This window comes from Xyrauchen texanus, chromosome 6 (genome assembly GCF_025860055.1).
Source record: "Xyrauchen texanus isolate HMW12.3.18 chromosome 6, RBS_HiC_50CHRs, whole genome shotgun sequence".
Lineage (NCBI taxonomy): Eukaryota > Metazoa > Chordata > Actinopteri > Cypriniformes > Catostomidae > Xyrauchen > Xyrauchen texanus.
The window spans coordinates 14732793-14976585 of record NC_068281.1 but is presented as its reverse complement, the minus strand read 5'-3'; the positions used below and the strand labels follow the sequence as shown (position 1 = coordinate 14976585).

The 243793-nt window shown below is 38.6% G+C and overlaps 6 protein-coding genes across 13 annotated transcripts; 2 read left to right on the top strand and 4 right to left on the bottom strand.

Moving 5' to 3' along the window:
• Positions 1-1719: 1719 nt before the first annotated feature.
• LOC127645312 (polyhomeotic-like protein 3) lies at positions 1720-17657 on the top strand. Of its 4 annotated transcripts, none has more exons than XM_052128888.1 (15): positions 1720-1786; positions 4140-4294; positions 4578-4739; positions 4860-4949; positions 8095-8250; positions 8406-8492; positions 9173-9398; positions 10494-11116; positions 11761-11923; positions 12849-12952; positions 13406-13565; positions 13697-13811; positions 14754-14892; positions 15211-15463; positions 17153-17657. In XM_052128888.1, the coding sequence occupies exons 2-15, from the start codon at positions 4160-4162 to the stop codon at positions 17299-17301; spliced, it is 2562 nt and encodes an 853-aa protein (XP_051984848.1). In that variant the 5' UTR covers positions 1720-1786; positions 4140-4159; the 3' UTR covers positions 17302-17657. The 4 variants fall into 4 exon arrangements, with proteins under 4 accessions (XP_051984848.1, XP_051984846.1, XP_051984849.1 ...); XM_052128886.1 differs by having other exon boundaries at positions 12849-13093; XM_052128887.1 differs by having other exon boundaries at positions 1738-1790; positions 12849-13093.
• Positions 17658-17847: 190 nt separating this feature from the next.
• On the bottom strand, positions 17848-27833 carry LOC127645313 (PWWP domain-containing DNA repair factor 3B-like). Of its 2 annotated transcripts, XM_052128890.1 has the most exons (13): positions 27732-27833; positions 24469-25333; positions 23428-23665; positions 21979-22122; positions 21818-21888; positions 21647-21732; positions 21493-21553; positions 20564-20639; positions 19901-19951; positions 19351-19592; positions 18949-19164; positions 18755-18843; positions 17848-18654 (listed from the first exon to the last, which is right to left on the bottom strand). In XM_052128890.1, the coding sequence occupies exons 2-13, from the start codon at positions 25270-25272 to the stop codon at positions 18582-18584; spliced, it is 2151 nt and encodes a 716-aa protein (XP_051984850.1). In that variant the 5' UTR covers positions 25273-25333; positions 27732-27833; the 3' UTR covers positions 17848-18581. The 2 variants fall into 2 exon arrangements, with proteins under 2 accessions (XP_051984850.1, XP_051984851.1); XM_052128891.1 differs by lacking the exon at positions 27732-27833 and having other exon boundaries at positions 17851-18654; positions 23428-23655; positions 24469-24604.
• An 11394-nt stretch (positions 27834-39227) lies between these two features.
• LOC127645167 (death-associated protein kinase 3-like) lies at positions 39228-56128 on the bottom strand. Its single transcript, XM_052128681.1, has 9 exons — positions 56059-56128; positions 55194-55282; positions 50798-51158; positions 50449-50578; positions 50287-50335; positions 50099-50125; positions 47610-47762; positions 41076-41121; positions 39228-40984 (listed from the first exon to the last, which is right to left on the bottom strand). Exons 2-9 carry the CDS (start codon positions 55253-55255, stop codon positions 40451-40453), a joined length of 1362 nt encoding a protein of 453 aa, XP_051984641.1. The 5' UTR covers positions 55256-55282; positions 56059-56128; the 3' UTR covers positions 39228-40450.
• A 1037-nt stretch (positions 56129-57165) lies between these two features.
• On the top strand, positions 57166-77005 carry LOC127644994 (signal peptide peptidase-like 2B). Of its 2 annotated transcripts, XM_052128482.1 has the most exons (15): positions 57166-57264; positions 61284-61397; positions 62043-62225; positions 62740-62829; positions 62914-63053; positions 64246-64388; positions 64473-64569; positions 64657-64773; positions 64861-64942; positions 65072-65146; positions 66429-66491; positions 66610-66709; positions 67402-67479; positions 67640-67875; positions 75119-75258. In XM_052128482.1, the coding sequence occupies exons 1-14, from the start codon at positions 57217-57219 to the stop codon at positions 67819-67821; spliced, it is 1512 nt and encodes a 503-aa protein (XP_051984442.1). In that variant the 5' UTR covers positions 57166-57216; the 3' UTR covers positions 67822-67875; positions 75119-75258. The 2 variants fall into 2 exon arrangements, with proteins under 2 accessions (XP_051984442.1, XP_051984441.1); XM_052128481.1 differs by lacking the exon at positions 65072-65146 and having other exon boundaries at positions 67640-67800; positions 75119-77005.
• Positions 77006-77537: 532 nt separating this feature from the next.
• arhgef18a (rho/rac guanine nucleotide exchange factor (GEF) 18a) lies at positions 77538-133166 on the bottom strand. Of its 3 annotated transcripts, none has more exons than XM_052128476.1 (21): positions 132796-133166; positions 103411-103541; positions 102271-102335; positions 99573-99671; positions 99323-99463; positions 98935-99185; positions 98349-98474; positions 98106-98223; positions 93757-94011; positions 92068-92144; positions 91770-91948; positions 91017-91078; positions 90751-90936; positions 89868-90008; positions 89178-89272; positions 87404-87469; positions 87273-87320; positions 84910-85371; positions 79536-79794; positions 79311-79370; positions 77538-78653 (listed from the first exon to the last, which is right to left on the bottom strand). In XM_052128476.1, the coding sequence occupies exons 4-21, from the start codon at positions 99661-99663 to the stop codon at positions 78487-78489; spliced, it is 2784 nt and encodes a 927-aa protein (XP_051984436.1). In that variant the 5' UTR covers positions 99664-99671; positions 102271-102335; positions 103411-103541; positions 132796-133166; the 3' UTR covers positions 77538-78486. The 3 variants fall into 3 exon arrangements, with proteins under 3 accessions (XP_051984436.1, XP_051984435.1, XP_051984434.1); XM_052128474.1 differs by having other exon boundaries at positions 77541-78653; positions 79311-79412; positions 132796-133163; XM_052128475.1 differs by lacking the exon at positions 102271-102335 and having other exon boundaries at positions 77540-78653; positions 79311-79412; positions 132796-133163.
• A 4595-nt stretch (positions 133167-137761) lies between these two features.
• On the bottom strand, positions 137762-237657 carry insra (insulin receptor a). The gene is made up of 21 exons (XM_052128473.1): positions 236610-237657; positions 208855-209403; positions 161225-161546; positions 154335-154474; positions 153449-153593; positions 153052-153266; positions 152796-152922; positions 151811-152061; positions 150481-150648; positions 149368-149566; positions 146654-146937; positions 146056-146195; positions 145362-145521; positions 144797-144896; positions 144619-144686; positions 143834-144063; positions 142581-142691; positions 142200-142359; positions 141840-141969; positions 141576-141710; positions 137762-139114 (listed from the first exon to the last, which is right to left on the bottom strand). Exons 1-21 carry the CDS (start codon positions 236719-236721, stop codon positions 138760-138762), a joined length of 4101 nt encoding a protein of 1366 aa, XP_051984433.1. The 5' UTR covers positions 236722-237657; the 3' UTR covers positions 137762-138759.
• Positions 237658-243793: the final 6136 nt, after the last annotated feature.

The following is a 243793-nucleotide window of genomic DNA, read 5'->3' as shown; positions in this document are numbered from 1 at the left end:
TGTTCTTCCAACCTGGTGAAACGTTCTGTATTCTATGGAACCAAAAAGATGTTAAACAGATTGTTTGAGAATGACAGTCTCAGTCACCATTCCCTTTCATAATATGCAAGGGGGGAAAAACATGCAGTGAAATTGTTAGCATTCTGTCTAAAATCTCCTTAAAGGGTTAAAAATTCTCACATAATTTACTCACCCTTATGCAATCCCAGATGGGTATGTTTTTTTATTATTACTTTCACTTCTACTTGAGTAATTATAATTTTTTAATGAATTGTACTTTTACTTGAGGAAAGTTTTTGGCTACTCTGCCCACCTCTGCAGAGATAATAGTCCAGATGATAAGTCCACAGAGCAGTATATGGGGCGATGAGTCCAGAGGAAAATCCTCGCTGGTATAGAACTGGGAGAGAACACAAGACAAGACTGCAATGAGAAACAAACGAGAACAATCTGGCGAATAGACAAAATAATAGACAAAAAAGAACCGTAACAAAATAAAATACAACACAGAGGCATGTTTTGCTCTCTTGAAGTTGATCTCACACCCAGCTTGCTTTAAAAACTCAAAATAGATCTTTACTAATATAGATCATTTTGCATCGATGTGGAATGCGTCCTTTAAACTTCCAATGCAGAGACAGGAGTCTAATAATGTGACAGTTCAAACTTGCATGAGATGAGAAATATTCACATATTTACAACTGTAGGCTACTCCATTACAGGATACCTAGTTTACCTCCATTACATGATTTTTTAACAACACTGTGCTGGTGTAAAGTGATAAACTTTTAACTGAAAAATAATATCCTTTTTTAATATGAGTGTAGTGGTGCATTCATTTTTAAAAAGGAAAACAGATGATATGTGTGCATGTCTCAAAAAGATGTATCCCTCTTGACACGTAAGGAGCAAGCCTATGAATTTTAAACATAATTGTATAGGGTACTAATAGGCCTATTATAGGCCTACTAAATTGTGTATTTTACTTGTGCATTTTAATTATTCGAATACAGATACATTTACAGATGCTTGCATTGTAGCATTGACTTTCACAAGATTTCTTTCTTTCGTCTTTTGTCTTCTTTTGTCTTTAGCAATTTATTCAAATATCCAGTGACTATCCTATAGGACATTCTGTACAATGTAGGCCTACAGAATCTCTATTTACGAATGCAGACTTTAAATTATACTAACTTATAGATTTATTCATGAAATGTCTTAAATCCGAAGAACTTATGTACAAACTTTACATTGTCAGTGTCTTATCACTCTCAGACATCACCGCTAGGCGTGTATTTGGCTGGACTTTCAAAAGAAAGATTTAAAATCCATAATTGAGGCAACCTTACCCTATTTTCACTTAATGGCAACCATTATTTTATTTTTAAGATGTGGGCATTTAAACTTGCTTTTGAAGTTGGCCTATTTGCTAGTCTGCATGTTCGTGGTTCAAGATGTGTCTTCTAAGCACATTGGCTGTTTTCTGCATTTCTCAGAGTTTTACAACATATTATTATTATTATTGTCTTATTTTTTTTTTAGCAATATCAACATCATACCATAATTTCACATAACAGGCCCTGATAACAAGTAAATTATGAGAAAGTTGTGGCGAGAGCAGTGCACGAAGTCCTCCTACACAGCAAGTGGTGCTGCTGGCTCAAAAATGTCTCAGCCCGTGCCGTTTTGTTTTTATCTCCATTTTAGAGAACACTGTCGCACCAGAACATGACTGGGCCGTGACAGAGCACTGCAGCGGTGCGCCCACGTCTCATATTCTTATCAGGCAGGTAACACTCATCACCGATGCGCCTTCACTAATGCATGGGGGAGAAAAGAATGATGAGTGCATGTTTTCTCAAAGATGGAGACGTAAAATATATATACATATATTGTGGAAAATTATTCCCGTTAAATCGTTTGTGGAAGAAAAAGCACCTCAGTGTCCCATAAGAAGAATGTCAGGGTGGGCTCGACTGGGCAGGTGGGCGTTTCTCCATGTCACTGGGATTGTTACTAATTAAGACATATGAAACATGTGAGACATGAGACATGGCTGGTGGAAATAATAAATGGTATTTTATGCGACACCAGTGCGTTTCACATTAGGACTATTCATCAAGACGTGCCGTAATGATTGATAATTCCCTTTAAACTTAAAAAGTCGCACATACATTAATCTACTGGGATTAAATCATAACACGCGAAATTCAAGTTGAGTAAAATTCTGTGCATGGTGCATTAGGTTAAGTGGAGACACAAGAGGAACAAAGACAAAATATATATGTTATTGTCATTTATGACAAAAACCGCCGACATTGTGCGTTAATCTCACTTTGATTAGGGTGGGCACCGTTGCACCTTTAATTGACATTTTCAATGCGAAAAGCATACTATTACATATTACATTATATCCTACAAACTAACAAGCCCCATGCTTGTTATGACATATATTTAATCAACAACTGGGTAAAATATGAAGTTCTCGACATTGAGTGAGGTCCTGACTCCTGACTGGATTAAGCCTGGTCTGGTGAAAGCAAGTTTAGGCTATATATAGGCTATATATATATATATATATATAGCCTAAATTGTAACTTGCTTTCACCAGATATTTACTGTTAGAACATTATGATATTATGATATTATTTATTATTATACTATATAAATATAATATCTTAATCTGCCATATACATTGATTTTAGCTTCTCAACAGGTCTATTTCAAATAAATTATTATTTGGTTATACTTATATGTTCGGATGGAGAATACTTCAGTGTCTCACCTTTGGAGAGAACGGAGCGAATTCTAAATCAATTTAAAATTCGTAAATAGTCATGTGAATTGTAATGTAATGGTAGTATTCATGTATAATACTTTTATGTATCTATGTAAATTCAAGAGACAATTTTTTGCCTGCTTTGGTATCCCAAAATTAAAATAGCATATAGGTATGCTATAGCCTATGGATTGCGTTTTTAAGCACTAAACCAAAACCACAAATTGGCGCGTGTTTTATTAAGGAGTTGGAATAGCATAAATAGACTACAAGAGAAGGAGAGAGAAGGAGAGAGAGAGAGAGAGAGAGAGAGAGAGAGAGAGAGAGAGAGAGAGAGAGAGAGAGAGAGAGAGAGAGATGCGTGTTGCGCATTTTATGATTCAGCAGAATGCGCTATTTAAATAGCGCTATTTACCACAAAATATATTTGTGTAGATTGTAGGCTAATCGGACAAATAAAATAAATTTAATAATTATAACCCCGTTGGCATGTCAATTGCGACAGTGCAAAAGTGCAGATAGCAGGGCAGTGAACTTTACGCACAGAAATCGGTCCTAAATTTATTTAATTAAAATTCTTTATTGCCTTTAGTGATTAAAAAAAACAAAAACATTCGTGGTGCAAAAAACAAGACTAAAAGTTTTATCAAATGAAAGGTAAAGGGATAAAGTAAGATCAAATAATAACATAATTCATATATTTAATATAAGACATTTTAATATTTTGTTTGTAACATATTTTGATATATTTTTAGACATTTTTCATATTTAGAATTTTGTAAATGTAAGAATTAAAAATGTTTTATATTATGTATGAAATATAGTTATGAAAGGCAATTTTATTGTGCAAGCACTCATGATACTGTATGTGTTAGCCTATGCATTTAGTCAAAATTTATTTAGTTATTTTTTTTTTGTAGGAAGTTTTTATTTAAATACTTTTTGTTATGTGTGTTCTGTGAGCTCACAAATGTCTTAATTTATGGGAGAGTATACCCATGTGAATATTACATTTAAAAAAAAAAAAATTATTCAATTATTATTTAATTCCCCATATTTGCTGCCTGAAAGGTATTGTAATAAAAGAGCTGAACAGATTGTCAACATGAAATTAAAACCTGTAAAAAATAAACAAACAAAATAACTGGATCAAATAGGTTTCATCTTGGGACATTCTCTCAATTTTTTATCTTCTATAAATAGTGAGATATTTCTGGGGACACGAAGATGGTGTGAACTTATGCCCTTTTAAACAGCACAGATCATTTAAATTCAGTTCATTTAAAATTAATGACATGTTTAATATCAATTGTGATTTCATTCAAATTGTGGCTGACTTTATGTGTTTGTCATTTCAAAGTTGGCCAGCGAACCGTGCTAATGGGCGACGCAGAGAAAGAGATTGTGGAAGAGATGAAGGGGGATGGCTGTGGGACAGCAGCCTTCAGCACCACATCATCCACCACAAATGCTACATCACTCAGCTCTAAACCCAACACTCCCACAGGCACCCAGGTAAACACTACACTTTTGGGAAATGTCTCTTCAGAAAGACAGGTGGTCTAGGTAATACCCCACCAGTACCAACCTGTAACATAAATTAAATATGTTACACATTATCTTATGTGGACTTTGAATTAATAAGTTATTTTAAGGTTGACCTATAACATTCAGGCTGCAAACTCAGTGCCACAAATTATTCCACCTAATCCTTTTTTGTGTGTGTGAGAGTCAAAAACTTTGGCGATAGCTGTATCTTTCTGGTGCAGTGTGAAGCTTATGTTGTGGCTTGTGCTAGGTAATTCAGCAGACATTACACAGGCCACAGAGCATGACAGCTCAGTACCTGCAACAGATGTACGCAGCCCAACAGCAGCATATCCTGCTACAGACAGCTGCCCTACAACAGCATCATCAGCAAAACCTAACTGCTACACAAATCCTAGCCAATGCACAGCAGGTATGACAAAGAAAGTATGTGTGAAAGAGAGAGAGAGAGAGATAGTGTTTAGTTTTAATGAACTGCATAGTCGTTAACTTATCTTTGAGATTAAGCATGTTATTCTTCTTATCTCACCAGGCCTCACATACTAATGGCAGGCAGCCCTCCTCCTCCCCTCCATCTTCCAATGGGAATGTAACTCAGTTGGCTAGTGTGTCTCAGACATCAGTAAGTACTCTATTTTTCTAGTAGGGTTCATAATCACACATCTTCTACTTACATGACATTATTTGAATGAATGTTCTGTTCAGTAGTATATAAACTTGTAATGTTAGTTAATGTCCTTTGTTCTAAATTCTAAAATGTTATGAAAATGTAGCTTTTTTATATTTCATGTCCCTGGGTTGGCTGAAAATATATAGATTAGTAATTCCTGGGGCTGTAAAGGTTGAATATTGCTGCTCTAGTATGTACTAATATATATATATACACACACACACACACATCAACAACAACCGGCATTCGCCACTAAGTGGCAGTGACGTCACCACGATGCTTGTGCTAGGCTATGTGCACATTAAGGCCATGTGAAATGTTGAACGGCCGCTGACAGGAGGTCACAGGACAGATCCAACAGGTGACACGGGTCGACTGAATGAGATGCCTGTCTGATGCACCCCCTGTGCCCCCTACTGTGCCAACTTGCTGTGCTTTAGCCACACGGTGCTCTGCTCGTTGTTGTGAGCGTCTCTCCTCTGCCCTCCGTTGTTGTTGGAGGGCGACTGCCTCTAACTGGCCAGTAGCGTCCTTCACAAGCCTCCTCCAAGGAGGCAGATCTTGACACCGCTGGTACCAATCATCAGCAAGTCCACTCAGCTCCACATCCTCCTGTACCACATCACTCCATCTCTTCTCCAGCCCATGTCGTGCCCACTTAGCCCCCTCTATCCAGCTGAACAAAAGCTGTTTAGGCATGTGGTGGCCAGGCATGCGGGCTACATGACCCATCCAACGCAACCTTGCCTGCCGGATGAGCTCACCGATGGGACTTTGTCCACATCTTTGAAAGATTTGTGAGCTCCTCACACAATCCAGCCTGGTTAAACCCAGGATGGATCTTAGGCAGGCCAGCCTAAATATTTATAACCAGCGAAGATGTTCCATTAGGGGGGTCCATATTTCACAATTATAGAGAAGGTAGGGAATGACCGTGGCCGAGAATACCTGAAGCTTCATGTGGAGCAACATACCGGGTAGCTCCCACACAGCATTACGCAACCAATGAAAAGATAATGCCGCTTGACTGATTCGGAATGAGACCTCTGCTGTCAAACCGGAGCTGGTCATAAGCACACTGCCCAGGTATGGAAAACACTCCACTCTCTCCACAACTGCCCCATCACCAATTGGAATCTGTGGGGGTGGAGTGTCCGATGGTACATAATACCCAAGCAGGTGCTTAGTTTTGGTTGGGCTGATGGTAAGGCCCCATCTCTTAGTGGCAAGCTCCAGGTTCATCAGCAGCACCTCCAACTCCTCTTCTGAGTGAGCAGCAATCACCAGATCATCAGCATACATAATGTGGTTGACCAATAGGGAGCCATCCCTTGACCGCACCCGGGTATCGATCACCCTCCCATTATATCTGTACCAGATGGAAATTCCTCCGGTACAGCCATCGAAGGCTTCACAAACCACGTGGTCGAAATAGGAAGAAGTCACTCCCTGTGAGTGGCTGGCTGAGGTGCCATCTTTGGAGGAAGTACTGAAGGCGATCCGGAGCATGAGACCAGGAAAGGCACCGGGCAGAGATGATCTCCCAAGCGAAATGCTGAGGGAGCCTGGCGTTTGTGCACAGACTGCCGTACATGACATCATAACAATAGTCTGGACCACTGGGCGGGTTCCACAGGATTGGAAGTATGCCATGGTGGTCCCTCTCTTTAAAAAGGGGGACCGCACGGATGTAACAACTATAGGGGCATCTCGCTCCTCAGTGTGCCGGGAAAGGTCCTGGCAAGGATTATTCAACATCGCCTTGCCAGGCACGCTGAGGAGAGGCTTGCGGAGCCCCAGTGTGGTTTCAGGAAAGGGTGGTCTTGAACAGATGCCACATTCTCTGTCCGTCTGCTACAGCAGAGGTGTAGGGAATTCCAGAAAGACCTACATCTCTGCTTTATTGACCTGGTCAAGGCCTATGATACCATAAGTAGGCCTGGGCTCTGGGTTGTTCTTCGTCCTTTCAGAGTCCCAGACCCGCTGCTCGCGATCATTAAGGACATTCATGATGATGAGCGGAGCCCGGGTAAAACTAAGTGGCCGGGAGTTGGAGCCATTCCCTGTTCACCTTGGATTGCGGCAGGGATGTCCTCTGGCTCCCACATTATTTAATACACACACACACACACACACACACACACACACACACACACACACACACACACACACACACACACATGTTGTGTTTCCATGTTTTATGGGGACTTTCCATAGACATAATGGTTTTTATACTGTACAAACTTTATATTCTATCCCCTAAACCTAACCCTACCCCTAAACCTAACCCTCACAGAAAACTTTCTGCATTTTTACATTTTCAAAAAATATAATTTAGTATGATTTATAAGCTGTTTTCCTCATGGGGACCGACAAAATGTCCCCACAAGGTCAAACATTTCGGGTTTTACTATCCTTATGGGGACATTTGGTCCCCACAAAGTGATAAATACACCCTCACACACACACACACACACACACACACACTTTCGGTCAAAAGTTTTGAAACACTTATTCATTCTTAATTATAATTTATTTTCCACATTTTATAATAAAAGTAAAGTCATTGAAACTATGGAATAACATAAATGGAAATATGGGAATTATGTTGTGACTAAACAAAATCCAAAATAAATCAAAACTGTGTTATATTTTAGCATATTCAAAGTAGTCACCCTTTGTACTCTTGAAATTTTCTCAACCATCTTCTTGAGGTATCACCATGGGATGCTCTTTTAACAGTATTGAAGGAGTTCCCATCTATGTTGGGCTTTTCTTTATTATTTGGTCCAAGTAATCAAGTTCAAAACTTTTTATTATTATTAAATTCTACTTTTATAATGAAATAAATTATACAATAAAATATATGATTGGCACAATTATATTTTTGTCTACAAAACAAATTTCAAACATTAAAGCATACGCTTTCAGGTCAAAAGATTTTTAAGATTATGAGAAATATATACATATATACTGTATATATATACTGTAAAGCCATGGGGACTGTTTCTACAATAAGGATACCATTATTTGCTTTGGGGAAAGGCTTCTTATCAAAGGAGAATTACAATACAAAAACACACCTCTCCCCCTCTAGATCACCATGACGACCTCTCCTATAACTCAGCCAATTGGCCACATCCAGGCCACCAGCTCCAATAGCACAGGGAGTGCAGTGTCCCAGCAGACCATGCTTCTTGGTAACACCTCTCCCACAGGTAGCCAGGCCCAAATGTACCTGCGTACACAGATGGTGAGCCATTATTTTTGGAGCAGAGTCCATTGGCGTTCTGAAGTCCTCTCCACTGGTTTTACTTTATTGTAGCTTTCTCTCCTTTTTTCCTCTTTAATTTCATCCTTCTTGATTGTGTTTTGTTCTTTTCTCATCTCATTGTCTCTAAATTCCAGCTGATTCTCACCCCTGCTGCCACTGTAGCTGCTGTTCAGCCTGATTTAACTATCATGAGTTCCAGTTCCCAATCAGCATCAACACAGGTGAAACCTTTTCTTTTTTAATTAATTGAGAATCTACTATAATGCTATTCAATGTTTGGGACATTTTCAATGTTTTTGTTTGTTTGTTTTTAGTAAACATTTTTATAATATTATTTGATAAGGTTAGTTATGAACTTCCAAAAATCAGAGAGGTCAACAGAGAGCTTGATGTGGTCAATATATTGTTAACATAATAATGAATTACTAATAAACTCAGTTAAAGACCTCTGTTGAACAAATTAATTTGTATTCTCCCATGATGAGGATTTAAGGAGCATTATTTTTAATCCTTTTATTTTTTAACTTAAAGTATTAAAAACTAATGAAAGCAAGATATTTGAATTTCACTAAAAGGAAATTTTTTGTGAACTGAAATGTATTTATATATAATCCATTAAAATGTAATGGTGGTGTATGGGTTCATGCAAAATGTTTACAATTCCAATCAAAAACAAACATTAAAAATTTAAATTATTTTTCTACTGCATCACACTAAACAGAGTTATATCTATTAAATAATGTGACTGTTCAGTAATAGTTACTAGCACAGTTAATCATATCAGTAGTAAGTCATGAGAACACACAGCATTAGTTCCTGAGAATGACCCCATAATGTCCCAATACAATTGTAAAGGATGTTGCATATTCATTAACTCAATTGTGTCTATTGCTATGTTCAGAGTTTGGCTCTTCACACACATCTCCATGGAGCTCTTGCAACTACTCACAGCATCCAGAGAAAGCCCTCCTCTCATTGCCCGACATTGGTGACCCCCCTTCCCAAAATGTCCATTTGTCCACTGAAGTCATCACAACTGTCTCAGAAACTGGTAGAAACTTCTAGAAGTGGGTCACTGTTGAGTGATGTCACTCAGCCACCATCAACCCACCCACTCATTGCTCCTTGTAAGTCACCATATAAATATTACATTTCCATCTCCAAGCGTAATTATTTTGTTTTCTTTGAATTTCACACAGTAAAATATACGGTAAATGTAGTAAATATGCTCTTAGAAAAAGCAGATTCATTGTAATGGTTAAATACATTTCATGTTCTTAAATATATGTTTTTTTTATCATGGTTTCAAGTAAAGTTAAAGGTGAAGTGTAAATGTTTCAGTGGACAAATTCTAAACCGATCTCATGAAAAGTCTTACAAATTCGTACAAATTGGCTAAATCGAATGAAATTGTTGGAGTTGGATCATCCGAATTCGTACAAGTTGTAGATGGGCGAATCCCCATGTCTGTAATGCAAAAGCAAGTGAAAGTTCTGGGTTTGAGACATTGTATATGTATTGGTAGCCAGCTGGTACGTGATAGCTGTGCAGTGTGAACCTCACACTCCTGGCCTTAAGAGACACACAAGCAACTGATGCTAGAGGCCATGGCTTTTATAGACTCCTTGCTAGAGCGTCCGCCTCCCATGCCGGTTATCACCGGTTCGAATCCCACTCTGGGTGGGTCAAGTAGGATTGGTGACATTTACATGTTAATTAATTTTATCCACAAACCAAAACCTCATATCTAAACCATAAAGTACAGTCTCTTAGTATGATTTGAAGCATAAAGAGGATATTAAGGGTACATAAGGAAGATAGTAATGAATGCGTTTTTGGAGGAGACGAGGGAAAGTGACATGATTGGCTGCTGTAAAAGTCTTTTAGCCAACTTGTACGAATTTGTATGACTTCTCAAATAGAAGTAGTTTGATTTTCTTAGAGAAGTGTAAACGCTGTGGCTCAGTGACACTAACAAAACATTACTTTTTTTTTGCACATCCTGATGAACCCAAAACAGTAAAATTGGGTTAACCAATGGCAGACCAGGGAGTTTTCAGGAAACCTGTTGAAAACATTAATTATTTTTGCAATTCCATTTAATGATGCTAGTGGTGCAGGAATTACACACTTTGAAGCTGTTCTATAGGAAAACATCTCAAAACTAGTACTGTTAAAACCAATTACTTCCTGTTTGCTCCTAATTACTGTCTCTACTGCAGCAACATTCTCACCAGTCCAGTCTCATACTCTGGTCAGACACCAGCTGCATTGCCCTTCTGGCCAGAGGGTGGCGCCACACCAGCTCATCATTCAACAGAGTGCCACTGCTCACAGACAGGTCCAGCCCATTGCACTGCGTGTCACACCACAGGACAGCTCTCCTCCACCCCTCACCCTGCAGACCTGTACCACTCACACTACAGCCACTGTCCAATCAGAGCACACCAAGCTCCTCTCAGTGCCCTCCTCTCCAAATCAACCAGCCAATCAGGCATCTGTTCAACAGCAAGCAGTGGTGTCTACCTCTATACTCCCCCCTGCATCACTGCCTAACCCTCCACCCCTTCATCTGGGCCCAGCGATAGATCCTGTCTCCCAATATTCACCTCTGGCTGGTCCCCCTCCTCTCACCATGGTCTTGCCCAGACTGGCCCAACCGCAGAGGCTCTCTCTGCGCTCAGTTCAGACCACAGCTGTCCAGTCTGACCACATGATGGTGTCTGAAGAGGAGCTCCCAGTTGCAGAAACAATGGTCCAACTGCCTTTTCAAAACCTTCCACCACCACAAATGGTGGCAGTGGACTTAAAGGTGCAACCTGCCACACAAACAGAAGCTCCCTCGGTTAGTCTACTCCAAAGCCATTTATGATAATTCATAATGTAGCAAAACTGGAAAATTGTGAATGCGGAACACAAATGGAATAGTTCTTCAAAAAAATTAATTACCATTTTATTCAACCTTGTCATTTGAAACCCATCTGATTTTCTTTGTTCCGTGGAACAGAAAAGGAAATTTTTATCAGAATTGCCTGGCTGCTTTTTTCCAATGATAGTGGGTGTGACCGGTGGGGAATGTAGGCAACTGTGAGAATAAGATATGAGAGCTAGACCATAGGGGAATGTTTGCAGCTAATTGTCCTCTTTTTATAATAATCAGATTTTCAGTAGTATCTTAAATTGCTGTCTGTTCCTCAATTAAAGACACTATTTGGCAACAGAAGACTCTAAAGAATAGTACATGAATGTATGGACTACTTTATGGTGCTTTAATGCCATTTTTGAACTTGACAAACAGCCACTTGTCACTGTCCACTTTCATTGTACAGAAAAGTGCTGCTTAGACATTATTCAAGATGCCTCTTTTGTGTTCCATGAAAGAAAGAAAGTCATACAGGTTTAGAAAGATATAAGGATTGTTAAATGATAAAATAATGGCTTTTAATGTATTTATGTGTTAATCATTGAGCCTATTATGGCATTTGACAGGCAACCCAAATGTTGAAGGAGAATGAAAGCATGAATTTGGAAAAGAATGTGGAACATGTTTGTCCTCAGAGGAACAGAACGCCAACCCTGCCACCACTGTCCCCTCCAGCCGAGCCACAGACGAGCTCTGATGATGTAACATCCCAACCAGAAAACTGTTCAGGTACCTGGAACATACACCCACTCATACAGGGTCCAAGTAATTACAAGTAAAGTACAAGGCTTTGGTTGGTCAATAAAACTAGACAAAAGTTACTCACAGTATGCCAGTGACTTTAATAGGAACTGCAACATAATATAACATACAAATGCATGAGGATTCTAACACATTTTTCTCAGTGAACATTTTATCATCAGAAGATAGTCTAGTTTATTTCTAATTTACTTTTTTACCTAGAACACCATGTGACAATACACAGGTGAAATTTTCCTCACATTGAGCCACCAAAACAATAATAAGAGTAATAAAAAGTTTTTGTGATTGACTGCCTTATATGATGCTGTGAGTGAAACACCTGCAATGTTTATCACATATAATCTATATAATAAGATAAATAACAATTATTTGTTATTTTTTAAATCATAAAAATTGTTCTGAATTCACCCACCATTGGCATGTGTGGTAAAAGGTACAATTGTTTACCCCGGACTCTGGATGTATTGAAGTCTAACAAGGTGGTCTAGGGATGTCTTCAGGGTTCCCAAAGTCATAGAACACCATTTCCATGTTTACAGGATATTTTTTAATTGTGCCTTCTTGGCCTTGAAAAATCATGGAAACTAATCAAATCTTAAAAGTAATGGTCATATTTTCTTCAAGTTATGCTCTGCTCTAATATATTTCATTGGCTAGATATTACTCTTATGAATAGAAAAACTTGCTTGCAAGCCACAATGATCCACTTTTGTTCTTTTGATTTGGTTCTTATTGAATGAGTCGGTCAAATTGCTCTGGATGAATAATTTGTGAATTGGTCTGATTTTGAATGATTTTTAAATGACTGAAAAGGTCATGGAAACATGGATCAAAAAAGTTTGGGAACCCTGTATCTTGCACAACACTAACCTCACCTCTTCTTTATGCACAGCTGAAATGGACCAACCATGCTCACCATCAAGCAGATCTGTGATCCGGTCACCAGAGGACTCTACACATGCCAACAGTTCACCCCCTCTCCTCCACTCTTCTGCGGTAAGAAGCACCAGTAGGCTTCCCACAGCCAGCCTTCCAGGGAACCCTGAGGGGCAGCCCTCACAAGCCATCGTTAGACCTCACTTCCTCACACACCTTATTGAGGGCTTCGTCATCCGAGAGGGCCTGGAGCCATTCCCGGTATGTCCACTGGTTGCTATACTTAGCAATTCCAAATCACAGCTGCCATGAGGCCCTAATGATGCCCATGGTTCTCTAATGGTTCATTCTTTTGAAGCCATGAAGCTCAAGGATCGATTCCTCCATGAGATACAAGTATTTGAAGACCAGTGATGGTCTGCAGCTAAACGTACAGATCAACCAGTTATTAAATTCCCTTTTGGGATCCATGAAATGCTCCACACTTTCTGAAGTCGAAACCAACATCCTTGTTGAATTCAAGTTTCCAAAATACCACAATGTTACTGTTCCAGTATTGTCTTTTTTCATCAGGTGAGATGTGCCTCCCTAGAGATGAACCTGCAAGCCACACTGCCAAAAGATATAGAGAGAGCTGCTAATGGAGAATCAGCCCAGGACGACTGCCTGATGGATGCGGACCAACCAGACAACTCTACTGATTCCGACATTGATAACCCTCCTGCTGAGGATGGTGGGCTCTTTAGCACATTTCTCATTTGCATGTTGGTTTGTGGATGTAGATTAAAGCTGGTCAAGATGATTTAGATGTTTCTCATTAATATGAGTCCATGAGTGTGCCTAACATGGTCTCTTTGATTTCAGAACAGACAGTTGAAAACCAGACTTATGTACTTAAGTGTGAGTTTTGTGGGAAGAGAGGCTTTGCACATACCTTCCTCAGATCCAAACGCTTCTGCTCTATGACATGTGTCAGAAGGTAAAGACTTGTACGAGAACCCTATTGTTTAAAGCACACACTGAAACTTTGTAGGTTACAAATTTTCTGTTTGTTACTCCCAATTTCTTTCTTTTTTCTTCCTTTCAAAGTTTGTAGTGTAAGTGTGGGATAGAATTTATTGGTAGAACTTGCTATGGCAACATCACTAATGACTTTTGCCCATACCTAGGGTTAGGGATTTGCTAGAAGAAGAAAAACACTCAGAACTCTTTAGTAACCATTTAGCAACAACCCAGAACACCCTTTCATTGTCCACAGGCAAGCACCATTTTCTTCAGAAAATGTAAATATGTAGTTGGACATAATCACCCATAAAGAAGTCTGGGTAAGCAGACAGGCCTTGTCAGAAGGAACCTGTTCATGTAAAATATATAGTTCTCAAGTGCCAGTTCAAAGTCCAGAAATAAAGCAGATGAACAGCAGATGGATGTAGCAGTTGTCCTCAGTCGTTTTGGTTATACATTTTTTGCTTGTGTTATCTTGGACATACAGTGACATCTAGTGCTGTGGATGCACTATCATTCAAACTATTGACAATAGGCCATGATTATTTTAACCCAAGACTGAAAGTGTCCAATAACAAGACGGTTACTGAGATTAGTAGGCAAGTAGTATTCAGTCATATGATTCTAAAATGGCCGCCCCCATCAGGGCGCCCCTGCCCCTTATGAAATAAAACAGCTTTTATAAGGTTACTGATGTGACTAGAGTCCTCATCTCATGTGAGCGGTCATTATTTTATAAATATGTTTCAAAATTACAGTTTATTTCTTTAGGAGTAAAACTTTTTTTATGGGTAAAATTACTGAGAGCACCTTTAAACTACTCCTGTGCTAAGATGAAAATTCAAAGAGATAATTTTCCACAAATGTTTATACTTTTGCCTCAACAAACCCAAGCAGCTTACTTTATCTATCGCAGATTCAATGTGAACTCTAAAAAGCGGCTTACCCTGTTGAGGGCAGAAAAGGTTGGCCGCTGGCCCCACAGACTCATGGACAGACGAGGAAGAACACCTAGTCGGATAAACAGCGGGTCTGGGAAACACTTCTTCAGACAGGTCAGTGAAAACTAAAGAATGACTATAAACCATGTGGCAACCCTGTTGAGAAGACCAACATTGCTGGTCATGTGCATATGCTTTGGAGACTGGTCCCAAGAATGGTATGCTATCTAAGTCAGTAAGCCCATGCTGACCAGGTTGACCAGCACTTTTGCTAGTGTACAACATGGCTATGGAAACACAGCGTGGAAATTCTTGTCTAAGCTGGTCTTTTTAACAGGGTAGCTGTAACTGCCCATCAAACCTACTAGAATACCAAAATAATTATTTGAATGGGAGTGAGATACCTACTTAAACAAATTGCATTGTGATCAGCTGCAAGTCTCCAGTCACACTAATGACAACCAGAGAGTATCCAATTCTTCAACATGTATCGAGAGAAAGGAAGAAGATCCACCAGGCCCAATGACAACAAGGCTACGTTTGCAGGCCGTGAGAGAGAAGGAACAAGACAGAGAAAGACAAGAGAGCAGGGTGGAGAGTTGCAGCAGCTCTGACTGTCTTCTTGACTCTATTCCCTCACGGTGGAGTGTGGAGCAAGTGTGTTCCTTCATCAGCTCTTTACCAGGTATTTGCACAGGTTTTCAAGCTCAAAGTGCTAAGAACCCCAAATGCAACATGCATTAATCTCCACTAGAGGGTGCTGTGTAACTTAAAGGAAACCTCTTAGTGCTCATTTTGGGGTAGTTCACCCAAAAATGAAACCCTTTACTCACCCTCATGCTGTTTCAAACTAATATGATTTTATTTATTTTTTGAAACACAAAATTAGTTATTCTAACTGTTAAAACTGTTATGGTGGAGGGGAAGCTAATATCTTTCAGTCTATTGCTTCCACAAAATGATATGGTTTTAGAAGACTTGGTATATAGAGAGTTGTATGAGCTTGACAGCTCCAGTCCTCTTTATTTTATTGTATGAGCATCATAAGAGCTGTTTAGTCATTCTGTGAAACATCTCCTTTTGTGTTCCATGAAAGAAAGAAAAAATCATACAGGTATGTAGCAAAATACAGATGATTAAACAATGAACAAATTTCCATTTTTGGGTGAACTATTCAATAACATTTTGTGGTTTAATTTCAGTGAGTTTAACAGTTTAACAATATAATGGTTAATGGTAATATTTCTTATTTTGGTGAAATAATAATATATGTAATAAAAAAAATAAATAGGATCAGGTGCTTAATAAACTGCATAACTATTATTATGTTATGCACCTTTTCTCCTTAAAGGAATAGCTCCCCCAAAAATGAAAATTCTCTAATCATTTACTCACCTTCATGCCATCCCAGATGTGTATCACTTTCTTTTTTCAACAGAACACATATCAAGATTTTTAGAAGAATATCTCAGCTCTGTAGGTCCAGATAATCCAAATGAATGGTGATCAGACCTTTGTAGCTCCAAAAATCACATAAAGGAAACATAAAAAGTAACCCATAGGACTGCAGTTTTTAAATCCATATCTTCAGAAGTGATATAATAGGTGTGGGTGAGAAACAGATCAAAATGTAAAACCTTTTTGACTCTAAATCTCTACTTGCCCATTCACTTTTACATCTTAAAGTAACATGGTGCCTGTTTAGTTTCACTTTCACATCTGAAAGTGAAAGTGGAAATTTAGAGTAAAAGGAGCTTACATATTGTTATGTATCTCACCAACATATATTAATTACTTTTATGTTTCCTTTATGTGATTTGATTTTGAGCTACAAAGGTTTGATCACCATTCAATGTCCTTGTATGGACACATCTACACATCTGGGATGGCATGAGGGTGAGTAAATGATGAGTGAATTTTCATTTTTGGGTGAACCATCCCTTGAAACCTTACAGTTAGATCCATACCTTACAGTTTTAAACATTGCATTTTTAACACTTTGAAAAGTTGCATCACTTCATTTATTCAATGGATACATTACTTGTATTACACATACTATATAAATAAATAATATTGGTCTATATATGTACATTTATTGTACGTTAGAAGTGAATGGGCTTCCCCAGCTGAGTCTGATTCCTCTCAGTTTTTTCTGAGAGGAATCAGTTTTTTCTCTCCAATAACTATCATCTTATGGAATTTTGTCCTTGCCACAGTTGCCTTTGGCTTGGCCATAGGAGTTAAGATTTTGTAAAGCTGTTTAATAGGATCTTTAAAAAATGTAAGACATTACAGTATAATTTTTCATAAAGCTGCTTTGAAATGTGTACTGTGAGTAGTGCTATACAAATAAAAATGACCTATTTGTTATCAGGTTGCCATGACATTGCTCCAGAGTTCCGGTCTCAGGATATTGATGGACAGGCCCTGTTGTTACTGACAGAAGACCACCTAATGAGCGCTATGAACATTAAACTGGGCCCTGCTCTCAAAATCTGTGCACAAATCAACTCTCTTAAATAACCTTAAACATACTTTAGGATGTTTTCATAGGATTACGATGCTCTGTCTGCTCCATAGAAACAGACTTGAGACATACAGTATTGCTCCGAATCTCAAATGTGGATCTCAGTCTGGAGGAACATACGATCACAGCACAACTCCTTCAGAAGTGCATAACATTTTCCCCCCATATAGTGTAGACATTCATAAGGACCCTATCCTCTTCAGATACCTCAAACAAGGTCATACCTGAAAGTTTACTGGTGGACCCTGAATCTCTCATTACTTTTACAGTAAGGTTGACTTACATGTTCAAGGCATGAATTTCATATATAATATCCATGCTATTGTGATCTTGTATATTGCATTTATATAGTAAAGACACCAACTGAAAAGTACCTTTACATAGGATAATGAAGAATGAGGGAAGATATAGCTGTGTAGCCACAATTTGTGCAAGTAAGCACATAATGTAAAACGTATTTAAAACAAAAATTTACAAAAAAGACTAAATATAAAGAGAATTTTCAAAGGATGTAAATGTTTACAGTAATACGAAGTATATAATGGTGGGTGTTTCAAAATAAAGATTTATTGAAAAACAACAATTAAGTTTTGTATAAGATATGTGTTGTTACACTAAAATGCTCGATTCCTTTGGCATCAAACACTTTTTTTTATACTATCGAGTAGAAAACCCCTCTATGTATTCCAAATATATTGTGAACTGTCAAGTGGTCAAAAAAATTTAAAATCTTCCATCTATGGAAAATTAATATTCTCACAATAACGAGAATAAATCATTTTGGAGGTTTAAAGAGACACAAGTTTCTCGCTAATGCACCTTGACACTTTTACGTTACAAATAGTTACAAACAGCACATGCCACCTTAAACACGCTTGCTTAAGCAATTTTAAAACAAGGTCTCACATTCCCACATTCATCGCATTTAAATGATCAGAGGAATAAAATGAAAAAAATTATTAAAATGTTTTTATGTATTATTATAACGCATGTTGTACCGGTAAATACATACAGTACACAATGTACACAAGTTGACTGCAACACATTTTCATGACTTAAGCATATTGATTATGTTATGTTGGGATATCATACTCAGCCCAGAAAATCAGATTTCTTCTCTTCGAGGCATGAAAATAAAAAAAATATATATTAAAAATCAGTTTAGTTTTGTATACATTGACAATCATGATTTCCCAAGAACAAAACCTCCAATACACAACTGCCACAGAAGTCTGCGTTTCTTTTAAATAGCTGTTCATTTTGCTTTTGACTGTCACTATTGATAACGCTGTGTGATTCTCTTCAATTTCATCTGCTGTTCAATCATCATGTCAAACTCCTGTCTCTCTCTAAGACAGAATAAAGAAAAACAAAAATGAATGAAGATGCAAGATTCAGTTTGCAGGGTTAAAGAGGCATGCATGTTCACAAATCTTCATGTTACTCTACCTGTTACTGAAGCACGGCCCTCTGCGATACTTCTCCTCTGCTTTCTCCAGAGAAAGCTTGTGGACTCCAGCAATGGCATAAATAATTGCCTAATAAAATATAGAATTTCATTGAAATATGGTTATCCTACATGACTCAAAATGGGAAATGCTGAACTGCCATTGATGTTAAAACATCATGAATGAACCGATTACCTCTGGCAGGAGCACATCAAGAATAAGGCAGATCCTGTCAGCCTGGATGTTTACCAGGCAGGTGTTTATTTGAGGGGCATTGTCACAGACTTTGTTCAGGTAACGGTACACCTTATCAACCTGTTCCTCATCTTCCAGATAGACATCAACCACTCGGCGAGTGGGCTTCATGAGGGCTTGAAGCCATTTAGATGACTCCTGACCATTGATGATTGCCTATGAGCACCAGACAAAAGAGTTAGGACCAGAAATACTGGCATTTTAATGTGAATAAATCTTTTTGTCACAATGGAAATGAACAGTACTCAAACTATAAAGGCATTTCTAAATATGCTGTATTCATCATCCTTTAAACAGTATATTGTTTTAAAATGACAAAAATAGCAGTGTTGCTTATCGTACCAGTAAGCGATTTTCCACTCTTCGCTTGTTGACGATGAAGTCAACCAATAGCTTGTTGGCACGGTTGCGTGCAGCTTTTGATCGATCTGGCAGCACCTTCTTCGAAAGGAGCTCATCTTGCTCTTCCACAACAATGTCCTCTATGTTTTCTTCTGAGTAGTTGCACTGCTCACTCAGAATCTCCTGACTGGGGAAGGTCAGCACAGATTTCCCTTCAGAATACTTTTTTCTTAGTGGGCAACCTGGGATCACAGAATCAAAAGAATAATTTCTGAGTAATTGAAGTCAATATTGGTGAATAGGGATTGTATGTTGGCTTATATTGAGTGGGTAGGCTGATTGAGAAATACAGTTGGGATGAACAGTAAATTTGTCCGATGCATACTTGTATTAAAAGCCTAAGAGCCTATGAGTAAAAGGAGAATATCTACGATTTGTATGGTTAATTTGATTGCAATAGGTTCATGTAAAAAGAATCACATAATTTCTACGACTATAAACTATTTAGATACAGTATGAGTATGGAAATCTTTTATGAAAGGAAACATACTAATGTCCGCAGCACAATATTCAATGAAGGAACCAGTGAAGGAGCCACAACCTGCCAGAAAAAAAAAGAAAAAATTCTATATATATATATATATATATATATATATATATATATATATATATATATATATATATATATATATATACACACACACACATTTTGAATTTATACTTCTTTGCATCACTGATATTTGGTTACTTGATTCACAAGCAAAACATCAGCACACACAAGAGCAAATACAGTATAGAAGTGTGTGGGAAGTTTGTTCAAATTATAGATGCTTAAATGAAAAACTGTATTCTCAAGAAAGGTGATGTTCAATATGATACTGATTTACATACATTGTGCATCACAATTGGCTGGTATGATAAGCCATCAAATGTTAAGCTTTCCATATGCTTTTGGCACACAAAGAATACAATGTGTCATACACCTGGAACTGAAAGCTATAAAGACAACAGCAGTAAAATACTACTAATATTAATAATAATAATGCAGAGGACTTAACTGCTTTCCGCAAATGGCCATAATATTTCTAGAGAATGCAACAAATGAACTCTAAACCAGAAATGAAACTTGTAAGTAAATGGCTGTTTGTTGTAGTTACTTTTTTCTTTCTAAAAACGTTCAATATTATACACACAGACAAACAGACGTACATACCAATGCGGATTCTATAGTCTGATATCAGTTCCAGAGACCAGGTAATTGCACTGCCGTACATCTCTTTCGCTATGTCCTAACAGAAGTGTAAATAACATGTCCTATTTTAAAATATGTCTAAAGTATGCTCAGCATAGCAAGGACTAAAAAGCACACTAATTGCAGAAATATGGAAATAGTGAGCATGCATTCTGAAAGAGTGATTACACTGAAGGAATAGTTCACAGAAAAATTATAATTCTCTCATCATTTACTCACCCTCATGCCATCACAGATGTTTCACTTTCTTACTTCTGCAGAACACAAACAAAGATTTTTAGAAGAATTTCTCTGCTCTTTAGGTCCATAGTAAGACCAAGCAAATGGTGAACAGAACTTTGATCTCCAAAAAGGACATAAAGGCAGCAAAAAAGAAATCCATATGACTCCAGTGGTTAAATCAATGTCTTCAGAAGCGATATGACAGGTGTTGGTGAGAAACAGACCAATATTTAATTCCTTTTTCACTATAAATCTCCACATTTGACCAGCCCCGACCAGAAGGCATCGATTTGCACGAATAATGCAATCTCCAAAAAACTTTAAAATGGAGATTTATAGTAAAAAAGGAATTAAATATTGATCTGTTTCTCACCAACACCTATCAAATACTTTTAGAAGACATGGTTTAAAATACAAGAGTGTGGATTACTTTAATGCTGGCTTTGATTTTTGGAAAATCAACAGTTCTGGCCACCATTCACTTGCATTGTGAGGACCTACAGAGCTGAAATATTCTTCTAAAAATCTTCATATGTGTTCTGCAGAAGAAAGAAAGTCATAATCATCTGAGCTGGTATGAGTAAATTAGAGAATTTTCAGTTTTAGGAGAACTATCCCTTTAAGCAAAACATTGTCACAATAGCCAAATCAGAGAAATTCCACTTTACCACAAGTTTATCCGACTCTTCACAATCAAAAGGCTTTAGGGTTCGCATAGATACAGAAAAACTTAAGGGAAAAAGAGTGAGGATATTAAGAACAATTCACTTTATAGATTGTGGTATTTATTATAAATTCTACAAATGGTAGTTGAATTCTTACCCTTTTCTGATTCCCTTTTGATCGAAAAGGTAACCATCAATAAACACAATGCTAGCTTTTTTGCTCTTGTGATTCACACTTTTAACCTATGGAACAGATGGGCAAGCTTCAAAATCAACTACAGTTTTAAACAACAAGCTATAATCTATACTATAAGTGTACTGTACATACCACTGCTGGCCAGTACGGGTATTTCCTCAGTTTGCACCACACGCAAAGTCCCTCTGAGATTGACAAAGGCTCTGGAATTAAACAGTTCATTTCATAACATTGACCAAAATAACAGGTTGCATCTTTAAATTGTCCTGTTTTTCCATGTAGCATTCACTCACTTTTATTGTCCTGCCGCAAGAAACTGGGCAGCTCCTCTTCATCATCATCCTGGTCCTCTTCCTGCAAGAGGGAGTGGTTGATGGGTTGGGGCTCCTCTTGAAGGCTCAGCTCCATTGAGAAGTCAGATGACATGTTTTGAATGGCTGGGTACATAACATGTATCACAGCATTAAAATTACTGATTTTATGCTCTTATAAAAGAACAGCATTCAAAAGTGCTTTAGCATTGCATATGAGACTCTTGTGATCAACTGATGGCAAGTAGTGATGTTTAGTTTGTGAACGTTTGAACTAATCTTTTAAGTGATGAATCGTTCTCGTTCACCTACATGCAATGATTCATATTTTGTTTTGTTCATTGACGTCTCTCCCTTTCTAAGCTAATAAACTGTAGTTTGAAGCGTGAGACTGATTAAGTGGCTTTGCGTGCCTGTAAAGACTGACTATAGCATGAGCCAATAGCATTCGAGTATGAATTGTGAAAAAGCATATAACTGATTTCACCCACTGAACAAATACGCCCCTTCACTGAACTAGTACTAGTTGGTATTTTTAGTCTAAACGAGATGAGAGGTGTCATTCATGAATGAACAGAATGTACTGGTAAACTTATTCGAGAACAAAATGAATGACTCAACAAGTCATCTCATTCATAAATGAGGATCTGCTGAATGACTCAACGAAGCGGTATGGAAATGTTGCGCAAATTCCATTTGTTGGGCTTTGTCCTGCTTTTTTTTTTCTACAGCGCGAGCCAATAGCATTCGACTGTGGGCTGTGAAGGAGCATATAATTGGTTTGGGTTGACATGCTAAGCAAATATGCCCCTTCACTGAACCAGACGGTTTTGTTGTACGTGAACGAAGTGAACGTAGTGGTAAACTCTTTCACGAACGTCATCTAATCATCTAATTTCTGACCAGCTAAATGAGAGGAAGAGATGCATGACATTCGTTAATTTCATCAATTTGTGATGATCAACAAGAATCAACAAGAAAAGGGGCAAGATTATTTTTGAATAAAAGTGAGTGATGACCACACATTACAATGACATCCGGATGATATTTAAACTCATAATTCATTTTTAGTCTAGTATAGTATATAAATTTAAGAAATGGTAAATGAACAAATCTATAATAATAATAAGAAGAACTTTTATTTATAAGCGCCTTTCAAGACTCTCACTTTACATACATAATCAAGTTTACAATAAAAACATAAGAAATACAAATCTCAGTACAGCCCATTGAAGAGACTGTGTCTATCCCTCACAGCCTCGTTAATTTCTGTAAAAAAATCAAAGATGGCACTGTGAAGGAATCTGAACAAATCTTTTGGTGAAAAAATAAATAAAAAATCGAGTCACTGAAATTAATCAAAATCACCACCACTGCTAACCTGTAATTGGGATGCTACGTGTAAATGCTAAAAAAAGTTCTTCCTTATACCCGAGTTCTGAAGCTCTGGCTCCTGGGGTTCCAAGCAAGGCCTGACAGGAGTCACCTCAATGGAGAGCTCTTCCCGAGGGCATTCCACTGGAGATGCTGCACTCTTCTTGGAACGTTTCACTTTGGGAGAGGTGATTGACTGTTCCTGCACATTCCCATTCCTGCGACCTCTTGGTCTTCCTACTTTAGCGAGCCTCTGAGGTTTGTCCATTCTTGATGGTGTAGCGTCTGGAGGTTTCTGACAAGAATACCAAATTAAAAATTGTGACTGTTTCAGTAATAGCCTCCCAAAAACTCACCCGTTTGCCATTCCACATGTGTATATCTTTCTTTCTTCTGCAGAACACAATGAAGATTTTTAGAAGTATATATCAGCTCTGTTGGTCCTTACAATGGAAGTGAATGTTACCAAATTTTTGAAGGTCCAAAAAGCACATAAAGGCAGCAAAAAAGTAATCAATACAACTTCAGTGGTTAAATCCATGTCTTCCATGTCTAATTGATTTTGGATGAGAACAAACCAAAATATAACTCCTTTTTCACTATAGATCTTGACATCAGCATTCTCCTTGGCGATCATGATTTCAAGGTAAATTACGCTTCCTAGTGCCATCTAGCACATGCGTCAAACACCAAGAGGTATAATCGAGCTGGAAATCGTGTGATCGTGCCTAGAGACTGCAATGGCAAGATGTACAGTGAAAAAGGAGTTTCTAGTCTGTTCAAACCGACTGGATTGTTTCAGATGCCATTAATTTAACCACTGGAGTTATATGGATTACTTTAATTCTGCCTTTGTACTTTTTGGACCTTCAAAGTTTTGGTCACCATTCACTTCCATTGTATGGACAAACAGAGCTGAGATATTCTTCTATAAATCTTTGTTTGTGTTCTGCAGAAGAAATAAAGTCATACACATCTGGGATGACATGAGGGTGAGTAAATGATGAGAGAATTTTAATTGCTGGATGAACAATTACTTTAAGCCTGACATTTCAAATAGTCAACAATCAAGAATGATATAATGACTGTTACACATACCCTTAATGGACTTGTCAGCGGTACGATCTGAGGCCTAGGAAGTGTGTCTGGTGAACAACTACTCTCGGCTCTGTTTGGAGACAGGGGTTGGAGGTCCGACTTAGGTGTAGAGCTGAGAAAATGGCTTGGCTGACGCTTGCCCCGTTTTGGAGTGTGTGGTCTAGAGCTACAATCATAGTTAGTGTGACAGGAGGATATCTCCTTTTTAGGACGGTGAGATTTTGTAGTACATGTGGGAAGCCCTGTAGAAACTTCAGAGGGAGTATACATTTTTTTAGAGTTCTGAAAGTGTGTCCTTTTGGTGCCCCTTTTTGTTTTCTGTGATTCTGGGCTTGCACTGTGTGCAGATTTGTCCACTCTTTCAGAACAAACTTTGGTGGTATCCACTCCTTTCACACAGGGTTGAGTGTCTACCTTCTTTCTGCCCTTATAATGTCTTTTTGAAGTATTTGCTTCAGGGATAGTATTTTGTTGAGGCACCATTGGCTCAGGTTCATGAGGCTTTAAAGAAACATGTCTGTTTATATCAGTTTCTTGATTTGTAGACTCTTTTAAACAAACAGGTGAGTCAGAAGGGGCAGTTTGATTGACTGCTTGAGGTTTCTCCCTTTTCTTCTTAGTTCTTCTCCATCCACATGACTTGGTAGGATTTTGAGACTCAGAGGTTCTCTCACTATGCAAGATGGAGACGTTATCACCTGAATCAGGTCGGTCAAGTTCTGCAAAAACTTTAGTGATGGTGCGGCAGGTCCTGCGTGGGTTCCTTCGCTGGTGTGAAGTGGAAATGTCACCTGATGAACTCATCCTGGCTACCTTTGATGCATCAGCACTTCAGCACAATCATGGTTTATTTCACTTTGCAGGGCTGCAGAGAAACCACCAGTGGAAACCAACATTAATCATGTAACTCATTTTAGTGTTCAGAATGGTAAAATTAATGAATGGAAAAGTGATAAAAGCCACATACCATACGAAACTAAATGTTTCACAATAAATCTGTTAGCTTGTAATTACCAGGGACCTTTCAAAAAGGTTACCAGTTAGAACAAAATAAAAGGATGGTTAATAACTTTCTTTTTAAAATAACAGTAATCTGCGCTAATGGGTGTGTGAAATATCAATTGAAATGTGGTGGATTACAAGCATTTAATTAACAGTTAAGTATTAATTTTATTTACAGATCTGCTTCTGGAAACCCTGCAGCATCAAATCTGTATTAATGCATCATATCTAACAATAATTCAGTGAAGACTTGAAAACAACTTAGAAATGTACTTTTTACCTCTAATAATGTTTTCCTTGTATCTTTAGCTGTGCATATACAGTATATGTTGTAATTATACTGTACATAGTTATTAAAAAGGTCTTCATTCAGAGAATGCAACATCCACAATGGCCGATAAGGCAAAAGAAATGTGTGATGCAGCAGTTTCCTTCAGGATCAAAGCATATGTTTAATTTTTTCAGGCAACATGATGTGGTGTACTTCCAAATATTTCCTGTGATAAACTCATTGGCCTTTAGTTTTATGAAAAAATTATCAGAACAAAATTAACTGATTATAACCGGTTATCAGCATTTAAAAATAAGGTTTTCACTCTGGAGCAATTGAAAATCACTTTGTTCCGGTTTTCGGATATGTTTTATTAAAAACTTTGTTTGTTTTCATTCATTGAACCATTTTTAGTCCCTAGTAATTACACAGAACATTTGTAAGGTAAAAGGTATAATATACACATAATATGCATTATGTATAATTTGCACTATAAGGCAAAGGACTAGCTCACCCAAAAATGAAAATTCTCATAATCTACATGCCAGATGTGTATGACTTTCTGTCTTCTGCAGAAAACAAATTAAGATTTTTAGAAGAATATCTCAGATCTGTAGGTCCATACAATGCAAGTGAATTGGTGCCAGAATTATGAAGTTACAAAGCCAGCATAAAAGTAATCCAATAAGACCAGTAGATATGCATGTCAAGAACATGTGTATGAGGAAGTCAGGAGAAACCTGCATTTGTGTAACTTGAGCCTGAAGGACTTTAAAAAGCATCTTTATGGGTCTAAACTTCAGAAGATAAATATTTCCTGTGTCTTGTAAAGTCATGCACCAACCGCCTGTGTATGAGCACAGATCAGTCAGATGGAGTATACGTATACTTTGTACGCAGACACGGAGCGTTCATGTCAAAATCAAAGTATACTTTGTGCTTAAGACTCCAGTGGTTAAAGTCACATCTTTTAAAGCATCATGATAGGCGTGGGTAAGAAACAGATCAATATTTAAGTCCTTTTTCACTAGAAATGTCCACCTTTGACCAGCCCGACCAGTAGGTGGTGATATGCACGAATAATGCAAATCACCAAAAAAACAAAAGAACAAGAATGTGAAAGTGATAGTGGAAATTAAGTTAAAAAATTTTTAAAAAGTACTTAGATATTGATTAGTTTCCCACCCACACAGTCTATATCGCTTGAAACATGGATTTAACCAAAGGAGTTTTAAGGATTACTTTTATGCTGCCTAGTGCTTTATGGAGTTTCTAAGTTCTGGCCACCATTCACTTGCATTGAACGGACCAACAGAGCTGACATATTCTTTTTAAAATCTTCATTTGTGTTCTGCAGAAGAAACAAAGTCACACCCATCTAGGATGCCATACGGGTGAGTAAATAATATGGCATTTTTAATTTTTGGTTGAACTACCCATCTTGAACAGGTCCACCTAAAACAGCAGTGAAAATGAGCAACAGAGATCAAAATAAACCCGAATCAACACATTATACTTGCTTGACACAGATTATATGTAGTACTTCAACACTAAATCCGAATGCTAGTTCCTGTATATATTTTAACATCGGGGTTTCCTATCAGATCCTGGAACTTGCACAACCCTCCAACTGTAGCTTGAAACATCCTGGACAAAACCGCAAAATAAACCCCATAAGAGCTGTAAGATGGAGCTAAGAACTGTTGATACGATTCTATATTTAAATTTCTATAATAAATAAGCCCTACAAACATGTTTTTTAACTGCAGATATGTTGACTATTAGCATTAGATATGTTGACTATTAGCATTAGATATGTTGACTAGTATTAGCATTAGCAGCTCCATGGAAAACCAATGAAAACAGCGAGTGCCACCATGTCCACAAACTCTTTTGGTGCGGGCTTACTTTACAATTTTTTAAATGATTTCACACGGTTAAGATGAAATACAGCAAATTAAAACCAAACGAGTGATCATACTGCACCTACTCATTGGATTTTCAGTTGTTTACGAAGTGAAAGGACGTCACGAGTGTTTCGGTTTTAGAATCAGGAAGTTGGCAAAGAAGGAGAGCTCAGCTATTCCCTCCCTCAACACTTTTCTTTTCTGTGTAATGCTCTGCTTTAATGTGCACTGTCCTATTACAATTAAAATCCAATCAGTAGTTTAGGCTCCATCAGTGTGATTGCTTCAAGTCCAGTTTAAAATATATATATCAGTGTTTACTAATTATTTTATTATTGAATCATTCATATTTACAATAATGTAATAGTGCTTTGCATACTGTACATATAAACTAGAAATAATTAGAATATAAAGTCGGCAATGGAATTAAATAGAGATGTATCAAATAAAGACATAAGTTGTGTATCATTGGAAACAATAACCTATAACCTATAATACTTGTAAGCATACTTCAGTTTGAAATCTGACTTATAAAAAGGTTTTTCAAAAATAACTGTATTCAGAAAAATGTATAATCAGTAAACCTTTATTAATGATACAGTTTATATACGAAGACCAATTAGATGGGAAGATGATTGCACAGAAGTGTAAAAAAAAATACAAATAAAAAAACTAACATACAGATTATTAGATACTGTATATAGGCCTACTTAAAGTGTTATAAAGTGTACTTGCCTGTTCAGATTTCGGCCATACTCTTGACAACATGTATATAGTAAAAAGGGTCTAAATTTTAGTAGGGAAGAAATGGTATGGTATATATTGTGACTGTGTGTCATATCAAAGGATACGTTTAATCATTAGGGAAAACCTGCTGAATAATGTATATTTTAAATAAAAATATGAACATAAATTACTTTTTTATTCAAAAACAATTTAATAATATACTATCCCATTTCAGTGAGGAGGTTTTACTACATATTATTTCACTTTTTTTTTTAAAGATGACCACAAAACAGCTGGGACACATTTTGATATCCAGAATTTTTCTTATCAGTTATATAATTTTTATAAATGAAAGAAAAAAAAAAAGAACAAAAAAAGTTGATTGCTAGGCCTAATGGAAAAGCAAAAAAATGTTTACAAAGAGATTTTGCTGTTTGATTCCACGAGTCAATGATTAAAAATAGACTACCTTTATTTAGCTACCCTTTTGTACTTATTACCTAAAGTTGTTTTTGTACATAGGAAAATAATATAGTGACCAAGGCTGTCAAGCTCCAAACCACCATAAAAGTAGTATGAATTACTTCTACAATATATTCCAAGTCTTCTGAAGCTATATGAGAACTTTGTGTGAAGAACAGACAGACATTTAAGTCCTTATTCATATATTATTCTTCTGCTCTGCTGGACCTTTCACACAAAGCAATTGTATGCCTTCAGAAGACATACAATATAGCACACGTGTCCTGCAGACAACTTGGGACAATTTGTCTTTTGTAAAGCTTGATAGCTTCAGGCACAATGAACAGTTTTTGTACAAAAGGGTCAAGAACTGCTTGAAGATTCTTTAAAAATTCTCATTTTGTGTTCCACAGAAAATGTTATAGAATTTGGGTTTGGAACAACAGCTCAAATAATACATGAGGTTAACAGTAACAGAAGAATTAATGTGTGCTTTACATTTCTGCCATTAAACCCTCCGAAAATTGGCCACATTCACTTCCATTGTACTTGCCTCACTGTAACACAGCTTTTTGCTTTTTTAAATAAAGGAGGAACAAGTCTAAATAAATTTTTGTTGTAATCAGTGTTATGCCACAAATGCTTTCAATTAAGCTTAACTTGGATTGAACCCAAAATATTCCTTTAAGATGCAGATAATTTCAATTTTCTCTGCAAGAATTCTGCTGAGAATTGTTGTTTTGAGTGATGCTTTAGTAAGCATGTCTGATTCCCAGAGAACTAAGCCTGGAAACACAGGCACATTGTCCAAAAATGGCAGCATCCATCTTAAGTCTATTAAATTAACAGGTTGATATCCTGAGTCGCTCTGAAATAAGGAGGTTTAGTGAGTGGTATGCAAATGAACCTTTACAATTTTTAAATGTGAAACATACTATCGGTCTAATTCAACTGGGTGATTTTAAATGTTAGATTTCTTTAAGTATTAAGTTTAAACACAAAAATACAAAGCACACCTTAGGCTGAAATGATCTAAAAAATAAAGTTTTGAATAGTCTTTATGCTTGGTGATTGTGCTTAACTACATACACTTGTAGAGAAGCTTTTTAGAAGGATTTTAAACCTTTCAGGTCCCAATTCAGTTTCCAGGGATTAAAAAAAATTATTTCTATTATGACGGCAGCCATACACGATAATCAATCATTAAAAAAATCTGTTTATTATCATTGTTTTATAGTTATTTTAAATGTCCTTTACAATGGATGTTTGTTTTGAAAGGTTGCAACCTCCAGATAATGGATAGAGATTTGTATTTTATTTCAAGAAAACTTTAACTTTTATTGTTTTACCTACAGTAAATGTGATTTATTATTAGGTGCTTATACATGAATCAAGAGACAATAAGACTAAGTATTACAGAATATGAATATAATTAAAAAACAATTAAAAATATTATTCGGTGAAGTCCAGACAATCAAAAGATGAGGCCACATAAATGGTGTCAGGAGAGAGCAAGAGTATTTGATTAATGATTAGAAAGCATTAATCGTCAAGAAATCAATGTAGAAAATAAGAAATTAGATAGAGAGGTTAAAACTAATATGCAACATATACTGCATTCAAATGTCCACTATCAACTGAAATAAGAAGAAACTTTGGTGTTTCCTTTTGTGGTTATGCCAGTCCTCTGTCCCTCATCCTTCAGCCTTGCAAATTTGTCTGCAAGATGGAAAAGAAACAAATAAAATAGCAAACAAAACACAGTACTAACATAAACGTCATGCAACAAGCTTGGTTAGGTTATAACAGATTATTTAGCAGTGACAGGCCACTTATATTAAAATGAATGGGAGAAATTGGAACGCTCAACCAAGAAGCTCTAGCACCCAACGGTCAACGGCTGTAGAAAGGAAGTCCCGCCTTACAGGCAAAAGAGCCAATCACCTTTAAGATACAGACATCGCCTGTATCGCCTCTATCATCTCGAGAAATAAAAGCCGAGATGTATTTATTTTTTGCGTAATCTGAGGTAAAGAAGCACAATTTATAATACCAACGTTGTCAGATTTAACTGCTATATAGAAATATTTTCTTTAATCGTAATCTTGACCAATCGTTTTTGTGATTTCGGTGTTCCCCATTCAAGTAGATAGGAGCTGCACTGGCATGACTGGAAATAGCGTCCCGGGGGCGTTCCAAAGATGGCCGCAAGTGGACTGAATTGCTAGAATGACTTTGGTTATAATCACTCACAGTTGCTTGCCTAGGTGAGTTGTTTTGTATTCACAGGCTTTTCTCTGACTCTCTGCTGCAACCTGCTGGCTATTCGCCGCATCACATAGAGAGACGCATGAATCCAAGAGATGAGCCTCACTGGTCAAACGAACCCGCAGTGTTCCAATAAGAGCTGCACAAAAGAACGAAAAAAATAAAAAAAAGATATATTTTTTTCACGTAATAAAAATTTTGATATTATATTTTATTCTGAAGATGTTTTAATGCCCAGCCGACAACAGAAATTACAAAAACTTAATTTTGTCAAAGAAATATGACATCATAAGGAAAATTATAGGCACATGTCTAGAAGGTAACCATTGGTCTGGGAAAGTCTCGCGAGAGTCGCATGCAAAATTCATACAACAGTTTTATCAGAATCCACTCCAATAATCTTTTGCAATTGGGTGGCAAAAACAACCATAAAAAACACAATAGAAATGGGATTGTCCATTGGAAGAAACGTCACAATTGTATGTAGTGTTTAAAATATTATTTAAAGTCATATATTATTTTATTTATTAATGCAGATATCTAAAATCAAGAAATACTCAAACCAGCCCATCTGGCACCAACAATCATCCATGTGATTATCTAATCAGCCAATAATGTGGCAGCAGTGCAGTGCATACAATCATACAGACACGGGTCAGGAGCTTCAGTTAATGTTCACATCAACCATCAGAATGGGGAAAAATGTGGTCTCAGTGATTTGGACTGTTGTATGATGGTTGGTGCCAGCTGGGCTGGTTTGAGTATTTCTGTAACTGCTGATCTCCTGGAATTTTCACACATTACACTCCAGAATTTACTCCAAATGGTGTCAAAAAAATAAAACATTCAGTGAGGGGCAGTTCTGTGGACAAAATCACCTTGTTGATGAGAGAGGTCAGCAGAGAATGGCCAGACTTGTTCAAACTAACAAAGTCTACGGTAACTCAGATAAATGCTCTGTACATTTGTGTTGAGAAGAATAGCATCTCAGAATACTACTCATGAGTTGCAGGTTGGCATTGTTTTGGGGGCACGAGGGGGACATACACAATATTAGGCAGGTGGTTTTAATGTTGTGGCTGATCAGTGTATGTGTGTGTGTGTGTATATATATATATATATATATATATATATACAGTATTTACACTGGCGGCCAAAAGTTTGGAATAATGTACGTATTTTGCTGTTTCAGAAGAAAATTGTTACTATAATTCACCAAAGTGGCATTCAACTGATCACAAAGTATAGTCAGAACCTTACTGATGTAAAAAAACAGCACCATCACTATTTGAAAAAAGTCATTTTTGATCAAATCTAGACAGGCGCCATTTCCAGCAGCCATCACTCCAACAACTTATCCTTGAGTAATCATGCTAAATTGCTAATTTGGTGATAGAAAATCACTTGCCATTCTAATATCAAACACAGTTAAAAGCTGTTTGGTTCATTAAATGAAGCTTAACATTGTCTTTGTGTATGTTTTTGAGTTGCCATGGTATGCAATAGACTGGCATGTCTTAAGGACAATATTATGGCAAAAATAGCTTTCTCTAGAAACTCATCAGTCAATCATTGTTTTGAGGAATGAAGGCTATAAAATGCTTGAAATTGCCAAAAAACTAAAGATTTCATACAAATGTGTACACTACAGTCTTCAAAGACAAAGAACAACTCTAACAAGGACAGAAAGAGATGTGGAAGGGCAGATGTACAACTATACAAGAGGATAAGTACATCAGAGTCTCTCTAGTTTGAGAAATAGACACCTCACATGTCTTCAGCTGAGAGCTTCATTGAATTCTACCTGCAATCACGTACAACCGTAAAGAGAAGACTCAAGGGTGCAGGCCTCATGGGAAGAATTGCAAAGAAAAAGCCACTTTTGACACAGAAAAAGAAAAGGTTAGAGTGGGCAAAGAAACACAAATATTAGACAAGATTATTGGAAAAGAGTGTTATGGATTGTAAACCCCATTGAGCTTTTGTGGGATCAGCTAGACTGTAAGGTGCGTGAGAAGTGCCCGACAAGACAGCCACATCTATGGCAAGTGTTACAGGATGTGTGGGGTGAAATGTCACCTGAGTATCTGGACAAACTGACAGCTAGAATGCCACTTTGGTGAATAAAAGTACCAATTTCTTTCCATAAGAGGAAAATCTGTACATTATTCCAAACTTTTGGCTGCCAGTGTGTGTGTGTCTATATATAAACTTTTCAGGATACTGTATTTTAAATATAATTTTGTAAAAATCTAAATAACTTTACAGATCTTTATTGTAAAGGGTTTAAACAATGTTTTCCATGCTTGTTCAATGAACCATAAACAATTAATGAACATGCACCTGTGGAATGGTCATTAAGACACTAACAGCTTACAGGCGGTAGGCAATTAAGGTCACAGTTATAAAAACTTAGGACATTAAAGAGACCTTTCTACTGACTCTGAAAAACACCAAAAATAAATTGCAATGTCCGTACTGTGAGACGCCTAAGACAGTGCTGCAGGGAGACAGGAAGGACAGCTGATCATCCTCACAGTGGCAGACCACGTGTAACGACACCTGCAAGGATCTGTACATCCGAATATCACACCTGCGCAACAGGTAAAGGATGGCAACAACAACTGCCCGAGTTACACAAGGAACGCACAATCCTCCATTAGTGTTCAGACTGTCCGCAATAGGCTGAGAGAGGCTGGACTGAGGGCTTGTGGGCCTGTTGTAAGGCAGGTCCTTACCAGACATCACCGGCAACAAAGATGTCTATGGGCACAAACCCACCTTCGCTGGACCAGACAGGACTGGCAAAAAGTGCTCTTCACTGACAAGTTGCGGTTTTGTCTCACCAGGGGTGATGGTCTGACTTGTGTTTATCGTCAAAGGAATGAGCGTTGCACCAAGGCCTGTACTCTGGAGCAGGATCAATTTGGAGGTGGAGGTTCCGCAATGGTCTGGGGCGGTGTGTCACAGCATAATCGAACTGAGCTTGTTGTCATTGCAGGCAATCTCAACTCTGTGCGTTACAGGGAAGACATCCTCCTCCCTCATGTGGTACTCTTCCTGCAGGCTCATCCTGACATGACCCTCCAGCATGACAATGACACCAGCCATACTGCTCATTCTGTGTGTGATTTCCTGCAAGACAGGAATGTCAGTGTCCTGCCATGGCCAGCGAAGAGCCCGGATCTCAATCCCATTGAGCACGTCTGGGACCTGTTGGATCAGAGGGTCAGGGCTAGGGCCATTCTCCCCAGAAATGTCCGGGAAATTGCAAGTGCCTTGGTGGAAGAATGGGATAACATCTCACAGCAAGAACGGGCAAATCTGGTGCAGTCCATGAGGAGGAGATGCACTGCAGTACTTAATGCAGCTGGTGGCCACACCAGATACTGACTGTTACTTTTGATTTTGACCCTCCCTTAGTTCAGGGACAATGTGAAACTTGTTCAGTTTATGTCTTACTGGTGAATCTTTTTATGTTCATACAAATATTTACACGTTAACTTTGCTGAAAATAAAAGCAGTTGAAAGTGAGTGGATGTTTCTTTTTTTGCTGAGTTTATATATATATATTTATGTTGTGTGTGTGTGTGTGTATAGACTTGGGTATATTTATGTGAATGTTTGTTTTACAAATGAGTCAAATTAGTTTTCCCTGTAATGTTGAATATTTAATACATAGCGAATGTAACATTTTAATTAGGATAGGGACATTTTAAAAAGAGTTTAGTTTGTGTAATCTTAAAATTATTACACACATCATAATGTGTGAACATCAGGAGGACTCTCCGCATGAAAGACCTGCATCGGGAAGATCTATGATGGCGCGCTGCTTCTCCCATCAAAGTGGAGGTATTTTGATCTTTTTTTTGCAACAACAATACATCTTTGTATTACACAGTTTTTCTTGGTTGTTTGCAGATAGAAGATCTGTGGCAAATAATCAAAGATGCTTGGAAAATCCTATCTAATTAAGCTGTCTCAATTACTTCTGTCTCTATATGTAATCTCAGACTGACACCATGTTCTGTGGGGGCAATGCCATCTATTGCATGGCTCCCTGTTCTTCTATTCTAATCTTTTCTATTTGTAAAAGTAATGTTTGGGAGTCTAACATTTATATTTCCTGTTGACACACTAAAGCTGAAGATACAAATAACCATCTTAAGACAAATGCTTTTGTGAAACATCTTATGCAATTTTCCCAAAATAAAGATGTTATTAACCAGAACGTCATCTTTGTCATTGTTCATATCAAGTCCATAAACAATGCCCTTTTGAGAAAAGATTACAAGGTGAGGAACCTTTGGGTAAATCCAGTCCTGTATATCAAGCCATAAAGCATCTGCATACATACATACAATGGAGGAAAAAAAGATCAGTAGTTTCAGTATTGTCACAGAATACACATTTACTGGTTTCAATTCCAAATCTTTGTCATAAGAATTCTCTGGATGTATATACTCGGTTTAATTTTTTTAAATGGATTTCTTTGAATTCGGAAGTTATGGGGAATTTGTATCTGGTGAATGTTTTTTTCAAGAAAATTTGTGAATCGTGTTTCTGTAAGCTACAATAGGGTACGAGATGTAATCAAACCAATTTTGAATGGTTTTGTTTGAGAATTTACATTTATGTTTTTGGCAGACGCTTTTATCCAAAACAACTTACAGGGACAATCCCCCTGGAGCAACCTGGAGTTAAGTACCTTACTCAAGGACACAATGGTGGTGAGAGGGGCAGTGGTGGCTCAGTGGTTACTGACCAGAAGGTCGGGGGTTCAAGCCCCAGCACCACCAAGATGCCACTGTTGGGCCCTTGAGCAAGGCACTTTACTCCAGGTTGCTCTGGGGGGATTGTCCCTGTAATAAGTGCACTGTAAGTCGCCTTGGATAAAAGCGTCTGCCAAATGCATAAATGTAAATGTAAATGGTGACTGTGGGATTGAACCAGTGACCTTCTAATTACCAGTTATGTGCTTTAGCCCACCACCACTCCATATTTAATTTGATTAAAGTCACACGGGGTAAAAGAGACATGGGGTGATGGGAATAGAATTTGTAAAAAATTCCTTTAATTAAAACATAAAATAGAGTTGGGGATGGCTTTAGTTATAGATTTGAATGTGTTCCGATTGCCAATGGGAATCGTAGATTAATTGAGGAAGAATAAATTAAAGGGGAGGGTAAATGGAGTTTTATATATATAATTTCTATATTATAAATGACATAAGAAATAATTAATGACGGGATGTATAAATAAAATGAGAGGAATCTGCTGTGTACACTAACAATTTAACGATGACCGGAAGTGAGTCATTAAGCGCTATTGTTGGCTTCTGTAATATGGCGTGATTTTATTATGTCCCAAACCTTGCACACTTTTTTTGCTACATACTAAAAAGTGTGTACTGTTCCATTAAAAAAAACAGTACACACTTTTAGTTGGCGAATTGGGACGCAGCATTTGGAGTTCCACAGAAACCCTATTCCAATTCCAAAACTCCTATCCCTTATTTTAGTAAAAGTAACTGAGACTCTCACAAGACTTTCTCAATCCCAACCAGACAATTCCCGTCTAGACATCAGTCAAAAATGTTTTTGAGTAAAGAACATTTCTGTCTAATTAAATCACAACGTCTGGAGAGCATCACGATAAGTCAATTCCATATGGTCTCATTTTCAGATGAAAATGTTTTCATGAAGTATTTGGCTTCACTGGCTTTGTCATTGATTAAAAAGATAAAAACGAAAGATAAAACAAAGATAAATATTTTTAAATTAGCCTCTCCTACCCTCCTGTTGAGCCAGCTCAGAAGAAAGTCGTTCATGCTCATTCTGGTGCATGATTCTGTTATTTTCCAAAGCGGTCATGTTATCCTTTAAGATCATCTAAAATTGTAAAATAAATTCAACAAAAATGTTTGTTATTTCATTAAACATCAGTCAAATGACTTATTTAATCTTTATATCATTACCTTTTATTAAAGGTGTATTTTACCCAAAAATGAACATTTGCTCATCATTTACTCACCCTCATGCCATCTCAGATGTTATGACTTTCTTCTACTGAACACAAATATTTTAAGAATAATATGTCAGCTCTGTAGGTCCATACATTGCAAGTGAATGGTGAACAACATTTTGAAACTCCAAAAAGCATAATATGGCAGCATAAAATTAATCTTTGGATCTTTACCATTTTGGCCACAATTTGACCCCAAGAGCAGATTTATTCTCCTAAATATGTTCATTTGTGTTCTGCAGAAGAAAGTAAGTCATGGTGAAAGTAAGTAAAGGGTGAACTCTCCCTTTAAGTACCCATACCAACAAAACAAAAACGCTGTGGTGGCACCATGTAATAATATCAGATGTTAATACCATGGTACTTTGATGTGTACCATGGTACTGGAAGATTATCTTATTAATGGCCATGTTATTTATACAAAACTCTGGGGTACTTCAAATAATATTATGCGGTTACTATAATGTATGTCCAAAAACATATTACTGCCATGTTGCATGTTTAAAAAAACATGTTACCCATCCAAAATACACAGATTACTGCATGTGGTGCCGATGACAATAAAATGGCACTTTTGTTGGTATAATTAAGGAAACGTTAAAGGTATACTCATATACACATAACTTATTCAAAATATTTTCACCTTTAGTACGTTTACTAAAACTCACCTGAATTTGCAGACTGTCGGTTAGAGATGTATTGGTTTCCCTTTGGCTCTCCAAGATATTGTCCAGTTCCTCTTGCAGTTTGGTCTGGTTCTCATAGCTCAGCTTTAGTGTAGATTTCAAGACTTCCTTTTCCCTTTCTTTCACCACCTTGGCTCCCTCCATTTTTTCTATTATGGCCTGCTGCTCTGTTCTGCATTGTGAAATGCTAAACATGGGGGACCAGGTAGACCACACCACAATAACAATCAGAGAGACCATGGACCAAAGCGCGAGAAGAGCCATAATCCAGTTGCAGGTGTTTTGGGCTGAGCTGGACCTGGCCATCCTGAGAACGATGGAAACGGTGTAGGATACACACCAAATAAACTTCTGTTGTCTGCTCTGATGTTTATGTGGAGTAATAGTATGATCATACAAATGAGTAGGATCAGCCGGGGGTTTTTCTTTCCCACCCAGGCTGGGCAGTGTCCCTACTGAGTTCTGTGTAACATCTGAACATCAACAGTGGCAGCTACGACAAATTGTTCTTTCAGCTTCTTATCAGTGCCCCAGTTGTAATACTGGGGAATAATTGGACATTACATTTAGATAAGATCCAATGTTTTCCTGGATATATTTCTCCAATGTGCTCATAACATAGTGGTTCTCAGGATAAATCTCGATTAAGGTTTATGACCCTATTTTCTGGTGGGAAATGTTCCAAACTTGTATTACTTTTTTCTTCCACAGAACACCAAAGTATAATTTTAGCAGATCGTCAGAGCTGGTCTATTCCATACAATGAAAGTGAATGGGGGCCAGGGTCTGTCAAGGTAAAAAAAAGATTAAAAAAAATAAAAATAAAACACCATTAAAGCATCATAAAAGAAGTCCATTCAATTTATGCACTATATTAAAACAACAAATAAAGCAAGTCTTCATATCACTGAAGATCTTGCTAAACAGACATGGTCATCATTCACTTGGTATGAAAAATTCTGCTAGAAAAAGCTGCTTTTATTTTCCACAGAAGAAATCTTCTGAGTTTCGAAAAAGAGGAGGGTGAGTAAATCAAAGTCATTTTTGGTTGAACTATTCCTTAAAGATAACAGTGTATACCCATACATTTTGCTATTGCCAATCAGACACATGCACTGTTCATCTCAGAGGAGGCCAGTGCACCTCACTTCTCTCAGGATACTCATGGATGCTCTGGGATTTTAAATTTACACTAAACATTTGTCTCCACAGCACCACTGAAACCCAAATGTTTATCTGAGAAACAAAACATGACAAGTCATAATGGAGATGGAAAAAATTCTTTGTTTAATGAAAACTCTGGCTCATTCAACATCACTAGACATGTTGAAAAGATAAAGAGTTTATGATAAATGTTTGCATTTATAAGACGCTACACTTCACCTCCCAGTGTGCTCCTCTCCCCAGACACACCAAATAAAGACACTGCAATTGTATTTCTCTACAGTTCTTTTAATTTAATGGACCTTTTAATGTATATACAAGTTTGTTGTAAATAAAACAAATAATGGGAGAGTACAGTTCTGTAAACTGACAGATATGAGCAATGGTATGACTTAACAAACGAGCATGCAACTATTTCCTATGAGTTACTAACATTCATCTCCACATGGAATGTCATGTGGAATGTCATGCAAGAAAAATGGAATGTTTGAAGTTTCTTTTGAGTAAAAGAAAAGCATAAAATGTCATATTTCAAGACAGAAGCAGCTTACTGAATTTAAATCAAGCAGAGTACTAGATACAGTATATGTATAGATAATTCAAGAAAGCTGTTAGAACTAGTATGTGATAAGTAATTTCTTAAGACTTAGTCTCTACACATAAAATGAGCATTTCATTTGCATATGCAAAGCGGTGCTTCACATCAGACTTGCAGCACATCATAAGCAACTGTCAACAACAACACCTGTTAATAAGCCTATAAATCTAGGGATTCTTTCATTCCTCATAGAGGACTGTGTATTGCATTTTTCACAATGTAAATTTAAGTTGCTTTGCTTTTAGTGCTTTTTGTAACTGATTATTAAATGGAAATGATTTTATCATTTACTTACCCTTTGGAAGACAAAATAAGAACTTTGTTCAAGCACAATGTTCAAGCAGCTACTTTTCATACAGTGAAAGTGAATGGTGACCACAGCTGTCTCTGGTCCCCTTCCACATTCTAGACTCTTCACAAGAAAGAGTCTTGTGGGTTTGGAATGAAATGAGGATGAGTAAATGACCACACATCTCTCACTTTTGGGCAAATAATCCCTGTAAGTAGTAGATCTGGCACATCTTAATTTCAAATCACATAAACCTTTTTTAATCGACTCATCTAGCATTTATTTTAAATGTGGTGAGTTGAATGCTATACGTTGGCATCAGCTGCAATAACCTGGCATCACTTAATGCAATAAACAGGCGAATTGCTCATTCTTAACGCATGCGCACCCTAACTCAGCCTTTATATAAAAAATGCTTTAACGTTGCTTGCTCTTTCGATCTGGGAGCCTGAGTAAACATATATAACCGAAAGACATGCATGAAGCTTATTGCAATATTCTGCTTAATACTCTACCTCACCTGCCCTGCACACACAAAGCAAAGATGGAATATAGTCATTGCGTTTAGAAAGCGAACGGAGCAGCTCATGCCATGCCGGTGTTGCGAACGTCATTTTCAGCAGAAATCGATCGCATCAGCTCTTCCACCCAGCGCACCTCAGAGACCATCTGCTCAGCCAGCACTTCGTAGCGCTTCTCCAGCCGACAAAACTTGCGTTTGAGGGCATTGGCCGACAGCATGGTGGCCCGTGCCTCCTCTTGGCTCTGTCTGCGGAGGGCTTGCACTCTCTGCAGCTCCTGTTTGATCCGATTCAGATCTGAGGCGATGCTCTCGTTCTCCTCTTTGTACCAGCCTTCCTTCTCCTCATAGATGGAGAGCAAAGCAGCCACATCTTCTCTGCACGAGCGCTGGTTCTTCTCCAGCTCTCGCAGGCCATCCTCGGCCACGCCTATTTCCTCCATCACCTGGGAGAAGCGCTCAAAGTTGATGTAGGTGTTGTTGGGAGGCATGCTGGAGTGGGATTTAATGGTATACTCCTTCAGACGGGTGGTCTTCAGACGCCTACGCTCCGGCTTGCGCTCATTCTCCTCTGGCCGCACATTTCGCCTCTTAATCACCTGTAGGATACAATGAGATAAGAATGAGTAAAAGAGAGTACAAATGGCAGCAATAATTTACTCTGAGGTAGAGAAAGTTTGAGATACAAACCTTGATCCAGGGGTGTTGGAGACTGTCGTCAATTGTCATTCTCTTCCTGAAAGTTACAGGAAAATATTTATTTAAAATATTATGAACATTTTCAACTACAGTGCTGTGTAAAAGTATTTGCCCCTTCCTGATTGGTTCTATTTTTGTATTTTTTATACTAAATATTTTGATCTTCAAATGAGATATAAACATAAAACAAAAAGGCAACCCGAGTAAACACAAAATACAGTTTTCAAATACATATTTTTTTTTATTGTAGCAAAAAAAGTTCCAATTATCCAACTAACTGCCCCCTTAAACAAAATAGCTGATTGTGCCACCTTTAGCAGCAACAACTGCAAGCAAACGCAAGCTGTTAACTGGGAGATCGGTTTTTCACAACGCTGTGGTGGAATTTTGGCCCAATCTTCTTTGTAGAACTGCTTTAATTCAGCCACATTGGAGGGTTTTCGAGCATGAACTGCCCGTTTAAGTTCCTGCCACAGCATCTCAATCGGGTTCAAGTCAGGACTTTGACTAGGCCACTCCAAAACTTTAATTTAGCTTTTTAGCCATTCAGAGGTGGACTTACTCCTATGTTTTGGATCATTGTCTTGCTGCTTAATCCAGTTGTGCTTGAGCTTCAACTCACGGACTGATGACTGGATGTTCTCCTTTAGGATTTTCTGGTAGAGAGCAGAATTTATGTTTCCCTCAATTATTGCAAGTCACCCTGGCCCTGAGGCAGCAAAGTATCCCCACACCATCATACTACCACCATCATGCTTGACCGAAGTTATGATGTTCTTTTTTTTTTTGTTATTAACAATTTTTATTGATTCCATACTCCAATTAACACAAACAATACATGAAAACACAGAATCAACGTTTATCAATACAAGCCACACCTACCCTTCCTCCCATCTCCCAACATAAATCCCAGTGGTCAGACATTGTATAACAACAGACACACAAATAAACAGACAGTCCAAAGAAAATACTTGATGACATAAAATACCCTTTTCAGCCTGTTATGCAATTCAGTGTGCGGTTAGCAATTTTTGATAAAAAGACATAAACTAACCCAAAAAAAAGGGAGGTTCCACAAATTAATTAATTAACATATATTTAATCAAACTTAAAACTAGCTGCCCCACTTTTTAAATCAAACAACCCTCGGTTGCCTAGCCTTCTATATGACAGCTCCTCAAACGCTGCCACCCTGCCCATCTCTGTGCACTACTCCTGAAATGAAGGTGCTCCAGCTGACTTCCATCCTCTAAGGATGACCTGCCTGTTGATCATAAGACTGGCTTGGACCCAATTATTTTATGTACTTATCCCCTATATTAATGACTGACCCATTGCCTAAAATACAGAGTCTGGGGAAAAATGAAATTTGAGTGCCCAATACATCAAACATAAAACTCTGAACCATCAAACAAAATTCTTGGATCTTAACACACCACCAAATATTGTCTTTAAGACCAAGCCTATAAAATCTAGAGGGGGGCCTAATATAATCTATGTAAAATCTTAAATTGCATAAGGCGCACCCTTGCATCTCTAGATATAGACTTTATGTGCCCACACTCCCTCCTACAATAACAAGTTTAAATCTTTCTCTCATAATCTCTTGAGAAGTTGAAGCTCCATCCCCCCGACTCTGAATTAGCAGGGAGTAATACGCTGATGGCTCATGGCCTTTTCCAAAAGCAGTAATCACCACTTCCAGAGTATCTGCCGCTTTAGGGGGGGTGTATGGTACTTCCAAAAATAGTACAAAGCAGGTGGCACAGCTGTAAACATCTAAAGAACTGAGACCCCCAAAATATTGAACAATATTTTCAAAAGGATCTCAACACTCCACTCTCATATTCGTCACGGAGCATATTAACCTCCCTTGCAATCCACTATCCAGCAGAAAGGGGACTTATTAATACATAACAACTTTGGATTCAGCCATATGCTCAAAAGCAACATTTAAATAAATGTCCGAATTAAACACTCTGGACACTTTTGTCCATATCGCATGCAAATGCGAGATAACTGGGTGCAACTTAATTTGTCCAGTTAGTTTGAAAGAAAGGCTTTGTAATGGCGAAATAAGGGCAAGAACTTTGTACAATACAAAACCAGGGAGGGGCTCTCTCAGGTGGTAGCCAAATGTCTGAGACTGAATGCATTATAATAAAACAAACTCATGTTGGCCTAGCACATCTCATCTGCGTAAAGCAAAAGCTTATGCGCTACACCTCCCACCACAAACCATGGAAAATCATCTTCCTTTCTTATTGTGGCTGCTAATGGTTCCAGGGCAAGACAGAACAATAATAGGGAAAGAGGGAAACCCTGCCGGGTGCCCCTAACCACAGTAAAATAATCCGCCGATAATGGTGTCTATAAAGTAAATTAATCCATACAATAAAAGTATTCCCGAACAATATATTTCCTATATCTTAAAAAGATAATCCCATTCTAACATATCAAATGCCCTTTTGGCGTCAAGTGAGATGGCAGCGACCGTAGTCTGATCATTCGCCACTGACCACATGATATTGATGAAACGTCAAATGATATCAGAAGAGCTATGTCCCCAAATAAACCCCTCCTGATCTAGATGTATAAGAAATGTCATAACATACTTAATCAGTTAGCCAAAACATTTCACAATATATTAATGTCTAGCTGAATCAGGAAAATTGGACGGTAACCCTTACAATTTCTTGGATCTTTGACCCTTTTAAGAATCAGACTGATCCAGGCTTGTGTCATGAAGGGCAGAAGCTTTCAATTTTTTTATGATTCTGTATAAACTTCTAGCAAAAGTGGAGCCAGTTCTGTAGAATAAGATCTAAAAAGATCAGTGGCAAAGCCACCTGGCCCCTGAGACATGCCTGTAGAAAAGGCCTTAATTACCTTGCCAAACTCCTCCAAGTTTATCTCAGAATTGGGAAGTTCTAATTGTTCCACAAAGTTTCTAATACCTTCATCAGTAGACAAAGACATGGAAATATATTGATCAAGATATAATTCTTTAAAAGCATTATTAATATCAATGGCCGAGGTAAATAATTCACTACATGGAGATTTCACTGAGGGAATGGTAGAAAATATATCTATATATATTTTATATATCTAGCTAGAAGTTTCCCTGCAAGTTCCCCCAACTCATAGAATGACCGCCATGCACTGAATAGCCAAAACACCACCTACCATGACAAAACAGCATTACATCTGCAGTTCAATGGCCATTAGATGAGATTCTGCGCTACTGTATGATCCGGCCCCTAAGAACCACCAAAGAACCAAGTGCCTCCCAAGCCACGGCCACAGAGGATACAGAGGACCAGTTGGTCTCCATATAGACATTGATTTCCGCCTTTAGCATTTGTTGGAATTCAGGATTTTGTAAAAGGGATACATTAAAGCAACAACTATAGGATTTATTTTTCTCCTTATATGGCAACTCCTCTAAACACACCAGGGTGTGATCTGAGACTAAAATTTTTCCAATTGAACAATCAACAACAGATGAAATGAGGGACGTGTGTGTGTGTGTGTGTGTGTGTGTGTGTGGGGGGTATTATATATAAATAAATCTATTCTAGATTAAATCTTATGGACGGATGAAAAAAAAAAAAGTCAAGTCCCTACCAGATGGGTTCAAAAGTCTCCAAATATCTGTAAGACCAAGATATATACATTGCACCCTTTTGCTTCACTATGATCAAGGAGTCCATCAAAAGTTTACAGTCTCCTCCCAACATTATATCATGAGGGGTGCAGCGGCTTGCAACATCCCTTCAAGATCTATAAAAAAGCCCTGATCAAAGTTAGGTACATAAATATTAGCCAAAAAAAAAAAAACTTGAATGTCAGTTAAAACAATAATGACTCTAATTTATCTTTATTCTGTTTGAGACATTTGAATTGTAGATGTTTACTTATCAATGTAATGACTCCCCTGCTCTTACTTGAGCTAGCACAATTCCCACCCCATATCATTCCAAATTTTTCAGCTTCGTGCGGAGAAAGGTGCGTTTCTTGAAGAAACACCATTATATTTCTTATGCTTAAGAAGAGAAATAACCTTTTTATGGGGTGCCCCAACCCATTCACATTCCACATAGAGCGAGACAATCCACTCATATTAACATTTTGACATACAAGAAAAAATAGATTGTCTATATAGAATAGAATGTGTGTCAAAGACATTAAGACCACATTCCAATATTAGTGCAACCATCAAACCCCGAACATCCCCAGAAAAAAAAAAAAAACAGAAAAAAGAAAAACGTGTGCATTAACCCAGCGCACGCGTCCATCCCTCCAAACTCAAACAATTCATGCATGCCTACGAGAGCCCCCATGACTACCATGCCATCATATTGCTCAAGATTGTTCAGTGAGCCAGTCCACTTGTCTGCAACATGAGTGCAAGCAAATTACTTACTCCAGTGACTTCCCAAGGAATATTCCACAAAATAAACTCCAGCCGATAGGCGCATCAGCACAAAAAGAGCAGGCAGATTTTTCAAATAGTCAAGCGAATGTTCAGTGAGCCGGTTCATTTGGCTGCAACATGAGTGCAAGCAAATTAATTACTCACTCCAATGTCTTTGTCAGAAATACTTCACAAAATAAACTCCAGCTGATAGGCAGACCAAGCAGAAAAAGCATGTAGATTCATTCACAAAACCGTTCCGAAGGTGTGTTGCTCCACAATTAAACTCCAGCCGCTAGGCGGAACCAGCACAAAAAGAGCAGGCAGATTTTTCAAATAGTCAAGCGAATGTTCAGTGAGCCGGTTCATTTGGCTGTAACGAGAGTACAACAAGATTACTTACTCTATTGACTTTATGAAGTACATCGCTTGCTGTGGGCATATGAAGGTTTTACGGCCATCCTTCACATCCATTTGCAATTTGGCTGGGACTATCATTGCAAAAGCGACCTTCTGTTGATGTAATAGTTTCTTATATTCCTTAAATCGATCACGTTTATTCATCACGTTTGCAAAGCCTGGGAACAAAAAAATGCTATGGTTTTATTTAATGCTAAAAGAAAGACTTCCTTTATACTTCGCCTCGCATAACACAAGATATTGAGTGGTGGTGGTGTAGTGGTCTAAACCACAGTACTGGTAAACTAGTAATCAGAAGGTTGTTGGTTCGATCCCCACAGCCACCACCATTGTGTCTTTGAGCAAGGCACTTAACTCCAGGTTGCTCCGGGGGGAGTGTCCCTGTAAGTCGCTTTGGATAAAAGCATCTGCCAAATGCGTAAATGTAAATATTTATTGGATGATCTCAGAAATTTGGCCAGAATTGGCCAGAGTCTCCTTCCGTGGATCGCCGAGCCAGAACCCTGAGAGCTCGCTCGATTTCCAGCTTAAGGCCTGCTAAGTTGAGCAGATTCGGAAAGAGCCCTTCCAGGAATTCCACTCCCTCCGGGTCTCCCACGATACGTTATTCCGCCGCCTATGGTTTTCCATGTCCTCCAACTTCTAGACGCGCTCCAAATCCATCTTGGTTGCAAGCGGATTAGCAGATAATTCCCTCTCCGATGACTCCAGATAATCAATCAGTTTCTCAACATCCCCAACTCTTGTAACCACATCAGTAAACTTCACCTCCTTGGCGGTGATCGATTGACGTATCACAGCAAGATCCTTCAAGTCAGCAACGACCTTCGTCATCATTGCGACACGTTCAGCATCTCCAGCCGCATTTCCCGCACCTCTCTGACAAAATTGGCTCCCAGACCCGTGGCCTGCTCGGGGTGTCAGCTTGAGCATGTAAGTGTCTTTTAATGACTCCAGAGCCAGAGGATTTTAAATTCTTTGACATTCTGTTCCATAACTGTTCTAGGAGGACAGTGTGTATCGAATCTCACCGGTTTATGTCTTAAAATGTATTAAAACTGTCAAAGTGCGCAGAACTCACAGTTCACACGTCCGATCCTCGCATGGAGTCACGTGACTCCGGTATTTTTGTGGAATTCTGTGTTTGATTTATGCCAGATGTAATGGGACCCCTATCTTCCAAACAGTTCCACTTTCGACTCATCAGTCCATAGAACATTCTTCCAAACATTAGCTTTGTAACCCTTCCCAATACTTTCTGGAATTTCTTTCAGCTTGGCATAGTGTGCTACTGAGTGAGACCTTTTAGCCAACTTCATGCTGCTGAAAAAGTTGTATTTAGGTGTTGATTTGATTGAACAGGGCTGGCAGTAATCAGATCTGGGTGTGTCTAGTCCAGCTGAACCCCATTATGAATGCAGTTTCATAGATTTGGGGAATTAGTAACTAAGAGGAAAAATTCTTTTTTCACACAGGCCTAGTTGGTATTGGATGACTTTTTTGCTTCAATAAATAACATTATCATTTAAAAACTGTTTTTTTGTGTTTACGCAAATTGCCTTTATGTTAGATTTTTGAAACAATTTAGTATGAGATTTCCAAAAAAAAAAAAAAAAAACCCAGAAGAAATCAGGATGGGGGCAAATAATTTTCACAGCACTGTATGTAATAATGAGGCTGATACTTACTTGGGATCCTTGACCAACAATCGGCGAATGAAGTCCTTGGCAAGCTCACTTGTGTTGCTGAAGTACTCTTCATCAAAGTCATAGTTAACAGCTGAAATGTTGGTCAGTGTTTCTTGTTTGGTTTCACCAAGAAATGGAGAAGCACCACTCAAACTGAAGAACATTAATAATGTGTTAATATTCATTAAGCCAAGTACAATGACATGAGCTGGGGGTGGAAAAAACATGCAATCAACGCAGTCAAATAAGCCATAAAATTAAGTATTTACAACCTTGGGACAGTTTTGAAAAAGCTAATAAAAACAAAAAGGAGTGATTTGTAAATTCTATTTACACTGTGCTATATTTAAAGCACTACAACAACACATTATTTTATGTTTTACCTTGTGAATTTAATTGTGTTTTTATACTGTATATTTTTATACACACTCATTTTAAATCAGATGATTGCAACATGCTCCAAAAAAGTTAGGACAGGTCAGTGTTTACTACTGTGCAATATCACCATTTCTTCTAATAACACTTACAGTATTAAGCGTTTGGGCTCTGAAGACACAAGCTTAAGTTTAACAAGCAGAACATTCCCTCTTTCATCCATTTTTCAGGTTTTTAGCTGTGCAATTGTACGTGGCCTTCGTTGCCATGTTGTGTGCTTCATAATGGCCCACACATTCTCAACTGGAGACAGGTCAGGACCACAGGCAGGCCATTCTAGCACCCACATTCTTTACTTACACAGCCATGCACATGTAATCCGGGCAGTATGTGGTTTAGCGTTATCCTGCTGAAAATATGCAGGGACGTCCCTAGAAAAATGGCATCTGGCCTATATTGCTCCAAAATGTGTACATCTCTTCCTGTGTGGTGCCCTCGCAGATGTGCAGGTTACCCATGCCATGGGCACTGATACACCCCCATACCATGACAGACACTGGATTTTGAACCTAATGCTGATTACAGCTTGGATGGTACTTTTCCTCTTTGGCTCGAGAACAGGATGGCTGTTTTATCCAAAAACATTTTGAACACATATCAGTGTTAGTATACATATGTCAAAATACATATACAAAGTTAATTTGCTAAAGTTTACCATATTCCCACCTTTTATTTGTTCAACAGGTTTCTGAAAATAAATATATTATATATATATATATATATATATATATATATATATATATATATATATATATATATATAAATCTTTATTCGCTGTTCCTATTACTTTTCCCCTTAACTTTTGAAACTATATCTATTTATTTGCAGCACATATATTGCTGTTTTTTATTTGTACTTATTAATCTCTTGTGTTTACCTCTCTTTTTGTTCTCTCTTATTCACTTATTTATGTATTCTCTTACATTTTTTTCCCCCCACAATATTTGTATTAAGTAAAAAAAAAAAAAAGATTTGATATGTGGACTCTATTCCCACTACTTAGTAGGTCCTTGTGGTGGCTTGGTTACTCACCTCAATCTGGGTGGCAGAGGACAAGTCTCAATTGCCTCTGCTTCTGAGACCGTCGAGCTGTGCATCATCATGTGGTGGAAACTCCGTATGTGGAGGCTCATGCTATTCTCCGCAATCCATGCACAACTTACCACGCACCCCATTGAGAGAGAGAACCACTAATCGCGACCACGAGGAGGTTACCCCATGTGACTCTACCATCCCTAGCAACCAGGCCAATTTGGTTGCTTAGGAGACCTGGCTGGAGTCACTCAGCACACCCTGGATTTGAACTGGCGACTCCAGGGGTGGTAGTCAGCGTCAATACTCGCATGACAGTTTTTAAGACAGTGCTATCTGAGCGATCGGAGATCACACGCAATCAGAAGTGGTTTTTGGCCTTGTCTTTTACGCACCGAGATTTGATCAGATTGTTTGAATCTGTCAAGTATATTGTGCACTGTCTACACAGTGAAAAATGCAAAATTCTTCTAATTTGTCTTCACAAAGCTCTGGATTAACTGCCGACGCATCTTGGTGAGCCTTGACCCATCCTTGCTCTTGAAGGACTGGGCTTTTTTTGGAGGCTCTTTATATACTATAACTTGATTGCCTCACCTGTTTAACATTTGTTTCACAAAACCTTATTTCAACTCGTCAGATTGTTATTAGTCAAAAATTGCTCCTGCCTCAACATTTTTGGAGCATGTTGCAACCATCTGATTTGAATTAAGTGTATATTTTTAAAAAATAATAAATCACATCAAATAATGTATTGCTGCGATGGACTGGCGACCTGTCCAGGGTGTCCCCCGCCTTTCGCCCAATGTTAGCTGGGATAGGCTCCAGCCCCCCGCGACCCTGTACACAGGATAAGCGGTTGACGATGGATGGATGGATGAAATAATGTATTGTTCTAGTGCTTGCAATATAGCATAGGGTGAATAGAATTTACAAATCACTCCCTTTTGTTTTTATTAGCATTTTTCATACAGTACCAACTTTTTCGGAATTGGGGTTGTAGAATCTGTTGTGGTACTTACAGTATATATGTGATAACGCCAATGCTCCTGCAGAAAAGAAAAATGACATTGTTTAGAAATCAGAATTTAAAGACAACCAAGTATTTTCTCTATTTTGACCATTATAAATGATTTATATTTTAAAGGGCTGAACATTTTATATTCACAACCCAAACAATATTTTCAAATCATTATTGAAATTGACTTACCACATGTCTGCCTCCAGACCGAGGGGCTCATAATTTACAATTTCCGGGGCTGCAAATGACATACAGGAATGATATAGCAAAGTACCATGAATTCTAAAGTAATGATTAAGTTTATTTAAGTGATCTTAAACAAAAATACATAAAATAGAATGAGGTTCTTGCCAACAAATTCAGGAGTTCCAAAGATATTTTTAAATTCATGTCCATCCTTAATTTGATGTGCAATTCCAAAATCTATCAACTTGATTCTGGGATTAGGAACATTCTTATCCAGCAGCATTATGTTCTCAGGCTGAAAACAAAGTGATTACAGTGATTCAAAATGTTGTAGTACATATTGGAATTTTAATGACAAACAAATTTCACAATTGTGTGAAATTAAACTTTTTGTGTGATGAATAGGTAATGGATAATAAAATACATGAACTAATCAACAGCAAACTGTAAAATAAATGCTTTTGGTAAAAGTGCCACACACGCATAATGCACCCCTGAAATCATTGGCACTCACCTTCAAGTCAAAGTGTGCTATGCGTTTAGAGTGGAGGTAGTGCACTCCATCCAGGATCTGCTTGAGAAACTGTGTGGCCTCCTCTTCAGTCAACGACTCCTTCTCAGCCAGAAAGTCGAACAGCTCTCCTCCAGACACCAGCTCCAGGATGAGGATCACATCGGTTTTGTTCTCGAAGATGTCATGGAGGGTGATGATGTTGCTGTGCTGGATCTCTCGAAGGATGTTCACCTCTCGCTCAATTTCTTCTCGGCTCACACCCCTTCGGCTGGACGACAGCCGCCTTTTCTTGATAAACTTGGCAGCATATTCTGCTCCCGTACTCTTTTCTTTACATTTACGCACAATGGCAAACTGTCCACTGAGATACAGACACATGGTACAATAGCATAGATGAGAAAGAGGAAATTATATTTGTAAAGTTTAGATTGTATAGACAACAAAAGCACAATATTACTGTCTATAAGACTTAAAGGAATAGGTCACCCAAAAATGAAAATTCTCTCATCATTTACTCACCCTTATGCCATCCGAGATGTGAAGACATTTTTATATCTGCTGAACTCAAATGAAGATTTTTTGAAGAATTTCTCAGCTCTTTTGGTCCATACAATGCAAATGAATTGGGACCAAAATCTTGAAGCTCCAAAAATCACATATGTCAGTATAAAAGTAATGCATAATACCTTAGTGGTAAAATCAATATCTTCAGAGGCGATATAATACAGTAGGTGTGGGTGAGAAACAGATCACTTTTACATTCTTCTTCTTGTATTTTTGGTGTGGTGTAGTGGGATAAAGCACATAACTGGTAATCAGAAGGTCACTGGTTCGATCCCACAGCCTTTTTTGTATCCTTGAGCAAGGCACTTAACTTCAGGTTGCTCTGGGGGGATTGTCCCTGTAATAAGTGCAAGTCGCTTTGGATAAAAGCATCTGCCAAATGCATAAATGTAAATGATACACATTCTTCATGCATATTGCCCCCTACTGGGCAGGGAGCAGAATTACAAGCAAAAAACAACTTCAATATTAATCTGTTTCTCACCCACAACTATCATTTCACTTCTGAAAATATGGATTATACCACTGGAGTCATATGGATTACTTTTATGATGCCTTTATGTGCTTTTTTGAGCATAAACATTTTGGCACCCATTCACATGCTTTGTCTGGACCTACAGAGCTGAAATTTTCTTCTAAATATTATTATTGGTGTTCTGCATTAGAAAGTAAGTCATACCCATCTGGGGTGGCCTGAGAGTGAGTAAATGACAGAATTAAAAATTTTGGACGAACTATCCCTTTAAAAACAAACACAGATTAACACAGATTCTACTTGAGAACAGACAGAAAATACAACTAGAAAAATAGTCTTAGCAAGCACCACTATTAAATGGCATGGGTGCAAAACCATTACAAATGAAAATATACTTTATATGAACAGCATCCAATAGTTGGGAAGGTGTTAATTTCTTAAAATGTCCAAAAGAATTAGAGAAAATGTAGTAGAATTAAATGGTGCCTAATGTAACATTATTGTAAAATTTAGAGCAAATGTTGTGTAATTAAACATTTGTGCCCGGTTGCATAAAACAATTTAAGATTTTCCCATAAGTATAACACTTAAAGTGGGATTTTCCTTATCTAAGGAAATAACATGAGGGAATTACATATAATCCCATAGACAGTTCTCTTAGCTAAGGAAAATTGTTAAGGAATTTAATACAGTGTGCAAGATTTTAGCGTAATAAAATTCTACTGTTATCATTGATACATGTATATCCTACTTTCAGAAGATCAGAAATGTCCCGACCAACCAATTTTACCACATAGAAAATACTTCAACTTTATACAATGTTTTTATTTTAATTTAAATGACTATTAACATTCTCAGTATCATTATTAATGTTTAATTATTGTCTGACCTCTTCTGAAGCAGCGAATAAATGCATGAGGGGAGTGTTGAAACATGACAACTGTTCCTTTTCTCAGCACTTTTCAGGCTGCGCTAAATCACAGTTGTTTGTGATTACTGCATAAAGATTTGTTTCAAACTGTTTTCTGGAGTGGATTTCCACTTGCACGATGTACAATCTTAGAAAATAATAGATTCAAACACTTTTTGGTTCAAATCTTTCCTGTGTATAAAAACTGTCCTGAGTTTTGCATGCAAACTATTTAATGAAGGATTCTGCTTTTACGGCTAGTTAAGAGCACTCTTGAGAAAGACACTTTTGAGTTTGAATGACTGTGATTTGAATGATGTTTAGATGCTTGTATAACTGTGTAGAAAACTGATTGCCATATTAATTTAAGAATATTCGTGGTACTACTTCAAAGAGTTCTCATGAGAAAAATCCTCCACGTGCAGCAATTACACTTTTGCAGATCCTGGGCATTCTAGCTATCAGTTTGTCCAGATACTCAGGTGACATTTCACCCCACACATCCTGTAACACTTGCCATAGATGTGGCTGTCTTGTCGGGCACTTCTCACGCACCTTACAGTCTAGCTGATCCCACAAAAGCTCAATGGGTTAAGATCCATAACACTCTTTTCCAATTATCTGTTGTCCAATGTCTGTATTTTTGTCCACTATAACCTTTTCTTTTTCGGTTTCAAAAGTGGCTTTTTCTTTGCAATTCTTCCCATGAGGCCTGCACCCCTGAGTCTTCTCTTTACTGTTGTACATGAAACTAGTGTTGAGCGGGCAGACTTCAATGAAATTGTCAGCTGAAGACATGCGAGGCATCCATTTCTCAAACTAGAGAGACTCTGATGTACTTATCCTCTTGTATAGTTGTACATCTGACCTTTCACATCTCTTTCTGTCCTTGTTAGAGTTGTTCTTTGTCTTTGAAGACTGTAGTGTACACATTTGTATGAAATCTTCAGTTTTTTTTTGGCAATTTCGAGAATTGCATAGCATTCATTCCTCAAAACAATGACTGACTGACGAGTTTCTAAAGAAAGCGGTTTCTTTTTTTATTGCCATTTTTGACCTAATATTGACCTTAAGACATGCCAGTCTATTGCATACTGTGGCAACTCAAAAACAAACACAAAGACAATGTCAAGCTTCATTTAACAAACCAAATAGCAACAGTGTTTGATATAATGACAAGTGATTTTCTATCACCAAATTAGCAATTTAGCAAGATTACTCAAGGATAAGTTGTTGGAGTGATGGCTGCTGGAAATGAGGCCTGTCTAGATTTGATCAAAAATGACTTTTTCAAATAGTGATGGTGCTGTTTTTTTACATCAGTAATGTACTGACTATAATTTGTGATCAGTTGAATGCCAGTTTGGTGAATAAAAATCCCAATGTCCTACCGAAACAGCAAAATCTGTACATTATTCCAAACTTTTGACTGCCAGTGTACATATTCACGATATATCGCAAATTAACTTGGAACATGATTTAAATGTATCCATTTATATGGTCTATAAAGATGTAGAGAGCAGAAAATACTAGGTACACTTCTGTGTGCATGTTCCTATTAGATCGCCCTCCAGCTTGTTGGCAATTTCCCATATTATGTGATGATCAAATATGTACTCCTGCAATATTTTCCTATCTTGAAAAAAATCACCTTGACCTACTGTACTCTTCAATTGGTTCTATAAACTAAGCCATCTTGTTTTTTAGAAACCCTTGCACAATTAAGGTGAAGTTTTCCCAAACTTAAGGTTTACTTAGAAACATTTTGCAACACTTAACGTGTTTTAGGGCATTCCTAATTAAAAAAATACTTAAGGGAAACATTAATTATACAATTATATATATAATTATAAAATAAGACTTAACAGTTCTTTTCTGCAACTCCTTTAAATTTAAGGGAAAATTTAGGGTGTTCTTAAGGGAAATTTACACTTAAGGTGCTTTATGCAACCAGGCACTGTTTCTCTCTGAGCCTTCTGTAGTCTCATTTGCACTACAGCTGTGCTCAAGCACTGAACAGCAGTGATGTCATTCTGCAGCAGCACAGTACAGAAACCTCCACTTCCATATATAGGAAGGAATAGTGTGTGCATATGATCAAATCATTGTGCTGGGGCTATTTAAATTTCAAAACTCTGTGAAAAGGCCTTGGTACAGCAATGTTTGTTTTTATTCTGCAACGATTAGCACAAACATGATGTTGCCATGGCAACCTGGAGCAAAACAACTTGGTTATGCCACTTAATCATGTATGTATTTATATTTAATCTTATTAAACTCCATGAAAGAGCTTGCAATAGCTTTATCAAACATTAAGACCTTAATTTAACCCTGATCTTTGTCTATATTTAATTCCTTCAGTGTGAGATCACTCCAAGAATAAGTTAAAACAACAGGACTGTTATGCGCCTGCTTGCAAGGAGTGATGTCACATCATAACCTCTTACCTTCCTAGCTCCTCTCCCATCTCATAATAAAGCTCTACATCCTCCTGTCTGAAGCCAGCCATGATTTGCTGACTTCAAAAGCAATCAGTCTGTAGAAAGGAAATATCAGAAATGGTGCTTGTTAAGATTTGACAGGACATCATCATGGTGACAATACCACTAATGTGCTTGACACTTGCTTTATTCTTTGTGTTAAAAACCATAAATGATTCCTAATATTTCAGTGAATTGTGCCTTTCATGAGAGATCTGAGAAGTGCTTACATGCATTAGTATATACTCTTGATCTTACATGAAGTTGGACTGACATGGGTCTGAGAACCTCCATGTGTAGCATGTAGACATTCTTACTTACGTCATTTTCTACGGTCATAAACCAGGGTTGCCATATTTTCACCCCGTTTTATTTTATATTTTTCTTATCGCTGAATATACTCAGCGCTGTGGTCTACACACTGTACGCTGAACATCGCAGCTCAAAAGGCATTAGAACATATTCCAAGCCTTAACGGGTCCAGAAACGTAGAATAAAGGAGCAAAGGTACAGTCCACTCAGTTTACAAGTCATTATAAGCAACAGTTTAGACACGGTTGTTTCCTTGTACGTTCAAAAATGAAATTGGTCATATTATATTATACGTCACAAATGCTCTTCCAAACCGTGTACACTGACTGACCACTTTGATTTAGCTATTCCGCTAACTCAAAGAAACTACAACAAACACCGGTAAGCTTCTACATAATCGGACACACCACGCTTTAAACTAATTGTTAGATTTCGTGAAAATCTCTATACTCTTAATAATGCTGTCTAGAAAAGGTAAAAAAAAAAAATAACTAAGCTTTCTGTAAATATCTCTACGTACCCGCATTCCTTCAGCCAGTAGTGTATTTTCCAGTTGCAGCGCTGTGGAGAGGCGTGGCTTTTAAGTGACGTCAGCCCGACTCCACCGCAGGATGACGTCAGCTTGAGAGTACCTGATATTAGAAGTCTGCCCTGGTGGTTTACTTATTTCTTGGACTAATTTAGTTTTTATATTGTTTAATATTTATTAAAAGTATCCAGAAAAAACGAAGTTCCATGATGTCTCGTGAACGCATTTGAATGTGGTCTGTATGGAATTGTGCCATTAATTCGATAATAATAATTAATTAGATTAATTAATTAATCTAATAGTGTGTTGAAATATCACATTTGTGACCTTTTGACATAACTGTTAATCAGATAATAACTGTTAATAACTGTTAGGTTTCTGGTTCGATCCCCACAGCCACCACCATTGTGTCCTTGAGCAAGGCACTTAACTCCAGGTTGCTCCGGGGGGATTGTCCCTGTAATAATTGCACTGTAAGTCGCTTTGGATAAAAGCGTCTGCCAAATGCATAAATGTAAATGTTAATAATATGTTGACAATTTTGTCCTTAAAATCCTCTCCTATCATGACACCATTTGTTGATTTACAGATAAATTAAATGCTGTCCATAGATATGGATGCCCAAATTCTGCTTTTAAATAATCCAGCCACTTGCCCTTTTTGCATTTTGTAAAAGGGGGCTATTTATTGATGCGTTTATATATTTGTTTATTTATTTATTTATTTTCTTCAGGATAGTAGGCCTATCAGAATAAACTTTAACATTTGATATTATGAACATGTATACACATTATTATAGGCACACACATCATAATAGATCTTGAACAAAGAAAAACAACAAAAGTAAGGGGAAAAAACATCAACGGACTATCATAAATTAGTCTAATTAATTAGTTAAACTGGCAGTTTCGCGTCGGAGGATCTGACGTCACCAAGAACGTTTCAGACGTTTTTTTCGGGTGAAGGCGTGGCCAAACATTTATTGATTGGAGCAAGAGCCAACCGGTCAAGAGTAAAGGTTCAGAAGTGGATGAAGTGAACCAATCAAAAACGTACTGCAGAATGTGGGCGGGAAGTGCATAAACTCCTGATGGTTGAGGCGAAGTAAGGCTGTACCGATGGGGGAGACGGTAACAATTATTAGGCATCATGAGATTTTTGTCAAGTCTCGTTTTTGCAGCACTTTTGATGAAACAGGTAGTACATGTACACCGACACAGAATAGCCCATCTTCGTTTTAACGTTGTTGGTTTTCAGCAGATTCGTACACAATGTGTTGTGTTTCTTTTTCCAGTGATTAACTATCTACATGTTTTGTATGGTTAGCTTGCGGTGGATTCCAGTTTGTGCTCGTGCATGTTTGGGGCCGACGAATCCACGAGCACTTCTGTTGACATTACACTTATCTTTGTGCTGTCATAATGAGTCGAATATACAACACTGTTAAAACGAGCAAGAAGAGATGACATTACATTAGAAAGCTTTATACTGAATTTTATTGTAGATATTTATTTAGTAAGATATGAAACCGTTTTGTTGTTGTTTGTTTACTTATTTATTTGGATGCGTAAGAGTAAGGCAATCTGTATTTTTCCAACATTCACACCAGTGTCAGAAATAAACATTTTAAAAATTAACCCTTTAATGCAGACCTCGGGTCTTTAGGGTCCTGGGACCTCGTTCCATTTTTTTTTGGAGTCCTCTTTAGTATTCCTCAACATTCCTCTTATGAATACTGGAAAATTACAAATATATATATATATATATATATATATATATGCTTATTCCCAAAAGTGTATAGTGTCATTAAATAACTTGTATATGTAATAGTGTTACTTTATGCACTTCCATACATTTTCCATATTTTTATGATTATTTAATTTCTACCTAAGTTTACTTTCACAGGATATCATACATGACTACTATATCACTTTTAATTTCTGTTTGACAATGGTAAATTATCAGTATTCCATATGTGTGTACTGTACACATACATATTATACATGTTATTTGTTACTCAAGGTGGCACAGATGTTTCAGTGATTGACTTACATATGTCATTGCTGTTTGATGAAGTCGCAACGTGGAAGTAAACTATAGCAAGTATAACACATGAACAGTATGATTTGTCTGTTGTCTTTTGGGTATAATACTGACATTTAGTAAGTTGTGAGTATTTAGACTCAAAATGTTTCCTGAGAAAATACATACAGTGCATCTGGAAAGTATTCACAGTGCTTCAATTTTTCCACATTTTGTTATGTTACAGCCTTATTCCAAAATGGATTAAATTCATTATTTTCCTAAAAATTCTACAAACAATACCCCATAATGACAATGTGAAATCATTTTGTTTGAAATCTTTGCACATTTATTAAAAATAAAAAACGAAAAGAAATAACATGTAAATAAGTATTCACAGCCTTTGCCATGACACTCAAAATTGAGCTCAGGTGCATCCTGTTTCCACTGATCATCCTTGAGCTGTTTCTACAACTTGATTGGAGTCCACCTGTGGTAAATTCAGTTGATTGGACATGATTTGGAAAGGCACACACCTGTCTATATAATGTCCCACAGTTAACATTGCATGTCAGAGCACAAACCAAGCCATGAAGTCCAAGGAATTGTATGTAGACCTCAGAGACAGGATTGTATTGCTGCACAGATCTGGGGAAGGGTACAGAAAAAATTCTGAAGCATTGAAGGTCCCAATGAGCACAGTGGCCTCCATCTTCCGTAAATGGAAGAAGTTTGGAACCACCAGGACTCTTCCTAGAGCTGGCCACCTGGCTAAACTGAGCGATCGGGGGAGAAGGGCCTTCATCAGGGTGGTGACCAAGAACCTGATGGTCACCCTGACAGAGCTCCAGCGTTTCTCTGTGGAGAGAGGAGACATTTCTAGAAGAACAACCATCTCTGCAGCACTCCACCAATCAGGCCTCCTCAGTAAAAGGCACATGACAGCCCACCTGGAGTTTGTCAAAAGGCACCTGAAGGACTCCCAGACCATGAGAAACAAAATTCTCTGGACTGATGAAACTAAGATTGAACTTCTTGACCTGAATGTTAAGTGTCATATCTGGAGGAAACCAGGCACCTCTCATCACCTGGCCAATACCATCCCTACAGTGAAGCATGGTGGTGGCAGCAGCATCATGCTGTGGGGATGTTTTTCCAGCTGCAGGAACCGGGACACTAGTCCGGGACCTCTGGGTTGAGGGAAAGATGAATGCAGCAATGTACAGAGACATCCTTGATGAAAACCTGCTCCAGAGTGCTCTGGACCTCAGACTGGGGCGACGGTTCATCTTCCAACAGAACAACGCCCCTAAGCACACAGCCAAGATAACAAAGGAGTGGCTACTGGACAACTCTGTGTATGTCTTTGAGTGGCCCAGCCAGAGGCCAGACTTGAACCCGATTGAACATCTCTGGAGAGATCTGAAAATGGCTGTGCAAGATGCTCCTCATCCAACCTGATGGAGCTTGAGAGGTCCTGCAAAGAAGAATGGGAGTAACTGCCCAAAAATAGGTGTGCCAAGCTTGTAGCATCACATTCAAAAAGACTTGGCTGTAATTGGTGCCAAAGGTGCTTCAACAAAGTATTGATCAAAGGCTGTGAATACTTATGTACATGTGTTTTTTTTTTTTTTGTTGTTGTTTTTTTTTTAATCAATTTTGGAATAAGGCTGTAACAACAAAATGTGGAAAAAGTGAAGCGCTGTGAATACTTTCTGGGTGCACTTAAGTTTACATATCAAATTTTGTAGATCCTTTTGTGATAGATATACACAAAAGCACTAAAAGGCACTAAAGCCCCGATGTATATGTTAATGTTGGGTGAAACCCCAATGCATTTAAGTGTTAAAGGGCACTGTTTACCTACTAGAATTGATTTTCAGGGGCATTCTTACCTTTACGATGGTAATATTTTGTGTGTATGTAATTAATAAATAAAAAACAATGATTTTACTTGGGCTATAAAATGAAATCAACACCGAAAAGTAGCTGCAAATAATTCACAAGTTCATGCCTATACATGCAGTGAGTGAAAACATATTTGATCCCCTGCTGATATTGCCCACTGACAAACAAATGATCAGTCTATAATTTTAATGGTAGGTTAATGTGAACCGTGAGAGACAGAATAACAACAACAAAATCCAGACAAAAGCATGTCAAAAATGTTATAAATTTACTTGCATTTTAATTAGGGAAATAAGTATTCAACCCCCTCTCAATCAGATATTTCTGGCTCCCAGGTGTCTTTTATACAGGTAACGAGCTTGTTACCTGTATAAAAGACACCTGTTCACAGAAGCAGTCAATCAGATTCCAAACTCTACACCATGGCCAAGACCAAAGAGCTCTCCAAGCATGTCAGGGACAAGATTGTAGATCTACACAAGGCTGGAATGTGCTACAAGACCATCGCCAAGCAGCTTGGTGAGAAGGTGACAACAGTTGGTGTGATTATTCGCAAATGGATGAAACACAAAAGAACTGTCAATCTCCCTCGGTCTGGGGCTCCATGCAAGATCTCACCACGTGGAGTGTCCTTCACAGCGTAGTGTGTTACCAATTGTTTTCTTGGTGACTATGGTCCCAGCTGCTTTGATCATTGACAAGATCCTTTTTTTTTTGTTATTCTGTCTCTCACTGTTCAAATGAACCTATCATGAAAATTATAGACTGATCGTTTCTTTGTCAGTGGGCAAACGTACAAAATCAGCAGGGGATCAAATACATTTTCCCTCACTGTAGAATAGAATATCATGAAATGTCTCAAATATTAATAATGTTAAACAAACAAAGAAACTGAATTGAAACTTTAGGAGCATTTTTTTTACCCCCTTATACAAATATCTGTGACGTCTTTGTCACTTTTTGTGACATTTTTGCCCTGAGCCCTGGTTAATTTTTGGCACCATTAGACTTAATAATTAGAGTACACAGCATTAATATTTTAGTCTTTATTAAATTGATAATAATAATACAGAATAAATCTAAAGGGATAGGTCACCCCAAAATGTGATTTCTTTTGTTTACTTTCATCTTGTTTCAAACCCATATGATTTTCTTTCTTTCATGTAACACAAAAGATAGGACATAGGACACTGCATGTCTGTAACAAGACTTTTTATTGCAGACCAGGATGGAAATACACTTATCTTATTTTTGGAAAATGTATCTGTGTCATATCTGATTCCCAGGTTTTAGGTGAATATGGAATGGCACATTTCAGTGAATGGGGGAGCAAAGGCAAAGATTACTGCATTTTCTTCAACTCCCAGTGGGCTCGACTACCTCAGGATCTCAGTAAAGCAGTTAGTTGCAATTTTACATTTTATACTCGCAATTTTAATCTGTTATCTATATTTTTTCTTCCCATTGCCCTAATTCAAATCTTAACAATTACATGATAGTGAAGTCAGCCCTCATGTCCAACAAATGCCCCTGCTTTATGTGAAATGTAACTTGATGATCAATAATTTTGTATTAGGTTCTTTAAAAAATGTAATAGTTCTCTAAAAAATAAAAATTCTGTCATGTTTACTCTTTCCTTCATGGACACATAAGGAGATGTTAGACAGCGTGTTCAGTCTCGGTCCCCATCCACTTGTATTGTATGGGAAAGAGTTGCAATGAAAGTGAATATTGTGACTGAGGTTGTCAGTCCTTTACATTCTGCCTAATATTTCTGTTTGTGTTCCACAGAAGAAAATCCTGACAGAGTAAATTAATACAGAATTTTCAATTGAACTCTTTTTGATCTCTTTAAGTTTAGATGTGTGTCTCAGCTTGCATAGCTGACTTGGAAATAATCTGTGCAATTGTAATCATCAAAATAACTGAATATTATAATGCAATCTCATCCTTGTCTGGAAATGGCAATATAAGGTTTAGTACCTTGATGCTGCTACTCATCTTTCTACAGTAGTGGTTTCCATTGCTGTTTTTTTGTTGTTCAGGTGCGGCTGCAGATTTTTGATCTCACCACCTCTGCGCTGTGCTCCCCCTCGGATGTACCTGAGGGTGGCTTCCCAAACAGTATCCTAATGGTGATGAGAGGAAATTGTACTTTCTATGAGAAAGTCAGATTGGCTCAGATCAACGGTGCCAAGGGACTTCTGATCGTCAGCAAAGATAGACTTGTAAGACATTAAATCACCACTAATGGAGCAATGGTTGTTTGTTGAAACATATAATGTATAAATCAGTGGGTCAAGAATTGGCTGGTTAGCAGGTCCCTGTTAGCACCTGCTGGTAGATTTTGGAACTACATCACCCGATGGCAAAAAGCATGTTTCTCCATAGACGACCATGCAAAAATAGCCGCGTTTTATGAAAAAAAGAAAACATTTCCAAGAACTATATATTTCAATACTTGAATTACATAAATTTTTGATGGGCTCTTAAAAGCATGACATTGATTAAAATGTTCCACTATTTATTCCCATTGATGAGCGATCAGTCACGTGACACCCGATACTGGAACTGAGGGCCCATGAGGAAAGATGGCAGCCTCCATTTCGTTAGCTTTCTGGGAACACTGCGCTAGCTGATCACAGTCATAGATATGAATGGGGATGCTAATGGATAGCTCTCTCCAGGTATTTTGGAGCTCCATGGTATAAATGAGCTTTGTTTTGTGTAAATAATTTGCAGACACCGCCATCGGGGAACAAGTCTCAGTATGAGGAGATTAGCATCCCAGTGGCTCTGCTCAGCTATAAAGACATGCTGGACATCAGGAAGGTAATGTTTCACTGGAGCTGATTGTGTTAAGTCTCATCCCTGTCGAGCAAAGTTATAAAGGCATCTCTCTTTATTTATTTCCAGACATTTGGGGAAAACAGGCAGGTGGCCATGTATGCACCCTATGAACCAGTGATAGATTACAATATGGTGATCATCTTCCTGATGGCAGTTGGCACTGTAGCTGTTGGAGGATACTGGGCTGGCAGCAGGGACATTAAAAAGTGAGTACCATTGTAATATTGTGCCATTGAAGCGAAAGTTTACCCCAAAATGCAGATTATTTCAGTGTTTACTCACCCAACCTGTCTTTTATGAGGTTTATTGTTCCAAACCTGTATTACTTTTTTCCCTGTGGAACATAAAATCAGAAGTAAGGCAAAATGTTAAAGGAATAGTTCACCAAAAATGGAAAATTCTCTCATCATTTACTCACCCTCATGCCATCCCATAAGTTTTTCTTTTTTTCACCAGAAAACAAAGATTTTTAGAATATCTCAGCTCTGTTTGTCCTAAAATGCAAGTGAATGGTGACTACAAATCTGAAGCTCCAAAAAGCACAAAAGTATAAAAGCATAAAAAAGTAATCCATAGGACTCCAGTGGTTTAATCAATGTTGTCTAAAGCGATCAAATCGGCTTTGGGTGAGAACAAACCAAAATATCACTGTACATCTTGCTGTTGCAGTCTCTAGGTACAATCATGATTTCAAGCTTGATTACACTTCCTAGTGCTTGACTCTGCTGTAGAGTGCTGGATGGCACTAGGAATTATAATCATGCTTGAAATCATGATTGCCATGGAGACCGCATATGTCAAGATTTATAGTGAAAAAGGAGTTATATTTTGGTTTGTTCTCACCCAAAACCAATTTGATCGCTTTAGACGATATAGATTCACTGGAGTCGTATGGATTACTTTTATGCTGTCATTATGTGCTTTTTGGAGCTTAAAGTTTTGGTCACCATTCACTTGAGCTGAGATATTCAACCTAAAAATCTTTGTGTTCTGCAGAAGAAAGAATCATACACATCTGGGATGGCATAAAGGGGAGGAAATTATGAATTTAAATTTTTGGGGTGAACAATCCCTTTAAGCACTGACCGCTTCAGTCACTCATTACATTTTATTGTATCTTTATTCCATACAATGAAAGTGAATGGTGCCATCTCTTTTTGTGTTCCATGGAAGAAAATTAGTTATACAGGTTTTGAACAACATGAGGGTGAGTAATGACAATGTAATTTAAATTTCTGGGTGAACCAGCTGTATTGGGAACTACAGGTTGGGAGGTAAGCAGGTAAGTAATACAGATCAAAACCAAAAAACTTGAAGAGTAATACATAATTTGGTCAACTAAACCCACATCTGTGAGAAACTGCAGTAGTTTGACTGATTGTCAGTGTGTGTTTGCAGACGTTACATGAAGCACAAGAGAGATGACAGTGCCGAGAAACAAGATGAGGAGACAGTTGACGTCACTCCTGTCATGATTTGTGTATTTGTGGTCATGTGCTGCACTATGCTGGTGCTCTTGTATTTCTTCTATGATCACTTGGGTAAATAAAATCTTCAAGACTTGCTGTCGTTCAACAAACTGACTGTACTTATCCTGAACTTGACAGAGTTTCTCTCCCTGGCAGTGTATATGTCTATAGCTACATTCTGTTCGGCATCAGCTGTCGGTCTGTACAGCTGTCTTTGGCCTATTGTACGAAGAATACCCTTCGGGAAATGCAGGTTAGAGATGTGAAATACAAAGACTAGACAAGATTCTTAGTTTTTAGATTTGTATTGATGGAAGTGTAAATGTCTGAATTTTGATAGGATACCTGAGAATAACCTGCCGTACTGCCATAAGCGGCCACAGGTGCGCATGCTGCTGCTTTCGGCCTTCTGCGTAGGAGTTAGTGTCACCTGGGGAGTTTTCCGCAATGAAGACCAGTAAGCATATTTAAAACCATTTGCCTCTTTCGTTTGTAACCCTTAAAGCAGCATTACAGTATCTCATGTCAAAATGATGTTCTCTAGGTGGGCATGGGTGCTTCAGGATGCATTAGGTATCGCATTTTGCCTCTACATGCTAAAAACAATCAGACTGCCCACTTTCAAGGTGAGTTGGTCCTTTAAAGAAAGGTGCATTGATTCTGGTATTGGCCATGTGATTTCAGTTTTATTACCACCATGACATCCTTATCATACGGAAATGAGGTTTTTCAATCTGTTTCTCTTCTCTTTGTAGGCCTGCACTCTGTTGCTGGTCGTCCTGTTTGTGTATGATGTGTTTTTTGTTTTCATTACCCCACTCTTAACTGAGGTATGAGGCTTTCTAGTTATTAGAAAATAGTTAATAGTTAACCCAAAAATAACATTTACTCACCCTCACACCATCCCAGATGTGTATGACTTTCTTTCTATTGCAGAACATAAAAGAAGATTTGTAGAAGAATATCTCAGCTCTATAGGTACATACAATGCAAGTGAATGGTGCCCAAAACTTTGAAGCTCTTAAAAGCACATAAAGACAGCATGAATGTAACCCAAAAGACTCTACTAAAGCTATCGGAGTCGGTTTTAGATGAGAACAGACCAAAATATAACTCTATTCATTATAAATCTTGATATCAGCATTATGATTTCAAGCTCAATTACTTTTCATAGCAATCTGCTCAAACATTAAGCAATAGGAGGTGTAATCGAGCTTGAAATCATGATCGTGCCTAAAGAATACAATGGCAAGATGTTCAGTGAAAAAGTTACATTTTGGTCTGTTCTCACCCAAAACCAATTAAATCGATCAGAAGACAGATTAAACCACTGTAGTTGTAATAATTACTTGTATGCTACACTTCTATGCTTTTGGAGCTTGCATTGAATGGACCTACAGAGCTGAGATATTTTTCTAAAAACCTTTGTTTGTGTTCCGCAGAAGAAAAAGTCATACACATCTGGGATGGCATGAGAATTAAATTGAGAATTTTTATTTTTGGCTGAACTATTCTTTTGAACTGAAATGAGTAAAATTATCTTATTCTAATTCAAGTCAACATGAAATAATTTTTTTTATTTCTTAATATATATAAAAAAAAAAAAAAAAAGGTTTCTGGTCTTATTGTGAAAGATTCCTGGGTGCACATTATTCCAAAAAATTTAGTTTTGTCTTAATCTTTCATTAAAATGTAACCTTAATTTTAAAATTGAACTTACGACGAGGAGGAGGGCCAGGCCTGGATCGGGCTAATCAGCCGAGAGGGGGATAGAGATAAGCCAGAGAGGCCAGTTTGAGAGGGAGAGAGATGCACGTGGCCACACTGCATGTGTGTCTGTGTTTGTTTATGTTGAGTATTATCATTAAACTTTGAATGTTTAGCCAGTTCCCGCCTCCTCCTTGCACATCCCTTACCCCTTTACATTACCTCTAAAACTACTTTTGTTTTTGTCTTATTCAATCCTTCTGCCCACCTGTCACATCAAGACTTCTTTTCATGTTTCTATTCATTCCAGTTGGACATGCGTCCTGTTACAAAAATGAGATGGGTCGTGAATGCCTTTTCATGTTGACTTAAACATATGGTTTGTATTTTGTTATATTTGTGCAGAGTGGTGAAAGTATCATGGTAGAGGTGGCGACTGGACCCTCCAATTCCTCCTCACATGAAAAGGTACTTTTCTTTTAATATAAATAATTAAACAGTGACAATATTTTAAAATCCATTTTAGTGATAATTTTCAGTTGAATTCAGAGGTTCTGAGCTTTGTCTTTGCATTATTGTTTGCTAGCTTCCAATGGTGCTGAAAGTGCCCAGGTTAAACGCATCTCCTTTGGTCCTGTGTGACAGGCCCTTCTCTCTACTGGGCTTTGGGGATATCTTGGTACCAGGTAATGTCACTATTGGTGTTTCATCAGTTGCATGATGAAAAACTGATCATTTCCAGGGTGCATGGCAGGAATAAGACAATATAATTCAGACTCTGCTTGTCCAAACTGAAAATAGAACATTGAGGTTCCTAGGATCATTGTTGAAATCAGACTCCAGTATTGTTTTTTTTTTTTATCCCCTTTTCTCCCAATTTGGACTGCCCAATTCTCACTACTTGGTAGGTACTTGTGGTGGCACGGTTACTCACCTCAATCCGGGTGGCGGAGGACAAGTCTCAGTTGCCTCCACTTCTGAGACTGTCATTCCCTGCATCATGTAATGTGGCTCACTGTGAATGACAATGTGGAGACTCTGCATGTGGAGACTCATGCTACTCTCCCCGAACCACGCTTCAACTTGCCACGTGCCACATTGAGAGCGAGAACCACAAATTGCGACTACGAGGAGGTTACCCCATATGATTCTACCCTCCCTAGCAACCGGGCCAATTTGGTTGCTTAGGAGACCAGGCTGGAGTCACTCAGCACACCCTGAATTCGAACTCGCGACTCCAGGGGTGGTAGTCAGCGTCAATATTCGCTGAGCTCCCCAGACTCCACTATTGTTGTGTTTTCCTTCTTCCTGTTCATCTTGTGCTTGATTGTAATATGATAACAACAACAATGCATTCCTCTATATTTTGTTTCCCAAGGTCTGCTTGTAGCATATTGCCACAGATTTGACATTCTCATGCAGACTTCTCGAATATACTTCCTGGCTTGCACTATTGGTAAGACATTAACTACCTTTAAATTATAATGCATGGCTAACATAAAAAAAAAAAAAAATCACTGAAAGTTCACTGAAATTGAGGAGAATGTTTATATTATATTACATGGTGCTTATCACTTAAAAATTGTGAATCTAACCAGTGATCTCTCTTTGTTTAGGCTATGGCATCGGCCTGCTCATCACATTTGTGGCTCTGGCTCTGATGGAGATGGGTCAGCCTGCCCTCCTTTACCTGGTGCCTTGCACACTCCTCACCAGCCTTGCTGTGGCTCTGTGGCGCAAGGAGCTGCCTTTGTTCTGGACAGGAAGTGGATTTGTGGTGAATACCAGTTTGATATGAGTGCCTTCTTCGGTCGGAAACGTTCTAGGGTTATGTACAGTTTCTAGACTTACAGTTGAGTAAAACCACCCACATGTTTTTGTTCTGCTCTTATTTTTCTCTCATTTTACTGTGGGTGTTTTCTTTAAAAGGATAGGTTCAGTGTTCTCAAATTATACCTTAAATGGATAGTTGACCCAGAAATGAAAAGTCATCATTCCCTCACTCTCATGCTTCTCCAGTCCCATTTAGCTTACTTTCTTTCATGGAACATAAAAGCAGTGTTCGGCAGTGTGTTAGTCTCAGTCACCATTCACTTTAATTGCGTCTATTTTACATACAATGAAAGTGAAAGTCAACTGAGACTGTCATTTTAACTAACATTACTTTTTGTGATCCACTGAAGAAAGAAAATCATATGTGTTTGGAGCAACATGAGAGCGAGTTCTGGTAAATGATGACAATTTTAATTTTTAATAAACTTTAATAAAATAAAACTGTCTTTTCCAATCATGTGTAATTGTCACTAACACACATTTGGTGATCGTTTTGGTTTTAAGTGCTTATTTCATCCTTTCATTTCACAGACAATTAGAAACATACAGCAAAAATCCCAGAGAGCCTGTAACTGTAGGCTATATGAAAATCTTTGTCCTATGAAAATGCACATTATCCTGCTTCCAGCATGATATTGACTGTTTAAGTAGAGGGCTGTAAACTAAAGGAATAGCCCAACCAAAAATGGAATTTACTCACAATCATGCCATCCCAGATGTGTATGACTTATTTCTTCTGCAGAATACAAATTAAGATTTTTAGAAGAATATCTCAGCATTGTAGGTCCATACAACATGAAGGGTGACCAAAACTTTTGAACCTCAAAAAGGCAGTGTAAAAGTAAACCACATGATCCCAGTAATTAAATCTATCTATATCTTTAGAAATTATATGATAGTTGTGGGTGAGAAACAAATCAATATTTTGCATTGTAAGTACCAACAGAGCTGAAATAATCTTTTAAAAAAATCTTTGTGTTCTACAGAAGAAAGAAAATCATAGATCTGGGATGGCATGAGAGTGAGTAAATGATGAGAGCATTTTCATTTAAGAGAATGGATTTGCTATTACCTATTATTATTATTATTGATTCTCTTTTTTTAATATAATATACTTATATATATATATATCATATACATATCTCATCTGCTTAAAGTGTTTATGCACCATATCTCCTGCTACAATGCCAGGAAAATCATCCTCCTTTTCTTTTTGCAGTTGCAAATGGTTCAGGGCAAGACATAAATAAAGGAGAGAGAGGACAGCCTTGCCGTGTTCCTCTACCAAGAGAAAAATAATATGAAATCAATCCATTAGTTTGTACTGCCACTACCAGTTGTTTATAAAGTAACTTAATCCACCCAATAAAAGTGTTCAAAAACCTGTACATTTCCAAACTCTTTAAAAAGAGAGTCCCATTCCTCCCTATCAAATGCCTTCTCGGCATCAAGTGAGATGGCAGCGATTAGGGTCTGATCATTCACTGCTGACAACTTAATATTTATAAAATGTCTAATATCATCAGAAGAACTGCGACCATGAATAAACCCCACTTGATCTATATGCGTAATAGATGTAATTACTTTACTTAATCAATTAGCCAAAATGTTCACATCTAGCTGGATCAGGGAAATTGCATGATTACTTCTACACTCATTTGGGTCTTTATCTTTTTAAGAATGAGACTGATCAGGGCTTGCGTCATGGTTGGTGGTAGTTCACCTTTCTTTAATGACTCTGTATAAACTTCTAACATGTGGAGCGAGTTCTGACATAAGATCTAAATAATTCTATACTATCTGGCTCCGGTGCCATACCTGATGGCAAGCTTGTTTAATTACCTCAACAAGCTCCTCCAAAGTAATATCTGAGTCAAGAAAGTCTTTTGGATCACTCATCAATTTAGGGAGTTCTAATGGCTCTACAAAGTTGCTAATGTCCTTATCAGTAGCCGTGGACCTATAAAGATCGAAATAGAATTCTTAAAAGGCTTTATTAATATCTGTGGCAGAAGAAAATATGTTGCCTCCAGAAGAAAGAGATTGGATTTGTGTAAATTCAAAAAGCAGCATTTTCCCCTCTCCGAAAATGTATAGACACATGCAGGATTCACAAATTCAAAAGATTGTCTAGGGATTTTGAAGATTGCCAAAAAACAATTGCCAATTTGACTAATTTAAACTAAATTAAAACCACAGCAACATGGCAACAGACTGTAATACATTTGAGTTAAAACAACCAAAATTGGAATTAAGGTATGAGTTGATACACACCAAATTTATCCTTTAGATCAGTGGTTCCCAAACTTTTTCTGTCAAGCCCCCCTTTCACACGCCTGCATAGTCATACAAAATGCTATTTTTTTGTCTCCATAAACAAGAATGCAAAATATAAAACTAAAGTTAATGTCATTTTGTTCAAATGTAATTGTGACTAATTACTAATAACTAATTTTGAAATGGTTAAAAATGTGCTGCACATTAAAAATTCTTCTCCAGGGTTTTCCTGGGTCAAAAATGGTCTTCAGTGGTGGCTGCCATGCATGATCATCACATGCATGATGCAGTTTTTATTAAAACATTTTTTTTTAGTGTAATTGCAATTAATATTAAAGATATGTAGTTGCATTTCATGTTTGTAATGAATATGATTTATTTGATCATCTGAGGATCTTGATTAGTTATTGTACTTCAAGGTGTACTGGGAAGTCAAATTAACTTAACACATTATTGCTATAGGCCTAGTTATAATATTCATAAGTAAACCACTTTACACATTTGGGAACTGTGCTTCTATAGAGGAAATGTTTGTTTCCTACTCCAAAACAGATTTTCCTTTCCTTTTACCAGAAACTTAATGATTTGGGAATCATTTTGATTATAGGAATATCTGATGCCAAACCAGGCCAGATTGTTTCCTTATCTCAAACATCATCAGAGCAGGAAATATATTAAAATAGTACACATGCAGATGGATTAAGTACTGAGAGGCCCATGGGCCAGTACACCATGGAGGCCCCCCCATGACGAGACCATGTTCACCTTTTTGCGATACAGAACACTTTGCAGATTTGGTTGGATTTTTAAAATTGACGGAAGTAAGGTTTGGAGCAATTTCTTACATGGCCAATTATATGTATATTTTTAATTATGAACTGATCCAAAATCATGTGTTATTAATAGGGATGTGCACGGCGCCTGTATTTAAATACCAACATCACTATTTGGTTATTCTGTACGTGTTTACCCGAGAGACCTTCAGGTTTTGGGCCAGGTTCGGGACAGTTTTTCAAGTAGGCTATAGGGCGAGTTACGGGCTGTTCACACGTGTGTCTGTGCTGTTTTTAAATAGTTTTTCTAGGCTATGTGAACATGCACTGGATGGACATCTTTGGTTGTTGTGCCACAACTCACTTTTTTCAGCGTACCACGCAGGACCGTTGTATTTTTTTAGACATTGTGATAAGTTTAAAAGAACTTTAATATTTATAAACATATCTCAAGACACCTGCATTCGTTGTGCAGGACCATTGCATTTTTTTAACACCGTTAAGTTAAAAAGAACGTCAATATTTATTAACGCATCTTGAGACACCCGTATTCTGTTTCATTATTTGTTGCGCTGCATCAAGCTTTTTCAGCGCTGGTGTCACAAATCGACATTCTGATGAAGTTCGTGTCTCAAAGAGGACTTCATGTGAATGTTACACATGATTCCAGATTATTTTTCCACCTGCCAAAATTTCAGCACTTGATAAAACAGTGAGCCAATGTTTCCCCCTTTTTGCTCTGGTGACAATAATTACACAAGATCCCGAAGAAGTCCCATGAATTGTATCATTCGCGGCCTCATGGAAAGTGAACCTGCCCGGGCAGAATTATACATTTTTTTCATTTCCTATGTTGCAGGCAGTGACCAACATTATTTTTGTTCGACTTGAATGTGATTTTAGCATTTGAAGGCCTACAGTTGAAGTCAGAAGTTTACATACTTTTTAGCCAAAATACATTTGAACTTTTCACAATTCCTGACATTTAATTGTAGAAAACATTCTCTGTCTTTGGTCAGTTAAGATCACTACTTTATTTTAAGAATGTGAAATGTCAGAATAATAGTTGAGAGAATGATTTATTTCAGCTTTTATTTTTTTCATCACATTCCCAGTGGGACAGAAGTTTACATACACTTTGTTAGTATTTGGTAGCATTGCCTTTAAATTGTTTGTACTTAGTCAAACTTTTTGGGTAGCCTTCCATAAGCTACTCACAATAAGTTGCTGGAATTTTGGCCCATTTCTTAAGACAGAACTGGTGTAACTGAGTCAGGTTTGTAGGCCTTCTTGCTCGCACACACTTTTTCAGTTCTTAATATTCAATCGGATTGAAGTCAGGGCTTTGTGATGGCCACTACAGTACCTTGACTTTGTCATTCTTAAGCCATTTTGCCATAACTTTGGAGGTATGCTTGGTGTCATTGTCCATTTGGAAGACCCATTTGGGACTGAGCTTTAACTTCCTGACTGATGTCTTGAGATGTTGCTTCAATATAGCCACATCATTTTCCATCCTCGTGATGCCATCCATTTTGTGATGTGCACCAGTCCCTCCTTCAGCAAAGCACCCCCACAACATGATGCTGCCACCCCCTATGCTTCATGGTTGGGATGGTGTTTTTCAGCTTGCAAGTCTCACCCTTTTTCCTCCAAACATAACTATGGCCAAATAGTTACCAAATAATCAGGTCAGAGGATATTTCTTCAAGGACAAGATCTTTGTCCCTATGTGCACTTGCACACAGTCTGGCTTTTTTGTTTATGGCGGTTTTGGAGCAGTGATTTCTTCCTTACTGAGCAGCCTTTCAGGTTATTTCAATATAGGACTAGTTTTACTGTGGATATAGATACTTGTGTACCTGTTTCCCCCAGCAAATTCACAAGGTCCTTTGCTGTTGTTCTGGGATTGATTTGCTGTTTTCACACACAAATACATTCATCTGTAGGAGACAGAATGTGTCTCACAGTGGTCCCATGGTGTTTATACTTGTGTACTATTGTTTGTACAGATGAACATGGTGCATTTAGAAATTGCTCAAAAGGATGAACCTGACTTTTTCTGAGGTCTTGGCTGATTTCTTTTTATTTTCCCATGATGTCAAGCAAAGAGGCAGTGAGTTTGATGGTAGGCCTTAAAATATATACACGGTACACCTCCAGTGGACTCCAATTAACTGGAATTGTGATATATTCAATTAAATGTGAAGCAGTCTGTCTGTGAACAATTGTTGGAAAAATTACTCATGCCTTGCACAAAGCTGATGTCCTAAATGACTTTAATTTTTTAACCACTCTCCAAATCTATAGTTTGCTTATTTGAAATCTGTAGTTTTAATGTCGTGTATGTAAGTGTATGTAAACTTCTGACTTCAACTGTATGTATTGTGCTATATAGGCTTATAGCTCACTGTGCACTTTATTCCCTGCTAATCTGAGATTGTTTTTGACACATCAATGGATATAAGCAATAAACTTTCTTGATTCCCAACAGATGACAGAATAACCATTCGTGAACTCTCGCGGTTAACCAAATAGCCTATAACAAAGTATTACTGTGCACACAGTTAGGATATTAAGGCAGTTTTGCTATATCATTAAACTTTAAATGCTTGCTTTATCATTAAAGTTTAAATTTTTAACTTTAAATTAAAAATTTTAAAGTCCTCCATACTGTTGCACGAATTCTGTCGCTTATATGAATTTAAACCATCAGCTTTGTACTTCTAGGGTGAACTGCACCTTATTTTTGTATTTGAAAGCATTTGTAAATCAGACACCGTTCTCTGTAGTTCTTCAAATAAATGTGCTACATCTTTGAGATGCAGATTCCCTGAGCACGCACTCAAGTGCCTGTGCTGGATCTGCTGTAGTTCAGCACGCATTTAGCTGAACAAATGGCATCTCACATAAGGCTGAAATTTACGTGAATTTATAATAAATGTCTCAAAATAAATAAATATTGATTTAGAGCATGGGGCCCTTTGGGTTTAGTGGCCCCTAGGCAACGGTCCAATCGGCCCAGTGGTTAATCCGTCTCTGTACACATGAGTTTGTTAATAATTTATTCCGCTTTGTACATGCCCTTTTGTTCACGATATTTCTTTCATTGTTTACCAGTTGCATTTGTAATGCCATAATCACAAGAAAGACAAAGTATGTCTCCTCATTACAGTGGTGAGGTAACTTTTCTAATACAAATTCCACAGTTGTAATGAGAAATTCTGTTACAGTTTAATGTTAAAAATGTTAGTACGGGTGTTGTTGATGTGTAGACGTGAGAAGTGTTGTAATGGATGCTGGTGAAGAGCCGGTGTTTTCCATTGTCAGAGCTGTTCAGAATGTCAGTGCTGAAGCCATTTGAAATGGTTGAGTTTCTACATAGTGCTTAAAAATTGAAAAGTCTCATGAAGAATTCAAATGGATCGCATAAGTTTTGTTGTCTACACCACAATATCGAGGGAAGCTCAGTTTAATCGCGCATGATGTGATGTGTTCTGTGCTATCCTGTCACCAGAGCGCACATATCAAGGGATTACCTGCACCTGCACGCTCCAGAGATACAGTAGGATTAAGCAGAGCACGTCTCGCATGTGATTCTCCATGGATCGCACAACACTCACGTGAAACCAGTCTTTAAGCACCTCGTGCTCATCCACGTTCCAGATGAGAAGCATAGTTGGAGCTTATGATATTCAAATTCAACTTTTGCCATTTTATATCATTTTCTCTCTTCACTGAGAGTCTCTTTTTTTTTTTTTTTTTGTGCTTAATTTTAATTTATCGCAGTTCTTTTGCTAACAGTGTTCATACTTTTAATCAGATAATCATCCTGGAGATTTGTTAGTTCTTAGTTGATCTGTGGTGATTTCCTTTATGATCTAGAGAAAAATTACATATTTTCTTCTCTGCTCCCTCACTATGTCATAGATCAGATGAGTGTTAAACATTCTTCTGCTGCTTTAAATTGCAAAACCTCTTTGTGAGGAGTGCTTTCTCTGATTTGACCACATACTGTATCTGACCACAGAATGTTGCAAACTGCTACTTTAAGATCATTAATCATGTCTCGAGTAATTCTAGTGGTATTACTGTACAGGTTATATATTAATATGTTCTTGCATAATAATATGCAGTATAAGATATGACATATGCAAAGTAATGTTAGATTAACTCTCCTCTTTATTGATCATAATTCTGTTTATTCTTCAGCCTCCTCCAATTGTGATGGAACAAATTAATTGTACCCAAACCACGGGAGATTCCATAGCTGAACCCCAGTCCAATCCAGAGGCGCAGGACTCTGAAATGACCAATCAGTGTGAGGAACCTCCTCCACCAGCCCAAGATGACGTTTCGCATCTTAAAGATGCAGCTACTACATAAAGACAAAAGACTCAAAGGATGCTAATTTCTTGTTAATTTTAAGTCAGTTATAGCTTTTAAGTGCACTTGCTTTACAGAGAGGAAAAGTGACAATATTTGTTTAAAGCCTTTGGAAGCTGGCAGTCTGCTTGAACCAAAGCCATGGAGACACAAGAACGCAACAACATCAGCTGTGCTTCGTCCAACATGAATCTGCTTCAGTTCATGATGGATGCTAGTAAATGAATAGTTCACCCAAAAATAAATTCATCATTCACCTCATGTTGTTCTAAACTCATTTGACTTCCTTTCTTTTCTGGAACACAAAAGATGTAAGGCAGAATGTTAGTTAGCCTCAGTCACCATTCACTTTCATTGTATGGAAAAAAGATAAACAGAAATGGAACAATATGAAGGTGCCAATTGTTTTATTTTTGGGTGAACTATCCCTTTAGGAGAGCTTTAAATGGACAGCTTTCATCTTCTACACAGTGATCTCTATTGGGTCTGGCTGTGTGTGTTTTTTATTTTGTTTTCTCATTTTTTGTTTGTCAGTGTTAAAAATCTCTCAGTAAATGAAACGTAGCGCAGCTAGACATTTTCCAGAAATGTCACATTTTTAATTAGGGCTCACTGAAAAGCCCTAATTATTCATTCATGTTGATACTTGGTTTCCTGTAAATAACACAACTGGTTGGTTCAGTCCTTTTCATAAGAGCGCTGAAGTATCCCATCCTCTTAAATACTTTGCTAATAAGAACCAAGGCTGAGGTGTCTGGGATAATGTTTCATTATTTTCATCTTCAGGACAGGGCTCTGAGATTTGAGTGCTTTGGACTGGTTGAGGTACTCTGAATATTTAAGAGCGGTACTGTAAAACAAGGCCACATCATTTCTCAAAAACAAGAACTTTTATATTGGTTTGAAATTAGATTTCTGCTTTAGTTGCATTTTAAATATCTTATTCTATGGCTCAATAAAAGGACACAATGTATTTAGAATGTGCAATTTACTTGATGCAATGCAACGTAAGAACTTAAGTGCAGTTTACAAAGATACTTTCCTGTCCATCTATTTTCTAGTATTTCTGAATTTTGTGCTTTTATTTTTATTTTCAAGTTGTTTTTAGTCTAAAGTTTTGCTCTGATTCGCCCCCATCAAATGGTTTAAAGGGACAGCTCACCCCAAAATGAATATTCTATCATCAACAGAAAAGATGCTTAGCAGAATCTTAGCCACTGAAACCTTTTTTTTTTTTTTCTTTCATTGCATAATTTGTCCACACAATTATGGTGAATGGTTACTGAGGCTAACGTTCGGCATAATATCTCCTTTTGTCTTCCATTGGAAAAAGTGATACAGGGTTAGAACCTCATGAGGGTGAGTAAATGATGACAGAATTTGCATTGTTGGGTAAACTATCTCTTGAAGTAATTTATTATGCATAAATTCTATTGAAAAAGTGTCACACCTCCCTGTTGCATTAAAATTGTCTCAGTCTTTATATTGAGTCATGTGAAATAATCATGTGGACAAGTTAGATATCAGTGACATCTTTATTAATGACTATGTATTCATACTCCTGCAGGAGGTCATGAGTTATTTTCTTAATCTTCAGAGACATGAAGCTCTGTTTTATTAGAGATCGTATGCTAATAGTGTTAAAGTGTGGTTTTGAAAACTTGAAGAGTGCACATATTAAAGGAATAATGCATCAAGTGATTTGCAGTGTATTGTGATGGTTTAATGTGATTGATTTCACTTGTGGAATACTGCTGAAGAATAAGGCATTCACTAACAAGCCTGAATAGTAAAATACCATTCATATACACAGAGAAGTGGAGTTCTTGGCAGATCCCTCCCACATTAAAAGGGAAGCAATATATATATATATATATATATATATAAACAGTAAATCCGATTTCATAGTTGATTCACATGAACTGGCACACATCAGAGCGCTGTGGTTAGAACCTGGAACTGTTACTAGAATGTGACTGTACCACGTTCAGTGTTTCATTTTTTGTACTTGTTTCATCTGGTTCAAAGATTTACTATGAATACTATCTTCAGGCTATTGTTAGATCGCATGACTGTGTGTGTGTGTGTGTGTGTGTGTGTGTGTTTATGAATATATCTCCTGAGATAATCACTGGAGTTTTTTTTTTTAGTCAAACAGCAATTCTAAAGACTGAAAACAACAATAATAATAATATAATAAAAATAAAAAATTCCAGTCAGTCTTTTTAAATCTGTATTCTTTTGAATTAAAAAAATGAGCAAAACTGAGTATACAGGTTTGATGTTTGTTCATGTAATTACGCAAATGACAAGCACTGAAAAGTGCAACATTTTACTTTCTCAGTAAGGCTGTATTTGCTATTAACTATTTACAATGTACAGATTCCAGTTAAGACAGTGTTATTTGCATTTCTTAGGATAAAACAAAATATGTTCCAGTGAAGCTATGCCATGTTCCAGCTCAATGGAACCGGAATGAGGGGAAAAATAAAAATGAGTAACATGCAACCGTCAATGGACACAATTAGTAAATCATGAATAAATCAAGGCTACTTTTTTCTAAAACACTATAAAATATTTTCTCCTTATAACAGTATTTTCCAGTGGACAGGAATGCAACATTATTTAAAAGATAGTTCAATCTGTGCAGAGACTGGAGGGAAACTTCAAAAGTTAATTTACATTTCACCAAAAAGTTTTTAAATGTCACATCTGAGATACTCTTGATAACATGAAGGAATGCAAAGACATTCCAGTGTAGTATATAAATAACTAATAAAACAGCTATTTACAGGAATGTCAAGTTAAGAGAAAGAGAGTTCTGCAATGCACAGCTGAAAAGATTTTAAGTCATGCACTGTTGTAACTGCTGGTTTTTAAGACACACAAATTGTTTCAACAGTGACATGCGACCATAAACAGATGCAATAGACTGCTAAGGACCTCCATAAGAAGGATCATTCCTCCTAAATCAGCTTTTTTTTTTTTTTTTTTACTATCCCCATATATGTTTTTCCAATTTAACTGTTAAAAAAAAAAAAACACAGTAAAAACAGAAATCGGTTCCCAATCTGCATGATATTGTTACTTAAAATGTGCTTATGCAAGTATCCCATAACACAAGCGTACAAGTCATGTTAGCGAAATACCAATCTATGTGCATCCTTGATGTAGTCTGTAGATCCCATGGGACACTAAAAGAAAAAAATGTCTTCTGCAGTCGTGTTGTCTTTGGTTTTGAGGTGCCCCGGGAGGGTAGTGTGCATGCTGTGGCTGTGTGCGCTGAGGTTATGCTTCCTGGTTGTGTTTGTTGAATGAGTTGGTACAGAGCGGGATAACTTCTCTGGTTGGATAAAAATATCTGCAGAAACATCACAGCAATAGAGACTGTAATATATTAGATTATATTTGTAATATATTAGATTATATTTTACAACAATATGCAACAAAAAAACGTAACCTTAAAACTTTAAACTTAAATTAACAACAGTTTAAAAATCCCATGAAATCAAAATTAGAGTTTTGTGGTTTTTAGTCTGTATCTGTTAGCTTTGTGCACTCCTAATTATTGACAAAATTCACTTTAAGCAGATATACAAATTTAAAATACAGACATTCTCTTCTGGTAAAAACAGACCGCAAATATTGATGACACATCTTGCACCAACTCATTACTCACTACTACTGACTAGCAATAGCAAGAATCAAATCTTGAATGATTCAATGAAGCTATTGCTTATATTTTAAAAAAAAAGGGATGACCTCTTCAATACATCCATTCCAACTACCTGTTTCAAAAGGAAATATGTCAGCACAGGAAAACTTCACTCGCCAAGCAATTTCATGGGGTCTTTAAGTGAGTAAAATAGCATTGCATTAAACAAAGACACATATTGTGCAAAGAAACACAAAAAGAAGAATTTAAAGTTAAACAAATCCCAGAAACAAGAAACAATTACCAATTCAAAGAAAGACAGAAGATGAATGTAAAGTGAGATAAGAGTTAAAAAGATAATACCTGGATGGAGTTTGTGGGGGCTGCTGGATCTCATGGCTCTCAAACTACCTCCTTCCTTTCCTGCAACGTTGATTGGAAGTACTTGAGACACCTCTATACCAGCTAAAAGTGTGAAAAGACATTCAAGCTATGAAAATCAATTACATCTTGCTAATACCGCTTTACCTTTACTTGGGTATTCACACTCACACATTAATGTGATGGAGTTCTATGAACACTTCTTACCAGCACTGTTGGTGCTCTGGTGGGAGAGCTTGTGCTTGCTGTGTTTCTCCTTGCCTTTTGGCTTGGCGGCCAACTTGGTGGGGATCTTCTGTTGGACGGAGCTGGCTTTGTGTGACTGGTTGGTAGTGCTAATGAGATGGATGGGGACTTCTGTCTTAATGGTCTGCACAGTGATGCTCTCCCTGCGTGGTGGTACCAGGGGAGGCCTCTCATCGAAGCCAGGAGGAACCACATTAAATAAGGGGTAGGGGGGAAGTATCTAGGGAGGGAGCAAATATAACAGATTGTGTCAAATTGGCAAGATGATGCATTTACACTTCTTAGAAAACACCAGATTTTTTTCTGATTCAAAATATAACACGGAACAAACACATCAGCTTAAAAAAGGAGATGCCTATTTTCTTTCCAGCTGAACCCAATAACTAGATTATCTTAATACAAGTGCCTCCTGAGATTTCAAGTAATATTCTAAATATAGTGATTAAGAAATGAAGTGACTCATCATTATTGTATATCATTACACAGCTCTCTAAAATACTCTATTCTGTTTGGTCAATGGCGCCATCTAGCAATCTGATATTTCTCAGTAACAACCGCACATCCACGTATCAGATGGCTCATCCAAGTATTGCAAGCCATCTTTCCTACTTCTGGGATAACTGTGCGATCTCTACAAGCTCATAAAATCATTACAACTAAAATCAATGTTTCATGTACATTTATTTATTTAATTGGCAAGTAGTCTTGTAATAAGATGCATAATGAGCAGTCAGACGGTAAAATAAACCAACAGAACTATAAGCGGTAATGTATAGTCCGCTGGTTATCGCAAAATAAACGTTTTCAAGGTGATACAAGACCCCAGAGATATTCTTCTCTTAATTTGTGTTTAACAGAAGAAAGTCATACACAGTTTAGATGGCATGAGGGTGAAAAAAATTACACATTTTGACGATTATAATCTTTTTTTTTTATTATTTGGAATTTCGATCAAAATCTCACTCTGGCGAAACCCTGTCTTAAAAGTTGTAGAGTATTTTTTACACTGTAAAAAATATTTTGGAAACACTTTACAATTTTGTTTTTGTTAACATTATTTAACACAATAGTTACAAAGTAAAAATACTTTTACAGTATTTACCATTCTTGGTTAATGTTAATTACCACATATATTAAACATTTTGTACATTAAAAGTTGTTAACATTAGTTAATGCAATGTGAACTAACATATAATAGTATTTTGATAAATTCATATCAACGAAGATTAATAAAAGATGTAAAAGAAAAAAATGAATCACTGTTAATATATTAAATCTAATGAATAGATCATTATTGTAAAGTGTTACCAACAGTTTAAGTCTGGAAAAAATACATAAAAAGTTTAAAATAATGTACTCTCACTTGAAGATATTCAATTATGACTGTAAACTAAATAATGTGTGACAAAATAAAGGCTGCTTCTTCTAAACAGTTTTGTTCCACCCGTAGCTGGGTGGCAAATATGCCTGCAATAAGCTATTTCTACAATGGCATTAGCAACCATTGTCAGGCATGCTGGGGGCTGGGCACTGTCCCACTAGATTTTCCATGTGCCCCCAGAAAATACTGACACCCCCCACCCTGATCATATGGCTAAAGGACCAAGCCCCTACATGGTATCCCCTGGTAGGAGTGCGAAACATGAGAATTTATTGCATGCCCACCCTAAAGGTCATAATTCTCCCATAAATCTCATCCTAATACCCTCACCTTGTTAGTAATTGAAAACATTTGATTTTGTATTATGCTGCATCCACACCAATAGGTGTCATGAATAATGGTCATTGTAGAGGATTACACTGGCTTTTCAGCTTCACAACAGAATATACACTTTAGCTTCACAAATTTGATTGGTTACTTTGGCTCTCCGGCATTCTCGGCAGCCCTTTCAAGCCTGTCTCCGTCGTCACTGTAAAGAGACACAGGTGTTTAGTGTTAACAATCACCAGGTGATGGTCTTTACTGCCTCCTCTCTGCCCAGTGACAGACACATGAACATGTCCCGCTCCACATACCCCCACCGCCCGCCTCCGGCCCGCTAACTCTACCCCCCATTCCTGGAGAGGAAATCTGCCGCCCCGGCCTGTGGACCACCTTAAATTTGAAGGGCTGAAGTGCCAGGTACCAATGAGGGATCCACGCTTTGGCATCCTTCATGCGGTGGAGCCACTGATGCAGGGTGTGATCAGAGCAGAGGATGAAGGCCTGCCCCAGCAGGTAGTAGCAGAGGGTTAGGAGTGCCCATTTGATGGCAAGGCACTCTTTCTTGATGGTGCTGTACTTAGACTCTCTCAAAGAGATCTTACAACTAAATGTACAGCACAGGGCGCTCCACCCCTCCACTTCCTGGGAAAGCACGGCCCCAACTCCCTCTCTGATGCATCTGTCTGTAAAATGAAGGGGAGAGAAAAGTTAGGAGCATGTAGGAGCGGCCTGCCACAGAGTGCAGATTTCAACCTCGTAAAAGCCTGCTGGCACGCCTCCATCCACTGGACCGGATCTGGCGCCCCCTTTTTAGTGAGATCAGTCAAGGGGCTGTTGACATCAGAAAAATTAGGCACAAACCTTCTGTAATAGCCAGCCAGCCCCATGAACTGTCTCACCTCCTTTTTGGACTTGAGACATGGGCAGGCCCTATTGCTGCAGTCTTATAAATTTGGGGTCGTACCTGCTCATGACCCAAGTGGAAGCAAATCGAGTGGTGTAATCGAGTTTGCTGTAAGCCCCGCCTGCCTCAGCAACATTAGGACGGCTCTCAGATGCTGCATATGCCTCTGCCAATCATTACTGTATATAATGATGTTGTCTAAATAGGCAGCGGTGTATGCAGCATGTGGCCAGAGAATCTTATCCATGAGGCACTGGAACATGGCGGGAGCACTGACGAACCCGAACGGAAGTGTGACGAATTGGTGTAATCAGAACGGTGTGGAAAAGGCAGGTTTTTCTTTGGATAATGAAGTTAAGGGGATCTACCAATATCCCATAATAAAATCCAGTGTAGAGTAAAATTGAGCCTCACCCAACTGATCGAGCAGTTCGTCAATTCAGGGCATTGGGTACATGTCAAATTAAGACACTGCGTTGACTTTCTGGTAATCAATACCGAAATGGACTGACCCGACACTCTTAGGTATAAGAACAACCGGTCTGGCCCAATTGCTGTGCGATTAGTCCATTACTCCCATTTTGAGCATTGCCTCCAATTCATCCCGAATCACCTTATCCTTGTGTTCGGGAATGCGGTATGGCCGACTACACACAACCACTCCCAGTGGGGTCTTGATATGGTGTTGTATGAGGTTAGTACGACCAGGAATAGGCGAGAACACATCCGCAAATTCTTTTTCACCAGATCACCTCCGTGAGCTGGGATGGTGAGAGGTGGTCTCACCATCCCATAAGACCTGCTGTGACAAATCACCCAGTGTGTGTAGCTATGCTCGAAGATAAAGGATTTTTTGAATTTCATTCTTGCTTTGGGGAGGTCCTTCCACCCATGCCTCCCGTATGACGTCAATCACCCTATGGGGCTGACGTCAATACAGGAGCTCGAATGTACGAACTTGTGAATCATATTTTTCAGGGTTCTATTAAATCGTTCCACCAGCCCATCAGTTTGCGGGTGATAGACGCTGGCTAATCCCCAGCAATTCGTAATGTTCGCGTAGTGTACGTGACATAAACGTTGTGCCTTGGTCGATGAGCATTTCTTTCAGAATCCCCACCCGGGAGATCATTTTGTAGAATGCCTCAGCCAAGTAGCATGCTGAGAAGTTGCGAAGAGGTACTGCTTCCAGATATCGTGTTGCATAATCCACCAGGACTAATACAAACTGATATCCGCGTGCTGACCGTTCTAATGGCCTGACGAGGTCCATACCAATACTTTAGAAGGGGCCTTGATTAACGGTAATGGGGGTGCAATGGAGCTCTTGGGGTGGCCGGTGGAATCACCAGCTGACATTCAACAGGGCTTGGTATGTACAGCCCTTAATTTTGACCGGTATCCTGTACGTCCCTGCTTGACCGGGGGCAGACTGTGGTATGTCGGGGACCCGAATCCACGTCTCAACCTCCATTACTGGATGCCGGTCTTGGATGCGACTCGGCTCACCGCAACTCGGACAGACCGGCCCAGGCTTCTCCGCTGTACCCGTGGCAGCTGAGACATCAACCTGGGAAGGACGACAGAGAGGGGAAGGGGGCCGGCACACAGTGCAGCCCACGAAGGCAGGGTGCCGGTTTGGGTGGCATCACTCCCTGTTACCAGGAAGCAGGTATAGGCCGAGAGGGAGGGGCAAGAGGAGGAGGAGAGAGAGAGAGAGAGAGAGAGAGAACTGGACTGGGGCTCGACTGCAGGCTGCCATGTGGGCTTCGGCCAGCTGGACGGCATCATTCACCGAAGTGGGGCGATGGCACTGGACCCATTACGCTGTTCCTTGGGGCAGGGTTACTGTCAGCTGCTCCAGCACCATCAGCTCGATGACATCTTCCACGGCAGGGCCTTCCTTGGCAGGTATCACGGAGCTGCTGGGCAAACGCAAATGGGTGGTTGTAGTCGCACAAGGTGAGGGAGAGGAATCGCTGGCGATATTGTTCAGGGGTGTGGCCAACCCGTTGCAGCACAGCAGTCTTCAGCTTGGTGTAATCCAGGCGGTCCTCAGCTGGAATTTGCTGGGCCATGAGCTGGGCCTACCCGGAAAGCAGCGGTAGCAGGTAGAGGGGCCCATTGTGTTTGTCCTGGGGCCCCATCTTGGTTAGGAGGTGCGGCCTTATCGCTGCCTCCGGGGTCGCAGCAGAGGATCCGCTGGAGCTAGCCTGCTCCATAAGACCTGCCAATCCTCTGCCTGGCTTGGAGGAGCTCCTGGAAGCGATGTTCTTGCGTGTGGAGAGCTTGGTGGTGAGTCTCCTAGAGTTTTAATGGTTTTTCAGTCTAACAAACACAGTCTTTGGCTTTTCAGCTTCACAACACAATATACACTTTAGCTTCACGACAGAATATACAATTTAGCTTCACAACTTCATGTTACTTTGTCCCCGACTCTCTTGTGTTCTCGGCAGCCTTTTCAAGCCTGTCTCCATTGGCACTGTAATAAGACACAGGTGTTTAGTGTTAATAATCACCAGATGATGGTCCTTTACCGCTTCCTCTCTCCCCAGTGACAGACACATGACCACGTCCCGCTCCACAGTCATTGACCCTAAAAAGTTACTTAGCGCACTTTAATATAATGATAGACACCAACTGGTGATAAGAAATCTTTGCAGCATTAGAACAATACATTCATTGCTTTGTTCTATCACAACACACCCCCTCCTACAAACCAGTACCTGTTCATTCTCCAGAGCAAAGTTTGCAGGGACGGGAATGTTCTCGTTCTTCTTATACTTCTTCTGCAGCTGCTCCAGCTTCTCTCTCTCCTTCTCCATGGCACGCATGGAGTCTCTGAGCCTCTCAAGATCCTGCTGGTAGTCCTCTCTGCACATGGTCAGTTTCTGTCTCTCCTCAGCTAGCTGCTCCTCCTGCTTGCTGCATTCTAGTTCTCTCTCCCTCAACTGATTTTCCTTCATCTCCGCCTCCACTCTTTGTCTCTCTCGTTCCTGTTCCCACTGAGCCCGCTCCTGCCTGTGCTGGTTCTGGAGCCGCTGGAAGTTGGCCAGCTCCTCACGCTGTTTTTCCAAGTTCCGATATTTTTCCTGCTCCAGGAGGGAGTTGCCCCTCGGTCGGGACATCAGCTCTTCAACAGTGGCGCGCTGCACTTCAATGTGACTCTCCAATCGCAATACAACTGACTAAAGAAAGAAGAGAGACCAGATAAAGAAATAACAGTGACAGGTGAGTAAGGAAATGTTGAATATTTTCAAATATGAAAATACTGTCATAATTTACACACCCTAATTTTGTTATAAACATGCATGACTTTATGCAGAACACAAAAGGAGATGTGTTAACAAAGATAGCACTTAGTCTTCACTTTTGAGCAATCATAAGCGCTATGAGATAAGCTTGTTTCCAGGGACATGGGTTTGCATGAGAACTTTTGTTATTGCTTGTTTCTCACTAAACCTTTTGAATGCCTTCAGAAGCCTTTGCAATTGCATGGACTACTTGCATGATACTTTGAATCCTTTTTACAGCTTTAAAGTGAAGCACTATTCAATATCATTGCATTGAAAAGATGGGAGGGCTATCCTCAATAAAACATCACTTTTTGTGCTGCACATAAAAAAGTAAGTCTTAAGTAATTAAGCAAGGTTCAAAGGTACACTCAATAACTTTCTGATCATGTCATCTTGGACTTACAACACCTAGTGGTGTGGATGCAGCATTATTCAAAATCAATAGTTTTCAGTTACAGATGCCCTTGTAAAAATTCACTATTCACAACCAGCCATGATTAAGTGTCCAATAACAAGATGGTTGTTGAGATTATGCAAGTAGTATTCAGCTGGTTATGTGATTCTAAAATGGCAGCCCCCATGAGGGCACCCCTGCCCCACGTAGAATAAAACCGTTTTTTAAGATTAATGATATGACTAGAGTCCTCATCTCATGTGAGTGGTCATGATTTTATACATGTTTCAATATTACAATTAATGTCTTTTGAGGAAAACTTTTTTAATGAGGAAAAAAATATGACAGAATTCAAATTTTTGGGTGACTATATAATTAATCGTTGTTACTATAAATTGGCTTATGAAACTAAGACTTATACTAAGACTATCTATCTAGTATATACTGTTAACATATCTATTCTGAATATGCACTACCAGCCACTTTATTAGATACACCTGTACATCTACATATTCATGCGATTATATAATCAGCCAGTCATGTGGCTGCTCTGTAACGTATAAAATCATTCAGATATGGGTCAGGAGCTTCAGTTAATGTTCACATCAACCATCAGAATGGGGAAAATATGTGATCTCAGTAATTTAGACTGTGGCATGATTGTTGGTGCCAGACAGGCTTGTTTGAGTAGTTCTGTAACTGCTGATATCCTGGGATTTTTATGTGCAACAGTCTCTAGAGCGTACAAAGAACGGTGCGAAAAACAAATAGCAACTAGTTAAAGGCAGTTACGTGGATAAAAATGCCTTATTGATGACAGAGGTAATCAGAGAATAGCCAGACTGGTCTGAGCTGACAGAAAGGCTACGGTTACGGTAACCTACGGTAAAGGCCACTCTGTACAACTGTAGTGAACAGAATAGCATCTCAGAATGCACAACATGTCGAATCTTGAGGCTGATGGGCTACAACAGCAGAAGACCATGTTGGGTGCCAGAAAACTGAGGCTACAGTGGGCCTACCATTTGTGTACCTCAGCACAAATCCAGATTTGTCAGACCAGGTGATGTTTTCCAATCGTCTACTGTCCAGTTTTGGTGAGCTTGTGCCCACTACAGCCTCAATTTCCTGTTTTAAGCTGACAGTATTGGTGGCCGGAGAGGTCTAAACGCTTTCAGCGGGAGACGCGGTTTTTGACACGGAGACAGTGTGCAACCGTTAAAAGCATCCGTGTAGCGCATGTTCAATGCACAGCAGTTCCACCGCTTAACAGTTAAGGTTAGCAGTTAGCAGCTAAGCAGTTAGTGCAAGTGCTCCAACACGGACAATACAAATTCTCTCTGCATATAGAGTATCAGCCAAAAATAAAATACAAATGCATATTTAGAGTTAAGATTACCTGAAGGCTGTAAAGTTTCTGAGACAGGTTTGTTACAGTGTCATAAAGCTGTGGAAACAAAAAAAAGTATCATGTTAAAAATGACAAATATGTCTTAAGTATAAAATAAATGGAGATAATAAAACTCACACCTCGGCTTTAGGAAAGAAGACTGACAGATATGCACTCCAGCTCTGTAGAGAGATCTCCTCGTCTGCCTAATGGGTTAAAAGCAAGAACTTACATTCATGTTTACACCAGTAGAAATACATACAGTGAGGAAAATAAGTATTTGAACACCCTGCTATTTTGCAAGTTCTCCCACTTAGAAATCATGGAGGGGTCTGAAATTGTCATCGTAGGTGCATGTCCACTGTGAGAGACATAATCTAAAAAACAAAATCCAGAAATAACAATGTATGATTTTTTTAACTATTTATTTGTATGATACAGCTGCAAATAAGTATTTGAACACCTGAGAAAATCAATGTTAATATTTGGTACAGTAGCCTTTGTTTGCAATTACAGAGGTCAAATGTTTCCTGTAGTTTTTCACCAGGTTTGCACACACTGCAGGAGGGATTTTGGCCCACTCCTCCACACAGATCATCTCTAGATCAGTCAGGTTTCTGGGCTGTCGCTGAGAAACATGGAGTTTGAGCTCCCTCCAAAGATTCTCTATTGGGTTTAGGTCTGGAGACTGGCTAGGCCACGCCAGAACCTTGATATGCTTCTTACAGAGCCACTCCTTGGTTATCCTGGCTGTGTGCTTGGGTCATTGTCATGTTGGAAGACCCAGCCTCGACCCATCTTCAATGCTCTAACTGAGGGAAGGAGGTTGTTCCCCAAAATCTCGCAATACATGGCCCCGGTCATCCTCTCCTTAATACAGTGCAGTCGCCCTGTCCCATGTGCAGAAAAACACCCCCAAAGCATGATGCTACCACCCCCATGCTTCACAGTAGGGATGGTGTTCTTGGGATGGTACTCATGATTCTTCTTCCTCCAAACACGGTTAGTGGAATTATGACCAAAAAGGTCTATTTTGGTCTCATCTGACTACATGACTTTCTCCCATGACTCCTCTGGATCATCCAAATGGTCATTGGTAAACTTAAGACGGGCCTTGACATGTGCTGGTTTAAGCAGGGGAACCTTCCGTGCCATGCATGATTTCAAACCATGACGTCTTAGTGTATTACCAACAGTAACCTTGGAAACGGTGGTCCCAGCTCTTTTCAGGTCATTGACCAGCTCCTCCCGTGTAGTTCTGGGCTGATTTCTCACCTTTCTTAGGATCATTGAGACCCCACGAGGTGAGATCTTGCATGGAGCCCCAGTCCGAGGGAGATTGACAGTCATGTTTAGCTTCCATTTTCTAATGATTGCTCCAACAGTGGACCTTTTTTCACCAAGCTGCTTGGCAATTTCCCGTAGCCCTTTCCAGCCTTGTGGAGGTGTACAATTTTGTCTCTAGTGTCTTTGGACAGCTCTTTGGTCTTGGCCATGTTAGTAGTTGGATTCTTACTGATTGTATGGGGTGGACAGGTGTCTTTATGCAGCTAACGACCTCAAACAGGTGCATCTAATTTAGGACAATAAATGGAGTGGAGGTGGACATTTTAAAGGCAGACTAACAGGTCTTTGAGGGTCAGAATTCTAGCTGATAGACAGGTGTTCAAATACTTATTTGCAGCTGTATCATACAAATAAATAGTTAAAAAATCCTATATTGTGATTTCTGGATTTTTTTTTTAGATTATGTCTCTCACAGTGGACATGCACCCACGATGACAATTTCAGACCCCTCCATGATTTCCAAGTGGGAGAACTTGCAAAATAGCAGGGTGTTCAAATACTTATTTTCCTCACTGTATAATAAGAGGCAAATTGAACAAAATGAGTGATATACTAGTGCCAGCTCACCGAAAACTCCATGGTCTCACTAGGATAAAGCTCTCTGAGCTGAGGGTCTGAACTAGCCCACTGGTTTCTATCCCTCATTCTTTCCATGACACCATCTGAAACAGCCAGTCAGTCCACTGGTCAACAGCTATGAATATCTAACTATTACACCACTAGTGTATTAAATAAAGTAGTACAAGTAACTGGGAAAATCTAATAAAAACCTGTATAAGAACATGTCTGAGTAATATTTCACACCAAAATAAAAACAATAATAATTAGAAATATTTTTCTTAAAGAAAATGATGAACATGATGTTTTGCACAGACATTACTTTCATGACAATGAAAATATTGCATTCTGACTAATGTAAAGCGAATAAATAATGATATATATATATATATATATATATAAACGTATACAGTATATAAGTATTCATACATTATGGTAGTACTTCTTGTACTGCAATCAGCCCACTTTATGCTGATTTAAAAATAAAATCATTGCATTACAGTAAACCTGCAGTAATTAAAACAATTATTTGAAAATGTGTGAGGTAAATGTGTTTAATGGTCATGAAAATAGAGGTTAAAAAAAGACTTTTATGTTAAATATACCCCCCCACCCCTTTCATGTTGGTGTGAGACCTGGACATGTTTTATGAGATTTACCCAACTCTGTGCAAGATAATTCACAGACATTTTCTCTTACTTCCAGGTAGCATGTAGGGGTTGCTGTCAAAGCTTGTGAAAGTATCAGGTCTTTTGGGTAAAGGCACCAGATCCATTCCCTCACCAGTTTGAGGAGTTTGGCCCAGCTCACATGCTACCAGCAAGTTTTGTAAAAGCTCCACTGAGAAAAGAGAATGAAATGCATGAATTACAATCCAACATGTTTATTAGTATTATTTAGTATACATATATTCCATTAACCCAAAATAGTTCGGATACATTCACCTAAAAAATTGTTAAATGACACATGAATCTACAAAGCTAACAGGGAGGTTGATCACCTAAATAAATCTAACAATAGCCCAAGAACGCAGTTACATTTTTGTTATATGACTAGCTGATTCAGAAACTCTAAAAAGCACTACAAATAAGTGATGTACTGTCAAGCCAGTCATTATTGCACAATAAAGCCACACTACAAATAAGAGATGATGTACTGTCAGCTAGTCATTATTGCACAATAAACTCAAACAGGGTGATCAGGATCTTGCCATAATGACTGTGCATTATCCCACTTACTGTATTTACACAGCTACTTGCCAAATAAATACATCTACATAAATTATTGATTTAAGTTGAAATATTATTATGTAAAACAGGCATGCAACTAGAACAGTGTAGGAGGAGGTTGCCTGGGACAACAGTAAATTATACATTTATATACTGCCAATTCATCCTACAAAAATGTTTGCCAGCTGAATGCAGTCACAGACTTATCAGAATCATTAATTCCAGAGAGCCGTAAAAAAATAAGAGATTTCTCTCTGAAAGCATGTTAGGGAAGAAATAATGATTTTACAGTGGATGTCAATACTGAGTATAAATGTGAATTCCCCTTTTCTGTTGTGGAGTGAGAGTCTCACCATCTCTTAAGGCTCCAGTGAGGAGCTGCTCCCCCTGCATGGGCTCTGGTGCATTCCCACACAGCAGACGGCACTCAGTTGGTGAGAAGTCTTCAACACCTGTCACGTAGGCTGCAATGCTGGCAAATAACTTCAGCTTCTCTATGAGGTGCTGCTCTATCAAGGCATCGGTCATGCACAGCTTCCCTGCTCAGAAAATACAATTAAATGTGACACCAGCTCACTTTCCATCTAAGAAAGACAGACATAGATTGTGACTCTCATACTTTCAAAGTCCCTGATCCTCTCAGAGAGTTCTTCTGGATCCTCCACCTTTTCTTCTGGACAGCTGAAACACAACCAGCAGGCTGAAGTTAGGCTGGAATGGTCACAGAAAAATCTTAAGGGAAGAGTTCACCCAAAAATGATATAATGTATTTTCTTCTGCTGAACAAAACAAAGATTTCAAGAAGAATATCTCAGCTCTGTTGGTCCATGCAATGAAAGTCAACAGGGTCTAAAACTTTAAAGCTTAAACAAAAAAACAAAAAAAAACAAACAAAAAAAAGCACAAAAGTAATCGATACGACTTCAGCTGTAAAATTCATGTCATAACAAATGATATAAGTGTAGGTGAGAAACAGATTCATATTTATGTCCCATTTGACTATTTTACTCTCTGCCCAGTACACAGAAGAAAGCACGAAATGCGAATCACAAATGCGAATAGCCAAAAACTAAAGATGATATCTTAGGAGAGAAGAGTGCTTAGAAGTGGAAATTTATAGCAAAAAAAGCTTTTGTGCTTTTGGCTCTTCAAGGTTTTGGACCCTGTTGACTGGCATTGCATGGACCTACAGAGTTGAGATATTCATCTAAAAATCTCTGTTAGCGTTCAGCAGAAGAAAGAAAGTCATACACGTATGACATGAGTGTGAGTAAATGATGAGAATTTTCATTTTTGGGTGAACTATTTCTTTAAGGAACTCTGAGTTCCTGCATTTGTGCAGTTTTTTTTGTTTTTTTGTTAAAATACACACCACTCCACAGCCTTCCAGATTAGGTTTCTCCAAGTTTTACGCTCCTCTCCGGAGGAAGTGTGAAACTCGTACATCTCTGGAGTGTCATTAGAGGCAGAGATCAAAAACATGGCCTTCTCGTCATGAGCCGCTTCCCGCACTATGAGCTTCCGCAGTGAGATCACTGCAGACTTACCGTCCTACAGGAATGCAGGTCACAGAGCTGATTTTTATTGATATAGCCACACCGGCAACATAATGACAAATTAGATAATTAAATGTGTATGATTACATTAAACAGATATTTGTCAGAGCTCACCAGAGAGGCAAATGTAAGTCGCTGATCTTTTTCCAGTAGCAACAGCAGAACATCTGATAACAGCAGGACAAGGACATCTGAGAATAAGAGATTCAAATAACAATCAATCAAATTATCACATTTCTGCAAGACATTGGAAACTTAAAGTAATAGTTCACCCCAAAATTAAAATTCTCTTTTTTTCTAACCCTCATGCCATCCCAGATGTGTATAACTTTCTTTCTTCTGCTGAACACAAATTAAGATTTTTAGAAGAATATTTCATCTCTGTAGGTCCTTACAATGCAAGTGAATGTGACCAAATCTTAGAAACTCCAAAATGTTCTGTACAATATTACAAATTGTTTCCAAATACATAATGGGCTTTAAAATTTGGACCTCCAAGACTTGTGGACAAATGATATATAAAGTTTTCCTCCTTTGTAATATATTTTGTTAGAATGATGTTTGATATTAAGAAATAAACTGGATAAAAAATAAAATAAAAAATAAAGTGTCACTTGATAAATGCATTTATACTTAAAAACCATGAACAAAACTAAACAAGATAAAAGAAAATGCTATCCAGGATACATTAAATACAGGTTATGTTTTTACTATGGCGGGTCACCACTTGATGTCCAGTGTAAAATCTGAGTGCTGAAGCAATACCAGCTGAGAACCACTGGTTTAAACCATGTCTTCTGAAGCAATCCAATCGGGTATGGAAGAGAACTAACCAAAATATAACTTTGTTCACTATAGATCTTGACATCTGCAGTCTCCTTGGCGATCATGATTTCAAGCTCGATTACACTTCTTATAGCACCATCTAGTGCGCCGCACATTTTTCAAGTGCTAGAAAATGTAACCAAGCTTGAAATCATGATCGTATCTAGAGATGGTAATGGCAAGATGTACAGTGAAAAAGAGGTAATATTTTGGGGATATAACTCTTAGATTATATCCCTTCTGAAGACATGGACTAAACTCATGGTGGAGTCTCATGGTGTACTTTTATACTGCCTTTATATGGTTTTGGAGCTTTAAAGTTCTGGCCACCATTCTGTATGGACCTACAGAGCTGAGATATTCTTCTAAAAATCTCTGTTTGTGTTCAACAGAAGAAAGAAAGTCATACACATCTGGGAAGGCACGAGGGTGACTAAATGCTGAGAGAATTTTCATTTTTGGGTGAACTAATCCTTTAAGATATTTCTATAAACACTGCACATTAACGGGGGCCTGGGGAGCTCAGCGAGTATTGACGCTACTACCACCCATGGAGTTCCACTCCAAGGTATGCTGAATGAATCCATCCAGGTCTCCTAAGCAACCAAATTGGCCCGGCTGCTAAGGAGGGTAGTCACATGTAGTCACATAAAATTTTCATGGTCATTATAAATGGTTCTCACTCTCTGCGGGGTGAGTTGTGAGTGGATTCCGTGGAGATAGTGTGGGCCTCCACACTCGCTAAGTCTCAGTGGTAACTCGCTCAACAAGCCACGTGATAAGATGCGCGGATTGATGGTCTCAAATGCGGAGGCAACTGAGATTCATTCTCAGCCACCCGGATTGAGGCGAATCACTACGCCACCATGAGGACTTAGTGCGCATTGGGAATTTGAAATTGGGGAGATTACAAAAAATTACAAAGTGCAACTTTAATACATCTGTCAGATTTATTACTGTCAGTAGTACAGCAGTCACCTTTGTTTCTGTTAGACGCTAGTCTCCAATTGAGCATTCCCTCATGAAGCAGCTTCCTCTCTTCCTGTATCATGTCCTCTCTTCGGAACACCTGTCCATGAGACCTCTTGACCTGAGACTTGGGTTCCAATTTACTGCTTAAGTCCCTCAGCCGCATCGCCTTCTCAAACTCATCCACATGAGTATTCACTTGAGATATTGTTTCCTTCAGAAGATCCAGACCTTGTACCAGGTCCCTGTGCTCTTCTGAGTCAACTGTCAACAGAAAGAGAAATTAAGGTAATCAAACTTGCACGTACTCAACACAACCTGATTTGTGGATGTGCATGGATCTACTGATTGTGTCTATTAGAAAGTGTTGAGGGTTTATCATAAAACTTGTAGTAAATGTTCTGCAACAGTATTTCTGGAGACATGTTTGATAATAAACCCAACTTGAATTTACTGGCCACTTATTTTTCTTCCAGCTGATAAAACTGACGTTTTAAACTAAATATTAAATATTATATTAAAATAGAGACCAAAAAAAAGAATTTGTAGGATGAAAAAACTGAAACAACACAAATTCAAAACAGAACTTGTTAATTGAAAAGCCAATTACACCCCATTTACACTTGGTATTAAGATGTGTCTCGGGTGATCCGATCACATGTAGTCAGGCGAGACACATCACTGTTTACACCTGGTCCTGTAAATGCATCTCCTGTGACCACCTTTGATCGGATTTCAAGGGGAGAGTCTGATTTCATGACTACATTCAGACATCATTTTGTCACTGTGTTAATGCATGACAAAAGCACAAAAAAAAGTCTCTAAAAGACAAAGAAAAATGAAAAAATAAAAATGGCCCTATTCCTCCAGGATGCATCTGCATATGCTTGATAAAGTAATTAGGCCTCCATCAAAATAGATGCTTGAGACTGTATAGCAATTCTTTGTACTCAGTTATTACAGAAATATATTACTATTAGCCTATATAGTACTGTAGGGTATAGGGATATAATAATAATGATAATAATTTAAAGAATGAATATTAAAAGAGGATGCAAGAGTAAACACACCCTACAGAGTAACTGTTAATATTAGCAGTAATGAATGGGGAAAACATGCCTTAATTTTGGTCAAAAGGAATCATTTACTAGTTCTAATTTGTTTAACATGAGAGCTACTGTTTAATGTATTGTGTTGGGTTCGGTCCACCTTAGTTGAGTCTGAGTCAATTCAGTGTTTTTATTTATTTATTTTTGTCCCCAATTTGAAATGCCCAATTCCCAATGCGCTCTAAGTGCTGGCGTAGTGACTCGCCTCATTCCGGGTGGTGGAGGATGAATCTCAGTTGCCTGTGTCCGAGACCGTTAATCCGCGTATATAAATGGCTTGTTGAGAGTGTTACCGAGGAGACATAGCGCGTATGGAGGCTTCAAGCTATTCTCCGTGGCATCAACGCACAACTGACCACGTGCCCCACCGAAAGAGAGAACCACATTATTGCGACCATGGGGAGGTTACCCCATATGACTCTATCCTCCCTTGCAACTGGGCCAATTTGGTTGCTTAGGAGACCTGGCTGGAGTCACTCAGCATGCCCTGGATTTGAACTTGCGACTCCCGGGGTGGTAGTCAGCGTCTTTACTCACTGAGCTACCCAGGCTCAAGTCAGAGTCTTTAAACAATCAAGTCTGAGTTGAGTCAGAGTCCAAAAGGGGCCGTGTCGGACTCAAGACAGAGTCCATAACAGGCCTAGTCAGAGTCTGAATTAATCTGTTCATAAATCTGAATTAAAACTGTAACCGTAAACCATAAATTTAAACATTCTCAACTAAGAAAAACTATTTGTCAATATAAATGTAAAAAAACACCTGTTGCATTTCATATATACATTTTATAATTAGTATCCTGCTGAACAAACTTCAAAGTGGTTTCAGAATGAAAGCATATGCTTTTGGTGTATGAAGACATGAAGGTCTTCAGTATGAAGTTTATGTTTCGAATTTCAATTCAGTTTTTATTTCTACTTCATTTTCAATTTGTTAATTCAATTTAATTTAGTTTTACTTAAAATGATCCCTATCTAAAGAAATAATAATCTATACTGAGATTTCTTTCTGAATCTTTTTTCTCTATCTGCCGAATGATTTGTGAAAATACAGTACATACAAATGAGTCAACACAGTAGATTTGACTGCAAATGCTACATCCAAAAACATTGAAAAAGCCCACTGATAATATTAGGGCCATGTCATCACGGACATGATTTTCTAGTTAATTTGCGGGAAACCGCACAACGCAGGGCAGTTCTGCGTGCTGCTCGTGTACCTAAATACCTGAATGGTCCATGTACATCTCGCAGCAGCTGCCGCAAAAGATTAAAAAATAAATAAATATTTATATTTGCTTTAGCAGTAACCGCGTTGGTCTGTAATCAGTCTGAAATCTTTAAATACCAAAGAAAATTTCATTAAGCACTTCTTTAACTGCAAAAACATGGAGAATAATAATTATGAGTAATAAATTGAACAGAATTGTCCTTCAAAATTGTTAGAGATATAGGCTATAAAAAGAAGAGCATAAGTTACCAGGTGGTTTACAATAAAAATATAATAACAATAAATTAATCTCGTAACAAAGTTTAGCTTCATACACAAACTCTCATCGAATAATACATTTATTTTATAGTCTATAATTAAATTATAAACAAAACATTTCACTGCCCAAAATATCCTGATATCTTATTGTACATGTTGAATGTTGTGAATGGTGGACAAATGCTGTAAAAGAATGTATTTTATGCAGCTCGTCAATACTTTGAAAATAGTCAATCAATAATAAATAGGTGCTGTTTATCAGTTTAGAGTTTCTGTCCATTTTAGCAATAATGCTTTTCTACCTGACTATTAAAAAAGTTACACAATTAATTCATCAGGCCACCAGTTCAAGCTCACAAATCTGCGTGGACCACAATAGACTACAGAAGCCTACATGTGTAGATACATTACACCTAAAAGACTTAATATACAATATTAAAAATATTTTTATTTCGATATGCTGTTTTTAGTACTGTGAGAGACATGATGTGGGTGACTTGACTCAATGAAGTTCTGATTTAAAGTTTAACCAAGATAAAAACGCAATGCAAGCACCGTCTTGGCTGCACAAACGGCACATGCATTTTAACCAGTTTCCAGGTCCCATGTCATGTGAAACTGCCTTATTTAGTTTCTATTACCTTGGATACATACCTGTATGTTTTCGTCATGCCAGCCACCTCAGTAGTCGCTGTTATATAGCAGTCTCTGTAGTAACATTCAAGCGTATTGGTTGACTGATGAGTGTGCCTGTGCATGTGCATTCGTGTTTACTTAAACACAGTGAGACAACTCTGGCTACGTCTACTGCTAATACAGCTGCATGCAGACAGAGATGTGTTCATTAATTTCCATTTTATTATTTATTTAATTGCATCACAAATGTTATGGACTCGGAGTCCCCAAGTCTCGAGCCCGAGTCAAACCAGAGTAAAAATGTTTCTGAGTCTGTGACAAGTCCAATAAACTGGACTTGTGACTCGTATGAGTAACCCAACTCTATTAATGTAATTTTATGTTTTTTTGTTCTTTTATAATCAAGATCCAAGTAGTGGCAGCAGTATTTATTTATTTTTTTGTTCAAATTGTGCAGCCCTGCAATAATAGTTTTTTTCTTCGAATAACAGAATAATCGTGATTAATAATCTTGTAGCCCTAGGTTAAACTTTTGATGAGTCATGTGAAAAAAACAATAGGGCACAGTTCACCGCAGTTTTGTCTTTGGTAGAAACACCAACAAACTACATCTGGTATGAAACCTAATTAAGCTTTTACATTGAAACTTTTATGAATCAAAAGTTTAGAATCTCTAGTTTCTTCCGATATGCCATTTAATTTTTTTTGCAATTTATCGCTAAACAGTGCGCTGTTAAACAATGACCACTGCTGTGGACTACAGGGCTATTTTCCCTCAGAAATCCAATCTTTACTTTGCATTATTACATTGAGAATCAAAAGGTTCAACTAAAAGCTGAAAAATGTTGCTTTCAGAAGCTGTATATGGAGTTAGGATGAAAATGAGGTGCATTTCGAACTGTTATGAGACCACTGCAGACAGACAGCACACTTTAGGTGAAGTCATTCACTAAATAGGTCACATGTGTTTTTGACTACCTTCGTGTGTGGTTTTTGTGATCGATCACAAAACGATTTAGACCCATTTATAGCTTTATATAGTGCTGCCCACATATAATTTGGATCTTAATACCAGGTGTCAATGGGGTCTTAAACTTGCTTCAATAAAAACAGCTAAAAAAAACATACCTTCAGTGTTTTTGATGACACGCTCAATCAGAACTGGATACTTTGTAATGCGTTGTGTTATAAGGAGAATAATCTCTGGTATACCTAATCTTCGTACGATGGAAAGCTGAGATATTTTCTAAGAACAGAACAGAAAAGAGTAACCTGATCAGTAGTTGCAATGATTGATTCATTGCAATATAACAAATATAATCTCACCATGGTTTCTTAAATCCGATAAAAAAAAAAGGAGTTCCTCCTTACTCGTATAAAGTTCTGGAACTTCTTGTTGTTTTGCATTAAGTCTTTGTAGAAGTTGACTGCATCATTGTGGTGACTGCAGAACACTCCATAGCAGTATTGCAGTTTGTTTCTCATTTCACCTGAGAACTACACAGGCACACGCAGATCAGAGGATACTAAAGGTGAATGCAAGGACTTTTTATAATAGTAACAAATGTTATATAGAGGTTTGAAGTATAGGCTAAGTATAAACTGAGACAGAATGGGGCTACTGTATAGCATCATTTATTTTAACAGTGAAACAATAATTCCATTCATTAAAGCAAGCACCTGCTGCTTATCTCAGCTCAGGGGAATGCAGGTTCCAAAGATCATTTAAAGGACACTGGTTTTAACTGACATTTTGGTGATCCAAAGAGGACCAATTAGCAGCTAGAGAAATAAGAATTTAACGAGGGAAATTTGGGCCTAAACTTTGAGACATAAAGAGGTGTCTGTGGGACAGGACAACAAATAACTTTCAGATCCAAAAAGAAATGCAGAAAGCATAGAAGATCTGAAATTCATGCCTAATGCATGCACAAATTACAGCAGATATGCAATGTACCTGTGCGATAAGGATGTCTCCTATTCTGTGGATGCAGTAATTCTGGGTACTGCCTGGCTCCATGGAGTCCACTCGCCGCTGTTTAAGGTGATTGAGAAAGTGCTGGTGCACCTGCAGCAAGTTATCCACCTGCGGAAAGAGCCTCTCCAGCCGGGTCTCATCCATTTGCAGGGTCTCGTGCAGTTCCCGCATGTATACACCCAAAACTAGCTTCAGTGTCCGCACATGATTTATCTCTGTCTGAATCAGTTCTAACACAATAATCATAAGCTTGTTCAGTAGCAGTTCTTTTATTGTCTTTATGTTCAACATAAGCACAGTAGTTCTAAACAACCATTAGATCTTACACATACAATATAACAGAATAAAAAGTTATGACCGAACCTACCATGTATTACGTCTTGTCTTTTAATTGCCTCTTTGGAGTAGGCTTTTAAATACTGCTGGTCAACTGCTAAACTCCAAGTGGGAGCTTCAAAGTCCCGAGCATCGGCCTCCAGATCTTCACGCAGTGAGTTATAACGACCATCTGTGTAGCAAAGGAGTAGATATACACTTCCCTTAGCATCAACAAAAACAAGACCTGTGATGAGGACACAGCACAACCATTTAAATGACGTGGGTTAAACTTATCACACCGTCAAGATTGATGGTGTCAGCGGAATATGCAGACAGGACATTAGAATCCTCTGGCATGTTCTTGACTTTGGCCAAATCTATTTCGTCCATCTTATGCTCTGGAAAACAAACGACAAGAAAAACTGCCAAGATAAATGGTTAGATTCAGTATCAGCAGACAACACAGAGCGATAATCACTTTCCTCTCAATAAACCTGTAACTAGAGATGCACTGATGCAAAATTTGCATTCTTCTTTTTTATGCTACATAGTTTCAAATCACTAATCAAAATTACGCAATTTCTAAAGAAATCTAATAACTAATAATAACTTTGTATATGTGTCTTCCATGTTTCAGAGTAACTGGTTGAAGTTATAAAGAAAACACTGAAACAAAAATCACATTGTAATATAACATTTATTTAATTATTAAAAGCCTTGTTTGGCTCATATTTAAGGGATAGTTCACTCAAAAATTAAAATTCTCTCATAATTTACTCACCCTCATGCCATCCCAGACGTGTATAACTTTCTTTCTTCTGCAGAACACAAATATTTTAAGAATATCTCCGTTCTGTAGGTCCATAACATGCAAGTGAACATTGAATCTCCAAAAATAACAAAGTCAGCATAAAAGTAATCCTTAAGATTCCAGTGGTTAAATCTATATATTCAGAAGATATATGATGGGTGTGGGTATGAAGCAGATCAATATTTATGTCCTTTATGTATAAATCTCCATCTTTGAACAGCACCAACCAAACGCAAAACAAAACAAACGAAGAACAATGTGGAAGTGAAAGTTGAGATTTTAACCAAAAAGAAAAAAAGAAAAAAGACTTCAATATTGATCTGTTTCTCACACACACACCTTTATCACTATTGAAGACATGGATCTGTAAGGCTGGCACCAGGATGTCTACACCCAAAAGGCTCTGTGAGAGCCAACGTCATAAAACTCTCACACAGAAGAGCATCTCCACCTGAGACAACACAACTACTGATTAAGGACCATAAAGCACAAATCTCACTCCCAAAAACTGGTCACCAAAAACTAAGTTATGACTTGTCCTGTTTTGTAATGTAATGTTTTTCTGATCATACATCTTTGGTATCATTCAAGAGGTCTCAGTGCAACTGGTAAAATGGTCTCATTCCCTTTCAGCAAAGCAAATCACAAGTAAGATTTTAGAACTTAGTAAAATACGGCATTCCATCAGGGACCAGATGCTGTATGCAGATCAGGTGCATTCTTTGTAACCATCAAATGACCTACTCAATCACAAGTTTCAAAGGTCAACCTTCAAATCCCTAAATTGTAAACCAAATCCTGAACAACATCAAAACACATCTGAAATAACAATAGAATCGTTTGGTACCTGTGGAGAAATGGCAAAGGAGACCTTTACCGCAAACTTATGTCCAGGATAATGATCATTACTGGAGCTTATGAATAGGAGAAAACCAGTCACTGCTTATCACCGTCTTAGCAAGTTGTATGAAACGTGACTAAATAAAACTATCATCTGGTTATGAGCAAGCAATAGGTGGCCGAACTACATGATATCAGTAAACCCTGCAACCGCTGACTATGTCCGGAACTGGGGATTTTGTGTCCGTGAGATCTATGTAATTAATCATCTGGCATATGACTACGAGCGACAATCGGGACCCGAATTAATGGATAAAAGTTATGATTCAGAGTTATCAATTAACAAGATTTAATTAAAAGAATGATCAGAAATCAATTAGAGCTTAAATCTAAATTGGAGTCAGATTAATATAAAATTGGAGACAGATAAATGTAATAATGTAGTCAAGTGTAAATGAATAATAAGTGTTTTTGCTTCAGCGTTTAGAAAAGACAGAACAAAGCAGAAACCTTCATTCTATTGGAATCTGACATCAGACCAATAGTTTGGTTATAACCTTTTTAACAGATTTAACCACTGGTGTCTTATGGATACTTTTATGTTGCCAGATTCAAAAGTTCTGGGTACCATTCACTTGCATTGTGAGGGCCTACAGAGTTGAAATATTCTTCTAAAATCTTCATTTATGTTCTACAGAAGAAAAAGTCATACACACCTGGGACGGCACGAGGGTGAGTAAATGATGAGAGCATTTTGTATCCCTTTATATTAGAAAGATTTATAATTTTTTTGAATATTATATTATATACAGTACTGTGCAAAAGTCTTAGGCACATAAGATGTTTCAAAATACATTTATCTTAAGATGGTTATTTATATATATATTCAGCTTTAGTCAATAGGAAATATAAATGTTAGACTCCGAAACTCGTCACACACACACTGATCACTTAATGATTATCAAATCAAAATGACAAAAATACGTATTACTTTGAGGATAAAAAAATTATTAAAATCAGATGCATTTCTGATTTGTTTATACGATTCTCTTGACTGCATTAAGATATTTTTCTCAAGTCTCTTACTACCCTTAAATATACAACTCAGCTGGCTAAAGCATAAACATGAGTGGATATGAACTAATGCAAATAGAGGGTAATACATTTTATTTATACATTTGTGTAGGACTTGCATGGTTTTTGTCACATTGTTCTAACCACTTGAGGTAGCTTTAATGTTAGCGTCCTCTCAACCTGGTCTGCAATCATACTGCTGTTCTCTATTAATGCAGCATCTACTCAAAAAATTAATTATAATGATATGACAACACGTACTGTATACATACCTTTTAGATGTTGCTGTTTTAAATCTGCATTGTTCAGCTCCGTGCAGTGTTTCGTTGCATTCAACCTGCAGTTTCACATGTCAAAACAACAACCATGAGGCATCAGTGATAGTTTTTATTTGAGCTCTAGAGGGTGCTCTCATACTGTATAATGACAGTGCGCCCTTCCCAGCCACTTCAGCACCAGACACAATGGGGGAACATTATCGGTGTGGCTTTTTGCTGATAAACAATAGTTCCAGAAATCGTTATCGGTTTTCATTGATAAATGAAAACTATTTATGGGATTATTTTTGAAGACATCCTTACTATTCAACATTTTTCACCAGTGCCTAAAACTTTTACACAGTACTGTATATAACTTACATGAACAGAAGCTAGTCTCTTTTTACTTAAAGCAGTCCCCACTTTAGCTTGAACAAACTCATCATATTTCAAGCTTTAAGGTTAGTAATACATTTGTTGTGATAAAAGTTTTAACAGTAGTTTGTCGTCATGAAATACTAGCAGTGCAAAGCTTAAAAATTGCAGCTCTGCTGTCACCCAATTAAAAGTTATTCAACACGTGAGACATTTTCATTCACACACAGCAAGACTTATGGGCTAATTGTCTGACATCATTCTCTGCCCCCTTTTGACAGGAAATAATCAGCCCTGATGTCTGATATATGATAATTGCTTTTATTGGCAAATACAGATCTTTGGCCAATACGTCGTTGCATCTCTACCTTCAACGCCTACATGATTAATTTGAATGCAAGTAGTTCTTAAAAGGTGAAGTGTCATTTCGTCAGGACTAGCGTCACCAAACTTACAAAAATGTTTTTCTCAAATCGGTAAACCTAACAGTCCTCCTGTCTGATGTTGATCAGAAAAACATAGTCCTGCCCTAAACTTATGCCACTGGCTGAACCAATGTTACTATTTTGGGGTGGTCAGCATGCTCAAACAAACAGACCAATGTTTTAATCGCTCCACATATCACACCAGTGTATATACTTTTAGGGGGAATCAACCCACTAAAGCTTACTTGTAGTGGTCTCTGCATATTAAGTGGGAAAGATGAAAACATTTTACATTGAAAATAATAAAAACAGTTAACAAAGTGACAGTTCCCCTTCAAAATCCCCGAGCACTGACCTGTTGCTGTAGTGTTAACCAGAGGTTAAAGGCTGAAAGATGCAGGTTTATCTGTGCTGTGAAGGGTCATGCCTGATATGTCATGGGTGAGATACAGCCAAACGCAAGATGAACACAACTCTCAGTCAGACCTGAGCAGGAGAGCATATAGTTAGCTATAGGGCATGTCGGTTGAAGGAATATTATGAATTTAGTACAACTTAAGCATCTGTGCATGCTGTTGATTACCAAAAAGAAACAAGATTGACTAAATCCTCAGTTTATTAAAGCAAACAAACAAAAGAAAACATTTTTTTTACAGCAATGCACTAACAATGGAAGTCGTAGGGGTGATTATACAAACTAAGTAATGGTTGCTTGAATGAATAAATAAATAATATTCATTAAATATGGGTATATACCAATAACAATAGCTGACAGTCTGAACTGTATCACAGCGGCAGTTTTGGCAGGAATAAAAATGCATATTAACTGTCAAAGCTTGCAAGTCACAAAAAGGAAAACAGCAATTTGACATCTGCTAACACTTTTGGAAGAAATTTTGCAATTTTTCAAGAAGGTATTTGCTCTATAATATTTTTTTCCCCCCAACATGCTTGCTGATGTATTGACATTTAATATTCCCCCAAAAAACACAATTTTATTCTGTCAAATCAACCATTTTTAAAAACTCCTAAAATTTAAGAAAAATAAATTATGATGAAAGCCAACACATTAAATGCCATGGCTAAATATTTACTAACTAATCCATTATTTTGTAGATGGGGTTGGGTAAAACAATTTTCCCCTATGATTTTGCAGCAAAAGTATATGTAAAAAAAAAAAAAAAAAAATGAAAGATATCTTATCATTCTTTTAGGTTCAAAATAAACTTTACTTTTTGTATCATTTGTATCAGCAAAGTGTGTCTTTGTTACTTACAGTAAACACCACTAACCAGGGAGATAACATTAGCTATGAAACTTTGTTGTCAAGTTAGCAGAGCACAATTTGTTGGATGTTTTTGTGAGCTCTCTGTTCATGATGATTCCGAATCAATGAGGTGTGCATTAGTAGTTTTCAACCTGTGGGTGTCTGTCAAGGGAGGCATGAGACACTTACACAAAAGAAGCAAAAAATTACTGGAACTACTGTGAATTATATCAGTCCATTTCAAGACATTGTATGTGGTAACTAGGGATGTCCCGATACAAATCGCTCTTTAATTCTATCAAAAAAGTTACTTGCAGCGCCACACCTATTACCATCATTAGGGGAAAGAATGGTGATCCAATCTCCGACCCCCAGAAACAATGTGTCTTCATTATTGCCTGCAAGTATCATAAAATTGTTGTAAGTTATCTCTTTCATCATATCTATACACTGTCTGGATATTACTTACCTGCTGTTTGCCACTCTGCTTAACTGAATTTACTCACAATATTTACATCACTGTTTCAATGCTCTGCTCAATAAACCCTGCTACTGAGTTCATATCTCTGCTGTGAGTCTCTCCATGACAGCTTTAACTTTTAAACCCTCACCCTTTTTATTCACAGTTTAATTTGCTTCTTATTTATATTCTGGTTAAATGCACCTCCAGTGCCGTTCTAAGAGTATATTATAAGTGAACCGAACTGCTGAGCATCTACATCTGAGATGTTCGTTTCTAGCGCTCAAATATTGTGCACGTGAGAAGGCTATAAATAGCCACGCGTGTGTGTGTGTGTGTGTAAACCGAAGCACCATTCACTACCGCGCTGAAGCTGCGTGTGTATTTATATGTTTACTTATTAAACACAGCCTATTGCAATTCACAGAGCTATCGCGTGTCTTCAAGTGGCTTATGATTCAAGAGTCATATGAACCCCTTTAATGGTGTTTTAACAGTTCTTTTATGTCATTTTTTAAGCTTGACAGTAATGAACATGACTAACACAGAGTATCGTATTTGGGTCGGGCTCGTCAGACCGATACCCGATCCGTCTAAAAACGTCAATATCGAAGCCGATACCGATCTAGGTATCGGATCGGGACATCCCTAGTGGTAACTGTAACGGTTACCCTGTCTTGTTTCACTGTTCCCTCTTGTTTACCATTTGTGTCACTTTTTGCATTCCTTAGTTTTCACTTTTGTCCCTTATGTAACTCCATAGTCTCTTTGTTAGCGTTCGTGTTTTCCGTCATTGCTTTCACCTGTCCCTCGTTAACTTGCTACTTGCCTCTGTTTCTTCCCTCGTTATCTTGTTTGGTGTTCTGTTTGTTCATTGGCCCCTTAGTTCTATGTTCATGTATATATATCCTGGTTTTTGGTTTAGTCGCTGTCTTTCGTTGATTGTATGTGAACGTGAATGTCATCGTTGTGTGTTCGCTCGTGGTTACCCTGTTCCCTGTCTGTTCCGTCCGAGGTTACCCTGCTGTCTGTCGTTTCAGGTTTACCCTGCCCACTGTGGATGTTCTCTGCCCAGTCACTCCTGCACCCCTCCTGTGTTAAATCCAGTATTTCTAGTTTGTGTTTTTCCCATCGTGGATCTTTTCATTTGTTCCTGAGTTTGTTTACTTTGTGTTATCACGAATAAACTGCGTTTGGATCCTAAACCCCTGTCTGCCTTCTCCTGCTTCCCGCAGTCATTACAGTAACATCCCCTACAGTATTGTTTTGAGAGCAAAAACCAACAAAAAAAGCAGACCATGCATCATCCATGCCGAGCGGGACTGTTTAAATGTCTGTCTGGTTCTTTCTTTTGAATAAATTCAATTTCTTACATAACCACTGCAGTGTCCGCATACTAATAATCACCAAATATCGACTGTATGCTTCACTACTGACAATATTTTTTATATTATTTTAAGTGTCATATTAAATCTATAAATTATGTACAAGAAAGGGAGAAAGAAAAGGGGATATAAATCAATTCAAGTCTTGTCTTTAAAAAGGTAATTTTTGAATGACATTTTATCTAGTATATGTGCCCTCGCATGAACGCATTGTATTGCATAACAATTATTTCAGATGGATATACTTTACCATGCACTTCAGTTTTTTGTACATAACTTTGTCATAAAATGAGGAAGTTTATACTGAAGTTAATTTTGTCAGAAGGGAGAAAAGTTTTGGGAAATTTATAGTCAAAAAACTTTAAAACAGAAAGCTATAAACTGTTCCCATGCGTGTACATATTCCTATAAGGTTGAAATGAATGATGTATTTACTACTGATAATTAACTTATAAATTAACTTAGAAACAAAACCTCTTCGGAACACACGTTTATAATCTGACTGGAACAAATTGGATGCCCCCAACCCCAGAAAAAAAAAATTTCTATTTGCCTGTCCTCTCCACCTTGTTGGCAAAGCAATTGTCCAGTGCAGTGATTAGTTATAAACAACTTAATTAACAAACCACCTTTGGTTGACTTGAAAGACTGACTAATCATACCATGACAATAATAATAACGTGTATTGTATACATACCTAGGCATTTGTCCATATGTTTGAAGTGTCTGTCTTTATAAACAACCTTGTATTGTTGCACAACAAACTCCATTCAGAGTCAATGATGTTTTTTTAATTAACCTCTAGAGGGTACCTGCGTCAGACTGTAGAAACCTCCAGCGCCGGCCACTGAGAAATAAAACCAAAAATAAATATAGCTGCAAGCAGTGATGATGGGCCCAAGCACAACTGGTCCATTTCCATCCATGGATTTTGGAAAATAATGCAAGGTGGACATATGCATTTGACATTATTCTAAATAATTTTGAAGCAGTTTGAGTCTATATAAGAGGACTATTTTAAAGTCTGTTGTAAGAGCCACACTTCCTGCTGCCAGGTGGTGGCACTATGCCACCATGACCTTAAATAGTAAAATCTATGTAATTAGCCCCCAAGACTAAACATACATCTCAATTCTGACCTAAATCACACATTGCACACAGAAGATATGAGACACTTCCTGTTTCCCATTTTTCGGCATTAATTTAATGCCTCGCCATGGTAAAACTGTTCGATGTATCAAAATCGGTTTGCAATTTAGCATCTTCAATGTCTTGGCATAATGGTGTCTAAATGTGGTGACAGTCTCATTAATCACCTAGGAGGCATATTTAAAAGTTCAGAGACTACAAAATATTAAAAAAATCGACTTAGTGACAACTGATCACCCAGTAAGGACATTAATGATGAAAAAAAACAGCACCATCACTATTTAAAATTAAACCAATGAAACCAAGAAACCAAAAAATTTTTAATTGATCAAATCTAGACAGGCCCCATTTCCAGCAGACATCACTCCAACACCTTATCCTTAAGTAATCATGCTAAATTGCTAATTTGGTAATAGAAAATCACTTATATCAACACTGCTGAAAGCCATTTAATTTGTTAAATGAAGCTTAACATTGTCCTTGTGTTTGTTTTTTAGTTGTCACAGCATGCTGGCATGTCTTGAGGTCAATATGTGCGAGACTAGTCGACTAAACGGTTCTGATGCTGCTAGTTGACACTGGAATTACTAGTCAGTTATTACAAGCTTTGCTTGTTGTCATCTTTTGCTTATTGTGAGTGTTCAAAAGTTCCCGACTGAACCGGGTAGACCCGGTACCTTCAGAAATTCTGGTATTGTAAAAATTATTTTTTAGTACTGACTTGGTACCGGAGTACCGGTATTTTTGACAACACTAGTTTAAACATCAGTGAAATCAGTTGTTCAGCACATCCCAAGTCAATATTAGGTCAAAAAAGAAACCGATTTCTCTAGAAACTCCTCGTCAATCATTGTTTTGAGGAATGTAGGCTATACAATGCTTGAAGTGCGTAAGAAGTGCCCGACAAGACAGTCACATCTTTGGAAAGTGCTACAGGAAGTGTGGGGTGAAAGGTCACCTGAGAAGCTGGACAAATTGACAGCTAGAATGCCAAGAATCTGCAAAGCTGTCATTGCTGCACGTGGAGGATTTTTTAAGAGAACTCTTTGAAGTAGTTTAAGTTCTGAAAAAAAAATTCAAATTGAAATTATTCACATTATTGAAGTCCTGACTATACATTGTGATCAGTTGAATGCCACTTTGGTGTAAAAAGTACCAATTTCTTTCCATAAGAACAAAATCTGTACATTATTCTACACTTTGGCCGCCAGTTTATACATGTTCCAATTTTGGTGATTGTAGGTGAAAATGGGGGTCTTACATGCCCATTTTCAAGGGCACACTACTATTTTAAAGTCAGAAGTTTAAATACACTTAGATTGAAGTAATTAAAACTCATTTTTAACCACTCCACAGATTTAATATTAGCAAACTATAGTTTTCGCAAGTCATTTAGCACATGTACTTTGTGCATGACAAGTAATTTTTCCAACAATTGAATACAGACAGATTGTTTAACTTTTAATTGACTATCACAGTTCCAGTGGGTCAGAAGTTAACATACACCAAGTTAATTCCAGAAAATTATGTCTTGCCTTTAGGCAATTAGTCAATTAGCTTCTGATTGGTCAATCTGAGGTGTATCTGTCGATGTATTTTAAGGCCAACCTTCACACTCAGTGCCTCTTTGTTTGATATCATGGGAAAATCAAAAGAAATCAGCCAAGACCTCAGAAAAAATATGAGCGAAGCGATCATCTGTGTTACGCAACTGCTTTTGGGTCCTTGAATAAAGTATAATGTGCGAGTAAGGGCAGCCGGTGGACTTTCTGGTGCCCTCCTAGGGTAACATGGTGCCCCCCTAGGGAGTTGGTGCCCTATGCAGACTGCGTAGTCAACATATAGGGAGCGGCAGTTCTGATTAAACTATTATTATTATTATTAGTCTATTATTATTATCATCATCAAATTAATATTACAGATAATTTGCCCGTAGACACACAGACAAGCGCTTGAAGAAACAGACTTTATTATATTATTAAGAACAGATTGACAAATGTGTCTGCGCATGTATGACGCGCTGATACGGAGGCATGCAATCTCATGGAACAGGCGCATATAAAAGTTTCTCACTCTTTGTTTCAGTCTTCTGATTTTTTATTTTTTTTTATTTTGCAAGAACAGTATCGTCTATGAGTGCTGCAAATGACCTCAGACATCTCAGCTCAGGAGGTGCTCAGAGTTCAATTTGCTTTATTTCCACATAGCAGTTCATTGTGAACGCAACTCTGCAGTAGGGCTGCACGATTTGGACAAAAAGTCATATTGCGATTATTTTGAAAGATATTGCGATTTGAACTGGGATTATGATGGTAATGTTTTCCACATGTTCAACATTATGTTCATAATGTTGGTTGATTGAATAATTCAGTATACACAAAATATAATTTTAAAATATAAATATTATTCCTTATTCTAGGCCTTAAAAACTAGTAGGGCTGGGCGATAAAACGATATTGATATATATCATGATAAAGGAAATCCACGATTAGCTTTTGAGGAATTTTCTATATTTACTGCGTGTCGTTAAAACACAAGCAGTACGGCTTTCTCAGGCTGTGTTACCACTGGGGCGGACGAAATCCACTCAAAAGGCACTCGCAGCGCTAGGAGAGAGCTTGCTCCGCACCGCTGCCAATCCTACGATCCACCTTGTGAGCATGACACATCATCTCTAGTGAAGAGCGCGACAGAACAACAGTGATGTCAACAACAGCTCTGATCTTTCTGTGCTGTAATCTTGAATATTGTTCTCTAAAACCAAACACGCATCGTTTCTGCCCTGTCCCGCTCGCACGTGTTGCCTCTTTTGCTGCATGTGTGTAGACATGAAGCGCCACATGAGTTAACGTGGTTTCAAAGCCCCTTTTAGACCATAACATTTTTCCCTTCTAAATGTATCTTTATTAATCAGCATGTTACGAGCCTTTAATAATAAACAAATCGAATAAACAAATCGATTTCTGTTCTAATTTTGTGAAAATTAATTAGATGTTGGAATGGATAAGGAAAGACTAAAATTACTAGTTGGTAGGCTAGTCGCTCACTTTAATGAAAATATACAAATGTTTATTTTTTATTTTTTAATGAAACGTTTTCTATCGGGACACCACTGAACCCACATTCAGCATAATTCCACAGTCACAAGGGCTTCTATGCCCCATACTTAGGTATCTGAATCTAAAGAAATATAAAAAATATTTAATTTTAAATGTAAAAATAATCCAACTGTCACTATGCTTCAGAACAAACAGATGATCTTTTAACATTCATTTTCAATTGATAAACGGTAAAAGATGGTAAAATTGGTAAAAGATCCTGCAGACCCCACTGCTTTGGCCATCTCTGGACCCCCTGTGCAGTTTTGTAGAGACTATTTTGACTGTTTAGAATTTATTTTTTCTTCTTTTCTTCTGGCAAAAATTGAAATAAAAAAAGAAAGTGCAATGTGTAAATGTATATTGTGGTAAATATCGATATCGAACAATATGAAAAAGATTATCGTGATATCAATTTTGGCCATATCGCCCAGGCCTAAGGCTTATACAAACTATTCTTTACTGTACATATTCTGCCCTCACTGTTAGACTCAGACACAGCTATGCAGATAGATAAACTCCTCGACAATTGACAGTTGTAACGTCCTTTTATTGACGTATCCTTCAACAATCGACAGAGTGAAAAAGCAATGCTTTCTGTAAGACAACAAAGAAGGAATAATGTAGATCACGTCAGAAGTGGATTCTGCTGTCAGTCATATTTCAACATTGACTGCTGTATTTTCTTACTCTCATCCTAGTAAAGGTTAAACATAACACTTGTAACAACTACAACGCCTCCTGCTGGAGGGAGAGAAAACTACTTCAGCACACTCCCCGCCTGACGTCCATAGGATGTCACCGTTAATTCTTGGACCGTTGGCTACGTTCATTGGAGTTGCGCAGCAGAAGTACAGTCTCTGTAACTGGTCTCAAGAAAGATTTGCACGAACCCCCAGAAGCAACTTTTATCTCTACTTTCCTGACTTTTCCATCTCGGCTGGGGAAGGTATTGATCACAACTCCCATGGGCCATTGGCATCTTTTGGCTTGGTTGTCTTTGAGAAGTACAAGATCTCCTACTTGTAGATTTGGCTTGTTCGACTGCCATTTCCTTCGATCTTGCAACGTTGGCAAGTATTGAATTCTCCAGCGGTGCCAAAAGACATTAGAAAGATGCTGCACCTGTCTCCACTGGCATCCGTACAAGTCTGACTTGCCAAAGCTTCCAGGAGGGATAGGTGGAGATCCAGTCTTCTGGGTAAGGAGTGTAGCAGGTGTAAGAATGAAGGGACAGTCGGGATCAGATGAGACAGGAATGAGAGGTCGAGAGTTCACAATGGCGGTTACTTCTGCAAGAAGGGTTACGAGAACTTCATGGGTCAGCAGCTGAACTGAGTTGGTGATAATGCCGTACCAGTAGTGTACTCACGTGGTGCTTTCCTGGGATGATGAAAGGATGTGCTTCATCATTTTGCATGTCGGCTTGTGAAAGACGACCTCCAACTCTAAGGCAGCCAGCGTCATCTTTGAAGGGCGACAGGTTTCTGAGTGGATTTTGCTTTGGTATCTCTTTCTGGGCTTCGATGCATGCAAAGACTTCAGGATAAGTCTTGTGTTGAAGACAGCTCAGAATAACGCTTTTTGCTTTCCCATAGTCCTCTGGGGTGATACTTTTACAAATATGCCAACCTTGACACTTGCTTCCAGAAGCATTTCCCTTGTAGCATCTGGTGATATGAATGAGTCTTGCCATTGCTCTAAGCAGTGATGTCCAAGTTGAGAAGGACTCAAAGCGACTTGGATCTAGGAAAGAGTCTGTGAGACGAGTTGCAAAGGCCGTCACGGTAGGGCGAATCTCAGGGTCAGAGTCTGGACTGAGTAACTCAAAACAGCCCTTGGTCTCCTTTGCGTGCGCTCGTACCAGGAAATCTGGTCCTTTGAGCCACATGCTGGATATCAGGGTGTTTGCTGGAATGGACCTGGAAGCTACATCGGCTGGGTTTAAATCTGTCTGCACGTAGTTCCATTGTTCTGGGCTGCATGATTTCCTAATCCTTTGAACTCGGTTACACACGTAGACATAGAATCTTCTGGATTCATTTTGTATGTATCCAAGTACTACTTTGCTGTCTGTGAAGAACCTTGTACAATGGAATGGAACATCGATCTCCTCTGAAATCAAGTCTGCAATCTCGATGGCAAGAACAGCTGCACATAGTTCCAGCCTCGGGATAGTTATCTCTTGTTGTGGGGCAAGTTTAGCTTTGCCAAACACAAATCCAAGTTCGCTCTTGCCTTCTGTATCCGTGACCTTTGCATAAGCTACGGCAGCAATAGCTTTGGTGGACGCTGTCGCAGAATATACAGAGCTCCCTTTTGGCTGCACCACAGAAGGATATGGATGTATACATTCTTGGTATTCAGCACTTGTTCGAGATGCTTCAGGGATTCCTTCCATGTACTCCATTCTTCTCGCATTCGTTCTGGAAGTGGGTCATCCCATTCACCTGCATCTGTTGAAAGCTCTCTCAAAAGGGCCCTGCCTTTGATGCTGACCGGAGCTGCGAAGCCTAGAGGGTCGTACAAGCTGTTAATGATTGATAGTACCCCTCTACGAGTGTAGGGCTTCTCAGCGGAAGACACTTGGAAGGTGAACTCATCTGTTGCAATGTCCCAGCTTATTCCAAGGCTCCTTTGCATTGGTGGACTGTCTGCTCCTAGGTCGAGATCTTTCAGACCCTTTGCGAGATCCTCCTTGGAGAATGCTTTCATTACTGTGATGTCATTAGAGGCGATCTTATGCAGCCTCAAGTTAGATGAGGCCAGGGTTTCTTGAGCCTTTTGAATGACAGAGATGGCCTCGGTACTTGATGGCAAGGAGACAAGCCCGTCATCGACATAGAAATGACGTTCCACAAGATGTTTTGTTGTATTGTCTCTTTTCTCTTGATCTTCTGATGCCCTCCTGAGTCCATAAGTTGCTACTGCAGGCGATGGGCTGTTGCCGAAGACGTGTACCGTCATTCGGTACTCCACAATTGATTGTTCCATGTCGTTATTCTGGTGCCAGAGAAAACGCAAAAAGTTCCTATGGTCCTCCCTGACCTCAAAGCAGTGGAACATTTGCTTAATATCAGCTGTAACAGCTACCTTCTCTTCACGGAGCCGCATGAGCACTCCCAGCAGGCTGTTGTTGAGATTCGGACCGGTAAGAAGGACGTCATTGAGGGACACTCCTTCATATCGTGCGCTAGAGTCGAAGACAACCCTTATTTGGTCCAGCTTGCGGGGGTGATACACTCCGAAGAAGGGAAGATACCAACACTCTTCTTGTTCAGTAAGGGGTGGCGCTACTTCCGCATGGCCGTTGTCAAAAAGGGTTTGCATGAATTCCTGGAAGTGACTTTTCATGTGAGGACGTTTGTTCAGCATATGACGAACTGAAGCTAGGCGTTGGACGGCTTGTTGCTTGTTATTGGAAAGGCGTGGCCTAGGTGAACGAAAGGGCAGCGGAGCAACCCAACTATTTGTATTGTCCTGATAGACTTCCTTATTCATTATCTGCATGAAGGCTGTTTCTTCTTGAGAGTAACCTGGTCTCTCATCCAAACTTGTTTGTTGGAACACGGTTTCTCCTATGGACGTGTTCTCAATATGGTTAGGGAAACTGACCTTATTGTGGCTTTGTGGGATGATGCGTTCCTTTACTTGGATGAAGTTCTTGCATGGAAGGAAGTGAATCGGGCGACCATTGTCCAAAATGTTTGTCTTGAAAACGCTTGCCTGTATGGGTTTGTGAGCTCCACCCAAACAAATGTTTCCAATAATCACCCATCCTAGAGCTAGCTTCTGAGCGAAGGGTGCATTTGGAGGTCCATTGCGTTGGTCAAGAACTTTGTGTGCTTGAATAACATCCCTACCAATGAGAAGCAGGATCTTAGCGTCAGGATCAACATCTGGAATGTCGGATGCAATGTCTTGGAGGTGGGAATGGTTACGAGCAGCTTCAGGTCTAGGAATCTCATTGCGATTGTCCGGCAGCATGTCACATTCGATAAGTGTTTGGAGCTTTAGGCGTGACTTGCTATCAACAGATTCGACAATGAAGTTGTATGCTCTCCTCCCCGTAGCTTCCTCAAGGCCTGCACAGGTTCTCAGCTTGTATGGGAAGCAGCCTTTGGTGATGCCGAATGTATCGAAAATTGAAGATCTGGCAAGTGACCTGTTGCTTTGATCGTCCAAAATAGCGTAGGTTTTGAGTTTCTTCTCAGGGAAGCCCTGTGGATAAATGAATACAGGACTGATCTTGCCACATGAGTGACTTTCAACTTCACTCCCACAGACTTGCGTACATGAAGACGTGGCCGTAGGTAAAGCTATATTGCACTCCCCGCCGTTGTCGGAAGCAGGCTCTGTGGTGGTTGCCCAAGGTGCAGGACCAGGATGAAGAGCAGTAATGTGTGAGTTGGAGATACATTCTGCACAAAAGGTCTCGGCTTTACATATTTTTGCCTGATGATTAGTGGATGCACAACACCGGAAACATATCAGATTCCTCTTCAAATAGACCTTACGCTCCTCCAGAGGCATTTCTCTGAAAGCTCTGCATTTTTTAAGCGCGTGAGGTTTTTTGTGGATTGGGCATTCTTTATTTGGGTCATAGATGTTTGTTCCTGCAGTTGGATTTGGCTCAGTGCTGACAACTTCGGTCCGAATGACTGAGATTGCTTCTCTCTTACTCTGCTTGTCCTGAAACCTCATCTTAATGGGTACAAGACCGGGTTGCACTGAGTGCTTAAAGCTTGGGTGGTTGCGCATTTTTGATTTTGTGCTAATGAAGGCAACAAATGCTGAGAATGGTGGAAACGATACAGAATGCTCCTTCTTGAATTTAGACCCATACGTCATCCACTTTTCTTGCATACCGAAGGGTAACTTCTCCACAACAGGATGAATGCCCCTTGCAGTGTCGAGGTACAGTAGGCCTGGGATATAGCCTTCGTCCTTTGCAGCCTCTATCTCTAGGAGAAGATCCTGAAGTTCTCTTAAGAGGTATGGGTCTTTGTTGGAGATTCTCGGAAAACACTCAAGTCTGTCGAGTAGCGCCTTCTCCAGGGCTTTGGGGGAGCCGTAACACTCGTCCAGTCTTTCCCATACTTTGCCCAATCCTTCGGAGGGTCTGGACCTGCTCTCAGACGTTTTGCATATTGAATGGACTCTGCTCCGAGCCATTTGATCAATAAGTCAAATTGTTCGCTAGCAGACAGGTTCAAATCATCAATAACATTGTTAAATGAAGATTTCCATCCCCAATAGTCACCTGGCATGTCACTGAACTTTCTGAGGCCGCCAGTGAGCAAATCACGTCGTGCTAGAAACCTAGCTATATCAGTCATATTGCCATGTTGTGGAGTGTATCCCGTACTTTGATGTGTCGGTAATGCTCCAAATGAAAGTTTCCGCACAGGAATGTTTTGGGAAAGTTGGGGAACATCTTTACGTTTGTCTGCACTCGGGGGTTGATGGACGTACTCTATGTCCGTAGGCTGGCCTAGTTCTTGTTTTGGTGGCTCGTATGGGACAGTTGTTGCTAGAGTATCATTGTGCTCTGTGTTGTGAAATGGACTTGAATCTGCCTTTAGGATTATTTGGTGTTTTACATAGTCGCGAGTACGTTCTGTGGAATCTACCTTCACGGACCCCGATGCAGATTCTTCTTCAAGATCAGTGGCCGCTTTCTCAAAGACAAACGCCTCAGCTTGTGCGGCTTCCGCATCACACTGCTGTTGTAATGCTTGTAGTGTGGCATCCAGGCGCACCTCTTCTACTTTAAGCTCCGCTTTCTTAACTTTCATTTCAATTTCCATTTTTGCAAATTCTGCTCTTGTACGAGCTGTTTCAGCTTTAGCTCGAGCATTGAGAGCGGCTATACTGGCAGCTGATTTAACTGAACCTTTAGAGCTCTTGGAGTGATGCGATTTCTTGGACCAGACAGACGCTGAGCTTTTTCTCCCTTCTTCAGACATAGTTGATTATGCTGAGGCTGATGTAACATCCACTTGTTGTCGCGTAGATAGGTGCTTTTTCACTATTCTGCCCTCACTGTTAGACTCAGACACAGCTATGCAGATAGATAAACTCCTCGACAATTGACAGTTGTAATGTCCTTTTATTGACGTATCCTTCAACAATCGACAGAGTGAAAAAGCAATGCTTTCTGTAAGACAACAAAGAAGGAATAATGTAGATCACGTCAGAAGTGGATTCTGCTGTCAGTCATATTTCAACATTGACTGCTGTATTTTCTTACTCTCATCCTAGTAAAGGTTAAACATAACACTTGTAACAACTACAACGCCTCCTGCTGGAGGGAGAGAAAACTACTTCAGCACAGTACATAACATAGTCCTAAACAATGAGGCTTATTGTCAAACTGAAGTTGAACTGATAACCCATTGGTTTAATTAAATTTAAAGTGAAAATGTTGTTTAGTTTGTCACCATTTCATTTAATTATTTTTATTCATTATTTTATTATATTTAATTTAGCAATGCATTATATTATAGTAACTAAATATTTGATATAGATTTATTATATGTTCCTTCCTTTTCATTTTGTTGAATGTTGGTAATATTAGTTCCGCTTTCACTTGTTTCCGCGGGGAGTGTAATAATGGCGACACGCTCTCTTGTGAGGTAAACAAATGGCATTAGACTGGAGGAAGAGATGTTTCTGGACTCTACAGGTGTTACTGTTAATGCTGTTTGCTCAGCAATCATTTAATAAAGATGTTTGAATTATACCCCATTTTGTATTCTACGTTATTATTATGATACTTGTGCCTTGCGGACACTGAAATGCAGCTACCGCAGATAATAATAAAATCGCTTCACACAGGACGTGCCAGTTTAGAGTAAATAAAGCGTTTAGCGCACGTAAGCAAACGGAACCGAACTCAGAGCACTTCTGTTACTCCAAACATGAGAGGGAGTTGGAGCCACTGAGAGAGAGAGAGAGAGAGATAGAGAGATAGAGAGATAGATAGAGAGATAGAGAGATAGATAGATAGATAGATAGATAGATAGATAGATAGATAGATAGATAGATAGATAGATAGATAGATAGATAGATCAGTGGTTGGAGCACAGAACCGCTCTTAAAACACTATAATAATGCTCTAACTCAATATAGACCGGACAGAGTATATAAAATAACACATTCACCTCGAACCATGATTTATATTTCAGTGATTATCGTTATAATTATTATTTTTACATTTATAATTGTTTTTATGTCTTCATTTGTATAAGTAATTTTCCACCTGCTTGTTTAGACGGACACTTGCCTGATGGTAAATGGAAAGGTGGCTATGTGTGTGAGACACTTATTTTATCACAATATTATTTATTTATTTGCTTTTTCTTTTGGTTTGGAGTGCAATTTGAATTGAATTTTTTTCAGTTTCATTTGAACTTTTAGTTAAAATAAATAAGTTCAAAGTTTGAAATCAAGGTGTCTTGCTTTATTGTGTAGGCTTAACCCTAACTCTGCTTAACGAAAATTGCCCCATAGTACAACCTAGCGTCCAACCAGCGGTAATACCGATGTTCAGAGTTTTTTTTCTTCTTCCTGCAACCACCCGACCAATCAAAACTTGGTCGACCAAGACTCTTCTCATCGACTAACGTTTGGTCGACTATCAGGGGGCAGCCCTACAGATTTTACTCTTATAAATTACTGACAGCATTTCTCCCAAATTCCAAATAGAATGTAGACATTTAGAGCATTTATTTGCAGCAAATGACAACTGATCAAAATAAATAAAAAGATGCAGTTTTCAGACCTCGAATTATGCAAAGTAAACAAGTCCATATTCATTTATAAACACAATACTTTTAACTTAGGAAGAGTTCAGAAATCAGTATTTGGTGGAATAACCCTGATTTTCTAAATCACAGTTTTCATGTGTATTTGCACATGAAACTGGAAAGATCTGTGGATGTTCCGTACTGACACAGTAATAGCATGATGACATTTCACGCACACATCACACTTTCATCACAGTGGCCCTATTTGTGACCATAAGAGTAAAGAATCAACAGCGGTGAATGGAGAAACAATGACAATGAAAGCATCCAAATGTTGCTTTTGATACATGACAAGTGCCAGGAAAAGTGTGTAGCGGTCTGAAGTAAGCAGATTTGACTTTCGCAGACATTTAAATATATTTTATTCACAAATCATCTCCGGATGCCTGCAAGTCTGACATGTGACCGGCCAGCACACACACACAGCGGAATATCACAGTAAACATCTTTCATTCAGGAGTAGTAAATGTTTGTGTTGTTTTCTGATCTGACTGGGTCACAATATTACAAAACATATGTAATGTTCCCACCTGAATGTAAGATCTGCTTTTAGCTCAACAAGAGAACACAGAAAGCAACCAAGGCGAATAAACTTATGCAATTTTAAACATTTTTACTATTGTGTTTTATTTATGTTGTCAAGCATATGTTGTCTCTTTTGTAGCATGGTTAATTAAAAAATATCCAGCATTTTCCATATCAACTTGCTGTGTAAATATTTTTACTGTGTAGTCTGGTGGCGTGAATAAATTCTGTGCTTCAAAATCTTATGTGTTGTTAAATGACCAACACTCGTTCCAATCATCACACATCTTACATGGTTGTAGTATTATACATTTAAGTGTTTAATTGCTGCTCTCCCCCTCCATCACTGGTTGACTTGGTGATTTTAACACCAGTAACTTTTTATAAAGCTTTATAAATAGAAATACAATTTTTGCCAACTTCTGTCGAATCCCACAGCGCAGAACACAGAAGGTATGTGGGGTTTTGGTCATATACTGTATGGCAGCAAGGTCACATGAAACATGTAAATGGAACTGAACTCTGGCTAAATTCAAAGGCAGTATATTTCAAGCTGAATCTTTTTATTGTTGCTGGAAAATTAGTAGATCATATATTTGAACATTTTGAATGTATTTTTGTTATTTGTGATATATTGATTTTAAAACCACAAGCCATCATATCCAATTTAGTAGAGAAGTCTGAAGTAATTTTGCGTGCTCAAAGTCAAGTGTGAACACCCCTTCAAACGGCGAGTGAATGCTGTATAATCATGCAGTGTACACCCATCACAATAGTAATTCTGATTTGATGCTTGATACACATGCTCACATCAATCCAAACACTTTATCTATGTTCACACAAGCAGAAAAAAATCTGATTTTTTTGGACGCCATCACTCAAATCCATTTAGGTTTTTGTAGTCTGAACAGGATAAAAACATTAAATCCAATTTTTACAAGCCTCATCCAAACAACATTCTTAAGTGGTTTGGAATCAAATTAAAATCAGATTTTTCTTTATGCGTCCCAGTCTGAACAGTCAGATCGGATTTCATGTGTTTTTTTTTTTTCACCATTTACTGTGCGTGATGGCTGTTATACGTTAAGCAATGAGAAAACATACTGCATTCCAAATGGCATAATTAATGCCTTCACAGGGCACATATAATTTAATACAATAATGTAGGATCGTTACAAACAGAATTGTCAATAAAATTTACTTCAAAAGTGGGTTCAGCCTGTTTTTATTACAAATTTCAGCCCTACAAAACTGTCATAGTGGAAGGTAAACAGGGCATAGAGATCATCACTTCTTAATGACACACCAATATGTCATTTATATGTTACAGGGCACACAATGCTCTGTAAACATCTTATAATAATACAGACATTGTCTTAACTTACCCAAAGAGATGTGCTAAGGTTAAACCCATATAAGTTGTGAGAAACCACAATGCGATAAAGTATTGAATGTCACGTGAATACAGGAGCTTGTGAAGAGTTTCATCACAGAACGCGGGCCCTCGTCTCATCATCCGACCTTTTTAATGATATAATATGGGACACAAAGCCTTCAATGTGGGGTGTTTTGGTCTCTGCTAAAATACAAGACCCCAAGATAAAAGGTGTCCCATATGAGACATCGAAATTTCAGCCAAATACTGGACGTCACCGCTAAAATGGGCAGCAACAACACTAGCAGCAACAAACATTGCATATGCCACCCCATTTTTAAGCCATTATCTGTGAAGAAAGTTCATAATTGGATACTGCCCTCATGAAAAGCATAATCAATGGTAAAACATCCCTCACTAAAATCTCATGCATGGTGAAGATACACAAGTTTGCTGCATTACCATGACAACTAATGTGAACGTGATGGCACAAGCGACAGTAGTCTGAACAGAACAAATCTGATTAGTTGAGGAAAAATCCGATTTTTCCTGCAGTGTGAACAAAGCCTTTATGTAGCATTCATAAAACACCTAATAGATGTCTAAGAGAGATAAAATGTGTTAAATTTAATAAAATGAACAAAAAATACAGATAAACTTTTAGGCACCATAAATTGAATTTAAGAATTAGCTAGAATTCAGCAAGAATCAGCAAGAATTTAGCATTATAAGCATTGCTATGTGGAAAGCAATTTACATATTGATATAATCGCTGCATATAGCTCCCTTCTAGTTGTTATCTCACAATACTGCAATTGCTGGAAAATATTTAAAAACAAAGTAGTATGTAAAACTACATAATTTATTTAAATGTAATCTGGGACGCATACTATTCCAAACGAAGGACTTCGCTATGCTATCAAATTGCTTGAAATAAGAGAGGGGGACCTCTACAGGGAGAGATTGTAGCAGGTAGTAGAATTTTGGAATACAATTCATTTTAATAACATTAACCTTCCCAATCATAGATAAATTTAATGAAGCCCACATCGCTCGAAAACCTTTTTATTAAGGGGTCAAAATAAACTAACTAAATCACACACATTTGCTAGGAATAAAATGCCCAAATAATTAATGCCCGGTATGTATCACTGCAAGACACCTGGCTGAAAAGCTGTCACTGGGCAGCATGCTGTCAGAGACAAAGTTACAGATTTAAACCAACTGACACTGTATCCTGAGAATTTAGAAAAGGAATTAATAATTCTGTGGAGGCAAGGCATAGATCTAGTGGGGTCGGACACGAATAATAAAATGTCATCTGCATACACCAAAAGCTTATGCACCATAACTCCCACTACCAGCCCTGGAAATCATCTTCCTTTCTGATCGCGGCTGCTAATGTTTCCAGGGCAAGACAGAACAGTAATGGGGAAAGAGGGCAACCCTGCCGAGTGCCCCTATACAGAGTAAAATAATCTGACATTAATCCATTTGTTTGTACCACCACTACCGGGTGTCTGTAAAGTAACTTAATCCATCCAATAAAAGTCTTCCCAACCCGTATATTTCCAAAATATTAAAAAGATAGTCTCATTCTGGTATTCTAGTATCAAAAGGTAATCTCATTTTAGTGGGCTGCTGGTACCGACCTCCCAGTTCAAATGTAGATTACTTGGAAAAGATGTGTGATAACATTGAGAGGGCATATGCTCAAACCAAAGATATCTTTCTTTTGGGGGATTTCAACATTGACTGGTTTTCAAAGAAGTGTTATTTAGGTAGAAAGATGATTACTATAACTAATGCTTCTAACCTTAAGCAGATTGTTACACAACCCACAATAATTTCTTTGAATGGTAAATTTAAATCGACATGTATTGACCACATCTTTACAAATGTGTATGAGTTGTGTTCACATGTCATCTCAGTTGGAGTAGGATGCAGTGATCATAATTTAATCATCACAACAAAGAAAACTAAATTGCCTAAATTTGGTGCAAGGATTGTCTATCGAAGATCTTATAAAATGTTCGATCCTAATGCGTTTGTGGAAGATGTTGAAAGGTCCACTTGGTCGGCGGTTTGTGAAGAGGAGGATGTTAATGCTTCTTTACGTATTTTTATGGATAGGTTTGTGGAAATAGTTGACAAACATGCACCAATTAGAAAAAGGTCGATAAAAGGCAATAATGTTCCTTGGTTAGATGCCGAGCTAAAATCTATAATGAGGGAAAGGGATAATGCCAAAGCCGAAACTCTAAAATGTAAAAGTGATAGGGATGAAAGGTATTATTGTAAGTTGAGAAATAAAGTGACAAAGTTAAATAGATTAAAAAAGAAAATATATTTTAGCCAAAATATTAGTAACTCATCAAATAATAGCAAGCAATTGTGGAAAGTTATAAATGAAATAATGTGTAAAAAACCAAAGTGTTCTAATATGTATTTGGAAACAGAAGAAGAAACAATCACTAAACCTTTGGATATAGCAAATCATTTGAATGACTTTTTTATAAAGAAAACTGCAAATTTAAGATCTAGTATGTTATCATACCCTAAGGATTCACCTTGTAGTAATGTGAAGAACATTATGAGGAATAAATCTTGTTCATTGACATTTGGTACAGTTAGAGAGGAAATGGTTGAAAGGATGTTGCTCTCTCTCCCGGAGGAAAAAACTGAAGGTATAGATCATTTGGATGGCAAAATTTTTAAAACTGTTGCTAATATCTTATGCAAGCCTATCAGTCACATTTTTAATAGATCTGTGATAAGTGGGGTGTTTCCGGAAACCTGGAAGCAGTCTAAAATTATACCGTTAGTGAAAGATGATAGATTAGGTCTCACTGAATCAAATTGTAGACCAATTGATATTCTACCTATATTGAGCAAAATATTTGAAAAGTTACTTTTTAATCAAATGATGCAGTACTTTGTATCAAATGATTTGCTCTCTAATTCACAGCATGCTTATAAGCCAGGACACTCCACTAACACTGCATTGGTACAAATGGTAGACCAGTGGCTAACTTTTATAGATGATAAAAAGCTTGTGGGTGCTGTGCTGCTGGATTTTACAGCAGCTTTTGATGTTATTGACCATGACATTTTACTGTCTAAGCTTAAGTGCTATGGTTTTTCGCATCAGTCTGTGTCCTTGATACGCAGCTATCTCTATGGTAGAAGTCAGAGGGTATTTTTCAATGGAAGCTTTTCTGATTGTAAGCAATTGTCATGTGGTGTTCCTCAGGGCAGTTGTTTGGGTCCATTGTTGTTTTCAGTGTTTGTTAATGATATGTCACTTGCTGTTTCAAGAGCAGATGTTGTACTTTATGCAGACGATGCTACAATGTTTTACGCAGCATCTACAAAATCTGTCTCTAAATGACATAAGTTGCACCTTGCAGAATGAACTTAATGCCATTATAAATTGGGTTAAACTTAATAAATTAGTTCTCAACATATCTAAAACTAAATGTATAGTCTTTGGTACTAAACGTATGCTTGGCAAGCCTTGCAACTTAAATCTAATTGTTGATACATCTGTGGTAGAGCAGGTGAGTCAGACTAAACTATTGGGTGTTAAGCTGGATAGTCAGCTCTCCTGGGCTGATCAGATTGATCATATTGTGTCAAAAATGGCTAAAGGCATTGCTTTTTCCAGGAGATGTTCAGTATATTGTCCACCAGTAGTTATGAAAATAGTAGTCCAGTCTTTAGTTCTGTCACATCTGGGCTACTGCCCAGTAATCTGGTCCAGTGCTGCACAGGGACATCTGAAAAAATTACAAATCGTTCAGAATAGAGCCGCAAGAGTAGACCTTGGTTGCTCTTTTCGCTCTAGTGTGGATAAAATGCACACCTGTTTGGGCTGGCTAAAGGTGGAGGACAAACTTAATATAAGTCTTCTCTATTATATGCACAATGCTCTATTTAAAAACAATCCAAAATCTTTTGTAGATAAGTTGGTTTTTAGTGGGTATTGTCACGGACATGTTACGCGTCAGGTGAGCTCAGGTGTGATAGTGGTTCCATCTGCAAGGTCCAATTGTATGGCAAGAACAGTATTAGTTAGATTGTCATCTGCTTGGAATAAATTGGATTTAAAAACAAGGCATATATCCAACATATGTAATTTTAAAAAGACTCTAAAACAGATTACAATTAATAGTATTACATCAGTTAATTTGTGACTGTTTATAGGTACTGATATTGTCAAATGCTGTATGAGTGTGAATGTGTATATGTGGATAAATGTATACATGCGGTAATGTTATATGAATGTTATATTTATGTATGTTATATTTGTGTATTTTAACTGTACATATGTTTCAGTACTTTTATGGGCCCCAGGAAGACTAGCAACCACATTGTGGAAGCTAATGGGGACCCAAATAAATAAATAAATAAATAAATAAATCTACCATATCAAATGCCTTTTTGGCATCAAGAGAGATGGCAGCGACCATGTATGTTTTGGCGTACCTTTTGATGATACATAAACATTTTAAAATTCCTTTTATAACTTTTCTGAACTTGTTTGGTTCCGATCGGGCAAACAATTTTTCAAACAATCCAAAATAGCAAGAAAACAAAGGGGCGGAGCCAAAAATTGACATATGTGCCATGACGCAAGGAATCACAGGAAAAATCATTTTGTTTGAGTTATGGCCCCAATTTTTTTTTCCACTATAGTGAAAACTATGGGCTGATCGGCATACGGTGAGCCAGCCAGGGTACTACAATCCCTGAAATTTTCAAGTCTCTAGGCCTTATGGTTTGGTCTGCATGATCAGATTTATGGCAGAGTAATAATGATAAATATAGCTGCAAGCAGCGATTATCGGCACCATGAGCAGTAAAAGAAGCTTTGTGACATGTTTTTGGTTAGAGTCCGATCAACAGTGTATGAGGAGTTAGAAAAAGTAAACATTCAATCATAAAAAAAAAATGTATTTAAAAGAAAAAAATAACTACTTATTAGAATTTTTGTACAGTATGTGGTACTGTTCTGAAACTGCTCAGCTAGTGTCTGTGCATGATGGTTATCATGCTGGAAAGTGTTCGAGTTATAAGCCAATCTCCTGACCAGTTTGCTCGATCATGACATAATTGGTATCATTGTTCTCGGCATGAACCACAGAATCTATCAAGACCAGTCTCATGACAGTAGGCAAAATGGGTCAATAGAATTTTGTCCTGAAACTTTTGGATTCCCTTCAGAGCATGGTGCCAAAGACACCTACTGAGTTTCGTAATGATACACCAAGCCGTAAATTACAGCATTTTAAGTCTAAATTCAAAAAGGCAGACGTCCAAAATGGCCGACATAGGAATTTTTTTTATATCATTGGACTCACTATATCCCACTGAATCTAACGAGACCAATTTGATGATTTTATGACAAACTGTTCAGAAGTTATAAGCAAACATTTGCTTTTTCATATCTCATGACCACTAGGTGGCACTGTTCCGAAAATTAGCAGGCACCTTCGAGTCATGGTGCCTATGAGAAGTAATACGTTTGTAATAAAGATGCTAAAGTGGTGCGTAGATATCAAATGGAGCAATTAGGGCTGCACGATTTGGGAAAAAAAGTAATATTGCAATTATTGAGGTTAATATTGCGATATGCGATTGCGATGTAATAAACAAATGGTATCATGAGTCAACTTGCTTTGTTATCAAGGAAAATGCACAAATAGATTACTGATAATGCTGAAATGTGTATTTTTCAACTCAAACATACAAACTAGCAACAACAACAACTAAATCCACAGTGTTTTCAAATAAAAATATCTTTACAAAATTAAACAATATCTTTGCATTACTGCAAACTTATTTTCACAATATTACACCTAAATAAAATAGAACAATAAATAAGAACATACTAATTTTCATGAAAATAAGATTGTCCAAACAAACAGGGACATTTAAGCAGGATGTAACATGTACTTAGTATAAACTCTTTTGAAAAGGAAACTGGATATGTTCACTCAAACCACGAAAACTGTTGTTGTTGTGTGTATATATATACACACACACACACTTTATTGTTGTTGTAATTTGAATGTTATTTTTCACATAAGATTGATCCAATAAGATGATTCAGCACGTTGCAAGGTGCAGACAGCGGGGGTGAGAGATGAGCGTCTCCGTGTTAAGAGTGCGCATCAGCCAGCGGAACTTCAAATCTTTCCCGGTTTCGACTCCCACTCAGATTGGGTCTCTTCCGCGACTGGTTGAAGTGGCTCTGACTGCACAGAGAAGGACAGTTTTGGAGTTTGAGCTTATTTACATGCCATGCTCCCGTATTATATTAACTTTAACTATTGATGAAATAAAGATATATCGCCAAGCTGTGATCAGTGTTTGTGTTGTTTTTTCAGGCCACCAGTTAAGTGTCGGTCTGCTCGGCATCCATCTTCACCCGATTTCCACGCTGAACACCGTAAACTCACATGACATGACCACACGTGCCGGTAGACGTTACCGATTAATCGGTAAATTCGATATATTGGTCGACCTCTAAGGCATTATCATAAAAAAAATCTAAAAATGATTCTGTTGATAATGATATCATTAGAGCTGTAGTTGTATTTAAAGATGAATTAGACAGGTGGTATAAAGTTGATAATGAATCCTGAGCACTTGTGACCATTATTTATTACACAGAACTGTCTAAAGACATTAATGAAAAGAGGACTTTAAATGAATCCAAATACACAAAATTGAGTGATATAAAACATACTGACTAGACATATTATAAGCAGTATTTTTTTTTATTATGAAATAAACCTTAATGATCCTTGCGTGCCTTTGCTATTCTCTGTAGGTGAAGGTTACAGAAGTCTGTTTGACATGGATCATTGTGGTTACACTTCTGGAAAACCACTATTATCCACTTTGGGTTGACTCCAGCACTCCCACATGCAAGCGTGGAGGACAGATCAACAAAAGGCGCTACTTGACACAGGATAAATAAATAAATAAAGGGGTGGCAACTCTGTGCTGGTCCTGCTGTCAACTTGGAAAACAGGATAATGAAACAAATTGTTTTTTTCTCCGAAAGAGCAAACTGGTTTAGGTTTGTCAGAATCCTAAGCACTTGTCAGACAAGGTTAAGGAACAGAAGACACATGACTTTACAGAAAACAGGCTTTTTTTTTTTCCTTCTTCCTCTTGTGTATGAATCTTTATTTTTGGAAAGTTGTTTTCTTTTTGCTGGGGGAGGGAAACTATAAACACATTCAGAGAAAAGGGCACTTTCTATTAACAGGGTATACTAGGGCGTCTAAAGCATTAGAGTCACAAATCCCATGTTGTGAGAACTATTAGCAGTGATGGGCAGTAGTCACTACAAATAGCGAAGCTATTAGCTTAACTACATTTCTCAGTAGCGAGGTGGTAGCTTTGCTACTTTTTGCAAAGTCACTTTTCAATAGCGAAGCTATTTGGTTGAATAGGTAGCTACTAGTGCTGCATGATTAATCATATCACAGTTGCGATGTCAGCCTGTGCAATTATATGACGGCAAAATGGTGTGATTATATTAAATAAATAAGTGCATGTGTGGATGTGACAGCCCATTCTCTCGGAGAGCTGTTTGCCCATTTTCTACACCGCTAATAAAAAGATGACCAGTCAGTCTCAGTTTTGGGAGTGGCACGTGTGGTCATGTCATGTGAGTTTCTGGTGTGCAGCGTGGAAATCAGGTGAAAATGGACGTCGAGCAGACCGACACTGAACTGGTGGCCAGAAAAAATAACACAGATCATAGCTTGCCTATATATCTTTATTTCATCCTTCATTAAAGTTCATAAAATACAGAAGCGTGCCATGTAAATAAACCTAAACTCCAAAACTGTCATTCTCGGTGCGGTCAGAGCCGCTTCAACCAATCGCGGAAGAGACACAATCTGAGCGGGAGTCGAGAATGGGAGAGATATAAAGTTCTGCCGGGAGATGCGCACTAACACGGAGACTCTCGTCTCTCACCCCCGCTGTCTTGCAAAGTGTAGCATCATTGATGAGATCATCATGATAAGATCAATCTTATATGAAAAATAACATTAAAATGACAACAACAATAAAATGTGTGTGTGTGTGTGTGTGTGTGTGTATGTATGTGTATATATATATATATATATATATATATAGGTTTTGGATAGACAAGATTGACAAATGCTTGTCAATAATACTTTTATGGCTAAAATGTTTACAGTGTTCAGTGGATAAAATGTCAATATGACTAAATGTTACTAAAATGTCAACAGTTTTCATTGACTAAAACTACATTAAAAAGCCCAGTAAGCCAAACAAAACAAAGCACAATTACAGATGTGTTTGCGAGTGTCACACCATATGACAAGTCTTCACAGAGATATAAAGAGACATGATGTAACGTTAGCAAAGTGGGATTTCAGAAAATTATCCACACACTGGACAAGAGGTACCAGTGATAATAGAACTTTTTAGAAAGAGGATTTGGAAATACCAGTTGGTCATTTAAAAAACAGCAACAACAGTTTTAATGGTTTGAGTGAAACACACTTTTATATCCAGTTTCCTTTTCAAAAGAGTTTATACTAAGTACATGTTACATCCTGATTAAATGTCCCTGTTTGTTTGGACAATCTTATTTTCATGAAAATGTGTATGTTCCCCTTTATTGTTCCATTTTATTTAGGTGTGATATTGAGAAAATAACAAGTTTGCAGTAATGTAATGTAATTTTGTAAATATATTTTAATTTGAAAACACTGTGCATTTATAGTTGTTGTTGTTGCTAGTTTGTATGATTGAGTTGAGAAATACACATTTCAGCATTATCAGTAATCTATTTGTGCATTTTCCTTGATAACTAAGCAAGTTGACTCATGTTACCATTTGTTTATTATATCACAATCGCATATCGCAATATTAACCTCAATAATCGCAATATGACATTTCCCCCAAATCAGGCATCCCTAGCTACAACGAAAAAAGCTGCATTTTGCATCATGCCGTGTATCCTGTGTTTACTGAGGAGCAGTTTTGAATCAGAACTAAATATGTCATATTTACAAATGATTCACTCTTTTGAGTCGGTTCTTTACAGAAAATTGGTCACACATACCAAAACCAATCTGAAACACTCACATGCACACTGAAACATTGAGCAGTTTCTCACTAACCAAAACACACAAATGGAATACATTGTATTCATTGGAATACAAATGAAAAGTGGACTGATGTCTTACAACTAAATTGAACAAAAAAAGAGATCTGAAACCTTTTAAGTCTAGATGCAAGTTGAAAACTTTTTGAAAAAAAAAAAAAAAAGGAAAAAAAAAATACATATATATTTTTTTTTAAAAGACTAAGACTGGAATTACTTTTAATTTTGCTGCTACATTATCCAATAGACTAGTTAATAATAAAGTGTTTCTTAATAAGCTAAACATTTATATTGAAATAATGTGTAGAGGTTTGTGTTTATATACATATTAAAGAGCACTCCCAATTAGTAAAAGATATAAAAACAACATTGGCATCAGCTTGGGATGAGCATCGGCTGATACTGAGATATCCGATATCAGAATCGGAATGGAAGAGAAAAAGTGGTATCAGTGCATCCCTAATTTGTACTACACTGATGGTTAGGTTTAGGGTTTGGTTTGGGAGGTACAGTTTATTAAATATGCATTCCTCATCACTGTATTACAGCTTGTACAGCTGAAAACCACTCGCTTCAGGCACCCCTCTGTGGACATTTCACCCGGAAAATTAAACTCACACATACTCAGATAGGCCAAAAAACACTTACCGCTTTGGCCACTGGGAGCACAGTTTTGCATTTCATTAAGCATAGACCGATTTCAGCTAAAGAAAAGTTACTGTTTCCAATTTCACTGTGAGATCAGTCTGAAACTACAGGCCAGATCATGACAAATTATAAATGAAGAATCATTATTGTCTGACATCACAGTTGAATATTAACAAAATGTTTTACCACAGTACAAACAGTACGCTGAGGACATGTAGGGGGGAGACACCCAGCAGGACAGTGGACTCTCAGCCAATGAAAATGAAGCAAAGGGAAATTTACAGTGCCCATTCATTCATGAACACAATATCACTGACAAGAACTCATCCTCCATTTTACCGTAAGTGCGTTAAAAAAAAATGGTTGATTCATTATCACACAGTACAGTTGACTAAAGTTTTAAAGCACTCAGCTGTTACAGTGGTAAACTGTTCCATCCTCCAACAAAGCATTTGTTTCTGACAGTGCTTAATAGCAATCAAACTATATGCACCCTGCTATCCAAACAGTGCATTCATTCATAATGTTTACCATGTGTAAAGTGCATCAAGGTTTAATGGTACATAAATGAAAGAGAAGCAAACCAGAAGAGCAAATCAATCATTTAGCCTACTGCCTCCAAACAAGAGACTTGATCCATTATGAGAAGAAGGATACTGACTAGGAGGCACATTTCATCGCGTGATATGAGTGTGAAGTGATGATCTGTGTTCCACAACTGCTTTCGGCTCCTTGAATAACGTATAATGTGCGAGTAAGGGCAGCCAGTGGACTTTTAAAATACTTGTACATTGAATACATGGGTTCACAATTTAATCATTCATTTCAAAACATTTTTCTAACATATGCTACAAGTAAAATAATTTTTTCCACAAATATTTATTTTTGAGTCAAGAATATCAAGAAGTTTACCTCGGGTTACTGAATTTTTTGCCTTTCATAAAAAATCCAAAATATCAGATTTTTGTGTGTCACATACCAACAAAATGCCAATCAACATATTGATTACACCAAATGACTTGAATTTGGTGGGCAACATTTTTTTCAAATGTTTCAAACTAAATCATAGAACATTATTCTGCACTACCAACATTTCTCTTCAAGAAGTATTTACTGAGACTACATTTTATTATAATTTTTTTTTTTTTACTGTCCCCCAAATGGTAACTACGGAAGAGGATTAGGGCCAAGCAATAATAAAAAATAAATAAAGCCATCTCGAGATTAAAGTCATTATAATGCGAGATTAAACTCGTTAAATTTCGAGAAAAAAGTCGAAATACAATCTTGAGAATAAACTCATTAAATATCGAGTATAAAGTCGTTGTGTTTCGAGAAAAAACTCGTTCAAAGCATTTTGTGATGGAAATTACAAAAGTTATCAAACATCACATAATAGGAGACGTGGAGGAAATGTTCATGACTTGAAGAAACACCCAGTTATGTAATACTCGATTCCTTCAGGTGAATTCATTACACCACCATTTTTGCTGAATGACAACTCCAACAGCAGAACAAAAAGTGACTTGGGTTTGTGCTTCTCAGCCAAACAAGAAAAGCAGGCTGCCTCAGTCTGCAGCAGAAGGGTAGAAACAAAAAACGCCCTCCTTTCTGTTGTATTTTCTGCAAACACAATGCTGAACATAAGACACATAAAATTTGACTCTTTCCCCAATCTTTGTTTATCTTCTACACTAAAAACCTCCATTCTAAACTAAAACACATATGGAGGGAGGGCATCGGATATATTTTTACTGGATTACTTGCTGAGATAGTTGGACGAAGGATGTAAAATGTGAAACATTTTCTTGTTTGCAATGCTGTTACTGATTTACCGGTTCTGTTACTGTGTGGAAAATGGTCTGTGACCATGAAGCTAACCTCCCCCACTCCCACATCAACACTAGAGATAAAATACAGAAAGCCTCCCTGTTTCTCAAAACAACAAAAAAAGAAGGGGAAAAAAGGGCTAAAGATTACACAGACTTAAAAGAAGCTGATCTTAAACTGCATGTCTAAAATAGGATTTTGTGATATTCTAGTTTACATTGGTTATATATAAGATTGTGGTGTTTGACTTTACAAGAGGCATGATGAAATAGCATGAATGGGTGGACAAAGAGTACAGTAGCAACTGTCTACTGAGCCTGAAAGTTTCTTATCAGCATGTGACCTGACTGAATGCAGTAGGTTATGCTCAGTGTGCATGTTTTAATAGGTACACTGACTATTTTATGGAAACTCGTCATCACCCACAGAAATACAGACACGATTTAAGGCACATTTAACTACAAACCGACCAAACCTCTGTCCTTTTACTTTTTTGATCTTACAATGGTGAAACTGGTAGATACGTTTGACATCATATTATGAGTGAGGCATTCATTAAGGAATGTAATGGTCAAGGACAAACCAACCTGCATTCCTCTTCATGACACCAGAGGACAAGTATAAACACAGTAATCAAATAGTAGAGAAAACATATTTCCATTGAGAACCTCAACTCGAAATAATACATATTATATAGAAATATAACAACAACACGAATTGTTTCAGATTTAAAGAGTTACCATTAACTCTGAAATCACAGCGAAACTTTGCTAATTTCATACGTCACACTCTCAGTAGCAACGGTAGCGATAAATGAATGACAGGCCACAAAAACACTCGAAAAGTAGCGATTAACAGACGTCGTGTTTCTCAAACAAGAGCAAAAAGATGCACTGGGCAGGAGTGTAAATGTATCGCGATGTTGAGGTGACTTGAAACCACTTTATTAATTAAATAACACGAGGCCTCAGTGACAAACTTTAAACACAAAGCGGCTCGCGCAAACTTTGGCTGCAAGTTTCTACTCACCTTTTTGAAAGAAACATCACATAATTTCAGCTCCAAACCGTTTAATCCCAACCGTCAACTAATCTAGTCCTTTTTTCGGCAGGGTTTTCTTTCTTAAGCATCCGTGCCACACCGGTTACAACAAGTGCACACATACACACACGGGGACTAAAAGTGAAGTAGTGTGTGTCCTCATGCACACGCGCGCGCGCACACACACACACGATCGGCGCTCCATTCTCGAGGCATGACGGGAACAGAAGGCGGCGGGGTTGTAGCGCTACTCCGTTCCTTCTCAACGCCTGTTGTTTACACCAACCTGTTTTGCTTTCCTACCTTTTTTCCCTAATGGACTCCCACGGCATCATCAAGGCTCAAGTAGCTTCAGCAACACAGTATTGTATGGAAGCCCATTTCCATTACATTAAATATACAGTATATACACTGTTGGCCAAAAGTTTGGAATAATGTACAGATTTAGCTGTTTTGGAGGAAATTGGTACTTTAATTAACCAAAGTGGCATTAAACCAATCACAAAGTATAGTCTCCTGATGTATGGTATCACAAAGTATAGTCTCCATGTATAGTCTCCATAACTGATGTAAACAAAAGCATCATCACTATTTGAAAAATAGCCACCACTACAACAACTTATCCTTGAGTAATCATGATAAATTGAAAATTTGGTACTAGAAAATCACTTGCCATTATATCAAAACACAGATTAAAGCTATTTGGTTCTTAAATTAATCTTAACATTGTCTTTGTGTTTGTTTTTGAGTTGCCACTGTATTCAATAGACTGGCATGTCTTAAGGTCAAACAAAATGTCAAAAAAGAAGAAACAGTTTTCTCTAGAAAATCATCAGTCAATCATGGTTTTGAGGAATGAAGGCTTAATGCTTGAAATTGTCACAAAAAAAACTGAAGATTTCATACAAAGGTGTGCACTACAGTCATCAAAGACAAAGAACAACTGGCTCTAACAAGGACAGAAAGAGATGTGAAAGGTCAGATGTACAACTAAACAAGAGGATAAGTAAATCAGAGACTCTAGTTTGAGAAATAGACACCTCACATGTCCTCAGCTGACAGCTTCATTGAATTCTACCTGCTCAACACCAGTTTCATGTACAACAGTAAAGAGGAGACTCAGGGGTGCAGGCCATTTGGGAAGAATTGCAAAGAAAAAGCCACTTTTGAAACAGAAATAGAAAAGGTTAGAGTGGGCAAAGAAACACAGACATTGGACAACAGATAATTGGAAAAGAGTGTTATGGATCGTAAACCCCATTGAGATTTTTTGGGATCAGCTAGACTGTAAGGTTCGTGAGAAGTGCCCAACAAGACAGCCACATCTATGGCAAGTGCTACAGGATGTGTGGAGTGAAATGTCACCTGAGTATCTGGACAAACTGACAGCTTGAATGTCAAGGATCTGCAAATCTGTCATTGCTGCACATGGAGGATTTTTCTCATGAGAACTCTTTGAGCTCTGAACATTTTTTTCAATTTGTAATACAAATTTTTTCACGTTATTAATGTCCTGACTACACATTGTGATCAGTTGAACGCCACTTTGTTGAATATAAGTACCAATTTCTATACTTTTACCAATTACCAATATATATATATATATACACACACACACACACACACACATATATACATATATATATATATATATGTATATACAGGTGAAACTCGAAAAATTAGAATATCGTGCAAAAGTTCATAAATTTCAGTAATTCAACTTAAAAGGTGAAACTAATATATTATATAGACTCATTACAAGCAAAGTAAGATATTTCAAGCCTTTATTTGATATAATTTTGATGATTATGGCTTACAGCTTATGAAAACCACAAATTCAGAATCTCAGAAAATTAGAATATTACATGAAATCAATAATAAAAAGGATTTTAAATACAGACATGTTGGCCCTCTGAAAAGTATAATCATGCATATGTACTCAGTACTTGGTTTGGGCCCCTTTTGCATTAATTACTGCCTCAATGAAGCGTGGCATGGATGCTATCAGCCTGTGGCACTGCTGAGGTGTTATGGAAGACCAAGATGCTTCAATAGCGGCCTTCAGCTCTTCTGGATTGTTTGGTCTCATGTCTCTCGTCTTTCTCTTGGCAATGCCCCATAGATTCTCTATGGGGTTCAGGTCAGGCGAGTTTGCTGGCCAATCAAGCACAGTAATACCATGGTCATTGAACCAGGTTTTGGTACTTTTGGCAGTGTGGGCAGGTGCCAAGTCCTGCTGGAAAATGAAGTCAGCATCTCCATAAAGCTTGTCTGCTGAAGGAAGCATGAAGTGCTCTAAAATGTCCCGGTAGACGGCTGCGTTGACTCTGGACTTAATTAAGCACAGTGGACCAACACCAGCCGATGACATGGCTCCCCAAACCAACACAGACTGTGGAAACTTCACTCTGGACTTCAAGCATCTTGGATTGTGTGCCTCTCCATTCTTCCTCCAGACTCTGGGACCTTGGTTTCCAAATGAGATGCAAAATTTGCTCTCATCAGAAAAGAGGACTTTGGACCACTGAGCAACAGACCAGTTCTTTTTTCTTTAGCCCAGGTAAGACGTTTGACATTTGAAGCCCATGTCCAGGACCCGTCTGTGTGTGGTGGCTCTTGATGCAGTAACTCCAGCCTCAGTCCACTCCTTGTGAAGCTCCCCACACATTTGAATGGCCTTTTCCTGACAATCCTCTCCAGGCTACGGTCATCCCTGCTGCTTGTGCACCTTTTTCTTCCACACTTTTCCCTTCCACTTAACTTTCTATTAATGTGCTTTGATACAGCACTTTGAGAACATCCAACTTCTTTTGCAATTACCTTTTGAGGCTTTCCCTCCTTGTGGAGGGTGTCAATGATGGTTTTCTGCACAACTGTCAGGTCAGCAGTCTTCCCCATAATTGTGAATTCAACTGAACCAGACTGAGAGACCATTTAAAGGCTCAGGAACCCTTTGCAGGTGTTTAGCTGATTAGAGTGGGACACTTTGAGCCTACAATACTGAACCTTTTCACAATATTCTAATTTTCTGAGATTCTGAATTTGGGGTTTTCATAAGCTGTAAGCCATAATCATCAAAATTATATCAAATAAAGGCTTGAAATATCTTACTTTGCTTGTAATGAGTCTATATAATATATTAGTTTCACCTTTTAAGTTGAATTACTGAAATTAATGAACTTTTGCAAGATATTCAAATTATTCGAGTTTCACCTGTATATACACACACACACACACACACACACACACACACATATATATATATATAATGCTTTGTTACATTGAAATTATAGGAGATACAAAAGTCATAGGGTACAACATAAAGCCCCCTGAAATTATGACATATATTTAACAAAATACTTTTATTTTCAGTTTTTCAATAACTATCCAATAATATGTGATTGGATAGTTTTTTGGGTAAAAAGACCCCCTGTTGCAAGGGTTAAAGGCCCCCATTACACACATTGTTTGTTTCTTAAGTGGGAAGTTCTTTTTTTAAAAGTGTAAATTTTGAAATGAAATGTCATAATTATGAGATAAAATGTAAAACGATGAGATACTAAATCATAATTTCGAGCTAGTTTTTTTTTTTTTATAGATAACATAAAAGTCAGAAAAGGCATCTCATTATTGTGATTTAGATTATAATTATGATTTAATATCTTAAAATGATGACTTTTCATCTCAAAATTATGATTAGACTTGTCAGTCCCTCGGCCCATCAGTCTGTCAGGGAAACATATGGGATGATGCAGTTGAGACTGTCCTCCAGTCGTGTCTGTTGGAGGCTGTTGACGGGAGCGGAGAGGGACGTCTATTCCTTGATGTGGTCACAACGTACTCTTTGTTGTGTACGCTTTCGCCCACCTCCCACTGTTGGAGGATTGTCTTGAAAATCTGTTGTGGCAGGTGACATATATTACATATGTCATATATTGATGCTAACTTAATCACAATTTAGCATCAATATTATGATGATGCTAATTTATGATTAAGCATCTCATAATTATGACTTTGCATCTCACAATTTCAACTTCAAAATCCTGTGTTTGTACACAGCCCTGGCTCTGTAAATTGGAAAGTGGATTGGACCGATCCACACAACACTATTGCACATGAAGGAGCACTGAAGGGAGGGGTGTGTTTGTTTGGCTGTTGAGTTCAAATATCAACAGTCTTTCTCAGGAATCGTTTACTCCACCTTTAAGTGTTAACACAAAGTTACTGACTACTTTCTATCTGTGGGACTAACATTCTAACACTCATAATGAAGTTTTTATTTCTACACTTGATTATTGGTCCAAATTTATTTCAGATGCCCCGGATACCACTGAGCTTACATTACAGCATGCACACTATGCAGGTGTAAGTTATGAACCGGGATCTGTAGTTTTTACTATATGCCTGTGCAAAGCTTAGGTATCACTTAGTGTGTGAATGCAATGAAAAACCTGGAGCTGCAGTTCAGAGAAGTTTTTCCAACCATATGACTCATGGATTGCATTTGTGCTTTGATAGACACACTCACAATTCTACTCAAGAAACATCTCTTCTTAAGGCGGTTGCACACCGGATGAGAAGCGCCATGCTGTGGTTCAGGTTGCAGACAGTATACCCCAAAAGTTAAAGGTTTTTCCCTTGTTCAAGAATGAAGAATGCCAAAGTAAATAATCTATGTCCTTTGATAATGATTTGGGTCGTATTTAATGGAAAATATACAAGTTGCGCTCCATGGCGTGGCAGAAATGTGTGCAGCAACCGGAGTCGTAGCTGGGCAGCGCCGACAGACGGTGAGTGGAGGGGGTAGTGTGCGTACCATCATTGAAAACAGTTGTTAAGAATTATAGAATGCGCCATGTCTTTCGCCAGATGTGTCCGGTGTGCAACATCCTTTAGAGTTTCTATATAGTACAATGCAACTATGATTAAAAAACAAATAAATGTCCATAGGCTCTTCTTGAATGCACTTCACTGCTTTATTTACAGCAGTTTTTCCCATTGATATCAAGATTAGACATCTGAAGCCCAAGGCATCTAACACTCCTGTGCATCTTGGAGCTGCTGGCTGATCAGAGGTCCAGGATGATTAGTATGGATTTTCGGAATAGAAAAAATAAAGATTCGAGACAAACATGTAAAAACTTTTCTACAACCGGCAATAATTCTCGAATGAGGACATATCAACTATGTACAAAAACATCAATAATATATTTATATATACTTTTTTCATCATCTACCCACTAAAATATATCAAAGCAGCAACTATTGGTCAATCTGAGGAACTCTTTTAGTCCTGAAAACGGTTTAAATATCCTTCAGCTGTAAATGGGTGAACACCAGGGAAAAAGAAAAAAGAGAGCAAAGATAAGAAAATAAATAAAAAAATAGTCCAAAAATCTGTTCGTTCTGTGTAGTCTGGAATACTGAGTAGCAGGTAGAAAAGCAGTGTATTGTACAGGCTTCTCCTGTAGACAGTTTGTTCTTGGAAGGACACTAAAGGTCATCCTACAGTTCCCAAGTTCAACAGGTTTGCCACCAATGCCAAGAATATACGGATTCAGACTCCACATAGTAATGACATAGGCCACAAAGTAAGGTCACTTTTTTTTTTTTCTTCTTTCTTTTTTTTTTTGGAGATTCATTCGTGGATGAGTGGAGAGTCATAGATGTAAGGTTAAAAGCAGCCTTCTGGTTGTGGTTGAGGTTCATTTCACAGTTTGTTCCATTTGATCAGTCTTTGAAACTTGGCAATATTAAAAGAAAAATAACAGGAAAAAGCAGTTGATGTGTATTTTCATCTTTCAATACAAAATAACGCCTGTACCCAGTATCATCATCATCAAGTCATGACATTGCTTTCTGAGGGGCTTCTGATATAGAGCATGATAAAAGTCAATCTATAAAATGATGACAAAAAAACAATCTAATATAGTTTGTTAGGGTTAAGTAATATTAAGAGGGGTTAGATCGTGGTAGGGATAAGATGCGTCCATTTTTCTTGCTACCGTTCATTTGCGTGTACGGCATGTGCTCCTCGTAACTCCCTCGTAGGCCCACCGACGAGCCCTCATCCCCATCTAGACAGCACTCCCTCTGAGAGTACGAGGAAGGGTCCAGTGGGATGCTCTCCATGTTCTCCAGGTCCATATCAAACTCTTCGGTCTCAGGTGGCTTGTTCTCCTCACTGTAGAAGAAGGAGACCTCCTGAAACGAAGGATGCAGATCCTCCCTGAGCATCTCGATGATCTCCTGAAAGGTGGGCCTCATTTTGGGATTGAAATGCCAGCACATCTGCATCAGGGTATGTCTGGATGATAAGGAAATAAATTAGGAATAATTTTCTGACAGCTTGAAATATCCATAAGAAGCCTATTTTAAATTTGCCCACAGACCCATGCACTTTTAGAGGTCCACACAAATCCAGTTAGTATCGCAACTATTACATTTTAACTCGGCTCCGAAATTAACTTTAAAGGATCCTATCCAGGGTGGTACATATAAGAGTAACTAAAAGGTCCAGCTCGTTCCGGAATCAAACAACACTGGCTCATCAGAGTTGTTAATTCGATTATCAGAAAATACTGGACACGCTACATGATGTTGATTCACTGAAAAGATCCAGCTCATAAGTGTCACTCCTCCGGGAAATTAAAAACACTGGTTGTATGTTGTTTAGCAATTTTTGGGGATTCAGACTACACTGGTCAAGCTTTATGTATTGTGCTTCAGATTCAGTAGCGGTGTGGCAACACAGAATAATAGTTCAGGAAACACTGTTGAAGTACTTTAGAAAGGTTTTCTGTTCGCACCGCAGGAAGAATGCACATTCCAAAACCATTAAAGGAACTGAACATCATGAAAATCATTTGATTTTTGATTTTTTTTAATTGGTTCTGAATAAGAATCATTGCTCGGTTTCCAACCCTAATACTTCAACTTAACTTTAGAGGAATTATTAAAACTTACTCGCACATCCACTCAAAATCCAAAAGTGGTCTTTCCTTTATCCCAATAGAATGAACGCTCCTGAACATTGCCTTCATCTTGCTTAAAGATTTTTAGATAAAGCCCAGTTCACACCGCCAGCGACACATAGCGACAGGATCTCAATTTGAATGAGAGCACATCAACTTTCGGCAACACAATTGACACAGACTGTTGGTGACGAGAAGTTGGCCTTACGAGCGACACAAAAATGTTGAGAAAAATCTAACTTAATGCAAATGATGAGCGACATTCAGGAGCAACTACCATGGGGAGAGAAGTTATCATCACAACATCCATGTTCTTTGACATACTGGTGTTGAGTGCAGGCAAGACAGAGAAGTTTTAAAGTTTTGAGTAGAGGTGTGAATCTTCACTGGCCTCATGATTCGATTACGATTCGATTATAAAACGATTCTCGATGCATCTTGTTCTTCAATATCTTTCTTTTTTCAGTTTCTTCAAAAGACATTTTTTACAAAAAATGTTTCCCTTTCAGCTTTTTATTTAACAACTGTTTTAAAAATCAGAATGAGTCACATTACATAAACTGGTCTTTTACATTCAGTATGAGCGGTGAACAAAACATGGAACATCCACAAGATTAAATAAATGGTTCTATAGTTTAAAAGAGTATCTCAGTTTTTCAGTTTCTTTCTTTAGAACCTTCTCTTAAAATATTGGTTTTCCATCAAAACACACTGAATGCTATTACTTCAACAGATTATATATTTTTTTAAGCATTGTAAATCATTTAATAGTATTTAATTATTATTTAAAATTAATCTATGCTATTCATTTTCATTTTTAAGCACAAATGAAAACTGCTGGTCCAGGATGAGAGATATATCTGCTTCTATGAGAGTGCAGCTGACATCTTCTCCTCTACTCACCTGCACAGGTGATAGTAAAGCAAAATTATCAAGTGTCCCGTATGCACTGTTCTATCTGTTTGCTCTGCGAGTAGAAGATAAAACCTTTATCATCAGGTGTGCGCACTGTCCTGACAAACGATTGACCGGCAATGACAAAAGCCAATGAAATGGAGAGTGCGCAAATGTAGAGAAAGGCATCGGGGGGAAGAGATAAATCAAAACATCACCAGCATCTCCCGAACCACTGCGTTTTCTGTGTTTTCCCCCATTGTGTGCAAATCAGTGCAATTATGGGAGCAAGCTTCATGTTGTTTGTTGGCTTCATATCATGAATAAACTCTCCCGTTGCTATGTGCGTGGGTTTGTGAAAGAATTTCGGATCGTAGTTTCATTCGGGCACATACGGTCATGTGTTTGATACAGCTGGTCTGCAAACAGTCGTGTTTGTGCACTTGACTTTAGTGTATGCACTTAACTCACGTCTTTGTTTCCATATCTGTCTTTGGCGCGCACCACTGCTCTGCCGTGATTGAAACTGAGCTCAGGATCGATTCTGATTCTTTTGAGAATCGATTCAGAATCGTTTGAGTGTGAATCGTGATGCATTGCTGAAACAATTTTTTCCAACAGCTCTTTCTGTTATATATATATATATCTTTCACTGTTATATATCATTCGTCTGTAACCACATCCATGGATTTAATAAAACAATGTGTAGAAAATGATGTCTAGGGAGGTCCCTTGAAGACAAAACTGGAATGTGTTCCATTGCTTCTACAAACTGATCCGGACATTGATATAAAGGAACATTTACATGCATTTGGCACTTGGCGGGAGTCAATTTCAGAACTTGTTTTAACTTCAGCAATGTGTCAATTAAATGACTTAATGTAAATTTAAAATACTCACAATCTGTCTGCGCAGTTGTCTGGCCTGTCCAGGAATCCTCCTTCCATCACAAACTTAAGGACCTGTTCATTTGACAGGCCCTGGTAGGGCTGCTCAGCCAGAGTACTTATCTCCCATAACACCACGCCAAATGACCTGAACAAGCAAAGCACAGGTCACGAGCAACTAAAACAGGCTGTACTCAAAGGATCGATTTGGCAGAGTCCTAAGAAATGACACATGCCGGCATGTGATTGTTTATGTCTGTGCACATGCTCAGCTCACCAGCAGTCTGAGTGAGCGGTGAAGACTCCATCCTTTAGCGACTCAGGGGCCATCCATCTCACAGGAAGCAGGCCTTTCCCACCCTTCCTGTAGTAATCCGTCTCATAGATGTCTCTTGTCATGCCAAAATCTGGCAGCCAAGAACACAGGAATCAAAACAACATTAGAAAGCTCTTAGAATAACAGATGACACAATCCATGAATGAGACACTACAGCACATCCTGTGCTTCACTGTATTACACTGTATTACACTTCACTGTAGTTCATGTAGTTATTGGCATAATCAGTTGCAGCAAATTTCCGAACTAAACTCACAGACTACAATGCTGTGTATTACTATACTATATTTTGTACTATACCTCCAATTTTTACAGTCAGGTCATCGGCCACCATGCAGTTCCTGGCTGCAAGGTCTCGGTGCACAAACTTCTTGGCGTTCAAGTAAGCCATGCCATCTGCTATCTCTGCGGCCATTTGAATCATCTCTTTCAGCGTTGGAGGAGGCCGGCCTGGGTTATTCTATCGCAAAGCATCAACCAACAGATATAGTAAAACAGATATACAAAGAAGTAGAATGAACTGTATAGTGAAACACTGGTTTGAAAGACGGTGTTAAGTAACTTTTATTGATAATGTGGCTTTAAAGGTGCACAAGCAATCAAACATGGTCAAAAGCTGCATCATGTCTGATAGATTGTATTAACAAACTCAACTGTGACTCTTTTGGTATGGTTTGTTACCTCTGAGTCAGGTCTAAGAGAACGCAGGAAACTCTTCATATCTCCATGTGTCATGAGCTCCATCACCACCAGAGTGGGCTGACCTTTAGATACCACACCCAGCAGCCTCACCTAACCAACAAAACCATGTTAGTTACCATAACAGCAGAATACAAGGAAATAATCAATATCTGCAAGGAGACTAAGTCCCTAGACTAAGTTAACTAGTCCCTCTTGTATCTGTTGCATTATGCTATTGTAACAGGTAAAAAAAAAAAAAAGAATATCTCAGCTCAGTATGTCCAGATCTTTAAAGGTCCAACAGGGACATAAAGGCAGCATAAAGGTAATCCATACAACTCAGTGGTTAAATTAATCTCTTCTGAAGCGATATAATAGGTGTGGGTGAGAAACAGATCAATATTTAATTCCATTTTTTTTATTTTACTGAAAATCTACACTTTCACTTTCACTCCCTTATTCTGGTGTGGATGTGAGTTTTACTTTTACAATTAGCCATCTACTGGTTGGGGCTGGTCAAAGAAGGAGATTTATAGTAAAAAAGGACTTAAATTTTGATATTTTTCTCACCCACATATATCTCATCACTTCAGAAGACATGGATTAAACCACTGGAGTCAGATGGATTTTTATGTCCTTTTTTTACCATCTGAGTTCTGGTCACCATTCGCTTGCATTGTATGGACCTACAGAGCTGAGATATTCTTCTAAAAATCTTAATTTGTGTTATGCATAAGAAAGAAAGTCAAACACTGAGATGACATGAGGGTGAGTAAATGATGAGTGAAGTTTCATTTTTTTGTGACCTATACCTTTAAAAGAAGGTTTTAAGGTTTGAATATGCACTAGTGCAAATGAGATTTGAGAGCTTTGGCAGACAGGAAGATTTTTTTATTTTTGGCAAATAAATACTTACATTTCTGTCTGTTCCTCCAATAAATCAAGAAGACCTGCATTATTATGCTTGACTCATATGGACTACATTTACTTTACAACCTTTACAATGAGCTTTACAACTCCTGGTCAGTATATGCTCTTTATTGTAATGCAGCCTGGATATTCAGCAGAATTGAATGCAGAAAGGAAGTCACAGGGGTTTGAAATGACACAAAGGTGAGTAAACGATGACAGAATTTTCAAAATTTCTGAACTAATCCTGTAAATGGAAAATTTCGGAACCCCTTGGCCTTTTATCACAGCATAAGCACTGAAATGCAGGAGAAGAAGGTTAACATGTGAGAGACGAGTATTACCACATGATGGCAGCTGAATGTCTTCATTACAGAAGCTTCGTTGAGGAACTCAATCCTCTCCCTGAGGCTGGCCGACTCATTAACAGTCTTCACCGCTACGCGAGTTTGCGATTCGCCTTTAACTATGTCCTTTCCAATGCCCTCGTACACCATGCCAAAAGATCCCTGGCCCAGCTCTCGCAGCAGATTGATCTTTTCACGAAGCACCTCCCACTCGTCTGGCTCGTACACTGCACAACACAACACACATGTAGGACACATTCAGTCATTTTCTGAAACTGTTGCACAGTAATATTTTAGATCAAGCAGACCTTCAACCAAGTCAATTTAAATGTGGTAATCCCCCTAAATCGATATCTGTACTGTTCATGTGGTCAACTTTGATTACTGTGCACATGTTGAGAATGATTATATTACAACGAGAACAAAATTCAATCTGCATCGACATAGGTCATTAAAAGGTACAGATCACCCAAAAATGACAATCACCATTTACTGATGATTATGTTGTTCCAAACCCATGTGACTTTGTTAGGGCAGAATGTTAGGGAATGACAGCATCAGTAATTACTGACTTTAACTGAATAGAAAAAATGCCATGAAAGAATACTGACTGAGGCTAATTTTCTGCATAACTTCTTTTATGTTTCATACGTGTCTGGAACAGCATGTGGGTGAGTAAATTATATTTTACTTACACATTTCAGTCTTTTATTCTCACATATTTTAATTTCTGGATAAACAATCCATTTAAGAACACACAATGGGAAAGGAAAGTTGCTCACCCTCATCCGGGCTGAAATACTCTGGATTGGGCGAGGTGTAAAGGCGTCCAGTTGGCCCTTCTGTTTGCCTAGTTAGAAGAACACACAAAATTTATGGAATCCACAGGGAATGTTATGTACCTCACAAGACAATGTTCCTGCTTGAGATCTGCAGGAAATTTAGTGGAGAGAAACTTACTTCTTCTTAAAAAGGAAAAAGCCCACCCCTCCCATCAGGAGGAGCAGAAAGACACAGATCACTGGGCCAATCACAATCTTCAGCATGTTTGGGTCCACACCTGTTTACGTGATCCACAGACAAACACATCAACCTTAACATACGCAAACGCTAAGATTCAAAATTATAATTTGTGTGTGTGAATTCTCTGGGTCTGTGCATAATTGTGGAATTCAAAAAATGTGAGTAATAGTAAGAATGATAGACAAGGTATGCATTTGTTCGCACATTTTACTAGTACTTGGCTAAAGACTAAGTTCAAAAGTGTCCTCTAACAGGAGATAAATTTGACAAAACCTCCCTTTGAAGCCATTCTGGGAAATCCACCATTGGAAAATCGATAAAAAGAAAATAGTATTTGAATTCTAAAAATGCATTACATTTCCTTTTAATGGTAAGGTGAGGGTTGGTCTATAGTAATTGTAGTTAGCTTTATATAAAAACAATATTTGGTATGTCCCAATTACACCGTTGAGTAAAAGCGTATGTGTATTATGCGCAGATTCTGTGCAATTCGGTGCCTTACGTTGGTCCTGCACATAGAAGTGTGTTGGCGCTGTCCACGATCCATTGCCAGCCAGGGAGGTGGCTCTGATCCGCACTGTATAATTCCCAGGATGCACCACTCTGAGCTTGCAGCCTCCATCAGCAATATAATTCTTTCTGGACACACAGTGGTGCAGTTCCTAAGACACAAAGAAATGCTGTTAGATGGCCTGCTGTATACACTGCAGGCAAAATGGACATCCATTAGACGGTGTCAAGGACTAGACCTTTATCATGTTATTAAATGGAACAGAATCCATCTCGGCCAATTACAAATAACCATTACTCATCAAATGTTAATGAAACTGCTATAGCTGTAAATTGTTACAAAAAGTTTGTTTCGGGTCACTTAACTAAAACACAAGCCACTTTGTACAAAAACATGATGTTTTATTTTCCGAATAAAAACTACGAACCCTTATTTAATTCTGTTGTTTACAAGAGGCTTTTCAAAAACAACATTAGGAACATTTCCACTGCTTCAGGTTGGTTATTTCCATGGTAACAGAAATACATAAATGAAGCAATGATGCTAAAATGGCTTGTTGATTTAGTTCTAGCACATGCTGATTTCAACAGGATTGATAAAACCCTGATTTAAAGTTCAGCTAGTGTTCATGTAAGCGGAGGGTATGATACAGGGAATGATACTCCATCCTGTCTGTGTATCTCACCTCTGTGTCTCCCAGTCTCTTGTAATGGACTTCATAGAGGATAATCATGCCGTTAGGGGCCTTAGGCTCCATCCATCTAATGTGTACAGAGTACTCAGAGACTTCATTGGTAATCTGCCCCACAATATCATCTGCCATGTCTGTAAGTCAGTAAACAAATACAATTAAAAGGAAATATTATTAATAATTTTACAAGCTTTACAAGACTGAATAACAGATATCTGACAAATACATACACATCTTCAGTTCAAAACACATCAACATATATTGTGTCTAAGTGTCTGAAAATAGCTCCATTTCAGGGTCAGAAGTTAGCCAGGGAAATTGTAATTACATTAAAATACACTGTGATGGTATTCATTTGATTTTATAGGTCAAAACATGAATTAAAGCCATAATAAAATTAATTGAAGCAAAGTTTTTCACATAAATTGATGACACGCTGTCTTATTTTTATATAATGGTAGTTAGAAAAAAATTCCCTCATAAAAGGAAAAAAAATGGGCTTGAAAATCAATTTTAGGGGGCACATATTGACCCTTGATTAAAAAATATATTTTCTGACATTGCTACAGGTAAATAGAAAATAATCTGGTACCTTCAGGCATGGTGCGGGCGCTGACATACGCCGCCATGCTGCAGCGAGAGGGATCAGTCCGGTGGTTGCAGGCGTGGATTTCTATCTGGTAGCTGGTAAAGTGGCGCAGATTGGAGATTATCGCGGACTCCTTGTCATAAACAGTCAGTGAAATCTTATTGGCCTCTGCTTCCTCTTCTGGGCTAAGGGTGGCAGAGCCATTGGGCAACAAGGGCGGCGTGGTGAACAGACGAGAAGAGGTCCTATTGGCCACACCCACAAGAGATCTGCGCTGTCTTGATGTCCTGGGTACAAAAAAACGATACAAATCAATACAATCAGTAGATTTCTATTCTGTCTTAAGGCTTATTCACGCAGAAGCGTTATGAAAGTTGTGGGTGAGAAATAGATACATTTTTAAGTGCTTTTTTACTACAAATCTCCACCTTTGACAAACCCCGACCAGTAGGTGGCGATGTGCATGAAGAATACTAATTGACCAAAACAAAAGAAGAATGTGGAAGTGAAAGTGGAGATTTATAGTAAAAAAAGGACTTAAAAATGTATCTATTTCTCTATAGACCTGTTTCTCACCCACACCTATCATATTGCTTCTGAAGACATGGATTTAACCACTGGAGTCATATGGTTTACTTTTATGCTGCCTTTATATGCTTTTTGGAGTCAAATTCTGGCCACCATTCACATGCATTGTATGGACCTACAGAGCTGAGATATTCTTTAAAAATCATTATTGTATTCAGCAGAAGAAAGTCACACATTTGGGAAGAGTGAGTAAATGATTGAACAATCTAATGATCACGTTCAAGTCAGTCTTCAATCATTCAAGGCAATTTTGGATATTTGTTACCAAAAAGGATATGAAAAATTCTGGATGACAGAACTGAGTCGTTTCTTTCTTGTTCTTTTTTTGGTTTTGTGACTAAGACACCATTACTCCTACTGAAAAGCAAAAGGGTTTTACCACCACTTTATTGTGGTATAAAGACCACAAATGATTCAGAAAATATTATACAAAAAAAAAAAAAAAAGAAAATCTTGACTGTATGCTAAATTAATATTGAAATATTTTTTTGTTCTCATTTTCACTCATGACTTTCTTCTGTGGAACAAAAGAGGGGACATTTTGAAAAACTTGAAGCACTTCTTTTTACACACAATTAAATTAAATGGGGACTGAGGTCAAACATTTCTTTTTGTGTGGTACAAGGAATGACGAAAATCATACAGGATTTGGAACAACATGATACCAAGGGATGATAACAAAATTAAGATTAGCCTAAATGTATTAATGTCACCACTAGAGGGAGCAAAGGCGCAATACATGTGGTTTGTTAAAACTATTCCAGTGGTAAACCACTAGAGCTCCACAGATTTTAAATGTAAGAGAACAGGAGAGGAGCATTCAGCAATTTTGGTGTGCACTAAGGGCCAAAACATTTCCGAGGATAGAGTCATTTTTAAGTGAAACCATATTTGAACATCTAAATCAAATTACAAGGTTCTTTGCTACTTTTCATTGCCTGTAAAATCGTTAAATGAACTGGAGTGCCCTGAAAAAAAAAAAACTGTCAGGCCAGCTGCAGCAGACAATCATAATATTTAGAACAATAAAAGGTTAGTGAGACAAAGCATTTACTACCGGAGTCTGTACTACCTTTAAATGCAGTTGTGATAGACGTTGTTGACATTGTCTACATCATCTGCCCATACTGCAGATCGGAACATCTTCCACACCCAAAATAAAGACTAAACAGGCTAAACCACCAACTGTACAAGGCATGACAGACTAAGAGTGTTTGTGTGTACGTGGGAGCGCATGTGTGTGTAGGAGTGGAATGGGATCTTTAGAGCAAACTGTGAAGTTCTGAAGGCCAAAGATACACAAAGAGTGGGGAAACACACCTAACTAAACATCTACTCAAGTTCTTGGTCAAGTCAAAAACAACCCGGCGGGGAACGTGGCCTGACCACCACAAAGACATTCAGCCCTGAGCTCAAGAAAAAAAAACATGGACATTAAATCTCAGAGAAGTTTGCCATCACTACCACCATAAAACAGGAATTGTGTAACAAATCCACTGCCTTCAACAATTAATTTCAAGACGATTGCTTTCAGACTTCAAATCACCTGGTGTGAGCACTGTTCCCAATTTTATGTATATAATCTGTAGTATCCATTTTTTTGTGTTGATTAGCATAGATTTTGTGCTATAAAAGGATCGATAGCCTATATACCTGTGGAATCTTTAAATTACCCTATTAAAAGGCTACAGAGTCTGCACTGTTTTTAAAATGTTTGTCTACATACATAAGCCAAACTTTGGCCACTGTGTTGTGTCTCACACTGTTTTTTCAGCATCTAGCACCATGAGCGTTTTTTTTTTTTTTTTTTAATTGCATATCAAGATAAAAATATATTTTAAAAACTAGTCTTTTGAACTGTTTTTACATTTTGTTGTGCTTTGTCTACCTGATGTTGAACACAGAAATCGGCTTTTGTGAACATCAGCACACTCCCAAGAAACACGGATGAACAGTGTATGTGATCAACCTAATTATACAGGGCTTCTTTGAGACTGACTAATGAACTAGTTTTTGAGACAACCCCTTCCACTAGTCAATTCTGAAATATGTAGTCTTGAGCATCCCTAAAAGATGTTCTATGTTTGAGCTATTTGTGCTAATTCAATGAGGGACTGTGCAATGTTTACCTGAGCTCAAAGACTTCATTATGTAGGTAGTTTTCGAAAGTTTTTCGGTACTCTGTCTCCTCTGCCTCTTTCTTCAGCTGTTTCTCTGTTTTGGGGCAGGAACAGCAGCGCCTAGCTTGGCCCTGCTCCTCGGTCTGGTTCCACTTCTGTTCCTCTTCATTATCCACTTGTGTGGGGGCTCTGGTTGGCAGCTTCATACCTGAACAGTAGAACACAATGCTTTGATTTTTTTCAGGCATGTTTACTAGGACAGACAATCATCCTAGTATAAAGAGTTGTCAAAAAATCTAGTGAGCATCTACCCAGACATCAACATAGACCTTATATGCAAACATTATTTTCTGATACACATTTTGTACTTTGTAATTTATTGATACACCAAAGATATCCTCTAAACATTGTGAGCTGCCTACTGTGGTGGAACGACCTGCACTTCCTCCTCGTCATCGTCACCACACCTCAAAGGTGTCCTTTGCCAGGCTCACAACGGGAGTTGGCAGGAGCGAGGAGGGGTGCAATTTTGTAAGCCTCATTTGGGCAGCTGATAATGAGGCACACCTGATGTGAATAGAGCCTCATCACTGCTGCCATTAAAATGTAGCCTCTCCTTGGGATCTCACAATGTGCATGCAGACAGTGGCCTCAGGAAAGTTGAGTCACTGAAGGAAGCTGGAACCCGCCTCTTTAACCTGGACCTTACACTCTTACCACAACCCTACCATCACATAGCCCCAGTGCACTGCAAAGAAGCCAGATTTCCCCTTTATTTTGGACACCATTCCCTATGAACTATTTATTCCCCATTTACGACTATTTATGTTGTTTATTATTTCAAATAAACACTTCTCCGATGCCAGAGGCCAAACCCACACCCATTATCTTTGTCTATTGGTCACCCCGCCACACTGCTTAGACAACATTTTGGGGTATTATCGGTGCTAGGGCTGTGTTGAATCAATCATATATTCATATAAATTCTCACATTTAATTTCTGTTCGGTTTCTTATTTAATCAATACAGTAGATCCTTGTATCAATACTTTATGTATGAGTATATTCATGTAATTTCGTACAGTTCAACTGAATTGAATAACTGTAGGCTTTCAGAACTAACCTTTCTGACAGTAGTCAAATTTATAGAGCTCGCTGGCCTCTGGTTGCTGCTGACAAAAGACCAGGTAGTGTGTGATGTTGCCGTTTGGGTCATTAGGGGGCTTCCACTTCAGAATGATCTGAGATGAGGAGTTAGAGGAGGATATGGGGTCCAGAGGTACAGAGGGTTCTGGGGAAAAACACACATACATAGGTAAATATAAATGATATACAAGCAGAACAAAACAAACAAAAAACTAGCTCCATCTCCACCAGTTCCATTCATTAGTGTAGAAATATACACTGGTTGTTGACAGATCTCAGTTCTGGTTAGACTGCATAGTCAGACAGGGACACTGATGAGACAAGGAGAGTAATGACAGCTTCCTCCTACCAAGGAAGAAGTGTGGGGTCATCGGTATGTCACGGTGCGCAAAACTTTTGCCATGGCAGAAAGAGAAAAAAAAACCCGAAGCACTGCTTTCAGTCCCTGCCAACCGGCTGCTGAAACAATATTGTCAACTTCCTGGTTTTTCAAGAAAGAAAAAGACACAACAATCTCAAAAGGAAGCCAGACAGACACCTGGCAGCACTGAGAGTGAACCACATCTCATCTCAATCACAGCCCGGCTTGCTGCACACTGCTGAGTGATTTCGCATTACTGAAGATGACAAACGACCTTTGACCTCTTTTATTTGTCTCCAGTGCCAAGCCTGTACGAGAAACACTGCAACAGAAATGACTAAATGCGGACACTTTCCACGAATAGGGCAAAGAATACGGCTTGAAACTTGAGAAGTTAAACTTATGTTCTTTTTCAACAAATTGAAAATGAAATGTGTTTAACCTTCAGAAAATGTTGTTTATCCACTACAAGAGGACACACTTCATATAATATGCTGTTTTATCTCCTATTAAATTTTTTTTTGCAAGGTTAGCAATTTTTGCAGCCCTACTACCAAAATTAAGGGCATGTCTGCATAGAGTATTAAACCCTGATTTGTGAGTTTTATTTTTGTAGCAATAAAACTTAAATAAACATAAACAGTATTAATAATAATAATAAAAAAAATAAGGTAACAAAAGTATGTAAATAATCAAATGAAAAGCAATTCCTCAGATTAGAAACTTGTGATGTCTGATTTTAATTGGTGGAAACTGTTGAATCAAGACCACTGAGGTGGGACAGGACAAAATTACATCGTAGTTAATATACCATATCAAATAGTTTTCTCATTGAAGAGCACAACATATGTGCTATTAATTCATCAAATAAAGTAACTGAACACCAATTTGTATCTTATTCAAGGAAAGTGGACAGAAGAATGTTTTAAGCAGGCTTGGCTCTTACTGGTAGCATCAGTGCGAACATAGATGATCTCGCTCTTTGCTCCGTGGACCTGGTGCTCATCAGAAGCAGAGAGCTGGGTTTTGACCATAATGGCGTACTGTGTCCATGGTTTCAGAGGGAGGATGAGGTATCCGGGCTCCTGCTGTTCTTTTCCCTCTGTAGCACGAGGCGGAGGATCCACATCTGCTATCACCCAGCTGTTAGAGCCACATGCATCCTGACCATCGAACTCGGTTACATTTTTGTAAGGCCTAAAGTACCAGGAGATTACCACTTTACTGCATTGAACAAAATCTATAAATTAAAGGAATATTCTGGGTTCATTACAAGCTCAGCTCAATCAACTGCACTTGTGGCATAATATTGATTATCAGAAAATGTTATTTTGACTTGCCCCTCTGTTTCTTAAAAAACAAAATATATATATATATATCTGGGTTACAGTAAGGCACTGAAGTGAATGGGGCCAATTTGTAAACATAAAAACATGTATAATATTCATGTTAACATGATTTTAGAGTTATAAAATTGCTTACCGTACTAACCTTTTCTGTGAAAAGTTATAGCCAATTTTACAACTTTGTTGCCATGATGATGTAATGATGTAAAAACTATTAATATGATGATTTAAACAACTGTACAGCTCAAATATTACATGAGTTTTTTAAAACTCATGTAATACTTGTAAGAATAAATGTAAGTACTTTTATAAAATTATAAGCTTTACATTTCTGCCTTTAAACCCTCCAAAAACTGGCCCCATTCACTTCCATTCTAATTGCCTCAATGTAACCTTGATATTTGCTTAAAGATAAGGACGGATAAGGCGAAATACATTTTTGTGGTAATTATCATTATGCCACAGATGCTGTCGATTTAGCTGAACATCTATTGAACCCGGAATATTCCTTTAAATACATGCACAAAATACACCAATATTAGGAGAGAACATTGATAGCTTAATTACAAAATGTGGGCTACTTACGCCTCTTTGTACAAAACCATGAACCCCAGCAGGTCCCGAAAGTCTGGCGGCCAGAAAGGCTCCCATTTAATGATGATCTTGTCTGAAAGTGTGCGAACCTGAGTGAACTTCAACACCTGGCTCTCACCTAGTGAAACATCCAACAAGCTATTGAAATTTTGGAGATCACCACCAAGCAAGATATGGTCTCTGATCTATTCAGATATAAACCATATGATCATAAATTAAATGTAAAGCTATGTAAAGTCCTCCTCACATGATGCCTGATCTCCATTGGTCTTTGAGGCGATGTCATTCTTAATCTGTCGGTTCTTAGTGCCTGTCACCTCCTCCATCTTCCGAATCTCTGACATGCAGAGTTTGGAGTTGTGATGGAAGAACATGCGACCTTGCTTGATGGTCAGGTTGTGGTTGGTCCAGTCCCACAGCTGACGCAGGTTCTGGTTGTCAAGGGCATAGAATGAATAGTTCCTGATGGAAAAGAAAACAGCACATAAGATGAGGAGAAGATGGAGTGACCGAGGAATCATTAATAGTGACTATGTTAGACAATGATAAACAAACCCTTTGAGAACCCCAATGGATAAAGCCAAATTAAATTTGTGGAACTGCGGAAAGGAAGACCAATATGTCCTTGAAAATCAGATTCATACCCGACGTCTTGTGTCTCTCCGCAGATGACTCTGAGCTTGCGGAAGAAAGAAAGAGAGACAAGGGCATAGGAGCGTCGCACTGTCAGGTAGCCGGTGATCTCCTCCAGCTGTCCCAGGTTAGCCTCCAGCTCTGCAGCAATGTTATCTGACAGGGAAAGGTGGAAAGAAGAGAAATCTTCAATCTTCTGTGAAATTCGTTTTTTAAAAGCATGCAAAACCACTCTCTTTTGAATGCACATTATGATGTCTGTCCAATATTCAGTTCAGACTGTATGAATTCTATGGATATATATGGAATAACGGAATATGGATTGTTGAATTCTTGAAAATTAATGCACACCCGAGGTAGCAACGCAGCCAAGAGTTACTAATTTTATTATTGAAATACATTTTTACTATTCATTTTCAATGGTCCAATGACAATTCTTACCACTTACCACATTAATCTAAAAAAACAAAAAACAAATCAAGTTTTAATCCCTAAACTGCTTTTTTGTGCAGAAATACTTCCTTATGCCATACAAGTATCTTGCTTAAAACAGCCCAATCTGCTGTATCTAGATTGGAATGAACATGGTGCAGTGACATTGAATTCCAATGGTTAACTCCAATGAAGATGAATGAGAAACGAATTACTGAAAGACTGCAATATCACTGTTTTGAATTTTTTAATCAATTTAACAAATCCCAAAATGATCGTATCACTGCCCAGATTTTGACAAAATATTGTATCACAATGTCCCAGCAGATTCCCGGCCCTTTAATTAATCAACAACTAAAAGCATTCATCATCCAATCAATGCTGTGGGGTATACAGACAGACTGTGCATTCTTCTTTGTTGCAAAAAAGGGGGGAAATTATACTAGAAAGTTTGTTGGTTCTTACTCCCTCCACGGATGTTGATGACCAAACTGCCATTAAGCACAGTGCATCCTCTCAGAGCCTGAGCCGCCGTGACTGAGTCCACTGTCTTCAGCCCCATGCACACTTTAGGACAGAGGCCAGCGCAGGGCATGCAGTTCAACCTGCAGCAAAGAACACAGGGTCATATGTACACCAACCAAAACAGTGAATGAAAAGTCGTTTGGTCACACTCTGTGCTGTGAAAAGAACTATGATGGAGTGTTTCTATTTTTGTTGACGTTTAAGCAGATTTGTGGAATGAGGACAATAATAGATTGTTGTTGTCAAGGACATTGACCCTGTTGCGCAATATGTCAGCATTGTTTTGGGGCAGTGGTGACCTGGTACGGCAGGCTGAGGCTGCAATCAAGGATGAATGAGACATTCTATTAGACGTGCCAGAAACACAACATAAACACCAATTGTTTTAGTGGAAACATCGATTCTGACTGAGGAACTGTTTGTCATTTGTTCTGGGTGCTTTCCGCGCCACTGTTTCCTGTGAAACTATGCTATGCATATTTGTATGACAACTGTCATAAGTGTGAATCTACAAGCGAACAAACAATCTGGAGGTGTGATATTTTAATGCCAAAGCCTAAACAGAAACCATCAACAACACCAAATGTGTAACTGTGCCAAGAATTTGCAAAAAAAACACCTATTGGCCAAAGCATGATTAATTTCCTTTTATCAATGTTCTGAGCCTAGTTAATCTTTCATCATATCAGCCTGCTAGGGATGGGTAACGACAACAACAACTGAGATTAGTGAGGTTGACTAGGATATTTTAAGGAACCTGGGGCCAGATTCATGACAATATTCTAAAGTAAAATAAAACTATCTAAACCTTAGGATAATATCTATTAAATCTATATTTTTTTTAAAGTAGCAAGCACGTATCGCTAATTTTTATATAAAGTGTATGAGATGTTTTAGTTTAGCGACATTAACCATCATAGTTTTATGCACTAAATTATAAAGGACAGTTTCAGCTTTCTAATGACATAATTATTATGTTTCTCTAGAGATCGTGTAGAGAGAGTGCTATGTGGTGCATCCTTTTGAATTGACTAGCATGATTGGTCACCACATTAAGAAGCTTAATGTAATGTTTGAATTACGTGATAACAGGTACATGGTTTGAAAGCTGAAAATAAATATAACAGAAAACACAAAAACACGTTTTGGGGGGCCTGGGTAGCTCAGCGAGTATTGACGCTGACTACCACCCCTGTAGTCATGAGTTCGAATCCAGGGCGTGCTGAGAGACTCCAGCCAGGTATCCTAAGCAACCAAATTGGCGCAGTTACTAGGGAGGGTAGTCACAAGGAGTAACCACATCGTGGTCACTATAATGTCACTCTTGGTGGAGTGCATGGTGAGTTGTGCGTGGATGCCGCATAGAATGGCACACGTGGGCCTCCACACGTGCTACGTCTCCACGGTAACGCGCTCAACAAGCCACATGATAAGATGCACAGATTGACGGTCTCAGACACAAAGGCAACTGAGATTCATCCTCCGCCACCCGGATTGAAGTGAGTCACTACGCCACGCACGGACAACAAAATAAAACTTGTTTTGGTCTAAAATCACCTTTCTACATAAACAGCCCATTGTGACTATCGACTCAACATGATCGAACATGTTACATTTGAAACAAACACATAATTTCAATAAACATTGAATCTGTTGGGATTGTTCTGGTTTCAATTGAAGTTAAGCTCAATCGACAGCATTTGTGGCATAATGTTGATTACTACAAAAATGTATTTTGATACATTCCTACTTCTATAAAAAAAGCAAAAATCGAGATTACAGTGAGGGCACTTACAGTGGAAGTGAATTGGGACAATGTAAGTGAATGTGGCCAATTTTTGGAGGTTTTAAACAGAAATGTGAAGCTTATAATTTTATAAAAGCACTTCTGTTCTTCGTTTTTACAGTCATTTTAGGGTTTGTTGACATTACATCGTCATAGTAACGAACTTTACACAAAATTTAGTAAGCGATTTTATCATACTAAAATCATGTTTTCATGCTGTGGCATGGGGGTGTGGTCATGTGTTGTCTGCGGGAGAGGGAGAGCGGTAAGATTCGTCACCTGGTTCGTAATTATCTCTAACACCTGTCACTCATTAAAGCAATGGCAGAGAGAGACCTGAAAAGACACGCTAGTGCGTCAGAGAGGGAAGAGAAAAACCAGAAAGCCCGACGGCACCGAGAGATTGTTAATGATTTGGAGTGCTTTCATTTATTTAAAGCGCTTTCTTTATTATCAATGGTTACCATCGATTGTGTGTTTATGAATAAAAGGACTGACCTTGAACCTGCTTCGTTGTCTCCTGACTCCTCCAAGATCCTTTTGCACACACATTTTGTTTATGTCTTGTGGCTTTTCTTTTGAAACAGTGAGTTTTTTAACATTCAAAAATTGCCCGCCCCCCCCCCATTCACTTCCATTGTAAGTGCCTCACTGTAACCTTGATTTTTGCTTTTTTTTTTAAGAAAAGTAGGAACGAGTCTAAATAAATGTTTGTGGTAAACAACATTATGCCACAAATGCAGTTGATTGAGCTTAACTTGTATTGGACCCAGAACATTCCTTTAAAGACAACTGTGAGTTTATCCTAATTTTAAGATTTACAAGGATATTTAAGAATATTTCTTTCAAGAATTTTTATTCTTCTCAAGTTTTTCTTGAGAACAATGTAAAGAAAAAAGACCTTAAAAGAAGATGTTTTTTTTTGTTATTCCAAAATATTCTTAACTTTTTTCTTAAGTTAGAAATTAAGAAAATGGTAGTTTAGAAGAAGTTTCTTCTCAAGAACATTTTGTGAATCCGGCTCCAGACTTTTGGGCTCTATAATCAACTAGTCGTGAAAATATGTGGTTTTGCACATCCCTAGTACCTGCCAAAGAGGACAGAATGTGCTGCGCTTTATCCAGCTAATCTTAAAGAAAGCTGGTGCGTGGGTGAGATTCATATTGCAGAAATATCAGAGTCCAGTATGCTGTCTATCCCTGCGGCTATCTGTCAGTGGCTAGACGGCGCTCCCTGTCTATGCAGCTGACAGACAGGGAGAGACGAGCAGAGGAGGACACAGAAGGGACAGGGATGTCGAAACTCCTGAAATCTCATTGTAGGCCAGCTAACATGCAGAGATAGTAACCAAGGGCAGCAGCACAGGGTGAGAGGCCTGACCGCTGCACTGTCAGTCCAGCCGCTGTGATTTGTGTGTCTGCTCTCTGAATTCCCACAGCCCAGGGGTCATACTGGAGGGTGCAGTGAGAGGGGAAGTGTACCATAAGAGAGCGAGTCAGAAAGAGAAAGGAACAGAAAGACAAATAAAAGAGAAAACACAAGGCCATTAAAGACTCTTGAATGGCCTATCTGGCAAAAGATGCAAAATAAAGGTATAATTCACCCACAAATGGAATTTCTGTCATCATCCACTGTACACAAAGTCTTCTGTAAACATATGACAGCTTTGTGCCAGAAGCAGACTACAATTAGTTGTTATTCACAAAGAAAATCTTTTCTTCCGACCTAGTTTTTCAATCTCATTTATGCTTCTACACGTTCAAACGTGGCATGCCAAAATACATGAAAAAGAATTACGTTTCTTCCACTCCTCATATGGGGTTGAGAATGCCAGCTGTATTTAACCACAAAGTGCTCTTCAGTCTTCAGTCTTCAGTGAATAACGACTTGCATGAGTTTGTTACTCATGCAAAAATCCTATTACTTAAATGGTGCTTTTTAGTCCTTTTAGGAACTTGAAAGAAAGAAAACAAATTATTTAGATAAGTTATTATCATGTCTCATTATCATGTCAAATTATTATTATTAAATTGTATCGGCTTACCATGCTTTCTCTTGATATTGGCATCAGCTTTCACCATCCTACTTCGTTTATGTATATGAGCAGCATGGATATTCTGCTTATTATCTTTGAGAAACGTGTAAGAAAGTTATAGGGGTTTGGAATGACATAAGTGTCAGTAAATGATGACAGAATTGTAATTTTGGGGGGAACTATTCCTTTAAATTCTAAAACAAAACCCTGCCAGATGTTTAGCTTCAGTTTCCAGACTGTATGCAGCTACATTTCACCCCTTCATCTCTCACTTGTGTTTTTCTCTGTACATGCTGCATATATGACATAGTGACTCCTGGGTTAAAGTGCATTTTTCCAAGCATAACAGTATTAAACTGTATTAAAAGTACAGGATGTTTTATTCACTTTCGTCATGTCTAAAGGGCACCTAATGCATTTGTTCAGTTTTACATGCATCTCTCAATTAGACAAGGGTAGTATTTTGCACTGTTAATGCATACCTGATATATTTAAGCAATATCAAGTGAACAAAAGTCATGTTGTGTTGAATAGCATCATGGCTGTGGTTCGGCCACACCAGCACAATTGTGATTATGAGAAATAGCTTTTATAATAGGAGAGTAATGCTCCAACGTTCTGAATCAATGTATCAATCAAATAACCAACGATGCGATGTCATAAATGCAATGTGCAAACATTGATGTGTATTTTATTAAGATGGCAGGCACGAAGGTATGCATTTCAGTCAGGCGATGCAGCAACCTTATAATATTCATCTCACTTTAGAAGTGCTAAATATGCTTCTTATGTGGCCACAAGGATGTTGCTCTCAGGTCTATTTGTGCGCCCCCATCAATAGGGCTACGAGATCCTGTGACAGGATAGCACAGAGTCGGGCTTCCCTTGATATCGTGGCACATTTTAATTCTACATTTTCTATTATAAAAGAGCTATGGAGCGATTCAACCATGTTAGCGATATTCTGAACAGCACTGACGAGAGAAAACACCTGCCATGCAACAATTACTAACATTTATCACAGTAAACTATAATATAATTTTTCAATACAACTGTTGTAGTTGTAGCCAAGATAAAACACAGATAGAACATACTCTCCTGTCGTGGGTATTTTGCATTGAAAGACTTGCTTGACTTATAGTAGAGATGACAAATTGTCACTGTAGTGTTTTCCTCATTCCTTAGGGCAATGAGCTGTCATCAAACGATTGATGATCACATGTGACTTCATTTTTCACATTAATTATTTTCATCAGATTGCTGACTACTAGAATCAATATAAGATCGTATCGTGATAAAACTTGTGATTTACACCCCTACTTTATACAACAGCTATTTGAACAAGAAGTTAATTAATTTAAGTTGAATAACTTCCATTATAGACATAATATTACTCTGTTATTTTGTCTTCTTTTGCTCCACTAAAAAACAAATCACCAAGCAATGCACAGACTATCCACAGAATGCACTGCAAACACAGACAAGCAGAGAGATACAAACAGTGCTGTTATACTAAATATCAGCAGTCTTGGAATGCCACTTGTCCAATAAGTTTAGAGGATTTTAACTAAGCATAATTTAAAATCTCACATCTTGATTCTATGGGACACTGTTCTGTTTGAGGGATTTTGCTGGTGTCTGACAAGAGCTGGACCAAGGAGATGTCTGGAAATCAGACTGACCATTATGTAGATGACATATGAAAAACCCAACACTTATGTGGCCAATCATCCATCCATCCACATATAGATATGCATACATGTATGGAAATAGCCAGAGAGAGGACAAAGCTGGGAGACATTGGCCATCCTACATTTCAACCACAAACAAACAACACAAAACTTTGTTCTGAAAGAGGCTATAAAATAGAGGTTAGCGGTGTGTGTGGGTCCTCCTCTTTCAACTATGACCTTCTTTAAATGGGCACAAATGCACTGCCAAGCCTTACCCTTGGACAGTGCTGCTTTAAAATACAGACACACATAAGGGATGTGAAAAACTTTATATTTTCAAAAACGACTAGTTAATGGGCTGTCTGAACAACTAACAACCACTAAAGCTGTACTACGCAGTAACGCCTCCAAAGCAACTCAGAATGAGTCGTGATTTTAAAAGTTTAACTACTTAAACTTTAAGAGGCCTTGTATTAACTTGACAAGGCTTCTAAAAATACAATGCTCATGGTGCTAGAAACAAAGGAATGGCCAAATATGTCAATCTGCAAGTGAACAATAAAACAAATAGCACAGACTGAATACAAGAGCAGACAGCTTTCCAACAGAGTAAATTACAGATTTTCAACAAATAAAAGGCTAAACATCTATATTTATCTATACAGTATTTAAGCAATATCACACGAGCAAGAGAGTGCGATGTGGCCATACATCAGCCCAACAGTGCTGGTTTAGGGCCATATAGCATGATTGCGACTAAGTCGGTTTGGATAAAAGTGTCTGCCAAATGCATAAATGTAAATGTAAATTTACATTTATGCATTTGGCAGACGCTTTTATCCAAAGCGATTTACAGTGCACTTATTACAGGGACAATTCCCCCGGAGCAACCTGGAGTTAAGTGCCTTGCTCAAGGACACAACGGTGGTGGCCGTGGGGATCGAACCGGCGACCTTCTGATTAACAGCTATGTGTTGTAGCCCACTAGACCACCACCACTATGTAAATGTTAAACTTGAAGAAACATTTTACTAAAAGGCATACTATAGTAATGAACTCGGAATTACGGTTCACAGGTAAGTCCATCAAAATAAGGTGATGCACAGTGCGGTCCAGTGATCCGAGCACACTTTCCCCTCAACAGGCCACACTTCATAAGCAAAAGATTTGGCTTATGTGGGCCCTGACATACATGTGGAGCGTGAGAATCCATTGCAAAGAGAAGATGCTGTTGAAGCAGCCCATAAAACACTTGGGGACGTAGGGATGTTTATTGAAAGTGTGCAGTAGCGTTTGTGCATTGACCTAAGTAGTAGCAGATTAGCAGGTTACTTACGTAGTGGAGTTTACAGTAGTGTATCCAGAAGGGCACTCTGGGATGCAGGCCCCATTGTGGATGACGTACTCGTGGCAGTCACCTTTGCCCTGCTTACACTTGTTGTGCAGCTCCTGGCAAAAGCTGAAGTTGACACAGCGCCAACCTTTGAAGGTGTAGAATCCAGGCGGGCACTTGTCTACGCAGGTGTTATTGTGCATAAAGTTGCGGCAGGCCACGCATTTGCTCGTTGAGTTGGGCTCCAAGCAGCCTCCCAGACACTGGTCATGGCAGCACTGGTTGTCTTTAGTGCAGGCACGGTGCTTGCATGAGGACGGGCACACTGTGGACAGAGGGAGAATATTTCTGATTACATTCTGAGAACTGAATACTTCTATTACATATGCCTCTCATTCAAAGTGATGTAAATCACATTATTGCTGGTTCAGTCCACAAGGAGCAACCTAGGATTGAAGGAATATTCCATGTTAAACACAATTTAATATCTGCGGACAGTAACTGCGGTCTGCTATAAATTACCACAGGAAAAAATGGCAATTTATCCCTCAGTTTACAGTAAAGCACTTCAAATGAAAGCCTAGCAGGCAAGATAACCAGAGGGTTTAAAAGCAGAAATCATAAAGCAGGTCAAATTTTTGCAAAAGCACTAAGGCCCATATGAACTCTTCAGTATTTTCTTTTTTTTTTTTTTTTAGCTATAAAGTTGTCTAAATCATATTTTTGTGGTGGGACTACTTTTGTAGGTGGAGTGAATTTTGCTTATGTATTACTGACATGTGGGTGGAGTTTACTATATGCGAACACTGCTTTACGGAAATTATGTTCATTCTCTCCATGTCTCATCTTGGTATTGTCGCTTGGCCATCAGTTAGTACAGTTAGTACAGTACACAGTGCAGCTGCTCTGTGTGTTTATGTTTGTGTGTTTTTGGTTCAGTTTTTCATTAAACTATTATTTATATTGCCAAGCCGGTTCTCATCTCCTCCCTGCCCAATAACCGCTTTACATCGACGTCATCAATTACAGAAATACGTTGATTTGCATAACATGCTTCGTGCATCGCAATGGCATAATTAAAATGGCAGTACCCGGTTTAAGTATGGATTCCACGAAGAACAAGCTGCAGCTAAAAAAAACTCACCCATGGTCATCTAAAGCATGGGAGTATTTTAGCCAGAGACCCAACAATGTGGTGCTGTGTAAGCTATGCAAATTGGAAATGGCTTATCACAGCAGTACAACCGCCATGAACAAACACTTGAAGTGAAAGCATCCCGGAGCGCTTGTCAAGAAGGCAGCACCGTAAGTCCTGTTTACTTTTTGTCCCCACCCAAACATGACATATTAGTATTACAACACGTGTTTCTGTTTGTAGTAGTAGTCACTTAAAATAGATTTACTAAATGTTTCCTCATCGCCCCCATGTTAAAAGTAATTTCTGCCCCGCTGCTAACGTAACTTTACACCATGCGTCATCTAATTTTGTTAGTTGGCCGTTTTATATTTTCTGTTTATTTTAACGGCCACGTATGAGTGAGAAAATGGCGTAAACAGTGTGACTGTTACAGTCTGTATATCGATTCAATTATATTCCATGCCCCACTGAGATTTAATTCAGACTGGAATAGTTTTAGTTATTCCTGTTAGAAAAACGTTAACTGTTGCTCGAATTGCACTAATTTTACTGTAAGATGAGGGGGAGGGAGAGAGGAGGTGAGGTGGAGTGTGGAGGGATGGGAGGGAAAGAAAGAGAGGGAGAGAGATTGTGTGTATGTGGTAAGTTGGGTATGTGTATTACTGAGAGATGATTAAGAATGCACAAGTTTTCGATATTCCTGTTAGAAAAACATTTAAGTGTTACTCAAATTGCACTAATTTTACTGTAAAATTATTTTATGTTGGACTGCTAAACTTGAGGTTGCACAATGTTTTGATATTCCTCCTGAAGGTGACTTGAATATTACATTTGTTTCGTTTATTTTGTTGTTGGATTGCTAAATGTAGATTGCACTTTCCTTTTACTTAAAGTTCTTACTTAAAATCACTCCAAAATAAAATTTAATTAATCTACATTTAGCATTAGTAAAATTCAAGTTACTTTCAGGAGGAATATCAAAACAAGTCAAGTCAAGTGGTTTTTATTGTTGTTCAACTATATACAGTTAGTACAGTACACAGTGAAATGAGACAACGTTCCTCCAGGACCATGGTGCTACATAAAAACAACATAGGACAAACACAGAACCACATGAGACTACACAGACTAAATAACATACCTTTATAAAGTGCACATGCAAATGTGTGCAGAAAATACGGGACAGTACAATAAATTACTAACAATGAACAGGACAAGAGGCACAGTGAGAGACAATGCAGTGCCGACCAGTTCACAGCAGTGCAAAAAGATGACAGTTTCTAAAAATGCCAAATGTAAACATAACATACTATGAGATAGTGTTCTATGGACATAGCAGTTATTGAGGTAGCAGCAAGGTATAAAGTGTCAATAATTGAGTGCAACTCAGGACACGTGTGTGTGTGTGTGTGTGTGTGTGTGTGTGTGTGTGTGTGTGTGTCAGACCAGTCTCTGAGTATTGAGGAGTCTGATGGCTTGGGGGAAGAAGCTGTTACACAGTCTGGGAGATGTGCAGTAGAGACGCTGCTGGGCTTTCTTGGCAATAGAGCTGGTGTTGAGGGACCAGGTGAGGTTCTCTGCCAAGTGAACACCAAGGCATTTGGTGCTCTTGACGATCTCCACAGAGGAGCTGTCGATGTTCAACAGAGAGCTTTCACTCTGTGCTCCCCTAAAGTCAACAACCATCTCTTTTGTTTTGTCCACATTCAGAGACAGGTTGTTAGCTCTACATCAGTCCGTTAGCCACTGCACCTCCTCTCTGTATGCTGACTCTTCATTCTTGCTGATGAGACCCACAACGGTCCTGTTATCGGCAAACTTAATGATGTAGTTCGAGCTGTGCATTGCTGCACAGTCGTGAGTCAGCAGAGAGAATAGCAGTTGACTGAGTGCAACATTGTGCAACCTCGAGTTTAGCAGTCCAACATAAAATCTCTCCAAAATAAAATTTATGTTGGACTGTAAAATGGAGATTACCAGATAAGACAGGGCTATTTTTGTAGCAGAATAATGCCCTGCGGTGCACACTTTTTTTCTTGTACATTTGTTTGTGTTTAAGAGAAGATAATTTAATAAAATGTTGAAATATTAAAGAGACAATTTTTTATATTTATTTTGGGTTAATTAATTGTTATATTAATCAAGAAATAATAATAAAAAATCTTTAGAAAAATCTGCAAATTAGTCGTTAGATTAATCGACTAATCGGAAGAATAATCATTAGGTGCAGCCCTAGATGTAACTAAAGCTAATTGGCTATTAAAAAAGAACAATCCTTTCATTATGTCCCACCCAGCCTCCTGTTTTAACAAGAAATACATTAACACAGGAAAGGAAACTGTGTTCATAAAGCAATTTCATTGGGTCTTTAAATCTCTTGGGTTTCTCCAAAGGCCCCAGCACACTTAAAACAACATCGAAGAACGAATGGGTGTGATGTCATTAAGAACAAATTCTGGCCAAAACAAAGGTGTTTTTGAGTTTGTTTCGGTGGTGCGTAACAGCTCGCCAGGGCAAACTTTCAGGAAAACTTAATATCAGCAGCTAAACAACTTCTACTGCCATTGGTCAATGACTACGTTTACCTGGACACTGTTCCAGTTAGGGAACTCTTTACTCATGTATACTTGCAGCACAGTCAGTAGCAGCTTTCGCCGCAGAATTGTAAATTCTCCACAACGCATGTGTAAATAACACACGGGAACTGAGGAAGACTTCACTGTTTTTTCTCAGTTTCTCTGCTTTATTTCCAGATATCCAGTGTTGGTACTGTGTTTGTTTCCTAACTTTTCTATCGTGACCTGCAGTGGAATTGCGATGCAGTAGTAGCATTTCCTTCTTAAATAAAACACTGGGATTTCCCCAATGTACGAGTGCATAAGAGAGCAACAGGGAGAGTCAAAGTTTTACATTTATGTGATTTTCCCACTGTACTCCCAGAAATGTTTAATTCTTTCCACTGTGTTGACTTGTTGTTGGGCTCCATCCTATGACATTTGTAATCCTGGACTGTTCCATGCATGTGCACTCTTCAAACACCCATCTGAACGTCTCTTATGCATTAACATTAAGCCACATTCTCAGAAAGCCACAGAAAGCTACTTTCTTCAAAACCTTGAATAAACGGTTTCTTTAAGTGCATGTAAACATGGTCAATGTCATAGGTAGGAGTGACTTGGAGCTTCACCTACTTTGAAGCTGACAGCTAATTCCAGATACTTTCAGTCAGTTAAGATCAATAAACATGAACACAACAGTGTGCAGAGTTATTAGCAAACTGGTGCCATCTTACCTACATCTGTATGATCTTTCATGTAGAGACATCTTCCAAGAATATGTCATGCAATGTATGTTTAATTAGTCTTCAAAAGGTATCAAATCAACTCAAATACACTTAAGTGCCCATTCACTCTGTTGTTTGATATATTGCTTCACTCATGTGCCATCTGCAGCCGAAGCAATTCACACATCTGTCTAAAGGAAGATATGGCCAGCTATCATAATTATTTTCTTTTATATAGCTAGAAAATTGTTCAAACATCTTTTACTGATCTTGTGTGAATTCTAATCATAGAATGATCCATGAAGTCATCGATAACACAATTGAATGTCATATTAGTTTACAGCGGTGTGACGGGGGTCTGAATGATCACAAACAGTATGTTGCTTAACTGTTTCAAACTTCTTATTGGTTCTGAGCGAAGAAGCAGTTCGGCAAAGTGTGCTGGTGCTAAACTCTACTGTTCATATTTTACACTAACCTGCTACAACACCAGGCTACACTTCTAAATATGTAACATTAACAAAATGGCTTACTCTGATAAGCAGCTCCTAAAATGGTGTAACAATCTTCCACTGCCTTTTATGTGCCTTCTCTTTCCCTCACACACACAAACCTATAAATGCACACAATGTACACAAAACAGCACACAACTACCAGTTGTTTGACAAGAGTCTTGTTATAGCCTAGTTCTTCCACTCCCACTGAAGTCAGGAAAACTCAAGAGTGTTTACATATTTCTTAACCCCCCACCAAAAAGACAGAGGTGAAAGAGGTAATTTGTGGCACAGGAGACAAAAGTGAGAAAGAGAGAGAGACAGCAAAATTAAAAACCCTAAAGACAAATACAGGGAGATCAGAAGGTCCTTAAGGTGTTTCTTATGGAGACAGTGAGACACATGTGGTGGAGGGAAGAGAATCTCCCATGACCTTCATCTGTAGAACAGCAACCGTGTCAACAACACAAGTTCCTCTAGATACTTTACTGACCTCTTTCTAACAACGTGAAATGCAAGCGTGTCTCTGACACAGCCTGTTCAAAATAAACTACGCACTGCTAGCTGGAGCATGCGCTGCTATTAATGTACAAATGAATGCGCTTGAGCATGCGCATGCGTTTATGTGTTTATATACACACACACACACACACACGCACACGCACACACACACACGCACGCACAATCTCCCTCTCACAAACACACACGGATTAGTTGTGTGGTGGTTGTGTTGTGGCTATGGGATCCTTGTATAAACTCTGGGGCATTAAGTATGCTCAGGAGTGGGTCAACAAAACCAGGAGATTAGATAATTTCAAAGAGTGGAAGACTTTATCTGTTAACTTTGTTTACTTTTTTGGTATCATGAATCCTAGTCCAGTATGTTGCCTCATAGAAATGGCTATGACCACACTGAGAATTGTAGTTTGCAGAGTTTGTGCTTATTTCAACGACCTACTTCTTTATTATGAACGCACACATAAATGATAATAAAGAAAATCTAACAATACAAGATTCTTAAGAATAAATGCAATTTTTTGCAAAAAAGTAATGTGATATAATAATATATGATTGTATCAGCACAGCCTATGTGTACACAAACACAAGCCATTAGAGCTGTGCACAAGGGACATAATACGGAATTGTATTCAGATGCCCAGATGCCAAAGAACAAGGCACTGAGGAAATACGTGTGTGTGTGTGTGTGTGTGTGTGTGTGTGTGTGTGTGTGTGTGTGTGTGTGTGTGTGATCCTGTTCCTGCTAATGGAATATTGGCTCATGGTTGTGATTGGCTCATCGGTGAACACAATCCTACAGTTGGTGTAGACCACAAATAAAACCCAGCAAACACCTCTGCTTCCATGACAACACCGCCACAAGAAAAAGGCTCCAAAATCTCCAGACTTGCCTTCTGCATAACAAGTTTTCAACTGACAGGGAAAACACCAAGAGTAATTTGTATCTATGCACTAAAGCCTCTGAGAAGACGTTCAGTGCTTTTTGTAAACAAAGTTGAGCTGCTTCAAGGCTTCTATGAAAATTTCCAAATGCCATTGACAAGCTCTGAAAAACTCAGGGATCATCTGAAAATTAAAAGGGATGAATTTATGTCGAGCAACATAAATAGAGTAACTTCATAAATGAAAGGAAAAAGAACAAAAACAATGAAAACAGGAAAATAATCTTGAAATTTGAGAATGCTGGCATTGATCCAAGCAGCTAAAACTGAATTAATTTCTCAGTTTTTCCACAGCCGGTCTTTAATATTTTCTCGAAATGCTGACAAGGTGTAAAACAGAGCTCCCTTTCACACAAGAATTATACTCCAAATTACTGCCATGTAAACTGAGTGGAATAATTTTTCATTCCACATTATGATGCAGAGATAGTCTTACGAGTGTATAATTCTTGTTGTGCACTTCAATGTCAGGTGACACCAGGTCAGCCAACATTACCCTCTGTCCTTCTACACAACAATCCAGGGAGGACCACCTCACCACCTGACATGATAGGAGTGTGTGTGTGTGTGCCCACATGTGAGCTTCGGATAACAATGGAGGTGCCAAGGCAAAAAAGTTGAGCCACAGAGATCAAGTCAACTATTGCACAAAAACAAGATTGTTCACTTTGGAAATCTCCTTCCATGAAATTCATTATCATAATTTCCTTGAAAACCCCTACCGCCTCTGCCCCTATTTTTATCCCTCCCTCTTTTCCTCACTTTTAACATGGATGTGAGCAAATACGCACATGGTGTGAATGGCGACTCCTGATCCTGTGAGATTACATTCCATTTTACAGATTACATTCCATTTTACAGCTCCAATCGCAGATCCACCCTGAAATTTTAACAAGTGTGTTTGCTGGCTGTGGAAGGTAGCCATTCGATGGCATCTACCGTCTGTGAGGCAGAGCCACTGTGTGTTAACCCTTAATTGCTTAAGTGTCTGCAAACTTGGGCAGAAAGATGAGGGGAGGGGGAAGCAGTACTGCTAAAACAGTCAGAAAAACAAGCTCCTCCACCATTAATGGCTGCTCCGAAAAGATGTCAGCTACTTTCTGCATTCCGCCAACAGATCCAGAACATGCTGGGCTTCCCTGTAGTCTGGAGCACTGACAATTAATAGTAGTGCTTGCTTAGGCAAACAACACTATTACTATTGCTCATGTTAGGGGTTAAAGGCTTTTAAAAACGTAAGTATTAGTGGCGTGTAACTCATCTAGCACCATTTGGACTTTGGACATGAATTATGCCTCAAACCATGTGGATTTTTTTAATGTATTTTTTATTATTTTATTTATTAAATTCCCTGTTCTCCCAATTTGGAATGCCCAATTCCCACTTCTTAGTAGGTGCTAATGGTGACCCGGTTACTGAACTGAATCCGGGTGGCAGAGGACAAGTCTCAGTTGTCTCCGCTTCTGAGACGTCAATCCGCGCATCATGTGGCTCGTTGTTCATGACACCGCGGAAATTCCGCATGTGGAGGCTCATGCTACTCTCATGCTATCCATGCACAACTTAGCACGCACATCATTGAGAGTGGGAACCACTATTTGCAACCACGAGGAGGTTACCCTATGTGACTCTACCCTCCCTATCAACCGGGCCAATTTGGTTGCTTAGAAGACCTGGCTGGAGTCACTCAGCACACCCTGGATTTGAACCCGCGACTCCAGGGGTGGTAGTCAGCGTCAATACTCGCTGAGCTGCCCAGGCCCCAACCATGTGGCTTATTAAGGAGAGGTGTGCTATTACTATTCTAATTTATTTGACTTAAGATTTTCAAATGGTGTACAATAAAACAATGACTTACAATGAGCGACCCAAGCCATATAAGTTACAATTTATGCACAACTAAATATTTGAGCATTGCACCCTTAAACTTCGGTGAAACCAAAAATGATGCGACTTTTCCTGAGAGCTTACAATTTACTTACCAGCTTGTCTTGTGTCAAGAACTGGTGGTGCAATTAAATTAAGCACTGACTTAGTTACAAACTAACTAGTGGTTACTAAGCCCTAAGTTTGTCTTATCCGTTGACTTCAATTTATTCAATTAATTCATATAAATGTATTACCTGTTACTCTAAAAGTTAAATCAACATCCAACAGCCAGCATGTGTATATAAGTAGGACTATAATAGAATATTAAGAACTATATCAGATGTTACAAATAAGAAAGTAACTTTGACAAGTAGCTTTGTAACGATACAGTTAACTTTCTCAAAAAGACACCAGCATTAGCTATAACGGTCAGTCTTGTTAGTCTTAGTATTGAAGTAAGCAGTTACAAGTTTTGAAGTACTCTAAGTAACCAAATTACCTATCTGTGAAGAAATTTTGTTTTTACACTGGCCGAAAGCCCCTTTCATATTTATAAAGTTATACCGGCCACTTTATTTGACACTTCCAGCTAAAATAAAGTTTTGTTGTGTTCAAATATTAAATGTGGAAATGTTTTACTCTGAATTTTACTCTATATGTATGTAACTTCTATCTCAGTCCTTTCTGACTGATGCACTACCTTGGTTGTTGAGAGTGTATTCTCTCTCTTGTAGCTTAAATGTCAAGTTGATATAAAAACAAGACTCTAGTTACGTGATATTAATTGATTTTTATATTTCTGTTTTCTAGGTCTGGACAGGCAGAGAATTGGAGAGTGTTCTTTCAGTTTTTTGGACATCTGGTGAACTTAATATATAAGTTTTTGAATGGACTTTTATGTGTGTAGTCATAGTTTGAGCTGTCACTATGTAATAAATTGCAAAAAGGCCTCAACTGTTTAATTTTTTACTTGTAATAGACAGAAGTGAGTTACTCTAACTCTGTAAGCTAAAACTGTGCTTACTGTGGTTAGTTCTACAGTACAGACACTGCAATTTAATATACGTCATATAAACAACTACCGTAATTAATTTTACAGTACAGCACATATTGTAAATCATTATACAGTGTGCTTTAAACTACTGTAGATAGTTTTACAGTAATTATACTATGGTATGGGATACGGCAGCTTGCTGGTTACTTGTTGCCAGTAAGTTATTGTTGATTTGACATTGAGTTTAACTTTTGTTCATTCATGTTTAGGCCACTATCTACTGAATCTGGGTCAAATTTCAGCATCAGGGGTGGGTGGCTGCACATGACTCAATCAGAAATGCAGAGCTTTACCTGTACACTCAGCAGCAGGTCAATGTAGTTCAGCACAAGCAGAAACAACACTTACACCTGTGTGCAAACACCTGAGATGGGAAGATCAACCTGATACGTGAATATAGATCATATAGAGCTCAGATTATAAACAAACACCTGTATCGCAGTAAGGAAAGGCGGCACAAGAGGGTTAGGGTGCTTTCACACTAGTACTTTTGGTGCACATCCGGGGTAGAATGACATTAAAGTTCGGTTTGTTTGGATAATGTGAACGCTGTTTTCAGAACTTGGATCCGCACACTGGTCCACTTGAAAAGGTGGTCTGGGGTACGGTTCATGTGAACTCCAGTATGGTTCGCTGCTGATATGAACACAATCATACCATATCGCATTAGTGAACCGCTTGTGATGACATAAAGTTTGTGTCTTTGCAGGCTCCCTATCACAATTATTTTGGTATAAATACATTTCTCCTACCTGCTTGTGTCCAAATACATTGTCTTCAGAGAGCAGCTCACATTCTTCACATCTCTTGCAATGCATCCGCAAGCTCGCGGCAGACAAACGCTAACATTCATCGCATCATTGTACATTCAATGCATCTGCGGGAGATGAATACAAGAGTTGTTCTGCGCATGGCAAGTTTTCGTGGTAAATCCAAAGAGACAAACTTTAATACTTCAAATAACACAGTGATGTCTTCTCGAGTTGTTACCTAGATATAGTGGTAACAGCTTGTACTCACGTTGATGACGTAATCGGACAGCGGTTCAGACCCAAATATTATGATGTGAAAACAGACCAGTGCGAGCAGCGGGAGAAAACAAACTCCTGGTTTGGTCCAAGCAATCAAACTAAGTGTGAAAGCACCCTTATTGAGTTCTATGCCGTTATGCAGAAACAAGATATTTTGTTAGGAAATGTAGAGTAAATTAGGACATTTCTTTCACTAACCATTTCCATAAATACCATCAGCAGTTAAGGTGTCATTTTTACAGTTGTTTTACGGTTTAAGGTGTTGTCATCATGGCAACCAAGTAAAATTGGACATAGGTTGACATAGAAAAGGTTAGTAAACCATTTTATCACACCAAGATCATGTTAACATTTATACTGTTTACTTTTTATGTATGAGCATCCAGTCAACCGTTTCATTTTTAACTTGTAATAGATAGAAGTTAGTTACTCTAACGCTGTCAAGCTAAAACTGTGCTTACTGTGGTTAGTTCTACTGTATGGACAGTGCAATTTAATATACTACATCCAAACAATTACGAAAGAAATTTTACTCTACAGCTAATTTAATGTATTTTAATATACATCATATAAACAAATTAATTTTACAGTACAGCACATACTGTAATTCATTATACCGTGTGCTGTAAACTACTGCAGATAGTTATATCACACGTATCTGTGAATATTCTTGCTTTATTGATTTTGCTTTAAAAATTTAATTTATTTATTGAAACACAAAAACTTAAACCAAAGATATTTCTAAATTCAATTTGCACTACAAACTAAACATAAAAGCAATTCAAATAGTGAAGTGGTAAAAAAAATCGTATACAAGCACTCGTCCCTTTGCGGTCACGCAAGTATCCTTCTCCAATGGGTGGAAAATTACTAATACAAATTAAGATCTTAAGACAATTACAAATGCAAACATAATACTAATGATAATAATAATAATAATAATTAAAATATAAAAAAATAGGGTCACGGTGAACGTGTTTAGGTTGTATACACAAAGCTATTTATAAAGAGAACCAGGAACAGCTCCTTGGAAATAGAGAGAAATAAAACCACGTCTGGTTCTTCCAGAGTGGGGCTACCAGGAGCACTGCACATTTCACCTCCCTGATCCGACTGATGACCTGAGGTAGCATCGCGATCGGGGGAAAAGCATACAAGGGGCGGCTCGGCCAGACTTGGGCGAGCGCGTCCGTGCTCTTTGAAAAGAAAAGAGGACAGTGCACATTTTCCCTGGAGGCGAAGAGGTCGACCTCTGCCTCGCCAAAGGTTTGCCATAACCACTGAACCGTCAAGGGGTGGAGAGACCATTCTCCTGGGAGAACTTTGTCTCTGGACAGCATGTCCGCTCCCTGGTTCAGGACGCCTGGCACATGCGCTGCTCTCAGCGAGCGCAGGTTGTGCTGTGACCATAAGATGAGCTCCCTGGCCATAGAGTGCAGGGAGCTCGACCTGAGTCCACCCTGGCGATTTATATACGATACTACCGTCATGTTGTCCATTCGGACCAGGACGTGTTCGTTTTTCAGGTACGGAAGCAGGGCTCTGAGAGCCAAGGCGACCGCTTTCATTTCCAGACAGTTTATATGTAGGCGCTTTTCCGGGTTTGACCAAAAACCGGAGACAGGCCTGCCCTCGTAAAGGGCCCCCCATCCTATTGAGACCAGATGGAGGCATCTGTCGTGATCATTTTTCTCCGTGTGTTCACGCCCAGACTCACGCCGGTTTGATACCAGTCGACGGCCTTCCAGGGCGTAAGGGCTTTTATACAGCTTTGATTCGCTCTGATTAAAAAGTGGCCCGAGCGCCACGCGTGAATGGGGACACGGCTCTTGAGCCAACGTTGGAGAGGACGCATGTGCAACAATCCTAGCTGGAGTACAGCTGATGCCGAGGCCATGAGACCGAGCATCCTTTGAAATCGTTTGACGGGGGCGCAATAGCGAGTGCGCGCTCTGATGAGAGGCGCGCCGTCATCTGCACTGAGTCTAGCACTATTCCCAGAAAAGAGATATTCTGGCTGGGGGATAGCACACTCTTTGCAAAATTGATTCTCAGACCCAGGCATTCTAAATGGCTGATAATCCAAGATCTGTGCGTCGTTAACTGACTCTCTGATTGTGCTAGGATTAGCTAATCGTCGAGGTAATTCAGTATTCGCACTCCCCGCTGTCTCAGGGGGAAAGTGCTGCGTCCATACATTTCGTGAATGTACGGGGGGCCAATGATAGGCCGAATGGTAGTACTGTGTACTGGTATGACTGTCCCTCAAAAGCGAATCTCAGAAATGGCCTGTGATGAGGCACTATCGGAATGTGAAAGTAAGCATCTTTCAAATCCACTGATAGAAACCAATCCCCGGGGCGAACTTGCGCGAGGATATGTTTGGTCGTTAACATTCTGAACGAGCGAATCATTAAAGCTTTGTTCAGATGTCTGAGATCTAGGCTGGGGCGGAGGCCACCGTCCTTTTTCGGGACGAGAAAGTAGCAGCTGTAAAAACCCGCCTCGCTCATAGAGGGAGGAACAGTTTCTATAGCGCCCTTCTCTATCAGTTTGAGCACCTCGGTGCGTAGAACATGTGAAACATCTTTCCTCACTTTCGTCTCGACCACCGCTGAAAAGCGGGGTGGTCTGCGAGCGAATTGAAGCGTTTTATTATGTTCAAAACCCATTTCGGCATGTCGGGGATTTTTTCCCAGGCTTTTGCTCGCACAGATATGGGCTGAATGCTGGCTGGGGGCGTGTCGCAGTGACGTATGGGCCCTGCCGGCGAATCGCCTTGTGCTAACACTGAGCTTACAGCTCTCAGAGGCGCGGGAGCGCGCTGAGCAGCTTTGTTGAGTGCCGAGTGCAGGGGTGCGTGTGAGATGCTCGCAGCATGAGCTGGAGAAATGTTTGAAACTGTATAGACAGTGTTTACGGGTGGGGGTGCATACATTGTAATAGGCACGCGCGCCACTTTCATAAAGCTTCCCGTTCTTAGCGGGGAGTTTCTTGGCTCGCGGCATGAGCCAGAGAACTGTTTGAAACTGTATGGGCAGTGCTTATGGGTGGGGGTGCATATACCGTAGTAGGCACGCGCGCCGTTTTCATAAAGCCTCCCGCTCGCGGCGGGGTGTTTTTGGGCATGCATACAGTGTTTGTGTGTAGGGGTGCATGCATGACAGCAGGCACGTGCGCTACCTTTATAGTATTTCCCACTTTTACTGGGGAAGTGTTTATAACTGTGGGAACATTGCTTGTGTGTAGTGGTGTATACATGACAATAGGCACACGATCCACATTTATGGGGCGTCCAGCTTGAGCTGGGGAAGTATTCGGCACTGTTTGGACAGTATTGATATGTGGGAATGCGCACTTTAGTGTGGACACGTGACCCCTTAGTGACACAGGCAGAAAATGACTCTTTTTGTGATTTCTGTGTGTTGCCGTTAAAACGGCGTTTGATTGCAGGTGAGCGAGTTCTGTGACTGGACAATTGATTGCTGTACAGACTTTTCCAGCCGCTTGTAATGGGACTGGGTAATGTTTTACACGTTTTGGAGAGAGTGGTCCGGCTTTTGCGAGACACGCACTCTCTCTCTTTCTTCCTATGGCTAGGAAGACTTACGAGGCTCCGGGTTCAGCACGATCTTGGGCCGAGGTCCCCTTCGCTCAGGCGGCTGCTTTCGGTTAGCGGAACGCGAGCAGCGTCGAGCATCTGTTTCAGGTCTGGGCTGGGAGATGGGAGGCGCCGCCCTGGCTCACTGCTGCTGCTGCTGAGGCGGTCTCTGGCGGCTCTGTGACGAGCTGGAGCGCTTGGGCAGGAAGTGACGCATAGCCTGCGAATTCTTCCGGGCTTCAGTGAAGCGTTCAGCGAACTCTCTTACCGCCGGTCCGAACAGGCCGCTTGGAGCGATAGGCACGTCGAGGAATGGCGCCTTATCCGCGTCCTTCATTTCTGTTAGCGTCATCCACAGATGGCGCTCAAGGACAGTCAGGTTAGCCATGGCCCAGCCGATGGATTGGGCGGTGGCCTTTGTGGCTCGCAGGGCTACATCAGTGGCGCTGCGCAGGTCCTTGAAAGCCTCAGGTTCAGGTCCAGACTCGTCCATGGTGCGGAGAAGTTTGGCCTGATAGACCTGCAGAACAGCCATGGAATGAAGCGCTGACGCAGCTTGGCCGGCGGCGGCATATGCGCGACCGGCGAGAGCTGAGGTAGATCGGCAGGGCTTCGAGGGATGAGAAGCTTTGGCTTTCCATCCAGCGGTGGAGGGTGGGCATAGATGGTTGGCCACAGCCTCCTCGAGGGGCGGGGTTCCCTCGTAGCCTCTTTCTCTCGCGCCGTCCACCGAGGAGAGCGAGGAAGAGAAAGAAGGCTTCAGGCGAGCAGAGTGCGGGGCTTTCCGCGACTTTGTGAGTTCGTCGTGAACTTCGGGGAAGAAAGGGGAGGGTCTCTGTCGAGGGGCCTGCCGGCGCCCTTGCAGGAACCACTCGTCCAGCCGGCTGCGGGCGGGTTCTTCCGGAGAAGACCAGTCGAGCCCGAGGTCTTCCACGGCTTTAGACAGGATGCGGACGATCTCTGAGTCCATGCTGGTGCCCCTGCTAGTGTCCGCTAATGTCGACGGCGCGGGGTGGAAGGCCGAGCCCGGCCAGTCGTCGGATGCAGCGTCAATGGAAAGGCTGTCATCCTTTTCACTCTCGTTCCCTGACGCGCTGAACGAGACGAGACCCACCGCTCTGGAGGGGTGCTGGTCTGCCTGCGTGAATTGAACTGGCGGCAGGGAGTCCTCGGGTGGTGGTGAAGCATGCGGGGACTGGCCCGGCGTGACGTCACTAAAGTCCGCGTGCTCTGGCGGCCTCCGTGAGCGGCGCTTTTTCTTGCGCGGCTCGAACAGAGGGGATGGCAGCACGGTGGTAGCAGGCTTGTTCGCGGCGAAGGCTGCAAAGCGAGCGCGCAGCTCGGTGAGGCCCAGGGAGTCACATTCGGGGCATCCGCCTCGACTGAGAGCAGCTTCTGCATGGTCAGGTCCCAGGCAGCGAGCGCAGAAAATGTGACGGTCCCCGTCAGGAAGAGGGCCTCTGCACGAGGCGCAGGTCGAAGGCATTTGAAACAATGCCTCGAATTTGCTCTTTCACTAAAGGACAAAAAGCTTCACAGAGGCGAACACTTGCAAAGTAGCTTTTAGTAAAAGGATATCAAGGTGATGCACGCCGGATGGCGTAGCAGAAGGCTTTGAAGGCGGCTGAAGGCGCCGGCGTCCTCGTAGCAGTCCTGCTGTAGGCTTGTCGATGGCGGGCGAAAAGACTCCAATAATCCGGAGGATCCAGTGAAGAGAAGGTCTTTGCTGAAGGAGATTAAATCTAAAGAACTCTCATGACAGGGCGCCTAATATATAGCCTTAGCCACGCCCATCTTGGCGGGCTCTGAGCGCGCGGGCGCGAAGCGCGCTCATTGGTCGCGCGTTCAGAGTCACCCCATCATTGGTTCGAGCAAGTTGCCTCGCTCACTGCTGTCTGCTGTGCAGCTGCAATGCGTTTTACATAAAGACTTCAATATTTCTCGAGAAACAGAGTTTTCCCATAGCGTAAGCTGCTTACGCAATAGGAGAGACCTCTCGAAAGGGAACACGAGTGGCACAGAAATGACACACCTTAACTTCAATGATGTTTCATTGACACATCGCATTTGATGTGTAAACGCTAATCGATCCTGTATGCGTCCCAGCAGCAGCGAAGTACCACCCCTCACCTGTAAATCAACTTCTGCACTAAAACCGGAGTTTACATTTTGTCAGTTACGAGTGGCTTTAAAAGGAAATAACTGTCCAATCAGAAAATTTTAAAAAGTTGATACAAACACGAGAACTTCACGGATCTTCTTCAGTGTGTCTGAAACATGCACGGACACTTGCGAAAAGCACGAACATTTGCAGCTCAGGTTAATACACTAAAATAACTCTGCTTGAAATGTTCTGAATCTGATCACAAGTGGTCACAGGAGACACATTTGAGTGACTAGGTGTAAACAGTGATGTGTCTCACCTGACCACATGTGATCGGATCACCCGAGACGCATCTTAATACCAGGTGTAAACGGAGTCATAGATTTTGGCAGTAGAAAGACTATGGAACTCAAAACTACCACTTCTGTTAATTCAGATAACTTCATATAATCTCATTAATGGGCGATTAATCCACTTGTCTGCCTATCTGTATATCACTGCACAACAACAACAACACAGTGAGTAATTGTGTAGAATAGAGGGAGACAGAGGTGTACTCCCTCTACAGTGCTACACCATGTCTCTGTTTAGAAGGTTCGGATTGATCACCACCTTATTGTCTTTAGTTTTTCTAGCTCTCCATTAATGTTTCTGCCCATATTTTCCACAATTTATGCAACTGACATGAGATGAAATGAAAGGCAGCAGAAATGCAAAGGAAAATCCAAGGGATTAATCTTATTAGCTAAAATACAGCAAAATAACCTGCGTGCACACACACACACGTATGATTAAAAACACACACAGGTACTTGGGAGTAACCTCCCGTGCTCAAGACCACACCTCACATGTGACAAGACTAAATCTTCTCTTATGGGCCTCTCTGCCAAAACAACTCAAGACTGATGAACACCTCCTGTCAAAATAATGCATGATTCCAAAATAAGGCATTGTATCAAAGTAATGGGATGCTCTGTATTTCTTCAGTTGTAACATTTCCCAGCCAGTCTGTTGCAGCTGTAGAGTCATTTAAATGTAGGGTGACCAGATTCCTGCTTGTGGAAAACAGGACAGCTCTCTCCCAGCAAAAATGAAATTGATGTATCCTTATCTAGGCACAGATCAATGCGAAGTAGAGGGTGCATCCATATCTGCAACTGTTGTCACCTTATACTTTTCGCTGGCAGCAATTTTTCTCAGTGTGCGCTTGTCTTTCAAGAGTTTATCATAAAATGCAGAGTACAAAAAGAACTGCCTTCATGACAGCTACACTGAGTCGAGATTTATCCGGTGTCCATGCTGCATTCATTAATGAGAACACACGCTCCACAGATGCAGATGTCCCAGGCAGGCATAAAACAAACTCCAAGACCTTGGCTAAGATTCCGAAGCTGATAATCTTGCTCTCCAGCTCACGTAAAATGCCTCTCCATCTCACAGACATTGCCGTCTTGTTCATGTTCCACTCAGTGATGCGACAAGTGACAATGTTTTTTGTGCAAGCCCACTCATCAAAGTGCGTGGTTTCATCAGTCAAACTGAGAGCAAGGATTCTGGAGTAGAAAAGTTCAAGGCTGCTTTGAATGTCTTTCCACTCTGGGATGTCTCTCAGTAGGGCCCACTCAAGTTTTTCTGTGTACTCCAATGAGCGGCTCCAATTTTGGAGGTATTCCACCAATGCTGAATAAAAGATTCTGACTCCACAAAATAAATCATCCGCTCGCATATCACCAACTTCAACCTGGGCATCCAACTGCTTTTTAATGTCAGAGGGTATGAATGATTCCTCCAGCCTGTCCTGCAAGACTTTTTCAGGTCATGAATGTGCAAATCTTAAATAAATGCTTTTTCTTCAACATCGCAAAAGAATCGTGATCTTTATTCGAAGCAAAAAAATTGTGATTCACAGTTTGAGTGTATGCAAAGTTGCTAGTAAATCAAGACCTGAAAAGAAGACTGAGAAAGAGTGAAACTCCTCACAACTAACATGCTCAATGATTCCAAATTAGGTGAGAAGAAAAATTATTAAACTAAAAAGAATCATCATAAGGCTTTTTCAATAGAAATACTGCCAACCATTCATGCAGCCCAAAAGATAGTAACTATTACTACACATTGTCAAAATTGAGTTAAAGCTGAAATAGGATCTCTCCAATAATGATATGTCTTGTGACAGAGAGGTGTGGCTACTATTCTCAGATTCTGTATAATACAGATTTGGCTGGACAATCAAAAACCTTTGAAGTCATTTTCTCAGTTGGAGTGTTGGCGTAGTTACTATGTTTTGGCTTTGTAGGGCATTTTCCGGGTGGTACATTCTTGATGAGCCAGGCAATGCTCTACATATCTGATCTGTTCAGCAACACTGCACACTAAACAACAAAATATACTTGTACTAAATGCAACTGCGTCAGAGCGGGGCACATTTGGCTCAATAGCTGGCACTGAGTCAGCTCTCTTGGTCTTATCCTGTTGTGAATGCATTTTGGGTCCATGTAACTAGTTCAGGCTGACACAATACCACCTACACATGTGCGTACACATTCAATGAGTGCAGAGGAGCATGTGATATGGCAAGGAGGCCATGGCAGATTTTTGCAGCCAGTCTAAAATGACAGAGCTGCAGCTCCTGGTTTGAGTGGACGGTACTACTGCCAGAACAAGACAGAGTAATGAGATGCTAGAAAGACAGCCATTAATTAGTTCCCGAGATTTGGGGTTAATGGTGGTTTTAGAGAGGTGACATTGCCATGTCACACCATAGGTGGCGAGATTGTGATTACCAGCCGTAGCCGCAGCAGGAAAGGGGTGAGCAGAGACAGATGCTGTAAACACTTTGATTAGGCAGCCAGCCAGTCGTAATGAAGGAAAAACACTCCAACATCACAATCACTCTCTCACTTTTTCTTTTTCATTGCCACCTAGTCGAGCACTGCGATGACAGACAGGAAATGTTATTTAGGCATGACACGACTAACAGCACTGCATCAACCGTACTGATGAATGTGTTGATGAATGACACATTGTCCAAATAAAAAACTAAATGTTTACGAGCTTTGGCTCTGGATATTTGTTCCCCAGCACATTGCATTACATAATTCATTTAATTATTAGGTTCCTCTGAATTTATTGAGACTGTAATAAACATTAAAATAACGTACAAATGGAAAACTTTTGAAACTGCAGAGAGCAATGTCTACCACACCCCAAACTGCAGCCTGAAGATGAGTCTGGACAACACACCCCTAAGGCTACTGAAAAAACAACACCATCTACCTTTTGGTGCACACCTGTTTAAGGTGTTCTTGTATCACGGTTCCCGACTTTGGGGCGGATCTGTGGTTTAAAAAGTGTAAATAAAAACGGCCAAAGTATTAAAATCAGTATATGGCATTTAATATGGCATGTAACCTCTAGATTTGGGATAATATATGGAATTTTGAAATATCACAAACCAAAATAAATGTTGAAACACGATTATTATTATTATGTTTTTTTTTGTGTGTGTGTTTATTATTTTGTGTGTCCACAGTGGTGTTCTTTGGGGTTGGTGTTTGGGGAGGATATTATTGAGGGTTAAAAGTTAAATGTTGATTCGGTGTGTATATGTTGTGTTTTTCTCTGTTGTGTTATTTTCTTTGAATCAATAAAAAAGGTTAATTTCTAAAAAAAAAAAAAACTAATGCAGTTATCTATTAATGTTATCAAATACAGCCTTATTACTAAAACTAAATGAAAAATTTACATAAATGTACTGTAAAACTAAATAAAAACAGTTTATGCACCATTAAAACTAACTAAAACTAAACTGAAATTGAAATCCAAATCACAAAATGAAACAAAAATAAAAACTAGTGACATTTTAAAAACTATAACCATGTGTAGAACCAAAAAGAAGAAGCTGCATTTGAGCAGAGCAGAGTCTCACAGAATTCAAGTGGAAAATATCTAATTTAGTGAGTACAAGCAGCAATAAGATGAATTAAGCAAAATGTTTATAGAGAAATAAGAAATGTTATTGAAAGGATCCCATTATAGTTTACTTTGGGGCTGATCACAGAGGACACGTTCTTGCTTTCCCTCTGCGTTATTATTAAGTGTTGGTAAATGCGTCTCGAGTATTGCGTCTCTCTATATTTCACTTCATTAATGTTGTCACCTCAACGTTTTAAAATGTGTCTTTAGACCTGCGTTGTGCTTCATCATGCTGTTTTGGGCATGTGAATGGCCACACAGTTAAAACTTTGTGAAATATTGTGTACCGGTAATGACTTCTAGGGCTGGGCAATATGCAAGAAGCTCACAATATTTTTATAAAAACATTTTATGATATTTAATTACATCATCAACCCACTGGCCGAGAGATCCATGAATATTCTTGCTTTACTTTGAAACACAATAAACATAAGCCATATTTATTTCTAAATACAAATTGCACTTGAATGAAATTAAAAAGCAATTAAAATAACAGAGTCCAAATGTTTTTTTTTTATAACCACCCTTCCATTTGCTGTCACTTGAGTATGCATCTATAACAGGTTGAAAATTACTTACACAAATTAAGATCTAAATACAATTATAAATGTAAACATAATAATAATAATGATTATAATACTAATTATTAAAACTGAAATACATTCAAGTTCAAAAAGTTCAAGATGAACTTTTGTCCCAATCGGCATTGGAATATTTGTGAGATATCGTCGATATCTGACTACAGTGTAAACATTTTATACTTACAACTAAATCTAATATAGTCACCGAAAGGCTATTTCCACATTTTGATGATGAGTATTACAGTGACAAACTGACTCACAAATAACCATGATCATTGTTATTATAGAGACATTGTTTGGTTCGTTGGTCTGTTAGTTCGAATGGCATTCTCACCACAAGCAATCCACTCCAGAGTTCGTTTGCAATCGGACCGAATGTTTTGGTGCAGATCAGAGTGCGATTGGAATGTTCATATATGCCTAAACAAACCGAACCAAGGGAGAAAACGCACCAGGTTCCAAAACAGATGGCCCAAATGAGCCAGGTGTGAAAATGCCCTTAAAACTGATGAGGGAAATATTTTATAACTCTGAGCAAAGAGTGGTCAAGGATATCTGATGTTGATGGATACAGATGTTTTATTATCAATAACCAGAGCCTGACATTTGGCCGGTATTGCACACAATTATAATCATTCCCAAAAGTTTGTGCGTTTACAGAACTGCATGGATTTGAGATATGGAGGCGTATTTACTGAGAAATTGAAACCAAAATTTCAGCCAGCTGCAGTTAACCTAAAAAAAACCTGTGAAAGCTTTGACAGTTTGCAGCCCCAGCAAAGACGTACATCTCTCAGCAGTCTGCAGCCCCTGATCTTTCTCAAAAAATTATAATAAATTAATCAATGCCCAGTAATCTAGATCCCACATTTACTGTGGCAAAGATGGTTTTGAAACCAAAAACTCTTGCTTGCTTTGGCTATAATTTGTTCCAAACACCATTTCTGATGTAGGACTGCACTGTCTAAAATCACCACTACCTCCCAGTGTAAATTATAGCTGAACAGCTGGTTTTATGTTTTACACTTCTGTGATGCACAAGGCACATTTGATTGCCATGATATGTTACCATGCCATGTTAATATGCAATACATGGGCCTGAGCAGTTTGTGTTTAGACTGACTTAATACCTTTGGCAGTCAGTGGGTTTGTCTCAGCCTTAAAGCAGGGGCTCTACTTAAGTATACAGCCTTCATCGGTCACACCTGAGGCATTCCCATAGTGAGATACTTCAAATCATGTTATAAGGGAACCGGGTGACATGAGAAACCTTTAGTTATCAGCTGTTTTATAATCATTAATTGATTATTTCCAATTTCCACTAGCACAATGTTGTTTCTCTTTAAGTCGTAAAAGTAAAAACTATCCAAATTTTTGTTCCAGAGCTTAGTGACCACAAAAGTGGGAGGAGAAAACCTTCTAAATGGGTTTTTAGGTTGCTGCATAGCTGGGGAAAAACTCCACCTGACAAATGCATACTTTTGTCCACAAGAGCTGCACAGCTCATGAAATAACAGTGGATTGATGCTGAATATTGCATGATTCATTTCCTGATATTACAGAAGGGCTACTATTTTTAGGAGTGCTTAAAGAAGCACTTTTATGAATGTGTGTTCAGAGGCAATGTTCAAATATTTTGAAGAGGATTGATCACTGAAAAAGACCATGCTAAAGAAAGGGAGATTGGCAGCAGAAGAAAGGGACTGAGAATGAGTGCATGATAAAAAAAAAAGAGACAGTGATGATAGAGAGAATGAGGGTGAAAGAGGAAGAGAGAAACAGTGATTCATTTTGTGACAATGAAGTGGCTCAGGCTGGGCTTTCTAACATGTTGTGTTTTAGGAAAAAACATGTTGTGTAATGACAAATTACTATTCAACACTTTTGAAACTGGATGTTGACTCTGCATGTTGAATGCACTTAAAATAATCTGCTTTCATCCAACAGAAACAAAAAATATTTTACTACATTTAGGTCCTAGACATTGAAAATGACCCTGCTTCTAAAGAGCAGACAGGAGGGAGGTTCCATATTGTAGAGCGCATCTAAACGCGTTCAGTGGGAGACGCGAATATAAACATGGAGACAGAGCCCTGCTATGGCAGCGTAACTTGATGGAAGAATTGTCCATCCATTTAAATTCTTTTTTTACAATAAATTCTCTTCCCTGCTAATTCAATTTCCACTTTACTTTCACTTTCTCATTCTTCTATTTTTGGTGATTCACATCCTTCTTGCATATCGCCCTCTAATGGGCAGAGAGGAGAATTTATGACCAAAAATTATTTAAATATTGTCATATCGTGTCTGAACACATGGATTTAAACACTGGAGTCATATGAATTACTTTTATGCTCCCTTTATGTGGATTTTAGAGAAATTTTGGCAACCTTGCATTGGGAGTACCTACAGAGCTGAAACGTTCTTCTAAATATCTTTATTTGTGTTCTGCAGAAGAAAGAACGTCATACACAGCTGGGCTGGCATGAGGGTGAGTAAATGCTGAGAGAATTTTCATTTTAGGGTGAACTATCCCTTTAAGATGTAAAAACATTTAAAACATGGTACACTTCTATTTCAACCATATGAATATAAACTATTACCATTATCTTGGTGATATAGAGCGTCTACTCAATTGAAGTATATCGTAGTTTAGACGCTCAAAATGAATTCCTCTGCGAAAGGTTGGGAATATTGGATCATTTATAATCAATTAAGCTGTTAATGCTGCAAGTGTGTGACTTGCAGACAAGGTAAGGGTTTTTCTTTTTAATTGTATAAAAATATATATTTTCTTGTCTGTATCTTTCTTCTGTTGTAGCTTTTAGACTACTCCAACTTCTCTGAGATCTATGCAGTGAACTACTGCAGATATTTTTGCAGTAGTTCTGCAGACTTTTGTATAAAAAAAATATTTGTTACTGTATGTTTCTCATTTGTAAGTCATTGGAAATGACTGCGCAGCTTAATTCATTATAATGGGAACCATCTATAGCCACATTAAGAGCCCATAAAGAAATACACTAACTTAACTAGCCAGCAAAACTCTACCAAAGATAAGATGTGTGCGTTGTTTTTCCGAAATCAAAACACTCTAATTTACGTTAGTTCCAGGCATCCGGGGAGCATCCAGCCACCAAATAATATATAATGTTATTATAAAAGTGTGGACTATTACAATCTTATTTACATTATTAGCATTAATTGTGTTAAAGTCACTATTAATGAAGCTCCTCCCTCTGTTGTTTTGAAAAAGTTTGGCAACTCCTCGAAAATGTTCTAGGAAAAAAGACATCACTTCCTTAAACCGAAGAATAGTCCTTAAACTGGTTTATCCTGTATACAACTGCAGCAGGCTGGTCACATCCACAAAGCAGTTTTGAAAAGATTTTAAAACGTGCAGTGTGAAATGCATTGTGTACAACATATTAATTAATGCTATGGAAATGTTAGCACATTATTTTGATTGTTTAGATATTTTTTAAATACAGTTCATTAATATATCAATACTCTACTATAAATATGATTTAGTAAGGCAACGCTCCCCTAGCCCCAGTATGACAAAAATCTTTTAATTTCATACACTTCCCATCACTACATGGGTCCCTCCATCAATCAAAGTCTATGAGATTTTCTTTGCATGTTGTATCATCTGCCCGGTAAAAAAATCCTACATCTCATCAATTAGGAAAGCAACAGTACACCTCCCCTCAGCCAGATACATGATGCCATGTAGGGTAACATTATCCTTACATTCATATCCAAGTTCTGTATCAAAGTTGAATACCTTTTTGTTCAAATCTCTAACCTGAAGTATGAGCCACATTAATGGAACTTCTTGCCTTAGCACTCTTATATAACTGACTGGGACATTGATCCGAGCATTCTGTAAATTTGCAGCAATATTAAAACAACAGTTAAATCTTCAAGACTGGTGACTTCCGTCTGCTTAGATTAATGGAATAAACTAGCCACCTGGCAAGGAAAATTACATCACACTGCACCCACAACCAGTCTGTCTACAGTACATAAACACATCCCTATGTCTTCACTCAAAAACTGGGAGAAAACAATCTTATCCTCCCCATGGTGGAGCCTTTGGCTGGAAGGATCTTATTGTTTATGTTTATATTGTACAGAGCCTCTCCGGTCAGCTGCCGAGGTTCCTGTCTAATAGAAGTGGTGGTGATGGTCAGAGGGTCAAAGAATTCTACCCCTGGGACCATTCATAACCTCTTAGTAGGAAGCTACTTAACAATGCCCGGAAATAATTGGGATGAACATTATGTGAAGTTTGGTAACAGCTCTTGTTCCATGCTGAGGCTGAATTGGCGCCAGTGTTTCCTGGAGTACCGGATTGTCAGGCTACTGAGGGGGAAACGGGGAATTCGATAGCGAAGCCTCTTGCTGTAGCCCATCCTTCCTCTGGGATACATCCCTGTGTGCACTTTACACACCCCAGAGTTACTTACACTTGTTAGCAATACAGAGAAAAACAGCTGCATAGTCCATCTAAGAGTCAGATCTTCTCACTTCCACAAAAACATAGGTGAATTATTTTCCGTGTTTGGACTCAGGGGTGGCAAAACTGACCCTTACGGTCCCTTCGAGATTGAAACGGATGGAGACATGAAGGATGCTGACGTGTGTAAAACTGGAGACATTTCACATAGAAAAAGCAACAGGAAGGTTCCCATTCCTCAAGGTCTACACCTATTAGTAGTTGTAAAAATAAACCAGCTCCATTAAAAGACTTCCTCTAGCCTTTATCTTCATTTCTCATGCTAATAATAAATTAAATGTTCTCACCAACAAGCACATTTCTTTCAGAGTGTACACATTGTCTTTACCCCCTCCCAACACTGTCCCATTGATATTTGCTTCGGTCATTAACTAGCTGAGACAATACACTTTAAATGAAACAAATTGCTTCAGAGTAACTTTGGGTAAGTGTTGGGGAGTAACTAATTAAAAATAGCAACACTACAACGGTTACTCAATTTTCAGTAGTGTGACAATAGCTGGTTGATTCTCATAAAACCTTTCAAAATTGTCCCAGTGCGATTATTAAAAAAATTATATTTTACATATAAAATATTAAGCCAACAGTACTGTGCAAAATTCTTAGGCACAAAATATGTTATACCAAAGCATCTGTCTTAAGATGGTTATTTATACCTTCAGCTTTAGTGCATCAATAGGAAATTCATTTTGTAAATAGATTAGAATAGAAGAACAAGGAGCCCTGCAACAGATGGCATGGCCCCCATAGAGCCCCCCACTGAAGATCAGAGTCAGTCTGGGATACATGAAGAGACAGAAGCAGTTGAGACAGTCTAAACAGATAGAAGAACTGTGGTGAATTATCCAAGAAGCTTCCTATCTGCCAACAACAAAAAAATAAAAAATAAAAAAGTGTCCATGTATACTTAGGAGAATTGGTGCTGTTTTGAAGGCAAATGTTGTCACACCAAATATTGATGTAGCTTTATTTTATGTTTACTGGACTTGTTCTTCTATTCTAATCTTTTCTATTTGTAAAAGTAATGTTTGGGATTCTAACATTTACTTTTCCTATTGACACTCTAAAGATATAAATAACCATCAATAAGCATCAGACAAATGCTTTTGTGAAACATCTTATGTGCCAAGTTGGAAATAAGATTTTTGCACAGTACGGTGTGTGTGTATATATATATATATATATATATATATATATATATATATATATATAATTAAATTGTAAAGTATTTATACATCATAGGAGTACTCCCTTGGTACAATTCTTCTCATTTGTGCTCATTTTAGTTTTAAAACCATCATTGTACAACATCACCTTTTTTTTACTCTAACAGTAGCCTAAAAAATTAATTTAATTCATCATTACAAAGGAAAACGTATACATTGAAATGTGCTTAAGTGTTCTGAAGATAATGTGAAAATGCAAAAAAGTAATGGTCCTAAAAAAAACTTAAAAAAAAACTGATTTTAATAATTTATTTTCAATTGGTTTGGGGTTAAACATGCCCATGATTATTATTGATTGGTTTCGTGAGAATCACCCAGCTCACAACAGTGTACCTTTTCCAGTAACAATAAGGTACTTTTTCCTAATGAGTAATGCTGTAACATGACAAAATGCTGGTCTTTGTCTTGTTGTATTTACAGATGAGCGAGCAGGGACAACAATCATACACACTCTTATAAACTACTTTAATTTGACTAATTCTACACTATTTTATCCAGATAATTACAGCTGCCACTGTAGAATTAAATAATATCATCTGATTTTCTTATTTTTTTCTGGTATATAGTAGGTCTGGGCGATTAAACTATCTCAATATTTATTCCAATAAAAATATTCACTATATCGATGATAAGCTTTGGAGTAATATTCGATATTTACTTCAGGACGATCAGGTGTATTTCGCTATGCGAGCAGTTTGGTTTTCTCAGACTGTATGAAGTTGCTAACGTTAGATACCTTGCTAACAGTTAGGCTACGGCAGTCACTTCGGTCCGGGTCCAGACCCTGGATTGATTCTATCCGGACCGCAAAACACGACGACGGTTGAGCTTCTCTCATCATCTCTAGTGAGCAGCGTGACAAAACAACAGTGCCGTGCACACCAGCTCTGATCTTTCTGCGCAGTATATTTGAATATTTTTCTCTAGTATCGAGCATGCTTCACTGAACCTTTCCGCACGCGTTGCCTCTTTTCCCTGCATGTGAGTAGACATGAGGTGTCGCATAAGTTATCATGATAAGCGCCTTTAGACCATAACGTTTTTTCCCTTCTAAATGTAGCTTTATTAAGCCACAAGTTACGAGCCTTTAATAATAAACAAATAGATTTCTGCCCAATTTGTTTCAAAAATGAATCAGATGCCATCATCCCTGACATGGATGAAAGACAATAAAATTACTAGATGGAAGCCTAGTCTTTCTCAATTTAATGAAAATATAAAAAAAAATACTCCATTCAGAAATTTACATTCTCAAAATGTTCTCTAAAGGGCATACTAGGGCCCGATTGTTTCAAACTTAAGGTCGATTTATGATTTTCGATTCGATTTTCCTACATTTAAAGGTATTTTTCAAAAAAGTAACTAGTAAATGTTCTTTATTAGAATGCAAGGTAACCTGGTTATAAAAACTATAAAGTTTTTTTCAAATGTGTATAACAGAAATGCACCAAAAAAAAAAGAAAAAAAGATGCAACACATTTAAAAGTAAAACACATTTAAATCTAAATTATTTAAAATAACACTGATGTTCAGAAATAATAGTATAAAATACCTCAAAGCCAATTTAGGTACATTTTTTATCTAAATCAAGTCCATCCAACTGTCATGTATGTTCTAACACTTTATTATAAACACATACATTTTGATTGACGTCTCAGAAAATGTATCTTAGTGCTTCATGATTTACACAACTTACACAGAATACAGTTATTGTTTGATCGGTGTAAACATGTATGATGGACGAAGTCTACCTACAATCACACTGTACAAAAATACTGGAAATATTACCGGCTTTTATATCGGTGCAAGTGTTGTTAATCTACGTTACAGTGGAGCGTGCAGCCATGCAAATTTCCACACATGTTCAGTTTATCAGATTGAGGGCCAAGCCAAGTGCTGTGAACATTTGTTACACAATTTTTAATTCAGCCATTGGTGGGATTGACAATGTATCTAACTACAGCGTCTGCTAATATTTTATGCAAAACCTCGATTTAAATACAATAAGGTTGTGTCAAAAACGTAAATTAAAATTAATCTAAATTTTTTATTTTAGTTTTTTTAAACCCAGCTCTAGGGCATACCCTTGAACCCCCATACAGTATCATTCCTCAGTCATAAGGACTTCTATGTGCCCATACTTGGGTATGAATGTAAAGAAATATACAAATATATCATTCGAAAGTAAAAATATTAAAACAAATACTGGACTGCTGTCATTATCCTTAAAAATTAATAGATAATCTTTTATCATTCATATCCAACTGCAGTCAATTTATAAACTCCATAAAATATTTTTGTACAAGACCTCTCAGACCCCATTGCTTTGGCTGTCTCTGGGCCCCCAATGCAGTTTTGTTGAAAATAGTTTGACTGTTTAGGATTCATTTTTTTTTCATCTTTTCTTCTGCCAACTTGGAAATAAAAAATACAAAAAGTGCAATGTGCAAATGTGAATGTATATTGTGGTAAATATTGATATTGAACGATATGAAAAAGAATATTGTGATAATACATTGGCCATAGTACAGCCCTAGTATCTACTTACAAATGTAGCACCCTTTAATAGCTTTAGTAGTTTTTGTTAAGCTACATTTTGTTAGTAGCTTGTAGTGCAAAATACTTTTTATAAATATATTTTTATAAGTTCAACTGTAGTTTAGCTATTGTAAATTATGTGTAGTGCGAATATGAATACGAGTCAATTCCCCAGAACTGCTATGGGTGCACAAGAAGGCATGCAGGCTGTATGACCCAGACTAAGCTACGTAAATTGGATACAAGGGGCCACACAAAGCTCATTAGTCAAATAAACTCAGCAAAGAAACGTCCATTATTTAGGACTCTGTATTTTAAAGATAATTTTGTAAAAATCCAAATAATTTTACAGATCTTTATTGTAAAGGGTTTAAACAATGTTTTCCCTGCTTGTTCAATGAACCATGAACAATTAATGAACATGCAACTGTGGAATGGTCGTTAAGACACTAACAGTTTACTGATAATTTAAGGTAACAGTTTACAACACACAATTAAGGTCAAAGTTATAAAAATGTAGGACACTAAAGAGACCTTTCTTCTGACTCTGAAATGCATCAAAAGAAAGATGCCAGGGTTCCTGCTCATCTGCATGAACGTGCCTTAGGAATGCTGTATGGAGGCATGAGGACTGCAGATGTGGCCAGGGCAATACATTGCAATAGCCATACTGTGAGACCCCTAAGGCAGCGATACAGGGAGACAGGAAAGACAGCTGATCCTCCTCGCAGTGGCAAACCACGTGTAACAACACCTGCACAGGATCGGTACATCCAAAAATCACACCTGCGGGACAGGTACAGGATGGTGGCAACAACAACTGCCTGAGTTACACAAGGAACGCACAATCCTAGGGCTGCAAAATTCATAAAAAAACGAATCGCGATTACGGCTTTCACGAATATGTAATCGTGAAAACTGCCAATTACAGCATTTAATTTAAGTCTGCTCCTGTTGCGTCAATGGTTTCTATTTACAACGCGTTTTTGCAGCGGTTGAGTATTCTAACCAATCACTAACATATCCGTTGAGCAATGAAATGGCAATGGCCAATCAGAGCCACTTAAATTAGTCCTCCGTCCTATCAGTAATGACAACTGATCCTAATGTGCAAGTTTTAAATCGTCTGAATGCCCAGATGCTAGTTTATGTTCTAGGTCTGTTCTCATGGAAAACAAAAATTAATACCGACATCTTCTGACACTTGAAAAGAAGCTGTAGAACAAGAGCGAAAAGCACTTTGTAATTATTTTGGATTCATTGCATATTGCACTGCTCGCTTTGAACATAGATGTTAAATACACAGCAAATGAGCAACATGACAAAACTAAAATTATCCCATTCGAATCAAGGCACAGACACTGTATCAATAATGGAGTTGTTATGCTGATTAGACAGCTTTGTTTTTCATTTGCCTTACCTTAACAAACATTATTACAATATAATACTTAAAAGATGCTAAAAAGAAACTGGAGCGCAGCTCATATCCACCATTAAAATCTGCTACTCTAAAGGACCACGCGGTTGCTTTGTGACGTCACGGTAATAAAATTTTTTAATCAACATTAATAATCGCGATTACAATGTCAAGACCAATAATCGACAATTATGATTTTTGCTATAATCGTGCAGCCCTACACAATCCTCCAGCAATGCTCAGACTGTCCGCAATAGGCTGAGAGAGGCTGGACTGAGGGCTTGTAGGCCTGTTGTAAGGCAGGTCCTTACCAGACATCACCAGCAACAACGTCGCCTATGGGCACAAACCCACCTTCGCTGGACCTAAACAGGACTGGAAAAAAGTGCTCTTCACTGACAAGTCGTGGTTTTGTCACCAGGGGTGATGGTCGTTTATTGTCGAAGGAATGAGCGTTACACCGAGGCCTGTACTCTGGAGCGGGATCGATTTGGAGGTCTGGGGCGGTGCGTCAAAGCATCAGCGGACTGAGCTTGTTGTCATTGCAGGCAATATCAAGGCTGTGCATTACAGGGAAGACATTCTCCTCCCTCATGTGGTACCCTTAATGCAGGCTCATCCTGACATGACCCTCCAGCACGACAATGCCACCACCCATGCTGCTCGTCCTGTGCATGATTTCCTGCAAGATAGGAATGTCAGTGTTCTGCCATGGCCAGCGAAGATCCCAGATCTCAATCCCATTGAGCACCTCTGGGACCTGTTGGATCAGAGGGTGAGGGCTAAGGCCATTCTCCCCAGAAGAGTCCGGGAAATTGCAAGTGCCTTGGTGGAAGAGTGGGGTAACATCTCACAGCAAGAACTGGCAAATCTGGTGCAGTCCATGAGGAGGATATGCACTGCAGTACTTAATGCAGCTGGTGACCACACCAGATACTGACTGTTACTTACCCTTTGTTCAGGGACACATTATTTCATTTCTGTTAGTCACGTGTCTGTGAAACTTGTTCAGTTTATGTCTTAGTTGTTGAATCTTTTTATGTTAATACAAATATTTACACATGTTAATTTGCTGAAAATAAAAGCAGTTGAAAATGAGAGGACATTTCTTTTTTGCTGAGTTTATATAAAGAAACATACCGTTCTATCTAATCAAATATGAGCCGTTCACTGGGGGAAGTGGATATTAAGCCTCAATCTTTTTTTCCCAATTAAAACATTTACACACACACACACACACACACACACCCCTCCCGGGGAACCCCAGCCTCAATCTTTTTTCGCAATCAAAAAATGTGCACACACACACACACACCCCGGGAAACCCCAGCCTCATTCAGAACTGGCTGAGAGCCTGAACAGAAGCTTCAGCACTCTGACACAAAACTTTTACTTTACAATGAGAGTGAACTTCACAGGTGATCCCAAAGCTGTATAGGACAAGCTTTCAGAGGTCAGCAAATTTCTCCTCATTTCAACATACCATTGCACTATTTTAATCAACTGAAGTGCTCCAGTTAAAATTCTCACAGCACAATCTAAATCACAAAGTGTTGCACAATAGAGCATCACATTATAAATTAAAACATATATGAAAACTTCTACTTAGTACGTACAGCACTCTAGCTTGTGAGTTATTGCGTAAATATAATTATTATGATTAATATTATTAATACATTAAATATTACATGTTACTATACAGCGATTTCTTCAAATTCACACATCTAGCTTATATTTTGAATCAAACTTTTATTTTGACATAAAGGATTTTCGATTCTGTGTTATTGATGGTAGTTTCACACTTCCAGATAAGATGTTGGTCATAATAAGCTTATACTTATAAACTCCTGATATTTAATCGTATAAAACATTCCCTGTCTTATGTCAGTTAGGATCACTACTTTATTTTAAGAATGAAGCTCAGCGAGTAAAGACGCTGACTATCACCCCTGGAGTCACGAGTTTGAATCCAGGGCATGCTGAATAACTCCAGCCAGGTCTCCTAAGCAACAAATTGGCCTGGTTGCTAAGGAGGGTAGAGTCACATGGGGTAACCTCCTCGTGGTCACTATAATGTGGTTCTCGCTTTAGGTGGGGCACATGGCGAGTTGTGCGTGGATGCCGATTAGGATAGCGTGAAGCCTCTACACGCGCTATGTCTCCGTGGTAATGCGCTCAATAAGCCACGTGATAAGATGTCTTGGACAAGGAGGCAACTGAGATTTGTCACCCGCCATCCTGATTGAGGCAAGTCACTACACCACCACGAGGTGCATTGGGAACTCCAAATTGGGGAGATAAAAACAAATAAATAAATTTTGAATAAAATAATGTGAAATGTCAGAATAAAAGTAGTGAAAATTATTGATTTCTTCTTTTATTTCTTTCATCACATTCCCAGTGGGTCAGAAGTTTACATACACTTTGTTAGTATTTGGTAGCATTGCCTTTAAATTGTTTAACTTGGGTCAAACATTTGGGTAGCCTTCCACAACCTTTTCACAATAAGTTGCTGGAAAAAAACATTTGTATATTTTCATTAAAGTGAGAGACTAGTCTACCAACTAGTAATTTTAGTCTTTCCTTATCCATTCCAGACATCCAATTAATTTTCACAAAATTAGAACAGAAATCGATTTGTTTATTCGATTTGTTTATTATTAAAGGCTCGTAACATGCTGATTAATAAAGATACATTTAGAAGGGAAAAACGTTGTGGTCTAAAAGGGGCTTTGAAACCACGTTAACTCATGTGGCGCTTCATGTCTACACACATGCAGCAAAAAGAGGCAATGCGTGCGAGCGGGACAGGGCAGAAAGACCAGAGCTGTTGTCCACATCACTGTTGTTCTGTCGCGCTCTTCACTAGAGATGATGAGAGGGCGCAACTGTTGTCATGAAGTCTTGCGGTGCAGATGGAATCAATCCGGTGTCCGACGTAACCTAATTGTTAGTAAGGCAGCTAGCATTAGCAAGTTAATCCAGTCTGACCCTACGTTACCACTGGCGCGTTGTGAGTGAAGCTGAGAGCATTTTCAATTCGTTCTTATGAAAGCCGAGCGTCATGCTCACAAGGTGGATCGTAGGATTGGCAGCAACCTCTCTCCTAGCGCTGTGAGTGCATTTCAGCGGATATCGTGACGTCCACCCCAGTGGAAACGCAGCCTGAGAAAGCCGAACTGCTTGTGTTTTAGCGACACGCAGTAAATATCGAAAATTCATCAAAAGCTTATCATGGATTTTCTTTTTCGTTATATATATCGATATCGTTTTATCGCCCAGCCCTAGGTCCACAATATTTTTTCTGAGGTCTTTGCTGATTTCTTTTGTTTCTCTCATGATGTCAAGCAAAGAGGCACTGAGTTTGAAGGTAGGCCTTAAAATACATCCACGGGTACACTTTCAATTCAGTACAGCTCCTATCAGAAGCTAATTGGCTAATTGTTTAAAGGCATGACATCATAAGTTAATATCATGTACGTGAACTTCTGACCCAATGGAATTGTGATATAGTTAATTAAAAGTGAAACAATATGTCTGTAAACAATTTTTGGAAAAATTACTCGTTTCATGCACAAAGTAGATGGCCTAAACGACTTGCCAAAACTATAGTTTTCTAATATTAAATCTGTGGAGTGGTTTTTAATGACTTCAAGCTAAGTGTATGTAAACTTCTGACTTCACTTCTGACTTCAACTGTATGCTTGTACACAGTCACTGATTACATACATTTTAAGTATTTTAAATGAATATTGTAGGTCACTGATTACATTTTTCTAAACAAATCTAGTAAAATAATGTTTGCCATGGAATAAATTTACTGGTGGAATCAGACATTACGTTTGGCATTATCAGGAAATCAAAAATCTGGACCCTTAGCATTATTATACATTATATACAGTTTAATATAGTACAATCATCTGTAAATACAGTGCAGATTCACTCTTGGGTTGAAAAGTCTCATCCCAGTGCTCACTGTATTACATGCACTCACATGATGAGAAACAATCTAAAACACTTTAAACCGCACACTTTGACCTCTGAGACAATGAAAGCTGCACAATTGATTACACTGAAATGGTATGATGTTGCACGAGTTTAATCAAAGTGATTGCGCTACCTTTATCCATTGCAAATCAAAATCAAAAGTTTGATTGACGTAGATGCGCGTGCACGCTTGCTCAGTGAAGTTTAACGGAGACTTGCATGTGGTTAAAACAAACAGTTTTGCGAAATACATGCCTGATTTTGAATTCATAACATGTTTAGATTATAAAACAGAAAACAGCAGCAAAATGTAGGCCGTCATGTGCTGGAGAAAAACAGCACTTAAGCATCTCAAACAACACAATCACTCTTTAAACGCAGCTGATGCAGCAACTGTACGCTTATAATTATATTCTTTGAAGTGTTTATAGTGTTCTCATACGCTAGACAACTTGGGTCATCTTTTTCCCATTTCAGCTTGTCTCCGTTGTTTTTCAAATGAGTTTCATTGTGCAAAACATTTTCCATCAGGCTGTAAAGTAATGTCACAGAACGAGGTTCTCTGTGCTTGCGGCATATATCCAACTAATCGATAATGAAAATCGTTGTCAATGATTTTCATTATCAATAATAATCTATTTTATCAATTAGTTGTTGCAGCCATAGATGCAAGTTAACCATGCAGTACCAGGTATGCAATACTTATCTCATGTAAACTAGATTTATTGACAGTTTAGTGTTCAATAAAGTGCAATTACCCACTCTCGATAAACATCTGATTATTTATATAATCCGACATCCCAGGAAAAAGTTGATGTAGTAATCCAGAAATCACTTGTGAAACGGGTGATTCTCTTTGGATACTTTATTATATGTTTTTTCTGTTAAGGTAATTGCAAAATTCGTGCAATCCTCGAAATGGCTTTTAACCAATCACAGTCTGCAGCACCTCCCACAGTTCCTATACTGACTTTTTTCTGTTTTTGTAAGGAAGCATTTTCAATGTGTTGTCAGCTTAACCATCAGCATCAAGGTACACAACACATTGAACATACTGTGCGTCTTTCCTCACAGCCTTGTTTTCATTTGTTTTAAATGAAATATGATGAATTATGTATACCCTGACTAAGGTCCATTGTCCTGCAATAATCCTACTGTTTACCCGATTATTTGCCAATTAAATGTTTCAGTTCCCCACAGGGTAGGTGCAATGGATTCAGGCCAATTGCTGTGTCATTGTCCAGGATGGGGCATGGGGTGTGCAAGAAGACGGCATTCAAATATACCAAATAAGGGCCTGATCTACCATCAGACTTTATTAATTCCTCAACAGTGATAGATTTAAATCAGTGTTACTGTTTCCAACAGCCAAAATAGGCTCAGAGAGCAAATCTGCTTAGGAAAATCAGTGCCAATTCTTCCAAAAGTATTTAAAATATGAAACAAAACCTCTTTTGTCCATCTGCCAACATAACCGCGGAAATCTGCAAAAGAGACTTTGGCAGTGCATCCCTAGGTGGTTACCACAGGCTCTTTTACTCTCTTCTTTCTCTCTCTCTCTCTCTCTCTCTCTCTCTCTCTCTCTCTCTCTTCCTCTTCCGCTTAAGAGGCAGCTGCTCTGCTGTAAGAGGCCTGCTGATCTGGCTGCCCTCAGTAACTTTCCTCTCTCTCTGGATCAGCCACATGAGCATTGTAGGGCTGCTGAATTCGACTACTTGCTACTGATCATCTACAGACAGAATTAAGCAATACAACTCTGCAAATCCCACCACGTGGATCAGGACTGAGGGCGAGGGACATGCTTGAATCCTGTTGAAATCTAGTGGCTGGATAGACAGTGACAAATGTGATTCAATATTATGTGTAGAGGGATACTGGAAAAGAGACAGCTGTGAGCGAGTGAGGGACAAAGATAAGACAGAGAAAGCCTGACAGAATGTGTGAGATCCTTCACGTTGAGGGATTAATGAGCGAGGAAAGTTTACGTCACAAACAGTTTAATCCCACAGGGTTTAAATCTGTAAGAAGAGATCACAACATTCAATCAACAAAATGTATCATTACGCTGCTAACATGTAAAAGCGATTGTACAAGTAAACAATGAAACTTGGCAACAAGGCTAGAGAGCATGTTTGAGAAAATAACTGCTAAACAAATATACTTAAACGTCCAGTATAAGGGATAAAAGAACCAATGAGAACTATCCACATGGAGTGGAGTTTGATTTTTCTTAAGGAGTTCCTGAAAAGTCTGTTTCAGCTATTTCAAAATGCAATTGAAATATATTGGTGTAATGGGACATGTCCGTGAATAAACACACACACACACACACACACACACACACACACACACACACATATTAGGGCAGTCGAGTTATAAAAAAAATAAGGCGTTAAAGTTATTAACGCATTTAATCACATGCTTATAGTACCACCAATATACTCCAGAGGCAGTAAGTGAAATTTCAGCTGTGTGAACAACACACAGTTTATACAGTGAAGAAAACAACACAGATATGCGTTAGCAAGGGTTCAAATGCAAACTAAGGGATCTCAAGATGTGTTTAAAGATTGAGTATTAAACTATATTTAACTTGACACAGTGAACTAAACATTTAATTTTTATGACGCAACACACCCAAGACGCGACACAAGCATGTCTGACGCAGGTCTATGGTAGGGTGACCCAGTCCCGAAACTGGAAGCTTTGTTCCGCGTCCCGCAAGTCATAAGCAGTGTCCCGCATTTCAATTTTGTCTGTATCGTTTTTTTATCTTTATTATTTCGGCATAATTTTATTTCATCGTCCTTTATTTACAAAATCACTATAAAAAAAAAGTTCATAAGAAAACACTGAACATGCGCAGCACAGACTTTTTTTCTTGCCGAGCGGGAAAACACTGGGGAAAAAAAATGCAACAGAAAAATTGGTCTATCCGGAACTCCCGAGAAGAAAACGTGTCTTTGTTCGTATAATAAAGAATTGGAGAAAATACATACATGGTTAAAACCAGTTACAGGTGACCCTAAAAAAGGAGAGTGCAGGGTATGCCACCGAAGTTTCACGGACAGCTCTGCTGAAGCAGTTCAGTGCCCCAAACATGACAGCTCTGATATTTTTGGCTTTGAGCATTCCTGTCACCAACCGTTTGTGGAGAGGGTGTTTTCACTGATGACCGCTGCGTGGACAGAGACAAGGAACTGAGCATCTGTGGACCTCATCAAAAGTGAACTCCTGGTGAAAGTGAACACCTACACCTGCCAGGAGTTCTACAGTCATAATGAATGAGAAGGCCCTACTCGAAGCAGCCAGATCAGACAAAATTGTTTTATTCAAGATGCACTAAATCTGGTAAGAACGCATTTAATCTTTCTAGTCTTTAATAATGGAATTGATGTGCTTATTTGGAAATGTGCTTTTTAACGATTAGATTATTATTTTCACTTCATTATATTTACATTGAGTAGGTCTGAGCTGTTAAAATTTGTTTTATCGTAGACCTTATGCCAAACTGAGTGACGTTCACAGCGCCGTCATTAACATTTAAAATCAGTGTAAAAATACATCTAATATAAAATCAATATTTATTCACCTAGTACAATAATTAGTAAGTTATCTCTCCCTCATGTCACGCATTGTCCCGCAAAATCAGCTCTGCTGCCCTGCAACGGAGCAATAGCCAGGTGGTCACCCTATCGTATGGTCTTTAGCTCACAAATATTGAATTACCAACAAGGTTAAGGAGGTGTCGTTTAAACCGTTACACCGTTTTTAACCAGTCAATCTTTATTTAAGAAACATGCTCCCTGAAATAGATCCACTTTGCTCCTTCGGTAATGCTGTAGATAAATCTGCCCCTCATCTTTTTTGGGAATGTGCCCACGCAGTAGTATTTTGGATTTTATTTTTAAATATATTATTTAAATACTCTTTGTACCTCCAACAACTCAAAAGCATTGAAACCCATTGCACTATGTAATGAATATAACGTCTTGGCATTATTGTAAAATATATCTGTAGTATTGTGTACTATGTATACCCCTGGCTTGTTTCTAAAAATATATATATTTTTTTTTTAAATATCTGACGCAGGTGTTCATTGACGGGTCCTTAAACAACCCCTCATAATAAATCTCCAACTGATTAACAAATTGCTGTGAACTGTGTGCCAATGATTGACTTGTGATCAATAATATGGTAGTAAACAATACATTGTATTCTAAAGCCAATTTTTGTATTGTCTTATCAATGATGAACACTTCTGCTACAAGAATGTAATGCATTTTAATTATCTGAATATTTTTTAATTGTATATATATATATATATATATAATAATTATTTAATATTTAAAGATAACTATGTATAATTATTTCATCATTATGTATTGAATTATTGTTATATGAGGGGCTTTCTCAGCAAATATTTGTATATGCGATAAATCGCGATTAATTAATCGGGACACCATGTAATTAATTCAATTAAAAAATTTAATCAATTGACAGCCCTAATATATATATATATATATATATATATATATATATATATATATATATATATATATATATATACACACACACAGTATCTCACAAATGTGAGTACACCCCTCACATTTTTGTAAATATTTGATTATATCTTTTCATGTGACAACACTGAAGAAATGACACTTTGCTACAATGTAAAGTAGTGAGTGTACAGCTGTATAACAGTGTAAATTTGCTGTACCATCAAAATAACTCAACACACAGCCATTAATGTCTAAGCCACTGGCAACAAATGTGAGTACACCCCTAAGTGAAAATGTCCAAATTGGGCCCAATTAGCCATTTTCCCTCCTGTGACTCGTTAGTGTTACAAGGTCTCAGGTGTGAATGGGGAGCTGGTGTGTTCAATTTGGTGTCATTGCTCTCACACTCCCTCAAACTGGTCACTGGAAGTTCAACATTGCACCTCATGACAAAGAACTCTCTGAGGATCTGAAAAAAAGAATTGTTGCTCTACATAAAGATGGCCTAGGCTATAAGAAGATTGCCAAGATTGACACTGAGCTGCAGCACGGTGGAAAAGACCATACAGCGGTTTAACAGGAAAAAAAATAAGAAGTTGAGTGCACGTGCTCAGCATCATATCCAAAGGTTGTCTTTGGGAAATAGACGTATGAGTGCTGCCAGCATTGCTGTAGAGGTTGAAGGGGTGGGGGGTCAGCCTGTTAGTGCTCAGACCATACACGCACACTGCATCAAATTGGTCTGCATGGCTGCCGTCCCAGAAGGAAGCCTCTTCTAAATATGATGCACAAGAAAGCCCGCAAACAGTTTGCTGAAGACAAGCAGACCAAGGACATGGATTACTGGAACCATGTCCAGTGGTCTGATGAGACCAAGATAAACTTATTTGGTTCAGATGGTGTCAAGCATGTGTGGCGGAAACCAGGTGAAGAGTACAAAGTACAAAGAAGAGTACAAAGTGTGTCTTGCCTACAGTCAAGCATGTTGGTGGGAGTGTCATGGTCTGGGGCTGCATGAGTGTTGCCGGCACTGGGAAGCTACAGTTCATTGAGGGAACCATGAATGCCAACATGTACTGTGACATACTGAAGCAGATCATGATCCCCTCCCTTTGGATACTGGGCCGTAGGGCAGTATTCCAGCATGATAACAACCCCAAACACACCTCCAAGATGACCACTGCCTTGCTAAAGAAGCTGAGGGTGAAGGTGATGGACTGGCCAAGCATGTCTCCAGACCTAAACCCTATTGAGCATCTGTGGGGCATCCTCAAACAGAAGGTGGAGGAGCACAAGGTCTCTAACGTCCACCAGCTCCGTGATGTCGTCATGGACTCCAGTGGCAACCTGTGACGCTCTGGTGAACTCCATGCCCAAGAGGGTTAAAGCAGTGCTGGAAAATAATGGTGGCCACAAAAAAATATTGACACTTTGGGCCCAATTTGGACATTTTCACTTAGGGGTGTACTCACTTTTGTTGCCAGCGGCTTAGACATTAATGGCTGTGTGTTGAGTTATTTTGAGGGGACAGCAAATTTACACTCATTTTACACAAGCTGTACACTCACTACTTTACATTGTAGCAAAGTGTAATTTCTTCAGTGTTGTCACATGAAAAGATATAAGCTATAAAAATATTTACAAATATGTGAGGGGTGTAATCACTTTTGTGAGATACTGTGTGTATACACACACACACACACACACACACACACACACACACACACACACACACACACACACCAATTAGTCACAACATTAAAACCACCTGCCTAATATTGTGTAGGTCCCTCTTGTGCCGCCAAAACGTACACAGCGGTTATCTGAGTTACCATAGACTTTGCCAGTTCGAACCAGCCTGGCCATTCTATGTTGTCCTCTCTCATCAACAAGGCGTTTCCATACAAAGAACAGCCGCTCGTCAATGATTGACTGACGAGTTTCTAGAGAAAGAGGTTTCTTTTTTGTCATTTTTGACCTAATATTGACCTTAAGACCTGCCAGTCTATTGCATACTGTGGCAACTCAAAAACAAACACAAAGACAATGTTAAGCTTCATTTAACGATATGTTTGATATGATGACAAGTGATTTTCTAGTACCGAATTAGCAATTTAACATGATTACTCAAGGATAAGTTGTTGGAGTGATGGCTGCTGGAAATGGGGCCTGTCTAGATTTGATAAAAAATTACTTTTTTCAAATAGTGATGGTGCTATATTTTACAACAGCAATATCCTGACTATACTTTGTGATCAGTTGAATTACATTTACATTTATGCATTTGGCAGATGCTTTTATCCAAAGCAACTTACAGTGCACTTATTACAGGGACAATCCCCCGGAGCAACCTGGAGTTAAGTGCCTTGCTCAAGGACACAATGGTGGTGGCTGTGGGGATCGAACCAGCAACCTTCTGATTGACAGTAATGTGCTTTAGCCCACTACGCCACCACCATTCCGGTCAGTTGAATGCCACTTTGGTGAATTTTTCTAAAGATTTTTCTAAACTTTTGGCTGCCAGTGTATATATTTTGTTTTTTCCAAAATAGACTTTGAAAGGGGTTCAGTACTTTCAAAATCCATTATAGATAAAGAAAGCAATTCCTGTTGTACACTGAAAACCAGTAGCGGTTTTAGGCACGGGCGAACCGGGCATTCGCCCGGGGCGGCATTTTTTTATGTCACATGGGGGGCAGCACGAGCAGTTACACACAAAAAAAAAAAATCCTCTGCGCCGCGAAGCGGTTTTCTACATAGAGGTTTTCTATTATCTATAATTTCACCGTGTGGGGAATTGGCAAATTGGCGCCCCTGCGTGCTGAGAAGGTGCCGCGTGTGAGAAGGGGAAAGGGGAGGGGGCGCAGCAGGCAGGGGATAGTTCACCTCTGGGTGACTGACTGGGGGGTCCACTGTATAACAGAGCAATACTCTAATGAAATTAGTGGGCTAAAGTCAGTCACACTCGACTTTCTTCCAAATAACGCACATTTTATTCATAATATTATAAATACAGGCCTATAGTTCCTGCACATTTTTGTTTTTCTGTGTGAAATGGCTAATAAAAATAAGTAATACAAAATGATTATGTGGTCACCTCACCAAGGTGAATTGGTTTAGTCTTGACTTCTGGCCGTGACTCGTAACATGAGTGACAGTGTTGGGGGGCGGGGGATGGGAAATCTGTTGATAGTCGAGTGCCAAATAAACAGGGATGGATAGGAAAAGGTCAAAGCCATCAGGTGCACAATTTAGGGAAAAGAAGAAGAGGAGAAACGAGCAAAAGATAAAGGTATGCAACTATGTTCTCTCTGTGATATGATTATGGTATCCATGTTGTCATGAATGAAGGGCTAATGTTAATTGTTGGTAACTCTTACGTTTGTTAGCCTATTTGCTATGATGCTTGCTATGCTTATACAACAATAATTTGGTTTTAAGTCAACAAACACGAGACCTAATTTCACCATAATATTGTGCTTTGCAACCAAACTGTTACAAGTTCAGTTATTATTTATTTCCATCAGTTGGGTTACGTTAGGCCCTGTAATTAGCCAACGGAATTTTTTTTAAATCTGTAGGTAGTTTCAAAGAGACGACATTTTCTATTTATTTACTACTTATTTGCTACATGACACATGCCATGAATATGAAGGAGGTTTTTATGCATGTTTATGACAACTTTTATTAAGTGTCACTCGCTCAATAATGACATTTTAATGCAAATATGACATTATTTGTTTGAGATGCCTTTGTTGACAACTTGACATTACCAAGACATCATAACCTGTCATAAATATGTCATAAAAAACATGACATAGCAGATTAATTATTAAACTTAAGAAACTACTTAGCTTTATGAGTTAACATTACATTAAACTGCCATGTTGGTTTTGACATTGGCTGTCATGAAGCCATTATAACTGTGTCATGAATATCTTTCTTTATTCTTTTTTTAGGAAATTAAGAACTTCCCTGAACTGCCATCAAAGACAATGAGCCTCCTTGAGCTTATCACTTTTATGCATGATAAGGATCTATCGGAGATCTACCCCAATTTTTGGACTGCTATCAGGATTGCACTTACTCTGCCAGTCACTGTGGCTCAAGCAGAGAGGAGCTTTTCAAAACTAAAGTTGATCAAGTCATACCTGAGATCAACCATGTCCCAGGAACGGCTCACTGGCCTTGCCGTCATCAGTATCAATCACTCAATAGGGGAGCAGATTTCATACAATGACATCATTGATGATTATGCATCAAAGGTGGTCTCGCCCAGGGTGCAATTCAATGTAGAACCGCCACTGCTGAAAACTCTTGTAAGTAAACTGTCCTCAATTGATTGAGTAAACTCATTCATCAATTGAATTGAGTAACGGCAACTCCAAAACTTCATATAGAATGAACTTAACTAATTAATTAATGTATCGTAATTTCCGGACTATAAGCCACAACTTTTTTCCCATGCTTTGAACCTCGCGGCTTATACAATGACGCGGCTAATATTTGGATTTTTCCTGCTTTCAAATTTTATAAAAAAAAAAAAAACATTCTGTGACGTGCTCAGTTTTTTGGCGGCGTGAAGCTTTCATTAGACCAATGAAATTGCCGAACGGGTTAAGGTCAAAACAACTTTTTTTGTTTACTGTTTAGATTAAATCGAGCACGCTCAAACTTCCCATCATTCTGATTACGGTAGTAATTTTGTCACCCTCACCATGGCAAAGACATGGAGAAACGCATATGATGCTGCTTTCAAGTTGAAGGCGATTGATCTGGCTGTTGCACGGGAGCTTGGGAGTCGATGATAAGACGTTGGAAACAGCAGCGTGAGGAATTGACTCAGTGCAAAAAGACAACTAAATCTGAGGCTATTCAACTCTGACACCGAAGGAGATGACTTCAGTGGTTTCATGTGCACAAGAGGAGGAAGATAGTGACCAATGACTTTCTTGGTAGGCTACTGTTTACTGCAAATGTTTTATTACAAGCCGTGTGTGGCAGCGGGGGCGTGGTCAAGCGCCTGTCCGGGAGAGAAAAGCTGTAAGGGCGCTTAAACCTGCGCTAAATTATGTCTAACACCGGTGTCTAATTTCAAGTGCCCTGCTTCACGTGTCCTTCTTGGGAAAACTGTCACACGGGCACCAGTGTGACAGTTTTCAGCAGGGCACTTGACGTTCCAGGTAAGGCTTTTAATGGCCACAGCAATGTTTACAATCAATTTTATAAAGTTTCTCAATTCTTCTATGCACCAACACTAGACTGACGTGTGTCACTTTCTCAGCTCTGTGGCTGCTGCCTTTTTATGCCGCTCTCCCCATGCTTACTGAAATTAGACACCGGTGTTAGACATAATTTAGCTCAGGTGTAAGCGCCCTTACCACTTTTCTCTCCCGGACGGGCGCTTGACTACGCCCCCGCTGCCACACAGTGTTTCGTTAAAGCCTATTTATTTTAGTTACAAGCCGTATTTCGTTAAAGCCTGAGTAAATTTAATTTGTTTCAATGTACCGGTAGGCACCTGCGGCTTATAGACAGGTGCGGCTTATTTATGTTCAAAATAATATTTTATTTAAAAATCAGTGGGTGCGGCTCATATTCAGGTGCGCTCAATAGTCCGGAAATTACGGTAACTAGAAGTACACTTAACTCAGATTTGCTATTTAAATAATTCAAGCACAAGGGATTGTGGGTATTCCCCATAGCCTCAATTCTGAGTTATTAACACTTAAAATCAATAATTTAAGATAAATAAGTTCAAGGAACTTGGATATTTGACTTATGAGCCCAAAACTTTAAGTAACGTTTAATTAGGACAACTAAATTTTTCCAGTAACATGACAACATTAGGGTTTACAGTGCAGCGAGCTGTTATGAACCACCGAAACAAATGCAAAATCACCTTCTTTTTGGCTAGATTTTGTTCAAAATGACGTCACACCCATTTGTTCTTCAATTTCATAGGAATTACATCGAGGCCTTAAACAATTTAGCAACGCTGGTGTAGTTACCAAAAAAACTCTAGAATTGCAGTGGTGAGTTTTGGATGTTCAAAGACTTCTCACATTTTCTTCTAGCTCTAATAATGCTATGAATTTACACACTCTTAATATAATACAAATATATACACTCCTCAACTTTCGATATTAAAGGAGCTGCTTTCATACTTTTCGTAAAGCTGCTTTATGTGTGCATGGGGAGTTAAAGGGCAAAATGCCTAGAGGTGATTACTTGTAATGTAGGTGAAAGTGTAGACTGAAGTCCTTTGACTCCTGACTGATGAGTTGCAGTGGGAGAGTATTTGGCCAAAGGCAGAGATTAAAATGCATTGATAGAAGATTCATCCTTGGCCTGGTGCTTGTGGTGAAGGTCTTGTGGTTTGGGGTCCAGTATTACTGTGGTCATGTAGCACTTGTTAAACCACAGAGCATTATAAAGTATTCAGAAATACTGCAAGATGAATTGCATTTTCACACAGCTTAGATCGGTATATGTTGCGTAGACCTCACATTGTTTGAATAGCAAGCTGGTGCAAATGTACCTACATCTTAGAATCATTTTCCAAGACCATGTCATAAGATGTTTTTGTTTTGTTTAATTAGTCTACTAATGGAATCAAATCTTCTCAAAATCTCTTAAGTGCCCATTCACTCATCTGCCATCTGCAGCGAAAGCCATTCACACATCTGTATGAAGCTATACCTCTATAATCATTCTTTTGTCTTTATTCTGCACATGAACACTTTTATACACTCATATTTGCAGTAGTATCGGTGTCATAATAAATTACAATAACAGAGTTTAACCGGCGCATATTATGGCCATGTATAGTGTTAGCGCATTAGCGTCATGAATTCTTAATGTAAACACGACAGATTAAATATTTTCTACAGCATAAAATGTACTTTAAATCATCATCGTATTTTATTTTATCCAGTAAGCAAAACCTGTACCACTACTCAGAACACCCTAAGGGCCTGATATACTTCCATAGAAGTTTTTAATTCTTTCTTCGTTTAGGACAGGGGTGACCAACCCTGCTCCTGGAGAGCTACCTTCCTGCAGAGTTTAGATCCAACCCTAATCAAACACACCTGAACCAGCTTATCAAAGTCTTTAGGATTACTTGAAAATGACAGACAGGTGTGTTGGAGCTAAACTCTGCAGGAAGGTAGCTCTCCAGGAGCAGGGTTGGTCACCTCTGTCCTAAACGAAGAAAGAATTAAAAATTTCTATGGAAGTATATCAGGCCCTTAGGGTGTTCTGAGTAGTGGTACAGGTTTTGCTTACTGGATAAAATAAAATACGTTTCTTTGATATCCTGGTCCCTAGATAATGCTCAGGTCCCTCCTTTACCAAATCCCAAACCTGAAGTATAAGCAACAGTAATATAAGCTTTCCTAATAACTATAGACAAAAGTCTTTTCTTTTAAAAATGGTATACAATGGCAAGAATATAGAAGATCCCCAATGGAAAAAGACCTTTCAACAGTCACATGAAACCTTACAGCTCATTCAAACAACAGTTATCGGTACATGATGTGCCCCATGTGTTGTGTAATTGTGTGAGCTTGAGGGATTTGCACCACAATGCAAGATTCGTCCGTATGTTCAAACTGGAACTCATCGGAACTACGTATTTAATGGATTTGCAGTTTTACAACAAAACATTGCAAACAGCCTTGTCTGATACACCACTCCAGCTGAATTGTTCAGGTAGAAACAGACTCGCACACAAACATCTACACACACCACCCGCAGCCCTAACTTCTGCCCAAACAGCGCTATTGCATCATATTCTCGAACACGGTTCAAGCTTTGACAGAGAAACTTGGATTACTTAACAGCAGCTAATCACCTGACTTATTGCTTCCAGCATGGTTGGCGTTCACTGTTACTCTTGCTAAGAGAACCCAATAAACATACTGCCAATGTTCAAAACACATTCTGACACAAACACACACAGCCCTGACAACTTTCCAGTCACTTCTCAAAACATCTCATGACTTTATGGTAATGTAAATATTATCACCCTAATGCTCCAATGAAAACATGGTAAGTGATTTGAAATTATTTTCTGACAACGAGGAGGAGGTGAAAATAAGTGGGATTCATAATAGTGCTTAACTACATTCTGCGTAATGGTTTAAAGGTGCACTAAGTGATTGCTTTGCTAAATGCTAAACTTTTAAATACAAAGAAATGAAAACAATGTGTTTAAAATTATGTAAAATCCAGGGACTAAAAAACAGTTCAAGAAACAGAAACAAAAATGAAAAAGAACAAAATTGTTTACAGAACAAACAAAAATCGGAACAAAAGGCCCTTTTAACTGTTACGGAGTGAAAAAGTTATTTTTAAGTGCTGGAAACCGGTTAATTTCATTACAATATTTTTTTTTTGAAATCAAAGACTAAATGGTTTATCACAGTACATTTTCTAAACCTACACCACTTCCTGTAGCCAAAATAAATGGAGCTTCACTCTCTTTAGCAGAACATTGTTTAAATATATTAAACTTTTATAAAAAAAAAAAAAAAAAAACATAATTAACCACTTTAATTTAGTTCTAACCGGTTATCAGTTGGAAAGGAGGCTGTGGAACACCCAAACCTGAACGGAAAAATACTGTTTCTAACCAGAACGAAACCAAAATGAAAGACCTAGTCATATCAGTGTTAGAAGAAAAAAAGGCTGAGCGCCTTGCGCCACTATTTACTTTTGCTGTTGTTTGATGCTTCATCTGATGCCACTGGGTATCATCATAACATAAACAAAAAAAAATTACCAAGGACATATTAAAAAATCAAAACTATATCAAAATACAAAAGCAATTAAGACTACATACTTCTCTGGCAGTACTTCTGGTTCCAGCATCGCTCGCTGAAGTCCCCGTTGATGGTGGTGAGTAGGCAGGTGCTTTTGCCTTGCACCGTGCCTGGGCAGACATCTCCACACTCTCGATCGTTCTTATTAGACACAATGTAGTTGTCCTCCATAGAGTCAAGGATCTTGGACCAGTCAAGGGTGGAGAGGTAGCAGAGGTCAGGGTTCTTTTCCACACGTACAGCACCACGCGTGATATTCATCAGGCTGTGAAGGCCGATCTCCTTCAGCTGCAGCATCTCGAAGAGTACGAGGGCATAGTTGAAGAAGAGATTATTGCCTCGCACCACCGTGAGGTTGGGAAACAGGTCGTTGAGGCTCTCCATGCCATAAACGCGGAACAGGAGTAGGTAGTCTGTCACTACCGTTAGCTTGGGGAAACTCACGCCTCGGAAATCCTCTGCTTTAGTCGTGAACATGAGCAGGATCTTCAAGTGGCCTTCGATGACAGTGCAGTTCTCCAATACGCGCAGATTGGTGACGTTATTTCTGATATCTTTACTTGAGCAAACTAGAAAGACAAAAAGAGAATGTAAACAAAATGTTATTTGCTTTGATTATCCCAGAATCTGTTGTAGATTTTCATCACTCACAGGTCAACAAGATTAGTCTATAAACAGTAATGATCAGAAAACAGGGCTGCTGCAGAGTTTTTAAAAACAAATTTAAGACTTTAAGACCTTTTTCAAGAATTGAACAGATACAATTAATGCTGTATCCCCATACCAAAACAAACCCACTAAAATGACAATCTAAAAAAAAAGTTTAAAATACTCAAGTTTTCCACATATATATCACATTAAATTTGGTTTATGTACGATTATATAATATAAATAAGTGATCAACCAACATTGGATTTTGCTGATACAATAATGTGTTGAAAGAAAGGCAATTAATCTGACAATAGTTTTTAAAACTGGTAGCCTATATTATATGTTCTTAGTCTGTCCTTCCTGTGATGGGCCAGGCAGAGGCTACAAGAGTCCAAATTTAGATGCAGATTATGGACCAAACAAAATACCAATAACCAGGGAAAAATAAATAATAACGATAAAAACTCATAGTGCAAAACTTTTAAGTTTAAAAACTGAAATATACCAGCGACTCTTATTTTGAAATGTTTGTGCTTCACCTCTTCCAGCTGCTCATTCAAACAAATAAGGGAAATAAAATGTGCACTCCAACGATAATCTACAATGTATTACAATATAAACAATTAAAAGTAAACATAGCCATATTTCATCAACACTATATAATCATCATCAACAGTTGATCTTTAGTGATAGTTTGTATTACATTTCCAATATGGCTTAATGATTGTGAACTGCTCTGCAACAGCTGAAAACACTCACAAGCCCCCCCACCACCATCCCCCCACCCCTTATGGATCTGTGAGAACCCTGTAAAAAACAGAAAATGCACAAATGTATTCTATAGACACTAATAAAGGAGATCATATACAGAACCATAAAAACTGATTAGAACTACATAAAGTGATGTCACATGTTTCAATTTTCTCCCTTTGAGCTGATGTCTTCCATATGACATGACATGGTTAATGAAGATAATAAAAACTCTTCCTGCAGCTTTTGACATTCCAGTCCTGGTTTACTAGTGCATGAGCTGTACAGCTGGAGAGATGCTTCTCAATCTGGCCTGATTTTGCTTACAAGCAATGAATTGCGCCCGCTAAAAGCAACAGTTATTTGCACGAGTTGTCAGCAATGGTTTAGCATCCAAATCACAAAAGGAAACCTAGATTAGGCAATGGTGCAAAAGCACCCACAAAATCTGAGTTGAATGCAATTTGTATGCCAAAACTATGATCTTGCGGGCTGGTTCTGAGTACTGTATAGTGGAGGATGCAGCAGACCACTGTGATCTGACACACACAACATCACCCCACTACTGTGATTCAGACATAAAAATCATCATTTTAACATGCTAAAAGTCCTCTTAAACACAACAAGGATTGAGATACATGTCAGCTTATAACACTCTTCTCAGTCGCATGATCATTATTTTATTAATTATTATTGCAATGTTTGATAGAAAATATACATGTGCAAAATTTTCAAAACCTTTGTGCCTGCATTCACCTGGCAATAATCTGGCAATGTTCAGACCCCTTTCTTTTTTTACATTTTGTTATGTTGCAGCCTTATAAATAATTTTTTTTCATATTAATCTACACTCCATACCCCATAATGACAAAGCAAAAACCTGATTTTTGATAATTTTTTTAATTAATTAATTAAAACTGAAATATCACATTGTATCAATATCAAATATCACAAGTATTCAAAGCCTTTGCTATGTAAGATTATTCGACTATACGGCGATTACTGCAACAATTATTCATTAGCTCTTAACCGATTATTCTTGTGCCCCAATTTAAAAGTTTGTATTAAACATGCTTACTAACAATAAAAGAGGACAAAATCATCTTTTAAAGAAAACTCTAAATGACAATCTGAATTAAAGGGAAAAAATACTTTTTATTAAAGTTTAATTCAGTAAAGAAATTGACTACAAAACATCCTATTGTTCTGAAATAATTTGTCTTGTTTTCAATTTAAGATACATTTACTTGAGAAGCAACGTGAAAGATATTTAGACTTGCTTTAAGAGAATGTATCTTAAATATAAGTGTATATTGTATACAAGTGTATTTTTTCACTTGGTTATACTTCTGCGAGTGCAGTATATAAGTAAATATACTTATATTCAAGATCTATTCTCTAAATGCAAGTCTAAATATCTTATATGCTGCTTCTCGGGTAAATGCATCTTTTTTTTAAAGGATTTTTAGATTTTTTTATATTATATTCAACATTCTCAGATAACAACTTTTTCTTCTGCAGCATAGCTGCTAAAGAAAATGTACATTTGTTTTAAAAGAATTTGAGATATTTATACTGGAAAACAAGCCAAAATAAAAACAAATCAAAATCATCTTTTGTTGCAGTGTATTAAGGGGCGAAGACTATCCTCTCACCTTTCTGTTCACTTCCATCCATCTTTAACTCACAAAAACACAAACTCTCTCTTATTAATAAAGCTGTGTATTGCCAATTTTCTTCACAATAAGAAACACACAGTGATGGGGGCCTGGGTAGTTCAGTGAGTAAGATGCTGACTACCACCCCTGGAGTCGCGAGTTCGAATCCAGGGCATGCTGAGTGACTCCAGTCCAGTCATAGTCTGGTTCGCTCTCGGTGGGGCACGTGGTGAGTTGTGCGTGGATGCCACAGAGAATAGCATGAAGCCTCCACACATGCTATTTCTCCATGGTAACACGCTCAACAAGCCACGTGATAAGATGCATGGGTTGATGATCTCAGATGTGGAGACAACTGAGATTCTTCCTCCACCATCTGGATTGAAGCGTGTCACTACAACACCACAAGGACATAAGAGCGCATTGGGAATTGGGCATTCCAAATTGAGGAGAAAAAAAATGCACAGTGACGCATATATTATGGTTCAATAAGTCGTGAGCCATCACGTTATATTCTAGCTGCGTAATGTTAGCTGTGTAATTCTTCCTCTCCTCATATATAAATACGAGTATTATATACACAATACAAAGTATTTATATTCTTTAGCATTTGAATATTACTTTTAATAGGTTAAATTAGGTAAACACTTGATGCCGTTTTTAAATTGTATATTTTTATTTATTATTATAGTTTCTTTTTTGTATTTATATAATTCTGTCATTGTATATATGACTGATTTGTAAAGCACTTTGTGTCAACTTCTGTTGTTTTTAAATGTGCTCTATAAATAAAGGTTGACTTGACTTAGTCAGGCACAAACTGCAGAGCTGCTCTCACACGTTATTAGTTTAATGTGAACTCATGTTACATTAAATGAGATCAAACGACTATTCGACAACAACATTTTGTCAACAATAATTTTTAGTCGACGTTGTCAATAACACTGACCAATCGTTTCAGTACTATTGCTATGACACTTGGCTCAGGTGAAACATTTTAGGAAATTTATGAAATTTATTTGAAATTTAGCTCAGGTGCATCGCATTTCTCTGGGTCAGCTTTGAGATGTTTTTACACTTTGATTGGAGTCCAGCTGTGACAAATTCAATTGACTGGACATGATTTGGAAAAGCAAACACCTGCCTATATAATGTCTCACAGCTGAAAATGCATATCAGAGCAAAAACCAAACCAATATATCAAAGGAACTGCCTGCAGAGCTCAGAGATAGGATTGTGTCGAGGCACATATCTGGGGATGTCTGCAAAACAATTTGGCTGCATTGAAGGTTCCCAAGAGCACAGTGTCCTCAATAATTCTTAAATGGAAGTTTGAAACAACCAGGACTCTTCATAGAGTTGGCCACTTGGCCCTTATATAATATTTATATTAAATATAGACAGATAATATTTTCTTATTATGTAGCTTATATTATTAATATTATAGTATTAGTATTACTATATTATTATTGTTTATGTAGATTTCATATTTAGTAAAACTGCTCTTAAGAGATGGGAGATGTAGAAGAGCTGTTTAACTGATTCTCTTCACCCTGTTGCTTAGCAGTTCCGGTTGCATAGTTCATACATGGCATTTATTTATTTATTGTACCATTTCTGCCTCTCTTGTGCTGTAATTTTATGATGGAGAACCACGATATGAAAGCTGCCAGGACTAGATCTCCCCAGCGCTACGCGCTTTCAGTGTTGACAGCTTTGTTGATTTTAAACAGGAGCGATAGTTAACACATTGCTCGCTTACAGAGAGAGGCAGTACAACCACATTCTCATGTTGTATGAACAGGTTTATAGATCTGTAACATCTTAAGTATATATGCACTTCACCACTGCACAAGCGCACACTCAACATATGTTTAATGAGCTGCTGAAAGCTGCATGTGAGAGAGAGGGAGACACAGAAGACCTGAATTATTGGAACACTCGTATCTTCTTTTGCCATGGTGCTGGAGATTCAGTAGCAGCGGAGCTACTGAATTGGCGGAGGTGCAGGAAACTCTGGTGCAAGACATAAAAAAGGACCTACAGGACTCTCTGTGAGAAACAAGATTCTCTGGTCTGATGAAAATAAGACCTGTTTGGCCTCAATTCCAAGCGTCATGTCTGGAGGAAACCAGGCACCACTCATCACCTGTGCAATACCATCCTAACGGTGAAGCATGGTAGTGGTAGCATCATGCTGTGGGGGTGTTTTTAAGCGGGAGGACTGGGGGACTGGTCAGGGCCGAAGGAAAGCTGAACACATCAAAATCAGAGATATCCTTAATGAAAACCTGGTCCAGAGGACTCAGGACCTCAGACTGGGCTGAAGGTTCACCTTCCAACAGGACAATTACCCTGAGCACACAGCCAAGACAAAGTAAGAGTGGCTTAGTGGCAACTCTGTGAATGTTGTTGAGTGGCCCAGCCAGAGCCCGGACTTGAACCCAATCTAACATCTCTGGAGAGACATGAAAATGGCTGTCCACCAACGGGCCAAATCCAAACTGACAGAACTTGAGAGGATCTGCCAAAATCCAGATGTGCAAAGACTTCAGGCTGTAATTTCTGCAAAAGGTGCTTCAACTACATACTTAGTTAAGGGTCTGAATACTTATGTCAATGTGATATTGCGGTTTTTCTTTTGTTTTTTAATTTTATCCCCTTTTCTCCCAATTTGGAATGCCCAATTCCCACTACTTAGTAGATCCACGTGGTGGCGCTGTTACTCACCTCTATCCGGGTGGCGGAGGACAAGTGTCAGTTGCTTCCACTTCTGACTAATCACGTGGCTCGTTGTGCATGACACGCACAACTTACCACACGCCCCATTGAGAGCGAGAACCACTAATCGCGACCATAATGAGGTTACTCCATGTGACTCTACACTCCCTAGTAACTACGCTAATTTGGTAGCTTAGAGGACCTGGCTGGAGTCACTCAGCACACCCTGGATTCAAACTCGTGACTCCAGGGGTGGTAGTCAGCATCAGCATCAATTCTCACTGAGCCCCCAGTTTTTATTTTTAATAATTTGCAAAGTTAACAAAAATCTGTTTTTTGCTTTGTCATTATGGGGTATGGAGTGTAGATTGATTTTATTTAAATTTTTTTAAAGCATTTTAGCATAAAGCTGCAACATAACAAAATGTAAAAAAAAATGAAGGGGTCTGAATAATTTCTGAATGCACTGCAGAAAGGAGTGCAGTGCTTGCGTGGAATGGGATGACAATGACTTTAAAAATGGAAGATGCAGCGCTATTACAGTGCTGGTTAGTGGTTAGTTAGAAAGACACTTCTTTTTGTGCTGAAATACATGCAATATCATATTTTCATACACATGGCATGTTTCTGTTAAAGTAGACTAAACATGGAATAAAATGTATTGACCTACTTATTTTCATAATACACATTTCTGATTTTACAGTGAACAATGCATTGGTGAAAGTTATTGCTAAGAAAAGAAATAGAATTTACCACCATTCATCAAAATGTAACCACTTAAATCACTTTCCTGTTCTGCCATATTATTTTTCAACTCATTCCCTCCAACCAACTGACATACAGACAACTTTTCACAATCAATTCAAGATGGATGAAACCAAGTCCTGTTACATTATAGACTTTAAATTTGAATGCAACTGCAGTTTCATGTTGACTTCAGTGTTTCCCATTAATTGACTAGACTATGGCGGCCCGCCACAGCATAATTTGCCCTGCCACGGTCTCGTAATGAAACAAAAACCTTTTTACACTTCTCATCTAAAATATATTTTCACTTCTCAGTCTCATAATAACATAAAAGGTTGTGTTTTGCGCTCTCTCTTTGCACCAGTCAGTACATTCAGCTCCTCCCCCGCTACTGTAAACTCACCCGCTCTCTCACATACACACACGCGCAGATATCTGCACTGGGTCCGTCTGGATCCATCTAACGTTATATGGTTGAGGAGGATGACACATTTTTGAGGTAAGTAACGTTAACCAGCCCTCTACATTGCGAGTAAATCACTTGCATATGCGAGTACATTTCGCATTATGTGACCAAAAAATTTATGTTATTAGCCACTGGCAAAAAGTAAATAACATTTACATTTAACATTTATGCATTTGGCAGACACTTTTATCCAAAGCGACTTACAGTGAACTTATTACAGGGACAATCCCTCCAGAGCAACCTGGAGTTAAGTGTCTTGTTCAAGGACACAATGGTGGTGGCTGTGGGGATCGAACCAACGACCTTCTGATTACCAGTCAAGTGCTTTAGCCCACTACGCCACAAACACAGAGTCCCTTTTACTAAATAAAAAGCAGTTGATTAAGAAGTTGGATTCAGCCTCATCTTTCCCTGCATGATGTCTCATGCGCGCAGGAAAAAATACTTGTGTCTCATTCAGTTGAACTCCGAGCATCTAAGGGAACCACACCACAGACGTCATGTGAAGATGAACCACTTCTCAAGCACTCTGATGTGCACGCCGTCTACCGAGACTTGCACCAAACTACCGCGAAAATATAAACAAGGTATAAACGTATTAATTTTGTGAACGCAAAGCACTCCAGTTTCACTTAACAGCCATGTAATGTCCATGTCATTGTAAATATCCATGGTCATTGTGGGTTCATTCACGCAGTGTTAATAATAGGCAGTGAGACAGAGGAGATGCGCTGCTCTATTTCTGTGGAGATGATAACATCCAAGAAACAGAATCTCAAAGTCTTCCTTCATGAGAAATAAGGGCTTGTGAGTTAGGGCCCTTTCATAGTCAACGCATCGGTACGCGTGACGCGCTCTGAAAGGCTACGCCGCTACGCTCGGCCGCCATTATGCGTCGATGCGTAGCCAAATGTGTCGTCCTAGTTTTTGATACGCCGACGCATCGATCGCGCGCAATACTACGCGGTGTCGGTGGGGGCGACATTGCAAGTATTGTACATTAATTCAAGTATATTATATCCAATCGGGTAGCGGTGATTTAGGTGAGTGTCCGGAGAAAGCGGATCGACTTTTGATAGCAATACATCAAATTTTGGCGCCGACATCCTAAAATATTGGAAATGTCTCTCCTCGTCCATGCTTCGCATGGGAAGCACCAGAGACACAAACTCACCATCCTGATCCCTTTTTTGATTTAAAGGGCTGAACATACCACCGTCTATCTCTGCGCTGCCTTTGATGCCGCCTATATAAAATCAGCAATATGCACTCCTCTTCAGTTGTCATTTTGGTCTGAATATGACGTGACCCGACTCTACTAATATCACCAGACTCTACTACCCCTGTTGCGGGAGCGGTGTATTGCATTTCACGCATCGCCCGTGACACGCGCGTCTGCTTGCGGACTATGAAAGGGAGCACGTCGCTCGCGTCACTCGCGTTGCTTGCTTGCGTAGCTCACGCTGACTATGTAAGGGCCCTTAAGCTGCGTACACACTGCCAGCGACTTTATCGCTGCAGGTCGCCAGTGGCTGGCGGTGAAGTCACTAGTGGGTGTTCCCACTACTGGTTGCCTAGTAACGTTTATAAATGACATTCACGGATGTCATTCCATTGCTGTTGACAGCGAATCTCTTTTCTTGCCACTAAAAACAAACATTTTGGAGGGAAAAGACTAAATATAAATGGAATCAGTACATAAAATGCTTTATATCAAAGATGAATGATAAACAAGTCGTGCTGTTTGCCAGAGTGGCTGTTTATCTGCGACGAAAATGCAAATGTCGGTCTGTCTGGGTCCATAAAATCCCAGCGATCTCAGATACACCTTTCCACGCAGTATTTTTCTTTAAAATGTCCTTGTACGTGGGAAGAGACATATCATAGAGCACTGGAAAATTTCTAACAGCAAGAATTAGCCTTTCATCCATCTTTCCGTTACTGCAGGAGAGAGAGAGAGAGAGAGAGAGAGAGAGAGAGAGAGAGAGAGAGAGAGAGAGAGAGAGAGAGAGAGAAGGATCACGTGAGCTCTCCCGTCGTCTCTCCTATTGGCTGTCGCTTCCGTTAGTCGCTCCAAAGTTGAACTTTTCTCAACTTTGTCGCGTCGCTGGACACGCCCACATCTAGCGCCAACGGTCGCGACAGCTCGTGTCGCCGGAAGTCGCTGTGCTCGCATTGAAAATGAATGGTATTGAGTCGCTGTCGCGCGCGATGTCGCTGGCAGTGTGTACGCACCTTTAATCAGAGATTTCTGATTTTACAGTGAACAATGCATTGGTGAAAGTTATTGCTAAGAAAAGAAATAGAATTTACCACCATTCATCAAAATGTAACCACTTAAATCACTTTCCTGTTCTGCCATATTATTTTTCAACTCATTCCCTCCAACCAACTGACATACAGACAACTTTTCACAATCAATTCAAGATGGATGAAACCAAGTCCTGTTACATTATAGACTTTAAATTTGAATGCAACTGCAGTTTCATGTTGACTTCAGTGTTTCCCATTAATTGACTAGACTATGGCGGCCCGCCACAGCATAATTTGCCCTGCCACGGTCTCGTAATGAAACAAAAACCTTTTTACACTTCTCATCTAAAATATATTTTCACTTCTCAGTCTCATAATAACATAAAAGGTTGTGTTTTGCGCTCTCTCTTTTGCACCAGTCAGTACATTCAGCTCCTCCCCCGCTACTGTAAACTCACCCGCTCTCTCACATACACACACGCGCAGATATCTGCACTGGGTCCGTCTGGATCCATCTAACGTTATATGGTTGAGGAGGATGACACATTTTTGAGGTAAGTAACGTTAACCAGCCCTCTACATTGCGAGTAAATCACTTGCATATGCGAGTACATTTCAGCATTATGTGACCAAAAAATTTATGTTATTAGCCACTGGCAAAAAGTAAATAACATTTACATTTAACATTTATGCATTTGGCAGACACTTTTATCCAAAGCGACTTACAGTGAACTTATTACAGGGACAATCCCTCCAGAGCAACCTGGAGTTAAGTGTCTTGTTCAAGGACACAATGGTGGTGGCTGTGGGGATCGAACCAACGACCTTCTGATTACCAGTCAAGTGCTTTAGCCCACTACGCCACAAACACAGAGTCCCTTTTACTAAATAAAAAGCAGTTGATTAAGAAGTTGGATTCAGCCTCATCTTTCCCTGCATGATGTCTCATGCGCGCAGGAAAAAATACTTGTGTCTCATTCAGTTGAACTCCGAGCATCTAAGGGAACCACACCACAGACGTCATGTGAAGATGAACCACTTCTCAAGCACTCTGATGTGCACGGCGTCTACCGAGACTTGCACCAAACTACCGCGAAAATATAAACAAGGTATAAACGTATTAATTTTGTGAACGCAAAGCACTCCAGTTTCACTTAACAGCCATGTAATGTCCATGTCATTGTAAATATCCATGGTCATTGTGGGTTCATTCACGCAGTGTTAATAATAGGCAGTGAGACAGAGGAGATGCGCTGCTCTATTTCTGTGGAGATGATAACATCCAAGAAACAGAATCTCAAAGTCTTCCTTCATGAGAAATAAGGGCTTGTGAGTTAGGGCCCTTTCATAGTCAACGCATCGGTACGCGTACGCGCCTGAAAGGCTACGCTTCGCTACGCTTCGGCCGCCATTATGCGTCGATGCGTAGCCAAATGTGTCGTCCTAGTTTTTGATACGCGACGCACCGATGCGCGCAATACTACGCGGTGTCGGTGGGGGCGACATTGCAAGTATTGTACATTAATTCAAGTATATTATATCCAATCGGGTAGCGGTGATTTAGGTGAGTGTCCGGGAGAAAGCGGACGACTTTTGATAGCAATACATCAAATTTTGGCGCCGACATCCTAAAATATTGGAAATGTCTCTCCTCGTCCATGCTTCGCATGGGAAGCACCAGAGACACAAACTCACCATCCTGATCCCTTTTTTGATTTAAAGGGCGAACATACCACCGTCTATCTCTGCGCTGCCTTTGATGCCGCCTATATAAAATCAGCAATATGCACTCCTCTTCAGTTGTCATTTTGGTCTGAATATGACGTGACCCGACTCTACTAATATCACCAGACTCTACTACCCCCTGTTGCGGGAGCGGTGTATTGCATTTCACGCATCGCCCGTGACACGTGCGTCTGCTTGCGGACTATGAAAGGGAGCACGTCGCTCGCGTCACTCGCGTTGCTTGCTTGCGTAGCTCACGTTGACTATGTAAGGGCCCTTAAGCTGCGTACACACTGCCAGCGACTTTATCGCTGCAGGTCGCCAGTGGCTGGCGGTGAAGTCACTAGTGGGTGTTCCCACTACTGGTTGCCTAGTAACGTTTATAAATGACATTCACGGATGTCATTCCATTGCTGTTGACAGCGAATCTCTTTTCTTGCCACTAAAAACAAACATTTTGGAGGGAAAAGACTAAATATAAATGGAATCAGTACATAAAATGCTTTATATCAAAGATGAATGATAAACAAGTCGTGCTGTTTGCCAGAGTGGCTGTTTATCTGCGACGAAAATGCAAATGTCGGTCTGTCTGGGTCCATAAAATCCCAGCGATCTCAGATACACCTTTCCACGCAGTATTTTTCTTTAAAATGTCCTTGTACGTGGGAAGAGACATATCATAGAGCACTGGAAAATTTCTAACAGCAAGAATTAGCCTTTCATCCATCTTTCCGTTACTGCAGGAGAGAGAGAGACAGAGAGAGAGAGAGAGAGAGAGAGAGAGAGAGAGAGAGAGAGAGAAGGATCACGTGAGCTCTCCCGTCGTCTCTCCTATTGGCTGTCGCTTCCGTTAGTCGCTCCAAAGTTGAACTTTTCTCAACTTTGTCGCGTCGCTGGACACGCCCACATCTAGCGCCAACGGTCGCGACAGCTCGTGTCGCCGGAAGTCGCTGTGCTCGCATTGAAAATGAATGGTATTGAGTCGCTGTCGCGCGCGATGTCGCTGGCAGTGTGTACGCACCTTTAATCAGAGAGCCTTAAAATAATGTGTGAAAGTGAAGAATTTAAGGCAGAAATATTTTACTATTGCATAATACACTCACCTAAAGGATTATTAGGAACACCTGTTCAATTTCTCGTTAATGCAATTATCTAATCAACCAATCACATGGCAGTTGCGTCAATGCATTTAGGGGTGTGGTCCTGGTCAAGACAATCTCCTGAACTCCAAACTGAATGTCAGAATGGGAAAGAAAGGTGATTTAAGCAATTTGGAGCGTGGCATGGTTGTTGGTGCCAGACGGGCCGGTCTGAGTATTTCACAATCTGCTCAGTTACTGGGATTTTCACGCACAAACATTTCTAGGGTTTACAAAGAATGGTGTGAAAAGGAAAAACATCCAGTATGCGGCAGTCCTGTGGGCTGAAAATGCCTTGTTGATGCTAGAGGTCAGAGGAGAATGGGCCGACTGATTCAAGCTGATAGAAGAGCAACTTTGCCTGAAATAACCACTCGTTACAACCGAGGTATGCAGCAAAGCATTTGTGAAGCCACAACACGCACAACCTTGAGGCGGATGGGCTACAACAGCAGAAGACCCCACCGGGTACCACTCATCTCCACTACAAATAGGAAAAATAGGCTACAATTTGCAAGAGCTCACCAAAATTGGACAGTTGAAGACTGGAAAAATGTTGCCTGGTCTGATGAGTCTCGATTTCTGTTGAGACATTCAGATGGTAGAGTCAGAATCTGGCGTAAACAGAATGAGAACATGGATCCATCATGCCTTGTTACCACTGTGCAGGCTGGTGGTGGTGGTTTAATGGTGTGGGGGATGTTTTCTTGGCACACTTCAGGCCCCTTAGTGCCAATTGGGCATCGTTTAAATGCCACGGCCTACCTGAGCATTGTTTCTGACCATGTCCATCCCTTTATGGCCACCATGTACCCATCCACTGATGGCTACTTCCAGCAGGATAATGCACCATGTCACAAAGCTTGAATCATTTCAAATTGGTTTATTGAACATGACAATGAGTTCACTGTACTAAAATGGCCCCCACAGTCACCAGATCTCAACCCAATAGAGCATCTTTGGGATGTGGTGGAACGGGAGCTTCGTGCCCTGGATGTGCATCCCACAAATCTCCATCAACTGCAAGATGCTATCCTATCAATATGGGCCAACATTTCTAAAGAATGCTTTCAGCACCTTGTTGAATCAATGCCATGTAGAATTAAGGCAGTTCTGAAGGCGAAAGGGGGTCAAACACAGTATTAGTATGGTGTTCCTAATAATCCTTAAGGTGAGTGTATAATGTAATGTAATACAAAATAATGTAATATAATAGCTATACAGGTTGGCTGGGTTACAAAAGAAGCAAAAGAAAAAAATTGTTTTTTTTAACAATCATGATGATGATTAACGTAAATTAAAGTTAGCATTACTAGGTTAATTGGCAAAACGTTACACTGATTACGGCTTCACTAGCTAGCTATTGTTAGCAGTTTGAGGTAACGTTAAAAGAGTAAAAGCTGAAACTGACATAACTAGTTTGTACCCTGCTTTTTAGATTGGTTAGAGCGCGTTAGAGCAAAGTAGTATTTATTCATTGGGAAGAAGAAAAAAAAAACTATATAAACATGGTGTCTAAGTTAAATGAGGCCCTGTGAGAAATAAGTTAGCACCACAGACTCAGTGAAAGGCAGGCCTTGGCTTTGTTTGTGAACAGCTGTCAAGTAACCCTGGCTGGGGGTGAAGAGCATCATGTAAATGGGGAAGAATTGGGGGGCACTGTTTCTCACAATTCAATTTATTTCAAAGTTGCCTAATGCAGCTTTAAGAGCACAAAACCGTTTACAATAGCACAACACTAGCCTCTTAATTTTGCTCTCAATGTGCACCAGATGGAAGTATTTAACTTTAAAATGTAAAAGATTCTTAAGGGGGAGCATGCCCCCGGACCCCCCTAGAGGGTCAGAGGTCCACCCCCCATAGTCTCACAAAATCCTGTGGAAAACACTGGACTTTAACAAAAAACTTTGAAACAGTGCATCAACACTATAACTGTCTATTCTGTTAAGATGCTGAGGCCCCTTTAAATGGAAAATAGCCTCTGATGTGACTTTAAAGATTCCATAATGGTTTATATGAACTATATGCATACATGAACTCAGATGCGTGGTTGTCAGACACTGTATAACTGAGCAGAGATATTGAAGCCCAGCAGCATTTGAAATTAGAAAGATCAAAAATACCTTGGGTTGGCTAGCTTACTTATGTTATAACACTTGCCTTGCCACAGGTATTCATAAATGTGTCAGTCCGGAAGTTTTGGAGCATGAGAATGCTTAACCATCTACGGTAACCTAACCATCTAGTGTAACCCTACTGACCACACTATCACATACACACACACACACAATTTGCAATACCTCTACACTTTCAGCTGGAACCTTATTTTTAGCACCACACTCCTGGTTGAAACCAATACGCTGTGTACGAACAGTCAGGCATCAGGTACTTAGAGCAGCGCTGAAGAACATGAAAGGAATGCTAGCACAGTGAACTGAGGTGAGGGCTGTACTGGTTGACTGTAATCATTCACGTTATGCAATCCTTGAAATGACAGTGGAGCCAAACTTCAACCCTAAACATCAAATTACAAGCTGACATTAAATTTAAGGGCATCTGTTTTGATATGCAATGATATTTGTGTCATCAAGACTTGAATTTGAATATGCTTACATTAAATTAAGTTTTGAACATTACTTACATTAGCCTACATCAAACTTAGAATACAAATATATTTGGCATGAATTGAAATTTTTAAAGCCCTGATTAAGGTTGCAAAATGTACATTTTGTAAACATTTTGAAGTAAAATTCTGGTTATGTATTCGCATTTGGGTAAAATCATCCTCAAAAAGGTGGTGGTTCTCGCTTGGCCATGCTTCGATTCCACATTGACACTACTTGGCCACACTCAATTCCTTCCTCTAACAAATGTGACCTGTTCTGCACTGTGATTGATCAAGTAGAAGTTCAACAACCAACAGCCTTGATTCCTTTTACCGAGTATCCCGGATATCTTCATCAGAGTACCCGAATCTCAATATCACTGCTGTCTGATGAAAAGCACACATCTCCAAAAAAAATTACTTTTTCAACAGCATGGAAAAAATATTTTTCTCCTAAATAATCTTACAAAATTAATAGAAAATTACATAATTAGTCACCTTTAGCACCATAAATAGAATTGTATCATTACACAATTGGACTTGAATGGATTTTTGTTAGCAAATGTGGACATGCATGGTTTTCTTATCATGGTTTCGAATGGCGCATGTTCAGTTACTTGAGTCTAAATGCTCATGTTCTCAGAACTTAGTTGGAAGGTTATTGATTACTAGAGCATTCATTTTTGGATATAATCTGAGCTTTCACTTACTATTTTAGATCAGTTTTATGACAAGGATTTCTAGTCCGGTTGTTGAGTGAACAGTTCGGTTTTGAGAACATTTCTGGGTCCAATGCCTAAAATGTTAGAATAAGCTTTCACTCGTGGTTTGGTGAAGACGGAAATCTGGCAATTGTATATGGCTGGTATAGTCTACTTTTTAAAGCCACCTGACATTGTGCGTGCATGAATGGCTTTGGTTGTCAGGGAAATCACAGAGCCAGGCAATCTCTTCACTACACTTCAACCGGTAAATTAGATGACGTTCTTCAAAACATAAGGGCGGCACATAAGCGGTTTTGATGGACACTTCTCAAGGCCAATGGAAATACTTATTAAACAGATAGCATGATTAAACCTCTTTTCATTGGTCATTTCGATGCACAACTCAAACAGTAGGAAGAGGTAATTTGGCGCATTCCGTCTATGGTAAAAAGTCAAAATTACCAAAAGTGGAGATATTTTTCAATGGACAGCCATGATATAAACCATGATTTTTTTTTTACCTGAATCAGTATATTAAATGTTTGTTCAAAGATCTGAATATTTTGTGTTGAAGACCACAAAACATCCATTTATCTGCAGAGATCACGCAATGTAAAAAAGAAAAGAAAAAAAAAGACATTTAAAAACAAGGAAATAAATTGTCAAGTTATATTTAGCTAAAAAATAGATCTATGTGTAAAATTAAATAAAAAAACAGAGAAAAGATTTTGTTTGTTAAACAAATAAAGTTAAGTACTTGTTAGCCAGAGGGGAATTAGCCCCCACGGTGAGTCTGGTTTCTCCCAAGGTTATTTTTCTCCCATTATCCAACATCTTATGGAGTTTTGTGTTCCTTGCCACAGTCGGCTTCGGCTTGCTCACTGGGGTTATAAATACAATAATTATTTAATTACTTATTTTTAAACACAATTCACAATTGTATTTTAACTAATTACACAATGCTGACTCATAGACATTATAGTTGTATGTTCTGTTAATGCCTGATCTTCTGTAAAGCTGCTTTGAAATTATGTGTGGTGTGAAAGGCGCTATACAAATAAAAATGACTTGACTTGAAGTACTACTATAAGTCTCTTATTTGAAATAGCTGAACAGCATATTTCCCAAGGATCAACATAATACAAATACTAACATACACATGATCCTAAGACTATAATCATATCCTCAGAACAAGAAAAAGGAGAGAAAGATATCCTACTTGTAAAGTAAAATGAAACTGTAGCCTAATTAACAGGTTTAAAATACATTTAATGTTTTTTATTTTATCTTGTGTAAGATAATGAAAAGATTTGTTATGTAAATGTTGTTAAATATTAAATATGGCAAAAGGTCATGCCACACAAAGGGTTGACCACACAGAAAGATGACAAACAATGGCAAACATTTAAACCACGACACAGGGAAGAATAGTACGGTTATATTAGGGATGCAACGGTTACCGGTTTCATGGTAAACCACGATAAAATTCCCAGACGGTTAATATTACAGTGTCACATATAATTATCATTAAAACAGTGCACGATTATCATGATTTGTAAAACTCGCAGTGAATGCTGTCCACACACACAGCATGAGTCTGACGCATGGGTGCAGCATGCAACATTGTTATTGTTGTTGTTTTTTGCATGAAACCATGGGGGAAGCCAATAACAGTGCTTGGGAGAATTTCCAACCTTTCAAGAAGACAAAATCAGAGGTGTGGTCATATTTTGGATTTTATAAGAATGCTGAGGGAAAATTAGTAGAAGATGGTAACTGTAACGAATGAGGCAGCGAGGAGACGCGGATCTAAATGCAGACTTTTATTAAAAAGGTAAACAGGCAAAACACAACGGAAAAACCCTCGATGGGGAAACAAAACATAAACAAGTAAACTCGGGCAGGGGAAACATTCCAGGCTTGACAACATACAACGACAGACAAGGAGAGAACAAGAAGCAGGGCTTAAATACACAGGGAGTGATGACTAAATGGGACACAGGTGAGAACAATGAACAAAATGGCAGTGATGATGACAGGTGGATACTGGGAAGTGTAGTTCTTTAACAAAATGGCAGTGAGACACAGGGCAGACAACAGAGGAACGTGACAGTAACCCTGTCTGCAGAACTTGCCAGAGGAAAGTCCCTGCGAAACAGGGCAACGCGTCCAATCTGGCAATTCATCTTTGAGACAACCATCCATCACTTTATAGTGCATGCAAGGTAAGTTAACTTTTAGCTCAGTACAGGATTTGGGGAAAAGTATGAGGAAAAGTAAATAGTTGGGCACAATATTTAATTGGGTTGAAATAATTTATCTCATTTGTAAAAAAATGCAAGCTTCTGCAAAGAAAATGTTCTACGCAAGTGTATCGCTTTGAGGAAAGACAAACGAACAAGAAAATAAGACAGTAACAAAAATGTGTGACATTTAAGTGATGTACATTCATACCACTAATGCAAGGCTTTTCAAATAATTAAGGGGACATGAAATAGTGATTTGAGATGAATGTTTTCAAATTTTACCTGTTCTTTAATTATTTTATAATCATTGCAGTCTACAAAATCATCCAATACAAATACTGAAGTCCTACTATTTAATTTTCAATACAATTGATAACAATAACAGAGACGCACGATGGCACCAGTTGTGTTTGTATGAAAGGAGAGAGCAGGGTTTTTCCTGGCTCAAAATGGCGGAGGTGGTACCATACTGATCAAAAAAGTGACGTTAAGAACACGTAAACATTGGCTTTGCATTAATACACTCGTAATGACCTGGCAACTGAATAATAGTGTTAATTTTGTCATCTGTTTTTTAGTCTTAGTCCTGTATCAGATATCCTTTTTAGATTTTATCATATTTAGTCAAATTTATCCTATATTTTTTTAGTAAAGTTTTAGTTGACAAAGTCTGAGCATTTTAATGTAGTAATAAGTGTATTATTGATTAAGCATTTGACAATCCAGTCTATCCAAAACACACATATATGTATACATATACATATATATATTAGTATGATCTCTTGATGATGACATTGTGAGCTGCAGACAGCGGGGGTGAGAGATGAGCGTCTCCGTGTTAGAGTGCTCATCATCCGGCGGAACTTTAATTCTCTCTCGGTCTCGACTCCCGCTCAGATTGGGTCTCTTCCGCGACTGGTTGAAGTGGCTCTGACTGCACAGAGAATGACAGTTTTGGAGTTTGTGTTTATTTACTTGGCACGCTCCAGTATTATATGAACTTTAATTAAGGATGAAATATAGATATATCGCCAAGCTGTGATCTGTGTTTCCAGGAGCTGCAGCGCTCCTCTCGCCCCGTGTGTAATTGTTATTGATTTATATGATCTGAAGTTACGTTAAATGACATCAAGTTACTATTCGATAACTGATTTTTTTTTTTATTATTATTCCCGAGATTTGCAGTTACAAATGACAATCCGCTGAGTGTAACGTTGGTTAAAGTTTTCCACGAAGACACCCACCAGAGTTTTGTAGACAGCCTGGAGAGCGTGAGACATGAAAGCCGGCGTTTCAGGATGAGCGACCAGAATCAAGAATTTCAGAGAGCTATGTAATAACATGTTTAGTTTAGTCACCCAACCAACATATTTTGATCATGTAAAATGTGTGTGTAATTTAATAATAATAATTATTATTATTATTATTATTTTTATGCTTCATTTGCGATTCCCTTGTTTACTAATTTTATTTGTTGTTTGTTGATTTTTAAATATAAAACCTGTTTAAATTATTTCAGTTTGTTTATCAGTACTTTTTTTACATTTTCAGCACATTTTAACAATACCGTGATAAAACGGTATACACGGATAACAGCGATAGTTTTGGTAATGATAATTGTGATATGAAAATTTTCATACCGTTACATCTCTAGGCTTTATAAAACCAGAAGTCTTCAAATGGGTGTGTCTCCCCACTTGTTTCCCCACTTCCTTTTTGACGTTCATCTGCTTCTAGTTTTTCACTCTTTAAACTGAATTGTAACTGATCAATAATGCTTTCAAGCTAATAACTTGCACATTGTGCCTCAAGAGAATTCTAAATGAAACAACTACCTCACTTTTACTTTAATAATCATGCACCTGATATGCAACCATTAACCTCTATCCACAACCAAAGAACACTATGAATCTGTTTAAAAACAACAACAAAAAAACATAATATTTACACAAAATATGGGTAAAGCTGCATTCACACTCCCAGCTACTTTGTCGCTGCATGTCACCAGTGGCTTGTGGTTAGGTCACTAGTGGTGTTGGATTGAGTCTAAACAGCACAGTTTCTTTACAATTAATGTTATTATAAAAATATTAGGATCACGTGAGCTCTACCATCTTCACTCATATTGGCTGTCGCTCCTGAAAGTTGCTCTTCATTTGCATAACGTTAAACATTTCTCAATGAATGAGATGAGGTTGTTTTGTCGCTGCGTGCCACTGGAAGTGTGAACGCAGCTTTACACATTGGGGGCATAAAATGTACACATAGTGACAACTTCCAACCACCCCCTGCAACAGTGGTTACAGGAAATAAATTTAGCACACAGGATGATATTGGCCGAACAATAACAGCCAGCAGAAAGGAAAATCTAGATGCAGGATGATTTAATGTTTCACCTGCACACCACTGGCTGAGAAGAGCAATATTACTGGTTGGGTTTCCACCTCTAAAATGTCTCTGGCCACACACTTGAAATCAGAAGAAAACCTAAAAATGGGGTCTAAGAGTTGCTGTTCAAACGTGTGTGAGAATTATCATTAGTGAAAGATGCTTTGATTTGAGATGGCATATCTATTCCAAAGCTTGTGAAAGATCAACTGCACATGTGAACACATACTTGCTTGAAGGCAGGGAATTAACTAAATTTGATTCCATATTATCTGAAACAGAGCTTGCTTTAAATTCTTTTTGCATACTGCATTAATCGAGAGACTAATATGCTTTAAAGTTGAAGTGTGTAAAATACTCACAAAAGTAATGGTAAAATACTGTCTTGTATCACAGCTGAATATGCAAAAACTACAAGTAAGCCATTTTTAGTATGATTTTCAGAAATGTGTAAACGCTGTGGTGTCCCAAACCAGCCTGTTGAAGCAATATTGGCTCAGCCAATGGCATGATTTTGGGCAGGACTATCTATTTGCACTAACAATGGCCATCATTTTTCATTATCCTAATTATTACTTTTGCAATTCCGTTTGGTGGGACTTGTGGCGCAGAATTTACTGAATAAACAAATATACAGAACATTGAATGGGTTTGACACAATCAGACTCATTGTTCTTGCAAAGCATTCACAATGATACAGCAAAAAAACTGTGTTGATTATTTAGTAACCTCCTCATCATGAGAGAGTAAGACCACCTGAACAACTGTGAAGGACTTTAAAACAGAACAAATAACAAGCTAACTTTGAACTGTGCTCTTGGGGGCAAGGTTATTATTGTCAGTCTCACAAAAGACTTAATGGGGTAACCACAAGGGGGATCATAATGGAAATGGGTAATGTAAACAATAAGGAAACAAAATGGATGCAAGTTCAGAGAAGGTGTCATGTAATACGCAGTGGCATGGCTATTGGGTGTGGCAAATACATTTGAATTGATTTTTCACAGTTTCAATGGTCTGTCATGTCAGCCAAGATCTGACAAGGTTGAAGGTAGCAATTATGAAATTACATATGGCCTGCTTTCGGATATTAACAATGTAACCCAAAGTTTCAGATCTCTAGTCTGCAGAGGAATATATTATATTGTCATATGCTGTCTGTAAAGATATGAGTAACAGAAGAATGTAAAGGTAGACAGCAGTACTATTAGTTTGACCAATAAAAACCTCATGAGTAAGTCATTTGACAGTAATATTCACAGTAAAACCACTCTGTACAATTGTAGTGACCAGAATAGCATCTCAGAATGCACAACATTTCAAACCTTGAGTCGAATGGGCTACAACAACGGCTGGGCGATATGGCAAAAAATATTATCATGATATTCTTTTTCATATCATTTGATATTTCTCACGATGACGATATACATTAATATTTGCAAATTTTTTGGAATTTCCAAGTTGGCAGAAGAAAGCTGGGGGCCAGAGACAGCCATGACTATTGTGATGGGCCAGTGGTGGATCAGCAGTTAAGGCTCTGGGTTCAAACCCCAGCACCGCCAAGATACCACTGTTGGGCCCTTGAGCAAGGCCCTTGACCCTATCTGTTCCAGGGATGCTTAATTAGGATATGTGAAAACATCTGCATTTCATTGGCTCAGTACATGTACTCTGCACAATGACAATAAAGTTGAATCTTATCTGAGTAACAGTACCCTTTCTGTCAGCTCGAACCAGTTTGGCCATTCTTCGTGACCATACTCTACTTTTAATCATGTTACTGCAGCAAGATCTGTAATGTACAATAAAGGCTATACATTATCACAATACCAACATTTCAGTAGTCGGTAATTATTCTAAATACCAGCATCAAAACCACAACAAATAATAACACTAACTGTTATGTTAATTATGGCAGAATGGTTTCAAGTTCTTAAGTAATTATTCAAGACAGTCAGTAATAAAATAACAATAAAAAATAGCAATGAATAGAAATAGATTAAATTTAATATAACAAAAAATACAAATGAAGAAAATTCTGTGTTTTTTTAACAGCTTTAAAAGTTTTTAACAGCAGTAGGCTATTAAGTATTCAAGTAAACATTTAAAATGAAATGCAAAATAAAACTGGTCTTCACTGTATGATTATATTACATTCATACTTTTTAAAGCTAACAAAAATACCCAGTCAAGAACAGTGAGTGTTTTTTCGTAATTTTTATGGCTGTTTGATTATTACAGTATAATGACAAAATACACTAGACAGCAGCAGGTCTACTAGCTTACACTAGCATTATACTTACAAGTCCAACATTTCAATACATATCCACCTTTTTCTCCACAGTTTATATTCACTTTAGATATCACTCACTGTGTTTACATGAATACCTCACCAAAACAGGCATTTTGGCAGAATTTTGAAATGTAAATGTGTTCAGGCACACATTAGCGCAAGCATTTTTGGAACACATGCGCATGTTCAGCACACGCACATACGCCGCCTGTCAATCAAACAGAGCGCAGCTGTTAGCTAGTGGATAGCTAGTGAATTATAAAATGACGTGCTCTAGATTACTTTCAACACCAGAATAAGAATATGAACTTTCTAATAATAAGCGACACAGGCCTAGGCTATCACAAATATAGCCGGTTATTTTTTCGTTATTGACGTTTTTAATCAGTCTGCTTGTCCAGTCAGGCAAGTAAAATTCTCTTTCATTTGCCCGGACAAGTGTTAATGTCAAACCCTGATTAAATATTGTATGAAAACATTCTCTGATAACAATTCTTTATTCTGCAGTATAGGTCCTAAAGTAAATATACATTGTTTTAAAAAAGTATTAAATATGATTTTGAAAACAAGCCAAAAAAGACAAATCAAAAACTGATTTTGTTCCAGTTTGTTCCAATGGGCTAAAACTACACTCTCTCAATTTTATGTTCACTTCGATCCATCTATAATTCACAAAAAAATAAACTTTCTCTTCTTAATAGAACTGCATAGGAACACTTTTCTTCATGATAAGATAGATACACATAGTGAACGTGACACATATATTATGATTCGCTACATAGCGAGCCATCACGTAATAATCTAGCTGCAGAAAAAGCGAGAGAGTGATGACCATCCCTGCGCCAGCGTGAGCATCAGCCAGGAGAAGATTAAATCTCTTCCCCGGTCACTTCACACACTTCACACAGACACGGCGCTGACCGCACAGAGAAAGAGTTTATTTTAATAACCTGCATCCCTATTATTTGAACTTTAATAAAGGATGCTTTAAAGATATAACGCTGGGGTGTTTCATAGCGAAATGGAATGAGGCATAATAATAATTTATCTAGATTATTTTGTTCTCAAAATCGTTGGAAGCCAAAAGCGTAATGGAAAATTACATTTGATTAATTGCCCAGCCCTAGGTTGATGTGAACATTAACTGAAGCTCCTGACCTGTATCTGCTTGATTTTATGCATTGCACTGCTCCAAAATGATTGGCTGATTAGAAAATCACATGTATAATTAGGTGTACTGATAAAAAGGTCACTGAGTGTATATATTACAGATATTGAACTATGTGCAAAAAAAAAAAAAAAAAGATTTGTGATGAGTTGGGCTCTGTGCAGATTTCCAGTCCTGACTAGAATGAACTGAGGCCCAAAAATAGTTTCACTCTTCCCTACAGTGGTTCACTACAAGCCTGACAGGAACAAGAAGGGGGCCAACTTAACAATTACACAACGTGTTTATGTTCGATCTGCTCTCTAAATCTCGCATAAACTGGTTTTATCATATTACTCAATCTTTTCATTTTCAGTTTTCATAAAAGGTTGGCTAACACCCACAGGTGTTAAGCCTAACTACAAAAACTATGCCGTAACAAACCATGAAGACACAACATAGGCCTACTCATAATATGTTCTACACACATAACCTGGGAATGAGCCATGAATATCTTGCAGATTTCATTGTCAATGAAGTGTAGCTAAGCAACATTTTTGTTCTGGGGTTAAAAAGTCTAGATTTTCTGAAAGAGGCCTACAAAAACATGTACTAAATAGAACTACATGGCATATTACAGTCACATCCAATTATTACAGGCCAACAGCCTGATAATTTGTGACATATTCAGAGTTTGTCAATAGCTTTTTCAAAAGTCTGTAAGGCCTAGCAGAGGACTGACATACAGTAGCCGACCATCAGACACATGGAACAGGGTCCCAAAATGGAAACTGGCAGAACTTTGAATGCATAAATTTCATCCAAACCAAAGCTATATTTAGACATTTGCAGAGCAATGAGATAAGAAAATGTGCTTGGTTTCCAAAACAGCACACAAAACAAATAAGGGCAAAAATTACTAGAAAAAACTATGACAGCATACAACTTAGTATATTTCATATGATTTTTACAAAAAACATGATACCAAACATACCATGGTATTTTTCTTTAAAAAAAAAAAATTATTATTATATATGTGTGTATATTACATATATTTATACATACATACATATACAGTTGAAGTCAAAATTTACATACACTTAGGTTGAAGTCATTAAAACTCATTTTGAACCCTCCACAGGTTTCATATTAGCAAAATATAGTTTTAACAAATCATATACAACATCTTGTGCATGGCATGAGTAATTTTTCCAACAATTGTTTACAGACAGATTCTTTCACTTTTAATTGACTATATCACAATTCCAGTGGGTCAGAAGTTTACATACATTAAGTTAACTGTGCCTTTATGCAGCTTGGAAAATTCCACAAAATGATGTCAAGCCTTTAGACAATTAGCTTCTGATTGGAGGTGTACTGACTTGGATGTGTACCTGTGGACGTACAAGACCTCAGAAAAATAACTGTGGACCTCCACTAGTCTGGTTCATCCTTGGGAGCAATTTCCAAATGCCTGAATTGTACCACATTCGTTTTTACAAACAATAGTACTCAAGTATAAACACCATGGGACCACGCAGCCATCATACCACTCAGGAACGAGATGCATTCTGTCTCCAAGAAGTGAATGTAGTTTGGTGCAAAAAGTGCAAATCAATCCCAGAACAACAGCAAAGGACTTTGAGAAGATGATGGAGGAAACAGGTAGACAAGTATCTATATCCACAGTAATACGAGTCCTACATCGATATAACCGGAAATGCTGCTCTGCAAGGAAGAATCCAATGCTCCAAAAACACCATCAAAAAGCTAGACTACAGTTTGCAAGTGCACATAGGGACTAATATCTTACATTTTGGAGAAATGTCCTCTGGTCTTATGAAACAAAATTGAACCGTTTGGCCATAATGACCATCGTTATGTTTGCAGGAAAACGGGTGAGGCTTGCAAGCCAAAGAACACCATCCCAAACTTGAAGCAAGGGGGTGGTATCATCATTTGTGGGGGTGTTTTGCTGCATGAGGAACTGGTGCACTTCGCAAAATAGATGGCATCACGAGGAAGGAAATTTATATGGATATATTGAAGCAACATCTCAAGAAATCAGCCAGGAAGTTAAAGCTTGGTTGCAAATGGGTCTTCCAAATGGACAATGACACCAAACATACCTCCAAAGTTGTAGCAAAATGGCTTAAGAACAACAAAGTCAATGTATTGGAGTGGCCATCACAAAGCCCTGACTTCAATCTGATTGAATATTTGTTGGCAGAACTGAAAAAGTATATGTAAACTTCTTACCCAAGTGGGAATGTGATGAAAAATAAAAGCTGAAATAAACCATTCTACTATTATTCTGACATTTCACATTCTTAAAATAAAGTAGTGATCCTAACTGACCTAAGACAGAAAATGTTTTCTAAGATTAAATGTCAGGACTTGTGAGAAGCTGAGTTTAAATGTATTTGGCTAAGTTATATCTATAATTTTGACTTCAACTGTATGTACACATATACATACATATATACAGATCTATATATGCACACACACACACACGCATACATACATACATATGTGCATGTGTGCATGTATGTATATTTATATATTAGAGGTAGACAGATATATCGGTTTTACTGATTAATCAGTACCAATAATGTTTAACTATCAATTATTGTTAAAGATCTATGCCAATCATTTCCGAGTTTATTTATTTTTTATTAATTTTCAATAAACCTCATCTGGTGACATTTTTATATATATATATATATATATATATATATATATATTAGGAGGTAAACCGGTATATAGTTTTTACCAATTAATCAGTGCCAATAGTTGCTTTTTGGATCTATCATTATCAGCAAAAATCTATGTTGATAGTTTGCCATTGTTAATTTCTTATAAATAAACCTCATCTGGTGAAATGTATTATATATATATATATATATATATATATATATACACATACACACACACACATAAATAATATAGTATATACATAGAGCATTGTAACATAGCCAAGTCTACATCATTTTCTTTTTTTTATTAAAAGGCCCCAGTGTATTTCAGGCTTGTTTATAGTTAAAAGTCCTACATTATGCACCAGATCTTAATTTTTCTTGTTATTATTTGAATTTTCACTGCACAATAAACTGCTTTTGGGATTTTATTCATTTTGGACTCTTGCAGTATAAATGTCTGTGCACGTCTTAGTAAGGAAAGACTATAAACTCTTTAATCATTCTACTTTTAAATAAATGTATCGGTTATCTGCCTTTTCCACTGCCTTAGTCACTGATATCAATTTTATATATATATATATATATATATATATATATATATATATATATATATATATATATATTCTCTGTAAATAACAGAAATATTTTCTTCAAATTGAGCTACAAGGAATGATCTGGGGAAAAAAGATAATCTCTTGTGTTTGCAAAGCAATTCTTATGGATCAAATGTACATTTGAAATGTTTGCTGTTGATACCACGGGTCTTCAAACCGCACTAACGCCTGGACATAAGAAAATAAATCACTGACAAATGATAATTGAAGGCTTATTGATCAGATGTTCAGCACTGACACCCTTCATTTTTTGACATTTTGACATTTTTGACAGGTTTGACATTTGCAAAAAAAAAATACAAAATTACACTGGTTGTGAATCTGTGATATTAAATAAAAATAGCTTTATTGTGATGTATGCAAAAAAAAAAAAAATAAGAAAATCTGAAAAGTCCAATATTAGTCGATTGCTGAATTAACTTTCCATCCAAACTAATAAAGATCGGATCACAGTTTTTTAGTCAGCAAGATGTGCATTTCATGATTTCTGTGATCAATAAATACAAATACAGTCCTAATGGTATTTCGATTGATTTGATAGTGATTTAAAATACTGTCTGTCAACTCTGCAAATGGCTGCATGAAACCGGGGCCTGGCTGAACTTGAAAACCATTTCCAACCCAGCAGTTTGAGCTACAAATAGATCAACGCTGGCCTCAAACCTTCGGTAATCTGGCTTTAGAGTCAAGCCACACACTCCGTATAATCGACCTTGCCGAGTCTGAACCGATAAATCCAAATCAAAACGACCCAATACTTGATTCGTTCGCCCCTTACCCTGCAATGTCCTTCTGTCTGGCTCTACTAACCCGAATGTGTCACAGTGGTCAAGATATATGGCCCCTTTTCCTTTCAGAGTAACGAATTAAACTTGTATATAAAATGTAAAAAAAGAAAACAAACTCCTTCGATATTAAACCTGTACACAAATAATATAAAAAAAAACAATGCTGCTAAGTTGCACTTACTTTCACCATTTGACTGTTGACAGTTGCAAACAGCGTAGACAGACGCGACCAAAACAATCAAAGTCCGCAGCCGCATTTTGACCCCGGGGGAGCCAAAAATCTGTTCAAACATCCCCTCCAAATACGTCTCCGTTTGGCTAACGACCTGTTTTATTAGTCCAGTGTTGTTTTGGAAGATAGAATTTAAATCGAAAATGAAAAAAGCCCTCTTCTCACCCCCCTCAGAAAAAAATGGGCGGAGAGGAAAGTCCAACGTGTTCAATCCGCTGTGTGTCGCGCGCACTGACTGCTGCTATTAAGAACACGGTCGAGAGCTAAGCTAAAGACAGCGTGCGCTGTTGACTTTCATTCAAAGTAAAACAATCCGAACGAACGAAGTTATCTGATGCTCTCCGCATGCACGACGAGCAGCCGAATCCTCATTTTCGATCGATTGCATGTATTTGCCCAACACTTTGCGCAGATTGCTACAAGCCCTGAAAAAAATGGAGAGAAAAAAAACGGGTAGTAGCAATGGCCGCGCGCATAAAGCGCAGGCAGAAATGGCCAACTGTGCGCTTGATCAACTTTGTATTCGTTTTCCTCCTATTTATTTCTGGTGCATAGAAAACGAATGTTTATAGACTTGTATGTTGCAGATAATAGCCTTGAATGGCCCCAGGGTTCGTAAAAGGCAAATTTCAAATGGCACTTTTTCCAAGTGCCTTCTGACAGCGGGCTTTCATCGTAGTACATTTACGGGTCACCGAGCTTTATCCGTAGCCTACGTTAGGGCGTTAATTTCTTACGATTAGCTGATAAGCGGACAGTTCCACACACACTGGACGAGCTATTCGGGAGGCTTCTGTAGTAAAAAAAACACACTACTGAGATTTCCAACTCAAATGCTCCACAATTAGTCCAGTTTCCGTTGCTTTGCTTCTCTGGTCAATAGAGCGAAATGATGTGATGTTATGACGGTGGAGAATTGGAAAGTCAAACAGAAGAAAAAAAAATTCCCCCACGCTGGTTGTAGCTAATGCATTGGCATATCCCCTCTCTCCAAGAATCCCCGTCCCTGCCTTTGCTCCAGTAAATAAGACCTGCTAGAGAAGCTGACAGAGCAAAGGGGAAATGTGGACTGGAATTTCGGACCGAGATTTGGAATAATATAGCGTGAGCGCGCTAACTAAACATTTAAATCAAATGCACTCTAAAAATTTCACAATGATTAAACACAGACCTCTAGAAAATTCAAAAGATAGTCTACGCACTCCATGCATAGAAGCTCTTTTTGTGTCTGAGAGAAAAATAGACTGTATAGCAAGCCAAAAGAAGGCTATGGGGTGATAGAGGATCATTATTTTCGTCTGTTTATTCTAGAGAAATTAGCCATAAAAAAAAGTGCTGTAGTATTTTAAATATACCATAGGCCTTCCATTTCTAACAGCATATTTTTGGACATTCTTTGTTTTCTTTAAAGTACCATGGAATACCATGTATATTAGTAGGCTATATTAGTACATTACCATGGTATTTGTCATCTGATGCAGTCCCTTTACCATGATACTTCACAGTACTTCTGTAGACTTGCATTTTTAGTCTTGCATTACAACATGTTTATGCCTTGGGGAGTTGAGGAAAACCTGCATACATTAATTCTCTTATAATGCCTTTAGACTTATATCTTAATAAGTCTTATTATATAGCCATCATTTATAAATAGCCCTATAGACGACAGTAGATGCAAAACATGGCTAAATATTGCTCACATTGTTTATAGATGCCAAATTCTCAGTTTGATCCAAGGACCTTCTAACATCAATGAACAACAGATGGGTACAGAACATTTGGCTCCTTTAGGTTAGGCCAAAAGGGGTTTGGCAAATTATTAGTTTGTCTTATCTGAAGTTTTTGAGGATGAAATCAAACATTTGGTAGTTATTGAGGATTTAGTGGTACAGTACATCTGTATTAGCTTAATCCGATTGCATAACATTCATTATTTCAAACTAATTTGGTAGACATTGTGAGAAAAAACGATTAGGTTGAGGTCAAGCTCATCCATGTATGATCCTGATACAATATCTGAGCCTCAGGGATGTAAGGAGATCATAATAACAAAAACAGACATGGTCAGGATGACCATTGGTGAGAACTTTGTTGGTAAGAAACAGGATTGTAGTCGAGTTGCGGGGGCAGCTGCTCACATTAACCAGCTCTGACTGGGGGACCCCGAGGCGTTCCCAGGCCAGTGTGAAGATATAATCTCTCCACCTAATCCTGGGTCTTCCCACGAGGCCTCCTCCCAGCTGGACGTGCATGAAAACCAGATGCCCAAACCACCTCAACTGACTCCTTTCGACGCAAAGGAGCAGCGGCTCTACTCCGAGCTCCTCACGGATAACTGAGCTCCTCACCCTATCTCTAAGGGAGAAGCCCGCCACCCTTCTGAGGAAGCCCATTTCGGCCGCTTGTACTCGCGACCTAGTTCTTTCGGTCATGAACCAGCCTTCATGACCATAGGTGAGGGTAGGAACAAAAATTGACCGGTAGATCGAGAGCTTTGCCTTCCGGCTCAGCTCTCTTTTCGTGACAACGGTGCGATAGAGCGAGTGCAATACCGCCCCCGCTGCCCCGATTCTCCGGCTAACCTCCCACTCCATTGTACCCTGACTACGCCTGGATATCCTGTCCATGAATATCACAAACAGGATTGGTGACAAAGCGCAGCCTTGGCGGAGACCAACCCCCACATGGAATGAACTCGACTTTGTGCTGAGGACCCGGACACAGCTCTCGCTTTGGACGTACAGGGATTGGATCGTCCTAAGAAGGGACCCTCCCACCCCGTACTCCCGCAGCACCTCCCACAGTCTCTCCCGAGGGACCCGGTCATACGCCTTCTCCAGATCCACAAAACACATGTAGACCGGATGGGCATACTCCCAGGCCCCCTCCAGGATCCTTGCGAGAGTAAAGATCTGGTCCGTTGTTCCACGGCCAGGACGAAAACTGCATTGTTCTTCTTCAATCCGAGGTTCGACAATCGGCCGAACCCTCCTCTCCAGCACCTTGGAGTAAACTTTACCAGGGAGGCTGAGAAGTGTGATACCCCTGTAGTTGGCACACACTCTCTGATCCCCCTTTTTGAAGAGGGGAACCACCACCCCGTTTTGCCACTCCTTAGGCACTGTCCCAGATTTCCACGCAGTGTTGAAGAGGCGTGTCATCCATGACACCCCCTCCACATCCAAAGCTTTCAGCATTTCTGATTGTTAGTGAAGCTAGTGGTCAAAATAATAATTCTACCTGAATGATAGCGTCGTGTAAATTGAGTAACATTAGCTGATCACTGCAAACAAGAGACAAGTTATCTGAGTGATCTGAGATGTCATCGCTCTGAGGCAGAATTTCTATAGTATCAACATCAACTCCATATGATAGAATAAAATCTAGTTTATGATTATGGCGATGAGTTAGTCCTGTCACATTTTTTCTGACTCCAAGAGAGTTTAGAATATCAATAAATGCTAATCCCAATGTGTTATTTTCATTATCTATGTGAATGTTGATTTCACCAACAAATAAAGCTCTATCTACAGCACCCACGGCCCATGCAATTTAAAGATAGGGTGTGTAATCCAGAGAGGCTAGCGTTTAGCAAGCTAGCTTTGAAAGCATAGAGCCCGCCCTCACTTCAGAGGTGTCTCCAAAGCCACGCCTCCTCTATCACACATGAACACACACACAGAGCAGAGTCTAAGTGCCAGGAGGAGAGAAGTGTTGGTGAAATCGATCGCAACGTTTTCAGATTACCTCATGTCTCATTCACAGGTTAGACATTACAATAATAACAAATGTAATTCTCACGCTCGCTCTGCACAGCGTCAAGGAACCCGCGCTGTTGATCTGTGATTGTCTGTGCGAACATGTTGCGTGGTGGTACATACAAATATAGATTGACAGACAGGAAGGACATCCTATCATTACATTTGGACCGAATTTGATGATTGGTCGATAATTGTTTAGTCCTGTCCCTTCCACAGACATCTTTTACATTAAGACCACTTAAAATATTGATTGCTATCAGGATGTGAAGAGACTTTCAACCAGTATAACAAAAACATGGAAAAGATTACACACCCTAGCTTTAAGTCTTCAGTGTGATTCATTCCATTAAGAAAACACAGTTTCACAATGAATAAGACAATATATGTCTATCATACATTACGTGGCAGTCAACTAATAATACTATTTGAAATTCAGAACCAAGGAGGCCTAATACCAAGAAAAAGCTCTCTAATCATATTTAATTTTGTTTATTTGAAAACTTGATCTGACACGGAATGTTCAAGCAAACTAATTTACACTTAGAAAACTCCTGATATTGCTATAACAATGCAAAAATCACTTACCAATTTTATTGAAGTGAAAATCAGTCCTCATTTCCTATTTAATGAATCAATCGCACAATCATGCAGAACATCTCAGGTTTGTAAATCCATAAAGATCTCTTTCTCAACGGCAAGACCAGCAGTTATGACAGCTGACTCGTTGGCAAGATCTCGCACTCTACGCTTTCAAATTGCGTACATCACATAAGTGTGACTGCATCACTCAAGGCCAGCTAGAAGGCCTGGATTGGGACATATCCTAAAGTCCACACCCACACAAACAAATAAATACATTTGATTGGCTGATGAATCTGACAATTTAACTTTAGCTTATTCACTTACATGGTTGAGGGATTCTGTGGAAATTCTGTTAAACTATCAAATAATATATTCTGATTGGATAATTTTTTTTGTTTGTTTTGTTTGCTATTCATTTGTAGGTTAATTAGGAGTGGAAAGCGATTGCAAATACATATACAAATAAGCCAGTGAGAATGAAAGGATGAAAAAAAAAATTATTAGGCATGTTATGCCAGCAGAGAAGGCTTTGCTTGCCTTCACTACTGAACATCACTGATCTACAATTTTACTGCAGAGAAAATTTGCAAATTCACCAAGGAAATCAGAATAATTGGTGACCTATATACTGTAGCAAGGGCAAAAGACACAGATAATTTTATTTATATTTGACAGTGTCACATTAAGCATTATTAGTTCAAAAGACTAAAGACAGTCCTCTGAGTAACTCAAAAATATCACTGTAAATTTTAGCAACACCTCCTCCTCGACCCTTCAGATGAGGCTCATGTTTATAACAATAACCTGGGGGAGTTCATTCATTTAAACTAATATATTCATCCAGTTTAAGAACAGGTTTCAGTCAAGCAGAGCGCATCCAAACTGTGTTCTGCAATCATTTAATTTACAAATAGTGCTTTTGGTAGAGGTAGCCCTATCTTTATATGATGTTGTAGCAAATCCCTTAGTTCCAGGGAATGAGGAAGCAGGAGACAGTGTACTCAGTCATAATAACACAGTCTTTATTCACTAAAGATCCTCTCTTTTCAGCAGAACATTCCAAAATCACACACAAAGTTTGAAGCTCGGCTCTCTCTCCCGTCTGCTGCCGTCTCATTCCCTTTTATCTCTGTGTCACAGCTCACTGGGAATACAAACAGGTGTTAGCACAGGTGTAAATCCTTAACCACTCAGCTTTGCCGGACCTCTCTCTCCACAGATCATCGCTCGATCACACCTGCACAGATGTTTATCTTCAATTATTATTATAATTGTTTTTTTTTACCTTAATCATTTTTTGTAAATAATTTAGTGAGGGGTTTGTGTTTGGTAGTTTGAAGAACAAACACAGTCTTTATGTGATATGTCTCAAGGCAGCTAGCAGATGTTAGGATTAATCAGTTAGTCAAATACTATCAATATTCCAAATGAAGAATTTTGCTATGCTATCAGATTGCTTTAAATAAAAGAGGGGGACATCTACAGGAAGAGATTGTAGCAGGTAGTTGAATTTTGGAATACATTTCACTTTAATAACATTAACCTTCCCAATCATCGATCAATTTAATGAAGCCAACAGCAGATTTCATTGAGGGAATGGTAGAAAAAGACTCTCTCTGCTTTATATATCTAGCCAGAAGTTTTCCTGCTTTGTCCCCCGACTCAAAGTATGACTGTCTTGCCCTAAATAGCCAAAACTCCACCTTCCACCACAAAATAGTGTTATATCTGTATTTCAATCGGGTCTATTCTCTGAGGCCATCAGATGACTTTCATTGCTTTAGCTCTGCCTCTGCACTTTTAATGTTCCCCTCCAACTCCACGAGTTCTCGTGCTTTGGATTGTTTTGTGAATGAGGCATACTGTATGATCCGACCCCTAAGAACCACCTTAAGTGCCACCTTAAGCATTAGGTGCAGCTTATGGCCTGTTATGTTGAGCAGACTCTGGATGAGCCCTTCTAGGAATTTCACAATATCTCAGCCTTCTTCGTCCTCAGGAATTCCAACAATTCAGACATTGATTTGCCGTTTAAGATTCTCCAAGTCTTCCAACTTTTCCCAGACGTGCTCCAAATCTGCCTTGGTCGGTAGCGGGTTAGCAGCTAATTCCCTGTCCGATGACTCCAGATAATCGATCAGTTTCTCGATATCCCCCACTCTTGTAAACATCTCAGCGAATTTCGTCTCCATGGCAGTGATCAATCGACGTATTACAGCAAGGTCCTCCGAGTCAGCAATGACCTTCATCAATATTACAGACACGTTCTTCAATTGACGCAAAATTTCCTTCACTACACCGTCCTTGGGTCCTTGAGCATGACATGTCTTTCGGCCAGCTGCTCAGGGGTTTCAGCTTCAGCACGTAAGTATCTTTTAATATCTCCAGAGCCCAAGGAGTTTGAATTCTTTGACATATTGTCTTCCTAGAACAGTTAAGAATTGAATCTATTGAATCTCACTGGTTTATGGCAACCAAACCTTGCATGGTGCCACGCGACTCCCCAATTTTATTTTGTTCTGACGTGGAAGAGTACTGTACCATCTCTGTGTGTACAGTAACAAACTGTTCTTTTAAACACATTGCACAACGTGCAGTCTAACTGATGTCTTCCCTTCCTGATGAACATGAGGGTGGGGAGGAGGCACAATAACATCCACAATCACTTCTGTCCTACAACCTGTTTACATCCTCTGTTCTCAGAACTGAAACCATTAAGTGTTGGAACACCACGTTAAACCCTTTCAAATGTCAGGTACAAAGAGAGATAAAAACTGTTTTCGTCACTAC

Bases quoted from the DNA above. Each gene is read 5' to 3' on its own strand.
- LOC127645167 (XM_052128681.1), bottom strand. From the start codon at position 55,255: ATGGCTGGCTTCAGACAGGAGGATGTAGAGCTTTATTATGAGATGGGA. The intron at 50,579-50,797 runs GTGAGTGCCAAT...CTTTGTTTTCAG, and splicing joins TAGCACACTTTGACTTGAAG to CCTGAGAACATAATGCTGCT. The intron at 47,763-50,098 runs GTAAGTACCACA...AATGTTCTTCAG, and splicing joins GGCGTTATCACATATATACT to TTTGAGTGGTGCTTCTCCAT.
- LOC127645313 (XM_052128890.1), bottom strand. From the start codon at position 25,272: ATGAGTTCATCAGGTGACATTTCCACTTCACACCAGCGAAGGAACCCA. The intron at 22,123-23,427 runs GTATAAGGAAGA...TTATGTACCCAG, and splicing joins GCCAGAGCTTCAGAACTCGG to CCATTCAAAACATGTCATCT. The intron at 20,640-21,492 runs GTAAAGTGGAAT...CACTTCTGTTAG, and splicing joins AAGAGTCGGATAAACTTGTG to GACATAGCGAAAGAGATGTA.
- insra (XM_052128473.1), bottom strand. From the start codon at position 236,721: ATGTTTGAACAGATTTTTGGCTCCCCCGGGGTCAAAATGCGGCTGCGG. The intron at 149,567-150,480 runs GTTAGTTCTGAA...TCTACTGTTCAG, and splicing joins ATTTGACTACTGTCAGAAAG to GTATGAAGCTGCCAACCAGA. The intron at 142,360-142,580 runs GTAACAAACCAT...GCTTTGCGATAG, and splicing joins CTCTTAGACCTGACTCAGAG to AATAACCCAGGCCGGCCTCC.
- arhgef18a (XM_052128475.1), bottom strand. From the start codon at position 99,663: ATGGACGAAATAGATTTGGCCAAAGTCAAGAACATGCCAGAGGATTCT. The intron at 99,186-99,322 runs GTAGGTTCGGTC...TTATTGTGTTAG, and splicing joins AAGACAAGACGTAATACATG to AACTGATTCAGACAGAGATA. The intron at 79,795-84,909 runs GTACTGGTTTGT...CTCCCTCCCTAG, and splicing joins TTGCTCTGGAGAATGAACAG to ATACTTCCCCCCTACCCCTT.
- LOC127644994 (XM_052128481.1), top strand. From the start codon at position 57,217: ATGAGATTTTTGTCAAGTCTCGTTTTTGCAGCACTTTTGATGAAACAG. The intron at 66,492-66,609 runs GTACTTTTCTTT...ATTGTTTGCTAG, and splicing joins ATTCCTCCTCACATGAAAAG to CTTCCAATGGTGCTGAAAGT. The intron at 67,801-75,118 runs GTGAATACCAGT...TTTATTCTTCAG, and splicing joins GGACAGGAAGTGGATTTGTG to CCTCCTCCAATTGTGATGGA.
- LOC127645312 (XM_052128886.1), top strand. From the start codon at position 4,160: ATGGGCGACGCAGAGAAAGAGATTGTGGAAGAGATGAAGGGGGATGGC. The intron at 4,295-4,577 runs GTAAACACTACA...GGCTTGTGCTAG, and splicing joins ACACTCCCACAGGCACCCAG to GTAATTCAGCAGACATTACA. The intron at 8,493-9,172 runs GTGAAACCTTTT...TGCTATGTTCAG, and splicing joins CCCAATCAGCATCAACACAG to AGTTTGGCTCTTCACACACA.